The sequence below is a fragment of the Corythoichthys intestinalis genome, chromosome 5 (genome assembly GCF_030265065.1).
Source record: "Corythoichthys intestinalis isolate RoL2023-P3 chromosome 5, ASM3026506v1, whole genome shotgun sequence".
In the NCBI taxonomy this organism is placed as follows: Eukaryota; Metazoa; Chordata; class Actinopteri; order Syngnathiformes; family Syngnathidae; genus Corythoichthys; species Corythoichthys intestinalis.
Window position 1 is genome coordinate 30,113,639 of NC_080399.1, and position 214,662 is coordinate 30,328,300.

General features: G+C 39.7%; 1 protein-coding gene across 2 annotated transcripts; it reads right to left on the reverse strand.

The window, feature by feature from the left end:
• Positions 1-66,051: 66,051 nt before the first annotated feature.
• Positions 66,052-213,796, reverse strand: si:dkey-106n21.1 (solute carrier family 23 member 1). 2 transcript variants are annotated; one of them, XM_057837445.1, is made up of 12 exons: positions 213,641-213,796; positions 153,256-153,387; positions 146,284-146,441; positions 141,886-142,066; positions 135,250-135,431; positions 123,415-123,532; positions 120,392-120,548; positions 114,624-114,877; positions 93,429-93,593; positions 87,447-87,555; positions 72,507-72,602; positions 66,052-71,838 (listed from the first exon to the last, which is right to left on the reverse strand). In XM_057837445.1, exons 1-12 carry the CDS (start codon positions 213,680-213,682, stop codon positions 71,645-71,647), a joined length of 1,788 nt encoding a protein of 595 aa, XP_057693428.1. In that variant the 5' UTR covers positions 213,683-213,796; the 3' UTR covers positions 66,052-71,644. The 2 variants fall into 2 exon arrangements, with proteins under 2 accessions (XP_057693428.1, XP_057693427.1); XM_057837444.1 differs by lacking the exon at positions 213,641-213,796 and adding an exon at positions 183,323-183,470.
• Between the last annotated feature and the right edge of the window lie 866 nt (positions 213,797-214,662).

Sequence of the window (214,662 nt, forward strand, 5' to 3'; positions counted from 1 at the left end):
TGTCAGAAAATGCTCAATTTCTCCCAGAAAATGATCGCAATTGCAAATGCTTTGGTAGTAATATCTTCATTTATTTTGCTTGCAATGAAAGAACATAGACGCGAATGGAAGAAAATCATCAAAATTATATCATTACTATTTTACACAAAACTCCAACAATGGGCCGGACAAAAGTATTTTCACCCTCAACCTAATACTTGGTAGGACAACCTTTAGACAAAATAACTGCAAACAACCGCTTCCAGTATCCATCAGTGAGTTCCTTTAAATGCTCTGCTGGAATTTTAGACCATTCTCCTTTGGCCAACTGCTCCAGGTCTCTGAGATTTGAAGGGTGCCTTCTCTAAACTGCCATTTTTAGATCTCTCCATAGGTGTCCTATAGGATTCAGGTCTGGACACATTGCTGGCCACTTTAAAAGTCTCCAGTGCTTTCTCTCAAACAATTTTCTAGTGCTTTTTGAAGTGTGTTTTGGGTCATTGTCCTGCTGGAAGACCGATGACCTCTGAGGGAGACACAGCTTTCACACACTGGTCTTTCATTATGCTGCAAAATTTGTTGGTAGTCTTCACACTTCATAATGCCATGCGCACGGTCAAGCGGTATTGTGCCAGAGGCAGCAAAGCAACCCCAAAACATCAGGGAACCTCCGCCATGTTTGACTGTGGGGACCATGTTCTTTTCTTTGAAGGCCTGTTTTTTTTTTCCCCCTGTAAACTCTATTTTGATGCCTTTTCCCAAAAGCTCTACTTTTGTCTCATCTCACCAGAGAACATGCTTCCAAAACGTTTTTGGCTTTCTCAGGTATGTTCTGGCTTTTTTATGTCTCTGGGTCAGAGGATCTTCCTGGGTATTCTACCATAGAGTCCCTTTTCATTCAGACACCGACGGATAGTACGGGTACACTGTTGTACCCTCAGACTGCACGACAGCTTGAACTTGTTTGGATGTTAGTCGAGGTTCTTTATCCACCATCCGCACAATTTTTCGTTGAAATCTCTCATCAATTTTTCTTTTCTGTCCACATCTAGGGAGGTTTGCCGCCTCAGTGCCATTGGCTTTGCACTTATTGATGACACCGCAAACAGTAGACATAGGAATATTCAGGTCTTTGGAGATGGACTTGTAGCTTTGAGATTGCCCATGCTTCCTCACAGTTTTGCTTCTTAAGTCCTCAGACAGTTCTTTGGTACACACAAGGACACAGGACAGAGGTTGAGTCAACTTTAATCCATTTTTACTAGCTGCAAGTGTGATTTAGTTATTGCCACCACCTGTTATGTGCCACAGGTAAGTAGCAGGTGTTGTCAATAACACAAATTAGAGAAGCATCACATGATTTTTCAAAGGGTGCCAATACTTTTGTCAGGCCTATTTTTGGAGTTTTGTGTAAAATGATAATGATTAAATTTTTTTCCCGCATTCTCTATTGTGGTTTTTCACTGCGAGCAAAATAAATGAAGATAATAATACCAAAGCTTTTGTAATTGCAATCATTTTCTGGGAGAAATTGAGCATTATCTGATAAAATTGCAGGGATGCCAATACTTTTTGCCAGCAGTGTAGGTAACACTTACTTTGACAGTGCCGTCATAAGACTGCCATAAAACCGTCATAATTGTGACATGACACTATCATGGGCATTTATGACATTATGAATTATGTCACTAACTCAATTTATGTCAAGCTTGAATCTTTCCTTCCATTCAAAACTGAGAGATTTGCCAGATGACACAAAATGACATCTGTCATAAGCATTTCTTAATGCTCATGGCACTGTTATGTCATAATTATGATGGTCTTATGACAGTCTTATGGCACAACTGTCAAATAAGGTGTTACCAAATACCATAACTAGCAATTAATGGAAAAACTGGAACAGTAACTGAAGAAATTGTCAGGATACGGCAAACGTGGAAACAAGGTTGGACCTCACAACAGACAAAAAACAACTGAGGGATGCCTACCAGGGTTTATTAAATGCAAAACAAAACAACACGCAATTGCGCTCAAAAGGGGAAATAACAAAACGGGTCCGTGACAGAAGGTTGACAGGGATTAATATATATATAAACGCGAGGGTAAACCTAGGTGGTAAGCAGAGAGCCAATAAAACAACTAAAATACACTCACGTACCTCCCCAAGGTAGAGGAATACAAAACTAGGGCGGCAGACGATCAAAACCCAAGGCTGGGGCGAAATAACAAAATACAAGGCTACTTGAAAGTACAGATGTCGAATGGCGACCAGCAGGGAAATATTTCGGCGCCCTTCCAGTGGATCGCCTGCATCTTTACACTATTGTTGTCGAGCAGGAATTAGCTGCAGGTGCGATGTCGGGAAGCCCCCCCACAGTCGGCTCTGTAACAACACAAAATCTGACCAGGAGCAGAACGTGACAGGAATAATTAGTACAGAACATGAGTTTGATTGTTATTTACATTGTATCACAAAAGTGAGTACACCTGCGGATATTTAAGTACGTATATCTTTTCATGGGACAACACTGACAAAATGACACTTTGACACAATGAAAAGAAGTCTCTGTGCAGTTTATATAATAGAGTTAATTTATTTTTCCCTCAAAATAACTCAAAATATAGAAATTAATATCTAAACCCCTGGCAACAAAAGTAAGTACACCCCTTAGAAACTACGTACATCCCTAAATGTCCAAATTGAATACTGCTTGTCATTTTCCGTCCAAAATGTCATGTGACTTGTTACAGGAGTGCTGTCAGCATTGCTGCAGAGATTGAAGAGGGGGGGGGGGGGGTCAGCCTGTTAGTGCTCGGACCATACGCCGCACATTACATCAAATTGGTGTGCATGGCTGTCACCCCAGGAGGAAGCCTCTTCTGAAGACTGTACACAAGAAAGCCTGCAAACAGTTTCCTGAAGACATGTCAACAAAGCACAAACTGGCACATTAGCACATTACTGGAACCATGTCCTATGGTCTGATGAGACGGGCGGGTTTTCTTTTGTACCGTCTTCAGAAGAGGCTTCCTCCTGGGGTGACAGCCATGCACACCAGTTTGATGTGGAGTGCGGCGTATGGTCTGAGCACTAACAGGCTGACCCCCACCTCCTGTAACGAGTCACATGACATTTTGAAGGGAAAATGACAAGCAGTACTGAATTTGGACATCAAGGGATGTACGTAGTTTCTAAGGGGTGTACTCCATTTTGTTGCCAAGGGTTTCGATATTAATGGCTTTATTTTGAGTTTTTCTTAAGGGAAAATAAATGAACTCTTTTTTGGAAGCTGCACACAGACTACTTTTCATTGTGTCAAATTGTCATTTTGTCAGTGTTGTCCTATGAAAAGATACTGCATACTTAAATATCTGCAGAAATGCGAGGGGTGTACTCACTTTTGTGATACACTGTACATCTGTAGCGCTCCAATGCATGTTAGGACGCATGTTGGATGGCAACAGTGTTGACAGCAGGTTGCAGCAGAGGTTGACTGTCTCCCCCAAGGGCGCAGTCATGGCCAAATGAAGCTTCTTGAAGCTTGATGGTTTATTTGATCTTATGATGCCGCTGTCGAATATAGGTTGATGCCGGTTAATACTGTTTAATAACTTTTGGCGTAGATATCCACTAATACAGTGAGGAAAGCTGCGGCTTATGGTCCAGTGCGGCTTATCTATGAACAAATGCCGTTTTTGTGTCAAATTTGGTGGGTCGCGGCTTATAATCAGGTGCATGTCATAGTCCGAAAATTATGGTAAAAACGTGTGTATATAGAAGACAAAAGTTTAAATGTTGGCTAAATTGTCTTGAATTAATGAACAAATGAATGAATGTATTAAAGAACGAACGAACTAATGAACTGTGTGTACTGTATGAATTAACAAAGTATTCTATTCATTCACTCATTCACTACAAAAATGTTCATAAATGAATGAAATTTATAAAATTGAATTTTTTTGTTATATTAGTTTTGTCAGCGACTAATGCAATTTTTGCAAAACCACATATAGTGTTGATGGATGTTTTGAGACAATACATCACCGTTTTATATAGGGGTGTGACAAAATATTGAAATGGTGATATATTGTGATATTTTGCATCCGAAAAGTTGCTACCAAAATCATCCAACATAATAGTACCTCCATGGCTGCCATTGACGGCACTCGATGCCCTATCCATTAAGACTGGGAAGGGCGAATGAACATTCGTTAATTTGAAACCAGAGCATTCACAGTCATTCTTTCTGATTCTCAGGGCATTTACAGGTCACTTTCGGTTTATTTTAGGGTCATTTCCTGCAGACTTTGAGTCACTGCCTATTCATTTGAGAGATTTCCAGGTCACTTCATGTTCTTTAACCCAAAATCAACAGGAAATGCCCCAAAATCAACAGGAAGTGACTGAAAATCAACAGTCAATGACCTGAAATGGCCCAGAATTACCTCGTTGCCTGGCATAGGCTGCCACTGACGGCCATAGAAGTGGGAGAGGATTTATTCGCCACCACCTCGTTATCATGAGCTTTGTATCGCAAATCGTATCGTGTAGTGAAGTACGAAGAGGTTCCCACCCCTAGTTTTTATATTATACGTATAGCAGCAAGTGGGCTGACTAGTAGTTTGAAATTGTTAGACTGCAAGGTACTAGTTAGCTGATATATATTTAATAATTATAATTATTATATAATTTTCAAACTTGTTTTAAACCACAATCATAATAGGAAGAAAGGTTACCTAAAGACAGGTCTGATTATCACAAGTTGCTATCGTACATGCTAGCTAGCTTTATTCGCAACGAAATTCATGGGTGAATAAATTACAAATGCAAAACCCCATACCATACGTTCATTGAAGACTTAACCATCTTGGATGACTATAAAAAGATACATGGTAACGATACAGAAGACTAAACTTTTTCACTGCAATCTTGTTAAAACTTTCCATACAAGATACAGATAACAGAGCATTATTGATCATTAGTTGAATTTCATGCAGAAATTTTTAGGACCCTTAATTCCGTATTTTTTTCACCCCTGGAAACAAATGAAAGCAGTCAGGGCAGAGGTTATAACAGAGTGTCTGTATCAGTACCCAGATTTGTACCAGGAGGCTACAACAGACAGCCTTGTCAAATTCCACCGTCAGAAATTCTGCCCCAGCATTAGGTGGCAGAGACATGTGATGGCAAACATTTTTCCGTGATTCAAAAAAATATTTGTTTTTTCATTCTTGTTAAACGCACACATGACTTTGCCTTCAGACTCACATGTGACTCAGGAGAAACACATTGAGCTAAAAGCACTCGTGTTTTCTTGGGTCACCACGGGATATACTGTATGTAGGCCGGATATGTATACTTTACTATAACGCAAAATACATAACGCAGCCTTTACATTCTGTGATCCCCATTGATGTCTTTAAACGCATGTCTGAGCGAATTTTTTCCCGTGTACTAGTATTTCTGTACTAAGTGAAACCAGTTGAAGCAAGTTTTGACTTTTCACAAAAAAAAAAAATGAAACTCACATTGTTTTTATTAATTTTGGATATTTCCACTTTTCTTTACTTTTGCCTGTTCTGGTGTTACATCTCAGACCCCCCCCCAAAAAAAAAAAAAAAAAACAACCTTCTTAATTTGTTTGGGTGATACACCTTCCTGCATTGACATACTTTGTTCCAAGCACTTTGTGTTAAGGATGGGCTGGGAAGCTTCTGGAGCACTTTTATGTTTACATACACCTGCAGTTAATTCGTAGTCACCACCCAGCTTCAAGATGCAACCGGGTGAGCAAACAAGTGCTAGATGATTGCTAATTTCTAGAGTGGTACTTCAGCAAACTCGTATGAGATACTTTTTAAGTGTGTAAAACTAAAACTGTGGTATTTTGATTGAAAAATGTTTTTGTGGAACATCCATGATTTGCCCCTTTTTGAAACCCAAATTAAATCATGTTCAAAGAGCGGGAATTTCATAATTTTGGCCTCGGGTCTATAAAGGAGACTCGAGCTTTGCAAAATAAATCCATTAAGACAGGTCACATGCTGTGTTTACCTTGGCGACCAATAATTTAACAATGCCTCTGATAATCACTCTGTCATCGCTTCTGCATGCAGCATTATGTAATGCCTACTGGAATAACCAAAAGATGCTCATCACAAATCACATGAAAGGGCAGAACAATGGTGTGTAAGCGATACCCTGAGGGAAGTCTGTCAAACAATGCCAAATACATTTGCATGTTGCACAATAAGGACTTAAACTGAACACAAAACTAGTTAGAGTCTCTATTTATGTCATTTGGCACATCTGTTTATGTTGCGCAAACTGGTAATCCCTCAAAAACCTTAATGTCGGTCATAGCAAGATTTTAACATTCTTAACTATCCTCCAAAGCTGAAAAGAACTGAAACACTGCATAATAAATTAAACACTGCATACTGACCATTCAAATGCCAATTTCCACAACCAGGAATCAGACCGCCAAGGTCCCCGCCTTGGTCTGCTACCCGATCCACATTGCACCGGACCCTGCGGTTTCATCCTGCAGGTTGTGGGTCCATGCGACGACGAGCCAATATATCCGGTTCGGGCTGTGCAGCCTTTGTCTATTTGGACATGAATTCATGAAGGCTTCTAATTACAGGCATGTTTACCAAATTTCAAAAAAGTAAGTGAATCTGGACATGTGGAGTGAATGTTTCCTAAATTCTCGAGTGCTTAACAGAATCAAAATTGGCTAAGCAATCATGTGCCATCACCTGCCCACACAGAATGACGCAATTTCGCTGGAATTTTGAATCACCTAGCTGTCTTGTGCAATGGTTTCAAACTCCACTTAAACAATGGGACAAATTTAAAACTGGGGCAAAGTCACAAGACAAACTCAATACAACCCATGGGCAACAGCCTGACCACCAGGCGCTCGCACACGGGCCTGGCTCCAGGGCGGAGCCCCGGTACTCCCCCGGGCCGGGTACACTTACTCCTGTTTTTACTGTCCATCAGTGTCTTCTGAACCATTCTTTGTCTGTCCTAGGACCAATCTGTCATGTGAAACACTACCAGGGGCAAAAGCCCCCAACAGCATAGCTCCTAGGGTCAATAAGGCACTCAAACTCCTCCACCACGGGAAGGTGAGGGCCCATGGAGGAGTATCTCGGGATTTTGTTCACGAGTGAGAGTAGGTCAGAGCGTGAGATCAACAGGTGGATTGGGGCGGTGTCCGCAGTGTTGCGGGCGCTTAACCAGTCCGTCATGGTGAAGAGGGAGCTGAGCCGGAAGGCGAAGCTCTCGATTTACCGGTCAATCTACGTTCCTACCCTCACTAATGGACATGAACTTTGGGTAATGAACGAAAGAACAAGATCACAGGTACAGTGGGGCAAATAAGTATTTAGTCTCTCTTAGTTCTCCCACTTGAAAATATTAGAGAGGCCTGTAATTGTCAACATGGGTAAACCTCAACCATGAGAGACGGAATGTGGAGAAAAAAAACAGAAAATCTGAAAATTGTTTGATTTTTAAAGAATTTATTTGCAAATCATGGTGGAAAATAAGTATTTGGTCAATACCAAAAGTTCATCTCAATACTTTGTTATGTACTCTTTGTTGGCAATAATGGAGGCCAAACGTTTTCTGTAACTCTTCACAAGCTTTTCACACTCTGGTGCTGGTATTTTGGCCCATTCCTCCATGCAGACCTCCTCTAGAGCAGTGATGTTTTGGGGCTGTCGTTGGGCAACACGGACTTTCAACTCCCTCCACAGATTTTCTATTGGGTTGAGATAAAGAGACTGGCTAGGCCACTCGAGGACCTTGAAATGCTTCTTACGAAGCCACTCCTTTGTTGCCCTGGTTGTGTGTTTGGGATCATTGTCATGCTGAAAGACCTAGCCACGTCTCATCTTCAATGCCCTTGCTGACGGAAGGAGATTTTCACTCAAAATCTCTCGATACATGGCCCCATTCATTCTTTCCTTTACACAGATCAGTCGTCCTGGTCCCTTTGCAGAAAAACAGCTCCAAAGCATGATGTTTCCACCCCCATGCTTTACAACGGGTATTGTGTTCTACGAATGCAATTCAGTATTCTTTCTCCTCCAATCACGAGAACCTGTGTTTCTAAGAAAAGTTCTATTTTGGTTTCATCTGACCATAACACATTCTCCCAGTCCTCTGCTGGATCATCCAAATGCTCTCTAGCGAAACGCAGACGGGCCTGGACGTGTACTTGCTTTAGCAGGGGGACACGTCTGGCAGTGCAGGATTTGAGTCCCTGGCGGCACATTTGTTACTGATAGTAGCCTTTGTTACTGTGGTCCCAGCTCTCTGTAGGTCATTCACTAGGTCCCCCCGTGTGGTTCTGGGATTTTTGCTCACCGTTCTTGTTATCATTTTGACGCCACGGGGTGAGATCTTGCATGGAGCCCCAGATGGAGGGAGATTATCAGTGGTCTTGTATGTCTTCCATTTTCTAATAATTGCTCCCACAGTTGATTTCTTTACACCAAGCGTTGTACCTATTGCAGATTCAGTCTTCCCAGCCTGGTGCAGGTCTATAATTTTGTCTCTGGTGTCCTTCGACAGCTCATTGGTCTTGGCCATAGTGGAGTTTGGAGTGTGACTGACTGAGGTGTGGACAGGTGTCTTTTATACCGATAATGAGTTAAAACAGGTGCCATTAATACAGGTAACGAGTGGAGCCTCGTTAGACCTCGTTAGAAGAAGTTAGACCGCTTTGACAGCCAGAAATCTTGCTTGTTTGTAGGTGACCAAATACTTATTTTCCACTGTAATTTGGAAATAAATTCTTTAAAAATTAAACAATATGATTTTTTTTCCCACATTCTGTCTCTCAATTTTTAGGTTTACCCATGTTGACAATTACAGGCCTCTCTAATCTTTTCAAGTAGGAGAACATGCACAATTGGTGGTTGACTAAATACTTATTTGCCCCACTGTACAAGCGGCTGATATGAGTGTCTTTGCAGGGTGGCCTGACTCAGCCTTCGAGATACGGTGAGGAGCTCGATCATCTGGGAGAGACTCGGAGTAGAGCCGCTGCTCCTCCATATCGAGAGGAGCCAGTTGAGGTGGTTTGGACATCTGGTTAGGATGCCCCTGGACGCCTCCCTCAGGAGGTGTTTCAGGCATGTCCAAATGGGAGGAGACCCCAGGGCTAAGTCAGGACACACTGGACAGATTATATGTCTCGGCTGGCCTGGGAACCCCTAGGGATGTCTGGGCCTCTTTGCTGAGGCTGTTGCGCCCGCGACCCGGATTCGGATAAGAGGGAGACGACGAAGACCATATTGACCATTCATCAGCGTAGAATTTGCTACTTTTCTTTTGGAGCCCATCGTTCAAAGTCTGTTGAAAATCACATCCCTTGGATGTTTTTGAACTATGGCCCCTTTTAGAAAAGCAGTGTATTAATTTGGTGGCATCTGCTTAAATCATGGTGATATGGTTAGGCTTAATTCATCATTTGAGATCCAGTCCAAAGTTAAACTGAAGTGAAACAATGTAGTATAGTTTTCCTTAACAATTTGCCTATAAATTTCACAAGGTGAATTGAATGACTTGATAACATTTTGTATAAGTGTTGGTTGAATATTAATTTATCCATGTGTGATGCCTTGTCATTTTGTGCTGGTTCATTCATTCATTCAGTTTTTTTTGTTTCTCCATTTCATTCATTCGTCTTCTATGCATTCAGTTTGTGTTATTTGGGCTTTTTTTGTGAGCTAATATGGATCATGAGCCTAATTTGAAAGTAAGCTTATATTTGTTTGTACACAAATAGGTTCAGCTTTACAGTATGTGTGAGGAAAGAGGGGGAAACATACACAATTCCTGATTAAAATTAAAAAAAAAAAAAAAAGGATAATAAAAACTTGTGTTGAGTTTGTCTGTGACTTTGCCCAAGTTTTAAATTCGTCCCATTGTTTAAGTGGAGTTTGAAACCATTGCACAAGATAGCTAGGTGATTCAAAATTCCAGCGAAATTGCATCATTGTGTGTGGGCAGGTGATGGCACATGATTGCTTAGCCAATTTTGATTCTGTTAAGCACTCGAGAATTTAGGAAACATTTACCCCACATATCCAGAGTCACTTACTTTTATGAAATTTTGTAAACATGCCTGTTATTACAAGCCTTCAAGAATTCATGTCCAAATAGACACAGGCTGCAAGAATTTCGATGTTAACTGTCTTCAAAGTCTACCATTTTTTGAAGCAATATCGGGCCACGTTCCCACCACAGTGCGTGATGCCCAATTTGGATTTTTTTGTTAATTCCGTTATTTTTGTGGAGCCGCTCATATTGCACAAACATATTGCTACTCGCAGTGTGAAGAGAACGCATCCATGACATCACACATGCACACTATAACACATGTGACATCACGTTGCCGTGTTTATGGGAGTACAAATGGTCTTCGGGAGGTCTCAGCCGTCACGCTTTTGAGGCAACTTTCAAGGAGTTGCGCTACGAGAGCCAACAAGAAGATACAAAGAAAGCAAAAAAAAAAAAAGTGTTTTTTTGTGTCTTTATCCATCATCCTGTGGTGTGAACTTGGCCTTAGATAGGTAGGTAAGCTTACGTTGTGAGGAATTTTAGTGTTTGCCATTATATCTGGTGTGTGTGCTGTGAACATGTGAAATTTGACATTTTTTAAATATTAAACTCCAGTGACTGAGTTTCACAAGGACAGTCTTTGGGGTCATTTATCAATACTTACAGCTTCAATTATTTTAAAGGCTGTGTCCCTTTTTGACACACCTTGCTTTCATTTGAAAGTCTTATTTGTGTGTCAGTAGCTGTTAGGTTTCTTAAACCACATGCTTTCATGCGTATGCCATACAAGATATCAAACTTAAAGTGGTTTGTGAGCACAAAATCACATACTGAATAATCTGTTTATAGTTTTATGACTGGTAGTCGGAGCCAGGCCGGGATTCTTAATATTGTAACTAAGGCTACGTTCATACTACAGGTCTTAATGCACGAATCCGATTTTTTCGTGTTTTTCCGACTCGAGTGAGGCATTAACTTGACGGTCTGAACGTGACAAGTCGCATAGAACTGGACCATTTCAAATCCGATCTGGGTCACTTTCGTATATGGTTCAAATCCGATCTGGGCCACACTTTCCAGACTGTCGCGGCGGTCTGTACTGTCTCAAATCGGAATGAATGCAGTAATTACGTCATCAAAAAGCGATAGAGACGCTACGGTAGCGGTGCAGCTGTGCGTTATTAGCGCCTAGCTTGCCTTGAACACGGCGTTTTAGGAAGGGTTGGACTTGACAACAGTCATAAAAAAAATAAAAATGGGTTGAGGATAAGCCTGAGAATGATCGGTTTTCTCTCTGCTCCATATAAGCAATATTTCAACATTGCTTACACGGCCGAGAGTTGGGGCAAACTGCCCGTATGTGCGTGTGACATGCACAGACAGTGCGTGCATGCTATCGATCCATATACTTTGAATATAAACCTAAACTGGGATTATTTATGTCTGTTATTTGTGTCCTCTTTTTAAAAAGCAAAATATGATATCCCTGGAATGACGGATGACAGCCAGCATGTGTGGTCATTTGTTTTGATGCTTCTGCGCAAGCGGGTCGTCTTGCTCAGAGCGTGTCGGACTGCGAATTAGTGCGCGTGCTTAATACTTGAATGTTCTCAATGGACAAAGGCAGTCTGAACTGGCACGCCAAAAAAACAGATATGACAAAAAATCGGATTTGTGCATTAAGACCTGTAGTATGAACCTAGCCTAATATATTGTTAGTATTATTATAATTTGTTGTTTGGTGTTCATTCATGACACTGAGTGAGTTTTTTTTCTCTGTCTCTTTCACGCATCCTGGCGTAAGCTAGCATGCAGCTCCGAATCAGAGTCTGTATTGACGAGACATGTTAGTAGCTACTAGCTACACAGTGTTGGGCTGGCTAGATAGATAAAAAGAGCGGGGCTGCAGCAGAAAATATAAGGATTAAATAAAGAAAAACACTAGTAAATCAATCAGTAAAATATGCAAAACTACCTTTTTTAAAAATATATGGTGGAAAACACAGGCAAGGTTGAAAAAGCAGTTTCTGCTCTTCCACCTCTCTTTAAAATAAACTGTATTTTAAGCCAAAAGAACTGCTGTGTTTGATATAACAGTATGTCTATATGCTACCATTCATGGCACACTAAGCCCCCGAACTATTTTTATTTTGTCCGTTTTACCCCGGAGACTCCTGCTTACAGATATCGAGCAAACCCCTTTTGTTTAACTCAGCCAAAAAAGAAGGTAGGTATGCTGCCATAGCAGATTCATGGCGCACTAAGCCCCCGAACTATTTTTATTTTGTCCGTTTTACCCTGGAGACTCCTGCTTACAGATATCGAGCAAGCCCCTTTTGTTTAACTCAGCCATAAAAAGAAGGTAAGTAATTATTAGGGTTGTTCCGATCATGTTTTTTTGCTCCCGATCCGATCCCGATCGTTTTAGTTTGAGTATCTGCCGATCCCGATATTTCCCGATCCGATTGCTTTTTTTTGCTTCCGATTCAATTCCAATCATTCCTGATAGTTTTTCCCGATCATATATATTTTGGCAATGCATTAAGAAAAAAATGAATAAAACTCGGACGAATATATGCATTCAACATACAGTACATAAGTACTGTATTTGTTTATTATGTCAATAAATCCTCCTGATGGCATTTACATTACTAACATTCTTTCTGTGAGAGGGATCCACGGATAGAAAGACTTGTGACTTTGTATATTGTGACTAAATATTGTCATCTAGTGTATTTGTTGAGCTTTCAGTGAATGATACTGTAGCCATGCCCAAAGGCATGATGGGAAGTGGAACCATGACTGTGCGTAGTGCTACCAATTCATATATCTTCTCTGCTTTGGGAAATAACATAAGGTGTTAAGAAAAAGATCAATTGCTAACTTGCTTTCCCACATTGTTTCCCATGATATTTCTAATCGTAGGGAGAGGGGTTGTAAGACTTTGGCCAATTAAAAAAAGGCTCCAAAGGCCGCCAAAATTCACTCAACACATTTTATGCTGCCTTTTATCTCTCTTTATAGGTTAAACGACGCCATTACAAATTGAGCGCAAGAATGCGTGAGTGGGTCGTGCAGCGCACGCATTAATTGCGTTAAATATTGTAACGTGATACATTTTTTAAAAAATTAATTACCGCCATTATCGGGATAAATTTGATAACCCTACCTTAAGCCTAAACTAAAGGCTCTGGATGAGTGTAACATATTATGTCTGTAACGTTAAATACAATTAGAAAAGATTTAATTAACGATCTAATTTAATCGGGACATCTCCAGTAATTATATTTATTATTCGAAATGTCTGTCATTTTTATCTTAGAATAATTCATTCATGTCTAAAATTTAGTTAAAAAAAAAAAAAAACGATTTAAAAAAAATATTTTAAACTTTTAAACAAATTACGTCACAATGAAAAAAATAGTGCCTGTAAATAATAGGAGTGGGAACCTCTTAGTACCTTAATTAGAATGAGTTTATCACTAGTAGACGTCCAATCCATTTGAACTGAATTCGTTCATTCGCTGCCATCCCTCCCACTTCAAACGGATTCAACGTCTATAGCCGTCAGCGGCAGCCAATGCCAGGCAATGAGGTAATTTTGGGCCATTTTAGGTCATTTACCTGTTGATTTTAAGTTCCTTCCTGTTGATTTTGGGGTATTTTATGGGTCACTTCCTGTTCATTTTGTGTTACAGACCTATGAATCACTCAAATGAATAGGCAGTGACTCAAACTCAACAGGAAATGACCTGGAAAATGCCCTAAAATGAACAGCAAGTGAGCTATAAATGCCCAGAAAATCTGACAGAATGACTCCGAATGCTCTGGTTTCTAAATGTCTAAATTTCTAAGTGTCGAGCAGCCTTAGGGTTACCTGAGACACTATTATGGTGGAAGATTTTAGTAGCAATTCTTTGGTTCCTTTTTTTTTTTTTTTCTTAAGACAGTGACACCTTTTAAAAATAATATCTCGATTCTTGCAGGAGCATATCAATAACCTTTTGGGCTGCAAAGTATCACGATATATCACCATTTCGATATTTTGTCACACCCCTAGTAAATAAGTCACAGATATTCACCTCATAACTATCGCTAAATTGTATTTTTTTTTTCGTTTTGTTAGTCACATTTTCCTCAATATTTTGGATGATAAATAATCGATCCAAACAAAGAAAAATAAATTGAAAAAAAAAAAAAAAAAAAACGTCCAAAAGGGTAAATATATGAAAAAGAAAATCTCGATCACTCCTCGATGTCTGCGATTTCTGCATTGTGACCCTTGTTATATTCCCATGTTTGACCCATAAAATCCCCCCCAAAATCCGGCTGTGGCCATTCACAGCTGTGTCTTGACACTCGGTGATACATGCTACACACAGTTTTTGGATCGAAAAGAGGTAAGTACGCGAAAATCTCTCTCATGCTCTCACCTCCAGTTAGACTTTTGCTGATATATATATTATATATATATATATATATATATATATATATACAGTGGGGAGAACAAGTATTTCATACACTGCCAATGGGTTTTCCCATTGACTGTGTATGAAATACTTGTTCTCCCCACTGTGTGTATATATATATATATATATATATATTTAAATGCCCTCCTGTTCACATTTTTTCTTTCCCCCAAAATTAAGATTTTAAACTTTCCAATGATATATTACACATGCATATAGGAAATTTTTTAAATTTGGCCAAATTGGGGGTCTCAGAGGGGAATTTCAAGTCACCTGAGCGTTTTCCGCCATATATACTGTATTACGAGCTCATGGTCTAAAATGACAGAGGATCACAATGATATGGCAAACGGGTGAATAATATGCACCTTGCACCGTTTGATAAGACGACAACACGTACTGTAACTGGGGAAACTTTGTCTTGTAGCCCCTCACCAGCGAGATCTAGCAGCAGGCACCAGGTATGATGAGCTCACCACAGGTGTAGAGTGGGCAGGTAGGATTGCAATGTTAACTGAGTTAGTATTAGAAATAACATCAGAGTATCCCTGAGTTCTATGATCTTTATACATAATGAAGAATAAAAATAAATATTGCACTGTATAGCATAACGGTCGATAATGCTATTATCATTTTTTCCTCTACATAAAAATAGATTTAAATAAACATGTCCAACCCTTAAATATTAAATTCAATCCACATTGTGAAACGATCGTTACCTGCACTGAATTGGAATTCTTTTGGAAAAAATGCAGAGTTAGAAGACTTTGGAGATTTGATTCCCAACCCTTTTTGAGATCAAACACACTTTTTGCATTGAAAAAAATCTCAAAGCACACCACCAGATGAAAGTCTCAAAATTTAAGACTCTGTAGCCTACAGTATATTAAGAATATAAAGTAATTCTCTTCAAAGCTTTATCAAACGGAATCAAATATACACAAAAAAGTATTTCAATATCCGATTATTTATTTTTATTTACTTAGTGTAAAACCTGGTCATGTTTGGATGTACACAGAACTGAGATACTGGCAAAAATAGACAAACACATAGCTCAGCAGAGTTCAGTGTGTTCAGTCAGTGCAAAAGTAAACCTCAAACAATTTCACGGTTCATATAATTAAAAAAATAAGTAATAGAACGACTTAAATCTCATAATGTTAAAATTTCTTTCTCCCAATATTAGTTCAATCTACAGTATATTACATCCAAAGCAGTTTTGTGTTGATACAGGACCTTACGTGCCAAAAGTTAAAACCCATGAAACCAAACTTCTCGTTCACATAACGTAAAAATAAGCAACAAAACGACCTTAATCTCATATTACAAGTTGTCTCTTGTAATATTTCAATATTAATCTCGTAATATTACAATGTTTGACTTAATTCTTGTAATGTTACGACTTTTCTCTCAGAATGTTACAATGTATGACTTCTTGGAAGATAATTTGTTGCTGCACAACAGCTCTCGCGTCACACCATTGGGAAACACTGCTTTAGGGAACAATACTTAACATTTAATGTTATGCTTGATATGCAATGTTATAATTAAATTATTTCAATATGGCAGACCATGGTATAAAGTGGGCGGTTCTGTGGCATTAAATTGCAGAGCTGAAAATGAGTCCCAGTCCGGCCCTGCTGAGAGGAAAAAATTATTTTAATTTTGGAGATGTGTAAATGAGGCTTTTTTGTTCAAAGTCAAACACGTGTCTTATTTTTCCTGGTACAAGAGAAAATTGGTGTTCTGTTCATGCATAACTCATACACATTATTCATTGTCACATGCCACTGCTATTTTCGAACACTACTCATTCACAATGGCTGCATCACAGTTTTGCCTGCTGGTGACATCATTTTCTCAACGTGTCCGCAGTCTCCTTATTCACCTTACTTTGAAATAGTAAAAGCCTACCCCAACACATCGAGGACTAAAGACTGATAATGGGTTTTGAAAATTCTATGCAACATAATCTCATTGATGAACATTTTAATACAGTATTATTTCATAGATTATGTCTGTTTTTTTTTAAATTATTATTATTATTTTTTTTATGCCAACCATTGAGGCACATCACGAGGTCAGTTGCTGTCTATGTAATTAATTCCATTAGCACTATTTTCTCTATGCAACATAAACTTGACAATATGAATAGGAAAGCCACTGAATTATTCAACTGACAAAATTATGACAGATCAATTAGATTATCTACTCTATGGTGAATGAACAAAAAAACTGCCAGTAATTCACTTATGCATGTATTTGCTATGTAAGTTTTTGTGCAAGTAACTTAAAAAAAGAAATTACTCATAGTGACGACAAAAAACATGTGAGACCAATTTGACTTTCCCATTTTTGTCCTAATCTGCAATAGCATACCTGTAAAGTTGTATGGTTTCGGCGTAATTTGTACAAGTGCGCACTGATTTTTAAATGTGTACGCTGTACATTAAAAATTTGTACGTTTTTCGTGCATTACGTTGTTGGTTTTTCTCCGTTCGGATTTTGTCACCGCTTCGGCAACGAGACAAAGTGCGTTACTATGCGTTACTGGTTGGTTGAATTGGTTGAATGACACGAGAAAAGTCTTGTCTTGAATCTACTGTATCTTTAAATGATGAAACAGTTTTAAAACTTTCACTGGTCGAAAGTAGACAGAAGGGAACTAATACAAAAACGGGAGAAATTTAACAACTTTAACAATTGATTCACAACATTAAAAGACTTCCAAACATAGCAAAGGTTACTATGTATTTTTTTTTTTGGGGGGTGGTGAAAAAAAAAAACATGAAAGGTAACACCAGTTACTTTGCCAAGAAACTAATTACTCTTACATTCAGGTAACTGAGTTACTAACTCAATTACTTCTTGGGAGAAGTAATAATGTAACGAACTGGGTCCTAATGTGGCGAATGTGTTTGCATGGTGTACCTGAACCCATCGTGAGGCAGACTTGAAAGAGTGAGCCTTTTTACCTTCACTTTGTTTACTTGCTGCGGAGGACATTAGACGTGTTGTGTTGTACAAATTGATGGAATAAATGATTAGAAACCTGACGAAGCTGGCGATTTCTTTGGCGATATTACCACAAGGATAATTGTCCCCCTAACTTACAACGACTGGCGAACGGAGGAGGACCGCCGAGATCATGGACCATCCACGGCCATATTGTTGAGGCATATCAGGGATGCGCACACCACGCTCATATTTTTCTATCATTTGCATCTTCATTTCAAGGGTAAGGAGCAGTTTACATGGTGACTCTGCGACACGAAGACGCAATGACTGAGCAGCGGAATTGCCCCGCGTGCATATGGTGTAGGCGAAGACGGAAGGCGAAGATGAAAAATTCTGAATCCTGCCTCCAAAGTGGAAGAATTTGATTGCGGGGGCTTGAGGGGGGCTGGCTCCGCATGAATATCAAAAGCTCCTGCTGCGCGGGACCTGCAACGATAACGTCAGCACTCGTACACGTCACATTGGGTTTGTGCGCAGCGGTGCTATTAAACATTAAAAACAGCTAATGGCAGAACTTTGACTTTAATTTACTGTTTTAATAATATTTTAAAATTTAAATATGTTGACTGTTTCCATTTTTATGCCTTCTTGAACAAAAGAAAATGCCATTGCTTGGAGAGGACGGGAATGTTGTCTTCTGGGCTGAGGAGGTCAAAGTGCATCATTCGCTGTCGCCTTGTAAATCAGCACTGCCCCCTAGGGCCTTGCATGAATACTACATTGCATTGTTTTCATGCGGAATTGCGACATTGTTCGAATGGGGACGGAACCATATAAATGCAAATTCGAAATTTTTCGTCTTCTCGGAGAGTCACCATGTAAACTGCCCCTAAGTGTCACGTTTTCCCTTTTCTCGTCAGCTGCACTTACTACCTTGGAACCGTGTTGATTTCTCTGACAAGAAAAGCCGCCATGCATGTCTAGTGGCAAAACAAAGAAACTGCGGCGCTGTCATAAATCGCCGTATTATCAGCATGTCATCGGATGTAGAAACAAATGTCGAGTCAAATTTTACGTCGGATTTCGAAAAGATCGTATGTCGAAGCGATCGTATGTCGAGGTACCAATGTAATTTGTTTCTAAATTACTTGTCCCAAGGGGACTTTAGGTAGATAGGTAGACTTTGAGGCACAGTAGGTTACAGTACTTTAGATAAGTTAAAATACACTGAGAGAAATGAGATGGATTTGAGAAAAACACATTTGAGCAGTAGAAAAACAGATGAGACAATATTGTTTCATTTAACCACTGTGTTACTCCACCATTCCTTTGACCAAAATTCAATAAGCATTTGACAACTGAAGCCAGGAATTGTCGAAGTTTTGTCGGTAGTTTTTTTCCCTCATATTTGGTTGATGTACACACATTTGGGGGGACACAGAGCTGGTCTGCTGGCAGCATGACTTCTTTTACTATGAAACCACACAGCTGCAACGTGTGAAGAATGTGGTTTAGGCCACGTTTACATGACAATAATCTAACGCAATAATGCAAAAGTGGAGTTTTGCCGTGATTTTAATTCCGCGTTTTCACAGGGAAAACTGTTGGGGAAACTGCATGCACACGGAAGCGCAAATGTGCATGAAACCTCCAATTTGCAGATGTAGTAAGTAAGTCAAAGTAATCATGCATTGAAGGATGACAGGCGGCCTAGCGACAGGCGGTGCGCGTCTAGCACTTTGCGATGCCGCGGTTACCGTTCCCCCAATGTTGCACAATGAATGTTCGCACTGAAAGAAGATGGCATGTGTTTATCTTTCAGCGACAGGTTTCAGTGACGATGAGGAAGAAGCCAATCAAATACTTTTTCTCATTCACATGACTTCAGCCGCCACGTAACTGGCTGCCTCAGCATCTCGTGAAAAAGGACAAAACAAAGAAAGAAAAATGAAATTGAAAAGAAAAAAAACCAAGATCGATTAGATAAAAAGGTATCTAGCAGAGGAACTTTGTAATACAGGTAACTACATTGGTTCAAAAATATATATACCGTATTTTTCGGACTATAAGTCGCAGTTCTTTTCATAATTTTGCTGGGGGTGCGACTTATACTCAGGAGCGACTTATGTGTGAAATTATTGACACATTATTAGATCATTTCACATGTTATTTTGGTGTTTTAGAGTGACACTGATGGTTTGGTAAACTTGTTAGCATGTTCTTTATGCTATAGTTATGTGAATAACTCTTAATAGCTATGTTACATTGGCATACCGGCCACGTTCGCATTTTGTTGTTCATGTATCATGTAACATTATCATACTGTTTATTTATTTCAATGTTGTTCTCGATTGTATTTTTATTTTAAATTGCCTTTCAAGATGACACATCTGCTCTATGTGTTGGATTTTATCAAGTAAATTTCCCCCAAAAATGTGACTTATACTCCAGTGCGACCTATATATGTTTTTTTCCTCTTTGTTGGGCATTTTATGGCTGGTGCGACTTATACTCAGGTGCGACTTATAGTCCGAAAAATACGGTAATACACAAAGATAAAGAAATAAAGTCCTCTCGTGAAGCGACTAAAAGCTAGACATCGTCTAATTTTTTTTCACACTTTCATTCACGGAGCACTCACGTCATGAGTTCAGAGACTTGTGGGTAAACCAACTCTGACTTAAAAAAATTGGTGAATTCATGACCTGCGTTAGTGAACTTTGTATCTAACTAAGTCACGGTTGCTACTCGGAAGGTGTACCCAGAAGTCTTTGCACCTTTATTTTAACCTCCTTATGTTATCCATCCATCCATCCATCCATCCATCCATCCATCCATCCATCCATCCATCCATCCATCCATCCATCCATCCATCCATCCATTATCTTCCGCTTAGTCCGGGGTTGGGTCGCGGGGAAGCCCAGACTTCCCTCTCCCCAGCCACTTCAGCCAGCTCCTCCGGCGGGATTCCAAGGTGTTCCCAGGCCAGCCGAGCGATATAGTCTCTCCAGCGTGTCCTGGGTCGACCCTGGGGCCTCCCGCCGGTGGGACATGCCCAGAACACCTCTCCAGGGAGGCGTCCAGGAGGCATCCGAACCGGATGCCCGAGCCACCTCAACTGGCTCCTCTCAACGCGGAGGAGTAGTGGCTCGACACCAAGCCCCTCCCTTCTCACCCTATCTCTAAGGGAGAGCCCGGACACCCTGCGGCGGAAACTCATTTTGGCCGCTTGTATCTTGTTCTTTCGGTCACGAACCACAGCTCGTGACCATAGGTGAGGGTAGGAACGTAGATTGACCGGTAAATCGAGAGCTTCGCCATTTGGCTCAGCTCCTTCTTCACCACAACGGACCGGTGCACAGTCCGCATCACTGCAGACGCTGCACTGATCCGCCTGTCAATCTAAAGCTCCCTCCCATCCCCACTTGTGAACAAGACCCCAAGATACTTGAACTCCTCCACTTGGGGCAGGATCTCATTCCCGACCAGGAGAGGGCATGCAACCCTTTTCCGGCTGAGGACCATGGTCTCGGATTTGGAGGTGCTGATCTTCATCCCAACCGCTTCACACTCGGCTGCGAACTGCCGCAGTGCGAGTTGGAGGTCACGGCCTGATGAAGCCAACAGCACCACATCATCTGCAAAAAGCAGAGATGCAATGCTGAGGCCACCAAACCGGACAGCCTCAACGCTTCGGCTGCACCAAGAAATTCTGTCCATAAAAATTATGAACAGAATCGGTGAAAAAGGGCAGCCTTGGCGGAGTCCAATCCTCACTGGGAACGAATTCGACTTACTGCCAGCAATGCGACCAGACTCTGACACCGGTCATACAGGGACCGAACAGCCCTTACCAAGGGGCTCGGTACCCCGTACTGCCGGAGCACCCTCCACAGGACTCCCCTAGGCACACGGTTGAATGCCTTCTCCAAATCCACAAAACACATGTAGACTGGTTGGGCGAACTCCCATGCACCCTCAAGGACCCTGCCGAGAGTGTAGAGCTGGTCCACTGTTCCACGGCCGGGAGGAAAACCACACTGCTCCTCCTGAATCCGAGATTCGACTTCCCAACGGACCCTCCTCTCCAGCAACCCTGAATAGACTTTACCGGGGAGGCTGAGGATTGTGATCCCTCTATAAGTGGAACACACCCTCTGGTCCCCCTTTTTAAAAAGGGGGACCACCACCCCGGTCTGCCAATCCAGGGGCACTGTCCCTGATGTCCACGCGATGTTGTAGAGGCGTGTCAGCCATGACAGCCCCACAACATCCAGAGGCTTTAGGAACTTCAGGCGGATCTCATCGACCCCCAGGGCCTTGCCACCGAGGAGCTTTCCAACAACCTCAGTGACTTCAACCCCAGAGATTTGAGAGCCCACCTCGGAGTCCCCAGACTCTGCTCCCTCCAAGGGAGGCGTGTCGGTGGAATTGAGGAGGTCTTCGAAGTATTCTCCCCACCGACTCATGACGTCCCGAGTCGAGGTCAGCAGTACCCCATCTTCACTATACACAGTGTTAATGGTGCTTTCCTCTCCTCAGACGCCGGATGGTGGACCAGAATTTCCTCGAAGCCGTTCTGAAGTCGTTTTCCATGGCCTCGCCAAACGCCTCCAATGTCCGAGTTTTTGCCTTATGTTATCAGACCCAAAATTTGCACTGAATTGATCTGCCTCTTAACTCCTTCAGAACTGAGAATGCTGCTGAAGGAAATGACGCGTTCCTTTACTAAATCAATAATTACACTAAATTTAGTTGCTATTACCACTTCTGGGAGATGATTGGATGATACTTTACCCATCGAAGTCAAATCATGAGGTTTAGCACGCCGTCTTTGCTATTTTTGGCTCTTTCAAAATGGCTGAGACAAAACGCAACTTCAAAAAGGCAAACGTAAGTGCTTATTTCTCATTTTAAAAAATCATAAATATTACCATTAAAAATATCCAATAAAAGCATGAATAATTTGGATTTTGTTCCAGGGAAAATAAATACTTTTTAAGAAAGAGGTATCAAGGCACCAAAGTTCGTGCTACAGAGGGAGCAAGAGGCGGGATTCTGAATGGTACAATTCTTTATTTTGTCAATAAATAACTAGAATAAAAGCGACTAAGTAAAAAGACTCCAAAAATAGTTTGACAAACTCACGGGGCTGGGTCTTACCAGTGGGGGGACCCAAAACCGGCGGTGGGGCGAACCCCAAAACACAGCAAACAAAACCAAACCTAACACAAGAATTCACAGCAACCCGAGGTCGCCACCACCCGAACGCCAAACCCACTGTTAAGTCCTCAGCCCTGAAAATAGAACAAACAGTGATAAACAAATAACAATAGCAAGGAAATAAATGTTCCAAACTAAACGGTGGGAAAATAGACAACGGCCTCAAGGGCCTGCCCGAAGGTACCGTCCAGGTGCTACCAGTTCCGATTGGACGGTGGAGCAGTGCGCTTCATGCGACCCGTCTGCTCAGTGTAGCGGTGACGTTCGCCCGGCACCGCGATGATGTCCGCTCCGCCCAACGCGGAAGAGTGAAGTAAACGAAAAATGATGGGAAGCAAAGCAGCAGTGTCTCGAGATCGGCTGTGGCCACGTCACATGGCCAGCCCGCAATCACTTCATGCGATCAGTGTCAGTGGTCCCGCATGACAGTTAGAATGTCTGCAATTTGGTTGTCTCACACCAATCGTGCCAGGTGTGACACATCTACGCTGACAGCAGCAGGAGGAGGAGATGTTCGCTAACCGCCGCAACACTGAAGCGATCGGTGTATCTTAGCGCAACATTAACAAAAAGTCACAACCATCTTACCCAGCTGGCAGCTGACAGAAGCATAAGTGAGGCAATCGCTTGTGGGAGACCTTTTGACCAAAGAGTAATTGATTGACTCAAGATAGATCCCCTCCTTATATAGGAGGGGTCTACGATCTGATTAGCATCCTGGGCTGATTAGCCCAAAGTGGCAACAGGTGAACGGTCTAACTCCTACTGCCACATAAAGATTGGCGAACGGAGGAGAACCGCTGGCCGAGATCAACATTCTACGGCCCTATTGTCGATCCAGTTCATGGATGCACACATCATACTTATATTTTGCCATCATTTACATCTTCATTTCAATGGTAAGCGTCACCTTTTTTTTTTACCTCCACCTGCACTAACCTTTTTGGATCCAGTGTTGATTTCTCTCACAAGAAAATCAGCCGTGCGCCCGTCTTCCGGCGAAACAAAGAAACTGCGGGGCTGTCAAAAATCGTCGTATTTCGTGAATGTCGTCGGATGTAGAAGCAAATGGCGAGTCAAATTTTGCGTCAGACGAAAAAGATCGTGTGTCGTAGCGATTGTATGTCGATGTACCACTGTACACAACTGAGCGGGAGGCTTCAAAGAGCCAACCTGGTCTAGACTCCCTCTGATGAAAGTAAATTGTTCAAAAAATTTGTGTTTCCTACATCAGGACAAATCATCAAATGACATTCAGGGCCACTCAAACAACTGCTCCAGTTTATCTAGACGGTTCCAAGGGAAACATTTGAAGAAAATCAGATAATGCTCTGTGGTCATCAGCATAGTCAGAAAGCTTTTTGCCTTTGATTATGATCACAGCTTATTCTGTTGTATTTTTGCCTCCTTCACATCAAAGCTACCATTTACTACTGTGCGAGTAAAACAGGAAGCAAGTTGAAATTTGAAACGGCCATCAAAATGACCTCAGGCAACATGGACTAATTTGAGACTTGCACTGACAAACCACATGATACTGATAAGAATTTACATACACCTACATTCAATTTGACATTGACAGTGAGGGGGGATAAAAGTGTTGGAAAATAAGTGCATTTAGTCACACTTTTCAAAGTGACAGCTTTTGAACTGGTATAAAAATATTGGCAGGTCGTTCCAGCAGCTGATAAGATAAACAAAAACTTGAAATGCTGCATTCTTCAAGCTCTTGCTGTTACCTTCCTGTGACCACATGTTCGAAGCTACATCGGAAGCAACAATTTCACTCTGGACATGTAGTTATCACCTCTCATGTAGGGTTCCTTTCTGGTGTTGTTAAGATTAAATCTAGTTTTTCCGGAACCCATAATTTGGTAGCTGACGATCAGAAGCTTGACCTGATGGCCTTGCTTCGAGGGTATAAAAACGCCTCTGCTTCGGACACAATATATCACATGTAAGTAGAATCGATTCGTTTAATCATTTCAGCAAATATTATTCAAGTTTGAAAGTATGATTTCTTGCAAGCCCATTCATTGATTACTGGGTGAGAAAATCCATCACATTGTATGGATTTTTGGGCTTGTGAATAAAGTAGGGCTGTCAAACGATTAAAAATTTTAATCGAGTTAATCACAGCTTAAAAAATAATTAATTGAAATTAAAACCATCTCTAAAATATGCCATATTTTTCTGTAAATTATTGTCGGAATGGAAAGATAAGACAAGACTGATACAGTATATACATTCAATATACTGTACATAAGTACTGTATTTGTTTATGATAACAATAAATCCACAAGACGGCATTAACATTAACATTCTTTCTGCGAAAGGGATCCACAGACAGAAAGAGTTGTAATTCTTAAAAGATAAATGTGAGTACAAGTTATAGTAATTTTGATAGTTTGTATATTGTGACTAAATATTGCCATCTAGTGTATTTGTTGAGCTAAACTTAATGTATAATAGAGTATTGTTTTGCATAGCTATTTTGATTGGGAATGCCAGATCTCTTTGCTTGAGCGCTATTCTTTTTGTGAACATTATTTTATTTTTGAGGGATAGGAATATTATTTTTGTTGGGCTTTAACTAAATGATACTGTAGTGACTTAAATGTTCTTAACTGCCCAAATGCATGATGGGAATTTGAGCAACCATGAGTCACAGTGGTTGCTGCAAATGGTATATCTTCTCTGCGTGAGTACAATACATAAAAATAAAAATCTTCTCCAGTAATTCTTCCCCATGTCACTTGCCACAATGGTTGTAACAGTTGTGGAACAGATGCCACCGCTTAATCCATTAAATAGCGCGACTCCAATAAATGCCTGCGTTACCAATTTGCCTTTCTTGGTAATTGGTGGTGCTATGGACCTGCAAATCATGATGGCTCATTGTCGTCGGTTGGCTTGGTTCGTCTGATTTCCTCCTGAGGAAGACGATGACTTTTTGTGGGTACTTTTATGAACAAGACAAAAGCATGTAGGGGACGCAGCACTTGAGCCTGCGCTATCTGCACACTTTCTCTACTCTCTCGCTCCCTCTTTCGCTCGATCACTTTCTTCCTCACTGCTCAATCTGACAATGCTGGTCACATTGGAAATAACAGCGGCCCCCTTGGCGAGTGCCGGTAACACCTGCGTCCACTCCACTTGCTTGTCTCTGCCCTTAGCTCTCAATATACTTCAAACGGCGCCATTGTAGTCTGTTCGCGGCAATGCTTGAGTGGGTCCTTCCGCGCATGCGTTAATTGCGTTAAATATTTTAACGTGATTAATTTTAAAAATTAATTACCGCCCGTTAATGCGTTAATTTTGACAGCCCTAGAATAAAGGTCTGCATTCATTCCTAATATGGTGTATGTGAATATTGATATCTTTAATCATAGTGTAGTGTCTTCCAAAGACTGTAATATGCCTAAATCAGGGAAAGACAATTGTTGAAAAGAAAATACAACTATGTTGCTGCGCCATAGCACACATCAGAAAAGTTAAATCTTGGAAAGCATACAGTAACTAACCTTTAGTAGTTCCAAAGACAACAGTCTAAAACACTCAATGACATAAAACACTTAATGTAGTTTAGGGCCAATCCCAATTAACCCTCTTTTCACCCCTTACCACTTAGTTTTGCACGCGCCAAAAATCAAGGCAAGGGCTGTCTCAATTTTCTCTGAGGAAAGGTACAAAGAATCAAACTGCTCTAGGCTTCAAAGCAAGCCCTTGTTAGTCCTATCATTTTACGTGCATACGTGAATACTGAGGCAACACACACTTTTTGCAGAGGAAATAGACTTACGGCATTGGTTGCTTTGACTGAAACAACTTTCTTATAATTTTTGGGAACACATTCAATTTGTTAGCTCTCTTTAGACACACACATCTGACACAACCAAAATACAACATTGACAAACACCCACACTTGCTCCTGTACTTATACAAATTATACCCTTAATAACCTTTTTGTTTTGTTATTTTCACCCCAAAAGGAAAAAGCCTTAGTAGGAAACAGGTGAATCTTGTGATTCAGTGTCTAGCTGAATCAAAACTGTGAGGCAATAACTTTTGGTTACTGACAAGGTCTGGGGATATAATGCAACAACAAATGTCACTCGATTTCAGAAAGTGAGTAAATAAATATTTGAAACTCCAAATAAAATAAAAATTACGATACAAGTTATACCATACCATACGCATTTTTACAAATTATACAATTTAGGATCCATAGGTACAAAAAATAAAATAAAAACGGCTGTTGAAGGGGTATTTTGGGTGGTGTACTAAACTGGAGAGTAACATACTTAAAGCAACACTTGGTATCTTTTCAATTTTGATGGGTTATAGCGATGCTGGTGGACAAAAGCGGTAGTGTTTTGCCAAAAGGAAGACTGCGTATCCCCTGAGGACAAGCGCTGCGTTTCCCATGAGGACCAGCGCACACCCGCACAGTGTCGTAAAATCATCAATCAATCAAAAACCAATCTCCTGGTCACCAGCAGATGGATTGAACAACATTTCTGTTTCCAGCGGCTGTGTAAAGGATGAATAGTAATAAGGTAATGAATCTACTTTTGGCCAAACAATAGCATATGATTGTTAGCAACCGTGTGGCTTAGTGTGGCTAAAACACCCCGCCCCACCCCAACTCGTCAGCGAGGGGAAGGGGTCACGCCAAGAGTGAAAGCTGGGCCAATGTTTATTCTGTACATCCTCCTCCTCAGACAAAACTTTTGGTCTCTTTTCTTCCTCTGCCATCTTTGCGCGTAAGCGTTCACATCAACTTCCGTCTTTATAACAAATGGGGAAAGGGGGAAGTGACGTATGCCATAAAGCAGTCAGCACATTTGTATTTTTTTTTTTTTTTTTTGTGGCAGGGTTCCTGCCACCCTCCTCAAAGGTAATTAGTGCTGGTGAAAGCGTTACAGACCCCCTCAACATATAAAAGGGGTGTCATTCAACCACTTGTCAGTTGACACATTATCACAAATGTTATGAAGATATTATTTAAAGGTTGAAAAGTTACCTTAGTTTTGAGGAAAAACCTTTAGAAGGGAACGCAGATAGGGAGTTTCCAAGAATAGTTTTGATTGGGATCAACATAGGTGACAAAAATTCAATCCAGAGAACTTTATTATTCTGTTAGGAACTTAAAGTGCTTGTGACACGAAAAAGCATGTTTATTTCATAATACACGCGGTATTTTATGCTCCTGAATGATATGGACCGCTTGGATGTCTGTGGAAGCGATCGCTATATTTATTTAGTTTTTTGAATCCCGCACCATGAAAATGAGTGACTTCCGGCTTCGGTCTTGCATTGAGGAGGAGGGCGCTGTGACATGTACGGTAGAAGACGTCCTCTTCACTATACAGCGTACTGTTGTGTATGAGGATGAAGGATTCAGCTGATTTTGCGGATTAATACGTTTATTTTTCGCATCACGCCAGCCAAACGGCTGCAGAAAAATCATTCTATATGAGGGAGAGACGTATGCGCCTTTTTGGAGTTTCAAAAGGTTCCCATTCACCGTGGATATTTACTGTGGGACCATTGGACTTACGAGGAAGTGAGTAAACATCTTGTTTTGTATTATGTCAAATACGAATACAGTGATTACAAAGTAAACACTACAAACTTTCTTTAAATAAAGGACTACTTACGTTTGATCATTGATAGGCATGTAAAAAACTGTCCTCATGCACATTAGCAGCACGTTAGCTGCACAACAACTGCAACCACCCTCCTCCGGGGAACGAACTGTAAATTGCTCTCCGCCGGGCGGTTTGCCGATCCGCAAAGACAATCGACAACCCAGTCGTCATGTCAATAAATCCGGGCAAGTTATGTGTGATTTTCCGCTTCGAAGACTTTGGAACATCACTCGGTTCGGGTTAGCATGTCGGCTAGCTGTCATGCCTTTTGGTTTGTTTACATTCTCCGAAGCCGGGGAAGGGAAATGACATATGTCTGATTTAGGTGTCATAAATATTGTTCGGGAGGTGCGACAGTAAAGGTGAAGTCGACGGTTTTGACCATTATGGAGTAATTTTGCCATGTCGTCCTGAATAAATGCATTTTTATTATTTCATATTCCATTTAGCACAAGACTGTTATTTGTCATGACCATGCCATTTATTTAGCAATTGGGGAAAATACTTGGATAAAAAGTATATCCTGTAAAAATATTGAAGTAAAGAGACAGAAACAATGACATTTTGCAGCTCTCTTCGTCGCGTTTTCCTCGTTGTGAAAAGTTCCCACTCGACGGGCTGACTGGTCCTTCTCAAGCCATTTATATAGCTATTGGGGAAAAAATACTTTGATAAAAAAAAAATCCTGTAAAAATATTGGAGTAGAGAGACTGAAACAATGACATTTTGCGGCTCTCTTCGTCACGTTTTCCTCGTTCTGAATAATTCCCCCTCAATGGGCTGAATAGTAAAACCGATGAGCCCAGTCTACCACTGACGTCATCCACCTGTTGGGGACGCTAAAGCCCTATAATGGTAGGCGTGGCTAACCGGCAGATTAAAAGACTAATTTCTTGTCATCTGCGCTTTGCTAAATTGTTGTATATAGTCGAATCGTCTCAAGATATGATTCTAATTCACATAATAATGCCATTTAAGACTTTTTTTCTCCTGTCGTATGCTCTTTAAACAGTGCAGAGCATCAGAGCATCAAAGAAAAACAAACAAAATAATTCCTGATTTTGCACATGGAGAGAAGCCAGAGAAGGTTGCTTTGCCATTTTGTTAGGATGCCCTCAAGGTGACACCCCCAGGAGAACTGGGCAAAATGGCAGGGGAGAGAATGGGCTGCCCTGCTGACTCTGCGACAAAACCCTGGATAAGAAGAAGACAGTGGTTGGAGGGATGGTAACCGAGTCGTGCTTGTGCTGAAGCTCAAGTGACGAAATGAAGATGGGCACAGAGTTTGGACGGCGTTCACCCAAGCACTAACTCAGCGTTTTCCACCACAGCAACACTTTCTTTAAAACTGTTGGACCCATGACATAGCTGGAGGGGCTTTTAGGTGGAGTCATACAGGTATGTGTCTCATGTCAGCTTCCTCTCAAACGTTTACATCAGTTTGACAAGCAGGAAGTTTGTTTCAACATAATGGAACTTCATCAATCCATTTCATCGGCCCTGCTTGTCTTTGATATTTCCCCACAGATTTCCATGATAAATACCTGCGGCTAAGTATGTCGGCTTCATGCAGCTGTTAAGTCTGGTGCATTCACAGGCATTTTCGGGGGGCAGGTGCTTGCTCCAAAAAAGGGCACAATCACCTATAATTAAGATCAGTATCTGTGCCAGAGCTTGTCTAATGGGAGGGAATTCACTCGCCTTGAGCAGGAGTGAGGGACATTTTAGGACTCAAAAACATGCACAGACAAACACAAAAGTTCGCCCACACATAAACACTCATTAAGCTTTATAGACAACCAGTATGCCACCACAATGTGCCCACACACAGTCACACACAAAATTATAACAAGAAAAATTATTGGAAAGGTAATTGAAAAAATACTGCATATAAACCCTTTAGAAATTCTTACATTAATGCATAAAATGGTCAAAAACTGTGATCATCAAGATCACTTTCCATGTCTAGAAGTTAGTAGGAAGCCTTCCAAATCGAGAGAGGTAACATCTGCAATCGCTTTACCTACATAGTCGAGCATTGTTATTCAAACAGGAGATGGGGAAAAGGATTGAGAAAATGTGATGAAACATAAAATCACTGATTTGACTTCCCCAGTATTATTTCACAGAGTGTTTAATAATGTAACAATGTGTTGATAACATGCACATTAAATGCTTGTAGAAGAAGCACCCAGACATTCCAAAACAGTGACACAAGCCAAAAAAGGCAGCTGGATGAGATAGGAAGATGTCAAGAAGAAGCTCTCATGGAGTGAACTCATGGAATCCAACAGGTTATTTCATTGTTCGAGCAGTAAACTTGCAACTATGGTTTGGAAAGGACCCAGCGTGCCCTCTGTGTGCGACCCCAGCAAAACTCAAGCATGGTGCATCATGGTTGGCTAAAAAAAACAGCCTCACTCAAGGCAGATACACATGGAGACAAAACCAGATGTCTTGCTGCTGAACTTGAGTGCAAGAGAGCTTCCATCAACGCCCTACCTACCAGCATGTGTACCAACACCCGCTGTCATTTGTTTAGGTGAGGGTTAAAGGAGAGGTCAAGGCCTTCCATGGCCGCTCTAACCCAGGCGGACTGAATGGAGCCAGGGACTGGCAGATGCATGTTGATTTAGATCGGAGGTTTATTTTCCCCCTGGAGATTGCAATGACCACCTTACCTCCAGACCGTGTCTTATGGTCCAATACAACCAGACTGGTGCATATCATTGAGCTAACAGTTCTTTGGGAGGATGCCACCGAAAAAGCATATGAACGCAAAAAGCTGCGGTACTTCGACCTAGCAGTTGCACCAGACGACAGAGGCTGGAAGGTGAGGGTGTGTCCAGTGAAGGTGGTGTGTAGGGGTTGTGTGGCCAGTTCCACAGTGAAACCCCTTGGGGGATTGGAGAAAGGGGACAGTTCCATAGACGGGCCATTAAAGAGCTCTGGCCAACACCACTGATAGGACAAGACATTGGCTATGGCTGAGGAGTAGCAACGCCATTTGGGCCGCCGAGTCAAATACTTGAGACACACACCCAGAAGTGATCAACCTGTGGAGGGCCTGCTTCAGCTGAGGGCGTCTTGTGATAATTGGCCGAAACGCCTAGTGATCCAAGGACACAACTAAAGATATGTCTGAGTGGCTAAGCAAAGAAGCCCTAAATCAGCAGGTCCTTTTCCACCCAGGCATGCGGTTCGAACTTGGCTCAAGAAGGAGGACATCCTATTCATTCATAGTCCGAGGGATTGTTACATCTAGTCCTTTCACTGAATCTGGTTTCCACGTTAGGTCATGTGACATTCGCAATCCAGCGTCACAGCTGTTGTGATGTTAGTTTTGTTTGATAGCAGTAGTCGATAATAGCACCCTAAATTGTATGGAAATTCAGTGGGGCAAATAAGTACTTAGTCAACCACCAATTGTGCAAGTTCTCCTACTTGAAAAGATAAGAGACGCCTGTAATTGTCAACATGGGTAAACCTCAACCATGAGAGACAGAATGTGGAAAAAAAAAAAAAAAGAAAATCACATTGTTTGATTTTTAAAGAATTTATTTCCAAATTAGAGTGGAAAATAAGTACTTGGTCACCTACAAATAAGCAAGACTTCTGGCTGTCAAAAGAGGTCTAACTTCTTCTAACAAGGTCTAACGAGGCTCCACTCGTTACCTGTATTAATGGCAGCTGTTTTAACTCATTACCGGTATAAAAGACACCTGTCCACACCTCAGTCAGTCACACTCCAAACTCCACTATGGCCAACACTAAAGAGCTGTCGAAGGACACCAGAGACAAAATTGTAAAACGCTTGGTGTAAAGAAATCAACTGTGGGAGCAATTATTAGAAAATGGAAGACATACAAGACCACTGATAATTTCCCTCAAACTGGGGCTCCATGCAAGATCTCACCCCGTGGCGTCAAAATGATAACAAGAACGGTGAGCAAAAATCCCAGAACTACACGGGGGGGCCTAGTGAATGACCTACAGAGAGCTGGGACCACAGTAACAAAGGCTACTATCAGTAACACAATGCGCTGCCAGGGACTCAAATCCTGCACTGTCAGAGACTTAAATCCTGCACTGTCAGACAGGTCCCCCTGCTGATGAATGTACACGTCTAGGCCCGTCTGCGGTTCGCTAGAGAGCATTTGGATAATCCAGAAGAGGACTGGGAGAATGTCTTATGGTCAGATGAAACCAAAATAGAACTTTTTGGTTGAAACACAGGTTCTCGTGTTTGGAGGAGAAAGAATACTGAATTGCATCCGAAGAACACCATACCCACTGTGAAGCATGGGGGTGGAAACATCATGCGTTGGGGCTGTTTTTCTGCAAAGGGACCAGGACGACTGATCTGTGAAAAGGAAAGAATGAATGGGGCTATGTATCGATTCGATTTTGAGTGAAAATCTCCTTCAATCAGCAAGGGTATTGAAGATGAGACGTGGCTAGGTCTTTCAGCATGACAATGATCCCAAACACACAGCCAGGGCAACAAAGGATTGGCTTCGTAAGAAGCATTTCAAGGTCCTGGAGTGGCCTACCCAGTCTGCAGATCTCAACCTCATAGAAAATCTGTGGAGGGAGTTGAAAGTCCGTTTTGCCCAACAACAGCCCCAAAACATCACTCCTCTAGATGAGATCTGCATGGAGGAATGGGCCAAAATACCAGCAACAGTGTGTGAAAAGCTTGTGAAGAGCTACAGAAAATGTTTGGCCTCTGTTATTGCCAACAAAGGGTACATAACAAAGTTTTGAGGTTAACTTTTGGTATTGACCAAATACTTATTTTCCACCATGATTTGCAAATAAATTCTTTAAAAATCAAACAATGTGATTTTCTTTTTTTTTTTTTTTTTTCCACATTCTGTCTCTCATGGTTGAGGTTTACCTATGTTGACAATTACAGGCCTCGCTAATCTTTTCGAGTCGAAGAACTTGCACAATTAGTGGTTGACTAAATACTCATTTGCCCCACTGTAGAAGAAGTCATCTTTTATTTATTATTCCACGCAAGCAATATGAATCAGATTGCTATGTTTGGGCCGACCAGGGACACGCTGGGGAGACTGTCTCCCGGCTGGCCTATTGCTTCAGCTTGTTGTCACGCTAACTCCAGAGAAGGTTGCTCCACTAGCTAGTTTGAAAGCGGTCGAGGACTCAAATTAAGAACCAGCATTAATGGGCTAATTCCCATTAACAGTTCTGGTGCATCCTGTCTATCCGTCCTAGGAGTGGATCTCTCCTGACTGTGGTACTCCCCAAGGTTTCTCATCTTCTCCCAAAGAGTTTTTGGAGTTTTTCCTTGCCGACATGGAGGGTCTAAGGATGGGGGATGGCCAGGACTTGAACTTTATTTATTTCATCTTTATTTATTTCATCTGCTGTTTCTGACTGTGTATCATATTGCCTCTGCAAAGCCATTTGAGACAACCTTGTTGTGATATAGGGCTATAGAAATAAAATAGAATTGAATTAAAATTAGAATCTTGGGAAATAATGCAATTCTTAAAATACGTGTACCTGTAATCTAGTTGCAAGTTTTTTCTTAGTGAAAAGTAATTGCAAAGATTCTATTTTTGTCCCTGGATCCAGCGGCAATGTTAAATGTGCCCTAAGACTACTAACCTGTTTTCATTTCATCTCGCTACACATAATTTGTTCCAGTAATTCACTTTTGTCCTGTCACAGGGAAACAATTACACTGTCTTCTGATTGATGTTTTTTCTTAAAATAAACAACAGCTCCATTCTTCTTGCTTAGCTTTTTGTTCACTAATCACATTTGGGCATTTAGTTATATCGACTACCACTGCACTTTACTACATACTGTAAGTGTCATGTCTCACAATTCTTGTTTATGTTTTCTATTTGTTCATGTAGGTTTTTCTGCTTTTATTTTGGTGGTAGCGTTCCTCGTTGTTTCACTTATACTTCCTGCTCTTTTCAATCATGCTGATTGTATCCACCCGTGACCCTTTGTATAAATAGTCTGCGTCTGCCCTTGTTCTTTGTCTGTTCGTCTGGTCTCCTGCCACGTCGTATGCAACCACCTTGTGTAAGCCTTTCATGACTAAGATCTATGTTTGGAACCAATGCCTTTTTTACTTTGTGGATTTCACTCAGTTTTTTGTGTCCAGTAGTTGCTGTGATTTTTTTGTTATTTCCTTTTTGAACCTTGTAGACTGAAAATAAACCTATTTGTTTGAATTTTAATATTTGTGCATTTGGGTCTCTGTTGCATCCTTGTCAATAGAAAGAGTACAGTATTATAACTGGAGTGTAATTACAGTCTATATGTAGACATACACATCTGCTAGAATAGATAATATCCACCTCTCATCAACTGCCATTCTGTACTGTATATTATACAATTCGAACAAGCCCTTTTTCTTTCAAGGATAATTTTGATTACCTTTTAGCATTATGTCTGTCTGTCTGTCTGTCTGTCGACCACATGGCGTCTCAACGCATAGAGCATCACGCTTACGTTGTGTTACAGCCAGTGGTGAAAGTGGGCCAGAACGGTCAGGAACGCAGTTCCGGTATAAGATTCAGGGCCGGAACGCAGTTCCGATATATGATTCAGGGCTGGAATGCTGTTCTGGTACACGATGCTTTGATTCCGAAAATATGACGGCAACTGTCAAAACGCTATGTAAAAAAAAAAAAAAAAAAAAAAAATGCTAAGCTGCCACACATGCATTTCATCTCCAAGAAGAAAATACACAAGTGTTAACAACATGCATAATAAAGTGCTTGTGTAGAGTAATCCGTTTCCACCGATATGTATTTTATTCCACGGACGGCATGGAGGTTTCCCCAGCTGCTGCAGTTGTCTGAGTCTGATGATGATGAGTCACATCATGTGCGAATGCACGCAGCAAAGCAAGACGCCCGCTCATTTTTCCGTTCAATTGGCTGACATAGTGACATGTGATCAGCAGAGATAGTTAGCTCTGATTGGTTCAAATGTGCATTTTCTGGAACAGCAAAAAAAAAAAAAATTGTTGAATTGACGTGACAAAAAAAGGGCAATGCAACAGAAAATGGATCAAATATTTAAGAACAGGTAAATAGCTGAGGAGGTTTATTTATCATATTTAGTTTTATTTGCTCTGATGCGGAGGTTCAGAACATCTTAGCTGTCAACGTGCACTTTGGACTAATATTTGTTCATTAATGTTGGGCTACTTATTCATTTCCTTAGGATTTAAAAAAGTCAATGTTTGCGCAATCTTCAAAATATATTCCATTTCACTCTGCATGAAATACGTAATTTGTACTTATTTTTCTGAATGTATGTTACTTCTATCTTTATTATTAAAAAAAAAGTAAATATTTACATTAACTTCAATTTTAATATACATCCTATGTTCTTAAGTAGTTAAAATTGAGATTTGGCATTTAGTATGTGAGCAAATGAGGGAAAATAAAAATTAGGAGTTGGAGGTTAGGGTTATTGCTGTTTTTGTTAACTTTTATTTTGCAAATCATTGAAAAAATACAATTTTGAATGAAAATCAGTTTTTGTATGTGTTATAGAAATAACTGTGCCAAAACAGTTGTCTTTGCATTTCAGTAGTTTTAGGCTGTTTGTCCCCCCCCAAAAATGACAATAAATAAATAAATAAATAAACATACAAAATTTCTGGCTCCATGGCGACCTTCACGTCGGGGAGTTCCAGCAAGAAATTCTAGCCACTTTCACCCTTGGTTACAGCCCTAAATATACAGTAACTCTGTTTGAAAATCCAGAGGTGGCTGCAGATGGGTGACTATGATGTGTACTCACCATTGTTGTTTTTTGTCAATGATGATGATAACAAAAATGTTTCTCGTGATGATAACGAGCTAAAAATGTTGTTTGGTAGACTAAAATGTCACAAGATGAATGCTAGTATTCATCTCCCAAGACAAGACCGAGACAAAAATGTGCAACAGTTTTTGTCACGTGTTCACAAAGTGTGACATTTTTATGTATTGTTACCCTGCATCATATCATTGTCTGGTTGTGTCACTCATATGACGTGCTACCCCCCCCCCCCCCCCCCCCCCAACTCACCAGTGTGTCTTCAGTCTCCGTGCAGGCTTGCACACAGGTAATATTTTTCTTTTCTTGGCTAGAGAGAATATGCAACGTTGCTTTAGCCTTTAATGTCTGTGCTGAGTGATCATCACACACTAAATGTAACCTGTAGCATTAGCATTGCATTCGCATTCGCTAATGCTCACGCCGGGTGTCCTCTTAAACTTTCGGACAACATTTTTTACATACAGTAGTTCATGGCGTCCAGGTGGGTATTATTGATTAAAAAGAATGTACCGTTTTCCTTTCCACTGCACTGCAAGAGTTTTTAAATAAATGGAAGCAAAAAGCACCAGTCTAATAATTATATCTAAACGCTCTGCAACAGTATCCATGTTTACCCCAAATGTAAACATTGGTTTCATGAATAACATGAGTGAGACAAAAAATGTTTGTCGCAGTCCGTAACGTTTCCACTGTTAAATCTTTAGTTATCAGTGTCCACATGATGGTGCTACAAATGCAGAATTCGCACATCTTGACTTTGGACAGAGTTTTTAAGATCCCTTGTTTTCAATGCGCAAAATGTGTGTGTGCGTTTGGATGATGGGCCAAACCGTAGAAAAAGTTCTTCTTTTTGCCCAATACCCTGCTACGTATAGACATGGCCTAAGACTTCGATGAAAATTAAAAGGGCAGCCAAAAACAACACTGGTATTCACATGTCTAAGTCTGGAGAAAGGGTTAAGACTTTATCAATAATGCAGGATTTTATTGTTCTTATTTTTTTAACAACCCATCGGAGAATTTACTTGGTATTTTGTTTGTTTTTTTTAGACATAATACGGATATTTTACATGCAGTAAAATCCATTCGTGCGATGTTATAAGGTAAAATATCTAAGAATCTATACTTATCAAGCATCTTTGCTGACATTATTGTGGATTTGTTTGTAATTCACCACTCATGGTATTCTTCCGAAAACAAAATAAAATACCCACCTTACCTTTGCCTGATTTCTATTTACGGCAGTTCTGTTGGCTCGGGTTGCACTAGTCAATGGCACAGAAAATGTTTCCCATGCTTCGGCTCAGAGAATTCTTGCAATCAACATAGCAATGGGTTATGTTTGTTAAGATGCAGCCAGATTAAATAAATACTTACAAGAACACTAGCATTGTTCAAGAGCAAGACGGTTGACTCCATCAAAACATTCCTGGTTTAATTTGATTCACTGGACACAACATTACAGACTGATTGATGGTTGTTTATCACATCATAGAGTATTTCAAGAGAACCTAGCTCCACAGAACTTCCACACAACACCATGATGTAACCACATATCAGGGTTTGAAAAATAACTGTCAATAAAGAGATAATCTCTACATAATATAAAATTATCTTTTATCTACTAAAGACTGGCAGTGTGGCACAGTTCCTCAGAATATCCACAATACATGTCAATACATGTCACAGGTCAGACTATATTAGAACATGTATCTTTGTTTAAGACTTAAGATCATCTTTAAAATTATCGAATGGCCCAAGCAAAGCATAAATACAGAGCATAAATTCCTGGAACATACAGTAGGCTATGTACTATGGAGCTAGGCTCTGCGGACATGTGTGCCCATGTTTACAGTATACCAGGGGTCCCCAACCACTGGGCCGTGGACCGGTACCGTTCCATGGTGCATTTGCTACCGGGCCACACAGAAATAATAACTTATTAACGACTGCATTCTGGCCAAATTAACTTTGACGTGTGCCCTTTAACACACCAATATCCCTGTCTACGCTAGATATAATACTACAGGACAGGATGTTGTCATAGAAATCAATTGATTGGACTGCTAGCAGTACATTTTGTTTTGTATATCTATGTGTGCTTGTCCTCGATAATGATGGATGACGTAGGGCGGGCGCATCACATTTGTTCCCGGAAATAATTAGCCCCCACTCTAGAATGACTGAAAAACCGATGTCTTTGGACAGACTTTTTACGGGAAAAAGGTCACCTGACGAGCCAGAAGATGAGTCTCCAACCTCGAAGAAAACAAAATTTACATTTTGCTACTTCCCAATCACTAAAGACCCACGAACTGCGAAGGAGTGGAATCAGGACCCATATGTGAATAAACCGAGTGATTCAAGCATGTGTGTGCGACAGGAATATCAGCTTGTAGAGACCGCAAATCACGGTGACCTTAAACGTGCATTTGAGACAACAACTCTACCGAGGATCTGGATTAAAGTCATCTCTGAATATCCTGACATCGCTAAAAGAGCACCTAAAACTGTGCTACAATTTCCAACATCGTATCTTTGTGAAACGGGCTTCTCTCACTCTTCCATCTCGGGACCATCTCGTCTAAATGAAACAAGCTCAGGCCTCCCACTGATTCAGCGGGTGAGTTGTATTTTCTTAACACAACGGGACTAAAAACAAATGTTATTTTATATTAGCTATATTTTTCTGCCACACATTGCCGCTGTTCTGACAAATTTGGCGTTCGCGTAACATTAAAAATGACTGCTAATGCAGAAATTCCAAAGTACACACTACAAGCTTTCTTTAAAGAAAGGAATATTAACTTACATTTGCCATGTTAGCTGCACACAACAACTGCACGCAGCGCTCTTACTTAACGACTTTGCCGTGTCGTTATGCATTAATTTACGCCATTTTTGTGTCGCACATGTATGTTTATGGTGCAAATAGTTTTTTAGTACCGTTGGATTGCATTGAGAGTCCAACTGAATATAAAAGAGGGTTTTTTTTCACCACCATAAAAGCCTTGGGAGCAAAATTTTATAAGGGTCCTGGGTTGGTGCCTGCGCGGGGTTTCCGCTAGTCTGCTTGGCTGTCGCGTGTTTTGTTGGGCTCGCGTGCGGCTGGTTGTGATTGGGCACGCTCGGGTGGAGGGTCCTGGTGCAGGGATTGGCGTTGGGGCGGCGTAGGGTCGGTTGCCAATGGGCTTACACTAACAAGGGATTCACACGATTACTGTGTTCTAGATCACAGTGCTTATTTGTGTACAGTCTACCCCTCCCAATCACTTAGCTTACAGTCTCCCCCACTTCCCCTCCCCTTCTTTCCCTGGTCAACCGGCCCCCCTACATGGTGTCAACCGGAAACACATCTAGCTGACGATAGCACCAACATATTATTAATTAGTGTAGACGTTCAATGTGTTTCCTTTTGTTGCTTTTCTTTCTTTCTTTTCTTGTGTTTTTTTTTCTGTTCCCCCATAAGCCCTTCCTGTTCGCTGCTTTGTCATCATCAGTGTTGGGAGTAACGCCGTTATAAATAACGCCGTTACGTAACGGCGTTATTTTTTCAGTAACGGGGTAATCTAACTAATTACTTTTTCCGCCGTTACAACGCTGTTACCGTTACTGACGGTCAAAAGCGGTGCGTTACTTACTCTGAATAAATTGAAGAAACTACCAGCCGTGTCGAGTCGACTGTCTGCTCTGTTGATTTGTCATCCAAGACTTGGGGTGCGTTCAGGTTCGAGAATAGCGCACGTACTTCTGACTCCAAGCTGTTTGTCCCTGCACATTCAATTAGACAATGCTTTCCAAAGTTTGGTAAGGTTTCTGTGTTTGCTACACCTGATGCTAGCCTCGTTCCCATCTTCCACTGTCAGCCAGCAATAATTCTGCTTCCATCTTGAGGACGGCAGACGCTTTGAAGGTGACGTGAATTGTCGGGAAACGGGCCTACTGAATGCAGCACCTCCAAAGATATGATTGTGATTGGCTGAGGGTTAGAGTCATGTGTCGTGGTAAGCCAATCAGAGCCGGTGATTCCACAAGCAAACCGGAACAGCGCGTGCGGCAAACACACACACGCAAAACAGATGCACAGAGTCGGGATGGCAGTGCATTCAGAAAAAAAATTGTCCTTTAAGAGGTGGAGATATAGACACTATTTCAAGTTCGTCAAAATTAAAGGAAAGAACCTGCATGTAACGTGTAATTTATGTCCCGGGGCAAAGCTTTTGTCGACATCTGTGGTAAGCAATTCAAATCTGCTGAAGCACCTAACAAGTTAACTACCTGTCTGTTCTTCTCTATTCCACTGACTCGAATACTGCTCAGAAAATTTCAAATTCTTTGACATACAAGTTCTTTTTAAAGTAACGGAAATAGTTACTTTCCCTGGTAACTAGTTACTTTTACTGTAGAGTAATTCAGTTACTAACTTAGTTACTTTTTGGAAGAAGTAGTGAGTAATGTAACTAATTACTTTTTTAAAGTAACGTGCCCAACACTGGTCATGATAAATTAGGTATGTTGAATGATCACAATGGGAGTATGTCATACTCTCAATGTGAAATATTAAAACTGTTCAGACCAACCGGACACTTAGACTTCCATTCTCCGTGTCAAACAGCCGCACAGGACGGGGCAAAATTTGACAGAACACCGGTCTGTGAAAAAAAGACCCAAATCACACTGGTCCGTGGTGAAAAAAAGGCTGGGGACACCTGCAGTATACGATAAACATGGGCGCGCATGTACGCAGAATTATTCAATTCTTACTTTAAGATGACCTTTCACAGCAATAACGTTTTTACCATGACATTCTTTATTAGTCATGGGCTCCTTCAACCACATGATCTATGGAATGAGCATCCAGCCATGGAGTGTGTGAGAGGTAGGGGAAAATAATACAAAGACCAATGAAATGTTGAAAAGAAATGTTTCCACACAGTCCTCTAGTGCCAGTCGGTTTATTCCCCTTGTATAAACCCTAGATATTCAAAATACAGCGGCGTCAATACACTATTGCGCTTACAGTAATAAATCCCGGTAGGAGATTAAAAATTACATACTACAACATGTATGAATATATTTTTATCATTCAATAAGTTAATACAGATACTTGAGTATAAAACAAGAATATTCTGTATTGAATTTACACTTACAAGCATAACTATTTATATCTCTTTTTTTTATTTATTATTATTTTTTTTTTTTAGAAATGTAAATGAAATGTTGTGAATGTAGCCCGTTACTTTACTATCCATTTTTTTAAAGGAGCAAAAAAAAAACTTCTTTAATAAAACATATTCTTTTTATTTTATTTTTTTAAACAAAACAGTTGACACTAACATAGTAGTAGCCCTGATAGAGGTTAATTTCTAATCTAGACTCTAGCGCCTTGTTGCTGACTCAAGAGGCTACTGGTAAGCACATGCAAGAACCCATATGAACTTAACCAGGTGGCCTCTACATTTAAAGGGATTTGACGGAAAGAGTTCATGACCTCTGCTTGTACAGCAGACGCCCCCCCCCCCCCCCCAGCTTTAGCATTAATGGTAATCTACTTAAGTGGCAGGAGGTAAGATACTGTATCACCTGGCATGTTGTTTGCGCCAATGTGTAGCATTGTGTTGTAACTTGCTATGCAATTAAGGAGCACACTGATGTGGAAATGCTGAGCGTGCAAATGTTTGGCAACTGGCGAGAAGATAAATGCATCAAGATGTTGGAGGCGCACCAAAGTTGGATACACTTCAATGCCGTTCCAACCTACACAAGTACATTTGTAACGGGAGCTAGCTGTCACTCCACTCAGTGTTTTGATCCACTATGGAGCGAGTGGAATACTTTAGTGGATGCCGTTTCCACACAGCCGAATTTTCTTCGAAACTTCGCAACTTGAACATGGTTGAGGTGCTGAGAACCTAAACACGACAGTTGAAGAATTAGAAAAAGAAAGTTGAAAAGAAGTTATGGAGCGACTTGTACACTAATCAGCCTTAGACGACCTCAAAAATCGATTATCTACGACATGTAGCAGAAAAAAGACATCATTCTGAAAATGGTTGAGAAAGTTGTAGATTAGTTGGAATTGACATGATTTTCAGTTTTTCTCAATTGGTTTGGTACGGTTCTCAGATCAGAATTGAAATTCTCAAAACTACTTGATCAATCCTCACAACATGTCGCACAAGCAGCAAAACAACATGGATTACCTGCAAAAGCCAGTTTTCTGTGCAAAATACTTCGTCTATCGCTCAAAATTAAATTTCTGTGTCAATGAACATGTCAGTGCTGAATGATAAGTCCTTGTTTCATTGTGTACAGACAAGACAGTCAAATTGCTTAGCCATGCTCTCAATCGAACAGTTACAATGGTGGAAGGCTCTGATGGTGAAGATGGTGTATGTAAGTTTTGATGAAAATTGCAAGTTACACCTTTGTTTGTGGGAGATTGATTGCAAGAGACTGGACAAATTTCAGTTTGCACTTTTACTGTTTTTACAACCTTTACAGACCATGTCATTTCAATACAGAAAGCAAAAGACAGCACTGAGTATCACAAAGAAATATAACAAAAGCAAAATTTGAAATGTGAACATAAGACAATCAGCACAACTAAACTTCAAATGCTTTCGGGATTATTCACCCATTCCTTCTACACATCTTGACGTTCCTCTCTGTTGGGCTACAAATTTTCGCCCATGTCACAAAGGATGTCCTCTCTTGTTATACAGCGCAGAGAGAATCTTCTTGAATGCCTTACCCAGCCTCTGCAGGCATCTGCTGTGAAGTCACTGCATGCTGCATTCATGGCATCCAGGAGAATCATCTGATTGTGAAGCTGGTGATCGTCACTTGCCATCCCCATGTAGATAAAAAACCTTCTATGGGACTGAGGAATGGAGAGTACAGTGGTAGGAACTTCATTACCATTCTGTTGTGGGTTACAAACAATTCCCTGATTATGTTGGCGTGTTGGAAACTCAAATTGTCCCAAACTATAACAAATTTTGGTTGGTTAAAATACGTTACGTAAAATAAGTAATGAAAATGCTCTGAAATAAGAACACACATATTGACATATTATGACAACATGTTCATCCATTTCGCATGTAAAGGCTTATGCAATGAAGTAATGACTAGATGTTGTGGGTGGTGAGACTATTCAATAGATAATCCATTTTGACCATCATGACAGATGCAACTAATAATGTAGGAAACAGCAGAGAATTGTACAAAATCATTTGCATGGATGCACAAAAACATCTGCAACTTGCTCTAAGGCATGAGAAACTGCTTTCTTGATGTGCACTAGTAATGCGATGTTGTGGGGATTGAACAAGTAGTTTTGACGATTGCAAGCCTGATCTGAGAAAGGTACCAAAGCAATTGAGAAAAACTCTAAGATGGGGGGAAAAAAATTAAAAAATTAACGTATGTCTTATTTCACTCGGGCAGTTTAATATACTGTAGTTGATGAAGAATGAAGAAGACGATGTTTGCTGACCAGATGTGTGATGCTATTAATAGCGACCCTGCTTGTAGGCAAATTGAATGGAGTCTAATGCCTGACCTTGACTTTCAGCCCGACACACGTCGTGGAGAATCGTTGACTGTCGTGGCCGACATTTTGAAGTAGGGGGGTCACGATGCCTTAGTGTACTGTCACCTTTATATAGACTGCCGATCTCGCGTCTCGGACGCCTCACGACCACAATGCTGGAAGTTGAAGGTCAGAATTTCTGCCTGTCGTGCCGCATAGTGTGACACATTCTAGATGTTCCCACTATTTCTTCATGAATATTGGCCAGTAATGTAACTTTGTGACTGGCGTGTGCTTTCTCTTGCATACTCTCTCTCTCTCTCTCTCTCTCTCTCTCTCTCTCTCTCTCTCTCTCTCTCTCTCTCTCTCTCTCTCTCTCTCTGTTTTTCACTGGCAGCATGGGATATGCACGTCGTTACGTGTGGACCACACAATTGTGTTTTTCCCCCCAGAGCAGACGAAATGAACACTGAAACCATTTTTCCTTCATGTTTATAGACAAGTTTCCGAGTTACATTCGCTTTCCTCCTGCATTTCTGCTCGCGACTTCCGTTTTACACTTTCTCTAACCAAAAAGACAGTAGAGCTGGAGTGGCATCACACTTCAAAATCCCTCAGAAAAGACAATTTGGAAATACCGCATCCATCTGCCACCATCACGACAAGGGAGGTCTACGTACATGTTCAAGAAGGCAGATGTGTAACCAAACCCGTGCCACCGCAATGATCGGTTGTTTATGTAGCCATGTTGCCGCTGTGTTATACAGTTTTTCTCGATGTCAGAATACATTTCAGGAAACTGCCCTCTGTTTCTCTAAACTCTAAACACAAAACACTTTTCTCAAGCTAGCTCCACAAAAACTCGCATTCTCTTTGCAAAACGAAACTCTCAATCCAAAACCCAAAATTTCAACCACAAAACCCAAATTTTCACCACAAAACTGTTGCTCCCATGCCCAAGACTAAACTTTGACAACAAAACGGTCCTCACAGCTTGCAAAAATGTAAACACTATTGGATATCTATTGCACACTTCAATAAAAATTGAAAACACAATGTTCAGAGTGTGATGTTCTAAGTACCCCATTATCTGTATACTAATCAATAATACGTCACAGATGATTTTTAGGGGAATTGAACCCCATTTATTCATGACAACCTGTACAAATGTACTTTTCCCAAAACAAATATTTCAAAAGAGAACAAAAGCACACGTGGGGATATATGTCACAAATTCTTGTATTTACAGTAAAGAGATATTATATTGTGTCGGGGGGGCTGTGCGGGAGCCTGCGCATCACGTCGTCGGGTGGGGTCAGGCCACAGGACCTCGTCCACATTGCAGGCTACGTTTTCCCTTGTCAGGCAGCGGGGGAAGAAAGTTCTAGCATGTCGGACCCAGCCTGAGTATTCCCCAACATCATCACAGGCCAGGTCTATGGCCCTGAGGAGGTTCTCTCCAGTATATGGTTCCCGGTCATACACCTTCCACCGCCATGATGAGAAGAACTCCTCTATGGGGTTGAGGAAAGGTGTTTAGGGTGGCAGACATACAGTACATTGAGGAATTGTTGGTGTATATTGAACCACTCTCTAATCTGGTTGGTGCGATGAAAGCCGATGTTGTCCCAGATGATGACATAGATAGGGGGAGGCTGTGCTGGAACCAGATTCTGCTGCTCACGGTCAATGAGGATGTCCTGTAGCTCTCCCAAGAATGTGAGGAGACACTGGTTGTTGAAGGACCCAAGGAGAGCATCAATTTTGAGTTGTTGTGCATTCTCAAGACGCCAACATGGATAGTCTCAAGTGTCTTCAATTTTGAGTTACCGTGTTTAAGCAATGACGCCCGTGCTTTCATTGTGTTCAACTTTTGATGTCTGAGTCTACCATTTTGCATCGTGTGAGCAAAATGTGTTCAGTGAATGAGAATGTGTTCATATGATTGCGCAAAGTGTGTTTTAGCAAGTGCGAAAGTGTTTTGCTAAGTGTGAATGTGTTTAGAGAATTGCAATTGTGTTTAGTTTTGTAAAATTAGAACAAATTAGATTAGTTCAGTTTAAGTTTATTGTCCCCTAAGAAGGGGAAACTTGTCTTACAGCAGGTAAGCATACAGATAACAGATAACACAACCACTCATACACATACAATAAAATAACACAGACTACAAATTTAAAATGCCATAGACAGTTTTGCATCTAAGTGCAAGAATTGTGCAAATTTAGCAACCGAATTGCACTGGGTAGGAAGGAGTTCTTTGTCCTATTTAACTTAAAACAAGGGACTCTGAATCTCCTGCCTGAAGGGAGGACCTCAAACGAGCAATGAAGGGGATGTTGTACACAATTCAGGATGTGTTTTGCCTTCCTCATGACCTGTCTCTCATAAATATCTGTTAAGGAGACCTGTAGACAGCCTATTATATAACTGGCGACCTTGACAATATGGTTGGTGTTATTTTTCTCCTTCAGGTTAATTCCTCCATACCAGGCAAAAAAAGCAAAAGTAAGAACCGCTTAAATAAAAGATTTATAAAACAAGGACAAGCTAGCTTTATCAACATTAAAAGAGTTAAGCTTCCTTAGGGAGTACAATCGTTGTTGGCCCTTTTTGCAGATAGACTCTGTATTTGCATCGAATTTGAGTTTACTGTCTATCACAGTACCCAAGTATTTATACTGATCCACCACCTCTATACTGTTACCTTTTATGCTAGTTGGTTGAGGTGGAGCAGGTTGTTTTTTTCCTAAAATCTACCAACATATCCTTAGTTTTAGAGGTGTTAAGGTGGAGAAAAGATTTATCACACCAACTAACAAATTCGTCGACCACAGGGCCATGCTGGGATTCATGTTTCTGGAGTAGACCGACAATGACTGTATCATCCGCATATTTCAGGATCTGTCTGTTGCTATACTGACTCCTACAATCATTAGTGTAGAGAATAAATAGTAAAGGTGAGAGTACACAACCCTGAGGGGAGCCAGTATAGAAGAGACCCGTCTTTCAGAGAGACAACCATTTACTCTAACTCTCTGTGTTCTGTTTGTTAAAAAGTCCATTATCCAGCACACAAGATTACTTTCAATAGTAAATTCTGAAAGTAACTTACTAACTAAAACATGTGGCTGGATTGTATTAAAAGCTGAAGAGAAATCCAAAAACAGGAGCCTGGCATGAGCACCAGAACTCTCTAAATGTCTGTAAAGGAGATTTAAAAGTGTAATCTGGGCATCCTCTACCCCTCTACCAGCCCTGTAAGCAAATTGCCCAGGGTCAAGGGGGGCCCCACCCACCCTGCATAGTAGGACTCGTTTGACAATCCTTTCAAATGACTTCATGACCAGTGAGGTCAGAGATTGAGGTGAAATGTGTTTATAGTTAAGCCAAATAACGGCCTGATTTAATAAATGTGTTTAGGCAACTGGTCATTGTGCTCAGAGATCAAAGAAATTGTGCTTTAGCAATCGAGAAAAACTGTAAAAGGTATGTTCTTCCCATCCCTGTATTTTTATGAGTGCAGTGCTCCAAAAATACTAAAGCTAAAATGTTGTGCATGAAACGACTTTTTGTCTTTGCTATTGTTTCAGTGGTATTAAAACGTATCTGAACCTTTTGGAATTTCTCACATTTCTGCATAAAATAAGCTTCAAATGTGATCTGATCTTTGTCAAAAACACACAGATGAAAAAACAGTGTGTGCTTTAACTGAAACCATCCAAACATTTATAGGTTTTCATATTTTAATGAGGACAGGATGCAAACAATGACAGAAGGGGGAAAAATAAGTAAGTGAAACATCAGTTTTGATATTTTGTGCCCCCACCCACCCACCCCTTTGGCAGCAATAATTTCAACCAGACGCTTCCTGTAGCTGCAGATCAGTCTGGCACATCGATCAGGACTAATCTTGGCCCATTCTTCTCTAGAAAACTGCTGTAGATAAGGCAGATTCCTGGGATGTCTGGCAATGAAATCGCTGTCTTTAGGTCATGCCACAGCATCTCAATGGGGTTCAAGTCTGGACTTTGACTTGACCACTCCAGCGCGTGTATTTTGTATTTAATCTTCTGAAACCATTCTGAAGTTGATTTACTTCTGTGTTTTGGATCATTGTCTTGTTGTAGCATCCATCCTCTTTTTAGCTTCAACTGTCTGACAGACTGCCTCAGAGTTTCCTGATAAACTTTTGAATTCATTCTTCCATTAATGATTGCAAGCTGTCCAGGCCCTGAGGCAGCAAAATAGCCCCAAAACATGATGCTCCACCATGCTTCACAGTGGGGATGGGGTGTTGATGTTGGTGAGCTGTTTCATTCTTCCTCCACACATGACATTGTGTGTTACTCTGAAATAATTCAACTTTGATTCTGTCAGTCCGCAAAATATTTTGCAAAAACTTCTATGGAGTGTCTTAAGTGCCTTTTTGCGAACATTAAACGAGCAACAATGTTTTTTTAGACAGCAGTGGCTTCCTCTATGGAGTCCTCCCATAAACACAATTCTTGGCCATTGTTTTAAACATAGTTGATGTGTGCACAGAGATATTGGACTGTGCCAGTGATTTCTGTAAGTCTTTAGCAGACACTCTAGGGTTCTTTTTTACCTCTCTGAGTATTCTGCGCTGAACTATTTGCGTCATCTTTGGTGGATGGACACTCCTTGGGAGCGAAGCAACAGTGCCAAACTCTCTCCATTTGTAGACAACTTCTCTGTCAATTGATAAACATCCAGACCTTTGGAGATGATTTTGTATCATTTCCCAGCTTTATACAAATCAACAATCCTTGATCGCAAGTCTTCAGACAGCTCTTTTGATCGAGCCATGATGCACATAAGAGAATGCTTCTCATCTAGACAATTCTTACCCAGTGTGTGTTTTATAGTCGGCAGGGCAGCTTTATACCACTCATCAGTGATTCCGCACACACTTGACTTAAATTGTTTGGTAAAAATTGGTTTCAATTGCTCTTTAAGTCTACTTAGGCAGAGGGTTCACTTACAGTAATTTCCCCAATTATAACGTGCACTTTTTTTCCCCAAAATCAACTTGTAAAATCATGGTGCGCATTATAAACGGGTACAGGGTGTCAGGAATGCGGCCAGTCAGGTGGTGTGTGGACCCAAACGCAGGAAAAGTGAAGCGTGGCATAAAAGGTGGTGCAAAAATGTTTTAATCAATGCCAACAAAAAACAAAGTACCAACAAAATGACCGGGGAATCCAAAAAGTCTTAACAAAAGGCAGTCTAACAAATCAACTTACTTCAAAAGCAGGACGAGGAACACGAGGAACTGGGGAAAAAATGCTGACATGAACGTGGACATGCGCGTAGACAATGACGCAACAAGGAATGAAAAGAAACTGGGAGCTTATATACACACACGCAGACAAGGGGTAACGAGACAACAAGGAACAGGTGAGCACAGGAGGATGCAAGTTCAGAGATAAACTAGGAGAAGGCACAACAGGTGAAATCAATAGGCAATCACGGGGACACACTAGGAGGAAACTAACACAAAACCTAACACAGGGATGGAGAAAAAAAAAAAAAAAATTATATATATGAAGACCGATTTTTTCCCCGCGTTGCTTTATTGACATTTAGGCTGCAACAAAATACGGTAGCAATGTCTGTCTCACATGCAACCCGCGGAATATAACTATCTTTCTGACTGTTCCATCAACAAAATACCCCCCCCCCCCCCCGGGAACTATACAACGTGTCAACATCAGTTCCGCCGGTGAATTCTGTTATAACTCGCTACACGGTAATACTTCACTCTGATTGGCCGAATGATTTCGTCGGTGTTGAATTCTGCTTTTTTCACTCTTCATAAAGCACAGAATTTAGTTTCTTGAACTCATTTGAGTCAACGTTTATTGCAGCTCCGCAACTCGGACCGTAACAAACGTAACACAACACAGACTTTCTGTGTCCATCAACTATATCTGTTCCCCCGGGAAACTGAAATCCAAATAACAATAGTTCCTATTGTTACATTCTAGTCAACAGCAATGCGCTCTTCTGATTTCCGACCTAAATCACCACTTTTATTTTACCGTATCAATCCTTGGAAGAAACATTTGTTCATCATGATGAAGTGAGCAAGTTATACAGCAGCCTTTTTTTTAAACCTGTCCTGTTCGGCTGTTTGACACAGAGAATGGAAGTCTAAGTGCCCGGATTCTGAACAGTTTTAATGTTTCACATGGAGAGTCTGATCCTTCAAAATACCTTTTTATTATGACAAAGCAGCGAACAGGAAGGGATTATGGGGGGACAGAAGAAAGGAAATACAAGAGAAGAAAGAAAAGAAACACATACACAAACAACAACAAGAAATACATTGAACATCTAAACTAGTTACTAATATGCTGGTGCTATCGTCAGCGAGATGTATTTCCGGTTTACACCATGTGGGGGCCAATTGGCCAGTGAAAGAGGAGAATGGGGGTGGGGGTGTCTATAAGACTATAAGCTAAGTGATTGAAAGGGGTAGAGTGTACACAAATCAGTTCTGTGATCTAGAACCCAGTAATCGTGTGAATCTCTTATGAGTGTAAGCCCGTTGGCGACCAACCCTACGCCGCCGCATCGCCAATCCCGGCACCGGAACCCCCAACCCGAGCATGCCCTACCACATCCAGCAGCACGCAAGCCCCACCGGGCGCGCGACAGCCACGCAGACGGGCGGAGAAACCGCGCGGGCGCCAACCCAGGGCCACGGCCCCCACCCAGCCAGCCCGGGGAGGGAGGCGCAGCCCATCCCTCCTCCCGCAGCCTTTAAAAGAAAAGTCACAAGTCTGTTTTTTTATCTCCTGGATTCTGGTAAGTTGAAGAAGTTGTCAGATCATATTATTACCATACATATTGTCAGTTTACGGTAATATTTTAAACTACCAATGTCCTATGCTTGTGCTGTGTTTCACCAGTCAGTAAAATGAAATTTCTGTATCTGTACACAAGCTCTGTTTTCTTGTATTCTTCTATTTATTGGTGCTAAAATTAGGGTGTGCATTATACATGAGTACAATTATATCCCCTAGATTTTACAAGTAAATTTGGGGTGCACGTTATACACGGGTGCGCCTTATATTCGGGAAATTACCGTACTTATTTTTCCCCCTTCCGTCATTATTTGCATGCTATCCTCATTAAAATATAAAAACATATCAATGTTTGGGTGGTTTTAGTTAAAGCAGACACTGTATTTCCCTCTGTGTGATTTTGACAAAGATCAGATCACATTTTATGGTGATTTTGTGCAGAAATGTGAGGAATTCCAAAAGTTTCAGATACTTTTTAATACCACGATATTACGATGATGATTGTAATTATGATGACGTTTAATATTATTTACTAGAACTACTGTACTGCTGTGGCTGAAACACGTGCTATCGGATGCTATCCTGTTGCTGATCAGTACTTGTAGGATGGCACAATCATGTTCCGTTGTACTACAATTCTGTGTTTTGCGTCACAGCTGAGACATTATCAGCTTTGTTAAGTTACACAACAATAATGGAATAGAAAACAAACACTCATCTACTACGAGTCATACATGGGCTATTTACCCTGCATGCATGAATGCAAGTGTTGCAAGTTTTTGTTCATTTGTTTAGAGGTGGAAAACGCTGTTAGGCAAGGGAAGACAACTTGATGTACCTCACAACAACACTTACTGTACGTTGATGGACATTTATTGCGATTATGTCCATTCTACTTTGATGATGGAAGGCTCGACTTATTCTCCACCTTCGTTAGTATTTTTCTAATAATTTTATAAATTATGATTTACTGACCTGTTTTGCACATGCACCAATCGTTTTAAGCAAGAAATGGAATTATGTTCTCCTAAAGTTTTATTAAGATCAATATCTGAAATAAAAAACAATGATATACTATTTGTGTTTATATTAGGCCTGTCAACAATAACGCGTTAACGACCATGATTAATCTGGAAATATTAACGCATTAAAAAAAACAATAACGCAATTTACCGCTCATACTAAGTTTGGCCACAACTGCCTCCCGTAGTCCCACACGCTGATGTTTACATTCTCCGCGCGGCAATGCAGGACATAATGCGATGAGTGAGGATGATGACCCAGGACTGCTTCATGGCAAATTACATTTTAAAAAGCTGCCTAATGGAAATCTGGATAAAACCAAAGTTGTGTGCACATACTGCTGTAATGAACTGTCCTTCGATCGAAGCTCAACCAGCCTAAAGTACCACATTTGGGCAAAGCATATCTTTGCTAGTGTTAGCAATGACGCTAACACTGCGGGAACAAGCCGCAGTCATCAAGCTAAACTAGCAGCGTGCGGACTCGGACTTGTCAACAAAAAGACAACAAGTAGGTTGATTACTGCTATCGCTACTTGGGTAGCCAGAGACTGTAGAGTGTAAACCCATTATCATAGTCGAAGACGAGGGCCTTGAAAATCAAATGACAACAAACAACAACCAATGACAAACCACTTGACAGGTACAAGGCACTGCCAGCATCGACTTATGTCCACTACAGTGGTGATCTGCGCACAGTGGTGCCCACAGTAAGCTGGCCCACCTTGCAAAAAAAGTATCTGGTCACACCTGCCACAACCGTTCCTTGCGAGAGACTGTTTTCTTTGACAGGGCACATTGTTCAAAAGGAAAGGTCTGCTCTGTTATCTGAAAATGTCAACACGCTAGTTTGCCTGAGCAGTTGGTTAAAAAAAATATAGAGTATGACTGGCTAACCTAAGCAGTGTTTCTAAACACCTTGACACACAGTTTAGTTTAATGCTTTTCAGTTAAGTGTGTGAAAATTTACAGTTTATCTTTTTATATCTCACAAAGCTTTCAGGCCATTTAGTGTAAAACTGCAAATGCTGCATTTATTTGTGTGAAATGTTCAATTTAACAGACAAATTGTTTACACATTTTTGAAACACTAGCTATTGTTACTGTATTGTGCTTGTCTGCTCTTTAAACTGTTAGTTAATTTTGGGTAATATACCAAACGGTACTTGAGCCAGATTGTTAATCTGAGACAATTTAATGTGTTAAAGCTCTTTGCTGTATAATACAGACAATTTATTTTATTTTTATTTTATACAAGCTGAGTTGTTAAATAAAATTTCGAAACTCTATTTGGTCAAGTATTAATTCATTCACACATCATACATTTCATCTTAAAACAAATTTTAAGTCAATTATAGTATTTTCCTAAATTTTTTCTCCTGAAGAGCAACTTTATTCATCCCGACGGAAATGTGATTAATCATGATTAATCACTCAGTTGACATATGATTAACTAGATTAAAGTTTTTTAATCGTTTGACAGCACTAGTTTATATGTAAATGTGTGATGAGCTCATAATAAAATTACTATAATCTAACCAGATGAAAAATACCTTGTAGTATTTCCTTCTGACAACAAAATCTGTGTCACCCCTTCTGCATTTGGCAACTGTATTATTCATTGTAATGTTGCCTGATTTTGGTCACTGAAGTGGCTGGTGCATCAATCTACTGTACATCTCATGTTAACACAGGCTGCACAGATTGTTAGAATTCTGTCCAGGAACAATTAACGAAAAGATAACAACAAACGCACAACACAAAAAGTCCCGGAGCTTCATCTACGTCGTACTGAATCAATTTTGGGAGATTCTGTGGGTTCCTCTGCTTTGATTTTGCAGTTTTAACTTTGTCTACACTCTGCTTTCATCAACGGCACTTCATGTTATTCTGTCTAAACTGGAAGTGCATAGCAGAAAATGTCAAAGATGGCGCCACCCATGTTTTGCTCAGGAAACTTGTCTATAGTGAATACTGATACAAAGGGCTTCAATACCTGTAATGATTGACAGCTGCTTGTTCCGCCAACGTCAGATGTTGAGAGCACGCTCTTTGCAGTCTTGCAGTGTGGCAACTCGTCTGTTCCAAGACACGCTCTGGCATCATGACACAATGTCGTATAATCTGACACCGCGATCGTCAGGCAAGAAAAATAATGGTGTAGTGTGTGAAGGCATCAGTGTGTATCCACTTCCTCTCTGAGCAGAGCCACCATCACCCTCTCAAAACACTTTATGACTGTGGAAGATAGAGCGACAGGCCTGAAGACATTGTTGATGGCTGAGTGTTGTTTTATAGGAACCGGAGTAATAATTGTTCCTTTCCGGAGACAGGGTATGATTGTGAGTACTCAGAACTCTGGAAGTTGGGCTGCCAAGCTGTTGTGAGCTCGCTCTGCACAGGATTTGAGCGAAAGGCAGATATCCCATCCGGTCCTGTGGCCTTCTTTGACCATCCAGATTTAGACTAATCTTGACTAAAAGAAGCATATTTTACACAGTTGAGTGTTAAGAGCCCATTGCCTGACAGTGTTTGGCAAAAATGCAGACCCTGAGCACGAGAAGCTTGAGGGAAGATATTTTTTCATTTGCATGTTGAATGGGACTTTTTGGGAGAGAAAGAGAGTCTTTTCATTAAACATTTTGAATGGGGCTTTGTTGACATTTTTAGATTCACTTCTGTTAGTTTTTGTCAAGCGGGATTTTCCAATGAAAGATTTGATTGCTCAATAAATATGTTATGACTACAGTGACTTATAAGTCTGCTGAAATCGAACTCATTTTAACCAAAGTGTTTTGCATGATTCTCTATAGGTAATCTTACTCATAATACCTATAAGTAAACATGTACAAGCACTGGACATTTAAGAGCAACCGCGTGTCAGTGCTTGCTAGATTGCTTAAAGCAAATGGGTGCAGGTTTTCGTTCCAACCCACCGAGAAGACACCCTTACAACAATCTGTTGTCTTACAACTGTAATCAGATGATTGCAGTCAGGTAGCAAGAGAGGTGGGTAGTAACGCGTTACATTTAATCAATTACATTTACTTGAGTAACCTTTCGAGAAAAATGTACTTCTAAGAGTAGTTTTACCAAGCCACACTTTTTACTTTTACTTGAGTATATTTGTTAAGAAGAAACGCTACTCTTACTCCGCTACTTTGGGCTATACTAGTCGTTACATTTTTCCTCTTTATTCTACATCTTTGATTTGACTTTGTTTTTCCACTAGAGATCCCAACAGTGGCTCTACCAGTTTCACCAATCAGACGTCACAACAATAATCTCATGACTCCATTATATCAATCAGACTGAAGCTTGCCGTTCTATGGTTATGCCAGCCTGGTCAATTATGTGGGGTCTTTAGCATTGTAAATTAAATATTTGACATACAGTGGGGCAAATAAGTATTTAGTCAACCACCAATTGTGCAAATTCTCCTACTGGAAAAGATTAGAGAGGCCTGTAATAGTCAACATGGGTAAGCCTCAACCATGACAGATAGAATGTGGAATAAAAACTGAAAATCACATTGTTTGATTTTTAAAGAATTTATTTCCAAATTAGAGTGGAAAATAAGTATTTGGTCACCAACAAACAAGCAAGATTTCTGGCTGTCAAAGAGGTCTAACTTCTTCTAACAAGGTCTAACGAGGCTCCACTCGTTACCTGTATTAATGGCACCTGTCTTAACTAGAGATGTCCCGATCGATCGGGATGGATCGGGTCCGATCACGTCATTTTCAAAGTATCGGAATCGGCAAAAAAATATCGGCTATGCCTTTTTTTTAATATATATACTGTATATTTTTTAATTAAATTGTTTTCTAATTGTATTTAACGTTACAGACATAATATGTTACACTCATCCAGAGTCTTTAGTTTAGGCTTAAGGTAGGGTTATCAAATTTATCCCAATAACGGCGGTAATTAATTTTTTTAAAAATGTATCACGTCAAGATATTTAAGGCAATTAATGCATGCGCTGCACGACACACTCACGCATTGTCGCGCTCAAACTGTAATGACGCCGTTTTACCTATATAGAGAGGTAAAAGGCAGCGTAAAATGAGTAGAGTGAATTTTGGCAGCCTTTGGAGCCTTTTTTTAGTTGGCAAAGCCTTACAATCCCTGTCCCTGCGATTAGAAATATCATGGGAAGCAATGTGGGGAAGCAAGGTAGCAACTGATCTTTTTCTTAACACCTTATGTTATTTCCCAACGCAGAGAAGATATATCAATTGGTAGCACTACACACAGTCATGGTTCCACTTCCATCATGCATTTGGGCATGGCTACAGTATCATTTACTGAAAGCTCAACAAATACACTAGATGGCAATATTTAGTCACAATATACAAAGTCAAAAGTCTTTCTATCCGTGGATCCCTCTCACAGAAAGAATGTTAATAATGTAAATGCCATCTTGAGGATTTATTGTCATAATAAACAAATACAGTACTTATGTACTGTATGTTGAATGTATATATTCGTCCGAGTTTTATTCATTTTTTTCTTAATGCATTGCCAAAATGTATATGATCGGGAAAAACTATCGGGAATGATTGGAATTGAATCGGGAGCAAAAAAAAGCAATCGGATCGGGAAATATCGGGATCGGCAGATACTCAAAACGAACGGGATCGGATCAGAAGCAAAAAACATGATCGGAACAACCCTACTCATTATCGGTATAAAAGACACCTGTCCACAACTTCAGTCAGTCACACTCCAAACTCCACTATGGCCAAGACCAAATAGCTATCGAAGGACACCAGGGACAAAATTTTACACCTGCTCCAGGTTGGGAAGACTGAATCTGCAATAGGTAAAACGCTTGGTGTAAAGAAATCAACTGTGGGAGCAATTATTAGAAAATGGAAGACATACAAGACCACTAGAGGGAACTCATGCTCTTTGGACTAATAATGTTTCATTTCTGTAGATTTTTTTTCTATCGCCGGAATTCAATGATTCTTTTGTATTTCTATGGCTTAATGTGGTTATATACTAAGTTATAGTACAAAACAATAATAACATATAGATAACTTTGTGCTAAGAAAAAAGATACCATTGTTTAAAAAAAAAATCTCACATTCTAAAGCAGTTCCTCACAATGTTACTCATTACATGAATATTCTTTTCACCAATTACGTTTATACTTGTACTGGAGTAATTTTTTTGAATGAGTACTTTTACTTGAGTAATATTATTCTGAATTAACGCTACTCTTACTTGAGTAAAATTTCTTATACTCCACCCACCTCTGGTCATATTGTCTGTGCATTTTCAGTTGAAAACAAAGAAAAAAAACAGGACTCTATAGGCCTTTTGTGGAATCTGTTTGACACCTGTGGCTTAAAGACCATCACAAAACATTTGACGAAGACCTTGCAAGACCAAAAGTTCAATAGACCTGAACAATGTTGTTCAGGGGCTGGACTGCTGGTTTCTGACATTTTTGTCGATACAGAGGCAGCCGATCCAACTTCCTGACTTCCAGAAATGAACTGTTCTGGATAAAGTGTTAATTTCTTCATCATATAAAAACAAAGGACAACAGGGCAGATTTAATCATTTGTGTGACTTGCCGGACACATGCAGTACAACACTACAACACTTAGAAATGGTAAGGCTATCAAAGTGTTTGCGTGGACGTGCAAGCACACGCTAACACTGTGAAAGCGTTCATGTCTTGAGGCGTTAATTATTCATATGAAAAACAACTCTCTTTGAGCTTCTCAGTGTAGCGTGCACGTTTTTCTTGGATTACACAACTATCATCATGTTAATGTCATCAAATAGATGCAGGTGTCTGAACTACTGTTTGAGGATTAACTTTATGCTTTCCATTTTGCGATTTTTTTTTTTTTTTTTTTTTTTTGTGCCTCATACATACAGAGCAACAGCCAATGTTCTTATTCATATTTTTTGTTGTGCAACACAGCCATTGATTAGTTAGAGCATGTATTGCAAGTCATGTGGCCCATTCATCAGTGGCCCAGTGTAATTTTTACTTTGCTCTCCAAAGAACACTTTTGTGCTCCAGGAGAAATATTAGATTGTTTTTAGAACAAGGTCAGGCCAGTTCATAATATGTGGAAGGCATGGGTGTCAGTTATAGTCATACACCAAACTGGTTTGAATTTACAACCCCAATTCAAATGAAGGTCAGCTGTTGTGTTAAACACCAATAAAAACAGAATACAATAATTTGCAAATCAGTGTGAGGATAAGCGGGACAGAAGATGAATGAATGGATCAAGGAATGCTCAACCTATACTTCAATAGGCAAGGCAAGGCACATTTATTTATATAGCACAATTCAACACAAGGCAATTCAAAGTGCTTTATATCACATGAAGATCATAAAAATCACATTTAAATCAATACAACGTAAAAACCAAGACAATCAAAATTGGAAATAAAATTATACATAAAAATCGCATTTAATAACAAATAGAATAAAAATAAATAAATAAAAATCAAACAAAAACTACTACTACTAATAATAATTGAAATCAGCAATGGAGATAAGCACAAGAGGAATAGAAAGCAAGTAGATTGAAATATATAGACAGTTATGGATATGCAGTGCTATACAAAAGTGTTTTTAGCCCTGATTTCAAAGAGCGAACAGTTTGAGCATACTTCAGACGTTCAGGTAACTTGTTCCAGAGGTGAGGAGCATAATAACTAAATGCTGCCTCACCCTGCTTGGTTCTTGTTCTTGGAACATGCAGAAGACCGGTACCAGACGACCTCAGGGGTCTAGATGTCTCATAGGAATCTAACAAATCAAGCATGTATTTTGGTCCAAGGCCATTAAGTGTTTTGTAGACGAGCAGTAGTATTTTATAGTCTATCCTTTGACTCACTGGAAGCCAGTGTAGCGATTTCAAAACCGGTGTAATGTGGTCCAGCTTCCTTGTATTTGTGAGGACTCTGGCTGCAGCATTCTGTACTAGCTGCAGCTTCCTGACTGATTTTTTATCAAGACCCGTAAATATACCGTTGACATAGTCCAATCTGCTGAAAATGAATGCATGCATAAGTTTTCCATGTATTGTTGAGTCAGAAGCCCCTTAATTCTGGTTATATTTTTAGGTGGTAATAAGCGGATTTAGTGACGGACTTTAGATGGCTATCAAATTTGAGGTCTGAGTCAATAATTACGCCAAGGTTTCTGACTTGATTTGTAGCTATAAGTGACATTGAGCTAAGTTGCCTGCTTATCTTTGACCTTTCCTTTTTTGGCCCAAAAATGGAACTAGATACAATACAAAGACAATTTAATGTTCAAACTAGTAAACTTTATTGAATCATCTATTATTAAACAAAATACAATACTTTTGAACTTTTTGGATTGTTATTTTGAGATTTAGGAGTACTTAAAGGGTTCATTCCGATTTACGGAGAAATTTGGGTTGCGTTGCCAGCATAGGCACGGTACTCGTTTGTAACCCCGGGACTACCTGTACAAATTTCGAATATCCCAAATGTGAAAAGGCTAATTGGGAACAGGTGGGTGTCATGATTGGGTTTAAAAGGAGCTTCCCTGAATTGCTCAGTTATTCACAAGCAATGGTGGGATGAGGTTCTACTCTTTGTGAATGAGTGTGTGAGAAAATAGTCAAACAGTTTAGGGACAATGCTCTTTAACATACAATGGCAAGGAATTTAGGGATTTCACCTTCTGTGATTAATAATTTCATCAAAATATTCCGCATCCCCCCGTGGGGGCCTCTTGATGTTCTCTGGCCACCGACTTTCTCTTCAGTTTTTGTTCGGGTATTATCCCTGGGGCCCGGCGGGGTTCACCAGCGGGATCGCATGGTGTGGCAGCGAACATGTTCCAGCGCCTCTTGATTTTGGATTCCACGTGTTCCAGGATTTATTTTGTCCGATCCGGGAAGTCTTTTGTATTATTATTAATGGTAACATAGTGCCGCACGATATAGAGGAGAATGTAAGGCGATGATTCCGATAACGTAGTCATCATCACTTACTACGCTAGTGCCTTCTACTGTAAACGCCACGTATTGCCACAAACCACTGAGCATTCCAGACAGGAGCACACATTGAATAAGACTGGAAACCACCACTCTAAGTCATAGTTGCCCAAACCTTTCATCAAGCATTTGGGCTGAACAGAAAACAGTCGCTTTAAAATTGTAACACTTGCTAAGTAAAGCTTGGCAGCCAAAAAAACACAGGAACCTTGAAGCTTTTTACCCCCTGATTTTATTCTTCTTTTTGCCAGTCTAATGCAAAACAAACAACAAGTCACTGGCGGGTGGCTATGCAGTCCACCAATCGGTGCGTCGTGCTGGCGCACCAATAGGAGTCCCGTATTGACGCATAAATTACAGTGCCGATGACAGCCCCGGTGATGCTACAATATAAAAACAGTTTTTAAAAAATGTCCATCCATCATCTTCCGCTTGCTCCGGGGCCGGGTCGCGGGGATAAAATAATAAGATGCATAGATACATTTACAGAACATATCACAAGAATTGCATGTTGTTTCCAATCTGCAATTTTGGTTAGCGGTGCTTTCAACTCCGAACCATAGTAAAAGTCAACAGTAACACTGTGCTTCTTTTCTCTCCACCATACGCTCACCCACTTCTTATTCTACGCCAAATTGGCAATGCCGATAACACTGAAATGGGACAGCGGGCCCATGGAGATGCTAGTAACAATGTTGTTTATGAAAATGTTACGTCATTTGAAAGAGTCTGAGATTTGTTGATACGCTCAAAAGCTGCACCAACAAATCAGCCCCTGACATAAATTAGAAAAAACTTTAGGATCAAACGGTATTTCAAGATGCCTAAAAGACAGACAAACGAGTCAGAAAAGCAACAATGACAACAAGGAATGTTTTGGACAACTAAATATGGTAAGCTAAATAGGCCGCCGTGCCAATCTTTTTTTTATGTTTTACAAGTTAGACCTGTTGAGAAACTAATTACTGACTGTAAGTCCCACCTGTGGTTATGTGGACAATTGCCCGTGCTGTGCAGAGTATAGCCTAAATAATTTTAAATTGTTGTCATAACATTCATACCATGGATATTATGCTTTTAATTTTTTTATGATTGTTTTGCTGATACTATGATTCCATCCCTGTTGTGAAGCGTCTTTGTGTGGCTTGAAAAGTGCTCTAGAAATACAATGTATTATCATCAGTGTTGGGCACGTTACTTTAAAAATAGTAATTAGTTATAGTGACTCACTACTTCTTCCAAAAAGTAACTGAGTTAGTAACTGAATTACTCTATAGTAAAAGTAAGTAGTTACCTGGGAAAGTAACTATTTCCTTTACTTTAAAAAGAAGTTGTTGTATTTCAAAGAATTTGAAATTTTCTGAGCAGTATTCCAGGCAGTTGAATAGAGAAGAACAGACAGGTAGTTGTGTTATAGAACCTTGTAATATTTATTGCACCTCACCAGCAACAGATTTATCCTACACTTGAAGTGCAACGAAAATATACAGATTTGAATTGCTTACCACAGATGTCGACAAAAGCTTTGCCCCGGGACATAAATTACACTTTACATGCAAGTTCTTTCCTTTAATTTCGACCAACTTGAAATAGTGTTTATATCTCCACCTTGTAAAGGACAAATTTTCCTCTGAATGCTCTGCCATCATATCCCGCTACATCTGTTTTGCATGTGTGTGTTTGCCGCACGCGCTGTTCCGCTTTGTGTGTGAAAACACTGGCTCTGAAGTTTGTTTAAAAAAAAAAAAACTTTATTAACAACAAATACACATATACAAACATAGGGCGAGACAATTCACATATAAACAACCGGGCTCTGAACTACGTGCGCTATTAGACTCGAGCATTTACATCACAGAATGGGGGATCATGTGAGATTTGACGACAACGCAGCCATATTGGAAGCAGGTCTGGCTCGCGGGACATTAAATTTTAACTTGCCAGTTGGATAAAGAGACAAACTCGTTACTAAGGCGAAGAACAGATATGTGATCAAACTTAAGGATATGAACAATGTTGACCCTTACGAGCAAGCCAAAGACAAATGGAGTAAAGATGTCGACGGGCTTCCACAATTACGCGAAATGGACATTCTGCTGTATTTATTGTTTGGTGTACGTTACTAAACTCACCAGCGATTCCGAAATTACAAATCGCTACAAAGCTACGAACAGTTTTGCTGCGGATGGGTGCAGGACCTGCACGTTATGACCGTATCAAACGGCAACTCCATCATTCTTGCAAAGGTAGGCTATTTGTGTTTACTATTTTCATTGCCATGAACCTGAACGCACCCCAAGTCTTGGTTGACAAATAAACAGAGCAGAGCAGACTCGCTACGGCTGGTAGTTTCTTCACTTTATGCAACGTAAGTAACGCACCGCTTTTGACCGTCAGTAACGGTAACGGCGTTATAACGGCGGAAAAAATAATTAGTTAAATTACCCCGTAACTGAAAAAATAACGCCCTTATGTAACGGCGTTATTTATAACGGCATTATTCCCAACACTGATTATTATTATTATTATCTGAAATTGAGGCTCATAAGTCCCACAGCATGGCAAGTAGGGATTTGCATGTTGTTTCAGCACCATTTTTGCTTATATTCCGGGGCCTGTATCCGTCTCGTCAACCCTGCGCTGTCATATGTACTTTGCGTTCCGGCACCTTATGATTTACAAATTAAGCACTGGTGTCGCTCCCTCTGGGTGAGGGTCCTTTCCTGGCCCCGGGCCTAGTGGGACCTGTGTGTCCTACCGTGGGTCCCATTGGGCGGGGGCTGCAACCGTGGTTTCAGGTCCAGATGGGTGGGTCACGCTGGGGGCGGGCGTGGTGGCGCGGCTCCTCATCCTTTCCCCTGAGGCCTAATTGACTGCCCTGGATCCCGACGGGGCTGGCGGTGTCCCATATGCGGTTTTCCGTAGTCTTTCAGTGCCAAATTAAATTCCTGGAGAGAGCTTGAAATCTATGCTTTTGGGTAATGTTGACTCTATGTCAAATAATTTAATTTTTACGGCGCTTTGAAGTCACCACTTGATTGAACAGGCCCGCGTAATCCTAGGGCTTCCTACTTTAAACTTGTGTATTGTCATGTGACAGTAATGTTAATCTGATTGGTATAATGAAGTCATTGTTATTGTTGCGACGTCTCACAGGTGAAACTGGTACAGCTACAGCCACTGTTGGCATCACTGGCAAAACTAAAGCAAAATCTTTCATATGTGTGTAACGACTTTAGTACAGCCCGAAGTAGTAGTTTCTTCTTCACAGGTCTACTGAAGTAAAAATAAAAAGTATGGTGCGGTAAAACTACTCTTGGATGTACATTATTCTCAAAAAATTACCTAAGTAAATGTAACGGAGTAAGCGTAATGCCTTATTACCCACCTCGGCGCAGAATGCAAAGTGGTTTGGTGTGTGTGTGTAGGTGTGAGTGTTCAATTTATTTATTCAGATTTAACAGCATTGGAAAGAGATACATATAAGACATGTTTTTTCCCCCCGTTCCCCCCCCCCCAAAGTATAATAAAAAAAATAAAAATAAAAAAAAGCCCTTTTATGTATATTTAGATTTTCCCAATGTTTTTTTAAGCACTAAACATATATAATAGAAAACAATGTACATGTATACATGCATACATCTTAACATTTTTTAAATAAAATACTGTATTCTTTTTTTTTTTTTTTTTTTTTTTATTAATTAAACAGCGATGGACTGAGGGCGCAAAGTTTGAAGGACAAAGACGCGAGGGTAGTGTATGTGGTAACACTTTATTTGAAGGCTTCATATAACAGTGTCATAAGAGTGTCCTAATCATGATATTACTTCTGTCATTAACATGAATGAATGCTTTTGACAGATGTCATTAAGTGCCCTTACATCAACACCAAATTTAACTCTTAACCCAAAGACAATTTTGAATTAGAAGTGGTATCAATTACTGAATGACACTTATTTGTCATAAGCATTCATGTATATTCATGGCAAGTGTCATATCATGAATATTGACTCTTTTAAAGTAAATAATGTTGAACTGTGTCTTTCAACAATAAAGAGCAGCACTGTTGTTACTGCAGTTGCTATTTAAGTGCTATGAATAAAAAATATGGGTAAATGCAATTGAATTAATTAGTCATCAGTTCAATTGGACATAGATAATTGTTTATCCAAAAGAAAATGCTGGTACAGATGAACTGTCATAAAATTGTATTCTCATTTCAAATGTTATACTTATACCTGATTCCGATATAATCATCCCATTAAAAAACATGCAAACTCTACACAGTAAGGCCGGAAACTCATTAGTCTGCTTTTTTGGTTAATGATACGGTGGCATCTGCCCACACAATTCGGACCAGATTAGTTTAATCTGCTTTCAAGATCCAGTTGATCTTTCTTTCTCTCTCCTACATGTACACAAACTGCCCAATACAATTTGCGTAACTAGTGTCAAACAGACATGACAAATGTCACTTTTACCTGAAATACTGTTGTGCGTTTATGTGTTAGTGCATTCATAGTCTTGCTTCCATTTCTTTTCTTAAATTACACACTTTTAGTGGGAGCACATTAGTGTTAACACCAAAACATTTTTAATTCATGACATTTACAGAACAACTACCGTATGTGTAATACCATATTGGCCCGAACATAAGATGGCCCTGATTATAAGACAACCCCCTCTTTTTCAAGACTCAAGTTTGAAAAAAGACTTTTTGAACACCAAATTAATTTTTATACAGAAAATAATTACAGTACATCCGAAACAAATAATTATAACAATATATTTGAGAGAAAAAGCATGTTATTTTGCCTCATTCAAATCTTAATATCTGAACATTTAAATATGTAAACTAAAGTGCAATCACATTCGTAAATGACTGACTTCTGGTTTTGGAATGTAAATAAACCAATCTATTGTGATAAAACAACAAAATTGCAATTACTGCATTAACCATCAAAGTGAAGTCTAACAGCAACTGTAGTCTTGAAACAAATCTGAATAAGTAAAACCATTGCAAGAAAATAATGCAAACTGGTTAAACTTGAGAGTAGCTGAGATCTGTTATGACAGAACATCGCTTCATTGATATCTGGCGCCATCTAGCGTCATGAACGGGGAGAGTAGCTGAGATCTCTCATGACAGAACATCGCTTTAATGATATCTGGCACCATCTAGCGTCGTGAATGGGTATAATGTCTAGACCGCGAATATAAGACGACCCCCTCTTTTTCAGTCTTATTGCAACGCAAAAAACACTGTCTTATATTCGGGCCAATACGGTATTATTTAAAAAGAATAGTCCGAAGAATTGTTGCGCATCCAGTTAACATTTATACTTTCCTTATTGGAGTTAGTCACCAGATAGGATAACTTCTGTCTAGTCAGCCTTTTCCTTCATTCTGGGCCATGTGGCCCCCATGTATTCTATTCTATGTTCTATGTTGCTTTCCTGCCCCTGCCCCCTATTGTTTTTCCCTGAATAAAGTGGGTTGCTATCACAGCAACAGAGGGGGCAGCTCTGGATCTTGCCCTTTTGGTTTGGCCAGAGAGATCCCTAGGTATCACCATGTATGCTTTTTCTTGCGAGGTTTTGAAAGTGTAATGTTCCACTAATGCTCCCATACCTGGATGACTAAATATTAAAAATAAAAAATAAAAAAAAAACAGCAAATGACTAAGCATAAGGACCCAGATGAATCATGATGGTGAAACGGTTGATACACGTCTGGCATTTAGGTTTACTATAACATGCACATTTTTGGAATGTGGAAATGGGGGGGGGGGGGGGGGGGGGCACAGAAGACTAAGATTGAATGACGAAGAGAGACTAAGATTATTTGAAGCCATAACCTCTAAACTGTCAGGCAAAAATGAAAACCACTGTCCTACCATCTTCCCAAAAATGAGTGGAATAAGCATGTCGTGGCATGAGAAGAAACTCCACGAAAAGACACATATAACAACCAATGTCTTATTGTTCTTGAGTTTGTTCATCTCTGTGTTTGTCCCTGAAGGCTGTTTGCTGTGACTGTGACATGTTGAGACATCCACAACATCTTGAAGGGTTTAAGAAACCATAAACACGTGAATGCACGAAAATTGCCTCGCCTTCTGTAAACGACCAAATTCCAATTCTTTACTGTGTTTATTTATCTTTAAGTAGTCTTAAGGTTTTGAATGAGCTGCCCGTTAAATTATACCCAAGAAATGTCACAACTAATCCGAAAGGATGAATGACATTGGAAAGGCTCAATGCGCTTCAAGCAATTTACAATGTTTCAATGGGGCTCCCCCTGGTGGCAGACAGGCAGACACTAGGGCAGTGAGGCCTTGCAGTAAAAGTAAGCTTTGAATTTGTACTCCGTTATGTAATCAAACTGTCATTGTTTTATGGCAAATTAAAATAACCCCCACATTTAAATCAGTTAATATGATATATGTGAGTTGAAGCCCAGTTTCAATTGATGTAATCAATTTAGGGTTTCAAGTTGAGCTGCTTATGGTATTTATGGGTTTTTCCTGCTGCCCTATTGCAGAGAAATGACAAACTATTAAATCTGCTGACATCCTTTCAAAGGCATTTATTGAGAAAGTTTAGCAGATCTTTATTGTGTAGGAAGAAAAAGCATCTATACAGAGGAATTTAAAAAAATCTAGCCTCTATTGTTAGAACTTTCTGATTTTGCCTGACATTTTGTACAACTGTTAGTAAAAGACAAACACTTCTAAGATAAATACTACCAAACAATCTGTTTTTTTTTTCTGTAAAAATACAAACATTCTCAGGGTATTTTATGCCATCTTCAGTTGTTGGAAGAAAAATAACATAAAAACATGATCACAATTTACCATATTTTCCTCAAATAACGGCTCTTCTCGTTGACAATGAGGTATTACCATAAGAAAAACAAATGACAGGTATAGTGAGGGTTAAAGCAGGCCGTTAAAAGATTCCGGTTTCTAACAAAAACAGCATATAGTGAAGCTCGTAAAGTCTCTGAGATCAATCTTTAGCACCATCTTTAATAACTTTGGAGCATTTTTGTTGATCTTACTCGTGGTCACCCCAGAATGTCTCTCATAATTCCTCCTTAGTTCATTTATTCATTGCAAGTGAAATTGGAAGGGATGTCTGACATTAAAGTGCTTTTAAATATGAATGTTCTACTTCTTTTACTATTACCACAATCTTCACACTCTGTGAATACTATACTGTACGTATAACTGAATAAACTACAGGAAATTGTTCAACAGGAATACAAAAATGTACAAATCAGCAGCCAGAATAGATGCATAAGTTTCTACATAATGTTATGCGTTTATGTTGCTAGACTGAGCAGTTTTAGGAATCTGCGCCCTATTTTTATAGGATACGTATGTGCGCTCACGGGTAAAAAGAAGTCTCGATGTGCCCGCCTACAGCGCACCATCAATCGGTCGAACACATGTTGTGTGTCATATTTTATGTACATTGCTGGCTAGGAGTATTGTCACCCCTGCAATTCTGTCAGATAATGCTCAATTGCTCCCAGAAAATGTTTGCAATTATAAATGCTTTGGTAATAATATCTTCATTTATTTTGCTTGCAATGAAAAAACACAACAGAGAATGAAAAATAAATTAAATCATGATCATTTTACACAAAACTCTACAAATAGGCCAGACAAAAGTATTGGCACCCTTGGCCTAATACTTGGTAGCACAACTTTTAGACAAAATAACTGTGAACAACCGCTTACGGTATCCATCAATGAGTTTCTTATAATGCTCTGATGGAATTTTAGAACATTCTTCTTTGGCCAACTGCTCCAGGTCTCTGAGATTTGATGGGTGCCTTCTCCAAACTGCCATTTTCAGATGTCTCCACAAGTGTTCTATGGGATTCAGGTCTGGACTCATTGCTGGCCACTTTAGAAGTCTCCAGTGCTTGCTCTCAAAGCATTTTCTAGTGCTTTTTGAAGTGTGTTTTGAGTCATTGCCCTGCTGGAAGACCCCTAACCTCTGAGGGAGACCCAGCTTTCTCACACTGGGCCCTACATTATGCTGCAAAATTTGTTGGTAGTCTTAAGACTTCATAATGCCATGTACACCGTCAAGCAGTCCAGTGCCAGAGGTAGCAAAGCAACCGTAAAACATCAGGGAACCTCCGCCATGTTTGACTGTGGGGACCGTGTTCTTTTCTTTGAAGGCCTCGTTTTTTTGTTTTTTTTCCTGTAAGCACTATGTTGCTGCCTGTTCCCAAAAAGCTCTACTTTTGTCTCAACTGACTAGAGAACATTCTTCCCAAACATTTTTGGTTTTCTCAGCTAAGTTTTGGCAAACTCCAGCCTGGCTTTTTTATGTCTCTGGTTCAGAAGTGGGGCCTTCCTGGGTATCCTACCATAGAATGCCTTTTCATTAAGATGCCGACGGATAGAAGGGTTGACACTGTTGTACCCTCGGACTGCAGGACAGCTTGAACTTGTTTGGATGTTAGTTGAGGTTCTTTATCCACCATCTGCACAACCTTTCATTGAAATCTCTCGTCAATTTTTCCTTTCCGTCCACATCTAGGGAGGTTAGCCACAGTGCCATGGGCTTTTTACTTATTGATAACACTGTGCACGGTAGACACAGGAACATTCAGGGCTTTGGAGATGGACTTGTAGCTTTGAGATTGCCCATGCTTCCTCACAATTTTGCTTCTCAAGTCCTCAGACAGTTCTTTGGTCTTATTTCTTTTTCCATGCTCAATGTGGTACTCAAAAGGATAGAGGACAGAGGTTGAGTCAACTTTAATCCATTTCACAGTCTCCAAGTATGATTTTGTTATTGCCACTACCTGTTATATGCCACAGGTAAGTAACAGGAACTGTTAATTACACAAATTAGAGAAGCATCACATGATTTTTCAAATGGTACCAATACTTTTGTCTGGCCCAGTTTTGAAGTTTTGTGTATCATGATCATGATTCATTTTATTTCTTTCATTCTCTTTTGTGTTTTTTCATTGCATGCAAAATAAATGAAGACATTACTACCAAAGCATTTCTTATTGCAATCATTTTCTAGGAGAAATTGAGCATTATCTGACATCTTTTGGAGGGGTGCCAATACTTTTGGCCAGCAGTGTAACTGAAAAACTCTTCAAGGTGAGGTTAAAATAATTCTTTATAATCCAAACATTTTTAAAATGTTGTAGCTATCGTCATGCCACAATGTTCTGTGCATCCAAGTTTATGCCAGGTTTCTTTGGCTTTCTTCAACATAATTAATCTGGTTTTATACTCCACTTTCCTGTTTCCTCATTTTTGCCACTATTTGTTGAAATGCGTCATTTACTTTCTCTCTCCTATTACTGAAACATGGTCATGTTCATTTTGTTGCATTGTTTTGTAAATCATTTGCAACCCTGGTGAAATATCACAATGTAAAATGGGTTACATCAGTTAAATATTAAAATACACATTTCAATATCTATAAAATATGAGACCTGCCCAAACTAATACCCAGTTGCACTTGATTGCAATGTTCACTCAGCCAATGAGAAGTTGTCTGCACCTACTACCACAGCTGTCAAGCTGTGGAAGTAAGTCTTCACGTGCTCTGGGAAAGATACCACTTGCTAGTTGGTAATTACGAGTGCGTCCTGTTCATGTGGTTTTGCTGTTGTGGCAAAAAAAAAAAACATAGTGGACATGGACTACATTTTGGTTTGTTGAGTGGTCAAACTGATTTAGACCTAATATTTCATCTGCTACAACAAGAAGGGAATGAATCACAATCCAAATAAGTTTTTGTTTGTAAACAAACATTTTTGCAAACACTTGGTTGAAAAAAAAGGAACTGTATGTAATATCTAATGGTGTAAAAACATGTGCAAATTGACAATAAATCTTCTTCAAAAAAACCCTGGTATCATAATAAACTGTTGAAAATACGACTTCAGGGGGTGTTCACATGCAATTTTCGACTAGACAAGTTGTATTTACTATAATTACAAGATCACATGAAGGCGGCATAAAATACCAGTTTTCCAGTAAAAAAAAAAACTTGAGAAGGTATTCACATGCGATTTTCGACTCAACAAGTGGTATTTACCATAAATACCACAACACATGAAGGCAACATTAGGTTGGCTCCGTGTACCTTTCGGGCATTCCTTTTTTCTTCTAGTTTTGGAAAACAAAAAACGGAAGTCCAAATCCATTTTTGTTTATATATGTGTTATCAAAAAAACGACAAAACAAATCCAGTTTTCTGATTAAAAAGTGGTAATTCAATAAATGAAGGCAAGCCTTGCTCTGTTTTTCCAATATCATTTGATTGAACAAAAATCGAAAAAACAAACACTCGCAATATTTGTATTCCACCAAGTTCACGTTTAAAATGAGCCATGGACCGGCAGAGATTGTTTTTCTTCTTGTACGTAGACAAGACCCTGCTGCACAGCATGATATTTATAAGAAGAAAAAACATCGTCTTCCAGGTCATTGCAAACGCGAACTTGGTGGAAAACAAATATTAGGCGTATTTTGTTTTTCCACTTCAGTTCAATAAACTAATTCGAAAAACGGATTAAGGCTCATTTTCTGTTATTGAATTTCCCATGTTAATCAGGAAACGGGAGACAATTCATTTCCTGTTTTTGTTAACCACATAAAAAAAATAAAGGAATTGGGCTAGTTTTCCGTTTTTTTGTTTTCCAAAATTAGAAGGAAAAAAGGAATGGCTGAAAGGTGCACGGACCAGGTTGGTACTTTCGCATTCGTATTTCCTTTTCCCGCTTGAGGATAGAAGAGCTGAAGATGGCGAAGATGCTAACAAAGAAAGTTCCTGAAGCTGAACTTCAAATGGCAGTTGCTTTCCTAGCTCATCATCCACAAGGCAGAAAAATTTGACAGAATCTAATGTAAGATCACATTTCAGCGTTGGGTAGCCCTGTCACTTTCCTCAGCTATGCTAGTTTTCCATGCTAAGTGCAATGCTAAAGTGCTTACGTCCTAACAGTGATCGTTAGAACATGCTAATTAGTGTTAGCAATAAGAAAACCTTAGGCAAGTGAATGCATTCTTAAATGCAAAACTAATGTGACGATTTAAAAATAAATTTTTTTTACAGCTACTGAGTTTGAGTTTTAACACTTTCGATTGTAATTGGTGCAACCAGTCGTGCCGGCGACGCAATCTGTCTCCCTTGACCAGGCCAGGACTTGAAAGGACGCCGCCAGCGCGGCAGGAAACCACAACAACCACGCCATGTAACGCACCAACTTGTACCAGTTACCTTTGTACAAATAAGCAGGTTAATTTTTCGTGTAGTTTATCTTTGTATTAGAAGGCCTGTAATATGAAGGGAGTAAGTAAGCATGTCAATATTTAAAAATCTTTTGGAGCTGATTTTTTTTAACACGCTGTGTGATATTTTGCACAATTTACATTTGAAGCAATTAGCGAATTTTAATTATTACTTATCGTAATGGCTATCATATTACTTTAGGGCTGATTTTGTGAATAGTTTAGAAAAGTAGAAAAGTGTAGAAAAGTTTATGTGTCAAATGTGTTCAAATAAATATCTAGTTCTGGAATATTGAACCTGTTTTCCCACAACAAACAAACAATTGAAAGAGATGGAACAAAACTGATTTAGAATTCTTAGTGAATGTAGGAATAATAAGAAGAAATGCAAGTTGTTCGAACAATTCATTATTTCTGGATTATACATTTGGGAATGTGATACAAGGAACTAAGTATACTTTCAAGCAACACAAAGGGCCCCAACGAAATTTAGTCTGCAAAGAAAATGTTTTTTTTCTTTGTGCACACTTTTGTTAATTTATTTTATATACCATTGTAACTTTCATGAGGTTCCAATATAAGTGCGTACGCAACTGTTTCTACTATTGTTGTGTCATTATTGTCGCTCAACTATTTGCTCTTCAGGATCAGGATTCTCCTGATACGAGTTCATATTGAGTCATTCATACTTGTAGATTGTAAATTAACTTTTTTCCTGCTTATATTTCTAAGTTGGTTACACTATTTTTTTTTTTTTTAATTTGGTGTGCATCACGGTGAGTGGTCTGGTACAGAATGTTGGTTACTCTTGTACGACGGAAGAAAGGGCAGGTAACGGAAGAAGCTGCAACGCTGCCAAACACTGTCGCAGAAGGGAATGTTGTAACATGACTGGTCGCAAGTGGCCTGCTGTCCCGGGTGCGCAGAGTGTTGCCATTTGCTGAGGCCTCGCTCCTCGGCGCTGCCTGGAGAAGGAAAGGGCCGTTTGAGCATATATATGTCAATCTGTATGATTTTGTGACATCCCCAACACACACATACACACACTTGCTGATTTGTACTGCTTCCACTAACAATATGGCTGTAAAAAAGATGATAGCTCAGAAACGCAGTCAGTCTTGCTCATTTAGTGACTTGGCAGTTTTTTTTAAATGAAATCAGTTTAATATAGAGGCTGTCTGGGAATACTGTCATTCTCATTTGGGCCATTTAACTCTCAGAGCATGAAATTGATGGGAACTGGACTGTGTGGTTAACCGTGAAACTGAAGAAGTGAAATGTCTTCAAATAGCGAACAGCCTAGTTGCAATATTATGAGAAAGTTGTGAAAAAAAAAAGTCGAGCACTGAAAAAGCTGTTGATGGCAAAACCAAGTACTTACAGATTTACTGTTAAGACACATCACACGGCTCAAATTTAGCATTAGTGGCTTTTTTACATAACATTTTACATTCACTCCATGAACTGTGACACACACTGTCTTTCAAATACATTGAAAAAAGCTGTTTGATTGTTTTTTTTTTACCACACAGTATACATAAATACTATGTTTGAGCGTGAGCTGCTCAAACTTGTCATTCAACATGTTAGTATTCTCTCTCTCTCATAAAAAAACATGGTACTTTAGGCCTACCTGGAATGGTGTTGTCCAGTATGAAGCCAAAGAAGCCACCGATAAACATGTGAGTGGTAAAGAGCACTACGATGACCTGGTCTAGCTCTTTGATTCCTTGAAAAGACAACACACACACGGACACACACCTTTCATGACTCTTGTAAAATAAGGAATGTAGCCTGTGTAAATCATGGACATCACCAGAAGACTTTGGGGTCAGGGTGAAGTGGGAATCAGTAAAGCAGGTTCCACAAACTTGGTGGTCTACAAAATTTACTATAAAGTAATTTATGACTCCAATTACAATGGAGTCGGAATTTTGTGTAAAATATAAAATAAAAACAATAGTAATAATGTCAAGCCATTTTCTAAATGTGTTTGAACAGTGTGTCTCTTTTTAGTACAAAGATTGAGTACAATAGACTGGCTTCCAGCTGTCTCGACCTCTCTTCTATTGAAGATGTTTGGCACATTATGAATGTAAAATACCTGGAACCTGTACTCTTAAGAAACTGATGTAGTACATCATGCAAGAATGAGAAATAATTCCACCTATAAAGCATCAGAAAAACAGTTTTCCGTGTTTCCATGAAGGCGGCACGTTGACCGAGTGGGTGCCATGTTTGCCTCACAGTTCTGAAATGAAGGGTTCAATCTCAGGCTTTTGCCTCCCTGAGTGGGATTACATGTCTACAGGTCAGTAAATAGGCCCCTGCAGTTGGCTGGCATCCAGTTCAAGCTGTAGTAAACCTCCTGCCCATAGTCAGCTAGGCTAGTAAGGAGAAGCAGTACCGATAATAGGTAGATGGAAGGCAAGGAAAGATAATGTAAAACAATGGTAAACATGCCCAAAAAACCTAAAATGAGTAATTATTTGAAAGGGCAAAAAATGACTGTTTGCAGTGTTCTCCACTAAATATACTGTAGTTAGAAAACGGTTTACACTCTTTTTATGTATGTTTTGCATAAGGTCCCATCTGTAATGGAAATAATGGTTGTTAATTTTAAAAAATGGAAAACTACTGTATTGCATACAAGGGTACTGGGACACCAATACAGCAATTTCTCCTCCTTAGTTTTCAGCCAATGAAAAGCTTTGAAATGATTGTGACCAGTGCTGCAACGATTAATTGATTAACTCAATTAATTTGATTAGAAAAAATATTCCAATTAAATTTTGGTGCTTCAAGTAGTTGTTTAATTAAAGTGGGGTTGTAATGGTTTGATTTGAGAGTGTTTGCATTTGGTTTTATTGATTTGGGTGGATACACTGCCTTCTAGTGGTAACAGTGAATATGACATAATTCATTTCACATGGCTGAATCCAGCTGGTCCCTGTTAAGACCAACATAAGACAAGTTTTTGTTTGAGGTAATTTTTTTAATGCGTTCGTAATTTAGTTTATATGTATATTTAGCTGTTTTGTGTGGGAATATGTGTTTGAACGATTTGTTAAGAGCACTGTTAAAAAACGTCAGCATTTTATAACATTTGAGCTAGCGGACTTTTGCTGTGTAAGTTAGCCAATTGTTGTTTTGTTGTACTTAGATCCTCATTAATTCATTTTATTTTTTTTCCATTTGAGACTCAGCTCAGGTATTTTAAAATTTTATGTTCCTAATCCTATTACTCAATTATTCGAACAAACTCATTCATCGATTAATCGACTACTAAAATAATAGATAGCTGCACCCCTAATTGTGATTGATCTGACGATGCTGCAGGAATAGTCTTAAGGGTGTGTTATAGAACAGAAGACTAATGCAATAATAGTAAAAGTTGTAGTGATAGTAGTAGTAGTAGAATAACATCAGCCATAGTAGCTGAAAAGGCAAACTAATACAATTAGTAGTTGCAGGTAGTAAAAGAACAATTAGCATAAGTAGTAGTAACAGTTCCATTGGTATTTTAAGAGGTTAGTCTTAGAAGCTAAATAGTAAGTAATATTAATCTAGAAGTGGTAGAGAAAATAAACATACAATAAAACATATTAGTTGAAGAAGTAGTTAATATAACCAGTTGAAGCTTTACAAAATAATTTATTATTATTTGATAATTTTAGTAATAGTAATTAGTAGAAGTAATCAATAGTACCATGTGAATTAAGGAGTGGTTATCCTGTGAGTGAGTGCTACAGTGAATATGTGAATGCCTCACTAAGTGTTACTTCAGGTCCACCAAGCCGGTCAAAGGTTCAAGACCTAGATTCAACACGTCTCGCACACGGTTGTGTGAGTGACAATCGAGTGAGGGAGCTAGCAAAAAGGCCTCCCTCTGATGAGTGTTGTTTATTTGAGCCGGGCAGATTACACCCGATGACACGGAAGGATTGGCGAAGCTAAGCGGCCTAGACCTGAGACCGGCAGACCGCTCCCACCGCGGATTAGCACTTTCCTCAGAAGATATCGGGATCAACTTCTTATGTCAGTGCCCCTTTCATCTCTAGAAGTGGCGTCGCTCTTTTGCTGCAAATCTCAGTCATCAAGCAAAAGCATCTCCTTGTTCCAGATTGTCATGTTTCTCAAAGGTGAACTCAGTGTCACATTGAAAGAGTACACGTTATTGTGCGGCAAAACATCCGATGTTTCGATAGCTCCATTTCTTAAGAAGTGATGTACATATCAGTTTCAAAATTATGAAAGTATTCATGTCTGAACAAGTCGCCTACAGCAGTCATAGTAGGACATCAGTAGTAGAAAACAGTAGACAACATTAAAACTGTCATAGTAAAGCTAGTAGTAGATTAAGGGGAAAATGTGTACAATTTGTGGTTGTAAAGTTCGTAGTTGGAGTAAAAAATATTGGTACTAAAGTATATACTGTAATACATATTAATGCTGTGTGGTGATTTTTTTTCGGTTAAAAAATACTTGATTTTGTTTCCTATCCCATTATTTTATCACCCATTATTTTTATCAAATTTTAATACGAATTCAAGTGATTGTTGCATTTTAATTTCTTTAAATGCAAAAAAAGATTTTGTATTTTAAGTTTTATTATTTATTTATTTATTTATTTATTTATTTATTTATTTATTTATTTTTAAACCTGTCCTGTTCAGCTGTTTGACACAGAGAATGGAAGTCAAAGTGCCCGGATTCTGAACAGTTTTAATGTTTCACATTGAGAGTCTGACATACTCCCATTGTGATCATTCAAAATACCTTTTTATTATGACAAAGCAGCGAACAGGAAGGGATTATGGGGGGACAGAAGAAAAGAAATACAAGAGAAGAAGGAAAAGAAACACATACACAACAACTAGAAATACATTGAACATCTAAGCTAGTTACTAATATGCTGGTGCTATCGTCAGCGAGATGTATTTCCGGTTTACACCATGTGGGGGCCTATTGGCCAGTGAAAGAGGAGAATGGGGGTGGGGGTGTCTATAAGCCTATAAGCTAAGTGATTGAAAGGGGTAGAGTGTACACAAATCAGTTCTGTGATCTAGAACCCAGTAATCGTGTGAATCTCTTATGAGTGTAAGCCCGTTGGCGACCAACCCTACGCCGCCGCATCGCCAATCCCGGCACCGGGACCCCCAACCCGAGCATGCCCTACCACATCCAGCAGCACGCAGGCCCCACTGGGCGCGCGACAGCCACGCAGACGGGCGGAGAAGCCGCGCGGGCGCCAACCCAGGGCCACGACCCCCACCCAGCCAGCCCGGGGAGGGAGGGGGGGGGGGGTTGGCATGCGCAGCCCATCCCTCCTCCCACAGCCCAGCAAAAGGAGCCATCGTCCCCCCCCCCGGGACCCAGGGTGGTCCCCCGGGCCACCCGCGCACCCATCAACCGGCCTTCAGGGATGGCAGGAGGGGACGCGCCACCAACCCCACGCCTACACCCACCCCCGCCCGCCCACCCGGGCCACGAGCCACAGCCGCAGCCCCCCAACCGGCACGACACGCCACGGGACCCCCAGCGGTCCACCAAGCCCCAGGCAAGGCAGGGTCCCCCGCCGGTGCAGGCGACACCCCGCTGATACACCAGCGCCCAGCCAGCGACCCGCGACGAAGCGCAGGGCGGATGCCCAGCCAGAGAAGAGAGGGGAAGGCGGACGCAGGAGAACGCCCAGGAGCTGCCACGGGGCGATGCAAGATCGGAGACCCGACCCCCCAACCTACTCCCGCGGCCGGCAGCCGAGGCAGAGGGGAGACCACACCCCAGGAGCCACGCCATATAGAAAAAGTGTGGGACCCACCTACCACCCTATTACTGTGGCTGCCAGGTTCCCGACTGGCAGCCATCACCCAGCACCGTGATGGGGGTGTGAGGGGAGGGTAGTGCAATGTATGCATTAAAATAGGAGAGCTTGGCTTGGGGCAGTGGGACCGCAGCATGGAGCTTCTGCCCAGCCGCCCGTCCCACCGCCCTTTGCCGGAGCTCTCCTGTGGAGTATGATGTGTGGTGCATTTAAAAAAAGGTGCAGAGATGGCGGGGCCTGTGGTGAGGAGGCAGCCGTGAGGTACCCCCACACCCAACAGGTTATTCTTTGTCATTATAAATGTATTTTTACAGATGTTGGACCAATAGTTATTATCTAATGTTACCGAAAGTTCTTTATTCCATTTTTCGATTGGTAGGCAAGTAGAGTTGTTACATGAGAGGGCTTTATATACTTTTGAAAGTATTTTTTTTTGTTGAGGATGTATATTTATTATTTTATTTACGAAAGGTGGTGGGTCTAACGTACCCGTTAGTGATGGAAATTTGCTTCTGATGGCTGCCCTGATTTTATTATATTGAAGGAAATTGACCCCTTTGATCTGGAAATCTTGTATTATTTTTTCATATGACATGAATGTATTATCTTTAAACAAATGCTGTAACTGGTTTATTCCCGTATCATCCCATGTGCTGAAATGAATAGGAATTTTATTAACGCCAAAGTCTGGGTTGTGCCAGATTGGTGAGAATTTACACGGGGCTTGTTGTGATTGCGTAATTTCCATACCTCTCCACCAGGCTTTCAAGGTGCATGCTATCATTGGGTTTTTGAAGCAGCTATGGTGCTTAATACTAGAACTAATAAAGGGGAGGTTTGCCAATTGTATTTGGTTGCAGTCTGTTTGCTCTAATTCTAGCCATGACTGTTGTTCAGTGTTAAGATATAACCACCGAATAAGATATTGTATTTGATTTGCTATATAATAGTTTTGGAAGTTAGGGGCCTCTAGACCCCCCTCTGGTTTATTTCTTTGCAATTTGGCAAGGCTAATTCTGTTTTTCTTGTTTTTAAAGTAGAATTTTGTGACGGCTGAGTCTAGGTCTTGAAACCATTTTTGAGTGGGTTTAAAAGGGATCATTGAGAACAAATAATTTATTTGTGGTAATACTTTCATTTTGACTGTTGCTATCCGGCCCAAAAGTGAGATGGGTAGATTATTCCAGTGTGTCAAATCGTCACATATTTTTGCTAAGAGGGGTGTATGGTTTAGTTTAGTTAATTCTGTAAGTTTTGGTGAAATGTTGATTCCAAGATACTTTATATTCCCTATTGGAATATTGTGATTTTGATTTGCAGGATTCCATGAGTTTGTTGATAAGGGCATTATAATTGATTTTGACCAGTTTATAGCATAATCTGATATCTGTGAAAATGTCTTTATTAGTTCAAAGGTCTCATGTAGGGAGGATTCTGGTTTTTCTAGATATAATAGTATATCGTCTGCGTATAAGTTAATTTTGTGTTCTGATGTGTGCGAGCAGATCCCTTTGATATTAGCGTTTTGTCTTATTGCAATTGCTAATGGTTCAATAAATAGAGCGAATAATAGGGGAGAGAGTGGGCAGCCTTGTCGAGTTCCCCTTTGAAGACAGAAACTTTGTGAAATGACCCCGTTTGTGTTTACAGTGGCTTTTGGGGCGTTGTAGAATATTTTTATCCAGCGGATAAATGGCTCACCGAAGCCAAATTTTTCCAAAACTTTGAAGAGAAAAATCCAGTTGACTTTGTCAAATGCTTTTTCTGCGTCCAAAGAGAGGATAATTGCTTTCTGTTTATAATTCTGTGCAATGTTAATAAGATTTAACACGCGTCTTATATTGTTTGTAGAGTTACGTCCTTTAATAAAGCCGGTCTGGTCTTTATGAATTATAGTGGGAAGAGTTTGTTCTAATCTAGTAGCTAAAGCCTTTGCAATAATTTTAATATCTGTATTCATTAAGGATATTGGTCTATAGTTTGCTGGTTGGGTTAGGTCTTTCCCTTCTTTTGGCAGTAATTTGATTACTGCAGTGTTCATATTGTCTCTAATTTGACCCTTTGCACTGATTTCTTGAACCATTCTATAGAAAAGTGGTGCCAGCATATTCCAAAAGTGTTTAAAATATGATGTCGAGAACCCGTCGGGCCCCGGTGCGCGACCTGTTGGCATGTCCTTTACGGCATTCCATAATTCAGCGAGGGTAAGTGGGGTATCTAGCAATTGTTGGCTTTCCAAAGTTATTTGGGGGATGTCAAGATTATTAACGAATAGGTCAATGTCTTCATTATGATCGATTGTCACCGAGTATAAGTTTTTGTAGTAGCTATAGAAAGTTTCGTTAATTTTTTCTGGTGATTGTGTTATTATGCCGGCTGAATCTTGTATTGTTGTAATTAATGTTTTTTCTTTGTTACATTCGAGTTGGTTTGCTAAATATTTCCCGGATTTGTTATTATGCTCAAAGTTGGTATATCGTAGTTGTTGTATTTTAAGTTTTAAATACACCTATTAGCACAGGAGTTGACCAATGTGCTTACCTTACATAATTTAAATTTAATGTCATTAGAAACAATGGGCAGCTTTACATTTGTAATAGAGATGTCGATCGATCGGGTCCGATCACGTCATTTTCAAAGTATCCTAATCGGCAAAAAAATATTGGCCATGCCTTTTTTTAATACATATATATATATTTTTTTAATTAAATCGTTTTGTAATTGTATTTAACGTTACAAACATAATATGTTACACTCATCTAGAGGTTTTAGGCTTAATGTAGGGTTATCAAATTTATCCCGATAACGGCGGTAATTAATTTTTTTTAAAAATGGATCACGTTAAAATATTTAATGCAAGTAATGCATGCTCTGCACAACCCACTCACGCATTGTCGCGCTCAATCTGTAATGGCGCTGTTTTACCTATATAGAGAGGTAAAAGGCAGCGTAAAATGAGTAGAGTGAATTTTGGCAGCCTTTGGAGCCTTTTTTTATTTGGCTAAAGCCTTACAATCCCTCTCCCTATGATTAGAAATATCATGGGAAGCAATGTGGGGAAGCAAGGTAGCAATTGATCTTTTTCTTAACACCTTATGTTATTTCCCAACGCAGAGAAGATACATCAATTGGTAGCACTACGCACAGTCATGGTTCCACTTCCCATCATGCATTTGGGCATGGCTACAGTATCATTTACTGAAAGCTCAACAAATACACTAGATGGCAATATTTAGTCACAATATACAAAGTGAAAAGTCTTTCTATCCGTGGATCCCTCTCACAGAAAGAATGTTAATAATGTAAATGCCATCTTGAGGATTTATTGTCATAATACACAAATACAGTACTTATGTACTGTATGTTGAATGTATATATTCGTCCGAGTTATATTCATTTTTTTCTTAATGCATTGCCAAAATGTTTATGATCGGGAAAAAATATCGGGAATGATTGGAATTGAATCGGGAGCAAAAAAAAGCAATCGGATCGGGAAATATCGGGATCGGCAGATACTCAAACTAAAACGATCGGGATCGGATCGGGAGCAAAAAAACATGATCGGAACAACCCTAATTTGTAAAGATTAATTAAACACCCCCCCCACCCCCACCCCAAAATAACTTAAAAGTAAAAGGGCGGCATGGTGGGAAAATGGTTTTCCGATCAAGGGTTCTAGAAGCCTCTGTCCAGTGTGGAGTTTTCATTTTATTATCATTTTTTTGCTAGAACAAAAAAACAATTGTGTTTTAATTTTATATTCCATAGTTTTATATACTTTGAATTTCTATATACGTACATGTATACTTTAATGAAATATTTGTTATCAATGGTTTAATATTAATCGTGAAATTAAAATTGAAAAATGAGATAAAATGATTGAGCTCACCAAAATGCTTGTCTTCCAAATCTTTAATATAGTTAAACTGTGCATTTTAGGAAGTTTGCTCCAGTCAATCCAGCTCAGTGCCACATTTTGGGTTAAAACGCCAAAGTTATATTTTGCCTGAGAACGTGGATTCCCGATCGTCTGTCCTTGTGCTTGAAAATGGTGAGCTTTGGATGGCTATGAGTGCGAACCTCCTGAAACCTCAAGCATGGAGGTTCTCGTAATGCTCGAAAACTTTCACATTCTTTCATTCCACACGTTCATTCACAATTGATTTGCGCATTGCAGCTCAAGTTACACTTCGCCTGAGATGGGGATTTCGCCCCAAACCTCCGTGTTCCTTTGCCTGCAGTTTATGTGTCTGGGAGGCCCGAGAGCTGCACATAGCGCCTGCACGTTCAACGGTGTATTTTCATCCAAACATGCACAAAAACAACCATATTAAATTTTGCCAAGTTGCCAGGGGTTCACGCTTGTTGCGCCGCCTCAATGTGCCCCATTTTGGCTTTTATGTTCCCGAATTAAGTTTAATCTAGCGACACAATTGTAAACAGATCACAAACCAGTTTTTCCCCCACAGCCCCCTGCCGATGGCTGTGATTGGTTTGTTATTTCAGAGCAGGACTGTGTGGGTCTCTTTGCTTACAGGCGGAGGGCTGAAAGGGTAAAAACATTCTCTATGTTGATAACATGAACTGAGGGAATGAACTTTAAATCACAGCCCTTATTGGACATCCTGGGCGTCCCTCTCCTAGAGGTGCAAAATTGTTAAAGCTGCCAGCAAAGACCCGGCCTATTGTTGCTATTTATAATAGATACATATATTGTTGTCGCTGTGGTTAAGGAGGATACCTTATATGGTGGACACTCTTGATCATAGACTCTCAATTGCATTTGGATCACAGCCTTTTAACTCAAGCATACCATTCCTCTTTAATCTACTGTATTTAAAAAACACTCCTGACTATAGACTGCACCCAACGATATTCTACAATAAAATGTATTTGATCACATTTAAAATGCACTACATGATGTATAGTAAGGGATATTTATACAAAATACATTAATTAACCTGTTAAAATCCATAAATAAGCTGCATTGGACAATACAATGCAGTGGTCAAAGTGTGTGTTGTGGGGGGTTAGCCATTTATAGTCCGAAAATTACGCTAGTCCTGCCTTTTTGAAGATACAGGCTGTCGGTATGCCTGCTGGGCATTGCAGCCTGATGCACCTCCACCGGTGCACTCGACACAACAGTGATCCCCTATACACCTGTGGGCAGGAAAGGGTCGTCAGCTGGTGACCACAAGTCACAGATGTTGCGCTCCTTTAACCTCAGTACATCTTTTGATAGCGTAGCGATGGCCTCCTCTGGCAGTTCCTTGATGACTTTATGGCTCCCTGCCCCTGTAAAGCCAATGTCTTGGAGAAGGCGAACTATTGAGGATCCCCCTACACCCCACCTCAGTGGTGCATGTAAGGGCTTTACAGCTAGCCTCCTGACACTCTGCTGCTAAGTCTGCAACCCGGGAACGCTTGCGTTCATTGGCAGCCTCCATCCCCTGTTCCAATTGGACAGTGAGTTCCACTAGCAGTATGGTTGTGTGTGAGACTGACCAAAAGATCAGGTCTAGCCGGAGCGATGTTTCCACTATCTGGGAAACTGAAGCTGTCTCCCCAGGTCAACCCTCATAGTCCACTCACCACCGGGTGAGAGGAGTCTTGGTGTTGCTCTCTGGTAGGTGGGTTTGGCGTCTCCCCAGCTCTTCCAAAGAGGATGGGCAGTCTCACTGGAGCAGGAGGTTCACTATTGGTCCATTGTTTGCATGCCTCTGCCAGCTTCTTTAGCACTAGATCCGCACCTGCATCTTCTCATGAGCTTAGAATCGTTGCCTGTGTCCGTTCTGGTCATTGCCAAAGAGTCTGTCCGATTTGGCCCTTCTTCCATCTCGCCTCTCAGAGGGCCCCCAGGATGTTTTGCTTTATTTGCCGTCGTGGTATGCTTAGGGCAGGGGTGTCAAACCAATTCCACAAAGGGCCAAGAGGGTCCTGGATTTCATTTCAACCAAGACTGCGCAATCAGATTAAACAATGATTTCCTGCTGAAACAAGCAGCATCTGACTGCAATCAACTGATTACACTTGTAGGAGATTGGATTGGTGAAAGGATGACCTCTTCAGTGGTTGGAATGAAATCCAGGACCCTCTCTGTGGAATTGGTTTGACACCCGTGGCTTAGGGTGTCCTTTGAGACTGGTGGGTAAGGTAACTAGCCTGCCGCCCCCGATGCAGACTTTACTGCGGTCATCCTAGCTGTCCTCCAATCTTTCCTGGATGTCAACTGCCCTCTTACAGTATTCACTGGATGCCTCCAGGTTGAGATTTGAAGATACAGGCTGTTAGTATGCCTGCTGGGCATTGCTGCCTGAAACAGCTCCACCAGTGCACTCGATGCAACTGTGATCCCCTCTACACCTATGGGCAGGAAAGGGTCTTAAGCTGGGGACCACCAGTCACAGATGTTTCGCTCCTTTAACTCCAGTCATCTTTTGGTGATGGAGCGATGGCCTAAATTACACTTGATGCATCCTTAAAATGCCCAAAGACAACCCCCTCCTCTTGTTTTTTTCCTTCCCACTGACATTGGGAGTGTACAGGGCCCAGAATTTGTTGGTAAGTCCCTTTTGACATTTTTAAGTACAGCAGCAGCTATGAGTCTAAAATGCTAGATGTTATTGTATCTTGAGAACAGGTGCATCTCAAATTGTGATGCATAGTCATGATTCTGAAGTTAATATCTGAGAAAGAAGTTGTGGAAGTAGTAGTAAAATTGAAACACAACGAATCTAAAGAAAAACACTTACTGGTGACATGTGGTCTAATCCATTTCTTCTCTAAGTGTTAATGAGGTGCCGGTGTGAAGTTGTTCACGAATGAACTTGTCTGAAGTATCCGAGCCTGCCCTGCAGCTAATGGCAGCCACTGTATAATTACGACGGGCAAGTTCAGAGCAAGGAAAAGAATTCGCTATCCTTGGTACACAAATTGAAGTGTATGTACTAGTTTACCCTTTATGCTTTACTCGTAAGAAAATTCACCTCAGTCAATACAAACAGCAAGCCAGAGGGTGGTGTACTATATTTTCATTTTTTATCACTAAGAAGGGAATGAGGGTCCACTGGCTTCCGGTTCATTTTAGAATTGATTTCAAACTTTTACTGTTTCTTTTTAATTCTAATAATGGCCAGGCTCCTTCTTATTTGTCAGAGATTTTAACCCTCTGTGAAAGCCAGCTTCTTCTGCAAGTTCCAAGGTTGAAACTTAAACATTGGGGTGATAGATCTTTTGCGGTTGCTGCCCCCAGGTTGTGGAATAACCTGCCCCCTGAAATCATTATGAATCTTGGCCTTTTTAAATCGCGGTTAAAGAACAATTTTTTTGGACTCGCCTTTCGTCCAGACTAGGGTTGGTGGTTCCTGGTTTTATTTACTGTTTTGTCTTTTATCTCTATGCGTTGTTTTTGTTTAGTTTTTTTTCTTCAATGTCATTGTATAATACTTTCCTGACTTCTATTTATCATGAACTATACTTATAATTGTTGTACAGCACTTTGAGGACCGTTTGGGGTTTTGTAAAGATGTATCGAAATAAATTTGATTTGATACCTTTAACAAATGAATATACCCCTTTGTTCTACAGAGCATGGTTTTTATTCTATTGAATCAGTTCTATTATAAACTGCCCAAATAATACTGCGTGTGAGGTCAAAGAGAATTGTGTAATGGTTTTGACGTTACAAGGACATTAACTCGTATTTTTTTTCTCCCAGTATACTCCACTTACTAGGAACATCTAGTGGTCCTACTAATGTGCAAGAATTGTCCAATTGGTTTCCAAAAACTAACATTCAGTAGTGGAAAAAAATATTTCAAAAATCAAACAGTTGTTCAACTAGGGCACTCTAGTTGTTCACCTTGTCAGCTAAATTGCCATCACTATCGATAAATGCTCAAACGGCTTATCATCGTCCCCTAGTGGACAAGATGATGGGTTCAGTGCATGCAAACGAGTTACAAACATCCATTCCCCAAAATCCTCACTTCAGCCCAAACAAACAAGTGATGAATAGCAGACGTTAAGACAATTAGGCTGTTCAAATCTGGGCCAGGGGACTCAAAGGTGAGTGAGCAGCTATTGCCATCTGGGCCCCGTGGGATTTGGGAAGGTCTTTTGGGTTTTACGGAGATTATGGGCTGGCACCACCGCTGCCATCCTGCCGAGGTAATCTGCCAATCCAGACACTCATTCACCAACATACTGCACACGCTCAAGAAAGAAGCCAAAGGTGGAAAAAAATAGGGATGAGAATGGGATAAATTGGGTTTGGGAATTGGAGGGAGTTGGATCTATATCTGCGAGCTGGCGAGTGCGGGAGTCAAAATCCACTACCGTTTAAGCCTCCAGCATGCACCCAGGTTGACTTCTCTAATGCTCACCAATGTTACTGTAGCTTAGTGAGTTCCGCTGGCTCTAGAGTTCTCTTGTATGGCAAGCATCTCTTGCTTTATGTGTACCAGCATTCGCTTGTTTACCATGCTCCAGAATTACTTTGTGTGGCGTATGTGCACTACTTGTGTGACAGGCTAGAGATTTTACATGTTTAATATGATCCATGGTTCTTTTCAGCACTTAACATATTTTTATTGTTTGTAGCCACAAACAAATCATGGCTATGTTGAAGACTGCTTCAGGCTTGGAAAAAAAGTCCCCTCAAAAGTAGTCTCAGTAAAACACATGAGAAAACGTAAATAGAGCCTGTCTGTGCTGGTTCCGTCTTTCAGTTGTTTCTTTCAGTTCAGTGATTTAATCAAGCTGAAGTATGACTGACTGTTTCTCTCGGTATCAGACCCGTGCCGCCCATAAGGCAATTTAAGCAACCGCCTAAGGGCGCACCAGCATCCAAAAAGGCGTCAAGAAAAATATTCAAATAATATTTGATATTACAAAACAATAAAACAAAAGAACAACAAAACCGTTCATCATAAGTCTTTAGATAATAATGAAATCATTTTTCTAGTGTGCCTTCTGCCCGTTTCACTTTTTCCTGTGATGTGATAATTTCACCATGGACCCTAGTCTCACCACCCAGCAGACCAGCGAGCTACCTGAAGGTGCTATTTTTAGCCTCCGCAATTGAGCGACGTTACGGTGACAAGTCAACTTCATGAAAAGACAAATGCCCTTTCAGGACAGAAGAAAAAGAAAAGAAAGCAAAGACGTGAAGAAAAACAGAGGTTTGTTGTGACAATTTTTTTCAACAGCATAAGCAAGTAGACTTAGCACAACTGCAAGCTAGCCGTTATTTACATAGAGCTTATATGACCTAGTGCTAAAGCAAAATTATACTGTATCATTAGCCAGACTGTTGTTTTAGAAATATTTTCAGTATTCAGCTAGCTGTGGATTAGTTTCAGTTTAATTTACTCCCCCTCCAAATTTAGAGAAATTTGGACAAAGTGTATGGGAGACTAAAATTGTCTTGCTTATTTTCATGTGAAGTGAACCACTTTTACCTTGTGTTAAATTGTGCTTTTCAAATAAATTTGCCTTGCCTAAAAGTGCCAAGGTTAATTAAATAAATACACCATTAACTCTGGAATTAATCATTTCAAAGTTCTGTGGTATTGGGGACTAAAAGTGCCACGGATTTAAATGCAAACATTTGTTATTAAATATGTCATTAATTCATTAAAATGGCGATCACATTCATGTCAAAACATATTCAATTTATTAATTTTTTTGCTATCATATATTATTTAATTCATTATTATTGGATAGTCCTGTGTAGTTGCCGTGCTTCAAGAATTTATTTTCTTTTAACTACACCCATCAAAGATAGTGGCCAGATCCAATAGACAGGTACAGTAGGCTGCAAGAATTTAGGCGCTATTATGGTTATGTCATGCTGGTTTCACAATCAACAACTATTTGACTAATATAATGTAACATTCCACTTTCTTCTCTTTGTAGATGCTCTTCTGAAATATTTTCTTTCTACCTCTCTACATCCTGGGCCATCTTTTACAGCGAACTTATCCACATCAGCACCAAGTCCAGGAAAGAAGTGCACCTTCCAAAACAACTGTCATATGAAAGTGCAATACATGCTTTTGCATCAGTGAAGACAAGGTGAGTAAGGTTATAAATCAAGGTGGGGAAAAAAAAGTTGCATTTTAAGTGTTCTTTGTGTCTTTATATAGGTTTGTGTGGGCGGGTTATAGTCATATTGTGATAATAATTGTAATTTATTTAATGTATTTGGTTTTGAAGTGCTTCATTGGTGCTTTTGAATAGTTATTACAGCATTTTTTTTTTAAATTTCTGCACTTGTTCGTTGTCTTTTTTTTATATAATAAATTACAAAGAGATAACGTGCTTTTTCAGTGTGAGTGTTTAAATATATGTGGTGAAAATGGGAGGGGGGGGGGGGGGCAGTAAATATGTTGCCTAGGGCATCAAATTGGTCAGAAACGGCCCTGCTTGGTATGAAGACAACAACAAGAGCTGTTATATATTTAAACTCCATACTCCACTCTTCAAATCCCAGATTTCTATCTGGGTCATGATCTTCCTTCATAGGTCAAATTTGAGATTGTGTACCAATCTCAGATTGTGGAGGTAATGATGGCATTCCCCCGCTGACCTGTCGTCCGTGTTCCCTCTTGCCATAGCATTGCTGTCGTATTTCATTGGTCGATAGTAATTAAAGTAGGTTTCACTTTTCTAAATCACTATATCATAATCTGATTGTCATCATCCTATCATAAAAGACGAAATGAAAAAGAAGGACTGTGTTACCTGTGTCGATTATGCCAGGGTTGGAGTGAAACCATGTGGGCAATACGAGACCGCTGAACGTGGAGAAGCCGAGGATAAGCAGGTTACGAGATGAGTTGAGGTCCACATACTGGAGACAAAATGAGAATGACAACAATATACCAACTTGGTTAGATGAGTCAAACTATTATATTATATATATTATATTGAATTGATCTTATTGATCATATTTTACAATTGAATTGGAGGAAGTCTTTTGGTGCTGATATAAATTTGAATTTTTTAGAACACTGATTTTAAGCACACTTAAATTAAGCAGTAGTTACATGAAAATTCTAAATCTGGGAGCAATGTAGAATGTATGGAATGCAAGAAAAATTTAATCAGTATTTTACTTAAAGACTGTTACTTGTTTCAAGTGATTAACAAAACATTTTTGTAAAGACATCTTTCAATGAAAAAAAAATCATATTTTCGTTGAAAATATTTCTGAAAGAAATATTAAATAAGGGTACTATAAAAATTTATATACCCAAAAAAATATATCTATATACTTTTTTCAAATGATTTTTTAAATTTTTTTATTTCTTGTACATTTCACAAATATCAGACCAAAATGGGACTAATCTTGGAATATTACAACTATCAAAAATGTTATTAATAGTTGTTGTTTTTTTTCAGGAAAAAATTGAAATTTGCTATACTTTTTTCTAATATTAGTGTAACCCTAATATCTTTTGTATTGCTGCATGTCTCTGTCATTGTATCTACTATTAGTTTCATTGTCTGCCTCAAGCGTCTTGTTTATTTTATGCAATCAAGGGCGTAGGTTTGCATAGGGACGGTAGGGCCATAACACGACCAACTTTTCAGGATGCTCAGATTGTCCCCATCAACTAGAGATGTCCCGATCGATCGGGTCCGATCACGTCATTTTCAAAGTATCGGAATCAGCAAAAAAATATCGGCCATGCCTTTTTTTAATATATACTGTATATTGCCTTTTTTTAATATATATATATTTTCTAATTGTATTTAACGTTACAGACATAATATGTTACACTCATACAGAGTCTTTAGTTTAGGCTTAAGGTAGGGTTATCAAATTTATCCCGATAACAGCGGTAATTAATTTATTAAAAAATGTATCACGTTAAAATATTTAACGCAATTAATGCATGCGCTGCACGACCCACTCATGCATTGTCGCGCTCAATCTGTAATGGCGCCGTTTTACCTTTATAGAGAGATAAAAGGCAGCGTAAAATGAGTAGAGTGAATTTTGGCAGCCTTTGGAGCCTTTTTTTAATTGGCTAAAGCCTTACAATCCCTCTCCCTATGATTGGAAATATCATGGGAAGCAATGTGGGGAAGCAAGGTAGCAAATGATCATTTTCTTAACCCCGTATGTTATTTCCCAACGCAGAGAAGATATATCAATTGGTAGCACTACGCACAGTCATGGTTCCACTTCCCATCATGCAGTTGGGGATGGCTACAGTATCATTTACTGAAAGCTCAACAAATACACTAGATGGCAATATTTAGTCACAGTATACAAAGTCATAAGTCTTTCTATCCGTGGATCCCTCTCACAGAAAGAATGTTAATAATGTAAATGCCATCTTGAGGATTTATTGTCATAATACACAAATACAGTACTTATGTACTGTATGTTGAATGTATATATTCGTCCGAGTTTTATTCATATTTTCCTTAATGCATTGCCAAAATGTATTTGATCGGGAAAAATTATCGGGAATGATTGGAATTGAATCGGGAGCAAAAAAAAAGCATCGGGAAATATCGGGATCGGCAGATACTCAAACTAAAATGATCGAGATCGGATCGGGAGCAAAAAAACATGATCGGAACAACCCTACCATCAATCTTTAAGCAACATTACATGCATTATATAATGAGTTCAGCTGTACAGATAATTTAGATTGTCTTCCTATACAGTATGTTGCAAGGATACATTTGACCCTAGAATCATTAGGAGAATTATTTTCATTATCTTCAAACTGACATTTACCCCTTTTCACCTGCTGAATGCCTTGGTCCATTTTTTCCCCCTCAAACACATGCTTGATTGGCTGATGACTTGACCCACCCCCGACATACACACGCACACTCACCCTCTGAGATTCCCGACAGAAATATACTGTATGTGGACAACATGCCGCCTCCTCTGACCCCTTCAAAGAGGAGGGATATTCCAAGTTTTTTTTCTGCCGGCAGCAGCCACTGTAAGTAATTTAAAAATACGCCAATGTTGTGGAGGTGGGAAAGACACCACTAATTTTGCTACTGAAAGTCTGACCTGCATCAGGGTTAGCATAAATTAAACAGTACGAACTTGCTAACCTGCTAAACTTGAGTAGGATGCTGCTTAGAAAAAAGTGTCATTTTGTTTGTGTTTTCCACTGTTAACATTAATTAAACTGTGAGCAATGTAGTGAACTCTGCTAGAAACTAGAGAACCGGGAAAAACATGAGCAAGAACCTGCTTAGAGAGAGATGGGTGCTGCATAACCTCATATTTTGCTTACACAACACAACATACACACAACATAATCATAAATAACTATGTACATAAAGAAAAAAAACATATATATATATATATATATATATATATATATATATATACAGTGGGGCAAATAAGTATTTAGTCAACCACTAATTGTGCAAGCTCTCCCACTTGAAAATATTAGAGAGGCCTGTAATTGTCAACATGGGTAAACCTCAACCATGAGAGACAGAATGTGGGAAAAAAAAAACTGAAAACCACATTGTTTGATTTTCAAAGAATTTATTTGCAAATCATGGTGGAAAATAAGTATTTGGTCAATACCAAAAGTTCATCTCAATACTTTGTTATGTAGCCTTTGTTAGCAATAATGGAAGCAAAACATTTTCTGTAACTCTTCACAAGCTTTTCACACACTCTTGTTGGTATTTTGGCCCATTCCTCCATGCAGATCTCCTCTAGATCCGTGATGTTTTGGGGCTATCATTGGCCAACACGGACTTTCAACTCCCTTCACAGATTTTCTATAGGGTTGAGATCTGGAGACTGGCTAGGCCACTCCAGGACCTTGAAATGCTTCTTACGGAGCCACTCCTTTGTTGCCCTGGCTGCGTGTTTGGGATCATTGTCCTGCTGAAAGACCCAGTCACGTCTCATCTTCAATGCCCTTGCTGATGGAAGGAGATTTTCACTCAAAATCTTTCAATACATGGCCCCATTCATTGTTTCCTTTACACAGATCAGTCGTCCTTGTCCCTTTGCAGAAAAACAGCTCCAAAGCATGATGTTTCCACCCCCATGCTTTACAGTGGGTATGGTGTTATTCGGATGCAATTCAGTATTCTTTCTCCTCCAAACACGAGAACCTGTGTTTCTACCAAAAAGTTCTATTTTGGTTTCATCCGACAATAACACATTCTCCCAGTCCTCTTCTGGATCATCCAAATGCCCTCTAGCGAACTGCAGACGCGCCTGGACGTTTAGTGGCTTCAGCAGGGGGACACGTCTGGCCGTTCAGGATTTGACTCCCTGGCGACGCATTGTGTTACTGATAGTAGCCTTTGTTACTGTGGTCTCAGCTCTCTGAAGGTCATTTACTAGGTCCCCCCGTGTGGTTCTGGGATGGAGCCCCATCCCACAACCACACACACTCATGGAGCCCCAGATCGAGGGAGATTATCAGTGGTCTTGTATGTCTTCCCTTTTCTAATAATTGTTCCCACAGTTGATTTCTTTACACCAAGCGAAGAGTTACAGAAAACGTTTGGCCTCCGTTATTGCCAACAAAGGGTACGTAACAAAGTATTGAGATGAACTTTTGATATTGACCAAATACTTATTTTCCACTATGATTTACAAATAAATTCTTTAAAAATCATACAATATTATTTTCTGATTTTTTTCCACATTCTGTCTGTCATGGTTGAGGTTTACCCATGTTGACAATTACAGGCCTCTCTAATCTTTTCAAGTAGGACAACTTGCACAATTGGTTGTTGACTAAATACTTATCTGCCCCACTGTGTGTGTGTGTATATATACATATATATGTGTATATATATATATTTTTTTTTTTAAATGCTGTGAGCTACCCACACGATCAACTGGTCGTAATGATCAGTTTAGTATATCAATAATTAGATTCATATTTTTTGAGAAATGTTGCCCTGACCCCCATTCACCCAATCTGCAGGTTATGCTGTTATATCGTCCCTACCAATGTTGAGACCAATCCTACGCCCTTGCATCCAATCATGTTCTCTTTGTAATTTTCTCACTTTTCAACACATGCACATCAAGTGAGTCATTTTGCAACACAATTGCGTGAGTCGGTCAAAATGTCGTCGCCGTTGGACTAGATATAGGCTGTGCACAGACAACGTGAGAAATATTTCAAAATTTTTATTTTGTTTTTCCGGATAGAAGTCCTCAGCTGGTCGCTTCCCCGCTGCTAAGAATTCTGGGAACCGGGACATGAATGGCAAATACTGCTGTGAGGATTGAAATCATTCAATGACTTGCTACATTCGGTTTAAGTCACTTCTTTCCCTTTCATGAGCTTGTTTTTCTTTTCTATTTTCTTTCTCCAAATAATTTCCACATGATGTAGGGAGGGCGTGTTTTTTTTTTTTATTGCTTACTGTTAAATGCCTGCAAATAATTTCTTCTCAAATGCCTGCAAATAATTTATTTCCCTTGAAGTGATAAAATGCAAAGAGTCTGTTCATGCTACGTGTGCGAAAGATCCCAAGTGTGCACGCGCATATGTACGGTGGCTTCTAAAGGAAGGTCATGTCATGTGACATGGGAAATGTGTGGGGGCGCCAGGGAGAACATGACCCACTCTCTCTTTAAAACAACAAAATGAGGCCCATTTGCCATCTGAACAAGCTCTTGCAAATAGCACATAATAGCCAACTTTGTGCTATAAGATTAACGCCTGTTTGGAAATATGACCTAAAAGTAGAATTGTGTATTTAAACATGTCACACCCAACCTCCACAAAAAAAATATATATTTTAATATTTTCCTCAGGATAAGACTTTCATCCACTGAAATGTGTTCTGTGTATGGCACAATCTTTTAGGAATCATTGAGAGCACTTGGGAAGACAGTGGCAACTTTAAAGAAAGTCATCTGAGGATGTGGGATTTAGATGAGTTCATCAAGATAATACCTTGTTATTGAACATGTATGGCTTCTTTGTAAACCTCAAACTATAATCACCAATACAAGTATCAGCAGGAACAAATGAGCAGGGCTAAGTTAGATTGTTTGGTAAAAAAAAATGCTGCAGTTGGGCCACAGGTTAAGTTGTACATGACACAGCTCACATCAAACGCTCCGCTTGCACCCCCATGATTCATTACATTTCTAAAGATATGATTTGCCACTCTAATTCCTTAATTTTAGCTGAACATCTTTAATTGGGCGGTGGGGTATCAGAACATCGAAGCATCTTGTTGTGAAGTTTTTTTTTTTTTTTTTTTTTTCCCAGATAGATGCATTGCGGGACTAAACAAGTCATAGTAATTGCTTTTCTTCATCCCCAAATGCACCAAGTGGGTGAGGCGATTTCAGGGCAGTGACGATCGAGGTCTGGTCCTGTCAAAATAACTCCGCTATTACTTGACTCTTCACTTAATAGGCCTAGGATGTAGATCAAGTTATTCAAGTGTCATTGAGAAAGATACTGAACCCTAAAGTGCTCCCAGTTGGCATATGAGCGACCTGCATAGTATGACTGAATGGATGAATGTGACCCTGCAGTGTGCTTTCAACACTGTATAGATAAAAATGCTATATGAAACGTCACCATTTATCATTTTACAAAAACCATAATACAATGAACACAGCTAACATTTCATATAGAGTATTATTCCAATGCAAACGCTGAAACTATTTACTATATGCAGGTGGTGTGTAAATCAATTGCAAAATGTTTGAATGATATATTTACAGTGTGTATTTACCTGCAGGTTTGATATCCCCACAGCAGCAATCATTCCAAACATAATCAGAAACATGCCGCCGATAACCGGATCCGGGATGGTAATAAAGACGGCTCCAAACTTCCCAAAGATTCCCAAGACAATCATAAGAATTCCAGTCGTCTGGAGCACCAGTCTGCTGCCAACCTGTAATGCACAGCATGGAGGGGAAAAGTCTTTATCACGAGCAGTAAAGTACAAAAGAAGCATGCCAATAGTACAAAGCCTCTGGCAAGCTTCCACAATTTGTTTCTTGCCTGGCTTACTGTCGACGACGGACATGTCAAGTTTATCAAATGTTGACTAAACATGTTTATTTTTGCATTCCCGGTGGCTTCTCTGACGATTTTATGCAGCCTTGCCTATATTCAGTGGATATCTTTGTAGCTTTGTGGCAGAGAAGGCTTCAAGAGCAAAAACTAAAGTTTAAAATTGGACGTAAATAGACCTTGACAACAGCAGTCTTGGATTAGGGTTGCATTTCTTATGCTCAAACTGGCATTTGCTTTAAATATATAGCGGTGCTTTTTTCTATTCAGGCCCAAGTGGAGGAAAGTACTGTAACGACTGTCTCGTTCTCTGTTCCGCCCACAATGGTTAATGGGTATTTGTGACAACCATGGCTGAGAATGGTGATTGCAGTTCTTATGTTCATCATCTTAGTTTCAATAACGTGCATTGTGTCTATGGGTCGTGCGGCACATGATGCACAAGAGCAGCAAGTGTGAAACATGAATACTGTCTCTCATTTTGTTTGCCACGTCGCTTTCCACTTTGGTGTCAGAAGTGGGATTTTTATTATGGAGAGCAAAATCCAAGAATTAAAACACGTTGATGGAGTTGACAAGGAGGAACCTAGTAAGCTTGCTATAGCACAGTGCTTCTCAATTATTTTCTGTTACGCCCCCCCAGGAAAACGTAAACATTTTGTGCCCTCTGCTGCCTCTGTTAATAGTATTATTTGTCTATAAAATCATGATTATAAGTACACCTCTGCATAACATTGTGTCCTTTTTAATATTAAAGAAAAAGATTGATCAACTTACAATAAAGTATAACTTTATAAACAACATTTTGTTTGTAACAGAAAAGACTAAAATTGCATCACTTTGCCTGAATTAAAAAAAAAAAAAAGTCACATCCCACTGTAAAAATTAACTTAAGGTAGCCTATATTTTTTGACCACTTAATACAGAAAAATAAAATGTAACTAGGCCTGCAAGCAGGACTGAACGGGCCCTCGCAATCTAGCGCAACTCGGACGTCACGCAACTCGGACTGTGTGCAGGTCAGGGTGGTGGCAGATCCTCCTCTCTAATCATCTCATTAGAACCTAACATGCTCGAAAGTCGCCTATTTACATTCCCACACCCAAGAGATAAAAACCCCTATTGGAGAGAGTACTACAAAAAAGGAGCCACTACTGAGCTGTGCAGCCAAGCCCTTATTCAAAACCAAAATTAATCTTCTAACTTGGCCAATTCGACCAAGTGTGCCAAATATTGTGGCTCTATAAGCTGCCTGAGTCTCTGAAAAAAAATATTTCCTTTAAATGGCGAACAAAGGGTCGTCACGGCAACAGACAGTGACACGTGGACATGGGCCGTAAAAAAGAATTTTAATAGGTCTTGAAACTACAATGACCAACATGAAAAGAACTGGACATGTTTTGGAAAAACGAGTGACTTCCTATCGCCACTAGTTGGCGCTGTAGGGTTGATGCAAATGACCCCTACAAGTTCCTTCAGGGTATGACTCTCAACAAGCACGGGAAGTTTGGCGCAGATATGTTCTATATCTGCCGAGTTATGATTGTTCAAAGTTTTTGGAGAGAAAAATTGTTGACAGTCATTTTCACTTTCCTGTTTGGACCCCTCCGCTTCAACGAAACTTCAATATTTTTCATCAGGCACCTGAAGACAGGTCTTAAGGCTTCCCTTATGCAGGTTTGAGGTAGATTGGTTTTTTCCCTTTAGAGGAGGAGTGTGTCCCGTAAAAAAGGGCATTTCCTGTTTCCACTAGGAGGCGCCAGGCACAAATGGTAAATTTTCAATCCAGTCCTGCTCAGGCTGGTATACCTCACACACATGCCAGATTTAAAATAGATTTAACATTGTATGAGGGTGTTATCAGTCATTTTCCGAATTCGGTGTTTTGGCGAAAAAATGGAAGAATTTGGCGCCCCGCCCAGGTCAGGCCCGTGAATGAAAACACACCATTTTTATAACTTAAGATTTCATATGCCTCATGAACAGTCTCGACAATTTTGAGAATGATCAAACTAATTCCCTAGGTGCCAAGGTGTAAAATGTGCACACAGTAAATCGATAAAAAGTTCACATTCAATCCAAAATACCCGATTTCCTGTAGGATTTGGAATGTGTGTGCAAGAGACTTTTTGGAGCAGTTTTGCACAAAGTTTTGACTCTCCAAATTTCATCACTCTATATTGGAAAAACCTAAATGGAGAGGCCTTTTTGAAAATTTCAAGGGGGCGCCACTGAGCCATTTTGTTAAAATTTTTCGTAACGTTGCAAGATTATCGAACGTTATTCAAAGCCGCATGTATGTGCAAATTTTGGTGAGTTTTTATGCATATTCAAGCCTCCAAATGTAAACTCTTACTGTGAACCCATGAAAATTTCACATTCGACCCAAAATACCCGATTTCCTGTTGGATTTGGAATATGGGTGCAAGAGACTTTTTGGAGCAGTTTTGCATAAGGCATGTACTCCCCAAATTTCCTTGCTCTATGTTGAAAAAACCCAATAGGAAAGGCCTTTTTTAAAACTTCTTTCTGTCGCCACTAGTTGGCACTGTAGAGTTGATGCAAATGACCCCTACAAGAACCTTCAGGGTATGACTCTCAACAAACACGGAAAGTTTGGCGCAGATATGTTGCATATCTGCCGAGTTATGACTGTTCAAAATTTTTGGCGAGACAAATTGTTGACGGTCATTTTCACTTCCAGTTTGGACCTCTCCGCTTCAACGAAACCTCAATATTTTTCATCAGGGACCTGAACACATGTCTTGAGGCTCCCCTGAAACAGGTTTGAGGTCAATAGATTTTTTTCCCTTGGAGGAGGAGCCTGTCTCGTAAAGAAGGCCATTTCCTGTTCCCACTAGGGGGCGCCAGGCCTAATGGGTAATATTTCAATGCAGTCGTGTTCAGGCTGGGATATCTCATATACATGCTAGAAATGAAAAAGATTGAACGTCGTATCACAGAGTTTTTAATCATTTTCTGAATTTGGTATTTTGCCCAAAAATGGCCGACTTTGGGACCACGCCCAGGTCAGACCCTTGAGTGAAAACTCACCATTTTGAAAACTTAAGATCTCATATGTCTCCTGAATAGTCTGACCAATTTTGAAGACGATCCAACTATTTTCTTCAGCGACAAGGTCTCAAATGTAAATCGATAAAATTTCACATTTGATCCAAAATTTCCGGCTTCCTGTTGGGTTTGGAATATGGGTGCAAGAGACTTTTTGGAGCAGTTTTGCACAATGTATCGACTCGCCAAATTTCATCGTTCTACGTTGAAAAAACCTAATAGGAAAGGCCTTTTTGAAAATTTCAAGGGGGCGCCACTGAGCCATTTTGTTAAATTTTTTTGTAGATTATCAAAATTTACGCAAAGTTGCATGTATGTGCAAATTTTGGTGAGTTTTCGTGCATGTTCAGGCCTCCAAATGTAAACTCCAACTGTGAACCGATAAAAATTTCACATTTGATCCAAAATATCCGATTTCCTGTTGGATTTGGAATATGGGTGCAAGAGGCTTTTTTGAACAGTTAGGCATAAGGTATCTACTCCCCAAATTTCATTGCTCTACGTTGAAAACCTGAGAGGAGAGGCCTTTTTGAAAATTTTAAGGGTCAAGGGGGCGCCACTGAGCCATTTTTTGACATTTTTTCAAAACGACACAAGATTATCGAAATTTACGCAAAGCCGCACGTTTGTGCAAATTTTGGTGACTTTTCGTGCATATTCAGGCCTCCAAATTGGCCATTTTCATTTGCCCTGAAAAAAGAAGAATAATAATAATAACTAGGCCTGCAAGCAGGACTAAACGGGCCCTCGCAATCTAGCGCAACTCGGACGTCACGCAACTCGGACTGTGTGCGGGTCAGGCTGGTGGCAGATCCTCCTCTCTAATTATCTCATTAGAACCTAACATGCTCGAAAGTCGCCTATTTACATTCCCACACCCAAGAGATAAAAACCCCTATTGGAGAGAGTACTACAAAAAAGGAGCCACTACTGAGCTGTGCAGCCAAGCCCTTATTCAAAACCCAAAATTAATCTTCTAACTCGGCCAATTCGACCAAGTGTGCCAAATACTGTGGCTCTATAAGCTGCCTGAGTCTCTGAAAAAAAATATTTCCTTTAAATGGCGAACAAAGGGTCGTCACGGCAACAGACAGAGACACGTGGACATGGGCCGTAAATAAGTATTTTAATAGGTCTTGAAACTACAATGACCAACCTGAAAAGAACTGAACATGTATTGGAAAAACGAGTGACTTTCTATTGCCACTAGTTGGCGCTGTAGGTTTGATGCAAATGACCCCTACAAGGCCCTTCAGGGTATGACTCTCAACAAGCACGGGAAGTTTGCCGCAGATATGTTGTATATCTGCCGAGTTATGACTGTTCAAAATTTTTGGAGAGAAAAATTATTGACAGTCATTTTCACTTTCCTGTTTGGACCCCTCCGCTTCAACGAAACTTCAATATTTTTCATCAGGCACCTGAAGACAGGTCTTAAGGCTTCCCTTATGCAGGTTTGAGGTCGATTAATTTTTTCCCTTGGAGGAGGAGTGTGTCACCGTAAAAAAGGGCATTTCCTGTTCCCACTAGGAGGCGCCAGGCACAAATGGTAAATTTTCAATCCAGTCGTGCTCAGGCTGGTATACCTCACACACATGGCAGATTTAAAATAGATTGAACGTTGTATGAGGGAGTTATCAGTCATTTTCCGAATTCGGTGTTTTGGCGAAAAAATGGCCGACTTTGGCACCCCGCCCAGGTCAGGCCCGTGAATGAAAACACACCATTTTGATAACTTAAGATTTCATATGCCTCATGAACAGTCTCGCCAATTTTGAGAATGATCAAACTAATTCCCTAGGTGCCAAGGTGTAAAATGTGCACACTGTAAATCGATAAAAAATTCACATTCAATCCAAAATACCCGATTTCCTGTTGGGTTTGGAATACGCATGCAAGAGACTTTTTGGAGCAGTTTTGTACAAGGTATTGACTCTCCGAATTTCATCCATCTACGTTGAAAAAACCTAAATGGAGAGGCCTTTTTGAAAATTTCAAGGGGGCGCCACTGAGCCATTTTGTTACATTTTTTCGTAACGTTGCAAGATTATTGAACGTTATGCAAAGCCGCATGTATGTCGAAATTTTTGTGAGTTTTCGTGCATGTTCAAGCCTCCAAATGTAAACTCCTACTGTTAACCGATAAAAATTTCACATTTGATCCAAAATACCCGATTTCCTGTTGGATTTGGAAAATGGGTGCAAGAGACTTTTTGGAGCAGTTTTGCACAAGGTATCAACTCCCCAAATTTCCTCACTCTATGTTGGAAAAACCCAATAGGAAAGGCCTTTTTTAAAACTTCTTTCTGTCGCCACTAGTTGGCACTGTAGAGTTGATGCAAATGACCCCTACACGAACCTTCAGGGTATGACTCTCAACAAACACGGGAAGTTTGGCGCAGATATGTTGTATATCTGCCGAGTTATGACTGTTCAAAGTTTTTGGCGAGACAAATTGTTGACGGTCATTTTCACTTCCAGTTTGTACCTCTCCGCTTCTACAAAACCTCAATATTTTTCATTAGGCACCTGAACACATGTCTTGAGGCTCCCCTGAAACAGGTTTGAGGTCAATAGATTTTTTTCCCTTGGAGGAGGAGCCTGTCTCGTAAAGAAGGCCATTTCCTGTTCCCACTAGGGGGCGCCAAGCCTAATGGGTAAAATTTAAATGCAGTCGTGTTCAGGCTGGGATATCTCATATACTTGCTAGAAATGAAAAAGATTGAACGTTGTATCACGGAGTTTTTAATCATTTTCTGAATTTGGTGTTTTGCCCAAAAATGGCCAACTTTGGGACTACGCCCAGGCCAGACCCTTGGATGAAAACTCACCATTTTGAAAACTTAAGATCTCATATGTCTCCTGTATAGTCTGACCAATTTTGAAGACGATCCAACTATTTTCTTCAGCGACAAGGTCTCAAATGTAAATCGATAAAATTTCGCATTTGATCCAAAATTTCCGACTTCCTGTTGGATTTGGAATATAGGTGCAAGAGACTTTTTGGAGCAGTTTTACGCAATGTATCGACTCACCAAATTTCATCATTCTACGTTGAAAAAACCTAATAGGAAAGGCCTTTTTGAAAATTTCAAGGGGGCGCCACTGAGCGATTTTGTTAAATTTTTTTGTAGATTATCAAAATTTACGCAAAGTTGCATGTATGTGCAAATTTTGGTGAGTTTTCGTGCATGTTCAGGCCTCCAAACGTAAACTCCAACTGTGAACCGAAAAAATTTCACATTTGATCCAAAATATCCGATTTCCTGTCGGATTTGGAATATGGGTGCAAGAGGCTTTTTTGAACAGTTAGGCATAAGGTATCTACTCCCCAAATTTCATCGCTCTACGTTGAAAACCTGAGAGGAGAGGCCTTTTTGAAAATTTTAAGGGTCAAGGGGGCGCCACTGAGCCATTTTTAAAAATTTTTTCAAAACGACGCAAGATTATCAAATTTTACGCGAATCTGCACGTATGTGCAAATTTTGGTGACTTTTCGTGCATGTTCAGGCCTCCAAATTGGCCATTTTCATTTGCCATGAAGAAAGAAGAATAATAATAATAATAACTAGGCCTGCAAGCAGGACTGAACGGGCCCTCGCAATCTAGCGCAACTCGGACGTCATGCAACTCGGACAGTGTGCAGGTCAGGGTGGTGGCAGATCGTCCTCTCTAATCATCTCATTAGAACCTAACATGCGCGAAAGTTGCCTCTTTACATTCACACACCTAAGAGATAAAAACCCCTATTGGACAGAGGACTACAAAAAAGGAGCGAATAAAGGGTCATCACAGCAACAGACAGAGACATGTGGACATGGGCCGTAAAATAAGTATTTTAAAAGGTCTTGAAACTACAATGACCAACCTGAAAAGAACTGGACATATATTTAAAAAAATGAGTGACTTTCTATTGCCACTAGTTGGCGCTGTAGGGTTGATGCAAATGACCCCTACAGGACCCTTCAGACTATGACTCAACAAGCACGATATGTTTGGCGCAGATATGTTGTAGAAGTTATGACTGTTCAAAACTTGTGGTGAGACGAAATGGCTTCAGTCATTTTTACTTCTCCTGTTGGACCCTTCTGCTTCAACCAAACCTCAGTATTTTTCATCAGGCACCTGAACACATGTCTTCAGGCTCCCCTGATGCAGGTTTGAGGTGAATAGATTTTTTTTTCCTTGGAGGAGGAGCCTGTTTCGTAAAAAAGGCATTTCCTGTTCCCACTAGGGGGCGCTAGGCCTAATGAGTAATATTTCAATGCACTCGTGTTCAGGGTGGGATCCCGCACATACATGCCAGATATGAAAAAGATTGAACGTTGTTTCAAGGAGCTATTAGTCCTTTACTGAATTTGTCATTTTGCCGAAAAAATGGCCGACTTTGGCACCACGCCCAGGTCAGACCCATGAATGAAAACACACCATTTTGAAAAGTTTAGATTTCATAGGTCTCCTGAATTGTCTAACCAATTTTGAAGATGATCCAATTGATTCCCTCTGTGACAAGGTCTCAAATGTGCACCCTGTTAATTGATAAAAATTTCACATTCGATCCAAAATACCCGATTTCCTGTTGGGTTTGGAATATGGGTGCAAGAGACTTTTTGGAGCAGTTTTGCACAAGGTATCGACTCCCCAAATTTCATTGCTCTACGTTAAAAAAACTTAATAGGAAACGCCTTTTTGAAAAATTCAAGGGGGCGCCACTGAGCCATTTTGTTACATTTTTTTGTAACGTTGCAAGATTATCGAAATCCACACAAAGCCGCATGTATGTGCAAAATTTGGTGAGTTTTCGTGCATGTCCAGGCCTCCAAATGTAAACTGTACTAGAAATGGACAGAAATTTCACATTTGATCCAAAATACCCGATTTTCTGTTGGATTTGGAATATGGGTGCAAGAGGCTTTTTTGAGCAGTTAGGCATAAGGTATCTACTCCCCAAATTTCATTGCTCTACGTTGAAAAAACCCAACAGGAAAGGCCTTTTTTAAAACTTCTTTCTGTCGCCACTAGTTGGCACTGTAGAGTTGATGCAAATGACCCCTACAAGAACCTTCAGGGTATGACTCTCAACAAACACGGAAAGTTTGGCGCAGATATGTTGCATATCTGCCGAGTTATGACTGTTCAAAGTTTTTGGCGAGACAAATTGTTGACGGTCATTTTCACTTCCAGTTTGGACCTCTCCGCTTCAACGAAACCTCAATATTTTTCATCAGGCACCTGAACACATGTCTTGAGTCTCCCCTGAAACAGGTTTGAGGTCAAAAGATTTTTTTCCCTTGGAGGAGGAGCCTGTCTCGTAAAGAAGGCCATTTCCTGTTTCCACTAGGGGCGCCAGGCCTAATGGGTAATATTTCAATGCAGTCGTGTTCAGGCTGGGATATCTCATAAACATGCTAAAAATGAAAAAGATTGAACGTTGGATCACGGAGTTTTTAATCATTTTCTGAATTTGGTATTTTGCCTAAAAATGGCCGACTTTGGGACCACGCCCAGGCCAGACCCTTGAATGAAAACACACCATTTTGAAAACTTAAGATCTCATAGGTCTCCTGAATAGTCTGACCAATTTTGAAGACGATCCAACTTTATCCTTCAGCGACAAGGTCTCAAATGTAAATCGATAAAATTTCGCATTTGACCCAAAATTTCCAGCTTCCTGTTGGGTTTGGAATATGGGTGCAAGAGACTTTTTGGAGCAGTTTTGTACAATGTATCGACTCACTAAATTTCATTGTTCTACGTTGAAAAAACCTAATAGGAGAGGCCTTTTTGAAAATTTCAAGGGGGCGCCACTGAGCCATTTTGTTAAATTTTTTTGGAGATTATCAAAATTTACGCAAAGTTGAATGTATGTGCAAATTTTGGTGAGTTTTCGTGCATGTTCAAGCCTCCAAACGTAAACTCCAACTGTGAACCGAAAAAATTTCACATTCGATCCAAAATACCCGATTTCCTGTTGGATTTGGAATATGGGTGCAAGAGGCTTTTTTGAACAGTTAGGCATAAGGTATCTACTCCCCAAATTTCATTGCTCTACGTTGAAAAAACTTAATAGGAAACGCCTTTTTGAAAAATTCAAGGGGGCGCCACTGAGCCATTTTGTTACATTTTTTTGTAACGTTGCAAGATTATCGAAATCCACACAAAGCCGCATGTATGTGCAAAATTTGGTGAGTTTTCGTGCATGTCCAGGCCTCCAAATGTAAACTGTACTAGAAATGGACAGAAATTTCACATTTGATCCAAAATACCCGATTTTCTGTTGGATTTGGAATATGGGTGCAAGAGGCTTTTTTGAGCAGTTAGGCATAAGGTATCTACTCCCCAAATTTCATTGCTCTACGTTGAAAAAACCCAACAGGAAAGGCCTTTTTTAAAACTTCTTTCTGTCGCCACTAGTTGGCACTGTAGAGTTGATGCAAATGACCCCTACAAGAACCTTCAGGGTATGACTCTCAACAAACACGGAAAGTTTGGCGCAGATATGTTGCATATCTGCCGAGTTATGACTGTTCAAAGTTTTTGGCGAGACAAATTGTTGACGGTCATTTTCACTTCCAGTTTGGACCTCTCCGCTTCAACGAAACCTCAATATTTTTCATCAGGCACCTGAACACATGTCTTGAGTCTCCCCTGAAACAGGTTTGAGGTCAAAAGATTTTTTTCCCTTGGAGGAGGAGCCTGTCTCGTAAAGAAGGCCATTTCCTGTTTCCACTAGGGGCGCCAGGCCTAATGGGTAATATTTCAATGCAGTCGTGTTCAGGCTGGGATATCTCATAAACATGCTAAAAATGAAAAAGATTGAACGTTGGATCACGGAGTTTTTAATCATTTTCTGAATTTGGTATTTTGCCTAAAAATGGCCGACTTTGGGACCACGCCCAGGCCAGACCCTTGAATGAAAACACACCATTTTGAAAACTTAAGATCTCATAGGTCTCCTGAATAGTCTGACCAATTTTGAAGACGATCCAACTTTATCCTTCAGCGACAAGGTCTCAAATGTAAATCGATAAAATTTCGCATTTGACCCAAAATTTCCAGCTTCCTGTTGGGTTTGGAATATGGGTGCAAGAGACTTTTTGGAGCAGTTTTGTACAATGTATCGACTCACTAAATTTCATTGTTCTACGTTGAAAAAACCTAATAGGAGAGGCCTTTTTGAAAATTTCAAGGGGGCGCCACTGAGCCATTTTGTTAAATTTTTTTGGAGATTATCAAAATTTACGCAAAGTTGAATGTATGTGCAAATTTTGGTGAGTTTTCGTGCATGTTCAAGCCTCCAAACGTAAACTCCAACTGTGAACCGAAAAAATTTCACATTCGATCCAAAATACCCGATTTCCTGTTGGATTTGGAATATGGGTGCAAGAGGCTTTTTTGAACAGTTAGGCATAAGGTATCTACTCCCCAAATTTCATTGCTCTACGTTGAAAACCTGAGAGGAGAGGCCTTTTTGAAAATTTTAAGGGTCAAGGGGGCGCCACTGAGCCATTTTTTGACATTTTTTCAAAACGACGCAAGATTATCGAAATTTACGCGAATCTGCACGTATGTGCAAATTTTGGTGACTTTTCGTGCATGTTCAGGCCTCCAAATTGGCCATTTTCATTTGCCATGAAGAAAGAAGAATAATAATAATAATAATAATAATAATCCTTTGCATTACAATAGGGCCTTCGCACGTCTAGTGCTCGGGCCCTAATAATAATAATAATCCTTTGCATTACAATAGGGCCTTCGCACGCCTAGTGCTCGGGCCCTAATAATAATAATAATAATAATAATAATAATAATCCTTTGCAAAACAATAGGGCCTTCGCACGCTTAGTGCTCGGGCCCTAATAATAATCCTTCGAAGAACAATAGGGCCTCGCACGCTGAGAGTGCTCGGGCCCTAATAAAACCAACAGATAATAATACATTTCAAAGTAATTAGCAACATGAACTCATGAGAAACCAAACCATTTGACCGAAAAACAAAAATTAATAGAACAAAACAAGTGTGTCATTGGACAGAGGGCCAGATTTTATTTTTGCTTTTTTGCACTGAGCAACTTGGGATGCCAATTTATATGATGGTAACAGTGCTCGCTGATTTACTGATGTAACGCAGACAAAGCGGGACGATTGTTGGCAATATTCGGCACGTCTTTGCTAAAAAAAAAAATTTTTTAAATCAAGCGGCTACCAATGTGATTGGGGTCTAATGTTTTTAAGTGACGTCCTAAATGATTTGGCTTCCTGCTGTCCGTTGCAAACATTTTTAGATACAGACTGGGCATTCCTCTTCTCCCACTGTATTAAAAGTAAGTCAAAAGCCAGACACTACATATGCTTTGTCGTATTTCCTCGCCTTAGCTCTTCATATCTCCAGTGCTCTTTGCTGTGTGCTCTTGTTTGGTTAAAAATATTGCACACGCTCTTACAATGAGCACGCCACTGCCACCCAGAGTGGATGTGCAAATACACTTTATTCTAGCACGGCAAAAAGTATGTTCCCCGAGGCCCGCCCCACTATTTGAGAAGTACTACTGTGGCATGAAAAAGAAATACTTTTGTATGCGCTCCTGGTGTGCGCCGTGCGCCTAGAGAAATGTGGTCAACATCACTTCGCTGATGAGAGCAGAGAAGAATAGGCTGACCGGTGCCACCTAGAGGGAGAGAGCCTGGGCACTTTTGTTGCGGATTCATAGCTGTATGCACAATGGCTATATCTGCAAATTCCTGCCACTGCACACCAAGAGCTGGCACTTCACGCTTTCTTGAAAGGACTCGCTCCCGACCGGCTGCGTCGGCATGTTCGCCTCATCATGCCGCAAACTCTCAGCACAGCTCTTCGCAAAGCAGAACTTGCCGAAGCTGTGTTCTCCTCGTGGCCTTCCCAGCAGAAAGCTCCATCACGTCAGGGTGGCGGATTACGTCGACCATGGCAACGACGACAAGGAGATCCATTGGGTTCAGCCATCCTCAACGCAATGGCAGCGGCGGCCTGTCTGCCAACAAGACGTGGAGCTGAACGTGCACTGCTGTGACACATGTACTGCTCAAAAAAGACTGACCCAGTGCTTTCAAGACCCACTGCTGCAATACTTGGTGGGGGATATTTGTGGGAAACATGACTGAGAGTAGTGGTAGCTGTCGTTATGTTCTGCGTGTTATGTTCTATTGAGCTGTGTCTTGCGGTTGTGCGGTGAATGGGGCACAAGAGCAGCAAGTGTAAAACGTGAACCTGGTCTCTCTAGTTGTTCTCCACGTCGCTAACCACAGTACGTTTGGACATTGTCAACACCTGTTTTGTTATCTAATCATTTAAATGTATCCAACACACTATTTTTCACTGTTACATTTTTTGTAAACTGGCTCAGTCAAATAACATGAGCAACAGCAACTAAAACCCGTGGCAATGGGTGTTTGTTCTGTTTGGACCAGTTTGAATTTGTGCCAGGATGCAATAAAAAACAAACAAATCCTTGTCCATTAAATGATGTTTGATGAGGTTTATGAGGGACATGTGGTAGCATTTTGAAAATGTCAAATATTTTACCTTAGGAAATGAAATGGCTTTTTGTCAAAAGAAATGTTTTTGCCGCGACCATGAATGTTAGGGGCAAAATCAAAAGGGAGCTTGCGTCGCAAGAAATTATGGAACGTTTCAAAGTTGGAACGGTGTGAATCTGTCAAAGCGTGTGGGCTGTGCGGCCCCCAATGAACCTATGAACCTCCGGATTCCTAACTAACCTGAACTCTATATTCCATAAACATTCTGAAGCCTTTAACTCCTAACCCTGATCGACCCTTACTCCTTCCCTAAACCGTGGAAAACAATCATGCCTAAGGCATACTTTCTCAAATCCCCACCCATGCACTTCACTACGCACACTGCCCGGGGCACAATTTGACCCTGGTAGCTCCCGTCGCTGAATTTGAGTGTATTGACAAAATAAATCCAAATTACCGTACTTCATTTCTGCACATTGAAATGAAATATACTGCATTTTGAAGAAAACACAAACATTGACTTTTTTATTATAAGTAAATAAATTAAGTAGTTAAGTAATCATTTTTGTCATGCTTGTCATGTCACGTCATGGGCATAGACATAAGAATGAAACCGGTCAGAGCTAACTATCCATGCTGATCACATGTCAGTCTATCAGCCAATTGACAGACAACTGAGTCCAAGGTGGTTTACTGTGCACATGTGTATGCGTACATCAACACGACTCATCAAATAGACTGAGACAGAGCGGATGGCTAAAACTCTGTGGAATAAATAAATAAATAAATTTCGGTGGAAACAGGTTGCGCTTCACAAGCACACTGGAACAATTCAGAAGCACTTTATTAGACTTGTTGTTAACCGTTGTGTATGAAAATTGTTTTTTTTTTCCTTGGAGATGAATAAGTTGCAGCTTGGAAGGTTATTTAACATGGGGTTTTGACAATTGCCATCATATTTTCTAGACCGAAGCACCGTACCGGATCATTCTGGTCCCAAATCTTTTACCGGTACGGAGTACCGGACCGTTCCAGCCCACATTCACCCCTGCGTGACACTAAATGTCGTTGAGTTTTTGTTTTGTTTTTTTTACGAGGAGAAAGTGGAGATGAATGAGCAACACAAGCTGCTGTGGAGGGAAGTATTTGTCAGAGTGTTAAGGAGTTGACTGTCAACACTGCTGTCATATCAGGTGTAAGTCAGAAAAGTAATGAATACCTAAAATATGCCGCATCAGGGCTTGTTGCTTTGGTACATGTCGCTGTTAGTTTTGAATGACAGGATAAGGTCTCTTTAGTGATTGTTTATCTTGCTCTATATTTGTTCTCCACCCTTTATAGTATTGTTTAATCGTAATACTGCTGTTGGCTATTAAAAAACACATTTTCACGCCAAATAACTTTTATTTTAGCTGCAATACATTCTTATTTATTTAAATATATTTATTTATTATTCCTCGTCATACTCTGAAGCCTTTCGGTACCATTTCTCTCACCCCTCTCGGCCAGTGGGGTGGCCTGGGAGGGTGCGCCTCTGTGCCTTGGGCCTGTCTCCAGGGGCCTCACTTGCGGGAGCCTGCCTCTTAACTCACGCGCTCTTCACTTTGCGCTCTAAATATATTTCACCTTGGGCACCTACACACTCTTTCAGTTCTTCGGGGGGAGTCGGACCAGGGCCGTACAGTCCCTGGCCGGCTCCCCTTGATTTTAATGCATCATACACCAAGGACATGGGGTGGCTGGGGCCGGTTGTGTGAGGGGTGACGTGACAGTTGCCTCCCCGCTGTAGGCCCCGCCATTCCCGTATATACAGTATATTGCGGAAAACGCTCAGGTGACATTAAGTTCTGCTTTGAGACCCGCAGATAGGCCAAATTTTAAAATTGTCCTATATGCATGTGTGATACGTCATTGGAAAGCAATTTTCTGGGGGAAGTAAAAATTTTGAGCGGTAGGGCATTTAAAATAAATAAATAAACAGCAAAACCCTAACTGGAGGTGAGAGCACGCGACAGCATAATTAAAGACGCCATGATTTTAGCAAGGTATTATTGCGTACTTATTTATTTTATTTATTTATTTATTTCCCCTTCAGGCATGACAAATCCAAACATACAGCATTTATATGTGTTAATAATTAATTCAACCCGAAAAGAAAAGGGCTGACGGGAGAAGCCAAAGCTTATTCAAACCCGTCCCCAGTATACCATTTAGGACGCAAAATGCGTCCTTCGCCTTCGAGTGTCTGATGACCTCTTTTCGATCCAAAAACTCCATGTAGCATGTATCAACAAGTGTCAAGACAAGCTGTAACTGGCCACAGCCGGATTTTGGGGGGATTTTATGGGTGAAACATGGTAATAAAACAAGGGTCGCGATGCAGAAATCGCAGACATCAAGGAGTGGTCTAGATTTTCATTTTCATATATTTACCCTTTTAAACGATGTTTTTTTTTTTTCAATTTTTCTTTGTTTGGATCAATTATTTACTGTATCTAAAATATTGGGGAAAATGCAACAGTAACGAAAAAAATACAATTAAGCGAAAGTTATGAGGTAGATATCCACGACTTTTTTACAGACGCTAATTTTTTCATTGTGACGTAATTTATCCAAAAGTTTAAAATCTGTGAGTGAATAATTTTTTTAAAGTCGTTGTTTTTTTTTTTCTAACTAAATATTAGACATCAATTAATGATTCTAAGCTAAAAATGATAGACATTTCGAATAATAAATCCGATTACTTCCCTTCTTTTTATGGCTTGGTAGAAACAAAAGCGGTTGCGCGACGTCTCTAAGCTGGGTTTCCAGGGCAAAATGAACAAATTTAAAAAATTGGGGGCTTAATGCGCCATGAATCTGATATGTCAGCATATAGACATATTGTTCAATCAAACACAACAGTTCTTTTGGCTTAAAATACAGACGTTTATTTCAGAGAGGGGTGCAAGAGCAGAAACTGCTTTTTCAGTCTTGTCTGTGTTTTCCGCTATATAAGTCATGTTCTGATTTGATTTGACAATGATCTTTCTATGTGGCACCATTCTTGTACTTTTGAACTGACTGTGTGTGACCACTCTGTGATTGGTGAGTGGCTAGAAGTCTGAGTTAATGAATAAACGATTATATCAATCAAGGTCTGAGGGTAGCTCAGTCATCTGGAAATATGAGTGAGTATTCTGTAGATCTGCCCAGTCACAAATTAATGTATTGTATGTTAATATGGTGCTGCCGTTTGTTGAATACAGGAGTATCAGTTCAGAGCAAGCTGATCAAGCTGAGAATTTTAATCATAGCTGAACATCTTGAGCTGAACATCTGCTGCCAGCATCTCTCCAAACCTGCCTCCCTGTCTGTGTTTCTTGCCAATGTTGGGTGACATAAACCTAACAGAAACGAATAAGAGAAGATATATTCATAAAAATTATTGCACATTTCAAAAACAGGTGGGAAAGCAGACTACGCGATTATCTTTACCGATTATTCAAACAGACAGCAGAGTAAATTTTCACCAATAGTACCTCAAATCTCAAACTCTCCCAATGTTCGGTTAAAAGTTATGCCCTCAGCAATAGGCTGAAGAATAACTGACAAGCCAACGACTGAGGCCGCTTCCTGCAACTTTATGATCGTTCTCAGTAAAGCAAACAACTGTGACCTTGGAGTGTCCTGTGCAAAGCTTTTAACACCCTTCTTGAGTGGTTGACACAAAAAGCCTTTGGAAAGAACTATTTGTCTTCCGAGGAGAAATTAGAGAGGAGCAGCTGTGTTTAAAGTGATAAGGAGTTGCATACTTATGTTTGTTTCTTGCTTTGATGAAACAAGACCTGTCGTGAATAGAGAATATTTTTTAGAATAACTTTTCTTGACAGTTTAAATGGAAATGAATGCTTCATAATCAAAAAACATCTCTTTATTAAAACATTCAAAATAGTCTTATGAAATTACACTAAGAAATAAATGAATTGTGGGAGATTTTATCTTACAAAAAAAAGATTGTATGTGATTTGAAAAAAAAAAAAAGATTTTATTTTTAATAATCAGCAGTTCTCTTCCTGTAAACCAGGAGTAATCTCCATGTAATTGCAGTTTACTATTCCCGCATTTGTTGGTATCTGATGTTTTTTCTATCCTAAATTTCTTTCTATGATACTTCACTTTTTTGCACTCTTCTAAGACACCCTAAGATATTACGAGGTTGCGTCAAAGCCCCAGCTAAATACACTGCTGGTCAAAAGTATTGGCACCCCTCCAATTCTGTCACATAATGATCAATTTCTCCCAGAAAATGATTGCAATTACAAATTCTTTGGTAGTAATATCTTCATTTATTTTGCTTGCAATGAAAAAACACAAAAGAGAATGGAAAAAAAACATTAGATCATTATCATTTTATACAAAACTCCAAAAATGGGCCGGACAAAAGTATTGGCACCATTTGAAAAATCATGTGATGTTTCTCTAATTTGTGTAATTAACAGCACCTGTTACCTACCTGTGGCTCATAACAGGTGGTGGCAATAACTAAATCACACTTGCAGCCAGTTAAAATGGATTAAAGTTGACTGAATCTCTGTCCTTGTGTGTACCACATTGAGCAGGGAGAAAGGAGAGAAGACCAAAGAACTGTCTGAGGACTTGAGAAGTAAAACTGTGAGGAAGCATGGGCAATCTCAAGGCTACAAGTCCATCTCGAAGGACCTGAATGTTCCTGTGTCTACCGTGCGCAGCGTCATTATTAAGTGTAAATCCCAAGACACTGTGGCTAACCTCCCTCGATGTGGACGAAAAGGAAAAATTGACGTGAGGTTTCAACGAAAGATTGTGCGGCTGGTTCAAACTGTCCTGCAGTCCGAGGCTACAACAGTGTCAACCCGTACTATCCGTCGGTGTCTGAATGCAAAGGGACTCTATGGTAGGATACCCAGGAAGACCCCTCTTTTGACCCGGAGACATACAAAAGCCAGGTTGGAGTTTGCCAAAACTTACATGAGAAAGCCAAAAACATTTTGGAAGAATGTTCGCTGATCAGATGAGACAAAAGTAGAGCTTTTTGGGAAAAGGCATCTACATAGAGTTTCCAGGATAAAACACGAGGCCTTCAAAGAAAAGAACACCGTCCCCACAGTCAAACATGGCGGAGGTTCCCTGATGTCTGGGGTTGCTTTAATACCTCTGGCATTGGACTGTGTGAGGGAGCGACTCTGTCACTGACAGTGTGCGCACGCACGCACACCCGCTCGCACGCACAAAATAGGCAGCAGCTGTGCTCGCGCACATGACACTTGTTTTTTTTATTTTTTTATTTTTTATTTACTCATGCGGTTTTTTGGACAATCGAGACACGTTACCCATCCTAATATTCTCTCACAATTGGTAGCGTGACCGGGGGATGCACACTCGTTGCTCTACACTTTGTTAAATAAATCCATTCCACATACAATCAAACTATCCATTTGTTCTGATCATGTAAGCACTTACCAACAAGGAAGAAGTGAGGAGAGCCAAACAGGCGTGGTGTTTTTGGGACCCTTAAATGGGAAAGTTCCCGCGTAATTTGGGAGCAGGTGCGCTTGAGGGGAGGAGCTACTAATATAAAAAAAGGCATTTCTGCAAGTAGAAGAAAATTCGTCCATGCCAGAGCAGAAAGGTAGTTTTGTTTGAACTGAATCCCACTTTTGCTTCTTGTTTTTATGTGTTTGGATCAGTGGTGTTAGCAGGATGCCAGGTGCAGGTGGGCATTAGTCTTACCAGGGGGTGGTAAAAAAAAGAAAGAAAAAAAAAAAGCTACAATGCTCTAGTAGGTCAAAATCCAGCGTAGGGCTACTGAACCTTAAAACATGTTTTGTTTTCTCCTTGAGATAACTGTTGTTGTGATTTGGTCTATACAAAATTTGATTGCATTTTATTTGACTTAGCACACATTCATAACTGAACAGTATGGACATGCAGGTGACAATGTTTTCTTTAGGTAACCTATTGTGGTTCCTCGGTTTTATTATCATTATTATTATAGTTATTCTTTGTTTCTCAGCCTCTTTGAGCTCAATTTGACCCCCTTAGAATGCTTCGAAATGCACCAAAATCGGGTGGCAGGTCAAGACAGGTGAAATCCTTGATTCCGTGTAAAGACAAATTCCAAATACACTATGTAGCGCCCCCTAGCAGTCATTCAATGTCCCGCCGACGCTTTGAGCCCTACTTTGACCCCCTCAGGATGCTTCGAAACTCAAACTCAACAGCCAGGTGAACACTGGTGAAAACTTTGATAAAATGTAAATAAATAAATAAATAAAATATATGTGCAAATGTGTGTCGAGCCCCCTAGGAACAAAACCAACATTTCATTTCATTTTTTTTTTTTTTTTTTTTTTTTTTTTTAAGGTGAAAGAGGAGGAAACAATGCAAAGGATAAAACATACAACACATCAGTACTATATGAATAGACTGCCGTTAGCACTACATCCAGTTTTCTTTGGGTGGGCAGTGCTTGTCGGTGAGTGGGCACATTTCTGGCTGTCAAAGAGGTGTAACTTCTTCTAACAAGGTCTAACGAGGCTCCACTCGTTACCTGTATTAATGGCACCTGTTTTAACTCATTATCGGTATAAAAGACACCTGTCCACAACCTCAGTCAGTCACACTCCAAACTCCACTATGGCCAAGACCAAAGAGCTGTCGAAGGACACCAGAGAAAGTTGTAGACCTGCACCAGGCTGGGAAGACCGAATCTGCAATAGGTAAAACGCTTGGTGTAAAGAAATCAACTGTGGGAGCAAAAGCGCTATACAATAATAACACCATTTACCATTTATTAGAAAATGCAAGACATACAAGACCACTGATAATCTCCCTCGATCTGGGGCTCCATGCAAGATCTCACCCCGTGGCGTCAAAATGATAACAAGAACGGTGAGCAAAAATCCCAGAACCACACGAAGGGACCTAATGAATGACCACAGAGATCTGGGACCACAGTAACAAAGGCTACTATCAGTAACACAATGCACCGCCAGGGACTCAAATCCTGCACTGTCAGACGTGTCCCCTTGCTGAAGAAAGTACACGTCCAGGCCCGTCTGCGATTCGCTAGAGAGCATTTGGATGATCCAGAAGAGGACTGGGAGAATGTGTTATGGTCAGATGAAACCAAAATAGAACTTTTTGGTAGAAATGCAGGTTCTCGTGTTTGGAGGAGAAAGAATACTGAATTGTATCCAAAGAACACCATACTCACTGTGAAGCAAAGGGGTGGAAACATCATGCTTTGAAGCTGTTTTTCTGCAAAGTGACCAGGACAACTGATCTGTGTCAAGGAAAGAATGAATGGGGCCATGTATCGAGTGAAAATTTCCTTCCATCAGCAAGGGCATTGTAGATGAGACGTGGCTGGGTCTTTCAGCATGACAATGATCCCAAACACACAGCCAGGGCAACAATGGAGTGGCTTCGTAAGAAGCATTTCAAGGTCCTGGAGTGGCCTAGCCAGTTTCCAGATCTCAACCCCATAGAAAACCTGTGGAGGGAGTTGAAAGTCCGTGTTGTCCAACGACAGCCCCAAAACATCACTGCTCTAGAGGAGAACTGCATGAAGGAATGGGCCAAAATACCAGCAACAGTGTGTGAAAAGCTTGTGAAGAGTTACAGAAAAAGTTTGGCCTCTTTTATTGCCAGCAAAGGGTACATAGCAAAGTATTGAGATGAACTTTTGGTATTGACCAAATACTTATTTTCCACCATGATTTGCAAATAAATTCTTTAAAAATCAAACAATTAGATTTTCTGGTTTTTTTTTTCACATTCTGTCTCTCATGGTTGTGGTTTACCCATGTTGACAATTACAGGCCTCTCTAATATTTTTAAGTGGGAGAACTATTAGAACCACAATTAGTGGTTGACTAAATACTTATTTGCCCCACTGTATGCATTTACAGACTACTATTGAAGAATCATTTTCCTAATGCTTACCATGAAAAACACAGTATATTGTTAATAACACAGCATACTGCAGCTCCTCAGTTGCCAGCTCTTTACTGGGAATTCTAAAAATACAGGAATTTATGTTTATAAAGCAATTTTACATTATCACTACTGTTCAAGAATAGTCTAGTAATGGCAACCCTGCTGCCAGCTCTTTACTGTAAATTCTAGAAATAGAGAAAACTTCAGTTTTTCTGGATTAAAGACTAGTACTGTAAAGACATTTTACATTATCAAGATAGTACAATAACAGTCTAGACATGGCAACCCTACTGCCAGCTCTTATTTTACACTGAAATTTTTTACAGTGTAGGCAACATGAAATAGAGTTTCACTGTACCTTGGTGATGCCAAGTGCGGCGATGTTCTGACTGTAGGAGGTGGTCCCATTGCCCGTCCCCCACAGGCCTGACAGGATGCAGCCGATGCCCTCCACAGCAATGCCACGGTTGATGGCGTGGGTCGGTGGGGGAGGTGCACCCGACAGCCTGGCACAAGCGTAATAGTCGCCAATGGACTCCATAGTGGACGCCAACACTCCCGCCATCATGCCAAGCACTGATGAGACGCTCACAGTAGGCATGCCCCACTGACCTACGAACAATGGTTTAAGGTTTGGGTGTCTGTGGTTTTGTCTTTGCAAAATCAGACTATGTATAAATGTAAGGCTCAGTCATCTTAAATTAGCTGTGTGAATCACTGAGCTCCTGACAAAAAAACTTTTCTTCTGTAACAGTGATCCTCAGTGACGTTCCTCAGGAAAGCCCCAAAATTTCTGTATTTGACTAGTACATGCAACTGCTCACTGAATAGCTTCCTTTTGAAATAAAAAATTGTGAATCAGTTATATTCAGGACGCGAGCATTTGCCATTGGCGAAAAGCCATGATGAATATCCACAGAGAATGGCAGTAAACAACATCTGCCACATAAAAGTGGCCTGGAGATGCGGAAACTACAACATTTGATGTTTTATACAAACATCTGGAAACAGGGCAGCATTCCTCATTGCTCATCTTCATTACACACGGCAGAAACAGTGCAAACCTCCTTGCTACATAGTTGACCGAGTGATGGACTCATTGCATCGTGTTTCAGGCTAAATGAGATCCTTATGTTTTCCCTTCTGGATATGCTCTGGACACTGTCAAATGCCGGCTTTGACACTTCCGACATTCATATTCAATATTTTTTGCGCTGATGTTATTGTAAAGCAGGGCCCAAGTAACCCTTGAATGTTTCTTCACGTCCATCGGCTCTGGCGTACATATCCGAAAAATAATGTATGTTTGGGAGGACTGACAGAGGCGCCAAATGTTTTGTTGATTGATTGTCAAGCGTAATCACGTTCATGAAGTAATTAAAGATTGTTTTAACCCTTGAGTTATCTCTGGTTAAAATCTTAGGAGACTTTCAGATGCAGCACCAATGGGAACAAAACCCACGTTTTATTTTTGGCTAGCATTGTTATATTTGTCAACGAAAACCAGTTTTTTTCTGAGAAGACGACAACAAGACGAAAATGCGACATAGTTTCTGTGAAATGTCACAATGTGTGACATTTTCATATTGTACATGGAGTATGTCAGCCTGTATTGTAGCAGTGTTTGGGTCGTGTCACTCATGTGAAATGTGCCCCCCAATTTTCACCGGTGTTAAGGTGTGCTTCAAGCTAGGCTGTGCTCGATCGTCCTTGTTATGAAACACAAGGTAAAATGATTTCTTATGTTGTTAAGAGAGAATATGCAATGTTGCCGTTACAGGTCTCAGCTGAGTGATCATCACACACAAAATGTAACTCGTAGCATTAGCATAGCATTCGCGTTAGCTTTAGCATTGAGTGTGGGGTCTTAAACTCTCCATTTTTTTTTTTTTACATACGTTTCGTGGTGTCCAGGTGGGTTTAATTAATTGAAAAATAATGTACTGTTTTCTTGCTGAGTATGTATTATCATCATGAAGTTGGTGTTGTCCTTGTAGATGCTATCATATGTGCTCGTCTGTCAATGTTCATTCAAATTTGTTGGAAACCTTTTTCATTTTTTTTTTTACCCAAAACTTTTGAATTTTACAGACGAAAACAGTAATCGTCGAGTAAAACTACACAAAATTGCAGATTTTTATATGACTAAGCCTAATAAGTATTTTTGTCCAAAAGACTCAGACGAAAATTAAAAGGGCTGCCAAAACAATAGAGCAGGTGTTTCATAGGCTTTCAAATCATCGTTGCAGCTATTTCAATCAAGCCTACTCAGATTAATCTGTGTGACCTCATAAATCCTAGCATCATATCAATAATTATTGGGCTGAAATCATCGTGGAAGTCATCCATTTTTCTTACAATAGAACAGAACCTTGCTTGTACTACTAGGGCTGTGCAATATTGCCACCATTCACTTGTAGACTCATAATACATTTTGCTGTTATTTTTTAAATGATTTGTTTGATTTTACCTTTCGTATTTTGCCGGTAACTGTTGTCCAAAATACCTAGTGACGCAATTGCTTCCAGCAAAAAAAAATTAAAATAATAAAAAATCAAAAGTATTCTATGAATTTTAATCCTTGTGTGCTTTTTTATCTTTAAAGGGCACATTCTCCATATGACATGTTTCAGATTGCAAATGGGCCTTGTTTATAGATCTACAGTCTACAGATTTATTTGAACCCCCCCCGATTCAAGACAACCTGTGGTAGATTAAGAAAAGAAGCCCCAGAACAGTGTCACACAGCTGGAAAAGTTGTTTCATTTGCCCAAAGGACATTATCCCAGAAGCTTTGTAGTTTATCAAAGTGCATTTAGGCAGAACCATTCCATCCAATTTCTGATTTGCAACAGTGCTGTCCTTCTTGATCGTTTCCCATGAAATCCACTTTTGTTCAAATAGCGATACATTACGTTCTCACTTTACACATGAGAGTTTGCTTTTTGGGCAGGGTGTTCTGGGCTATTCAGTTGCAATTTCGAGAAAACATTTCTTGACTTGTAATCCAATTTTTGCCTGTATGCCCCACTTAAAGGTACTATATGGAATTTGTAGTGTTAATATCAAGTACTATTCTACATGCATGCTCCACCAATGCTCTGACGCATGACATTTTTTGTCGCAGGCAGTGAGGTTTTAACTGTAAAAAAAAAAAAAACGCAAACATGACGACGCATCAAACACAGAATCTTCACTTTGGTCAGAGTTTTTAAAAACCGTCGTTTTTAATGCCCAAAATGTGCATCTGCGTGTGGATGACAGGCCACACCGTGGAAAAAATAACATGAAATGTCAACTACTTTTCTACTCCATGAATGCTCCACCAATGCTCTGATGAGTACACAGAGAGCCCTGACATTTTAACTGAGACTGCCCCATAAAGCCCTTTTTCTTCCTTCAAATAGAGAGGGTTCAGGTCAAACACTCTGGGCAAATAGCACCTGTGCAAGTCCACGTGTGTCCCCGCGGCAGCAGCGCTAATTCTCCTGGTCTCCGCTTGACAAAAACACTGCACAGTCTTGTCTCGTCTTTAGGACAAAAATACTGATATACTGGTTTCAAAAGAACATTCAAATTTAAAACAATCCAAATTCAAAATGTGTTCGTCTTCGTCTTGTTTTAGTCCACAAAATCTCAGACAAATGTTGTCTAGTTTTAGTCGACGATGACTCAAAATGTTTTCGTCTGTAAAATTCCAAAGGTTTAGTTTGAAATTATATAAATATATAATTGTTTCCAACAATTTCAAATGAACATTGAAAGACGAGCACATATTGTAGCGTCTTTAAGGACACTGCCAACTTCGTGATGACAATACACATTCAGCAAAAAAAAAATGGTAAAACACTTGCATAGAGCCTTTCCCCCCTTAAAGCCCTCAAAGCGCTTTACTCTATCTCACCATCCACCTACTGGTGACCCAGCACAGGAGCAACGTGGGGTTCAGTGTCTTGCTCAAGGACAATTAGACAATTTTATCTGGGCAGAGAATCGAACCCTCTGAGTTGGAAGACAACTACTCTACCACTAAGCTACGCCACCCCCAGAAATCAGTACATTATTTTCAATTATTTAAACCCATCTGGACACCACAAACTATGTGAAAAAGTTGTCTGAGAGTTCAAGATAACACTCGCAACACTAAATGCTAGAAATAATTTTACATTTTCTACGAAGCAGGCTGATGTAGTTCACGTTGTAATATTGTGACATATGACAGAAAAATATGTCGCATTTTCGAATTTTGCCGTCTCGTCAGACAGAAAAACTGGCATTCGTCTTGTTATGTTTTAGTATGCAAAGAAATTTTGATTTATCAACGAAATGTTTTTGTCATCGTCAAGGAAAACAACAATGCATATGTGTAGAAGAACTGGTGTTAACAGACTATTTAATAAAGCAAGAAAACGCCACAATGAGTTGCTTTACTATGAATCATTGAATTTGAATTTAAAAACTAACTTGTTTTAAAAATTGCTTGACATCTTCAATTGAAAGGCTTGACAACATACGTAATTCAATTGTTCAAATCACTACTGTTAATTGACTACTTGATAATCAGAATAATAATAACTACAGTACTTCAATAATCAATAAATCATTTTCTTCTGTACTGCTTAACCTTACGAGGGTCGCGGGGTTGCTGGAACCTATCCCAGCTAACTGTGGACAGGGGTACATCCTGAACTGGTTGCCGGCCAATCACAAATTTTAAAACAATGGTTTAATTTACAATTGCCCAAATCCTCTGACTTTCAGGCGCTCAAAAGTAAATATTCTTTTGTTTCTGTAGTCCTCCAGGAAACCAGAATGATCATCCTTGTTGCAAACATCTGTTTTTACTTTAGATAAGAATGATTCAAATTTGTGCCCATTTTCTGACATGTTGAAGACCAAACCAGTTACAGAGTAGTAATTTGTTTAGGTCTGAAGCGACCAATTATTTTATCAGTCGATTAATCTATCCACTAATTAGTTCAAATAATCAAGTAATCAGATTAGAAACATTTAATACATCGCAGAATAAATTTTAGGAAATGTAAAACAAAGGCTTGCTTGAATTGTACTTTCAAAAGAGCATCAAATGCGAATACAAAATAGAATTCACCGAGTGTTTCTTCAAACTATGCAAAATTGCACTTTCATTTAAAGATAATTAAAACACCTGAGTTTAGCTTCAAACGGCATAAAAATAAATAAATGAGGATCTAAGTACAACAAAAGAACAATTGGCTAACTTGCAGAGCAAAAGTCCGCTAGCTTAAATGCTATAAAATGCTAACGTTGTTATACAATGCTCTTAACAAATCGTTCAAACACATATTCCCACAAAAAAAACAAAAACGGCTAATTATACCTATAAACTAAATTGTGAATGCATTATAAATCATATTAGCACAAACAAAAACTTACCTTATGCTGGTCTTAACAGGGCACAGCTGGATTTAGCCATGTCAAATGAGTTATATCATATTCTCTGTTGCCACTAAAGGGCTTTGTATCCACCCAAATCAATAAAACCAAATGCAAACACTCTCAAAACAAACCATTACAACGCCACTCTAATTAAACGAATACTCGAAGTGGCAAAATATGATTCAAAGCTTTTTTTCAAATCGAATTACTCGAGTTAATCGATTAATCGTTGCAGCACTAAATTTGTTTGTACGTTCATTCATTTTCTGAGCCGCTCATCCTCACGATGGTCAAGGGGGTGCTGGAGCCTATCCCAGCTTATTATAGGCTGGAGGTGGCGTACACCCTGAATTGTTTGCCAGCCAATAGTTAGGCACAAGGAGACGCACAACCATTCACGCATACACTCACACCTAGAGACGATTTGGAGAGATCAAACAGCCTACTGTTCATGCTTTGGGGACCTGGGATGGGCATGTAAACCTAACACAGGAAGGCCCCAACCCAGTTTGAACCCTTAATTTCAGAGCTGTGAGGCAGGGGTGCTAACCACTCATCCACCGTGCCTGTTTGTACATTTTCTGAACAACTCAATTGAAATCATGTTGTTGTTTTTTACTTCTCAATTTAGTCATGGTTACCTAATCCAAGGGTCAGTGCAAGTCTTTTATGGGATCAGCCCTTCTAATTCAGTTTACAAAGGTATACCTGGGTAGGGAATGTGGAACCAGGGTGAGTTGGCAACAGCGTCCAGGTTAATATCTGTTCTTGCCGAGAAGCCGTACGAGTCAGACTTGGATGGTAGCACGTCAAAAATAGTCAGCAGGAAGCAGACCAGCCAGCCGCCACACATTCCAAACAAGGCCTGTGGTTTGGAGAACAGATATTTCTTGTCTGGCAAATAATGACGTGCATGGCGTGACAGCACTGCTACCAGATGCAGAATATCACAAACTGGAGAAAAAGAAATCCACTGAAATATTTTATTTTGACTGTGTGGGTTCAGTTTTTGACTTTATCAAGATGTGTTGCTTGTACTGTATGTGTAGGATTAAAATGGTGGCGATAAAGGATTAGGATAGACGTAAATTCAAGGAAACCATATTCAAACCCTTGCAAGGCTTTTTAAAGGGAACCTCGGACTTAAAGACTTTTGCTCACAATTGCTCCCTTTTATGAAAATATTTTGTTAGAAACACATGAAATATTGCCATTGATTCAAAAATCTATATTATTTAGTACGTTTTGACCTACAAAGGGCACCATGCTTTATGCGCGCAATGGACGCTCGGGGTGATGATGAAGTTTGTCACTGTCTGTAGACAAACACTACCGGTGTTCTGCCAAAACCTGCTACATCGGCTAAATGTCCTACATTAGTCGTATTTGACACCTAAAGTACTACCGTGCGCTCCAAACCTGTTTTGTTTCGATACATACAGGCAGAACATACTAAAAAAAATGCCTTAAGAAAATACTTAAATGTAGTTATATCAAATAAGGACGGTTTAAATACGTACGTGACTAGTGTGGTCAACTGCTTCAAAGCTGACACAAAAAAAACACAATGGTTAAAAGTATTAGAGGGTAATACAATCAAAAAGTATCTTTGAGGCAATGAAAAGGTTGTTAAAAACGAAATAAAAACAAAAATAGTGAGTACTCGACACTTTTACCGATGTGCGCATGGTTGCGCAAGCGCGCTGAGCATTGTGTAGGACGTTTCGCCACATAGTAAGGAATGGCCGAACACCAGTGTTCTGCAATTCCTACGTGGCGAGACATCCAACACATGTGCACATCAGTTAAAAGCAGGGAGTACTTACTATTTGTGTTTTTATTATTTTTATTACCTTTTCATTGCCTCAAAATAATTTTTGCATGTGTTTGCCTCTCATACTTTTTAGCACTGTTTTCTTGTGGTGGCTTTAAAGCAGATTGTTGATCTGTTGACCACATTAAAACACCCTTTTTTGATATTAGTGCGTTTAAATATTTGTTAAGGTATATTTAGTATGTTGTGTCTGTACGCATCTAAACAAAACAAGCTGAAAGCGCACGGTAGTACTTTGGGTGTCAAATTTGCCTCTTTTAGTATGTCTCGCCGGTGTAGCACATTTTGGCAGTCCAACTCTCGTCATGTCTCATCCCGTCTTTCCCGTTCATTTTGCTTTTGCTGCTCGTTTTGTGAAATATTGACAGTGCTGTCAAGCTCATTAATGTTCATCTCTGGTTCAAATTGAAAGGGCTGAACAGATTACATGTTTATGTCGCGAGAGTCATACTCTGGAAGTCCTGCAGGGTAACCTAGTGATGTCACCGCCCTGTGACGGCAAAAACAATGGCGACCTACTAGTTAAACAAATTTTACAAATTGTATAAAAACAAAAACAGCAAAAGGGGTTTGAATATCCAATTATTTTAGCTCAAAAGAACTTATCCTTTAAGAACTACAAGTCTTTCTATCGGTGGTTCCCTTTAAAACCTTGAAAACTTCTTTGGTCGAAGTTCAAGGGTGTTCTAAAGCGAAGTATTTCTTTACCTCTTCATCTTATTTTGCCTAAAAAAGTTTGTAATGAGCCAATGATTGTATAGTCTTGTTGTTTTAACTTCACAAAATTTGATTCTTAAATTAAATCTGGCATTATTGTGGGAAGTTGTATACATAATTCAAAAAGAATGACATTTTTCTCTGATTTGCAGGTGTTTTGAGCAGATTTTCTATTGACAATATCACAAACTGTTCCTCAAGGTAGCCATTTTGTCCAAAAATAAGATCTCAAATATTTCAGAAATTGCCTTAAACCATGATTAAATGCGCTTCTCGACCTTGAAGGTACTCAAAGCACTTTACTGACGATGCAGCATCAAGAGCAACATGGGGTTCAATAATTTGCACAAAGAATTTTTCAACAAAACCCTTGTTTAAAATGTTACCCCCGTCTTAAATTCCTAAATCTTAACCCTGACCAAGGTTTGAAACCTGCACCATTGTTTTAAGTCCTAAACAAGACATTCAAGTGTCAAATGTAGCCCTTAGAGTATCATGAAAACATTATTTAGAAGAAAAGCCTGAATTTTAAACCTAATTTGTTTCCTCTTATATGGAGTCAAACAGTGAGTTGTTGACTTGAACTCCAGGGTGCTTGGATTTGCCTTGCTGTAAACTATTCAAAGTGGTTTAGCTAGAATAGTAACAACGATTTTTCTTTTCTATATAAATCAAAAGCCTGAGGGGGAAATTGGTCCTTCTAAGTAAGACACTGTGAAATCATTCAGACTGTGTGATACCTGTTAATGCGGACATGGCTGGGCGTTAGCTTCTCTTGCAGGTTGCTTATAAAAGCATTTATGCTTCATGCCATGACGCCAAAAATCGTTTTGTGCATGTGATTTTAAAGAGCTCACTAAAAGATCAGCAGGATTTGTCTTTATTATTTTTGCATCTAAACATTCAAAACTAGAAGCTGGAGTGACTCAGAGACTTCTTAGGTGTCTTAAAGATAACGCGCTGGCACTCATCCTGACAGTCATATCATTTCCATGAGTAACACTGTCTCTACAGCCAGGTGCATTCCACAAAATCACGCTTGATGTGCTTCAGGAGTCAGGCCAGCATCACAGGTGTGAGTGTGTCGGCAGTTACTCAACAGGAATATAAAAGCATAATAGGTCGTATTGCAGGGCATGCCAAGGGCAAAGGAGTTCAAGCGTGGATGCTGGTGACTCACCGAGAAGAGCTTAAAGAGAGGGTAGTGGAACACTTTCCACTTCTTGTCTTTGTAGGCAATCAGCGGCACATCCACTTTGCTCAAGTATTGCGAGAACAGGAGGATGAGACACACCGTGCTGTGGGCACATAAAACAACAGTTTGGGGTTACAGGTGACTGCCAGTTTAAACACTCATTTGCTTGTCTAACCTAGGAATGAAACCTCCATTTCAAATCATAATGTGAAACGCGAACCTAATGAACACATTAATTAAAACTGGTTTCCTGACGCGGAATTGATTTATCATGGCTTTCGGACACAGGGCGATATTCCGGGAATGACGCTGGTTGGACACATTCACAGACTTGTCCCGTGTTGCCTACTCAGGGCTCTCTGAACTGGTGCGATTTTATAACCCAGACATGACGTAATTTTTGGTCAGCATCGGCAATAAAATTTCCAGAGACGGACAATGGACTCTCTTCTTTGGCTTTACCATACAGTAGCAATTTCATTTCGTTATACTGTATTGGCCCGAATATAAGACTGTGTTTTTTGCATTGAAATAAGACTGAAAAAGAGGGGGTCATCTTATATTTGCGGTCTAAACATTATATCCATTCATGACGCTAGATGGCGCCAGATATCATTGAAGCGATGTTCTGTCATGACAGATCTCAGCTACTCTCAACTTTAACCAGTTGGCATTACTTTATTGCAATGTTTTTCCTTATTCAGATTTGTTTCAAGACTACAGTTACAGTTAGACTTCACTTTGATGGTTAATGCAGTTATTGCAATTTTGTTGTTTTATCACAATAGATTGGTTTATTTACATTTCAAAAACCAGAAGCCATTCATTTACGAATGTGATTGCCCTTTAGTTTACATATTTAAATCTTCAGATATTAAGATTTGAATGAGGCAAAATAATATGCTTTTTCTCTCAAATATATTGTTATAATCTTTTTTTTTCGGATGTACTGTAATTATTTTCTGTATAAAAATTAATTTGGTGTTCAAAGTCTTTTTTGAAACTAGAGTCTTGAAAAGAGGGGGTTGTCTTATAATCAGGGCCGTCTTATATTCGGGCCAATACGGTATTTCAGTGTAATTATGCTATTTTCAGCTCGCCATGTTGATAATTGCAATGTTTGTTTACCGCTTTTTGTCTGACTGCGAGGAAAGAGGAAATGACAATCGGTCCGCCATGATATTTACGTCATTAGCTTTCGTGCTGTGGCCCAGGAATTTAACGCCTGCTTTCTCACATACCACTTCCCAGGATAGTCCCGGACATTATACTAAGACGCAACTCGATAAATGTCCGAGTCGTCTCCGTGTCAGTCGACCTGGGAAATTGCTTTCACACATAAGGGCTACACGTTTAAATCCTGGGAATAAAACGGTGTTCAGGTGTCTGTGAAAGGGGCTTAATTCAACTCAATTGCCTTGGTTTGGAACCCTAATGTGTGAACCCCACCCACTTCTTTCAAAGCCTATGAGCAATCAGTTCCGCATTCCCTTTAAATATGGCTTTGCTTGAGTCGGTGGGTTGAATTTCATACACAATTGAATAAGATGTAGTTTAAGCACATTCAGTGGACAGGCACATAGCATTAGGAACGATGAATTTTGAAGTTTCATTTTATCTACTAGATGACATATTTATTTATTAGCATGGACATTTGGCCAGGTTGTTCACAGCAGTTTTCTCTGTGGGGTATCAAATTTACAAGCCATATTTATTTTACAAATTTGAAATATTAGTCAGAAACGTTTTCCCTGCAGCAGATCCATAATTCCATGTCCATGGCTTCCTGTGGGAAAAATAGTTTGAAACGGTGTGATATTTTCTTGCAGTATGATGTATTTTGTCTAAATTGATACGTTGACAAGCATCACATCTGCAGATGTTAAAGCACAGCACCGCAGCCCTGCTGGGGCCCAGGTGGTAAAATATTCCCGCGAATATGTTCCGTCTAGATGCAAAACAAAATTTGACCTTTACATGCCTGAAGATCGACACATACTCCCTTCAATGGCTGGGGGACGACTGACTGAGGGCTGAGCTTGAATTCTGCAACTCATTCATTGATGAAGAAAGGGAGTTGCCATGATTCAAGCAAGACTTTTTTCCTGCACAATATCAAAATCGCGAAGAAAGATTTGTGAAGGAAAAGAAGCAGGAGCAGTTAATGTTGACCATGTGTGCGGGTCATGATGCTGCTATAATTCCTCGTTATGAGACAGCAAAGCCAGCTAATGACATCCTCGTTGCCACAACTCATCACACACTGCCCTCATCACTTAAGCACTATTGTCTGATCATCTGTGCCAGCTGTCCTTTTAAGACAGGAAATGACAGTGTTCGATAATATTGGTCATACAATGGGAATTGTTTAAAATCTCAATCCATCCTGGTAAGTGTCAATGTTTAAGATTCATTGTATCTTCCCGCACACTGACCTGAATCAGCAACCGTGAGAAATTCTAAGTACACCTAGACTGTGTGAAGAGGTAAACGTCATAAATAAAGTTTGACAGGAAAATAAAACATGCTTTTAGTAATGAGAAAAATTTGTATTTTATGGTTAAAGTCAACAATGTAAATTGTCTTTAATCAGCGTTTACAAAAATCCTAGTCAGTCAACTTTGGTCAAGCCAAGGCCATGTCCACACAGAGAAGGACTTTTTAAAAACGAGTATTTTGCCCATCTGTCAAGAAAAAAAACTCAACGTCCACACCACTTCGTTTGTAGAAAAAATATCATCTCCACCCAACTGTTTTTTTTGTTTTTGTTTTTTTTTACATATTTCTTGATGTGCATTCAAGCACAGAGTGAATGACAAAAAGTAAAATTGTTCAACGATCACATTTTGTCTGTTTAACCATGCCTTGTAAGCAGGGGTGAAAGTGGGCCAGAACGGTCAGGAACGCAGTTCCGGTATAAGATTCAGGGCAGGAACGCAGTTCCGGTATAAGATTCATGGCCGGAATGCTGTTCCGGTACACGGTGCTCCGATTCCAAAAATATGACAGCAACTGTCAAAACGTTATGTAAAAAACTTTTTTTTAAATGCTGAGCTGCCACACATGCATTCCATCTCCAAGAAGAAAACAATCTACCAACATCAGATTTACATGCACAAGTGTTAATAACAAGCATAATAAAGTGCTTGTGTAGCGTAATCCGTTTCCACCGATATTTATTATTTATTTTATTCCACGGACGGCATGAAGGTTTCCCTAGCTGCTGCAGTTATCCGAGTCTGACGATGATGAGTCACGTCAATGTGCAAATGCACGTGGCAAAGCAAAACGCCTGGACTCATTTATCTGTTCAATTTGCTGACATACTGACATGTGATCAGCAGTGATAGTTAGCTAGCAAGTGCATGTTTCTGGAACAGCAACAACAAAAAAAAACGTTTTTTTGAATTGATGCGACAAAAAAAGGGCGATGCAACAGAAAATGGATCAAATCTTTAAGAGCAAGGAAAGAGTTGAGGAGGCTTATTTATCATATTTAGTTTTATTTGCTCTGATGGGGAGGTTCAGAATATCTTAGCTGTCAATGTGCACTTTGGACTTATATTTGTTCATTTATGTTAGGCTACTTATTCATTTCCTTATGATTTAAAAAAGTCAATGCTTGCGCGATCTTCAAAATATACTGTATTCCATTTCACTCTGCATAATATGAGTCATTTGTACTTATTTTTCTGAATGTATGTTTCTTATATCTTTATTATTAAAAAAAAAAAAAAAAAGTACATGTTTACATTAACTTCAATTTTAATATGCATCCTATCTTTAGTAGTTAAAATTGAGATTTGGCATTTAGTATGTGAGGAAATGAGGGAAAATAAAAATTAGGAGATGGAGGTTGGGATTATTGCTGTTTTTGTTAACTTTTATTTTGCAAATCATTGAAAAAATACAATTTTGAATGAAAATCAGTTTTTGTATAAGTTATAGAAATATCTGTGCCAAAAGTTTTCTTTGCATTTCAGTAGTTTTAGTAGTTTACCCCCCCCCCCCCCCCCCCCCCATACACACACACATATATATACTTATTTTTTTTGCCCAGGTTCTCAGAGGAGGACCTGGAGATGTGACTTGGTCCTCATTGAGCTTGAGCGCCGACCCGCCTGATGCGATAAAATTATGACAAGCTTTAGTTAGAGCCAAATACCTTTAATTAATTATATTAACAATTAATGCCTGATTAACATCAACTGGCACAACAAAATTGCCATTACTTTGAAGTGAAATGCAAAGAAAGTCCTTTTTTCGGTAGCTCCGGTGACGTCTCTGTCGTCTGTCTGTCCTTTGACGGGGGTGGGGGAACACGGAAATAATTACTCAGTGGGGCCTGCCTCCGACATTTTGAGAAGTGATTATCTCGTGTCTGCCGCAAATACAGTGGTCAGCCATCGGTGGAAGCCGTTGAGGGACAGCGCGTTTGTATACGTCCAGTACACATGCGCGCATGCGGATCACTCATGTGCACCCCTGTGTGTATATATAAATATATATATATATATATATATATATATATATATATATATATATATATATATATATATATATATATATATATATAATTTTGTTTATGTCTTTAATACATTCACGATGTATATGTTATGTTTTAAGATCCCAAATCCTCCGTGAGCGTAAGCACAGACCCTGAATGCAAACACGGGTAGCTGGCCAAAAGTATTGGCACACCTGCAATTCTTTCAGATAAAGCTCAATTTCTCCCAGAAAATGATTGCAATTACAAACGCTTGGTAGTAATATCTTCATTTATTTTGCTTGCAATGTATAAACATAAAAGAGAGTGGACTTTTTTTTTTTAATTATTATTATTTTACACAAAACTCCAAAAATTGGCCTCAGAAAAGTATAGACACCCTTTGAAAAATCATGTGATGCTTCCCTAACTTTTGTAATTAACAGCACCTGTTACGTACCTGTGGCACATAACAGGTGGTGGCAATAACTAAGTCACACTTGCAGCCAGTAAAAATGGATTAAAGTTGACTCAACCTTTGTCCTGTGTCCTTGTGTGTACCACAGTGAGCATGGAGAAAAAAAAGAAGACCAAAGAAATGTCTGAGGACTTGAGAAGTAAGATTGTTAGGAAGCATGGGCAATCTCAAGGCAACAAGTCCATCTCCAAAGACCTGAATTTTCCTGTGTCTGCCGTGCGCAGTGTCATCAATATGTGTAAGGCCCATGGCACTGTGGCCAACCTCCCTAGATGTGGAAGGAAAAGAAAAATTGTAATTGAAAAAATCTAAATTGAGATTTAGACGAAAGATTGTGCGGATGGTGGATAAAGAACCTCGACTAACATCCAAACAAGTTCAAGCTGTCCTGGAGTCCGAGGGTATAACAGTGTCAACCCGTACTATCCGTCGACATCTGAATGAAAAGGGACTGTATGGTAGGATACCCAGGAAGACCTCACTTCTGACCCAGAGACATAAAAAAACCAGGCTGGAGTTTGCCAAAAACCTACCTTAGAAAGCCAAAAACCTTTGGAAGAATGTTCTTTGGTCAGATGAGACCTGAAAATGGTAGTTTGGAGAAGGCACCCTTCAAATCTCAGAGACCTGGAGCAGTTGGCCAAAGAAGAAGGGTCTAAAATTCCAGCAGAACATTGTAAGAAACTCATTGATGGATACCGGAAACATTTGTTTGCAGTTATTATGTCTAAAGGTTGTGCTACCAAGTATTAGGCTGAGGGTGCCAATACTTTTGTCCGGCCAATTTTTGGAGTTTTGTGTAAAAGAATAATGATTGAATTATTTTTTTCATTCTTTTTGGTGTTTTTTCATTGCAAGCAAAATAAATGAAGATATTACTACCAAAGCATTTGTAATTGCAATCATTTTCTGGGAGAAATTGAGCATTATCTGACAGAATTGCAGGGATGCCAATACTTTTGACCAGCACTGTATGACGTTTGAACATTTTTTGTCGCAGGCAGTGAGGTTTCAACTGTTAAAAAAATGGCAAACTTCCGTTTATTAATGTACACGTGACGACGCATCAAACACAGAATTCACAAATCTTCACTTTGGTCAGAGTTTTTTCAATGTGCATGTGCATCTGTGTGTGGATGACAGGCCAAACCATAGAAAAAGTTTTTCTTTTTGCAAAATACCCTGTTATGTGTAGACATGTCCTAAAGGGGTTTGAGCCTGGTTAAAAAAATGTATTGTTGATGTTTCCAAAAACACATAGAAGTATATTGGCTAATACTTATATGTACAGTACAAAGAAACAATCAATTCCAGTCATCAAAAGATTACATTGTCTTGGTGTTTACAGAACTTATAACAATAATAACAGACTAAATTTCGCTAATCCAACCTCTCTGTTATAGTTGCTAGCCCTGGTAATTCTTTTGCTAAGTTTATCTTGTATGTGAAGGGACAAAAAACCTTAAGAGGTACACAATTATCTAACTTGATATTACAAAATTAGCCACTATTATTAAACGTTGGATCGTCATGTACGTAACAACTTTCGGGATAATTAGTGTTATCATCTTACTTAGTACAAATAAACTTTTCGTTATCTACAACGGATTCAGCTGTGAGTCATTAGCCAATCAAACGTTTGAGGGGGAAAAATGGACTGGCACATTCAGCAAGTGAAAAAGGATCAATGTAAGTCTGTACATAATGAAAATACTATAATTCACTTAATAATGGTAGGGTCAATTCTATCCTCACAACATATGGAAATACAATCTAAATTACCTCTATCACTGAAGTCATTATATAATGCAAATAAGGTTGTTTAAAAGTTGGTGGGGCAATCTGAGCATCCTGAAAAGTTAGTGGTGTTACGTCCCTACCGTCCCTATGCAAACCTAAGCCCTTGCCTTCTGCAAACTACTAGGCTACTTTGCACCTCTCTGGTGGACAAAGGTCCACCAGGGGCCGTCGGCAGTACCTCAAAGTGGCCATTAGTGCAAACATATGTTGGTTGGTTGGCTGGTTGGTTGGAGCTGGAAACACATGGAGTAAAAGCGCTTCTTGTTAAGCGTCCACAGCTGTAGCCTCCAGACCTCAGTGACAAAACTACTTGTTCTGACAAATCCCACTGAATGACACAAGGTTTTCAGCACCAGTCAGTACAAAGGAAAAAACATTATGAAATCACACTGCCGCATGGGGATGAAGATGTATAGCCCTCACTATAGGTGTATAGTCGTATAAACCTTTCATCTGCTGCACAAATTCTCCACAGACGGAAACGGCGTCATCACAAAAAGCAGACCCAAGGTCTCGCTCAAGGTCTCCACTTTGAATGGGCCTGCTGATGGTAATGTAATGTGTTGCAGTAAAATAAGACTTCACAGCACATCCTGGATGTGTTTCCTGTGTCTTAGGAGGGAATATCACTGTATTTAACATTGCACAGAAATTTCTGTGCAGCTTCTTATATTCCTGAAGCGGTGAACGTTCTTTGCGGAAACGAGACTCTCGTCTTTGAGAATGTATACTCTGTGCTGATCCACGCAACTCTGTGCAGCTTGCCCCTGTGATAAAATCGATATTCTCCCAAACTACAGCGGGCGGGAAAAAGTGTGTCTACGGCATTCAAGCAACTTCGTACTATAGACAAGTTTCCTTTGCGAAACCTAGGCGACATCTTGGAAAATTTGAGCTCCGAACTTCCAGTTTAGAAAGAACAACATGAATTGAGTTTGAAGTAGGGCTGTCAAAATTATCGCGTTAATGGGCGGTAATTAATTTTTTAAATTAATCACGTTAAAATATTTGACGCAATTAACGCACATGCCCCGGTCAAACATTAAAATGACAGCACAGTGAAATGTGTACATGTTGTGTTTTTCGGAGTTTTGTCGCCCTCTGCTGGCGCTTGGGTGCAACTGATTTTATAGGCTTCAGCACCCATGAGCATTGTGTAAGTAATTATTGGCATCAACAATGGCGGGCTACTAGTTTATTTTTTTATTGAAAATTTTACAAATTTTATTAAAACGAAAACATTAAGAGGAGTTTTAATATAAAATTTCTATATTTTGTCCTAACATTTCACTTTTAAGAACTACAAGTCTTTCTATCCATGTATCGCTTTAACAGAATGTTAATAATGGTACTGCCATCTTGTTGATTTATTGTTATAATAAACAAATACAGTACTTATGTACCGTATGTTGAATGTATATATCCATCTTGTGTCTCATCTTTCCATTCCAACAATAATTTACAGAAAAATATGGTATTTTATAAATGGTTTGAATTGCGATTAATTGTGATTAATTATGATTAATTATTTTTTATGCTGTAATTAACTCGGTTAAAAATTTTAATCATTTGACACCCTAGTTTGAAGTAAGCAGTGTGTTGACAAAGTTAAAACTGCAAATTCAAACCAGAGGAACCCACAGAATCTCAAAAAAATGGATTCAGCGGGGCGTGGATGAGACTCTGAGACTTTCTGTGCTGTACGTGAACTCCTGGAAGCGCCTATATATATGGTTTGAAGTGGAAACTTTTGAACAGCGTCCAGCTTCAAAGCGCCAGTGTGGATTTACCTCACCATACACTTTAAATTGAAACCAGCTGCAAACAAGAAGTTAAGGATGTGATTTAAACCTAAGGATATACCTAAAAGATTGTATGATTGTTAACTTTGTTGATCATTCCTGGACAAAATTATAACAACCTGTCAGTCTGTGTTGACTTGAGGTGTAGATTGATACGCCGGCCACTTGAGTGACCAAAATGAGGTGAAATTACAAATAATATTACATTTGCCGAATGCAGAAGGGCTGACACATATGTTGTTGTTACAAAGAGATACTAAAAGGTATGTACGTATAAACAAAAATAGTACGTCATTCTGTTTTATTGTAGATATTGATCGCAACAAAACAATTGGACAACATAATTCCATTTCTTATTTTATTTACAACGTTTGGTGATGTGCTAAGCAGGTCAATAAATCACAATTTATAAAATTATTTGAAAAATATTATCAATGGTGGAGCATACTAGAATGTGATATCAGACAGATGAGCTCCGGAGCAGCTTAAGAGAGCCTTGCCAAACTTTCACCTGACAATACAGAGACCCCCGGCGGCCTCCAAACAGGCTTTCTTCCACCGTCCTCAGTAATTCCAACTCTAATAGCATATCTTAAAGTTGCTGCAGTTAAAAAGCTCATAGTTGGATCTTGGGATCGAGCTGACGGTCCGCCGTGAGGCGAGCCACCGTCTCCCAGCCCCAGCCTCTCGGCCGCCCCCGGGTAGAATGCACGTAGTTTCGATTAAAGTCCATCAACGTAAAGTAAGTGTTGTTGTGAGATGCATTAACTTGTCTTCCCTTGCCTAACAGCACTTTCCACCTGTAAACAACGACCAAAAAACTTGTAACAATATGAAAGGCAACAAGTCGTTTCATACGCAAGATTTTAGCTTTAGTATTTTTTTGAGCACTAGACACATGAAAATGCAGTGATAGGAAGAGCATACCTTCTATAACACAGCGGTAACATGGCTATAAAAACACCCGATCTTTGTGGTGGAACGAACTTGATTCCACGTCTGCCTTCATTATCATGTTGTCCTCCCCTGTCGTGATGATGGCAGATGGATGTGGTATTTCCCAATTGTCTTTTTGAAGGGATTTTAATGAGTAATGTTACTCCAGCTCCACTGTTGTTTTGGATGGAGAAATTGTAAAACAGAAGTTTCGAGCAGAAATGTTGTGGTTGTGAAGTGTTGTGTACCTCGGAATCTTGTCTATAACAGAAGTAGAGAATCCATTTTTCTGCATTACGAGGAAGCTCGCTGCTCTCATCAAGGAGGAACAACATTTTTCTTATTTTATGGAATTTTCATCCCAGTGTTCTTTATCGGCCAAATCATACATGTGTTTGTACTTGCGAAACTCTGTAATTAGTAGTTTGTCTGCCATTTTTTTTCCACAGGAGTTGATGAATCCTCTCTGCCTCCTCCACTCCCCTCCGACGATATTAACTTGTAGGCCGAACGTTTCCGCGCGGAAACTTCCATGTGGTTTAAACATTTCAGCAGGTACGTTGTGTGGAAATCTGAAGCGTTTGTAGGCACACAGGTGTAGTCGGGGAGATGACGTCATTTTTCCGTTTGAAACCATGTGGCACACGTGAATGCGTCGGGTGTAAATCTGCCTTTAGTTATCAAAGTAATCTACAAATGATTGGGGCAAATGGTCTCAACGTTTCTCTGAAAGACTGCTTCAACTTTTAATTTCAGGAGTGGAGGCACCTCATTTGGGTGTGACTCCTGCGTGTTGTAATGCAGGTAGAGTTATTGTTGTTGTCGTCATCCTTTGAAGAGAACAATATCCAAATTGTGTGTAGGACCTTGCTTTGTAAAATGTCTTTATAGAATTTATGTCCCACTACTGTAGAAAGGTCTGGAATCCCATTCCCTAACATCTGCTGATTCCACAAGGCTAGATTCATACCGCAGGTCTTAATGCACGAATCTGATTTTTTGTCATATCTGTTTTTTTGCCGTGCACATTTAGACTGCCTTTGTCCATTGAGCCTGTTCAAGTATCACGCATGCGCACTAATCAGCAGTCCAAAATGCGCTGAGGAAATCGACCCGCATGCGCAGGAGCATCAAAACAAATGACCACACACGCTGGCTCAAAATGATTCAAAGGTGATCATGTTTTCATTTCCAAAAAGAGGACAAGTATAACAGACATAAATAATCCCTGTTTAGTCTTATATTCAAAGTTTATATGGATCGATACCATGCACGCACTGTCCGTGCATGACACACATACATACTGTACGAATAGTTTGCCCCGACTCTAAGCAATCTTGAAATATAGCCCATACGAAGCAGAGTGAAAACCGAGCATTCTCAGGTTTATCCTCAATCTGTTTTATTTTTTTATGACTGTTGTCAAGCCCGACCCTTCCCCAAAAGCTGTGTTCAGGGCAGCTGCACCGCGACCGTAGCGCCCTGTCTCTCTCGCTCTCTGATGACGTAATTGCTGCATGAATTCCGATTTGGGAGACTTGACAGTTCAGGCCGCCGTGACATTCTGGAAAAAGGTGGCCCAGATCGGATTTGAACCACATACGAAAGTGACCCAGATCGGATTTGAAATGGTCCACTTCTATGCGACTTTTCCCATTCAGACCGTCAAGTTAATGCCTAACTCAAGTCGGAAAAACACGAAAAAATCGGATTCGTGCATTAAGACCTGCAGTATGAACCTAGCCGAAGAAAGGCCACTCACAAGATATACCTACCACAGGGCAGGTCAACAAACAGTTTGTAGGCAGGACTGCCATTCATCTGCCACAGCTGGCAACAACAACATGACTGTAACCCAAAGCAGATGCCTCACTTAAAATTTTAAGAACTGAGCAAAGTATTTTAGATAACAGGTGGATGGTTTCCACTCAACTAAAAGAGTCCACAGTGGTGGCCGTACAACCTTTGCCAGTTTTGACCAAAATTACACAAAAAAATGCAACAGCTGTTTGGGTGAACTCTGACCTTGTGGTGTTTAGTAATTCATGGCAAGCTATCAAATTTTACTGGCGTTCTTCCACCACATGCACTCATCCTGTAATGCTTAAGTGCTTCAAATTTTGTAGCAATTACACTTGTGGAGTCTGTCTTTAAGTAACCCCCAATAGCTACTTTAAACTTAAAATGTGAGTCTTTATACTTATGAGTATGGCATGCTGTGTTTTGTGGATCTGCTCATAATCGACATGTTTCCAAAATTTCAAAGTGTTCCTTTAATTTGCATATTTTTAAATTAGTTATGAGCTGAGCAGACTTACAGAGCAGCGATCCCCCAGTGGCCACCCGACTTCTTGCCGGCCTCAGTGAAGAGCGACAGTCCGATTAGGTTGATGGTCGGCGCAATGGCCAGCGGTCCAATGTACCGGAGCACGAATCCCACCAGGCCAGTGAAGCCTAACGTGATCTGAACCAGTGACGATACCAATATGGCTCCCTGGATCTGTCAAAGGAGGGATTGAAAAAATGAGCCCCATTAGCCACTTTTGTTTGCTGAGACTTGTACATTTATTCAGTCTATTTACATCACGAGTCAAATGACAATAATCTAATTATGATTAATGTAATTTACTCCACTTACAACGTGAGTCATTTCAATTATGAAATGTCATTATCCATTATAATAAAATTAAATCCAGATATAAGATGTCTCACTCCATTTATGAAACAGTTTATTCCAATTATAATATAATTACGTCCATATACAATGCAAAAAAACTTCAACTATGATGCAATTCAATACAATTATAATCTAGACCAGGGGTGTCAAACCGATTCAACAAAGGACCGCAGTGGGTGCTGGTTTTTGTTCCGACTGATCCAGCACAGACAGTTCAACCAAGGAGGTTTCTGGGAAAACAAGCAACACCTGACTGCAATCAACTGATTCCAATTGTAAGGGCCCAAATACACCAGATGCATGATCGTTGCGGTTCCGGTCCGGTTCAGTGTTGACTGCGTGCCACGCAGCACGTCAAAAACAGGCAAATCATACCGGCTGCGTACGGCTGCGGTCCGCCAACTCCGTTCCCTCGTGATCGCGCGCTATAATGCGCCATTTAAAACAACGAAAAACACACAGAGTCCATACTCATCAGAGAAGCAGAGAGAGAGCACATTTTTTCTTTGCATATTGATATTTTAGTTATGTCTGTCTCTTAATTCCAGATTGACTGCATCATGTTGAGATCAGGGCTCCGTGTGTGGGGGGTAGGGGGGCGGGGCCCTATTATGCCCTTGGTTGTGTCGGTGGGTTTATATATTTGTGCACATTTCAAATTTATGGCACATAACATCTCATAGAGCTGTTATAAACAACTTTTAAATAATCTGTAATATTTATAAAATGGATAGCGAATTATATACTACACGAACTAAAAAACTTGGAATTGGTGTCTCAACACTGCAGATTCCTGTGCCCAGTGCAAACTGTTGGTTTTTCTATGAAAAGTCAAGTAAAATGTAGGAGAGAAAGAACAACGTCTTGAATAGACCACCAGGTCGAAACTTGTGGGTGTCTCTTTATTGTCTTTCGTACTTTTCCCCCTCGACTCTGTATACAAACCGACATTGTGTGTGCACCTGGCACAAGAATTTCTGCAGTGGAACCACTTCCGGATACGCTGCTTTTTTTTTTTCCTGCTCAAAGTTGTCAGCACGTCGTGTGTTTGATATCATTGCCAGGAAAACACACATAATAGGACACCTTGCAGCTTCGCTTTTAATGCTGTCCTTATAATAACGATCTGCTGCATCGTATATCACTTTGTGACTTTCCACCTCCATGATGAAACGTTCTTCGTCCATGTTCGCTGGTGTTTAAACCGTGAATAAGCAACTGGGTTGTTACATCTAGGCCCAGCTCCGCCCATTTTGTCGGATGCGTGTCCGGCAAAAATAGAAAATAGCCTATACCATCAGGCGGGCTGCGGCATGCCGGAGATAGTCCGCGAGCAATCCGAAGCACTGACGCGGCTGGTATACGTTGAACAATAGGATATAATGGGAACGGATTGGCTCCGTCGCTATTTTTTACTGGAGTCGGACAGGAACCGCAACGATCATATATCTCGTGTATTTGGGCCCTAAGAAACCAGATTGGTGAAAATGTATTCATCTTGTTTGGTTGGAATGAAATCCAGCACCCACTGTGGCCCTTTGTGGATCAGTTTGACAGCCTTGATCTAGATTTTAGTTCAACTATAATACAATTTATTCCAATTGCAATACTGCCAGAGCAGGGCATACACGGCTGAACTCAAATGCACGAGATGAGAGTATTGCAATGTCCAACAAATGTTTAATTCACAAAAGGAAATGTAAAAACAGGATTCAAAGTACAACACAAAACAGGCAAAGGCAAAAACCTGTCTTCAAGGATGGTGGTGACGTAAAGGCCTACTGATTTCCAAAACGCTGAAAAAAGCACTGGCAAACTACAACAAAAATTAGAGGAGAATATAAGGACTCGGGCTAATGGCAAACAGGTTTAGGCACTCAGGTGTTTGGGGAAGGAAAGACAAAGCTGACTGAAGTGAACACAAAGCAACCCCCCCCCCCCAAAAAAAAAAAAAACAGGATGGGAAAGGACTAAATCAAAGCCGCAGACAGCGGCCTGTAACAAATACGTTCACAAATTAACTTGAAATAAATCACATTTTCTCCAATTATCATATGATTCACACCAGTTATTTTATACTATTAGAGTACAGTACACTCCGATTGTGCTGTGATACAAATCAGTCATATTACAACGCGATTACAATCCGATTAACAAATTTTCCACCATTCTTTCAAAAGATTCTGTCCCCTTATCACCCAATTGTTACTGGTGATGGGCAAAGAAGGCACAATCTGAAGTTGTTTTTGTAGAACATCAGCAGCATTTTGTCAGTACAGCGGGTTAGGGCGAATAAACTCAGGGTTCTGATTATTTTTGCACTATACTAAGAAACCAGGGCTTGGTGGGAAAATACATCTGAACAGGCCCAGATCTAGGTTTACCCACCAGAGTGGGCACTAAGAAATCTTGAAGAGGCACCCCCAATGCAGGCTTTTTTTTACCCTCTGCATTTCTCCGGGCTTGGGACCGGCGCAAGTAGGACACTGGCTTGTGTCCCGTTGAGGCTGCATTCATTTTTGGGGGGTTTATTTGTTTTTTGTTTTGTTTTTTTTCATTCATCTATCTACTTATTCTCGCAGTCGGCGTATTGTTACGATGACGTCATCTCGCATAGCAACGTGTCGCCATTTTGAGATGGGGGCACGCACAGGTAAACATCCGTAGACAAACGTTGTATGAAATTCATATATTTCAGCTGTGTTTTGCATGTTTTTTTTTCATAAAAACGTCTTAAACAGTACTTATTATTATCACGAGTCACTGCCAACAGACGCGAGGAGGTGATAGAACTTAAAATTAGCGTGTATTGATTGGCCTGCAAATCTGCCCATACAAAGTCGCAGCTGATAGCTGGATAAACAATCCAAAGGATTTGCCTGCAGTGGAGTTCAGAAACATTTACAACTACCTCATAAAGTCACCCGGTAAGTTGACCTTTATCAATTATGTGGAATATGTACTGTGTGGAACTAAGAAAACTGGTAGTATATACGATGATTATTTCTGCCATAACCGGTAATTCGCCTCCAAGCGTTATTTAGCCGTGAACACGTCACGGCAAAATAACCAATCGCCATCAGGCCAATAATATACCGATTGACCGATCAGAGCAGTTCACAGCAAAAGAAAAATAACGCTTACGGTTACGGTACTAATAACCACTGCCTTGTCTATTGAATCTTAGCAGCTAATTGGGGCAAAAAAAAATTGATTAAAGTTTACTCACCAGTAATAAAATGTCGGCTGGAAACATAAATGTGCCTGGATTTAGGTTCCCACTGGCGAGAATGTTCCACAGAACCGTCTTCTTTTACTGTTCCTCGATTGATTGCTTTCAGCCATTTGCTTGTCCTTTTCTTCTCACAAGGAAGAATGAAGAACTTCAAATGCGGCTCCGAACTCTTCCATGTGTTACAACCCGCAACACAGCAACTTTTAGTGATTCCGACGGAAAAAAAGACCGCAAATAAGACAAAAGTTCAACGCGTTTGTACTACAATGCACGACAGAGCAACTGCTTGTTACTCATGTTTTGCCCCCATTTCAATATGGCGACGCTTTGTTGTGGCTGGTGACGTCATTAATGCCCGGATGTCCGACTGCGAGAATGTGTGTGTGGAGGAGAGAAAGGAAGCGCGCGGATAACAAACGAGGTTGGAAAAACAGCTTGTTTTGATGATTGCTTGTTCGGCGTAGTTGCGGCCAACAGCAACCGTTAATCCTGCAATAAAAAAGTAGGTGAGACCAACTCTCCGTGGGTTCTCTATATCCATTGCGACGCTACAATAGATATTCCCGACATGTTGATTGGGTGGGCACGACTCACGTCTGCGTGGGCCGTGCCCCCCCCCCCCCCCCCCCCCCCATGCATCCGGCCCCGTCATCTGAATGGATTGATAAATTTAAAGGTGTTTTTTTACTCGCGCCTGCCACGCGCCCGCCACGTAATCCCTGTAGCGCATAGGTGTCAAACCAGTTCCACAAAGGGCCAAGCTGGCGCTGGATTTTGTTCCAACCAATATCGCGCAAACAGTTTGACCAAAGAATTTTCTGTTGAAACAAGCAGCACCTGACAAAGTTTAACTGATTACTCATGTAAGAGATCAGATTGGTCAAAAGGTGTCCTCTTCATTGGTTGGAAAGAAAACCTGCACCCACTTGGCCCTTTATGGAGTCTGTTTGACACCAGTGCTCTAGCGTAACTGTTAACCTCGCGCATGGCGCACATTGTTGTACAAGCACAAACATAAAGCAACGGGCGTTGGACTATCGGATCAGCACCAGAAAAGTAAAAACAGCAATCGCGATTGTTTACTGTTAGTAGCAAGCTTGGAGAAACAGTACTGCTGCCGCGGCGACGCACATGGACATGCACAGGTAGGGTTCGGCCAGAGTGTTTGACCCGAATCCTCTGTATTGAAAGAAAGAAAAATACTTTTTGGGGCAGTCTCGGTTAAAACGTCAGGGCTCTGTGAACTCATCAGGGCATTGGGTGCATGGAGCATGGACTACAGAAGTATTTTAAATTAACTCTAAAAATCTTGTGTAGTCTCTTTAAATAAACTAAACTTAACAAACTAAAATTGAAACAATTCCGATGTAATATGTTTCTATCAAAATAAAATTTGATGATTTCCCACTATAATGCACAAACAGTCACAAGTACTGTACAAGTGAAGCTGTTTAGTAGCTGGTTAGCTCAGTCGATAAGGCCTGGGTTCGTCCAGACCCATTATTTTTTTAGATATGAATAATTTTTTTGTTGTATATGTATTACATTAAAATGGTGTTCAGTTGTATTTTGTGAAGGAGTTGCCGAAGCGTATGCCAGTGAAAGGCACAGTCCGAGCTATGAATCATAACTAGAAATGAGGAGATTACCCGTTTCAAGGTATACCGTGGTATGAAAACGTCAAGGTTTTAAAACCGCAAAAATTTTCCGTCATACCGTCCCTAAGGTATTAGCTATTTTTTTATGTCCCAAAAATCCATGGAGAAATCCCTTACTTGCAGCTGTAAGGCTCAACCCGCCCCCACTGGTTGATGCTCAGTGTCAGTGAGTCAGCTGTGCTACATGATGGCTTTTCCCCCCATCGAAGAAAACGAAATCGCTGTTATGGGAATACTTTAGCTACAGAAAGGTTACAGACGGCGATGGCTTAGAGGAGGAGGGCTAACCCTCGCGTAAAATACGTTTGCGGAGGGTGGCTGCCGAGGAAACAATGCCTCCAATATGATTTCGCATTTACACAAAATTAAAGGTTAGTAAACATGTGTTTAGTGTGGCTAGCAATGGTAAAACGTGTGTGTGTGTATAATGTAAACATGATTATGTCATACACGCGTGCTTTTTATGGAAAATAGTTCAATTTTTGTTCTGAGTTAATAATGTTGAGCTGTGGCTGTGGGTTTAGGTTCACCTAAAGGACTTCATTTATTTTTATTTTATTTAAATAATAAACTAAATTTAATTAATTTATTAATTTTATTTTTTAAATGTATTTCTTTCTATACTTATGTTCCAATTTGCTAATATGTTTTGAAAAATAGAAATCCTGTTGAATGTTTTTTTTTTTTTTTTTTTTTTTAAACTAGATATCTCAAAGTAACATATTTTAGAGCTGTTATTGCCATACCGTGATACCGTGAAACATTGATATTTTGGTTTACGGTTATCATTCCGTCAGAATATCATACCGGCACAGACCTAATCTGAACACCTGTGTCCACTCGCCTTTCTCTCTGCCATCCACCCCATCAGCATCGCTAATCAAAACAACGCAACGCAGAGCATCGCGTGTTCAGAGAAGGCATTCCCTGCAAGAGTTACATAAATACAGTAAAAACCGAAAGAAAAAAAAGAAGAACAAGAAGAAGGGACATGAAGGGTACTTTCTGGCTGCATTCCAGTAAAAGCAGGAAGTTGGACTTTTCACACAACACGCTTAGACCCAGTTGTCTTATATTATGGTTTTATCACATTTTAAACTAAAATTTCAAAATGATTCATGCAATTGGTATTTTCAGGACACTGCGGTATTTTTAAACCATATTATGATTTATAACACAAATCATTACATGCAGTATTTCACTCTATTTAAGATGATCACAAGAATTGTAAAACCTTTAACTCCAATTTCAATAAACAGATTTGAACTCTCTTCCAAAGTCAAGCAGCCGCATCTAGCAACTCTGTGTCCTGAAGTGGTTCAAATGATGTCTGCATCAGTGTTTATGTTCAAGTGTGCCAGAGCTGTGAACATGTGGGACTTACTTCACGCATTCGCGACATCCAAACTTCATCGCCACTTTCCACCATCTGCAACGGGCTGGTGCCATTGTGAGCGGACAACATGGCGGGATCTTGCGGGGCAGGACACTGCCACTTGGGCAGTGCCAGGATGGCCAGGGTAGGAGTAATGAAGCTGAAGGTTCCACCCTGGAGGATTGGCAACCTGCAGGTCGAAGATGATATTTATGAGATGTTAGCCAATAGGAGGGCACATATAGATAGATGAACAGACATTCTAGTGTCTGGGCCCACTGCCATGTTTTTCAGTGAGATGAAAGCTTAGGTTTTGGAGTGCTTGGGTAGCTTGTAATATTGGTGACAAATAAAGTATTTTTTCCTCTTTCATATAGGCCATCAAAAACCAGACACTGTACATCAAAATGTCTCCAGCTGCCTTCTGAGGTGATGATCACCACTTGAGCCTCACTGTTCACAACGCTATATGTTGAAAGAAACTGTTGCAGTAGTGCTAATGTGTGCACAGTGCACACATCTGATTCCGGGAAAGGGACAATGCGCATCAGCTCTCTTCCTGTCAGGAAAAGTATAGCAATTCCAACTTAGCTCCTAACACAGAGATTGTACACGCAAAAAAAAGTATCGTAATACAAAACATTTTCAATATCGGTATAAAACTCCTAAGCTTTTGAACATACCCACAATTCCCAACCATAAATTGTTGAATTGTGTACGCTTCACCCTGCCTAATCACATCTCCTTTTGATCTACCTCACTTCCTATTTCTCCTCGGTAATCAGGCCCCCCACATGGTGTTCACACGTAAACATAATTAGCTAATGATGTTCATAGATAGAATAGGCATGTAACAATATATTTCTCTTTGCTGTTTGTTCTTCTCCTCTTCTGTCTGCTTCTTTCCTTTCCGTCGCTGCATAACATCTTCCTGCTCTCTACTTTCTCCTAATAAACAAAACATAATGAACACCCAAAATGGAAGTATATCAAACACCAACGTGATACATTAAAATGGTTAAGACCATAAAAACACTCAGATTACTATTCTCCGTGTCTAAAATTTAAATGACAATTCTCTTCACTAAATGATGCAGTCGCTGTGGTTGAAGGGAAACTGGAATTTTATAGACTCGAAGGGAAATAAATTAATTTTTACATTCATTAAGAAGTCAATAATTTAAATATCCTCATAAATGAAGATCATATTAAGAGTGTCTGAAAATATATGAAACATATCTTTCCAACTGTGATATGTTGAAGTCAATCTGCAGTTCCATGTACTGTACTAAACTAATATATTGGATTTTGTTGTTTTTGCCACTCTCAATTGTTATCATCTTGTTTCAACTGAATAATTTAATTTCTCATCTCTAATAAAAAGTTATTTCTTTGCTGCATTCAGGTCATGTGTTAAGTTGGTCTGCAAAGCTTGAATTTGCGTGCGTATTCTGAGGGAAGAATTTCATTTAAAAAGAAAATAATAATAATTATAATAATAATAATAAATTAAATATGTTCATTAGGATGCTTTTCTCAGCTTAATTAAACAGTTTGTTTCAGAGAGTTTCAGAGAGAACCAGTAATTGGATTAATTTGCAGGTGTAAAAAGTAGAAACCTGAAAAAAAAGGGCAAATAAAATGTGTTAAACAGTGATCCCTCGCTACTTTGCGACTTTTTTTTTTTTTTTTCAATTAAAAAATAGATAATTAAAAACAGATAAGCTGTCCTGATCCGATCATGTAGTCTCCCTCGCCCTCCTGCTGCTTTTCTTGGTCTGGCAGTGCACTGGCGTTGCATATTAAAGTTAACGATGATTGACAGATGTTAAGGTTTGATCTTGCCAGAGATGCTTGGAAGCCCAAACTTCAAAGCGCCCCATGCGTCAATCATCGTTTAACTCAGGGGTCGGGAACCCTTTTGGCTGAAAGAGCCATGAACACCGCATATTTTTAAATGTAATTCCGTGAGAGGTCTTTTACTTTAAAAGTGTTGAAGACGTTGGGTTTAATCGTGCGCTTGGAAGCCGAAACTTCAAAGCGCCGCATAAGTCAGTCGTCGTTTAACTTGTTAAATAGTTCCTGTGGCAACTCATTGTGTGTAAGTGAGCAGCTTGAGTGGATTTGAGTGGACTTACTAAATGAAGCACTTAACTCATTTGCTTCCAGAAACGTATAAATACGTTGTATTTTTAAATTCTTCATTGTCCCAAAAACGTATTTATATGTCTTTTGCATTTTTTTTTTTTTACAAGAAGAATCTTTAGCTTGCGATCTATCTGAGAAACAAAAAACAATGCTCCCAACCCATTTTAAAGCAATAAAACTGGCCACTGGGGGGCAGTAGCACATTTTGTAAATTCTACAGCAATGAAAGGCCAGGCGGCATGGTCGGAGCGCTAGCGGCAGTATGCCAGGCGGCGGAGAACCGAACAAAACAACCGAGAGGATGCCTGGAATGCCAGGCGCTGGACGACGCAGCAAAAAGACTGAGACCACCGTGCAGCGGCCTTGCCAAGCAGACCCCGCAGAGATTAAAAAATAATCCATTTTTGTGAGACAGACAACGATGAGGGAAAAGTTTACACGGCAGTCATCTCGGTGACAACAGGCGTCATCTCTCAGTAGTCATGTGTAAACAAAGTGTTACTATGCTATCAAAAGCTCTATTTGTCTTTTTCATGATGATATTTTGTAAAAGGAAAACATTATTCAGATGTTTGGGGTGTAACTAATGCAAAAAATAGATGTGTTAAAGTCAAAGTTATGTTTGAAATGTATGCGCTTACAAAAAGCTCATTTTCTCCGTTTTTTTCATCCTAAATTGGAACATTGCTCAAACTAAGCTGTTTTCTAATGCTGATTTCTAAAGAATGGAAAAAGATATGAACTTACTTTTTCTGCTGAAAGAAGAGAGTCTAATCTTTCTTTTGGTGGGTTCCATGTTTATGTAGCAATAGAACAGAATTTTCTGTGGGCCTTGCAAAATCAGTCAAAATCCAGAAAAACAGCCGGGAGCGAAGGGCCTTGCTCTGATGAAAATGGCTGGGAGTGAATGAGTTAATAAAGACATGCATTTTTTCTACTTTATTCTAATTTGGTTGGACAGTAACATGTTTAAAACTTATCATAAATACTTCTGAAGTGCTTAAAACCCTTCATTAAAATTATAAAACATACATAAGTTTTCATGTTGTTTTTATTATACTTTGTGGAAAAAAATGAAAAAAACGTCTTATATATATCGATTTCTGATGCTAAATTTGAATAAATACATTGAACACACAATTTTTTTTGGGGGGGGGGTGCGATTTAACGTTTTTTTCACTTATCACGGCAGGTTATGGTCCCCATTAACCGCGAAAAACGAGGATCACTGTATTCTGATTAACGTTTTCATTTCGAGGGGTGAAATATAGAAAAAAAATTGCATGTTTCCTGACGATTTTCTTATTTTTTGTTTTACTTCATACCAGGTCATGTGTTTGGCCCTTTTGCAAATGTGGAAAGGATGCAAACCAAATAAAGATTAAATGTGACTAAAGTGTTTACTGATTCCGCATTTATGTTGAGTTTTGGCTTCTGGCGACCTGCGTGGGCCGGTATCTCAGACAAAAGCCTCCCTTATTTGCTCAGGAGGTCATACCGACTCCATTGTGTGCCATATGTGGGAGGCAGCAGTTCGCTCATAAAGATGGATGCATCACCATCATCATCTCTTCACTCCCCCGCAGCTGTGCTTAACTGCTCTCAGGATTTCTACAGATATGTATAGGCACTAAGCTGCGCACACAATGAACATCTTATTTAGAGCATTGATCAGCTGTACAGGAGACAGGGAGCTGACATGCTTGATTTAGAACGTTTGAAGTTTATGAAAGCATGTGTGTGTCTACTGGAACATTGCCATATAGTGATGCTGCTCACTTTGGTGTACTTAAGAGTTGGAGCCCTGAAATTCCATTTAATTCCTGCACTTGACAGCGACAGACATCAAATCCATTTTTCACGCATTGAATGACATGATATGTCCACCCAATTTCATCCTGAGAGGTGAAACTTGTGTCATGGGCCAATATGTAAGCCAATCCACTTAAACTAGACACTTAAGCCAAAACTTTTAAACTGGATTCACAGCTGTCCTTCTTGTGCAAGCATATTTTTTCATCCCTGCAAAGGTATTTGAAATTTAGAGTTGGCTAAGTTATGAAATTCCCCCTTTCAAATTTAAAGACAATCAAGATCAGAAAATATGAGAAAATTACCGAAGAAGCCAAGAGGCGTTTTCCTTTGTAAAAAATGTTCTCAGCACCCATCATTACAGTATTCAAGATATTCAGTTAAAAGAACTCCAATTTGTACCTTTAAAGTAAATGGTAAACATATGGTAGGGGATTCTTTTTTTACCTGACACCAATCCCTGTCTGAAGTAGTGTGCTCAGACCAGAAACGAAGAAGATGGTGCAGATTAGTTGGCTTTTGGCCACGTTGTTGTCACCGATACAAAGCGGCTCGGCCAAGATGAGCGGGATGGCAATAATGCCGCCAAACGCCAGGACGTAATGCTGCGAAAAATCAAACACAAACACAGCAAGAAACATCACAAAGCTTTCAAGACTCTTTATCATTAAAATAACATTTTATCAGCATTGCTTTCCGCAAGTTATGGTATTTGGCCATTAAGTCCTTTGCGATTAGAGAACGTGTCTTAGTTATCATGCCTTTCTTTTCATTCAACAGGCTACTCATTGAATTACTATGGAGTGTGGTTGATACAGATCATTAGCTCCTACATTGGTGTTCTTTTCTTTATTAGATCCTATTTTAATTCAAGGTCAGATAAAATCTCAGCTCTAAAGTAGGGGCCTTGAATCTCGGGCGCCACACCGTCTGTGTGGAGTTTGGGTTTAATTCAAGTACTCCTCCTACATTCCCAAAACAAGCATTTTAGCTTCATAAGACTTTATTTTGCCCATATTTATGAGTGTGACTGGTTATGCTCATCTGTATATGTGCCTTGTGATTAGCCGATGAACAGTCCAGGGTGTCTACCCAGCGTCATTCTGTGTTATGCACAATTGAATACAGAACAGTGTCGAGACAAAAGTAAATAAAGTAATTAAGCAAGATTAAAATTAAGAAATTAGAAAAAAAAAAAAACATGATATTTTCTTTACACATTGTACACTGCTCCAAATATCATGCAAACTGATTTTAAAAAAATACATTACATTTTCTTTACACATTGTATACTGTTCCAAATATCATGCAAATTGATCTATGATAAATCCAAGTTTACTTGCTCTTATGTTATGAAATTTCCCAGTAATAATCTTTGCAACAATTTAAGTATGTCAAAGCAGAGTCAAGACCAGACTGAGATGAGACTCTAAAATAGTGATCTCAAGACCGATCTTTTGTGTGATAATGGTAGTTGTGTCATTGATGTCTTGATGGGAAACATCAGCATGAATATATAAGCGGTTTGGCAGTGAGAAAGGTGTCTCTCCTTTCTGGAAAACTGGCAGATAAGAATATTAAATTGATAAATTTCTTTTCACAGTGATCAACACACTGAAAACATCTCCCAGGTGTTTCATTCCAAGTAGCCTTCTTTGTGTTCTTTTTGTATAGCTACACAATGTTCCAAGCTGATTAAGTGCAGGTTTTTGAAAAGAGAGGCCAAACTGTTATCATCCGTCAAAGCAGAAGCCAGTTCTTTACATCATAACAAGCTGAAATCTTCTGATGCTGTCAATGCTCTGTGTTCACACCATGCAAAAATTACAGGACAATCGAACACATATCATCTCACGCTGAGACACTGGTTCCGCTTCAAAATCCTGCCTTTGAAATCCTATTTGTTTAACCTTCTAAATCAGGGGTATCCAAACTTTTTGCAAAGGGGGCCAGAATCGGTGTGGTAAAAATGTGGGGGGCCAACCTTGGCTGACATCCTTTACGTAGAACAATATATTTATGCAAATTTTAGCAAGCCATTGTGTCTCACATTTGCTTTATTATTATTTTTTTTTAATTAATAATTTCCACAAAATCTTGCAACTAGCCTTTGTGGCGTTCTCTTTCATCTCTTGGGCTCTTGCGAAATACTGCTGCTGTAAAATTAAACTAGCTTTAAGTTGCTTCAGTTTCTCGCTACGTACAGTATCTTCCCTGTAATCTTGTCGTACATGTCAGCTTGTGTTGTTTAGTAATATCGCCTCACATCGAACTCTTTAAAAACAGCGACTGTCTCTTTGCAAATAAGGCAGACACAGTTTTTGCGTATTTTAGTGAAGAAATAGTCCAATTTCCACCTATCCTTGAAGCGTCGGCTGTCACAGTCAACTTTCGTTTTTTTGTTGTTGATTGTCACCATTTTAGAAAATTGGGAGTAAAGGGTCACGCGGGGTAATGTTGCTTAGAGTGCTGCTGCCTTTTAGTAGGTAAATGAGGAGCAACATTTAGTGTGTAAGCTACTTAATATGCTGGTAGCAGTACTGCTGACCAATTTATTAGGTCTGTGTGCGGGCCAGACATTATTGACTTTATGACACAGGCTGGGGGCCGGATGAAATTTGACCACGGGCCGCATTTGGTCCCCGGGCCGCACTTTGGACATGTCTGTTCTAAATAATTTTTCCCAATAAGAAAAAAAGAAATTGTTCTTGAGCTCTGTTCTGAATCTGTTTTAAATGCTAAAATAGGTCATTATAAAAAAAAAACGTTATATTAAAATTATTATAACTTATATTCAAATGCCTTCTTCAAACTGAAATGGCAGGCATAGACATCATCATAACTGACGGGTCAACTCGGCCGTGCACTGTGCAAGTCCTCCAAGCAGGGGGCCGCCCACATCAAGAGGAGCTATTCACAAACGCGCACGCAGCGAACTAACAGTGGATTTCGGTTCAAAAAGTACAAAAGCTGTACCGCATACAAACAGGAAGGATTGTCTCAGGAGTGATTTGTTTGAAGATTCAAGGTAATTATTATATTTTTTGTACCATGCATGCATTTTGAAACATTGTGGGAAAAAATTGAGAAATTACCTGCTAAGGCATTGGCATCATAGTTCGCAATATTTACTTAAAATAAATGCTACCTGCACTTTTTTTTTTTTTTTTGCTTTTAACCAAGAATCGAGACTGTTTTATGTCCATATCTATAAAGAATTCAGGGATTTAAGCATTTAAAGACGAGCTGCACATTCAACATATTTATGTCAAATAAATGCTACCTGCACATTTTTTTTATCTTTCAACCAAGGATAGAGACTGTTTTACGTCCATATCTATAAAGAATTCAGGGATTTAAGCATTTATTCACAAGAATTTCAACGTAAAAAGCTCTTTGTAGTGGTAAGGCTGCGCCACAGTGAACTTAAAAACGAGCCGCACATTCGACATATTTACGTAAAATAAATGCTACCTGCACCGTTTCTTTTGCTTTTAACCAAGAATCGAGACTGTTTTACATCCATATCTAAAAAGACTTCAGGGATTTAAGCATTTATTCACAAAAATTTCAACGTAAAAAGCCCTTTGTTGTGGCAAGGCGGCATGTGATTCCTCTTGCCAACCATGCAGGCCCCCTATTTATCGGCCCCGAGCCCTGTGTCCCGTCAATTACATTATGAAGTCTATGTGGCAGGCTTTCTGTACATCTTAGGGCAGGGCCCCCTTAAAAATATAATATGATATCAAACTAAGTACTATGTTAGTTAAATGGAGTTGATGTGTGGGTTAATAGCAGTGAAAGTTAACAATGACTCCATAATCCGCATGGGCCTCACTTTCCCCTTTAACTTGTGCTCATCTTCGATGCAAGCTCCTTTGAGTATTATATTAATCTTTCACGTCTTCGGTTTTCACTTATTTCAGTATGCAGTGAGTGCATGAAAAGCTAGTGTTATGAAAAATGCTCCATGTGAAAAGAATCCCATCTGGATATTTAAGTCCAAACTAAGCAGAGTCTGCAGCCATGCAATGATTGTCAATTTGCTTCAAGGACACCAGCTGTATACGAACATTTAAAACGAAGTATTCATTCTTGGCAGAAGAGTTTGATTATAATTTGCTGTCAGCCTTGTAAAATCATAAGCTGCAATTGCAATCTACATTTGCCCTGGTATTATGATTTTAAAAAGTAAAAAACAAGAAAAAAAAAACCAAAACAAAAAAAGGGTTTGAAAAAATTCTGAAGTTTCTAATTCTTCCATCCAATTTTATAATTGTTAAGAAATCTGATTACTGGGCAAATGTAGTCTAAAAATACTTGATAGTGATTGGACCATGATAAACAAATGATGCTCTGTAGTTAGTTGTTAGTCGGTTGTTACAATATGTATGTATGTTCATTGGTAAACTGTCAGTAAGTTTTTTACCAAGTAATTTGTTATTTCTCTATCCTCAATTTACTAACACAAATTTTTGGAAATACAGTGATCCCTCGTTTTTCGTGGTCAATGGGGATCAGAACCCGCTAAGTGAAAGACCGGGAAGGAATGCCCCCCCAAAAAATGTTTATTCTTTTTTTTTTTTTTTTTTTGTGGGTGTGGGTGTGTTCAATGTATTCATTCAGATATCGCATTGGAAAGGAATACATATAAGACATGTTTTTTCACTTTTTTCCCAAAGTATAATTTTAAAAAACTTATCTATACAGTATATTTCAATAAATGATTTTAAGCACTTCAAATATAATAATTAGGATAAATTTTAAACATGTCACTGTCCCACCGAATTATCTTTAAACAAGAATAAAGTAAGCTGCTCACTTACATACAATGAGTTGCCACAGCAAGTGTTTAACAAGTTAAACCAGTGGTCGGGAACCTATGGCTCGCAAGCCAGATCTGACTCTGTTGACGGCTGCATCTGGCTCGCAGACAAATCTTTAATTATTTAAAAAAAAAAAAAAAAAGTTTAATTATACTCCTTTGCTCTGTTACCGGCTTCCCCAAGGGGCCACTGTCCCATTTCAATATGAACAGCATTGACAATTTATTGTAGAAGAAGAAGTGGGCGAGCGTAAAGGAAGAGAGAGACAGGTGTAGAGAGGGAGTTCCTTGGGAGCGCTGTGTTGAGTGGCTGGGTGTTCCCCACTGTTTTTTGTTTGTGTAATAAAATCTCAGATAAAACGCCATCCGGCATGTCTATGTGTTTTTATACACTATGCCACCTCCCCGAAGGACGACCCAGACGTATGTAGGAGCGACGACGAACGAGCGATGGAAATCGCCGGTCCACTCCCGACTACGGTTCGGAGTTGAGAGCACAGCATTACCAAACAGTGCAGAGTGGTAACAGCGCATTGCGGGAACCGCCGACTAGAAAGCCGGTTTGCAGTAATTTTAGGGGGAAAGTGGCAAACATGCATGTCGTTGTGTCTGTCTATTTATCTATCAATCGTATAGGCAATGCAGATGAGGCAGAGACACTGCTCAAGTGGGGTTGCTGTATTTTGCTGTCGAAAATTGCGCCTGATGTGCGTGAGTACAGGAAGTAAACTTCCCTTGCGGGTCGGCCCGGCCGGAGCCGCGTCTCCTTGTACCGGGTGCCGAGGAGGTACCCACCGGTGCCATACCGCGCACCCTTCCTGGCCCGGGGGTGGGTTGAGGGGGTAGCGCCGCCGTCCCCTTGGTCTGTCTCCAGCCCTGTCCGCCTCTCTGGGGGTTGGTGGTGCAACCCCCCTTGCCATCCCTGAAGGCCGGTTGATGGGTGCGTGTGTGGCCCTCGGAACCACCCTGGATTGGGGGGGGGGGGGGGTGATGGCTCCTTTGCTGGGCTGCGGGAGGAGGAATGGGCTACGCTAACCCCCCCCCCCCCCCCCCCGACTGCCCTCCCTCCCCGGGCTGGCTGGGGGGGCTGTGGCCTGGGTTGGCGCCCGCGACGTGTCTCCGCTCGTCTGCGTGGCTGTCGCGCGCTTGGTGGGGCTCACATGTGACTGGATAGGGCGCGCTCGGGTGGCGGGTCCTGGTGCCGGGATTGGCGATGGGGCGGTGTAGGGTCAGTCGCCAATGGGCTTACACTCAAAAGGGATTCACACGATTACTGGGTTCTAGATCACAGAGCTGATTTGTGTACACTCTACCCCTTAGCCTATCAAACCCCCAACCCCCGTCCCCCTCTTTCCCTGGTCAACAGGCCCCCCACATGGTATCAACCGGAAATACATCGAGCTGACGATAGCATCTACATATTAGTAGTTAGTGTAGACGTTCAATTTCTTGTTGTTGTTTGTGTTTCTTTCTTCTCTTGTGGTCCTTTTCTTCTGTTTCCCCATGGTAAATGGTAAATGGTGTTATACTTATATAGCGCTTTTCCACCTTTCAAGGCGCTCACAGCCATCTACCTACTGGTGACGCAGCACCAGGAGCAACGTGGGGTCCAGTATCTTGCTCAAGGACACTTAGACGAGTTCATCAGGGCGAAGAATCGAACCCACAACCTCTGGTTTGAGGGACAACTACTCTGCCACTGAGCCACGCTACCCATAACACTGTTCTTTGCACACCGTCCTGTGCTTTGTCATAATAAACAAGGTATGTTGAATGATCACAATGCGAGCATGTCATACTCTCAATGTGAAACATTAAAACTGTTCAGACCAACCGGGCACTTAGACTTCCATGCTCCGTGTCAAACAGCTGAACAGGACAGGTTTAAAAAAAAAAAAAAAAAAAAAAAAAAGTTGCATTAATGGTAAGAAATACTTATCATTGATTAGCAACAGCATGACGATGTTATTAAAAGGAATTCAGAGACTTATTTTACTTTAAAAGTGTTGAAATTACATAAAATGCACACAATACTTATTTTCAGTTTTAAACACATGAGGTGGTGAGCCACACATAAATTGTGTGCATTTTATGTAATTTCAACACTTTTAAAGTAAAAGACCTCTCACGGAATTACATTTAAAAATATGCGGTGTTCATGGCTCTTTCAGCCAAAAGGGTTCCCGACCCCTGAGTTAAACGATGATTGACGCATGGGGCGCTTTGAAGTTTGGGCTTCCAAGCATCTCTGGCAAGATCTAACCTTAACATCTGTCAATCATCGTTAACTTTAATAAGCAACTCCAGTGCACTGCCTGACCAAGAAAAGAAGCAGTAAGGAGATTGAGACTACGTGTTTGGATCGGGACAGCTCAATTGTATTATTAATTTTTTTTTTTAATAAATACATAAATAAATCTGTCACGGACTGGAGGCGCGAAGTTTGAAGCGCGAAGTAGCGAGGGATCACTGTAGTGTGTGTCGGCACTGAAGTTGACCGAGGATCGCTTGAATGTCCATCACTGTTGAGCTAAGCTGAATTTACAATTTTTCAGAGGCTTGAGTGTTCATAAAACAGCAGGACGTGAATGTACCTGAAAACCGAGCAGGATGCAGAGGTACCAGGGTGGCCGGTCGTTGAGCGAGTAGACCAGGTCAACGGCCGAGTCGGCGCTCTCCTGATGAGCCTTCTTGTCCACCGCCGGCTGTTCGTCAGCATCTTTGCCCTTTGAAAAAAAACGCACAATAAATTACCACCCAACGCACACACGCAATATTAAACTGACGATATGGACAACACAGCAGGTTTTATTTAGATTTCAGCCTTGGCGTGATAAATGGAATGCTGTCAGCACCATTTGGCCCCACTGGAAAGCAAATACAGAGCATATGCACAGAAATTCATTTTGATTTGTGGCATACGCAGGAAGAAAGACAAAACTCCCACCACACACACACATGTAATGTGAAGGTTTTCTCACCCCCTGTGGTCCACCTAACCTTCCACCTTGGTTGTATTTTGCCGCAGAGGCAATGATATATGGATGAATTCTGTTCATAGGAGTACATCAGCGCCTCCCTTTGCTCTTTTTGCCTGCTTCATGTCTTGAATCAAGACCAGAGTCATTTTTCAGAGGCCCACTCAAACCACATGTTCACCACATTCAGGTGTAGCCTGTTTAGTCATGTTTACATCTCATTTCTGCATTGAAAATGCAGGCATGCCATATCATGGGATGGAATAATATTTAGAAGTCGGCTATGTGCTTACAACCGCTGCCTCACTTGTCAGGAACAGCAAACACCCCATTTTCTACTTAGCTAGACACATTGAACCATTCAGAGTAAACTGTGAGCAGTGTTAACTGACTCTGGAAGCAGTTTCAGCCATACTTTGGACAAAAGTACATGCAGAATAAAAAAACATTCATTTCTTACCTTATTTTTGGCATAGACATACTGAAAATAGATAAAGTATGGGCCACCATGTGGGGGGGGGGGGGTGTAGGAAAAGCCACTATAATCTTTAAGAAAGTGCAATCATTGAATTTTGTGTGATACTTAAATGGGTTAGTGTAAAATAAAATAAAAAGTCTGAACAGTATAGATGACAAAGTTGTTTAAATGTTTGTTTTGTGTGTTTTTTAAGAAAGTAAAAAGTGAAAGTATTTTCCAATTATGCTTAGATAATCAGCCGATAAATGCATTTTGAAATGATATTGGATGATATCGACATCGGTTTTTCTTTTTTTTTTTTTTTTTTTTTTTTAAACCTGTCCTGTTCAGCTGTTTGACACAGAGAATGGAAGTCTAAGTGCCCGGATTCTGAACAGTTTTAATGTTTCACATTGAGAGTCTGACATACTCCCATTGTGATCATTCAAAATACCTTTTTATTATGACAAAGCAGCGAACAGTTTTTCGGTTTTTCATTATTGGTTGTGGACCAATATGCAGATGGCAGTGCTGTCAAGTCCACTTATTACCTGCGTGTGTTTCTGGTGTTTTTTCGACCCCTGATGGCTTTGGTGTAATTGCGTTTGATAAGTTCCAGCACTTTCTGCTGACGTAATCATATGTCGACAGGAGTTCATAGCGAATAGAGACAGCTACAGTATACGTTCTTTATTGGCACTTTGGACGTGCACTTGTTCCCCCCCAAAAAATGTTTGCACTATTTTGATTTCAACAATACAATATAGTAGTGCGATATAGGCACTTTTTCCATAACTTAAGTTGTTCTCTCATTTTTCAGAGATGTTAATTTGGAAAACCTTGAAGTTGTTACATTTATCATTAATAAAGCATCCAGTCAGGCATCACAATACAATTAGCCATAATATGTTAAGTCAACGACCATATATATCGGTATCGGATTTTTGGAGTTGGACAATATCAGTTATCGGTTAAAAAGTCATTATCAGACAACTTTACCTACGCTAATTGATAAAAAAAAAAAATTAAATTGCCCATCATTTATACAGAAGTAAACATCGTTACTGTAATTTTTCCACTATAAAGCTCACCTGATTATAAGCCGCCACCCACCAAATTTGACACGAGAACAGTATTTGTTCATAGACAAGCCGCACTGAACTATAAACAGCAGCTGTCCTCATTGTATATTGGATATTTATTGGAATATTTACACCAAAAGATATCAACCAGTAACATTTTATTTGCCAGTGGCATTATAAGACTGTCATAACACCAAATGAACCACCATGAAGCTTTGAACCAATTAGCTGCAAAACTTCATTGCTTCAAGAAGCTTCATTTGGCCATCACTTTTCTCTTGGAGAAGACAGTCAACCTCTGCTGCCACCTGCTGTCAGCACTGTTGTCGTCCAACATGCCTGCTAGCATGCATTGCAGTGCTACAGATGTAAATAACAAATCAAAATTCATGTTCTATGCTAATTATTTCTTTAGTTACTGTTCTAGTTGTTTCAATAATTGTTACTTATATAATTTGGTAGCACTTTATTTGAAAGTGGTGCCATAAGACTGTCACAAGACTATCGTAATTATAACATTACACTGCCATGAGCAAGAATAAATGCTTATGACAGATGTCATTTTGTGTCATCCAGGAAATGATCTCCCTTTTGAATGGGTTTAAAAGATCTGTGACATAATTTCCTGGATGACACTTAAAGAGCATACGACAGGAGAAAAAAAAAGTCTTAAATAGCATTATCATGTGAATTAGAATCATATTTTGAGATGATTCGACTATATACAACAATTTAGCAAAGCGCAGATGACGAGAAATTAGGCTTTTAATCTGCCGGTTAGCCACGCCTATCATTATAGGGCTCTGGCGTCCCCAACAGGTGGATGACGTCAGCGGGTGACTGGGCTCATCCGTTTTACTATTCAGCCCATTGAGGGGGAATTATTCAGAACGAGGAAAACGCGACAAATAGAGCTGCAAAATGTCATTGTTTCAGTCTCTCTACTCCAATATTTTTACAGGATATTCTTTTTATCCAAGTATTTTTCCCCAATAGCTAAATAAATGGCTTGAGAAGGACCAGTCAGCCTGTCGAGGGGGAACTATTCACAAAGAGGAAAACGCGACGAAGAGAGCTGCAAAATGTCATTGTTTCTGTCTCTTTACTTCAATATTTTGACAGGATATTCTTTTTATCCAAGTATTTTCCCAATTGCTAAATAAATGGCATAGTCATGACAAATAACAGTCTTGTGCTAAATGGAATGTGAAATAATAAAAATGCACTTATTCAGGACGACATGGCAAAATTACTCCATAATGGTCAAAACTGTCGACTTCATCTTTACTGTCGCACCTCCCGAACGATATTTTATGACGCCTAAATCGGACATATGTCATTTCCCTTCCCCGGCTTCGGAGAATGTAAACAAACCAAGAGGCGTGACAGCTAGCCAACATGCTAACCCGAATCGAGTGAAGTCTTCAAAGCGGAAAATCACACATAACTAGCCCGGATTATTTGACATGACGACTGGGTTGTCGATTGTCTTCGCGGATCGGCAAACCACCCGGCGAAGAGCAATTTACAGTTCGTTCCCCGGAGGAGGGCGGCTGCAGTTGTTGTGCAGCTAACGTGCAGCTAATGTGCATGAGGAGAGCTTTTTATATGCCTATCAAACGTAAGTAGTCCTTTATTTAAAGAAAGTTTGTAGTGTTTACTGTGTCATCGCTGTATTCGTATTTGACATAATACAAAACAAGATGTTTACTCACTTCCTCGTAAGTCCAATGGTCCCACAGTAGTAGGGCTTGTTTTGGCCAATATCCACGGTGAATGGGAACCTTTTGAAACTCCAAAAAGGCGCATACGCCTCTCCCTCATAAAGCAAGATTTTTCTGCAGCCGTTTGGCTGGCGTGATGCAAAAAATAAACGTATTAATCCGCAAAATCAGCTGAATCCTTAGTCCTCATACACAACAGTACGGCTGTCTAGTGAAGAGGATGCCTTCACCCGTACACGTCACAGCACCCTCCTCCTCAATGCAAGACCGAAGCCGGAAGTCACTCATTTTCATGACGCAGGATTCAAAAAACTAAATAAATATAGCAATCGCTTCCACACACATCCAAGCAGTCTATATCATTCAGGAGCATAAAATGCCGCGTGTATTATGAAATAAACATGCTTTTTCGTGTCACATGCACTTTAATGTGATCTGTCATAAGCATTCATTCATGTCCGTGATACTGTCATGTCATAATTATGACGGTCTTATGGAAGTCTTATAACGCCGCTGTCAAATAAAGTGTTACTTATTAACCCCAAAAAAATCATCAAATAAGCCGCACTGGACTATAAACCGCAGGATTCAAGACGAGGGGAAAAAGTAGCAGTTTATAGTCCAAAAATTATGGTACTTTCTATCCTGAACTAAAAAGTGTGTTTTGTTATTATACAGTACAGACGTGGCTGTGGTGATACAGGTACTTCCTCTACACCCAGCTGGAGGCCTGCTGCCCTGAATGACATTTCTTATTCCTATGCTGGGATCCCTGACTCTGCCATATAAAAGAGTGTGACATAACAGCACACTCATCTTTATTCATCATTCATCATCCTTATTGCTCATCCCAAGAGAGTCGTCAGGGCCCTTAGCCTATCCCAGCTCACTAAGGGCAGGAAGCAGGAAACACCTTCGAGCTTTAAAAAAAAATAAAAACAAATAACACAAGCATTTGTTGAATTTTGAAACGGGGAAAAAACTGTTCTTGTCATTTGTTTTTCTATGAATGAAGGGAGAAAATGTCAACAAAATATATGGCAATATTTTTTTTCAAAGCCAAATCGCTCACACGTGCCACAGGGCTTGGGTTTGTAGCAACATCTGTTTCTTCAGATCGAGTCCCTTTTTATATGACGATTCCAGCAGCGTGGGCAAATGCCAGAGCACAGAGCAACACCCTGCTACTACTTGAGTATAGGATTAGCAGTAGCACGATCATGGCATGTTTGACATGTGGTCTAACGCCATTAAAGGGCATGTCGTTTTGAATTACAGGACAGATGAAAGTGTGACTCAGAATGGCTCCCATTAGTACGTGGGGGCCGTCATCACTGCGCCCAAGGTCAATTTAGCTGAAACGCTCTCACAGTCGGCGAGTAAATAAAAACCTTATGTAGGGTCCAGGTTACAGTTGGGGCTACGGGTCTCCCGTGTGCTCAGTTGTTGTTGGGACTTTGCACTCATCGATGCAGATCAATGCTTGCGCAACATTTGGAGAGCTTTACAACCAACTCAGCCAGCGCCAAGCTATATAACTCATTTTATTTAATATGGAACATAGTGACCCAGGTCAGAGAATATGATCTAATAAATGTAGGGAAAGGTGACTTTATTCCGAGTACTTCACTTTGTAATCTAGAAAATACAACTATTATTGTAAAATAATTCCCTTTTTGTCATATGTATGTATTCTCTAGTATTACTTCTTTTTGTAATGGCTTTTTTGCAAAAGGCAAAATGATTTTTAAAAATTATGCAAAATATTACATTTTTTTATATATAGCTTTCTTTAATTTTGTTTATTGTATTAGCGCTTTTTGTGAAAAAAAAAATGAAAAAATTGTTTGAAAAAGTAAGACTTATCGTTTCCTCAAATATAATAAAAATAATTTCCAGATTTTTTCAGGAAACAGTAAAGAATTATCCATTTGATTACATTTTTGTATTTACGAACAATTCTGAAGTTTTGCAAAAAATGACTTTTAATTATTTTAAAAGGGTGACTTTTTATTTTGTATTTTCATAAAATCCTTTTTTTAAGAAAAAAAAAATCATTTTTTCGTGCAGAAAAATATGTCCTTTTATATTTAAAAATAGTTTATATATAAAATAGTTTGGGGACTTAATGCGCCATGAATCTGCTATGGCAGCATATAGACATATTGTTCTATCAAACACAACAGTACTTTTAGCTTAAAATATGGCAGTTTATTTTTAAGAGGGGTGCATGAGCAGAAACTGCTTTTTCAGTCTTGTATGTGTTTTCCGCCATATATACATATATCTTGAAAATAAACTGCTGTATTTTAAGCCAAATGAAGTGTTGTGTCTGATAGAACACTATTTCTATATGCTGCCACAGCAGATTCATGACGCATTAAGCCCCCAAACTATTTTTAATTTTTCAGTTTTACCCTGGAAACCCCCGTTTGCAGAAGTCGCGCAGTGGTTTTGCTTCAACACAGCCATGAAAACAAGGTAATTAATTATATTTATTTACCAAAATGTCTGTCATTTTTAGCTTAGAATCATTAATTGATGTCTAATATTTTGTTTAAAAAACAAAAAAGGACTTTGACAATTTATTCACTTGCATATTTTAAACTTTTAAACAAATTGCGTCACAATGAAAAAAATGGTGTCTGTAAAAAAGTCACGGATATCTACCTCTTAACTATCGCTAAATTGTATTTTGTTGATACTGCCGCATTTTCCCCAATAGTTTAGATGATAAATAATCAATCCAGACAAAGAAAAATTGAAAAAAAAATGTTTAAAAGGGTAAATATATGAAAATGAAAATCTCGACCACTCCTTGATGTCTGCGATCTCTGCATCGCAACCCTTGTTATATTATCATGTGTTTCCTATAGGGTCCCCCAAAAAATCCAGCTGTGGCCATTCACAGCTGTGTTGACACTCAGTGATACATGTGACATGGAGTTTTTGGGATCGAAAAGAGGAAAGTATGCGATAATATCTCATTAAAGTCATGGCGTTTGTAATTCTGCTCTCGCGTGCTCTCACCTCCAGATAGAGTTTTGCTGTTTAAAAAAAAAAAAAAAAAAGATTTAAATGCCCTCCTGTTCAAATTTTTTCTTCCCCCATAAAATTGAGATTTTAAGCTTTCCAATGATGTATCACACAGGCATATGAGAAAATTTTGAAATGTGGCCAAATTGGGGGTCTCAGAGCGGAACTTCAAGTCACCTGAGTGTTTTCCGTCATATATATATATTGTATGAACTCCTAACCTACAAGCAATAAAGAGTCCGCGATAAATTAATCAGCCATGATACAAAAAAAAAAAAAAAAAAAAAAACACAAATCGGGCTCCGAAGATCGATGTGTATATATGTATAGAATATACCTACCAAATTACACTGTGATCTGTCCATGAAAAACAGAGCAATAACTAAAAAATACAAAAAGGTTGTGCATTCACCCCTAAAGCAATAACATGAGTGACGATTGAAAGGGTGTCAGTCTGTAAAAAGTGACAATGTTGATGCTATTCTTTCGATACTTTCAGTCTTCTTTTAACACTGCCTTCATGTTCTACTCCCTTAACGATGGACACTGCTTGACCGCTGCTTCCAACTGTGAATCAATTGACAGTCACATACTTGAGTTTCATGTCAAACGTCAAAACCAATTTATGCAGTATTTTTTTTTAATATACAGCGTCGGCACTTTTTTGCCTCACACAAAGGCACTTTGATACCGAACCTTGTCATTGAATAGCATGACGCCCGATTGCCTGACACACCACCAACACAGTGCTGCAAGAAATAGCAACAAAAGATCCTTAGTTGTCACTTTGAACTCGGCAGCTTTTGTTGTCTCATTTTTGTTCCCCTTTATGTCACAACGAAGCATCTAGTTCACGCTCGGGTTTAACAAGACATTGTGGTAAATGATAAGGGTGTGTCCACCCTTAACTGCCTGTGGTCTGGATTAGAAACCTGAAAAACTCCGAAGGAGACCACCACAAAAGCATATACAAAGCGTTGAAACTGCCCAAGCCAAACATCTGAACTGATCTGCCCACAGACACTCTGACATCATGAAAATCCTCATCTTGCGAATCTGCACCAAATGATTCAGCACATGTACTGTAGGTGTTAACACCACTGACTCCTTCACACCATTAAACAGGCATCTTTAAATTTCATTGAAAACATCAATACATTTCTCTGTACTGCTCCTCCTTTGCCAGACAAGGTTAAACAAGGTTCCTGCATTTTATTTTGTTGTAGTAAAATGTGATTTATGGCAAAGAAAAGTTTGAACAATATACATACTCTTAAGCAAACAAAGGCAAAACAGAAGAAATTTAGGTCTTGGGTGAGAAAAAAAAATCAAATTTTGCTTCAATTTTGCTTTATCTTTCTGTACAGAGACCAATTTATTCAATTCTTAAACAGGGGTGAAAGTGGCTAGAATATCTTGCCGGAACTCCCTGAAATTAATGTCGCCACGTAGCCAGAATTTTTTTTTTGTTTTTTTTTTTTGTCAAACCTCCTAAACCCACTGAAATGCAGAGAAAACTGATTTAGGCACAGTTATACCTACAGTATAACACATACATTGAGGCAAATAAGTATTTAGTGAACCACTAATTGTGCAAGTTCTCCCACTTGAAAATATTAGAGAGGCCTATAATTGTCAGCATGGGTAAACCTCAACCATGAGAGACAGAATGTGGAAAAAAAAAAGAAAATCACATTGTTTGATTTTTAAAGAATTTACTTGCAAGTCATGGTGGAAAATAAGTATTTGGTCAATACCAAAGGTTCAGTTTTCAATTCAATTCAATTTATTTGTACAGCCTTGGATCACAAAAATGTTGTCTCAAAGGGCTTTGCAGAGGCAATATGATACACAATCAGAAACAGCAAACGAAGCAACAAAGATGAATAAATAAATTCAAGTCCTGGGTATCAGATTCATCTCACTACTTTGTTATGTACCCTTTGTTGGCAATAACGGAGGCCAAACGTTTTCTGTAACTCTTCACACAACTTTTCACACACTGTCGCTGGTATTTTTGCCCATTCCTCCATGCAGATCTCCTCTACAGCAGTGATGTTTTGGGCTGTCGTTGGGCAACACGGACTTTCAACTCCCTCCACAGATTTTCTATGGGGTTGAGATCTGGAGACTGGCTAGGCCACTCCAGGATCTTGAAATGCTTCTTACGAAGCCACTACTTTTTTGCTCTGACCGTGTGTTTGGCATCACTTGCCACGTTTACATGGAGCCAAATATTCCAATTACAATCGGAATATTTGTTCAAACCGAATAAATGTGTTCCATATAAACACCTCATTCGGAATGAACAGGCCCAAACCGAATGGAATTTCATTCCGATTCACAGGGGTGGAACATTCCTTTTCCCAAACCGATTAGAAGTAAAATTATATCATGTAAACAGGGAAGAGGAATGGTGTCTGGTTGTGTTCTTTCTGCACATGCTCCGTACTGACGTGGTGACGTCACTCTGTGACGTAAGTAACGTCACTTGCAACATGGCTTCCAAGCACACGCACAGCGCACCCACACAACTTTTTAAATGAACGGCGTATCATTCTGAAGTTTTGTTTCCACTCGAAAAGTTAAAACAGCAGCTGATCTGACGATCGATCTCCATGTTTTGCAACGTGACGCTTTGTTTTGATTAATCTGCGCATATCAGACGGCAGTTGTCAAACGTCCTTTCGGAATAAAGGCAGTCACATGTAAACGCTGGATCGGAATAGATGAAGTGACATGTAAACAGCTGATGATTTGGAATGATTTGAATCGGTATGAATAAAAGTCAGCATGTAAATGTGGCTAGTGTCATGCTGAAAGACCCAGCCAAGTCTCATCTTCAATGCCCTTGCTGATGGAAGGAGATTTTCACTCAAAATCTCTCGATACATGGCCCCATTCATTCTTTTCTTTACACAGATCTGGTCCCTTTGCAGAAAAACAGCAGTTACCCCAAACTAATTTGGGATGACAATTTTTTATTTTCACTCATTTCATCACATCTAAATGAAATTTTAATTTTAACGACTTAAGAACATAGGATGTACATTAAAATGGAAGATAATGTAAACATTTCCTTTTTTTTTTTTTTTTAATACTAACGATATAAGTAACATACATTCACTAATACAAATGACTTACATTATGCACAGCGAAATGGAATATACGTATTTTGAAGATTACACAAACATCGACTGTTTTAAATTATAAGGAAATAGATAATCAGCCTAACATAAATTAGAAAAAAAAAGTCCAAAGTGCACATTGACAGGGAAGATGTTCTGAACCTCCCCACCAATCGAATGAAACAAAATTAAATTAAATTAAATTAAATTAATCAGCCTCTTCAACTCTTTAATTTCTCTTAAGGATCTGATCAATTTTCTGTTGCATTGCCCTTTTTTTATCGCATTAATTCAACAAGCTTCATTTTTTTCTTGTTCTGCTTTTCAACAAACATGTGCATTTAAACCTATCAGAGCCAACTATCTATGCAGATCACATGTCAGTATGTCAGTCAATTGAACAGACAACTGAGTCCATGCGCACATCGACGCGACTCCTCGTTCCTGATCTCGTCAGACTTGATAACTGCTGCAGCTACGGAGAGCTCCATGCCGTCCATGGAATAGATCAATAATAAATGTCTTTTGAAAACGGATGAAGCTACCTAAGCACTTTATTATGCTCGTTGTTAACGCTTGTTTTTGTAAATCTGACATTAGTAGATTGTTTTCCTCTTAGATACGTCTGTGTGGCAGTCAGGCAGGTTGTTATTAGCATCAAGTTTTGACAGTTGGCGTGATATTTTCATGATCAAAGCACCGTTCCGCCCCGTTCCGGCGCCGCATCTCTTCCGGAATGGTGTTCCAGACCGTTCCAGCCCACTCTTCCCCCTGTGCATAATGCATATAAGGTTTCTATCTATGTGCAACACAAATTTAGACTGACAAACAAATAGCAGTGAAATACGATTATAACTGTCAGACAATCATGGCTGATTAAGGGGTGGGGAGCATTAGATGATATGGCATAATCACTCAATTTGGGCCTACAACAAACTTTTGTACCAAACGAACGAACCTGAAGGAACAAATGGTCTCGAAAAACCTGTTAGCCAAAGTGCGATGTACTGTATCCTTCTGCTTTTTACCTACTGCTGGATTGTAAGTGTTGGCATATTTATGACCATTAGGACCAAGGGCCATCTGATACGGAGTGGTAGAGGGGGCGCTCTTAAGAACACAAAGAGGTCAACTCCCTGTTCAGAGCGGCCACATGGGACGGATCGCTTTCCTCGGCATTGGCCCATTCAAGTCACTCTGCTTTGGCCACACTAGGGCTGGGCATTTCCCCTTTTTCTCAATTTTCTGTCCCTTCACTTAAAAGGCAAACCAATGACATTATTTATTTTCAACCACAACCTCTTTCCAGGGATTTGTTTTATTTCTGACACCAACCAGCTTAAAAACTTTGTAACCTGCTACATTGTGTAAACAGCAGTTCACAGGTAATTCTATTCAAAACAAATGTGAAGCCAATGCATTTTTTGTTTATAATTACCAAGAAATGCAACCCAATGTGTTGGATAAAGCCTTAGCTTGAACAAATGAAGATATTCCACTCAGCAATGTTATATAGTGTATCACAAAAGTGAGTACACCCCTCACATTTCTGCAGATATTTAAGTATATCTTTTCATGGGACAACACTGAGAAAATGACACTTTGACACAATGAAAAGTAGTCTGTGTGCAGCTTATATAATAATTTATTTTCCCCTCAAAATAACTCAAAATATAGCCATTAATATCTAAACCCCTGGCAACAAAAGTGTGTACACCGCTTAGAAACTACATACATCCCTAAATGTCCAAATTGAGTATTGCTTGTCATTTTCTGTCCAAAATGTCATGTGACTCGTTACAGGAGCGCTGTCAGCATTGCTGCAGAGATTGAAGAGGTGCGGGGTCAGCCTGTTAGTGGTCAGACCATACGCCGCATTCTACATCAAATTGGTGTGCATGGCTGTCACCCCAGGAAGAAGCCTCTTCTGATGACGGTACACAAGAAAGCCAGCAAACAGTTTGCTGAAGAAATGTCAACAAAGCACATGGATTACTGGAACCATGTCCTGTGGTCTGATGAGACGGGCGGGCTTTCTTGTGTACCATCTTCAGAAGAGGATTCCTCCTGGGGTGACAGCCATGCACACCATTTTGATGTAGAGTGCGGCGTATGGTCTGAACACTAACAGGCTGAACCCCCACATCTTCAATCTCTGCAGCAATGCTGGCAACACTCCTGTAACAAGTCACATGACATTTTGGAGGGAAAATGACATGCAGTACTCAATTTGAACATTTAGGGATGTAGTTTCTAAGGGGTGTACTCACCTTTGTTGCCAGGGGTTTGGATATTAATGGCTATATTTTGAGTTATTTTGAGGGGAAAATAAATTATTATATAAGCTGCACACAGACTACTTTTCATTGTGTCAAAGTGTCATTTTGTCAGTGTTGTCCCATGAAAAGATATACTTAAATATCTGCAGAAATGCGAGGGGTGTATTCACTTTTGTGATACACTGAATATTCGACGCAGCTTTGGTCTACAAAACAAAAATGTTATTTCAGCATAAAACGGATGAGAAAATCTGCAAACTGGCAAACTCTTTATCTATTGAATTATTATTTGGATATTTTTCCAATTGATCTATATCCAACTTCATCAGTGTTTACATTAACGGAACATCTGAAACCACCTGCATGTTGATGCTGTTGCGTCAGTGCCCTCACTTGGCCCCCCATTGCGCGCAGACTGTAACGGCCAACAGTGAAAATATATCTCTCCCAGGATCTGGAACACAGCCAGAGTGGAAATGTCTACATTGTCCTGTCTCACTTTCCCACATATCGGTCCTCCTTCCAGCAAGCATTTTTTTTTTACTATGAAACCTGCAGTTGAGTATGGAGTTCAGTGAAGTTTTTTGGTACTCGTTTGTTTTCAAATTGCTGATGAGTTTGGGAACATTTTTTTCATGACACCTGAGAACTGTGGTAAAACGGCGATTCTGGGATGTAAAGAAAAATGGTGTTGTTTTGGTTGGCAGAGGCAAAGTGCCATCTCCAGCAGGATACCTAAAAGCTGGCTGCAAAGACTGGTGGTGAAGATGTGTTGCGAATCATTGTGGAACGTATACAGTAGATGGTGACAAAAAGTACAATTGAGCAATATCCACTTGCGCGGCGCAACTTCGTTTTTATTATTTGATACCAGATTATCATTTATAACATTACTTACTACTTTTTACTAGGAGAAAAAAACTATCGAAGCTAAGCACTGCTTTTTTGTAATGTAACTTCCTTTAAAAAAATAAAAATATAAAGCCCTTGTTTTAAAATTGCTGAAGACTTAATCACATGAGATTTAGACTTCTTTACCAAAAACAGACTTAAAATGCATTTTTTCCTTGAAAAAAAACACCTAAACAATAAATTGGGTAACTCAATTTACTCAGTCAATATTCTCCATTAAAATCAATTGAAAATTAATTGAAATGTGAAGAGTTTTCTGTTGTTGTATTTGTGCGTCTGATCATTCCGTTCCACAGGACAGCATCTTTACCCCTCTTTGACAACATCCCAGGGTATTCCAGTACCTTAATTGATTAGAGTTTTTCTTTCACTTCACTCAAGCGGCGATGTATCTGGGGCTCGCTTATCACTCAAAAATTACATACTGTGTGACCACCGTATTGACCAAGTGATGGTGCATAACTTAGAAAAACCTTTGGAATTTGGAACACAGTCCAGTCACCATTTCGTTAAGAAAAATTCAACATATGAATAATCACAGCTTGCCCTCCCATGAAAGGTGTTCATTCATTTAAATGTGTGAGACTCATTTGAGTCCTCATTTTAGCATTATGTTATTATTATTATTTATAAGCAATACTTGAGGAGTAGAGAAACAGATGTCAGATGAGACAAAGAGGACACATCTGTTTCTCTTATTGCTCAAATCTGCTTTTCTTAAATCGGTCTCATTTGTCTCAGTGACGTCTTGTCCCAATTTTAGCTAATACCTTGTTTATAGGGTATCTTTAGGAGAAGTAAATTAGAAGCAAACGATCACCGAATTAGACAAAAATTAAAAAAATTTTTCTCCTCATTTTTGGAAAATTAAAATGTTTTTTTTTTTCGAGAAAAACTACATTCTCTTAATGTTAAGACGACTTTCCCCAAAAACTGACTTTTTTTCTCCATCTAAAACAAATACAACATAGATTTAGAATTTTTTTCCGGAAAAAATGTATTCATACAATATTACAAGTTATATTTGAGTAAAAAATACATTCAGATAAAAGAAATATTATTTTGGTCAAGTCCTATAACTGCATTTGAATCCTACTTTACATCTCAGAGTGTCATGGAAGTTGCTGGCTTTAAGTGCGTAAGACACCAAAAAGCATGTTTATTTCATATTTCACGTGGTGTTTTATGCTCCTGATTAATGAAATGGACCACTTGGATGTGTGTGGAAACGATCGTTTTATATATTCAATTATTGAATCCCTCGCCATTAAAATGAGTAACTTCTGGCTTCCGTCTCGGGTTTAGGACAAAAATGCGAATGTGACGGCACCCGGGTCAGTATCTCACAATACAGCATTGCTTTATAGCATGCATATAGACTGCAGATTCAGCTGATTTTGCGGATTAATTTGTTTGTTTTTTGCATCACGCCAGCCAAAAGGCTGCAGAAAATTGGTGCTGCACCAGGGAGAGGCGTGTGAGCCTTTTTAGGTTTCAAAAGGTTCCCGTTCACCGCGGATATTGGCCAAAACAAGCCCTACTACTGTGGGACCATTGGACTTACAAGGAAGTGAGTAAACATCGTATTTTGTATTACTTCAAATACTGGGATCATGGCACACGTTTTAATATGGAGGTGGCTTGCATTTTGTGGCTGATTGTCTACCGAGAATGCCACTCAGCCGATGACCGGCGGCTTCGTGTGTCCGGTGTTCTGTCAAATTTTCAACCCCATCAGAAATTGCAAATTTGTGTTTAAAATGACTGCGAATCCAGCGATTACAAAATAAACACTACTAACTTTCTTTAAATAAAGGACTATTTACTTACGTTTGATCATGTACGAACATGTAGAAAAGTTCTCCTCAGACACATCCTGCCATGTTAGCTGCACAACAACTGCACGCTGCTCTCTGTTTATGTCTTCGCCGTGTAGTAAAGCATTATTTTACGCCATATTGGTGTTCAGCATGTAGCAGCTGCTACGCGCTCCTCTGACGTCGGCCGGTTTGTCTGGTGGTACTCTCCAGCTGCTTCCCCAGCGAGCTCTCCTGTCCGTAGCAGGGAAACGAGCCGTAACTTGCTCGCTGCCAGGTGGGATGCTGATCGACGAAGACAATCAACAACCCCGCTGCCGTGTGACATGATCCGGGCTAGTTTTGTGTGATTTTTCGCTTCGAAGAGCGAAAGTAAGACTTTGAGACGTCACTCGGTTCGGGTTAGCATGTCGGCTTGCTGTCACGCCTCTTGATTTGTTTACATTTTCTGAAGCCGGGGCAGGGAAATGACAAAAGCATGACTAACTACGGTGGCATAAAATATCATTCGGGAGGTGCGACAGTAAAGGTGAAGTCGACATATTCCATTCATATTCCATTCAGCACAAGACTGTTATTTGTCATGACCATACCATTTATTTAGCAAATACTGGGGAAAAATACTTCGATAAAAAGAATATCCTTAAAAATATTGGAGTAGAGAGACTGAAACAATGACATTTTGCGGCTCTCTTTGTCGCATTTTCCCCGTTTTAAATAATTCCTCCTCAATGGGGTGAATTCTAAATCAGGTGAAACCATGACCCTGCCGATGTCATCATCCTGTTGGGGACGCAAGAGCCCTAATGGTAGGCATGGCTAAACGGCGGATTAAAAAACTAATTAATCGTCATCTGCGCTTTGCCAAATTGTTGTATGTAGTCGAATCATCTCAAAATATGATTCTAATTCACATAATATTGCTATTTAAGACTTTTTTTTATCATCTTGTACGCTCTGTAAATGATATAACATTTAGGGACCTGGCTCAGTGTCACCTTGCCGTCATACAGCTGGCCGCCACGGTCCACTGGCTGGCCAGGTGGGAAATCATCATTCATTCATTTATTCCTTCATTCATTCTCTGAACCACTTCTCCTTAGGAACGTCGCAGGGATGCAGGAGCTTATCCCAGCGAACTACGGACAACAGGCGGCGTACAGCTTTTTAAAAATAGAGCTTACATTGAGATTTTGCCTTTAAAAAAGCTGTGATGTGTTCATCAGTTGCTGCAGTGGATAGGAACAAGCTTGTTTTCTTCTATAAGAGCGCAATTCTCCTAAACATCAGTCCTTACAGAGTACGCATGTGAGCTACTGGTCAGATCCAAGTTTGCCCTCACCGTTAGCACAGCTTGTCTGGCGTGTTGCATCATCTACACAGAATGCTTCACACCGGCAGGTGAGCAGTCACAACAAAGGAAGGCAAATATATATACGGAGCTTCCAGTTCAAAGTTCACAGCCAATATCAAGGCATGACTTTTTTAGGGCACACTTCAAACGATAACATTCATATCTGCTTCTTGTGCCAACAAACACTCAAGTCCAGAAGGGTCTGCTTGCAGACTCAGTCGTCTTAGGTAAGCTGTAAACTGTACTAATTGCCCTGGTCTCCTTCATAAAGACAAGTCGAACTGAATAGGGTCAAGACACACCTATGAGTTGCTGTGAGTGGGGAAATTGCAGGATTACCTTCTACACACACGACAGTAGTCGAACTAGGTTTTGCGCACAAGTCAAACTCTCTTACACATAATACTTTTTGTTTGTTCCTCATGAACTCTATCAAACAATGTTGTGCACATGAGTGAAACACACAAAACACTGAAATCCAATTTGCTTGTAAACACTCTTCACTCACTCAAGTACGCACTGCCAAATGATCTCACAGTCACTATTCAAACGCTCTTAAACAAGTCAAACTGTCTTCAAACTAGAGCTGTCCCGACTAGTCGACATAGTCGACGTCATCGATGACGTAAATCCGTCAACGAGCACAACATCCCGTCGACGGTTAATGAAGGGTTAAAAAAATATATGCGCGGAAAGTTCAGAATGTCAGATGCTCTGTATGCAAGCGGGGAAAGAGGCACAAAGCCCAAAAAGCGCACCAGAGTGTCCAAAACATTGACTTATTTCAAAGAAACAAAGGAGCGTACACTCTTCCGTCCTGTCTCTTCAATGCCAAGCTTGGCTGCGCGTCGGCCGTGAATAAACACCTCAAGCGCCGTAACCCAGTTTGTAAATTTTTTTGTTTTTTCATTTTTTGTACACCAGAGGGTGCTGTCGCCTTACTAAATAATAATGTTTCATTGACAATGGGCCTATAAGTGCTATTAGTATTGTTCTTAATGCTAACTGAAAGGTTTATTTCATGTTATGGTTTATTTTATGGTATAGAAAATTATATATAAATATATACAGTATATACAGTGATTGCACTTAAGGGAGGGATTGTCAATGATAAGGTAATAAATTAAGGTAAAGGCAATTCATATAGGCAATTCATTGATATATAAATAAGGTGTAAAAGGAAAAAGGTGAAAAGTTTTCGTTAATTTCTAATTGTGTTGTTTTATTTGTGTGCACCGTAGCTTTTACAATGTGATTACATCAAGGATGGAATAAAAGTTGTAAACCATCAGTTTAAGAGACCATCTTTTCAATCGGGATGCTACACTAGTTAATTCTATCAGCATTTGAACTCATTGTTTATTTGTGATTTATTATTGTTATTTACGTGTTTATTTGTACTTTAATAAATAATGTAAGTGTTCTAATATGTTTTTTGTGAATTGATAAGCGTCAACAAAAATTTCATTGCTAAATTCGAAAACAAAATATATATATATATTTTTTTTTTTTTAATTATTAGATTAGTCGACTAATCGTAAAAATAGTCGGCTGACTAATCGGGAGAAAATTAGTCGTTTGGGACAGCCCTACTTCAAACACTAATCAAACGCTCTCATACACACAAGTAAAACGTTCATATTTACTACACAAACACTATTAAATGCACGAGTTAAATGCTCTTATAAACTCAAATTTAAAACATTTTTCTTGTCATATATATGTGTCTATTCACTAAAAAGTACAATATAGCATGAATATAAGTAAATTACATTCATTAAATCTTAAATTCGCATTATAGAACAAAGCATACTTAACATAACACATATAGCAAGTTTTAAGTGTGTATATGTGTACTTTATAATACTGGAGAGGTTTTAAAGAGAGTTATTATTCTGTTTGTGTTTAAAATACTGCACTCCTCGAAGCAAAAAAGTTTGTTTTTTTTTCCGAGGAAGTACAGTATATCAATACCAGATATATGTACATACAAATAACTTAAAGAAATCTCTGAAAATTCTACATAAATGTTTTGGTATTATCACATTAGCCAGTGATCTTTTGTCACCTTTTTGTGCACCCGTATTGTAAACATACACATATTTGCATCAGTCAAGCTCCTCTGCCTGCATGATGTCCTTTTCTTACTGACAAGAATCTTTATTGAAAGAGCAAAGAATCCATCCATCAATCCAATTATTAACACAACTTATCCTTGTCAGGATCGCTGGTTGTTGGAGCCTATTCCAGGTGACTTCAGGCGAAAGCCGTTTTACACTCTAAACTCATCACCAGACAGCTATTTGCACTCACAATCATGCTGCCACTGAGTGGGAATGGATCCTACGTTTCCGCCACCGGTCAGGCGAATGTACTACCACCACACACCATCAGCGACTAAGAGCACGGAATGAAAATAAAAATGAATAAATGATGCTGAGTAACGGGGGATGAATATAGAATAAAAGCATACTGGCCCAAAATTTTAAAAAGTAGGATACCCGGAGTAAATAATTTCATCATTAATATCCTGAAGAAAATATTTTTCATATGTGTTTATGTATGTGTTTCAGTAGTGTGTATAAGAGCATTTGAATGGTTCATGTTTGTGCACATAACTATACTACTACTACTATATACATAGTGCATGGGGGTTGTAGGGACACAACACAACCAACTTTTCAGGATGCTCAAATTGTACCCACCAACTTTTAAGCAACCTTATTTGTATTATATGATGAGTTCAGTTATATAGGTAATTTAGATTGTCTTCCCATATGTTGTGAGGATCGAATACACCCTACCAGTATTACGTGAATTATTTTCATTATGTTCAGACTTACATTTATCCCTTTTCATTTGCAGAATGTGCCGGTCCATTTTGTTTTTTCCTCAAACATGTGCAACGGTCACCTCTGTAAATGATGTTCCTCCCAACATCCACCACGGTGGCGCTGCTTTGTTTATATTGAATGACTTTTTTGTTGGAATTCATCTGCGACTGTGTGTGTGCGGACCGCTGTGAGCCCAAGGAGGATTTTTTTTTTTTTTTTTTTAATAAAAGTGCACAAGAGGAAGCCTGCTCCCTTTACTTCCCGTTACAAAATGCATGTTTGACTGGCCAATGACTGGAAGCCACACATTCATGTCGATAACAAGCCACCCCCTTCGAAGAGGAGGGATATTAGAAGTGTTTTTCAGCAAGCAGCAGCCACTGTAAGTAATCAAAAAAGACGTCAATGTTTTGGATGTGGGGGAAACACCATTAATTCTGTCCGACCTGCATCCGAGTTAACATAACATTAAACTGTGTGAACTCGCCAACCTGCAAAACTACTGCGGTCAGGCCAGTCCCCACAAGGAACAACGAAGTCAAGCTGGCCGTCCCCCGTTTGGATCATTGTTTGCATTATTTCCATTACAGTAATGCAAAGCAGTAGCTTCAGAGTGCAAGTCCCTTTATTAAAACTGGGGAGCTACTCAAGAATGGGTTCGCTTCAGGGGGACACTGACATGAACATGAACTGACATGAAAAAAAAAATCTATGAAATGAAATCACACATCAGAATTTCATGAGTTCTTTGTTTTGAGTCTTGGGTAGTCTAGTATGTTTCAGATGTTGATCGGTCCTTTGTTATCTCCGATTTTTTTTCATTAGTTTTTTTATATTACAATACTTTAGTTTGATTCTACGGGTGCTTCAGTGTACCCCAGAAGTTTTTTAACAAAGGGACTTGCACTTCAAAATGTTTCTTTAGTAGTTTTTGAAATCAAAGGTTTGAATAGAACATTATCACCTGAACAAGTCAATACAGATTTATTTTGCATTGAACATTTGGCCTCACAAATACAAGGAAACTGGACCACATTACACCGGTTTGGAAATCGTTACACTGGCTTCCAGTGAGTCAAAGTATAGACTATAAAATATTACTGCTCGTCTACAAAACACTTAATTGCCTTGGACCAAAATACATGCTTGATTTGTTAGATTCCTATGAAACACCTAGACCCCTAAGGCCGTCTGGAACCGGTCTCCTGTATGTTCCAAGAACAAGAGCCAAGCAGGGTGAGGCAGCATTTAGTTATTATGTTCCTCACCTCTGGAACAAGTTACCTGAAGGTCTGAAGTATGCTCAAACTGTTAGTTCCTTTAAATCAGGGCTAAAAACGCTTTTGTTTAGCACTGCATATCCATAACTGTCAATATATTTCATTCTATTTGCTTTCTATTCTTATCTCCATTGCTTATTTCAACTATTAGCAGTAGTAGTAGTAGTATTTGTTTTATTTTTTTATTCTATTTGTGATTAAATGCGATTTTTATGTATAATTTTATTTCCTATTTCGATTGTCTTTTTATGATTTTAAGATTTTTATGATCTTCATGTGATGTGACGCACTTTGAATTGCCTTGTGTTGAATTGTGCTATATAAATCATTTTGCCTTGCCTTGCCTTGCCTTGCCTTGCCTGTCATTTAATTGGATTCATATTTGTGAGAAATGTAGCCCTGACCCCCGTTCAATAATCTGTTTGGTCTTATTAATGCCCCATCCCCAGCAAAAAAAAAAGTGTACATGCAGGTTATGCTGTTATACTGGTATTATCCCTACCAATGTAGAGACCCAACCTACGCCCTTGACTATATATGATCATTTGATGTGCGTGTGTAAGAGTGTTTGACTAGCACCCGTTAGAATGTTTGACTAGCCTGAACAAGAAAAACATTGCCAAACAATAAATAATCACAAACAAAACATTAAATAAATATTGGACCTGTTCGAGTTTTTCATGCTTGAAGGTAAAACATTTTGACCCTTTGAGAAGGGAAACTGAATAAAGGATGAGTCAACGGGCAGTCATTTTTTTTCTTTTGTAATAAAAATAGAGAAAAAAAAACTACACAAATTAATAATAAAGAAGTACAGCATTCAAAATGGATTGTAAATGTAAGTTTGAGGAGGAAAAAAGTTTGACTTTGATAGTTTGAGAATAACTAAGAAAAATGAGTTCATGTCCTGTTCTATGATGTGCCAGAAGAAAGATTACTTTTGTGGCATTCATTTATTTTTAAGATAAATTTAAAAAAAAAAAAAAAAAAAAAAAAAAAAAAATTATCTTAAAAATAAATGAATGCCACAAATTTTTTTTTTTTTTTTTTTTTTTTTTTAAGATAAATTTGTATATTAGCGGCACGGTGGCTGAGTGGTTAGCACATCTGCCTCACAGTTCTGAGATCAAGGGTTCAATCCCGGGCTTCGGCCTTCCTGTGTGGAGTTTGCATGTTCTCCCCGTGCCTGCGTGGGTTTCCTCCGGGAACTCCGGTTTCCTCCCACATCCCAAAAACATGCATGGTAGGCTGATTGAACACTCTAAATTGTCCGTAGGTATGAGTGTGTGCGTGAATGGTTGTGTGTCTCCTTGTGCCCTGCGATTGGCTGGCAACCAGTTCAGGGTGTCCCCTGCCTACTGCCCGTTGTTAGCTGGGATAGGCTCCAGCACCTCCGCGACCCTCGTGAGGAATAAGCGGCATGGAAAATGAATGAATTTGTATATTTGTTTTAAAAGAAAACAAAACTTCCAACTGTAAAAATGATGTTCCAAGTACTAGAATCTAGGAAAACTGCACAATTGAGGCGAAAATTTAATTTATTTATCAGTCTTCTGTACTCCTTATTCCATTTTGTATTTTAAGCAACATGATGAAGGAGTCTCGAGGAAAGTTCAGTAGACAGAATCACTTGCATTTGTCCGAGTATCTGGCATCATATTTTGGCCATTCATGGCTATATGTGGCCATCTTCTGGTAGTCCGCCTGTACAGCAGTGCTGCGCATTGAACAAATGTATTCTATCTCCAAAAATGGGGTTGTTTTTTTTTCCACTTTACTGTGCAAACATAGTTTACCCCTCTGTTATACCCCTAAAAAAGAGATTGATTGTCATCATATTGTTTGTTTTGAAAGTATAAGAAACACGACTTATCTTTTTGTCTTGTCATATTGCATGGCCAATATCCTGTGGTATCAGTTATCAACTTTTCACTGTATAATTCATTTTATCTGCTAACACAAACTGCTTTGTGAAAATTAAACTAGATGTATACTGTTGTATACTGTTTTTTGTTTGTTTTGTTTTTTGTTTTTTTTTAATAAACAAAACAAATCTAATTAATAAAAACATTAAGGTACGTGAGACACATTTTGTGTGTGAATTGTCAGGGGGGGAAAATAATCTGAAAGAGTAACAGCAATTACGTGGCCTAAATTCCAGCAGAATGAACCTTAAATACTTGCCTGTCAGCCTACTAGTGTGTCCAATGTGGTTTTTAGCGTGATTATTTACCATGTAACATCATGTGCGTCACAAGCTCACAGAAAATCTTAAGAACCCCTCCATCATGTCAGTGACAATAGAACCAGTTTTGCCCTTTAAAAGTCACTGAAAGCGTTAACCCCTTTTAATGTGTGACATACAGTGGTATGAAAAAATATCTGAACCTTTTGGAATTTCATACATTTTTGCATAAAATCACCATCAAATGTGATCTTATCTTTGTCAAAAACAGACAGATGAAATAACAGCATCTGCTTTAACTAAAACCACCCAAACGTTTACAGGTTTTCATATTTTAATGAGGATAGCATGCAAACAATGACAGAAGGGGAAAAATAAGTGAACCCTCTGCCTATGGAGACTTAAAGAGCAATTGAAACCCAAAAAAAAAAAAAAAATTTAAGTGAGGTGTTTTCCCAATCACTGATGAGTGGTTTAAAGCTGCCCTGTCCACTATAAAACACACACCTGGTAAGAATTGTCTTAATGAGAAGCATTGTCTGATGAGCATCATGGCCCTAAATATGAAAACCTATAAATGTTTGGGTGGTTTGAGTTAGAGCAGACACTGTTTTTTCATCTGTGTGATATCGACAAAGATCAGATCACATTTTATGTTGATTTTATGCAGAAATCTGATAAATTCCAAAAGGTTCAGATACTTTTTCATTCCACTGTAGGTTGGGCCACTAATGGTGCAGGTAGCTATATACGCCTTGTAAAATAACAGGCTACGTCAACTGGAATAGACCCAGCGCTCTGCGAGCCCGAACAGGATATGTAGTGTGTAGAGTGGATGGAACAGATGCTGGAACAAAACAAAAGTAGTATTATCTAAGTAATCATTTCTTTAATCGCTTTCGGGACATACTGTAAATGTGGTGCTCAAGTCAGAATGTGACCAGACAAATCCTCACCAAATTACAGATCACATAATATAAAGTCAACACGTTTCCACCCATGTTTTTTATACTGTGATAAAAGCCTTTCCTTTATCTGATGATTCCAAATACATGTTTGCAGGCAAAATTGTAGACATAGTCATTCAATAACTAGGCATTAATACAGTATAGAGTTGCTCTATATCCATTATGCGTAATTCCAATTTGACGCAAACAAGTTCTCAATTTTTGTAGATCTACTGAGAGAAACTGGCCTTAGCAGCAGCATTATAATGTTGTTGTTTTATATTGTTCAATGTGCTAACAAGCAGTCAAGTTCATCTTTGCAAGATTCCTAAAAAAAAAAAAAAAAAAATGACTGCTCCGATATTAAAGACTGTTTCTTCTTTGGCTTCTTGAATTGTTATTCATTTGATTTATTCATCTATTTATTTTTGGGGGGGTCTATTTATAATAAACACAGCTTACACCCAGTGCTTCATTTTTTCCCTTTGATGTGTTTGGACATAGAAAAGGTATAAACATTACAGTGAAATGCAATGAAATGATTGCTACTGGATATACACTCACCGGCCACTTTATTAGGTACACCATGCTAGTAACGGGTTGGACCCCCTTTTGCCTTCAGAACTGCCTCAATTCTTCATGGCATAGATTCAACAAGGTGCTGGAAGCATTCCTCAGAGAGTTTGGTCCATATTGACATGATGGCATCACACAGTTGGTGCAGATTTGTCGGTTGCACATCCATGATGCGAATCTCCCGTTCCACCACATCCCAAAGATGCTCTATTGGATTGAAATCTGGTGACTCTGGAGGCCATTTGAGTACAGTGAACTCATTGTCATATTCAAGAAACCAGTCTGAGATTATTCCAGCTTTATGACATGGCGCATTATCCTGCTGAAAGTAGCCATCAGAAGTTGGGTTCATTGTGGTCATAAAGGGATGAACATCGTCAGCAACAATACTCAGGTAGGTTGTGGCGTTCCAACGATGCTCAATTGGTACCAAGGGGCCCAAAGAGTGCCAAGAAAATATTCCCCACACCATTACACCACCACCTGGCTGAACCGTTGATACAAGGCAGGATGGATCCATGCTTTCATGTTGCTGACGCCAAATTCTGACCCTACCATTCGAATGTCGCAGCAGAAATCGAGATTCATCAGACCAGGCAACATTTTTCCAATCTTCTATTGTCCAATTTCATTGAGCTTGTGCAAATTGTAGCCTCAGTTTCCTGTTCTTAGCTGAAAGGAGTGGCACCCGGCATGGTCTTCTGCTGCTGTAGCCCATCTGCCTCAAAGTTTGACGTACTGTGCGTTCAGAGAAGCTCTTCTGCCTACCTTGGTTGTAACGGGTGGTTATTTGAGTCACTGTTGCCTTTCTACCAGCTCGAACCAGTCTGGCCATTCTCCTCTGACCTCTGGTATCAACAAGGCATTTCCGCCCACAGAACTGCCCCTCACTGGACATTTTTTCTTTTTCGCACCATTCTCTGTAAACTCTATAGAGATGGTTGTGCGTGAAAATCCCAGTAGATCAGCAGTTTCTGAAAATACTCAGACCAGCCCTTCTGGCACCAACAACCATGCCACGTTCAAAGTCACTCAAATCACCTTTCTTCCCCATACTGATGCTCGGTTTGAACTGCAGGAGATTGTCTTAAACCATGTCTACATGCCTATATGCACTGAGTTGCCGCCATGTGATTGGCTGATTAGAAATTAAGTGTTAACGAGCAGTTGGACAGGTGTACCTAATAAAGTGGCCGGTGAGTACAGTAGTGGTATTAATAGTACATTCAAACTGAAAACTACAAAACACAAGCAAAAATTGAACAATTTCACTTTCTCACTTTTTCTGTTTTCATCCCTTCAAAATATTAAATATATCAACATCAGCCTTGCTGTTGTTGTAGACCAGGGCTTATTTCACCAAATTCCATGTTTAGAATTTCAATGAATGAGCTTTGGAAATCAAATAAAATTGCTACTCAAAACCAACCTTCAAAAATCCTATGTAGTGGTACTTCTACCTAATAAAATACAGTATGGCTGGAGTTTACTGAACGTAACATACTTACTTACTTGCTTACTTAGCTGCTCTTCCATTGGCTATTGCCTAGCATTCCTGGCTTTCAATTGGCTAAGAGGGGCCTTAGCTGTATGTATATGGCAGAAAACACAGACAAAACTGAAAAAGCAGTTTTTGCTCTTGCACTCGTCTTTAAAGAAAACTGCCGTATTTTAAACCAAAACAACTTTTGTGTTCGATAGAACAATATGTCTATATGCTGCCATAGCAGATTCATGGCGCACTAAGCCCCCGAACTATTTTTAATTTGTCCGTTTTACCTTCGAAACCCCCGTTTATAGACGTCGCGCAAATGCTTTTGTTTCAACCCAGCCATAAACCCAAGGTAATTAATTATATTCTTCAAAATGTCTCTCATTTTTAGCTTAGAATCATTGATGTCTAATATTTTGTTAAAAAAAATAAACGACTTTAAAAAATTATTCACTCGCAAATTTTAAACTTTTAAATAAATTACGTCACAATTAAAAAAAAAATGGTGTCTGTAAAAAAGTCACGGATATCTACCGCATTACTATCACTTAATTGTATTTTTTTTGTTACTGTCGCATTTTCTCCGGTATGTTAGATGATAATCGATCCAAACAAAGAAAAATCGAGAGAAAAAAAAAAGAAAAAAAACGTTTAGAAGGGTAAATATATGAAAAAATCTCGACCACTCTTTGATGTCTGCGATTTCTGCATCGCGACCCTTGTTATATGACCATGTTTCAGCCATAAAATCCCCCCAAAATCCAGCTGTGGCCATTCACAGCTGTGGCTTCACACTCAGTGATACATGCTACATGGAGTTTTTGGATCAAAAGAAGGTAAGTACGCGATAATATCTCGTTAAAGTCATAGCGTCTGTAATTCTGCTCTCGCGTGCTCTCACCTCCAGATAGGGTTTTGCTGTTTAAAAAAATGTTGTTTTTTTAAAATGCCCTCCTGTTCAAAATTTTTCTTCCCCCAGAAAATTGAGATTTTAAGCTTTCCAATTATGTATCACACATGCATATCGGACAATTTTGAAATTTGGCCAAATTGGGGGTCTCAGAGTGGAACATCAAGTCACCTAAGTGTTTTCCACCATATGTGTATGTGTGTATCCCAGCGTCCACTTCATTCGCCCCTCATGTTCTGACAGCTTTACATGAGTAAATTAACTTTTATTCTTTACTCTTTTTTACATTATGCACCACTCAGATTTTATGTTTATTGTCCAATAAACATGTGGACAATAAACATTATGTTTATTGTCCAATAAACATAATGTTACAAATATAAACATGTATTTGTTATTTGTTTTGATGCATTTTTATCCATGATAAAAAATGTATGTGTAAATTTTGGGTGTCTTGGAACAGATTAGGGCATTTACATCAAAAATGTGTCTCTACTTACAGAATTTTCAAGTTAAGAAACTACTACTTGAACCAATTAATTTCGTAAGTAGATGTACCACTGTAGATATTTACATACTCAATAGGTCCACCCACAAATCATGCACACATACAGGAAAAAAATGCATTAAAAACGATATTAGTAAAATAAGCGCAAACTCTGTAAAGGACTATTAATGATATTACCATCTCAAATAGCAATCATTTTAATTTGACTCCAATGTAACTCTTGATACATTTTTCATGTAATAAAAATGTCAAGGGTACAAAAGTTGAACTTCTGGGTGTATCTTCTACTGTAATATTGTGAAAGCTCCAGGAAATGTGCTTATTTTGGTAAAAAAAAAAAAAAAAAAAAAACATTACGGGATGAATAACGTACTGTGTAAGTTATTAGTCAAAAAATGAATAGAAGTTGTAATTGTGTAACATTTTCACATCGTGTTGTTTATTTTGTCAAAACCCCAACCACACGTTAACTGTGGTGGTCAGCAGAGGTCCTGCTGGCGTTCAGCTGTGTACACCTCTTAGCCGAATTAAAAACCACTACGATTACTAGCTTGTACACAAACCTTTATCTATGAGTTTCATTTTTTTTTCTTAGTGCTTTTGTTCACTTTCATGTTCAGTAAAAGTTAACAGGTATAATTTAAAAAAACAAATGTATTTAACTTTGTGTCGCACAATTATAGTCAAGTTTGTAATGAGTAAAAATCTGTAGAGGACAAGCCCTGTGATACATTTTAATTCAATAATTTCCTGGCTGCAGTTTTTTCCTAAAATTTTTGAAATATTGAATTCCTTCTAAAGATTTGACCTGATAAATTTGGATGTATGTGTCTTTTATGGAGGGACAACATGAAACTACAAAAGGTGTTCGCTGTGAAGACAGACTACAACTTGACCCGAGTGACATCTTTTTTTTGTAAAAATTTAGCCCTGACAGACCTTTGACCTTAGCGACGTGAAATCTGAAATTAATTTCTTTCATGACCACATAAGCTGTACTGTAAAAAGAAAATGTCTGAAAATTACAAATGAATAACATGTTCAATGTACTCAGGCAGTAAGCCCTTCTGGTTTGTGGCACACAATTAAGGGAAATGTGTCAATTACCAGGGATCAAAACATATCCTGTAGATTTCGAGTCATTGAAACCAAAATGATTTCCGGTTATTGATCAAGTTCATAGTGTAGGTTAAGATAAAAAAAAAAATCAATTGAAGGCCTGAGGACAGAATCCATCCCAACATTTTTTGTGTGGCCCATGAAAGCAAATCACATGCATCAACTTCATGCTCCCTGTTAATATACCAAGGTTTACAAACTGCCATCATATATACAGTGGGGATAATAAGTATTTAGCCAACCACCAATTGTGCGAGTTCTCCTACTTGAAAAGATTAGAGAGGCCTGTAATTGTCAACATTGGTAGACAGAATGTGGGGGGGAAAAAAACAACAGAAAATCACATTGTTTGATTTTTAAAGAATTTATTTGCAAATCATGGTGGAAAATAAGTATTTGGTCAATACCAGAAGTTCATCTCAATACTTTGTTATATAGCCTTTGTTGGCAATAACGGAGGCCAAACGTTTTCTGTAATACTTCATTCTTCGCTTGGAGTAAAGAAATCAACTGTGGGAGCAATTATTAGAAAATGGAAGACATACAAGACCACTGATAATCTCCCTCGATCTGGGGCTCCATGCAAGTTCTCACCCTGTGGCGTCAGAATGATAACAAGAATGGTGAGCAAAAATCCCAGAACCACACGGGGGGACCTAGTGAATGACCTACAGAGAGCTGGGACCTCAGTAACAAAGGATACTATCAGTAACACAATGCGCTGCCAGGGACTCAAATCCTGCACTGCCAGACGTGTCCCCGTGCTGAAGACAATACATATCCAGGCCCTTCTGCGGTTCACGAGAGAGCATTTGGATGATCCAGAAGAGGACTGGGAGAATGTGTTATGGTCAGATGAAAACCAAAATAGAACTTTTTGGCAGAAACACAGGTTTTTGTGTTTGGAGGAGAAAGAATACTGAATTGCATCCCAAGAACATCATACCCACTGTGAAGCACGGGGGTGGAGACATCATGCTTTGGGGCTGTTTTTCTGCAAAGGGACCAGGACGACTGATCTGTGTAAAGGAAAGAATGAATGGGGCCATGTATTGAGAGATTTTGAGTGAAAATCTCCTTCCATCAGCAATGGCAGTGAAGATGAGACTTGGCTGGGTCTTTCAGCATGACAATGATGCCAAACACACAGTCAGGGCAAAAAAGTCGTGGCTTCGTAAGAAGCATTTGAAGGTCCTGGAGTGACCTAGCCAGTCTCCAGATCTCAACCCCATAGAAAATCTGTGGAGGGAGTTGAAAGTCCTTGTTGCTCAACGACAGCCCCAAAACATCACTGCTCTAGAGGAGATCGGCATGGAGGAATGGGCCAAAATACCAGCAACAGTGTGAGAAAAGCTTGTGAAGAGTTACAGAAAACGTTTGGCCTCCGTTATTGCCAACAAAGGGTACACAACAAAGTATTGAGATGAACTTTTGGTAATGACCAAATACTTACTTTCCACCATGATTTGCAAGTAATTCTTTAAAAATCAAACAATTTGATTTTCTGTTGTTTTTTTTTTTTCACATTCTGTCTCTCATGGTTGAGGTTTACCCATGTTGACAATTACAGGCCTCTGTAATATTTTCAAGTGGGACAACTCGCACAATTAGTGTTTGACTAAAAACTGATTTGCCCCACTGTATATTATTTGAGGCGATTACGAATTTATATAGGTTCGCTCTCATGATTACCCGCTGAGGGAAAACCATAACCATGATGAAGCCCACAACAAAAATGAGTTTGACACCCAAAAATTATAGTGTTGTAGTGAAATATAATAAGATGTAGCCATGTAATATTGTACCATCAGGTAATGACAAATTGTCAAAAAGTATGGAAATCCTTATTGTCTTTACTGTATATACTAAAAAAGTAAAGCACAGTGCAATACATTCCAGTGACATTTAGCACACTTTGTTGAGAATTCCACATTCCAGAGCGGCTTACTGCTGTAACATTGTAAGGTTATACACCACAACTTCGACGAAGAATTCTAAGAATTAATTTTTGGCCCTATTTTGAACGCTGCAAGGTTCACTCACCCCAAAAGCCGAATTGTCATCCCCTAGGTCTTTCAGGTCCAGCTCCAGGTGCTCTTCTTTGATGGTTAGGTGCATGATGCAGGCGGACAAGTGACCAGCACCGGCCCAGGAGTAGTGGTGAGAAAAAGAATGGGACTAAGACAATAGGTGACCACGGCAACTGAAGAAGACGGCTAAGTGTTTCTGGGACATCCCACCCCCTCGACGGACTCTACGGTCATGTGATGTGTGACCAGAGCTGGTCCTGTGAGAGCGTGTCCGTCACATGTGTCGCTTCATTTGTCATCCTTGTCATCAGTGGAACTCAGGAGTGATGAAAATGTGTGACTCTCCCAACTGATTCCCACCTGACTCATCGCATTGATATAAGGTCATGTCCCGAAATTCAGACCAACGTCTTATCATGATAACAGATCCGACTGTAAAGACTCAAATTATTGTCCCGACAGGTCAATTAGTAGTTGTTCCATTTAATCAACTTACAACACTAATTTACCAATGCAATCAATTGTACTTGCCGTAATTCTTTCCTTTTTATAACCTTTCCTGATCATGTGTTAAGTGACATTTGAATTGTTCACTATAATAAATTATAGATGGATTAATGTTACAATGCATTATGTGCGTAAATGGATGGATGAATGGTGGAATGGATCAGTTATATAAATGAACAGAAGAATTGTTGCATGTAATCACTAAATTGGTGATAGTTGGATAAATGATTAGCTCATTCACTGCCAAAGATTTATAAACAATTTGGTTTCTGATGTTCAACTCCTCATAACTAAAGAACGAGAAAGAGTAGAAAGATTTTTTTTTAAATGATGAAAGATGGGAATCTAATGTTTCGTGGGTTCTATGAGCATGTAGCCATTGAAGACCATATTTTGTGGCGCTTAAAAGAAGGGGATTGCTTGTGGCATAATGTTTGGTAGTGAATGATTTAGTAAGATGGATAAATGCGTGATTAGTTTTTTGGGATGCATGGACAAGTACATTTAGAGCTACAAATATTCATACAGTGATGAAAAGTGGTGAAGTCGCTGCTCAGACTTCACCGTGTACAGACGCACTCTGAGCTCCTGAAGCACTCTCTTATCTTAACCGATAAGCGCTCAGGGCCAGCAAGCTCGACTCCCAGTATGGCTCCAAAGAATTTGAAACCTGGAGACTTGGATGAAATAAAATCCTCCATACAGAAGTTGGAGGTCTCCTTGACTCGCTTGATTCAAAACCAGAATCAAGAAATCGTCAGAGAGTTCCAGTTAATTCGCGCTGAAAACGAGAAACTCAGGCGGTCGAGGAGAGAGATTTTCGCATCAAGAGGCTGGAAATTTTGGCTGACGATCTCGACCAGTGCCGACGCGCAAATGAGCTCATCATTTCTGGATTACAACTGACACCTAGCCCAGGGGACACAGTGGCGCAACTGGCAATTGCTAAGCTGAAAGAGTATGGAATAAACATGGAACAGCTGGACATTTGTCGCTGCCTTCTACTCCCATCTGCAGGGAGAGGACCGGCGACGGAGGTCATGAAGCTGGCAGACCACAAGACCAAGACTGCCCTGCTTAACCAGCGCCGCCACCTGAAAGGGTCGAAGATTTTGAGAGACTTATAAGAAAAGCATTTTGAGTTGCTACCAAGACTGCCCTGCTTAAGCAGCGCTGCCACCTGAAAGGGTCGAAGATTTTAAGAGACTTATAAGAAAAGCATTTTGAGTCGCTACTCACACCAGCTGTGATAACACATAATCTGCCACACACATAGCCACAACAAAATGTTCCACAGCAAACAGATGCAAAAATGTCAGGGACATGACAAAGCTATAACCTTGTACGCCCTGAAATTAATCGAGCTGCTTGACTGGACGCTAAGTTACTAAACCCAGATTGCTGATTGTGTCATTGTACAGTTTTGATGTATGTTCCATGCCTGAATGTACATCTTTAGTTGTATGGGGGACGGGAAACTGATGAGCATATGCTTCATCCCATCCGCCTTTGTCTTCTTCTTCAGTTCCTTCGGGCAAATCATATCACATTTTGTAATTGTAAATGATTGTAAAATTGACAATAAAATTCCATTCCATTCCAAAATGATATCATTTTTGCTGTAAAACGTATTTAGCATACAGTTGTATAATGTATATGATCTCAAAGTACAGACTCCCAGCATTATTTTGAGAGTACAGCATTCACATCCAAATTGAAGCAAGGGTTCAGAAATCACAGCAATTTGCCTCTTTTTCAATTGACCAAAGTAATTGAACAATTGTTTCAGACGTCCGGGGAAAAAACAAGGCTGCATGCAGCCTTCGTTTGTTAACAACCTATCAATTAAGCAATTAAAAGTCTGGCGTTTATTCCACATGCAGTTTGCTTTTGGAAGCTGTTGCTGTGAAGACAAAACATGCAGTCAAACGAGTTCTCAATGGTGGTAACACGGATAATCCTGAGGCTGGGGGAAAAAATTGAAATAAACTACCCCTTCTACTGGCTAACTTGGAACATACTTGCAACAATTATTCTGCAATTAAAATTAATGCGATTAATCAGCTATGAGATGGGGGTGAAAAATTAGGCTCCGAGGATCATTGCGTAAATATTCTAACAATATAATCCACCAATTTTCTTTCTTAACTGTCCAAGATTAACTGAGAAGAATCCATTTTAATTCCCTAATTAATCAACGTAAATAATGAGCTCTGTATGAAAAAAAATATAGCAACATCCCAACCAAATTTCATTCTGATCCATCCTCGAAAGATGGAGGAATAGAAATTTTAGAAAGTTTCCTCCCCAAGAAAAAAAAAAAAAACCTAAGTGAGATTTTGGAGTGGAAAGAATCCATCAGAGAGATAACAGAAATGTTTGGAAGGGTCAAAAATCAACAGTTTAGTACATTCCAAGAAAAAAGAAAAAAAAGAAAAAAAAAAAAAAGCACACATGTGAGCTTGGGAACTAGGCCTCGATTTTCACATGATGAATTGGATGGATGGATGGACGGACGGACGGACGGACGGACGGACGGACGGATGGATGAGTGGGCATAGACTTCATAATAATATTGACGGGTCACATTCGTTGTGCACTGCGCCACGCCTTTAAGCCTGCCCACATCAAGAGGAGTTATTCTCAAACACACACGCAGCGATATAACGCCAGATTTAGGTTGAAAAAGTACAAAGGCTGTACCGCATACAAACAGGAAGGATTGTCTCAAGAGTGATTTGTTCGAGGATTCAAAGTAATAATTATATTTTTCGTACCATGCATGCATTTTGAAATGTGAAAAAATCAATGGGGGAAATTAGCCACTGGCGTCATAGTTTGGTAAAATAAATGCTAACTGCACTTTTTTTTTTTTTTTTTTTTTTTTGCTTTTAACCAAGAATCGAGAATGTTTTACATCCACATCTACAAAGGATTCAGGGATTTAAGCATTTATTCACAAGAATTTTCAACGGAAAAAGCTCTTTGTGGTGATAAGGCAGCGCCACAGTGGCTTAAAGACTAGCAGCACATTTGACATATTTACGTAAAATAAATGCTACCTGCCCGGTTCCTTGCTCTTTAACAAAGAATCGAGACTGTTTACGTCCATATCTATAAAGAATTCAGGGATTTAAGCATTTATTCAAAAGAATTTTCAACGTAAAAAGCTCTTTGTGGTGATAAGGCAGCACCACAGTGGCTTAAAGTCTAGCAGCACATTTGACATATTTGCGTAAAATAAATGCTAACTGCCCATTTTTGTTTATATTTTTTGCCTTTAACCAAGAATCAAGGCTGTTTTATGTCCATATCTGTAAAGAATTCGGGGATTTAAGCATTTATTCACAAGAATTTGCAACGTAAAAAGCTGTGTTTCCACTCGGTCAGCTTTGATGGAGATAGGCCCCCTAATAATCGGCCCCACACCCCATCAATATCATTATGCAGTCTATGGATTGGCGTGGATAAATGAATGAATTGATTGATCATTCAATGGATTGTTTGATTGATGGTTGAATGAATGGTTGGGTGAATAGATGAATGAATAGTTGGGTGCTGGATTTATGTATGGATGATAATGATGATAGATTGACAAATGGATGGACTTTTATCTGGAAAATGACTGAATATATATGAATAAAGGACATTATACAGCTTTGTAAACAAAATGGGGCCATATTAGGCACAAGCGGCAAGCAGGCCAGTCTAGACTCGGCGGGGTCTCCATCTGACATAACAAGAAACACATTTGGGTCTTTATTTTAATGCTCAGCCCAAATACAAGCCAATGGATTCTTGTCCTGCTTTCAAAACAGGTGCTAGTAGTTAGTATTTTGACCAACACACACTGGCAAGTGCATAATTATTCTGCAGCCAAACACATTGATTCATCCCCTTTAAACGTGGTGCACCATATAACACGAAACCAAAGTTTGAACACTCACATTGCGTTCAGCCAACCTTTAAATCACCAAAAAGGCAGCAAACGTCCCAAGAACAGGATGGCGCTAAACCTGACAAAACAGACAACATTGATAGTCAGAGCTGAATGTGCTCAAAGTAAAAGTCACCTTTTGTAGAATTAAGTACCAAAGTAAATATCAGGGATGTCAGTACACACAAAATCATGATATTGTGATATTGAGGATGTCCCGATACCATCGTGGATTGGCCTTGATGACAAAATGAGCCACAGTGCTTAAGATTTCATTGTTGAGTAGCCATTGATTGACATATTTTAAAAGCATGGATATCCACATTTTGCCAATGAATAAGACTCCACCTGATGGTGTACGGATGCAAATGAACTACATTAACAGGGTGTATATCCACTGTTTGCTGTGACAGAATAAGGATTCTATGCTAGCCCTGATTAGCCATTTTCAATCAGAATTTAGAGCACTTTATTGCCTAGGAAGGCTCCGTCTGCTGCTTCATCCCATTACAGAAGAATTTACTGTTGCCCAAGGTGTTTTGAATTCGCTTTGATTTCAGGAGGATGGATTGACACAGTGTGCTACAACAAAGCTAGTATGCTAAGTGTTCTGACAGCTGTCACTGAGCAATGTGTTTGTTGTACTGTTCCTTTAAGCCTTGTAAGGCACATTTGTTTCTACACACATACCTACTTCATCTCCAGGTACACATTCACACACACGCAGGCATAGAGACGTACACAGACTGCGCTCATCCTGACAGTCATGTTGTAAGATAGGATGACCACATTTTGATTTACAAAAAAGAGGACTCTCTGCTCGGCCTCGAGATACCTAAATTTTACTCGAAGTTCACACAAAGATGCCTTATCACTTTAATAGATTTAAAAAGTGTGCCTCCAATGTGTGGATAGGAAAATTCAGTTTTTTTTGGGGGGGGGGGTTTATTAATTTTTTTTTTTTGACTGAATAATACAGAAAACTACCTCCATATGATCAGTCAGCAACATCACCATTACACAGAAGTTGTTCAAAACTAATAGCTAAATATTTTATGAATATAATGCAGACCCATGGAAGTGCAGTCCAGTCAATACACACACGGAGTAGGCTATGTGACAACATTTTTAGAAATTACTGTCAATACAATTGTCATTGACAAATTGTTATTCCCACTCAATTATTATTGTCGTTCAATTTCTAGAGTGCACGCAAACAATAACTGAAATAAACTGACAAACAAGTCAACCAGCATGTTTACTAACACAGCAGTTCAAAACTACATTTGCCGTAATGCCTAGCGCGGTTTAACTCACTGACAACTACCCTATTAGCAAGCACCTGTAGCTGAAGCAAAAATCAAACATTGCTATAAAAGCTTACAATAAGCACAATGATGCAACACCAAATGTGATTTTACAGATCATACCAGTGCAAAACTCCAACAGAAGTCAACAGTTGTCGAAAGGTAAATCTAGCAAGTGTACATAAATAGCCTGTGAGCTCCTGACGTGACAGAGGTTTGTAGAATAAAAATATTTTTGACTTAATTACTCTTTTCGGTACATGAACATTTGATTATATACCTATTGATCTTAATAAAAGTCTTAACAACTGGGCAGGCTCTCTGGGAACATGTCACTGGCACTACAATACCGTAATATTCTATGCAAAGCAACAGTCCATTACAACACACGCCAATTGGTCCCGTGAAAAATAATGAAAACAATACAATTTCATGAATTTAAAAAACCCTGCCGGACACGACGGACAGGATGTAAAAAGTCGACATGTCCAGGCAAAAGAGGACGTTTGGTCACCCTACTAGGGTGACCATATTTTGATTTCCAAAAAAGAGGACACTCGGCCCGGCCTCGAGATACCTGAATTTTACTCGCACTCAAAGATGCCTATATCATTTTAATATATTTAAAGTGTGCCCCCTCTGTCTGGTTAGAAAATTTAGTTTTATTAAAAAAATAATAATTATTATTATTATAGCCATATACTAGTAATATATAACCAAAGACATACATTCAAATTCTCATAGGTTACTGAACAATAAAAACACAAATAAATAAATAAATAAAACAAAAATGGTTAAATAATCATAAAAAATAAGAACAATAATATAATGCAGACCCATGGAAATGTAGTCCATTTAACACACACACACATTTGGCTATGTGCCAACAAGCATTTTTATAAATCTCTATTACAACAATAGGTGTTGACAAATTTTTATTCCCACTCAATTGTTATTCTCATTCAATGTTCTCGATTGCACGCTAACAATAACCGAAATAAACTGACAAACGATTTAACCAACATGTTTCCAAACGCAGCAGTTCAAAACTACATTTCCCATAATGCCTAGCACAGCTTAGCTCACTGACAAAATCAAACATTGCTATGAAAGCTTACAATCATCGGCAGCGCAATGATGAAATACCAAACGGGATTTTACAGATTATACCCGTACAAAGCTCCGACAGAAGTCAGCAGTTGCTGAAACGTAAGTTCGGCAAGTGTACATACCGATAGCCTGTGAGCTCCTGTTGTGACGAAGGTTTGTTTGTGAATGAGAATTGACAGTTGACCCCATGATAAAGCTAGTCTGTGACTGCGCACGCATATGCTAATTTGTATGCAAAGTAGAATAAAGGTATTTTCAACTTAATTACTCTTTTGTGTACATGCGCATTTAATCATATACATATTGATATAATAAAAGTCTGAACAACTGGGCAGGCTCTCTGGGAACACGTCACAGGCAGCACAGTACCGTAGTATTCTGTGCAAAGCGTCAGTCAATTTCAAGACATGCTAATTGGTCCTGTGAAAATTATTGAAAACCAAACATTTTCATCATGAATTTATGAAACCCCGCAGGACGTCCTGGACAGGATATGAAAAGAGGACATGTCCGGGCAAAAGAGGACGTTTGGTTACCCTACTGTTAACTGACATGCTATGTACTTTTTGTGTGTTACAGTTTTTAGAAAAAAGAAAAGAGAAAATTCTGTCTTGACTTTTGATGGGAATGAATGAACTCTTGTGCATGTGATGGCTGAAGTAATGAAATAATGCTGGTATGTTTTGGAGCGTAAAACCATTTGACAATTGAACAGTTAAGATCAGCAAGATATGTACAATTGGTTATTGTGCTAACTGTAGGCGACTGTATTTAATCATTTGCAAAGATGTGCTAGACATTTGCAATTTTTTGAAAGGAACTAGGATTTGAAATCTGTTGTGAAGAAGTGCCCAGTGGTTTGGAGGCTTGTCTATGTTGTTTTGAAAGTTTAATTTCTGTTTCAAGATATTAGCCAAACCAATCGAGAAAAACGAACATACAGACACCTGCGGCTTATTGTCAATATGTGATCTGTTTGTGAAATTTGGGCAATGGGGCTTACAGTCAGGTGCGCCCCATGAGTTTTTTCTGGAAATCCCGCTAGCCACGGGATTCCTGCAGGATGGGAGTCAAAATTGCATTATTCCTCTTATTGAGGCAGTACAGGAATAATCAACGGGAGCAGGCGGTTGCGGGAACATGTAAATAGATGAATTTTACCTGTGTTAAAGAACCTAGTGTCAGGATGTGGCAGCAAGGTGGACCCAAAAGCAGGGAAAAAACGCAAAGCCAACGCAGGGTGTTGGGAAACTCAAAATACTTTGATAAACTAACAAAAAAACAAAATACAAACAAAAGGCATCTAAAACTTACTCAAACAGAGGATGCGGGAACACGAGGGCTATGGACGGCAAAAGACAAAATCGACAATGACGCAACACGAGTGAACAAACACTGGAAGCTTAAATACACAGACAAGGGGTAACAAGACAATGAAGCACATGTGGGTGATACTAGAGGTAGCGGATTGGTGGCTACACAAGGAACAGGCCACAACAGGTAAAATTAATGGTCATTCAAATGGACAAGAAACACTAGGGTAAAAATCTAACGCAACTTAACTCAAGGCATGACACCTAGAGGACCAAAGCATCCATTTTTGTAGTTTATTTTTCATGGGCCAACACTATCTCGACTTGTGTCGGCACGTCAAAAGAACTACACACAGAGTGGACTGGACTCATGAACCTAACACAACAACATGGTGAACGGTGGAGCCTATTCACCCATTCGTTAAACTGGAGCAACTTGTTGGAAGGTCCCTGTTGCTGGAAGATTTCATGAGATTGGAACGTTACGTGCCACTACTTTATACGTGGAGTGTCACAACAGGAGTATGATATACTCCCGTTGTGATTATTCATTGTGTTTCATTTATGAGGAGAAATTAATGAGCATAAGGGGTTATGGGTGGATAGAAGGAAAATAGATGAAGAGAGACAGAGACAGAAAAGGAGAAGAAAAAAACAAGAAGTACATTGAACGCCTACACTACCTATGAATATATTGGTGCTATCATTAGCGAATTGTATTTCCTGTGGACACCATGTGGAGGGCTGAGGAGAAAGAGGAAGGGCGTTGAGACAAAGAGATGTGATTAGGCTGGGTCGAGCATACACTAATTAGCAATGTGAGGTGTAGAACTCAGTAATTTTTTAATCATTAGTACATGTGGATATGTTGACATCCTATTCTATGATGCCTGATTGCTAATCCTGGCACCGGCAGTCTCTCTACTTGAGTGTGTCTAATTGCCAGGGGCGGTCCTAGCCTACATGGTGCCCTGGGCGAACAGACTTAAAATTAAAGGCTATTGTCAAAAACCAACAATGACTAACCCAAAAAATACACGACATGAAGTGTATATGGCATGAAGGAAAAGAAAGTCGATTTTTCCATTTTACAGGTTAATTCTCTTAATGAACAGGAATGACGACACACAGTTCAGGAAAAAAAAGAAAGCATTAATCACCTAAGATAGATACATTCATTAAGGAAATAGCGATTTAAAGCTGATTGATCAGGACACATCTCCCAAAAACATCACGAGGTGACCCCAGAAGAAGTGCCCCGAATCTAGGCGCACATTCCAGTTATATCGCTGTATAGTGCCAACCATAGCTAGACAAAATAAAAACAGCAGAAGCGTGTACTGTAGATAAAACATACAGCTTCGTAAATATCATGTACAGCATTGTGAAATGAAAAGAAATGTGTTTGTGTAAATAAATGGAAATATATCTCTACAAGCACAACCCAAAAACCAAAAGAGTATTTGTTAAGAATGTTATATTTATTTAACGCTATTAAACAAGTTGAAAGTGAAAAACAATAAATATGTGCAAGAGAATATTAGTTTAACATCCACACTTCACACTCAAACTCAAATAAAAAAAAAAACTTCATAGATTACATATTAGATAAATGAAGCAGCGTGCGTGCATGAATGCACGCACACACCTCAATAGACTACAGAATACCACCTACGTGTTAGCTCTTGCTTAGGAGAGGATTCAACAGCAAACTGCTTGTAGCCATCCTGGGGTGGATGGGATTTCCTGATCTTCTGGTACAATAGGACATTCCATTGCTGGATATTCATTCTGGATAAGAGGTGCTCCCAAATATTTTAGAAGTGATCCTAGAAAGGAACATGATCAATGACAGGCCAAAACAGCACACTGAAAATTTGATACCTTGGTGTCATTCAGCTATTACAAGCTACTAACATGCAGCTTTAACCATGAAATATTGCATTGCTAAATTCTGCTAATGTAAATAATTGAGAATGCTAGCTACTACCCGGAAAATTCCTACACCAACACCATTGGTAATGATGACACAAATATATCATAACAAGTGCTATAGACATTTATTGCAATAAAAACATGGTATTCTTGTAGTCTATAACTCATTTTATTTCAAAAAATGATCATATAACTACCACACAAAACAAAATAACCTCGACATGATTGTTGCATTTCTTTTCGTTATGTATTTAGGTCAATGGCAAGAGAGAAAGAATTAGCCACATACCTTTGTCTTTTGCTAGTTCATCCTTTTCCTCTTTCCTTTTCTTCCGAAAAAAGTAACCCGAGGGCTCAGGCCTTTTTTTTAAAAAAAAGTTCCATTTCCACGTCAATCAACAGTAGAAGTTACCCTTCCCCCAAGGTCTTTCTGATATGACGACCAATGGCAGGTATAAGACTAAACCAATTTTGTACTTTATAGGTGTACAGAATACAGATAGTCTCATTTTATTGTGGTACTAGTGTAAGGGCAGATTAGACATCGCATCCCAGTTTGATGAAAATCAAAATGCAATTGAAATAAGACTAGCTTGAACAACTTGTACTTAAAATGACATTTCTTTAGACTATTTGAGAACATTAGGATATGATGTTGCTCACACTGCAGTCCAATAATGGGGACACGAGCACCACACCCCACAGTTTTCAATAGTGTGAGAATCCTAGGTGATTGATATAACTGATCCCCCTCCTTCTCCTGTTATGAGTGGCGCGCAGACAGTAACCGCGGTCTGCAAAGGGCGTCTTTTCATCGCTAGGAGCGCAATTATAATTGTAAGGCAAGGCAATTTTATTTGTATAGCACAATTCAACACACGGCAATGGAGACAATTACTCTCGTGCACCTTACGCGCGTGCACACCTATCAATTTGCGCCCCCCCGGGCAACCGCCCAAGTGGCCCATGCCAGGAACTGCCATTGCTAATTCTACCCAGTAATATGTGAATCCCATCAGACGTGTGACTGTCCTGCAGACAAGTGGAAATGCTGCATGGGGGCTGCCCCAAGGCTACAGCCCCTCCCAGCCAACGGGCGGGGGGTGAGCCAGCGCAGCCCATCCCTCCTCCCGCAGCTCCAGCAAGGGGGCTGCCGCCATCCCCCCGGGACCCAGGGTGGACCATTGGTGCCCCCATTAACCAGCCTTCATGAAATGGATTCGAAGATGCACCACTGCCCCCCCCACGCCTGCCCATCCCGGCCCACCAGTAACCGCCGCAATCCCCCAAGCAACACGGCACACCGCGGGACCCCCACGGCCCACTAGGCCCGGGGCAGGATTGGATCCCCACTCGGCAGGGGCAACACCCCGCGGACCCCCTGGCACTCAGCCAGCAACCTGCGCCGAGGCCCAAGGAGCATACCTGGGTAGAAGTAAGAGGGGAAGGTGGAAGCAGGAGAGCGCCGTGAAGGGCCCCAATCCCCAGGCACCCACCCCGCATCCCCTAAGGGGCACCACACCAAGCACCTGCGACCAGGGGACAACGAGGGCCCCAGGAGGGCCCGCCGACAAGGGACAGAGGCGAACCCCTCCATCGCTACCCCCTGGCGAGGTGTGCGGTATGGTACCGGGGAGCACCCCCCGGCACCAAGTACAAGGAAATGCGGCCCGGCCAGTAGTGGGATGAAAGTGGGAGTAATTCTGACCTGGGAGTCATTCTACAGGAGTAGAGACTGGACGGGATTTTTTTTTTTTTTTTTTTTTGACTCAGGCCCGGGATTGGGATGGAATGGGAATTTTTCTGTGGGAGCAGGAGAGAACGGAAGAAAATCAACTACTGATTCATGCTGTACTCGATAGTATGGAAATTACTTTTTAAAGAAACTGTATGAATTTCATTGAATAACATTTTAAAATGTTTGGGATTTTTGGCCCTCTCCATCGAAAAGGTTCCCAAAGCATACACTAACCCATCAAAACCTTTGATTTAGTGACACTACCTGGGGGTAGCCTTCATGTCTGATCTGATTAGATACCCTAGCAAGGATCGTAAAGACCCTTCTTTCACCTCTATTGGGTCACCGCCAAAAGCATACAGTACCTAGTGTTAATGGATTTAATGGAGTGTTGCATAGCTTGGAATCAAAGCGTCAAGCATGACTAAATTGTATAACAACATTAGAGGCATATTTCCTGAGCCTTGTGACGGCGAGTCCATGGCTACTAGACACGAGACCACGTCAAATCGTTCCCCGGTGAACTTCCTGAGTTAGCGCATCACCATTACAGAAAGTTAGTGCTCCTCCAATCATATACATTCATCTTCCAAGCCGCTTTACCTCACGAGGGTCGTAGGGGTGCTGGAGCCTATCACAGCTACAGGCAGAAGTACACCCTAAATCGGTTGCCAGCCAATCCCAGGACACAAGGACACAAACAACCGTTCACGCATACAATCCTACATGGGGACTATTTGGCGTGTTCACTCTGCCTACCATGCATGTTTTTTGGGATGTGTGAAGAAACCGGAGTACCCAGAGAAAACCCACACAGGCACGTGGAGAGGATACAAACACAGGAAGGCCGAAGCCTGGGATTGAACCCTTTATTTATATATATATATATAGATATATTTGTGTCCACAGACAGACGGATGGATGGATAAACAATACACATACTATTGATTTATAAAAAATAAAAAGGTTCCCCCAATATCTCAATCAATGTGCAAAATAATACACATTCACTATCTATCACTGCATTGATTAAATTAAAATAATTTTCCTTTGCACTTGTATTTTTGGATACTTAACCTCTATTCCATATTTTTGTTTAAACAATTATTTCAAATATTCTAAAAAATATATTTTGAATAGCAATACAATAATAACACTATAACTAAAGCAGATGTTTTTTTTAATTATCTGTGATATATTCAGTTCCCTGAAAAGTTCAATGTCACAATATTCATTCAGTTTCTGCAACCCAACTAATATACCCCTCTTACTGGTTCCTAAATTAAGATAAGTGAATGTTTGTTTATTACACTGTTTAAAAAAAACAAATCAACTTGAAAAAGGAAACAGTTCTTGCTAAGACTGACACCAAACTAGGATTACTGCTCGTTCGGTTGTAGAGGGTCTTTATTACACAAACTATAGAAACGGACAGGGCCAGTTGTAGGAAGGCAAGTATGAGGGGGCAGTCAGAAATGTGTAGGTGGCATCATATGTACACGTCCAGCAACCCCCCCGCCAGTGCCTATAGTAACAGCATTTTCTTCATTGAATTGGGTTGTTAGCTGTGTCAAACCCCAAACTAGAGAAGTGGATTGCACTTAGCCAGGCCTCTGCCTTCAAACCTGTCAAACTTGGGTGTCCCACCTGAGGACTAAGCTCCTATTGGTATAGCTGTAAAGGTCACTGAGGCACACACACCCCTGACCATAGGAGCAATTCATCAAGGGGGGGAAACTGAAAAATAAAAATATCCTTCATCCAGAACCAACAACATAACATATATCCAGTGTTGTCAGTGACGCGTTACTGTAATCTGATTACTTTCTTTCATTAACGAGCAATAAAACGCTTTCATTTTTCCAAGCCATTAATCTGATTAACTCAAAATATAGCCATTAATATCTAAAGCCCTGGCAACAAAAGTGAGTACACCCCTTAGAAACTACATCCCTAAATGTCCAAATTCAGTACTGCTTGTCATTTTCCTCCAAAATGTCATGTGACTCGTTAGTGTTACTAGGTCCAGGTGTGGCCGACTTTTGATGCCGCACAACCAAATACCTGGGTAATAAAAAATAAAGTAAAATACTGAATGACTTATCAGTAACAAAGATAGGATGGAGTATGCTCATTGAAAGAGTGCAAACATTAAAAATGATGTAGTAAATATGTAATATTATATTATTGTTGCATTTATTCTGCTTTTTTCTTTTGCAGTCACAGGGTGTTGTGTGCTTAGTCATCATCAGCATTCAGTTCTAGCTAGTGTACTGTGACATTACCATCATCACAGGCATGGGACAGTGTACAATAAGAACAAAAAAATCAGGCACAAAATAAGTACGTATAATTTATGATATGCTTGGACAAGGACATTGTTATTAATTCTTTTTTTATCCTTAAAGACCAGAAATAGAGCAGACAATGCATGGATGACTTGTCATGAGGAGGACAATGTGTTTGCCCATTTTTTTTTTCTTTTTTAAGCAATTGTACTCAATGAAGTTGTAATCATACAGTATTTTCACTCACCGGCCACTTTATTAGGTACACCTGTCCAACTGCTCGTTAACACTTAATTTCTAATCATCCAATCATATGGCGGCAACTGCATTTAGGCATGTAGACATGGTTTAAGACAATCTCCTGCAGTTCAAACTAATGGGGAAATCAAATCAAATGGGGAAGAAAGGTGATTTGAGTGACTTTGAACGTGGCATGATTGTTGGTGCCAGAAGGGCTGGTCTGAGTATTTCAGAAACTGCTGATCTACTGGGATTTTCACGCACAACCATCTCTAGGCTTTACAGAGAATGGTCAGAAAAAGAAAAAAATATCCACTGAGCGGCAGTTCTGTGGGCGGAAATGCCTTGTTGATGCCAGAGGTCAGAGGAGAATGGCCAGACTGGTTCGAGCTGATAGAAAGGCAACCCTTACTCAAATAACCACCCGTTACAACCAAGGTAAGCAGAAGAGCATCTCTGAACGCACAGTACGTCGAACTTTGAGGCAGATGGGCTGCAGCAGCAGAAGACCACGCCGGGTGCCACACCTTTCAGCTATGAACAGGAAACTGAGGCTACAATTTGCACAAGCTCATCGAAATTGGACAATAGAAGATTGGAAAAACGTTACCTGGTCTGTTGAGTCTCGATTTCTGCTGCGACATTCGGATGGTAGGGTCAGAATTTGGCGTCAACAACATGAAAGCATGGATCCATCCTGCCTTGTATCAACGGTTCAGGCTGGTGGTGGTGGTGTAATGGTGTAGGGTTGGCACTCTTTGGCCCCTTGGTACCAATTGAGCATCGTTGGAACGCCACAGCCTACCTGAGTATTATTGCTGACTATGTCCATCCCTTTATAATCACAATGTACCCAACTTCTGATGGCTACTTTCAGCAGGATAATGCGCCATGTCATAAAGCTGGAATCATCTCAGACTGGTTTCTTGAACATGACATTGAGTTCACTGTACTCAAATGGAGCATCTTTAGGATGTGGTGGAATGGGAGATTCGCATCATGGATGTGCAACCGACAAATCTGCACCAACTGCGTGATGCCATCATGTCAATATGGACCAAACTTTCTGAGGAATGCTTTCAGCACCTTGTTGAATCTATGCCACGAAGAATTGAGGCAGTTCTGAAGGCAAAAGGGGGTCCAACCCGAGACAGTCAGGAAATTAGAATATTGTGTATTCTAATTTCCTGAGACAGTCCTGTATATATACACAGGACTGTCTCAAAAAATTAGAATATTGTGTATTCTAATTTTCTGAGACAGTCCAGTATATATATATACATATATGTATACATACATATACTGTATGTACGAGGGGCATTCAGAAAGTAATGCACTCAAGTGCATTGCTCGTACAGGATTTCACAAATCTTGTTTTTATTTGTCACATACAGTACCTGCCTAAATCTTTTGCACAGTACTGTATATTTTTATTATATTATGTATATACAGGATATACTGTATGTATATATTTTCCCCAAGTGGAAGCTTCCATGATCCTAATAAATTTAATAATTAAAAAAATATATATACAGTACTGTGCAAAAGTTTTAGGCAGCTACAATGATCTAAAACACAGAAGTAAATCGACTTCAGAATGGTTTCAGAAGAACAAAATACACGTTCTGGAGTGGCCAAGTCAAAGTCTAGACTTGAACCCCATTGAAATGCTGTGGCATGTCCTAAAGACAGCGATTCATGCCAGACATCCCAGGAATCTGACGGAACTACATCAGTTTTGTCGAGAAGAATGGGCTGAGATTAGTCATGATAGATGTGCCAGACTGATCTGCAGCTACAAGAAGCATCTGGTTGAAGTTATTGCTGCCAAAGGGGGCCACAAAATATTAAATGTGATGGTTCACTTACTTATTTTCCCCCCTTCTGTCATTGTTTGCATACTATTCTCCTTCAAATATGAAAACCTATAAACGATTGGGTGGTTTCAGTGAAAGCCAACACTGTTTTTTCATCTGTGGGATTTTGACCAAGATCAGATCACATTTGATGGGGATTTTATGCAGAGATGTGAGAAGTTCCAAAAGGTTCAGATACTTTTTCATACCACTATATATTCATAGCTGTAAGGTTTTAGAAAAAATATCAAGGCAACTTTTTGATATATTTCAAAGTAAAATCTATTTTGAATTCTGTATTTAAATATCAATGGACATTCTCAAGTGAATTTTAACTAATTGGCTGCCACTATAAGCTGATTTTGAGGGGGCCAGGCCGAAAAGTGTCATTATATAAAATAGCTTTCACATGCATTTTTTAAAAACTTTTTTGAGTTTAAAATGTATTTTTGCATGTAATTGACTTTCCTATGTATATAAAGGTTGTAAAGCAATAAAACTGCAACAAAAATGAATGAAATGAACAAAAATATATATTTTTTCATAATGGGTCAAAATGATTTTTCAAACACATCATGTGAGTAGCAACTTAGACGGTCATTTGCTTTGCATATAACCCCCCCCCCCCCCCCCCCCCAAAATAGGGGAGGGCAATTTACTTTTAAAATGATTTTTTTCTTTGAAAATATTTTTACATTTATTATTAATTATTATACGTTTTGGCGGATTGAATGATTTAGACACAGAAGTCCAAATCCATAATATGGCCCAAACACAAAAAGGATTGCTTTGATCAAAGAAAACTTTTTAAATGAAAAATGTGTTCAAATGCAAATTTTTCAATCTCAATTTTTTTTTTTCACATTCAAAAACGTTTTCTATTATTGAAATTTTTCTTTTTTTTTTTTTTTTTTTTTTTTCTTTTTTTTTGATTCAAGTGATTTTTCTTTTTGGAAAAAAAAATATATTTTGTTTGAAGCAATTTATTTTTTGATTGAATAATAAAGACAAAAATGTCCTGGCCAAAATTTGGCCCAAACACAAATCAACATTACTTCAAAAAAAGTTGCGTCAATCAAAAAAAAAAAAAAAAAAACTTGACTTCAATCCAAAAAAAAAACAACAACAACAACAACAACAAAATCAAAGAAAAATAGCTTTCACGTGCATTTTTTAAAACTTTTTTTGAGTTTAAAATGTATTTTTTGCATTCAAACACATTTTTGTTTTAATTGAAGTGACATTTTTTGTGTCTTTGAATAATATAGACACAAATCTACCTCCATATGGCTCCGCCCAGGGGATACAAATTTTGACTTGGGTAACTACATTGGCACGACACCGGCGGGCGTACCATATTCAATGGATGACGATCTTGTCGAAAAGTATGTCCTAAGCAGCCTGATTTAGAATTCCCCTCAAGAATGATGGGAAACAAAAAACGCTCATTGTCAACTTATTATTATAAATATTCTTGTAAGTTAATTTTATTGCTGACACTGCGTTTCGGGGTCATCAACATGTTGTGCCCCATCAGCCCCAAAAGTCAAACTCCGCCTATGGCTGCCACTAACAGCGATAGACGTCTAAAAGATTTTGCCTGCAGAGGCTGGCATCGATCCTTCGCAATGGCACTGGAAAATAATTCACAGCCAATCCTCGCAGTTTAAATTATCGTTATCAATGGCAAGTGACGAATTACACAGTCTCAATTTAGATTTGACAAGTAGTAAACTCAGGGAAGAACTCACTTGTAATTGCCAAAAATAAACGCCAGATAGCAGTGCAACCTTAAACTTGAGGCAGCAGTCGAGCGGTTTGCTGTGAACGTATGCGTCAACGTTCAGTCAAGTAATCAGCTATTATACTGTATATATTGAACAGAAGGGTGTATTGAACAGAAGGGTTGGGTAAATAGATAGGCAGGCAGATAGGTTTGGGGGGATAGGTGCATGGATGGAGGTGAGAGAGAGAGAGATACAGAGAGATAGACAGAGAGAGAGACAGAGATAAATATGAATCCTGTTGCAAATCTTTTCAAGGCCTCATATATAGTTTTCAACATTCAGACTTCAAGTCATGCTTAACTGTTATTTTTATTTTTCTGAATGGAAAAGGTCACAGATTTCCCCCCTTTCATCCTCTTCCATCTCCATGAATGAGCCCAGAAAGCATGACATCATCGTTTGCCCCATTCCACCCACCCTCCCCTCGACGTCCATGCAGCAACAACATCATCCTGCAGGATTAAAGCTTAATCTGAGGAAGAGGAGGAGGAAGGAGGGGCAACCCATTCATCATTTTAAGGCCTTCATTCAGTCATACATTCATTCATAGCCGCAGCCAATGTTACGTAAGGAGGAAGGAGAAAGTAGGAGGGGAGGTCAGGTGAAGGACGTGGCGGGGCTAGGGGGGACAAATGCAACCCCTTATCCCTCCCCCTGTGATGCTACAGAGGTTCATTTTGAGGATGTCCATGGTGGTGCTCTGTGCTAAATTTAGCGTTTCTTTCAGGACACTCACTTAACTGGGATGTTTTATGACTGTAAACAAAACTATTAAATTAAGCATGTGGGGAAATGGATGTTTGATGTAAATTAATCAATTCATTTACTTTGTAGATGAAAAAAACATTTAGAAAAAATGTGACCAAGAGTCTATAAATATTTAATGTAGAAATGTGTGCTGGGGGGGTACATGTTTGTCGTTTACAACCCCCCTATAAAAACAACACGCAAGACATGCATTGTTTGTGTCAAGGCAACCAAAGTGATAAAAGAAAATTAATGCTACCAATCATCCAGAGCCTACCTATCCAGAAGCTTAAAGCGGGAGTTCTGAATTTTGGATATTGGGCTTAAAGAGCATACGACAGGAGAAAAAAAAGTCTTAAATAGCATTATTATGTGATTTAGAATCATATTTTGAGACGATTCAACTATATACAACAATTTAGCAAAGTGCAGATGATGAGAAATTAGTCTTTTAATCTGCCGGTTAGCAACGCCTACCATTATAGGGCTCTAGCGTCCCCAACAGGTGGATGACGTCAGCGGGAGACTGGGCTCATCGGTTTTACTATTGAGCCCATTGAGGGGGAATTATTCAGAACAAGGTAAACGCGACGAAGAGAGCCGCAAAATGTAATTGTTTCAGTCTCTCTACTCCAATATTTTTACAGGATATTCTTTTTATCCAAGTATTTTTCCCCAATTGCTAAATAAATGGCATGGTCATGACAAATAACAGTCTTGTGCTAAATGCAATATGAAATAATAAAAATGCACTTATTCAGAACGACATGGCAAAAATACTCCATAATGGTCAAAACTGTCGACTTCACCTTTACTGTTGCACCTCCCGAACGATATTTTATGCCACCTAAAACTGACATATGTCATTTCCCTTCCCCGGCTTCGGAGAATGTAAACAAACCAAGAGGCGCGACAGCTAGCCGACATGCTAACCCGAACCGAGTGATGTTTCAAAGTCTTCGAAGCGGAAAATCACACGTAAATAGTCCGGATTATTTGACATGACGACTGGGTTGTCAATTGTATTCGCGGATCGGCAAACCAACCGGCGGAGAGAAATGTACAGCTCGTTCCCCGGAGGAGGGCGGCTGCAGTTGTTGTGCAGCTAACGTGCAGGTAATGTGCATCAGGAGAGCTTTTTACATCCCTATCAATGATCAAACGTAAGTAGTCCTTTATTTAAAGAAAGTTTGTAGTGTTTACTGTGTCATCGCTGTATTCGTATTTGACATAATACGAAACAAGATGTTTACTCACTTCCTCGTAAGTCCAATGGTCCCACAATAGTAGGGCTTGTTTTGGCCAATATCCACGGTGAATGGGAACTTTTTGAAACTCCAAAAAGGCGCACACGCCTCTCCCTTATACAGCAAGATTTTTCTGCAGCCGTTTGGCTGCCGTGATGTGAAAAATTAACGTATTAATCCGCAAAATCAGCTGAATCCTTAGTCCTCAAACACAACAGTACTACTGTATAGTGAAGAGGACTCCTTCTCCCGTACACGTCACAGCGCCCTCCTCCTCAATGCAAGACCGAAGCCGGAAGTCACTCATTTTCATGGCCCGGGATTCAAAAAACTAAATAAATATAGCGATCGCTTCCACACATATCCAAGCGGTCCATATCATTCAGGAGCATTAAATACCGTGTGTATTATGAAATAAACATGCTTGTTCGTGTCACACGCACTTTAATGTTTGAGTTAGCGGGGGTTAAATTAGTCGGTGGAGTTGATTTGAATAAATGCCGTGCGGTTTGTTAGTTAGTTATTAATTTTAAGGCTCCAGGGTGGCTAAGGTAGTGCGAGTCAATGGTCCTTCCTAGCATGCCAATAAAAAACGATATTAAATGATCTAACATAGTCAAATAAATTAATAATGCAGATCGTTGTTTAAAATACCCATGTGGACAAAACAATGTCACACCAAACTGTCGTAATTTATTTATTTCAGCGGGACTATTTTATATAGATGCGTAATGCGACCACAATACAGAGGAGTGCTTGGGCCATTCATGCTCATGCTGCATTCGAGGAAGGTGGGAAGTCGGACTTAAGGCTGAGTTATGCTTCTGCGGCAGACCTACGCCATCAAGGCAGACCCTATTTACGACCCTCCGCCGTAGCCTGACGTGCCCCTTCACAAAATCCTGACTACGCGTCAAGTCAACGCGTGGTGACGTGACGCAAATGGACTGTGATTGGTCCGCTCAGACTGCTGTTTCCGGTTCAGTGCAAAATCACCGCCATTTTCGAACATTGTTGTGTTACACACAAAAATGGACCAAGCTGACGTGAGTATCATCGAAGAGGTCCGCAAGTGCGACAACCTCTTCAATGTTTTGTCAAGGCATTTAAAAAATTGCCAAATGGCAAGCAAATCGTGGAAGGAGATAGCTAAAAATACGTGGCTGGAGGTCAGCAAACGCATAAAAAATGGAAGAACCTCCGAGACAAATGTGTGTGTGTTCCGAAGCGAATGGCCACACGAAGCGGTGACCCAGCCGGCCAAAAACGGCCAGATTTTTATCACTTTATGTCTTATTTATGGTTGGTGCACTTTATCATTAATTATGTACATATGTTTGCTGTTAGTCTGTGGCTTATTTACATTTTACACTTGAAGCACATGAAGAATAAAGCACAGGTTTGGTGTCAAAAGAGTTGTTTTGATGTTTAATTTTCAACAACAGACATTTCACACACTTGATACAGCATCACTGATTGAGAGTGCCTAGGTGCTTTTATGATAACGTGTTTACCATCAAGGCAGTTTGGGAGGTTCCATAGTCGCCAGAAATCTTGTATGGCTTCCCACCGGCAGGTTGTAGGACACGTCAAAGAAATTGGACAAAAGGCTGGACAACACAGCTTGCTGGCTTCCACCCAATGCTAAAATTCGTAATATGATTGCCAGTGTCTGTGCGGCATCAACAGTCGGACATACCACCTCCGCAACCGTCTTCCATGTCGCCTGCGCCTCAACATTTGTATGATTAACATTTGTTGTTCAATGTTGTTGAGCTGAAGATCCACATTCAAGCATTCCATCTCAGTTGTCATTGTTGTCTAACTGGAAGAAAACTCAAGGAATTCGACAAGTCCCCCAAAACCACACAAACACAACGCAACAGTGGCTTGATGGTGAATTACAGAACAACACGTTCCCTTGACGCAGAACTTTGAATGCTCATTGACGACGTCGGGTCTACGCCGTCGCTACTCCGTCCCTGCAACGCAAAAACTTAACTTAGGCTTTATCCCACTCGGATGGTACCAGTTGTGACCTCGAACCATTCCTAGCGTTCTTTATTTTGGCCTTCAAAAGACATGTTGACCTCCAGAAAACCTGCCTTCTCATAAGCGGTCAAATAGTGGAGGAAAAACAACGGCTAAGGTAAATGGACCACACTGTAAACTGCCTTTTTTAGTTGTACTTTTGACGGTCTGATTGAAGCAACTCGTGAAGCCAGGGTACTTTTTTTCTGACCTCCCAGTTCGAGTGGCGTTCCATTAATGTTTTTCCTGATCGAAGGTTGGAAAACTCTAAATTTCCCACCTTCCTCGAATGCAGCGTCAGTCTACGGAGTTTTGACTGAACATAGTGAAACTGCATTTAGAGGCTGTGGAAACAGACAGAAAAAATGGGGGGATGAGAGTTTCCACAAATTTCTGATAAAGGACGAGGAACATAACAAACCGGATACTTGCTGCTGGCTACGACATGAACACACCGGTCGAAAAAATATCGCTCCACTCTGCAGCCTGTTACCGACAGAGCTGCTGGATTGCAAATTTTGCTATTCATACTACAGTTATTGACATGCAATGGTATAATTTTAATAACTTTATCCTGAAAACATAGTCAACACTATTGATTGCATGGGTCATCAGTGGTCTTCATGCGTGCATATGTTGTTTCTTACAGTTCTTCTCGATTGCTAAAGCACAATTTCTTGATCTCTGAGCACAATGACCAGTTGCCTAAACACATTTATTAAATCAGGCCGCTAGTTGGCTTAACTATAAACACATTTCACCTCAATCTACAATTTCACACAACTCTAAACACAATTGCCATTCTCTAAACACATTCACACTTAGGCTAAACACTTTCGCACTTGCTAAAACACACTTTGCGCAATCATATGAACACATTCTCATTCACTAAACACATTTTGCTCACAAAATGCAAAATGGTAGACTCAGACATCAAAAGTTGAACACAATGAAAGCACGCGCGTCATTGCTTAAACACGGTAATTCAAAATTCAAGACACATGACTCCATCCACGTTGGCCTCTTGAGAATGCACAACGACTCAAAATTGATGCTCTCCTTCTGTCCTTCAACAACCAGTGTCTCCTCACATTCTGGGAGAGCTACAGGATATCCTGATTGACCGTGAGCAGCAGAATCTGGTTCCAGCACAGCCTCCTCCTATCTTTGTCATCATCTGGGATAACATCAGCTTTCACCGCACCAACCAGATTAGAGAGTGGTTCATTATACACCAACAATTCCTCAACGTATGTCTGCCACCCTACACACCTTTCCTCAACCTCATAGAGGAGTTCTTCTCATCATGGCAGTGGAAGGTGTATGACCGGGAACCATATAGTAGAGAGAACCTTCTCAGGGCCATAGACCTGGCCTGTGATGATGTGGTGGATTACTTAGGCTGGGTCCGGCATGCCAGAACTTTCTTCCCCCGCTGCCTGGCGACACAAAACATAACCTGCAACGTGGACGAGGTCCTGTGGCCTGACCCCACCCGACGACGTGATGCGCAGGCCCCCGCACAGGCCCCCCCGCAGACACCATAGCACCTCTTTACTGTACATACAACAATTTGTGACATGTATCCCCATGTATGCTTTTGTTCTCTTTTGAAATAATTGCTTGAGGAAAAGTACATTTGTACAGGTTGTCATCAATAAATGGGGTTCAATCCCCCTAAAAATAATTTGTGATTTACTATTGATTACTATACAGATGATGGGGTAGTTAGAACATCACACCCTGAACATTGTGTTTTCAATTTTTATTGAAGTGTGCGATAGATATCTAATAGTGTTTACATTTATGCAAGCTGTGAGGACCATTTTGTTGTCAAAGTTTGGTGTTGGCAATAGGAGCAACAGTTTTGCGGTGAAAGTTTGGGTTTTGTGGTTGGAAGTTTGGGTTTTGGAGTGATAGTTTTGTTTTGCAAAGAGAATGCGAGTTTTTGTGGAACTAGCTTAAGAAAAGTGTTTTGTGTTTAGAGTTTAGAGAAAACGGAGGACATTTTCCTGAAATGTGTTCTGACATTTGAGAAAAACTGTATTGGCATGCTAGGGCGGGCCCATTGACTCGCTCTAGCTTAGCCACCCAGAGCCCTGAAACAAATAAATAACTAACTAACTGCACGGAATTCGTTGAAATCAACTTCACTGATTAATTAAACCCCCGCTAACTCAAAGATTTAGTCTAATGTCAAAAATTCTGAACTTCCCCCTTAAGCACCTCTTCTTCATTGAAGAAGTAAAGCCCAGTCAAGTCCCTCCATCGTTCTTAGATAAGACATGCAGAGGATGACATCATCACCAACACTGTCATCACATCCAACATTGTCATGGTTCCAAATCAATGGTTTATTTTATCCCAAACGGTTCTGCCTGAATCCTTGAAAGTTGAAGGGGACTGACTGAAAATGGAGTGGCAACAAAAACGTATATTCCAGGCAAAAATATTTGGTTACACACCGTTTGGCTAATCTTGTACTGTTTGATAAAGAACGGAAAAGTGTTGGCGATTATGGCTCTCTTCTCACTAGCAGGGAACTAGAGCAAATCATGCAAATGCAAATGAAAACAGAACCCTTGCTCATTTGAACTTTGTACATTTTGGAGAGGTGACCTTATCAGTGGGTTTTTCTTGTTGAAACATTTCAAATGTAATGCTGTCACCATTCTTGGAAAAACAGCTTTTCCTGGTGATGTCAATAAACTCACACACAGTAGGTGCAACGATTTTTAATAAATACATGATGCCACACAGACTAGCACATAGTTACATAATGTACACCTATAGGCTTCATGTACTGTAAATCTTTTACAGCATTGAATGAAAATTTTAAAATATTTGGGCTCTATAACTGTAATGAAGCACTTGTTCATTGCGGACCATAAAATGGTTTCTTTAGACGCATTTATTGTTTAGTAAACGTGTCGCTTTTTGTGCAGCACATTTATTCATTTATTCGTTTATTGGTTGTTTGTATGTACGTTGGGTTGCAAAAGTATTCATACCCTTTTTCCTTAACATTTTTTTCATGTTACGACCACAAACATACACATTTTTTACTGAAATTTTATGTTAAAGACCAACATAAGTGGCATATAATTGTGGATTGGAAAGAAAATGGTAGGGATTGTTTGAAACAATTTTTGTTTATGTATTTTGTTTAGCAATCTCATGGAGCACTGTTCAGTCCATAATGCGGAAATGGAAAGAAAATGGCACACGTGAAAATCTACCAAGACATGTTCGTCCAAACGTCAGCCAAATTTATGGGTTTAAAAAGGAGTGCACTGATTACAGATGGAGCCAAGAATCTCATGGTAACTCCAGAAGAACTCCAGAGATTTACTATACAGCTCAGATAAGGGAATCTGTCCATAGGACAGCTTTTAGTCGTGCACTGCACAAATCTGGCCTTTATGGAACAGTAGCAAAAAGAAACCAACTGTAAAAAGCCACAAGAAGTTTCGTTAAAATGTTTTTTACAAAACCTATATAATGAAAATAGGAAACATAGAAGGTCGTTTGGTCAGATAAGATCAAAATTGAACTTTTTGGCTTAAATGCAAAACGCTACGTGCGGCAGAAAACCAACATTGCACATCCCTCTGAACACACCATCCCCACTGTCAAACGTTTTGGTGGTGGCAGCATCATGCGCCGAGGATGATTCTCTTCAGCAGGGACAGGGGAGATAGTCAGAGTTAATGAGAAGATAGAGGGAGCCAAATACGGGGGCTTGGAAAAAAATCTTTTGCAGTCTGCAAAAGACTAAAACGAAGGCAGCAATTCACCTTTCAGCAGGACAATGCCTAAACATAAAGCTCTTAGAATGGCCCGGTCAAAGTCCAGACCTAAATCTAAATTCAATACAAGAATCTGTGGCAAGATCTGAATATTGCCATTCACAAACACTTTACATCTAATCTGACTAACTTTGAGCTGTTTTACTCTCAAAAATGGGCAGAAATTTCAATCTCTAGATGTGCAAAGTTAGTAGAGACTTGTGGCTATAATTGCACCAAAAGGTGGTTCCACAAGTTATTGGCCCGGGGGCGCGGGGGGGCGGTGGGTATGCAAAATTTTGCACACAACGCTTTTGAGTTTGTTTTTTATGTATTCCTAACTAAACTTTCATTTTTCTAACTTTTCTGGATTTTTTTTCTTGAAAATATTTGGAAAAAACTAAATAATTAAGGAATAAAGAATCCCATTAAGGCTGAGTTATGGTTCTGCGGCCGACCTACGCCATCAAGGTAAACCCGATTTACGACCCTCCGCCGTAGCCTGACATGCAGCTCCACAAAATTCTGCCTACGTGATTGGTCCGCTCAGACTGCTGTTTCTGGTTCAGCGTGAAATCACATTTACAAATATTCTTGCGCTAGACTCAAAATTGGACAAAGCCGACAAGGAGATCGTCAAAGAGGTCTGCAAGTACAACCACCTGTACAATATTTCGTCAAGGTATTATAAAGATTGCCATTCCATCTCCGCTGGCATTGTTGTGTTACCGGAAGAAAACTAGAGGAAGTCGACAAGAGTCCCCCAAAACCGTACAAACACAACGCCACACCCCATAGTGGGTTGGCGGTGAATTACAGGGCAACGCGCTCCCTTGCCGCAGAACTATTGAATGCTCATTGACGTCGTAGTCGCTAAGCCGTCACGGCAATGCAGAAGCATAACACAAGTTTTACACACACCACCGCCACTCCAAATAATAACTATAATTATTGAATCTGTCTGTCTGTGCATGAATATAGGTATATACAGTGTATCACAAAAGTGAGTACACCCCTCGCATTTCTGCAGATAATTAAGTATATCTTTTCAAGGGGCAACACTGACAAAATGACACTTTGACACATTGAAAACTAGTCTGTGTGCTAATTATATAATAGAGTTAATTTATTTTCCCCACAAAATAACTCAAAATATAGCCATTAATATCTAAGCCCCTAGCAACAAAAGTGACTAACCCTTAGAAACTACGTACTTCCCTAAATGCCAAAATTGAGTACTGCTTGTCATTTTCCCTCCAAAATGTCATGTGACTCGTTGCAGGAGTGCTGTCAGCATTGCTGCAGAGATTGAAAAGGTGGGGCAAAAAATGCCTGCCCGTCTCATCAGACCATAGGACATGGTTTCAGTAATCCATGTGCTTTGTTGACATGTCTTCAGCAAACTGTTTGCGGGCTTTCTTGTGTACCGTCTTCAGAAGAGGCTTCCTCCTGGGGTGACAGCCATGCACGCCAATTTGATGTAGAGTGCGGCATATGGTCTGAGCACTAACAGGATGACCCCCCCCCCACCTCTTCAATCTCTGCAGCAATGCTAACAGCACCCCTGTAACGAGTCACATGACATTTAGGAGGGAAAATGACAAGCAGTACTCAATTTGGACATTTAGGGATGTACGTAGTTTGTAAGGAGTGTACTCACTTTTGTTGCAAGAGGTTTGGATATTAGGGTTAGTTATTTTGAGGGGAAAATAAATTAACTCTATTATATAAGCTGCACACAGACTACTTTTCGTTGTGTCAAACCGTCATTTAGTCAGTGTTGTCCCATGAAAAGATATACTTAAATATTTGCAGAAATGCGAGGGGTATACTCACTTTTGTGATACACTGTATATTGATACAGGGTTCAATCAAGTGCCCCGGCCTTCCTGTGTTTGCATGCTCTCCCGTGCCTGCGTGGGTTTTCTCCGGGTACTCTGGTTTCCTCATACATCCCAAAAAACATGCATGATAGGCTGATTGAACTTGTTTATTTTTTTCTGTTGACAGATTGTTTAAAAAGCTGTTTTTCTGTTTGCAATAATGAGTTCGAGTTTGTGGTTTGGAGCAGCAGTAGAGTATACAGTTCATCAGCTGTGTGCTGCTGTGTTGACCCTGCAACGTGTAAAAGGGTCAGAGTTGAGCTGTGCTGTAATCTGCTTGCTTATCAGGAGTGTGTGAAAAGCCCCCCCACACACACACACACACACAGCCCCTGCCGTCAATGATGACCTTCTGAACTTCCTGCCTGAATGAGGTCACCCCCAATTTGCCAGGATGCCAGGAATTTTTACGTCTGTCAGGAATTCCTCAAGTGCTCCACTTGAAAGCAGGTTCTTTAAGTGTGTGTAGGGGATGGGGAGGGGCGCTTAGGTCAGAGGTGAAGCCAATAAAGCTTGACCGGGGTGAACAATGTCCTCTTTCAAACTTTTTTTTTTACCCTTTTGTTTACTTTTTTAGTGACAGGAAGTCAGACATATTTGTCTTTTCATGTACAACAATCCAAACTGACGCCAAGACAAAGTCAAATGGCATTGACATCGTACACATCTTACACTCACCCTCGCATTCTCAGATTGTCATTCATCTTCCATACCGCTTGACCTCATGCGGGGTTCTCTCAGTCACTAATTCATTATCAAACCAACACAGTCACTCATTCTTTCGCAAATTAAGTCACTTTTAGACCATCTCTTTAACTAACTATTCATCAAAGACAATTTTATGCACAAGCTTTCATTTTCATTCCCAACCACTAAGCGACTGGTCCTTTGTGAAGTAGCACATGGTAACTAACTGTAAATATTTTTTTGAATGGACAAAGAATTCGCTCCTAAACAAAGTGCACAAAGTTGAGTCATTCAACCCCCCCCCCCCCCCCCCCCCCCCCACTCCGCTGACAATTACAAAAGCAGCTGTCACTCTATGACGCCGGTGATCCTTAGTGTAGAAAACCGGAAGCACTGTGGAATATTTTCACCTTTATGGGAAGCAAAGTGGGCGTTGTTCTCATTATTCTGTTAAGGCTGTAAATGTCTTAAACAGAGCAGCAAAGTGGCCTAGCGGTTAACCTTCCAGCTCAGTGTTAGGCATGCTACCTGGAAAATGTGAGATGAGCTACAAGTGATTCAACTTGGAATGAAATTTAATGACATGACTGAAAAACATACAGGATGTGTGGGTGGATGGATGGACGGACTGGATGGACGGACGGGCGGATGGATGGATGGATGGATGGATGGATGGATGATATGTACAGAAGGTGTGCCGTGTAAGGGAAATTAGTGAATTGATCATGGATAAATGAATTAATAAACTGATTCATTAAGAACTGATTCATTATCTCTGTTAAGTGCTGGGTGAATTTTTTTTATTTTATTTAATTTTTATAACAATACCATTATTATTTCATGGTTTGAGTACATACTGTATCTTGTACTGATATGTATTCAACAAGGTCATTATTAGTATTCACATTTCATCACGAAATAGATGAGGAAGACAGCTGAATGGGTTACATGTATGAAATAAAGGAAATGCAATAATAATAATAATAATAATAAAAGTGTTTTTTTTTAACTAGAAAACAAATGGGAAATGAAAATCAAGACACTATCTGATAAATATGCTTTGAATCCAACTAACTTTATTTAAAATTAAGTTTTTGACACCAAAGAACTGCTTGATAGCAATATATACAGATTTTTTTTTGCTACGGAAAGTAAGATACTTATCTACTAACTTTGAGAATAATAATAAAACAGGAATATTTCTGGCTAACCAACTTCACCGTCACAAAGACAAATCCCCAATTGCAATAATACACGATTCATCCAGCAAACCTACACAATCAGCAAAGAAAATTAATGATTTGTTTTACAGTTCCAGTACTATAAGAAAAATATTATCAGAGTCTAATGAACTAAATGAAAAAAATTGAATCATTAATCGATAACCGTGTTTTTGTATCACTATTCCCACCCGTTTCCTTCTCTCAATCCCCATCTAACCCTTTTCTGTCCATCTGCATTCACAGAATAAAGAACAAAGTATAAACAACCACAAAGGGAGTACACAAAACTTCCATGTGGCACATTCACACTGTTCCTGCTTTTAAAGACACCCAGATTTACCATTCTCCATGTCTAAGTAGGTGAACATGAAAAAAAGATGCATGGCTGAAAGGATGGATCCATTATATTCTTCACGGTGATCATTTAAAAGTGCATTTCTTTATTATTCACACAAATAATGTCACATCTTGGAACACTGCATTTAAAAGAAAGCTAAATTGGATTGGAATAAGAGTCTAGAAATTCCGACCTAAACAGGAGCTATTAATAAAAATAAATAAATAAATAAATAAAATACAAGAAAGCTTGCGAACACATTGCAGCGGGATGTTACAGGACCATCATACAGGAAATCTACATAATGCCTTCATTCACCTGAATTCACACAGACTCTTCAACTCCAGCGAGGAAGTAAACTCGTTCTTACCTTCTTGATGACAAAGTGACTGTTTTCCAACTCCTGCTCCATTTGCACCAAGATTTTGGAGAAATATACACGCGCTGCTTTTATCCTTTTTCGACGCCTGTACTTTGCTCTTTAGTAAGCTTTTATTGGACGTTTTCTTTGGTGTACCAGCTCGTTGGTAAATGTCTCACAGACTTATTATGCAATCATAAAGAAAATGTACTGATAGTGAGATATTGTCTCTCTCAAGGATGGCCATAAAGTGTTTGCGTAATAATTACTGTAGAGTTGAAGTTTCGAGTTTTTCTGTTTTTGTGTGATTGGGGTTGCATTTTAAATGGTAAATATAAATATCCTTTGCCCTTCATCCATTCATTTACATTTACAGACTGAAGGCCTATCAATTTGCTGCTTATGTTGGTGTCTGTGTGTAACTTTTCCTTCATTATTTGTAGGACAGATCACATTGAGATTTGGTAGGATATAATATAGGGTTGTAATAGAGGTCATCAAACCCCTATTATGTTTTTTTCTTTCTTTCTTTTTTTTTTCCGTCCGAGGCTGGTTAATTAATTGCAGACCTATAGTTGCCTGAAAATTATTTAGCCAGTTGAGAGCATGCTCGCTCTTCGTCACAGCCTTCGGCCTGTAGGAGCACACTAGTGCTTGTTCATCCAGCAATTCATTCCATTTCTTGAGCCATTCATCAAACCAATCCATCCATCCTTTCACTAATCAACGTATCAGTCCATCTATCCATGTATCCAACCATCAGCGCAACCTGACATTTATCATCCGTCAACTGTCGACTAACAGACAACAAAACGCATATTCACATGATAATTTATCAACAATCATACCAATCAAAAAGGAAAGTGATAAGCACAGACATATTAAAGGGACTGAGTAATATTGCAATCAATCATTGAGCTGAGAATAAGCTTCATCAGTGTCCTTTGCTCCCCTTTTTATAATCTTTTTAACTTTTAATTCACCAGTGGTGCTGTCAATGGATATCTATTTATAAACAGTGAGGGGGTGAG

Excerpts from the sequence above, each read along its gene's own strand:
- si:dkey-106n21.1 (XM_057837444.1), bottom strand. The coding sequence starts at position 183,397 with ATGCACCTAACCATCAAAGAAGAGCACCTGGAGCTGGACCTGAAAGAC. Across the intron at positions 153,388-183,322 it reads ATGACAATTCGGCTTTTGGG|GGCAAAGATGCTGACGAACA; the intron begins GTGAGTGAACCT and ends TTTTTTTCAAAG. Across the intron at positions 142,067-146,283 it reads CAGACAGGGATTGGTGTCAG|GTTGCCAATCCTCCAGGGTG; the intron begins GTAAAAAAAGAA and ends TTCGACCTGCAG.